The 288,358-nt window shown below is 41.5% G+C and overlaps 3 protein-coding genes across 12 annotated transcripts; 2 read left to right on the top strand and 1 right to left on the bottom strand.

Annotated features, from left to right (window-relative positions):
* Positions 1-130,248: 130,248 nt before the first annotated feature.
* On the top strand, positions 130,249-234,626 carry LAMA4 (laminin subunit alpha 4). Its single transcript, XM_030004104.1, has 38 exons — positions 130,249-130,946; positions 154,132-154,233; positions 166,352-166,476; positions 170,501-170,581; positions 175,707-175,921; positions 180,021-180,116; positions 181,413-181,564; positions 181,704-181,814; positions 185,062-185,173; positions 188,498-188,665; positions 189,429-189,622; positions 191,534-191,650; positions 193,638-193,786; positions 195,837-195,978; positions 197,046-197,142; positions 197,929-198,045; positions 199,073-199,258; positions 204,120-204,259; positions 205,484-205,657; positions 206,724-206,866; positions 207,197-207,359; positions 209,469-209,602; positions 210,793-210,964; positions 213,054-213,185; positions 214,273-214,415; positions 217,830-217,965; positions 219,111-219,248; positions 220,770-220,903; positions 222,232-222,396; positions 223,081-223,234; positions 223,957-224,150; positions 225,721-225,910; positions 226,783-226,938; positions 227,754-227,913; positions 228,945-229,075; positions 231,575-231,668; positions 232,661-232,780; positions 234,252-234,626. Exons 1-38 carry the CDS (start codon positions 130,746-130,748, stop codon positions 234,395-234,397), a joined length of 5,484 nt encoding a protein of 1,827 aa, XP_029859964.1. The 5' UTR covers positions 130,249-130,745; the 3' UTR covers positions 234,398-234,626.
* A 6,782-nt stretch (positions 234,627-241,408) lies between these two features.
* TUBE1 (tubulin epsilon 1) lies at positions 241,409-264,977 on the top strand. Of its 10 annotated transcripts, XR_003921580.2 has the most exons (14): positions 241,409-241,508; positions 241,591-241,664; positions 242,952-243,004; positions 245,752-245,824; positions 246,393-246,508; positions 247,529-247,650; positions 248,981-249,168; positions 249,986-250,161; positions 250,913-251,053; positions 252,636-252,776; positions 253,678-253,852; positions 254,917-255,031; positions 261,003-261,087; positions 263,961-264,977. XR_003921580.2 is itself a non-coding variant. In XM_030002269.2 (13 exons), exons 1-13 carry the CDS (start codon positions 241,484-241,486, stop codon positions 263,975-263,977), a joined length of 1,416 nt encoding a protein of 471 aa, XP_029858129.1. In that variant the 5' UTR covers positions 241,409-241,483; the 3' UTR covers positions 263,978-264,977. The 10 variants fall into 10 exon arrangements, 9 of the variants coding, with proteins under 9 accessions (XP_029858129.1, XP_040975546.1, XP_040975548.1 ...); XM_030002269.2 differs by lacking the exon at positions 261,003-261,087; XM_041119612.1 differs by lacking the exons at positions 261,003-261,087; positions 263,961-264,977 and adding an exon at positions 258,257-258,596.
* Positions 256,741-266,515, bottom strand: CCN6 (cellular communication network factor 6). The gene is made up of 5 exons (XM_030002299.2): positions 265,025-266,515; positions 260,911-261,187; positions 260,243-260,485; positions 257,486-257,679; positions 256,741-257,079 (listed from the first exon to the last, which is right to left on the bottom strand). Exons 1-5 carry the CDS (start codon positions 265,085-265,087, stop codon positions 256,798-256,800), a joined length of 1,059 nt encoding a protein of 352 aa, XP_029858159.1. The 5' UTR covers positions 265,088-266,515; the 3' UTR covers positions 256,741-256,797.
* Between the last annotated feature and the right edge of the window lie 21,843 nt (positions 266,516-288,358).

Here is a 288,358-nt window from a genome sequence, read left to right as displayed (position 1 = left end):
AGTTACACGCGAAAGCTTCATTTTTGCAAGCGTGAAGGCAAAATATTTTGGGGGCTGCATGGTATGCAAAGCAGGTTTAGAAAAATGAGCATTGCTCTCTTGGATTTTTCAGAGCAAGACAATGCGCTAAAATTTCCAAAGCTTGCTAGATTACCTTCTGGGGTATGGTGAGAGAGGATTTTCATGCAGAAAAGATGGCTACTGAAAGCAAGGAGGATCTATACCCATTGCTGCATCTTTACAATTCAAAAGAAGCAGTACGTTATCTGGGACTGACACTTGCAGAGACAGAAGTGGCACATAAGTCTTCCCGTCCTCTCTCAGCCCCCCTCCCTCCCTCTCCCTCGCATCTCCCCCCCAACCAGCTGTTCAAGGGGGCCCCAGAAGCAGAAAGCAGCTTTCTCCTGCGCCAGCCGCGCGGCCATCCTCCCTCCTTCCCTTCGTGTGGAAACCACTATTATTCGCTCGCAGCGGGTCGGGTGCGGCGTGGGCATATAGCCAGCAAGGACCTTGCCTCGGGGACCTCCCCAGCAAACTGGGAAGCAAGAAAGACAAAGGATGCGCTTCAGACACCGGCTGCCAGCACGGGCTCCGTCTGTCTGACGTTGGGTAGAGGCAACGCGCGGCTCTGTAAGGCAGCGGCCTTTGTAAAGGGTGTGTGTGCGCTGGGGAATCGTAACGTCACCAATCTTCCTAGCTCGTTTGGAAAATCACACCACCGGCCACTCTGGCCCTTTCGAAAATCTGAGGCAGCACCGCTATCAGTTTTGGAGCGAAAGTACATTTTAAGGAAGGGATTTTCAATCTCCCTTGTGTGAGGATTGTGCTGTTCACATTAGAGAAAAATGGAAATTTAGTCATATGATGATCATACTTCACCCAGTTTCTTAAACTTCTCCTGCAAGCCAAAAGTGCCTTGTTAGTGACAAATTTTCCTTAATTAGACCTCAGGTTAACTTTTTTCCTGAAATGAACTATGACTCTCTGCACTTCTCCAAGCTAATATTTCTATCCGCCCTTGGAAACTCACTTAGATAACACCAGGGTGGCATCTAATTAGCAAATATCCTTGTTATTGCCAGAGCTGGGGTGGGGGGGACAAACAGGAAAAAAAACCAAAACCAAACAAACCGTAAAAAAAGAGAAAATCAAAGTATGACCCAGCCAAAACAGACAGAGCTTTCCAGAGTGGTTAGTGAGGAACTTACTGCTAGGTTCTCCAGCACTGGTGTGACAAGCTCGAAAAATATGGAGCTGTAGTAATCCTATGAATAATCCAGAAATGTCACAAAGTCAGCAGCCCAGAGAGGTTGAACTCAAGATTCTCTATGTGCTGATTTTCTTCCTGCTCTCAGCTGGTAGTATCCCTATCTTGAGAACTGGCAGGGTTGTAACATGCCCTGAATTTTAACGATGACCCTGACTTTCTCACATAACCTCCAGTTCTTTCCAGAAGCCCTAGCGGGCCTGACTCCATTTGCTATGTGCTACAGGGCTTGGATATCATGCTATCTAAATACACGTTTCACTTGCCATCTGGAACTGGACAGTCACCAATCTAACATTTTTTTCTTGCATCTGCAATGACTTAGACCCCACCTGCTGAATCTTAACCCACTTTCATGAACGCGTATCCTGCTCCCCCTTCACTGTTCAGCAAACCTGCTCTTTTCTGTCATATGAGTGCTTTCATTTGCAGTCCATGAACCTTTATACCAAAACTCCTGTCCTCATTCTGCATGCTAGCTTGCCCTCTTGCTTGAATTTGCTATGTAATAACTCTGCTTTCCTAGTCAGCAAGCTATGTGAGGGAGAAAACTTCCATCTGGCTATAAGTATTTAATGGTACAATTGTACCGATTTATTCTGCTCATGGTGTGTCCCCACCAACATTGCCATTTGTTGGCATTTTTTCACCTCTTCATGATAACCTTAGCAGGAATTCCCAGCTTAGAGGTCAGGTCTTGTCAACATGGAGACAACACTAATGCACTTTTGGACCAATATGGACGATTTTAGTATAAATGATGGCCAAACAGTTAAGACAATGACTACATAGCAATCAAGGAAGTTACAGCTATATGAAGTCCAGATACACAAGGTACTCTTAATTCAACTTCTTGCCCAAGCTTTATATTATGGAGGTTGACTGATTTTATCCCTAGCCTACATAGCTCAAAGCTAGTTCAGAAATCACTACGCTACACTGTAGCAAATTCTGTGACTGTAGACTAAACACACCTGAAATCAGTCCTGAGTAAAGATTTTGAATAAAGCATATCTTTCAACATGAGCATAAATTATAGTGGGCTAACAGCTGCCTGAAGTAGTTATATTTCTTTGTTTGTTTTTATCAGCCTTATAAACTACAACTCCAAACTTCACTCACTGTTGTACAAACCTTCATCAAGCAAGCTGTCTTCTCAGCGTCAATGGGCAAACATTGGTCTTTGTTGGAAGGAGCTATTGAATTAGACTGTAGAAAGACAGAAACACACAAAACCAGCTGTAGCACGAGGTATGTCATGATTTTTATACATGTTTTGAGGAGTCTATTTTTGTTGTTGTTTGCCTAATCTCTCTGAAGAGTGACCAGGAGAATATTTATTAGTTCCATTATTTACAGCACCCCAGTGATTTGGGCTTCTTCAGTGGCTGCAATTTGCTAAACATACACTTTTAGCTTACTCTGCTCCTTTGTAGAAATTCACAAAATTCTCTGGTGCTTTCCCTTTATAATCTTAAGTGCCCATCCCACCCCTTCAGAAAATTTAAGACATAACTGTGTTGTCCCCATACATGTACACCTGACTGCCCTCTGTGCATCAAGCAAAGCTGGCCACCCATACACGCTACCTCGTGGAGACGCTCTTCCTCTCATCAGAGTGGCTGCGATCGATTGTGGGAAAAGCTCAAAGCCAGGTGTTAGGACAGCAGTGACTGCCTGAATTTATGACAAACTGAAATATTTGCGTGTAGCAGGTATAATACATTAAACAGTGTTTCTTGTCAGACTCACAAGATCATCTGAAAACTCATACTCAACTACTGAATAATCCTGTTTATAGCTATATGGTATCCCAGGAAGCAAATATACTGGCCAGGTGGATTTTATAGAATCCGTAGCAAGAGTCTGGGGTTATGGCAGATGGCCAGCTGAATAACTTATACCAGCTGTCTGTAAAGGGCCCGTATTACAGTTGAGATCAAATGGTTTTTTAAACCTGTATCAAAAAAAAGTTCCACTGCGTCTTCATTAGAGATACTTAAAATATCAAGGAGAGTGTGATAGTCAAAATGCAATAGTTGAAAAATATCCAGGTCCAGAAAATTACTTTCCTCCTACACACAATCAATAAGAACGTAAAACCACAAGTGCTTTAGATACACTTAGGTCAAGCTGTACTCTTAATGAAACAAAAGCCTATCAGGCTTGAACCTTGGAACAAAAATACTCAAGTCTCTACAATGGTGTAGCATATTCAGGTATTAGTTGTTGGTCACTGCAGTGATGGTACTGCCAATACTGCATCGTTATGTTGGATATTAATATGCTACAGCACTATAAATCTGGTGTCACAAGGACAGAGTCTCAGAGGTTTTCTTGCCCTTTCTTACTGGTTAGTTTGCTCAAATAGACATGCAAAAGATCTAAGCATGCATTACTCTAGAGTGAAGACCACAAGCCAAAAATGCTGAAGACTCTGGAAATTGCATGAGCTCAATCTATTAATTTCAGCCTGAGCAATTTACTGAAAAATTATCCCTTTGCTCATGCCGAACCTGTTCAAAATACTAATGTAACAAGCATCACATCTTAAGTATATATGTGACCTGAATCCATTGCATAAACTTCCAAACAGCAAGCCACAGTCTTACTGACAGAATTATCATTGAACTTCAGAAATAGCACTAAATTTTTCTTTGAATTATCACTGACTTCAGAGTTACTGCAAACTGTACAAATTTGGGCATAGTATGGGGGTTTTATGGCTTTGCCATGAAAAGGTTGTTTACTCTGGGCCAGATTCTGATACTCTGACTTTGAATAGTAATTCTTTTTTCCAGTAACCAGACTGAATTCAACATACCTGAATACGATAGACCACTTTGCTCCCTGGCATGGAAAACGATGTTCATTCCACTTTTAAGAGTTTTCAGACTTCTTCTGCTCCACCAAAGTCCAAGGAAATCATTCATGAAAATTAGAATCTGCTCCACGGGGCTACTTGCAAAGATTCTCCTCAGCACAAGCAAAAGTCTCGTGATTTTGTTCTTTGTAGAAGTCTGAAAAATCACAGTGGCTATAAAGCAACAACGTTTCTGTAGCGAGAATTCCATGCTGATTTTGTTACATGCAGTTTCCCATGGTGGTTAAGTAAATAAAAGGTTTACTTTGCATATGATCATTAGAAATTGTAAATCTTAGACCATAAAAACAACTCCTAACAAATACGGTTTTGCACTAGCCAAGGAGTGCAGAAAATAGCATCTCATTAGCTGTAAATCTTGGCAGAAAAGGGAAACAGAGCCCAGGAGTCCTAACAACAGCTTCTGTGCACCAGCCATTAGATCATACTGAAAAGCACAACAGGTCTAAAATTTAGTTGTATGAATGCCCATACAAACATTTTGGTATTATACGATCATTTAAGTACTCCAAAATCTATGGTTATAGGCTTATGCCAGCCTTTAAAAGATTGAAGGTTATATTTTAGATTAATGAATTCCACTTATTTTTATTTTCAAAAAGTTTATTAATGTGTTTTAAAAGGTGATATTCCCCTATTCAGACTTTCATTGCTTCCATGTTTGGCATGTTTTTGGTATGATACGTGCTAAGTAGGCACTGCAAGCATTTTGATATGTGACTAAAAACAAGATCCAGGCTAGTCTATGAAATTCCCTGCATACCTCAGCTTAGACACCTGCAAGTGCATAAAGGCAGCCTTGTCCGAGTCGTTAGGTTGCCTCACTCCTGCCAAAGCTTTCTCATGACTGAGTGATGTGGCGTGGAGGGATCTTGTGCTTTTCTCATGACTGAGTGATGTGGCATGAAAGGACCTTGTGCTTTTCCCATAGCCACTTAAAAGAAACATAACCACAGCGGGCAAACGCCTATCCTTCCATGCAACTCAGCACCCTACACCCCATGTGATGGGAATCATGCAATACACAGGTCTGATTCAAACTCATGAGCTCCAGAGAGATGCAGCTACCCTGACACTATCCGTCTGGTGAGCACACACATCAATCTGGAGTATTGTATTGGGTCTGGCTGAGATGGAGTTAATAGTCCCCATAGCAGCCCTCATAGAACTGTGCTCTGCATTAGTAGCTAGAGAGGTGTTGATAACACACCAGTGTTTTGGCTACTGCTGAGCAGCACTGGCACAGCATCAAGGCTGTCTCCCCAACATTTTTGCCCCCTCCCTCAATGGCAGGCTGGGGCAGGGCAAGATCTTGGGAGGGGACATAACCAGGACAGCTGACCTAAACTAACCAAACAGATATTCCATACCATATGACGTCAGCCCAGATATAAAAGCTAAGTAAAGGGAGGCGGAAGGGAAGGCATTTTTTGTCTTCCCGAGCAACCACCACGCGTACTGAAGCCCTGCTTCCCAGGAAGTGGCCAGACATCGCCTGCTGATGGGAAGTAGAGAATAATATCATTTGTTTTCTTTGCTTTTCGCGCGCGACCTTTGCTTTCATTTTATTAAACTGTCCTTATCTTGACCCACGAGCCTTTTGTTATATTTTCTCCCCCCTGTCCAGCTAAGAAGGGGGAGTGATAGAGCGGCTTTGGTGGGCACCTGGCACCCAGCCAGGGTCAACCCACCACAAGTATCCTGAACCATCCGTCAAGGCTGGATGGCTCCTTTTCAGGCATTAAGACATCTGAACGGAGCACCTAAAGGAAGCTGTCTGAACCTAGTCCTAAAAGGCAAACACTGTGGTGAAAAATTTCAGGCTTCCTTCTTGTTTCCATATTTCTTGAAACTGGAAATATGAGAAAATTAAAACCAGAGAGGCCAAAAATACTAGGGACACTTATTTTATTTTAATAAAATGGAGAAAGTTGAAAATAGCAGGCATTAAACCCACAGTATGAGGTAGCAACCGTTTGTTTTGTGCAAAAAATGCTCTGGCACTTATAGCTCCAGAAGGCTCTCACCATGAGCTTTCCTGCTCTTTGCTTATGTGATGCTGAGACCTCCTTCAGCTGCTGAAGATGTGCTAAATAGCAGTCAAGGGGGATGTCTGGATCTTCTTTATGAAGTGGCCTGGGCAAGAAAAGATGGGCTTCTTTGCTGTATAATGAAAAAAGCAAAGAAGTAAGGCTTAGAGAAAACCACCAGAAAAAAAGATGTTAAGTCTTCACCAATCCCTATGTTAGTGGTCTGCATTTGCCATATGTCTTCATCTTAACCTGTGGAATAACTTCAAGTGCTCTCAGCTGGGGTGTTAGCGTACTGCTTTTTCTCCTGCTTGGTTTCTACCAGGTCTGCCTGCTCGGAAAGGCCCACTGGTAGAATCAGCTGGAAAATGAGCAGACAAATAAGAGAGAGCAACATGAGGAACCAATGCCATCTGGGTCATATTTCCCAAAGTAAATCTTAGTAAATTCTGACTAAGTCAATCACATCACACAGATGCACATCAGATTGGGAACTAGCCCAAGTTCTTAAACTTTTATATGGACTCTTCCATATATATCTTTCTCACAAAACAGTTCCGAATAATCTGTTACTTCCTTGTTACTGTTACTGTATATGCAAGCTTTCCTTCTAAAGTGATTAAAGGTCTTCCCTTATCTAAGGGATACCAAAGCAGGGTCATGAACCTTAGCATCCTTTCACTGGGCTCACACACACATACACAGTATGTGTTCAAGATAGTTGTTAATTATTTCTTTCTGCCAAGAAATGAAAATAGTCAAGTACATTTGCTATAAAGAAAAATATAATCTACCCTATAATTAGCTCTTAAGTAGCATCTTTCAACAAACATGCCCTCAGCAAGATGCTTTGCCATCAACATAAAACACTTGGAAAAAAGCATATTGAGAAAGAGAATGCAAGAAAGATAATTAAAACCAATCAGGAATGTGGTAGATGTGATTCTGAAGCAGCAATAACCTAAAGACAGAAACGGATTTAATCCAACAAGGGAAATCAAACATGTCTGATGTCTTTACAACAAATGATAGATAAGAGCAATAGCCAACGTTTGGCCTAGGTCATATATTTTATTAAAAACCCATATGGCATGATGATCCACTATGAAAAATACATACAGTGGTGGTTTATTGCTGAGGTTTGTACACTAGCAAGATTTTCATTTACTTGAACATCTTCCATCATGTTCAGGACAAGAAAGTGTTTCTAAAAATCTCCTATTAGTCATTATTTTGGCAATATAATATTTGATTTGAAAAGCAGCTCAGTTGAGCTGAAGTAATTTAATAAGATGTGCTACTTGTTGTTTTTTTTAGGGTAGGTGATTCTGTCCGCCTGTTGAACATCAGCATACCTCATACTGGACATTTGGAAAATTTGACTGATTGCCCAATATCAAGTCCAAACTCAAAGTAGTATTGGATGTGCTACTGTTCTGGGGCAATGTGGCAGCAAATATGTTGATTAAGTTATAAAAACATAATTTTCTTCTACTTTCACGGGTGCCAGTGGGATCTGCGTAAGAGGGTTGACAAGAAAATCCACGTTCTCACATCATGTGATGAGGAAGGTGCAAGCTGCGTCAGTATTTATGAGCATGTGCCTGTCCTTCATACAGAAAGTTCATGGTGCTCTGGGGATGAAACCAAGCAAAGTTTACAGATCAGCAACTTGTCAGTCCCAACCTCCAGCTGAAATTAAATGCAGATAAAACAAATAGAATGTTTTAAGGAAATGGAAATACCAAGTGCTGGAATTTCCTGGCTATATACAGCTGGATTTATTTCAAGCTCTGTGGACATGGAAAAAAAATATGAGCTCATACTCCCCATATGGGAAATGTGATGTTGGTAAGGGAAGAAAACAGAGTTATAGTCCCTGTTCTATGGCAACTGCATGATTATCCAGGCCAAAGACGAGAAAATAGTCCCAAAAAGAATAGCTGCCCAGTCACAGCTTGGAGGTTAGCATGGGCAAGAGTATGTACCCAGTAAGCAATATGGATGAGGCTTTCTGGGAACGCTGGGAGGGAGGGAGAAAATTAAACCATGTGGAAGCAAGCTGTGCTGTGACCCTTGCCCTGGCTGTGTGTAGTTTTCTAATATAGATTACGTGATTTACTGATTCCAGTATGCAGTGAGGGGTCAGCTTGAATTACAACGGGGATGAAATGTTAAAACGGGAAAATATCAGGCCCACAGGGTCTGTGACTGCAGCAAGGCGTTGTCAGAGAGATTAGAGCAGGGGCTGCTGGAAGTGCTAAGTCTGAAGGGACTAAATTCCTGGTATCTCGCATTCAGCACCCAAAATTAGTGGACGCTTTTTGCTTTAACTTCTGTGTGTGTGGTTCTTCCATCTGTAAAACAGATGGTCTTCTCACAGGATGTGCCTACCGTAGCCTCTTAGGTCTGACCTGCAGTGCGGGTTTTGAAGCAAATCTCCCAGTCACCCCCTCCACACTCGCCGTGCTTCAGTTTGCATTCCCGAGCCCTCCTGGGGCACACAGGTTGGATTTCTTTGGGCGTGATTAAACTGGACGTTGTTCTGCGGGCGTCTCCGCCTAATGCACTCCGACTGCTCCCGGGTGTTCCAAGGGTGCTGCCGGGATGCGGCAAAACCCCCGCGGCGTGAGCGTCAGGCCCTCAGCCTCCCCTCTGCCGTGCAGCCGAGGCCGTCCTGCACGGCCTCACCACCCGCTAACGCAGACACGGATTTCTGCAAAAAATGATGCTACAGAGTGCTCGGAGCAAGAGAAAACTGCCTGGGAGGAAATGAACCGTTTTTCCTTCAGAGCAAGGTTTGTACGGTGCAGAGTAAAAGCATCACATGCCGGACACGAGAAGGAAAATAAGTATTGCATAGCTGTTCCTTAAATGGGCAACTTACACTTTCTGTGCACTGACTGAGGTGGGTGTCTTGGAGAGAAATCATATACATTCGTGTAACTAAAGACTGTCTTGAGACATACATTGACGAGGTCAAATTAAAGTTGCGCAGACCACCTTAATTCTGGCATTTCCTAAGTCTCAAGCGTTTGACTTTACAACCTTAATAATGTTCTTTTAACATAGTTTTTGTATGTGTAATAAATTATATGCCCTTCTCACTTTTAGTGCTCTTCTCACCAGTAATGCTGTTGGACTCTGGTCCTTCGTTATGAAAACAAATATTGGAAATTATTGCTGTTGTTATTGAAACCAGATGTACTGCTCTCTGTGGCATTTATTTGTATAGTGTCAAGCTCTGGCACATTCAGTTTCAGTGTAGTTATTGAATAAAAATGAGCAATGTAACTGATAGTGAAATGTAAGTGCTGGAAAGGCCTTAGAAGCTGTCTCTTTTCAGGAAAGTTTATAATTTTCATTTTGTACGCAAACATTCACACAAATGATTAGGAGAAAAAATGGCAAAATCACATATTTGCATCACTATAGAATAATGAAAAGTAACAGAGGGCCAAGATGAAAGAATGTGGGCCCGAATGTGTGGGACACTGAATCTGCCCTGAAGAAGGAGGGCTCTCATGCTTCATGGGGAAAAAAAGTGATGCTCGTAGTAAACTCAAAACGATAAATGTAAAGCAGAGATCTCACCCATGTTTCACCTTACCTCAGATCTCAGACAAAAGGCACCCTGAAGGACAGCATTTCTCCCCATCTACTGCCAAGGGTGTGCATGCTTCAGCTTTAGAGGTCTAACTTTTGGACATCAAGTATTAGGTGAGAAATATCGCATCTTGTCTTTTCTATGCTCTCACTGCTTATCCTGAGCTCACCCCAGAGGAGCAAGCTGCTTGACTGTAGTAGAAAGTGGGGTGGAGAAAATGTGCAGGGAAGGAGCCCAGTGCGTGACTAGCAGGACCTAGGATCATGCAGAGACAGAAGACTTCCCCAGTTTTTCCTTGGAAGGAGGATACCAAAACATAGGGTACAGATCTCTGCAGAAAGCACAAAACTGGAATAGCATAGCTTTTTAAATGAGAATGGTCAGCAATGCTGGGTGAGGAGGGTTAAATACACTACTTGAAAGAAAACCGACCTTGGAGATAACCATTAACAAAACCTTAAAATAATATTACAGCTCCATATTTAAGTACGCAAAAAATAGGAAACCCCAGAACTAAACAGCATACGCTGACATTAATTCAGTCCTTTTATTAATGCATTTTAGGATGAACTTTAAGTGCCTGGTCACCTTACCATTTTCCTACAGGATTCCTACCTGAGTTAATGCACATGGTGGGTCATGTTCTGAGAATGAATCAGGGCTGTGCTGTTAATTAGGCTTTGTTAAAGGATTAGATCTGCAGAATTACTGAGCACTCACAGCTGTAACTGCAGTCAAAGAATGTCTGTGTCCTGGATGTGCATCATGAAAAGCTAAAGACTCTGTAAATTAGTCCATGGGCTTCTCAGATTGCATGACTAGTCTTGTACAGTTTGAGCTTTAACTTTTAAGTCACTGAGATGACATATCTCACAAGCCTGGATACTAGTATGCTTTCATCTCAGAGAGCTGTCAAGAAAATCAATTTATTAACAGTTGTATCATCTCCCTTATGCACTGCAGTAAGAGCGGTGCAGTAAAACCATTTGAAAGATTAAACACTCATGGAAGACATGTGGAAAGCTAGATGCAGACTAATATAATTGCATGCTCTATGTAAGGAGCAAAAAAACCTGTTTACTGAGAGTTTTTCAACTTTAACACTTCTCTTACATAGGCATTTTGTAGTGTAGCTATCTGTACGATTCTCAGGCTCATGCCAAGCACCCTCAGGTGCTAAAAATCTTTCAGTCTCAATAAAGAGTATGCATAGCGAAGGCTGATCAAGCATTATATATATGGATAAACATCTTTTCAGTTAATGTATGTTAACAATTACTACTAAATTACTCCCAGCTTCATTATTCTTGAATACGTACTCATCATTTTTACAGACTCTGCTGTTTCTGGCCAGGGCACTGCCAAGCAGTCTAATCAGAAAATTCAGTTCATCCACTGACCAGCCTCCCATGTTGTGCCAAGGCAGCAGTGTTCAATGCCTGCCTTGCAGGACTTGCCTTATTTTGGCAGCCTTACATCTCATTCAGGAGAGCAAGGGCAACCTATTGATAGACTGATTTCATTTCCATCCTCCTGGCATTCCCTGGATTTCTTGCAACAAAGATCAGACACCTCCCTCGGAAACCAATTTGGAATTTTAACAAGACTTCAGAGAGAGACTAGCTCAAAACGGCATAGACATTTATCGGCAAGCTAATCCTTGAATACTTCTGACAACTGTAAGTGGAGGCAACATCTGAAACAGGGAAGAGTGACCAGTTATTTATTGAAGAAAAATGCAATCTTCCTGACCGTTTCAGAAGCATTTTACTGTAACCTAAACTGTCGAGCTGTGAGAAAGTTTGAAAGAAGAAGAACAAAAAAAAAAGCTTTTTGAGTACAGCTATAAGGAAAACGTGCCCTGTTAGTTTTTAAAGCTTTTGATTGTATTGTGATTAATCAGATTTATGCTGCATAGATAATATATGGCCTAAAGTCACAGTATAGGGGGAACCCTTGTAATAAAACACAGTGATTTTTGTGGGGTTTGGTTTTTTTTTTTTTAGTATTGCAAAAGGATACTATTTTTACTGCAATATGCAACTGTGCCAATGGAAAATAGTGGGAAGAAAAAAATATATTGTCTGGCACTGGTTGCCATAGCAACAAGCTGAAGTTCAAGGAGAAGTGGAGAATCTGAATTCTGTGGCAAGGTAATGAATTTAGCATCTACAGGAACAGAAATGGATTTTCTGTCACAGCCTGTAAATCAACCGCAGGAAACCAAGATGCAGGAGGTATTTTGGAATGCTTTATATCTGCTTCTAATGTATGAAAAGTGTATCAAAATTAGCTCTCGGGGCTTTGTCTTCCAGGGCCTTCCCTTTCTTTCTGTTCAGAACAACGCACTTAAAGACATACTCAATGAAGCTGATATTTGTTATTGAGACAAAGGCAAAAGCCTTGCAGTTTTCTCGGCAACCCCCTGAAGTCAACAGGCATCGTCCTCCGCCAAGAAAGCTGCTTTAATACGCTCCTCGCAATGCACCGAAGTTTCAAAGGTCAGCCACGAGTCGCGTGCATCCAGTTGTCCAAGTCAGCTTTTGAAACAATTTTCAAGAGGTTTCCTTATGCAAACGCGTGATACAGGTGAGCAAAGGGAGCGAACATGAAAACACCTGAGGCACCCAACGCAGCATCAGGAACAGAGACAGCTTTTCGACATACCTACGTGCACGTGTAATTGGTCTGCTTTGAAAACCCTGGTGAAGGATGGCTGCTTGGTGTGAGGAGCTGCCTCGGGGCACCCATCCTACCAAGGAAAGGGCGGGATGAAGTTTGGACGCCGAGCTGGCGTTCCATGACCGCTGCCTGCGGAAAGGCTGCATGTGGCTCCAGGTTGCCCGCGAGCAGTCAGTAGTCTCGAAAGAACTTTGGGGGAATGATGTCCGTGCATCAGCTAAATCTCTAGTCCATTCTCAGGCTTTCTCGGCCTCTTTCTAATGGCTTGTTGATCTCCAGAGTGACCTTGTCCTCGGCCACAATAATTATGTCTCAGCAATCCAGACAGTATCAGGGAGAAATGTATAGAAAAAAAATGTCTCACAACAGTGGGACCCAGCTAACATTCTTCATGCTCTCTGTGCCTTTAAAAACATGAAAAATAAATAGCTTCCCTTTCTACCTCCTGTCCCGGAGCAGATGGAACACACCCTGGGGAAAGGGAGGAAAAAATTATCATAAATAAAAAAAAATAAAATTATAACAATACACTACAGTTAATTATCTATAATGGGCTTCATTCCCAGTAAATCACACCCATGTAGCTCAGATATAATTCTTCCAAAGTCAGTGAAGATAAAGCAGTGTAAAATCACTGTGAGCAGAGAATACAGGTCAAAATACACTGTAAAAAGTAAAGTAGGAGAAGAAGATATTAGACAAAAAAAGTAATTTCTTATTTGGTTGTCTTTTGCATAAGACAAAGGAATACACTCTGTCCCTGTTACTGTAGAGGGTGCATATGGAAGATCAATTATCTCTATACATTCTCTTTGACTACCAGCCATGTAACTGAATGTTAACTAAACATGGAATAACAGTTCAGGAGTGAAAATGTTTCAGAGAATTTTGTGTAATTTTCTGATCTGGACTAATTCTTGTTTAAATCCTCTTTTGCTTCTAGAGTAAAAGCATAAACATGGGCAGCCTAAATTTCCCTGGATGTGCATTTGTAACTTTCTCTGAACAAAATGTTTTGAAATTTGTAAATTAAAACACCTAATATCAAAGCTGTTTTTTAAGATTATAATTACTTTTTTTCATTTAGATGGCAAATTCCAGAGAGTAAGCCCACCTTCGACCATCTGAAAGAATATAAACAGTATTTCCATTCTAACCACCATATGTTTTGTTCTGTTTCTCCAGATTCCTATTCCATTACAATTGTGAAAATGTTGGGCATTGGTTGAATTTAAGCGTGCCTCTGAAGTCATGTCAAATCAATCAGTGAAATTCTTAAATTCATACTTAACTATTGGGAGTATTGAGATTAAATATAAATGGCTTCAAGCCTTTTGGTGATCTGTGGCCATTTGGTAAAAAAGAGAGGAAATGAAAACACACAAATTTCAAAAGCACTTCAGTGCTGGTTTGGACAGCTGTAGAATTAAAGGTGTGTTAAATCTCATAGCCACAATTATTCTTTCTTACTCTTCTGATAGAAATCTCTCAAAAACTTCAGCCTCCTTGTCCTTTTATAAATATTTGAATAGCTGGTAGCTTTAGCTTCAGCTCTGTCATCTTTCATTTAAAACTGGAGTCCCTCTGGGCTACAGAACAGGACAGCATTGCCCAGCATGGGTTTTGGTACAGCATGCAGGTTTCTGCTCAGGAGTCCTTGGGGAGAAAGTCACTTTGTTGTTGAGATGAACCACTCCAGGAACAGCTTGAAGTTTGCAGGATTTCTTCACAAAAATCAGGCATTTGTTTGCCTTTACTGAAAAGAATCTTCTGATCCAAGAGACTGCTTTTATGCAATAATGGTGTACCATGTTTCTGCAGATTTTGTCTGAAACTGTAAGTAAATATGAAGACAGCAGGAAATCATTATTTCAATTACTACTCCTGCCGCGAATATAAGGCGCTCTCTGCCTGACAAACAGTGCAAGATTTTCATTTATATAAGCTTCTCTTGGAGTGGAAAATAATAAATCAATACAGATAAAGGCACTTTTGATCAGGGTTGATGCTACAAAATATTAATTACCAATAAAATCTGTTCAATCTTGCTGTTTCTTCACCCAGGTGTGCCATGAACCACTGTAATAAACTCCTCTGTATTACGGAAAAAGCAACCAGGTACATTTTTTTGCCAAGTCATATTTCTGCAAGAGCCATCCTTGATTCAGATCACAATGTGACTGTACAAATTGGCATGGATCAACCGCTGGAGCAGTCAAAGAGGTGGGAACATGTGTGGTATTGTCACCAAACCCACTGTCACATCAAATCATAGCCTCAGGCAAAAAAGTAGAAGATCTGATTGGGACCCAGATCTCTCTCATCATGGATGAGATTTCCAAGAAGTATGGAGGAGGCTACATGCCTTCCTCCAGCAGCTTTGTGAATTGACCCCAGGATATTCTTTTCATATCTGTAACAATAAAAAAGAAAGCGGTTTCAGCTGTTTGGGGGTGGGATTTTTTTTTTTTTTTAGTTATGTACATTCTGGTCAGTCTTAACTGAAGATTTGCTCACTTTTCTTTGCTTCACTTAGCAAAGAAAAAGCCTCATTTATAGTACCAAAAAGATATTTGATCCGTTCTCTGAAAAATCTGTCTTTGACTAGCTCTGTGGCGGTTCCCACAGCTCATTAACTCTTCTGTGCAAATTTATTTATGAGCACAAACTATTCCCCCTCCCTATCAGCTCTCTGCAGAAAGTAAGGGAGGAGAGACTGGGACTGGAAGGAGTCATTGCATGAATGATTGGGCTCTATTTACAGTTTGCAGAAACATAACGGGCATGTTTGTGCTGTCCTCATTCACCTGAGAAATCTGCCTTTGTGCTAGTAATTCCATTGAAGTAATTACTGTCTGAGGTGCCAAAGCATGTTATCTAGCCAATTCCCCTCGCAAGCCATAACGCACAGCTGCAAAGCTCCAGGAGAGCACTGAAAGGCATCCTGAAACTTCATGGTAGTGGCAGGAGGGAAAGGGAGGACACCTGGCCCTTCTGGCATTCACCTAGGACTGCCTGGTTATGGGCAGAGAGTGGGGAAGGGGGAGGAGAGACAGGGATACAGTCAGTCTGTTTATCCTTCCATTTAATCTTTAATCACCTCAAAGGGATTTTTGTGATCTCTTGATTTTTGGAGCTGTTGGAGGTGGCAGGGAAGCCAGGAGTTACTAGTTTTCTGGGTTCCTGTAATGGATTCTGGATGCCGAAGCAAAACTGCTTTCCATGCTCCTTCCCAGGGCTCATTCCTGTCCCCTTCCCTCTGAAAGGAGTCTTCTCTGCAAAAGGACCAGCTTATCTCACTTTCCATCAAGACCGTTCCCATTCCCCAAACTAGTACAGGCAGAGGTAGTTCAGCTGCATACATCAAAACACCGTGGTGTGCTGCAGCAATCAATGTTGCTCCTGAAGAACTCAAAGCTATGCACGTATCTTCCCACCATTCCTAGAAGGGCAGAAGCAGACTGGAAAAGCTCAGTGGAACTTTATCCCAGAAATCCCTTCTAAAAGAGTCTGTCCCCACCAGGCACGCCCTGCACTTATGCAGAGCTGGGCTAGCCCGGTAGAGCAAGTCACATCCCTGCAGAGCTCATTATCAGCTCTCCCAGCTTGTGACTAGGTAGGACTGCTTTATAATTGCTCTCTTAGCTGTCAAGGACTGTCTAGGAGCATGGCACGCAAGCAGGGGGTAGGGACCATGGTGCTACTCCTACGGGTTCAGTGCTTCCCAGAGATGCTGAGGAAGATGATCCAAGAGTTCTGGTTCAGGTTGTAGAAGACCAACAATCACAGAGGGCAAGCACAGACCTAGAGACAGCAGAATAAGGGAGGGGAAATGTCTCGGGAGGCACAAAGCTGAACAAGGAGCTTCAGTTCTGGCATTTCCTAACATTTGAGTGCATGGCTTTGAAAGATAATCGTCCTTTTAGCTAGTACATGTACACAAAGAAAATGGTTGCAAATAACAACATTGGTGGGGGTTTTTTAAGCATCTTCTGTTACAGTTTTAAACAGTAACTTTGACAACGTAACTACATCTCACAATGAGCTTCAACTTCCTAACTCCTGAACTATCAATAACCACGTGTAATTCAATGAGAAAACAGATCTCTGACTAGGTTCCCCCTGTAGCAGTCACTTTAAGGGGCAACCACTTGAAGGAAGGCCGTTTGACACACAATAACCAAAAACATCAATAAACGTCAGTCCAGAGACCTCTGCTGAGAAAGCAGCATTGACTGAGTCTCTCATACAAACCCAAAGCAAGCCTTGTAGTGAGCAGATTGTTTACATCAAATGATTAAGCCATTACATTAGGGGAGAAACAAGGCAAGATCCAGGATGTCTCAATCTCTACTTGACAAGAAAGGCAAAAGCTACTAGTTTAAATCTACTGGCATAAATCTGGAGGATGTCTGCTTGCTTACTGCTTTATAGACTAATGGACTACAGCTGTTACCATGTTCTAGGAAGCCCTGGGCAGAGATCAGAGAGTGTGTACAGTCCCACCAGTACAGATGCTGTGTGCAGTCAGTGGAAATTCAGTCAAATACATTGTAATTGCCAAAGTAATTAAAGCTCATTACTGAAAGTAAACATAACCGACGAAGTTAGCACTCCTAGAGGAGTAAGTGACATTCCTCATTTATTCACGCTGGAACCAAAAGAGATCATTGGGGCACAGCTGAACTCTGAGCTGACAAGTAATGAGTACTTCAATGAGAAAATAGTTACAAGAGGGGTTAATATGTTTATGTATGTAAACTGAGAAAACAAAAAAACCCCCAACATTACTCAAAATGGAATGCATTTCCAGAAGTGGAAGTGGAAGTGGAAGTGGAAGAGGAGAGGAGAGGACAGGACAGGACAGGACAGGACTGTGGGCATTTATACAGAACAGGTGATCTGTCCCTGCACAAACTCATTAACTGTAATTTCCTTTCCTCATCCTGGCCTTCTGATCCGTCTTCTTGAGGAGCGCTGAAGTTACTACCTGTTATTCACCCTGTAGAGGACATGCCATCCCCCTCCCACCTCTGGTCACTACAGCTTCTCACCAAAAAGGGAGAGGGAAGCTTTAGATACTCTTGAAAAACTCTTGACCAAGCACCAGGAGACTGTCCGTTGGGCACATGCAACCCTGCCGCAATCAATGGTGGCCCTCATGGAAGATTTTGGTTCAAAATGTCTTTGGGAGAGTCCTACTTTCTTTCACGGCAGCAGAAATGATCTGATATCGTAATGTAACACATACAGTCCCACTGGACTGCCCATTCTCGCTGCACACCAAACATACTAATGTGGAGAGCGAGTTAAAATTCTGATGGATCTACAAGGCACCGAGAGACAGGGAGTTCGGCTGCCGATTTCAAAAATGTGAATTGATACAAGCCGATATTACTGCTTCAGTAGTGGCCTCAGAGTAGTTTAGCTCAAAGTCTTTTTACTGTTAGGCCACAACTTGTAGCTCTTTAGCCACCCCCACTGCTACCTAGTAAGGAAAGAGGGGTATTAGGTGGGATTTTCTCAGTGTACCAAAAGTTTCATTTGGGAAATCATGCTTTCATGAAAGAAAAAAAAAAGGCCATTTAGGTTCAGATTCTGCTCCGAATCAAGACACATAAATTTAACCTGTGCATGTAGACATATACTAGTATATGTACACATGTAAGTACAAGTGGGTACACGGATAAGTACATATAAGTTCACATATATGTACATGATTATATTACATGTCTACAATACATACACAGAAAAGCCTATGTAGATACACATATACCTCCACCTGTATCTCTATCTACAATTATATCTATACATACTTATATACACATCTATATTTTATGTTACACGCATAGATGCCTATGTGTGAATGGACGTATGGAGCTATGTATAATAATGTGAGGTATACATCTAAGTTCCCATTGTGGTCACCAGAATTAGGACCGGTGCCTAACCGTAGCTGTCCACAGTGACCTGAGATGTCCTCTGGTATCCAAGACAGCCACACAGATCTGGCAGATGTGACACAGGATCTCTGGGAGATTCATGGCCTTGTGAATTGATCCTTCTGGAGGTCACGGATGGTTATTTTCATGAGTCTCAAATTGTATTAGATGCGTATGTTTAGGCAACTAAATCCAGCTCCCAGTTAATGGATTCTCCAAAGCTGCTCAGCTGAGCTCAGAGCCAGCACCATTTGTTCATCTGAAGAGCTCTCAAAACCGCATTGACTGTACTGACTAAATTGCCATTGATTGGTAAGGAAGCTTAGGCAGCCAGCACACATATCGACACCTGTATGAAAACACCAACATTTAGGAGTCTTAACCTAGAGCAGAATCCCAGCCGTTAATGCAGATGTATGAATTCTGTCGTAACTCTAACTTGGGAAAAGTTGTAATCGTTTGCCCAGCCGATGACATTGAAAGCACATAGTGGAAGTAGAGACCGCTTTAGCTCTGCAAAAACTGTGCCAGCTACAGCCCTAAGTGGAAAAACAATTTCAGGTATTTTTACATGTTTTCCAGTGATCGACCAGTTGCATACCTTGACTGATTTATGTTTACCTATTACAACATGCAGGCAAAAGGCAATCATCTTGTCACAGCTGAATTTATCCCACTGGAGACCACTTTAGCTCTGCAAAAACTGTGCCTGCTACAGCCCTAAGTAGAAAAACAATTTCAGGTATTTTTACATGTTTTTCAGTGATCGACCAGTTGCATACCTTGACTGATTTATGTTTACCTATTATAACATGCAGGCAAAAGGCAATCATCTTGTCACAGCTGAATTTATCCCACTATTGCCCTATTCTGGATTACTAGTTCTTTCACATCTGAGTACTCTTACTATGCCTCAGAGAAAAGAACCATTTTCATTTCTGAGAGAAAATGAAGTGTTTTCTGAACACTTTGTTGACGGTAGTCTATAAAGTTGTTGACATTTTCATATTGAATATTTTCTTGTATTCAAATTCCTTCTCAACCTCAGAAAGCTCTCTTTAAGAAACAAGGAAAATTCATCTGAAATCAGTCCTTTCAAACCATTTATCAAATTTACCACTTAGCATTTGCTGTGGTTAATGCACTGACAGAGGTCAGAGATGCTCTGTCCCTACACCACTGGGAAACGCAGGGCCCACTTTGGCAGCTGTTCCTGGTGGAAGCAATCCCCAGTGCTCCAGGGGCCGGGCTGACCACAGGGGCTGCGTAGCACACCTCTATAAGGAGGGATGTATTCCTATTGCTGTAATTTCACTCTTGCGTCTCTGCAATAGGTCACACTGTCCGCGCTCAGGGAATAAGAAATTGCCTTTCTGTGCACTGTCATTTTGCTACTTGCGTATAAAAAGAGGTACCATCAGTGCAGGCAGTTCTTTATTCAGAAAAGCAAACTTCAGAAATCACATACTCTCCGTGTGATTAAGCTGCATCTGATTTCATGATTCAGCAATGTACATTTCACACTTGCTAGTTAACTTGCATGGCTGAGTCTGAACATTGTCACAGGCTCAAATTTGCTTGTTCTATGTTTTCTTTCGCTTTGCCCTAAGAACAAAGTGGTTTGCCGGTTCTCACATTGATCCTGACCAATCTGCGTCTGCTGACGCTTTCAAAGTGTACTTTTAAGGACATAGACAAAATTAAGAATTAATACAGTTTTGCGGGGAAAATAAAAAGAGCACTACCATGCTATATTCTGCAAGATAACATGCTGAGGAGAAATGCTGTGTGCCTGTTGACAGCCTGGCAAGGCTAATGTCGGCAGCGGAGTCACAGCTGGAAGCCTGCCCAGATTTTCCACCAGGAGAAGAGTCATGAGCTTGGTGGCACCTGTGGATCAGCAACACGTGCAGTCCTACATGAGCCATTAATTCAGCAAAGGAGGATGTTTTCATTTACTGTGTTTGTCAGCTCTGTAGTTTGGCATCGCAGAGATGAGAGCTAGGGATGAGAGAATCTGTTCGAGGAGAGTATCTACCCACACCAGCTACCAAAAGTGCCTGCTCTAAGGTCGGGGAGATCTTTTTCAGAGTGAATGATAACAGATTAGTAGTTTTTTTTTCCCAGCCACTCTCTTTTCGCCACAGGCAGAATTCCTTTTTGTACTGGTAACTGCAAATTCAAGGAATTTTTCTACCGTAAAAACAGTACTGGAAACAGATAGTTTGGTTGAATCGCTGGATCACCTCAGTGACTGAGCAACAAAGAAAAGATAAAATAAATGCATGAATAATGCATTATCCCTTTCTTGGGCTGCTATTTCAGCTTTTTTATTATTATTGAATAAATTAAACACCAAACCAAACGAGTTGTTACCCATCTTTGCTTAGATGAGAGAAGCAAGTGGTCACCAAAGCACAAGGGAAAAGCAATTGTAAGCCATTTAATCAGACCTTTCAGCATTTTTTCCAAGTACATCGTTCCTCAGCAAACCACAGTTTTGCAATTGAATCACACTGAATTGAGATATTCCCCAAGAAGAACGGCAGATGTGAGGGAGGGTGACATAATCTTGTTTTACCACACAGCCAGGGCCTCGGTGCCAAGTGCTGCAGACGAGGACTGTTTGCATCCCAGGCTAGCAAAGGGCTTTGGGACTGCAAACTATCTAACTGCAAAATATGCTGTACTCACAGATTCTGTAAAAACACATAATGTATGAAAGCAGTGTCTGCTCCCTGCCTGCCAGTCTAGCTATCTGGTCATTTTTTCTTTTTAATTAAAGTATGGCCTTATGATCCAGTGAATTCAGGTCATAAGTCACATCAAAGATTTGAAAGCAGTTAGTTACTATGCTCAAGAAAAGGGCTTGGTTTTAGAAAATATGGAAAAGGGGCAGAGAGGGTCTCACTGTTTATTTGGTCCTTGCCTTTTAGGCTGACAGGGCTGGTATGAACCTCTCTTGTAAGTTGGCAGCTCTTGAAGCAAAGGCATGGACATCTGCACTTGCCGAGCCCTGTGCTGTCCCTTTCCTCTGGTGAGTTGCAGAGCATCAACTCTCTGCTCTTAACCAACTCCATTTGTTTTCTCTGCACCCACTGAGAAGCCTTAAAATGTAAAGATCACACCTAATTATTTTTAAATTATTGTTTTTCTCTCCATCTTTTGAAACAGTTATGAAAGCTTTTTTTTTTTTTTCTGGTTTAGATTCTACTTCAAGTCACATAATAATACTTCAGTGTAAAAATCCTTATGCCCAAACCGTGAAAGGGATGTAAAGGATCATATCTCACTGACTTCAGTGGAAGTTAGGACACCAAATAGCTCCAAAGGTTTGGGGCTTTTTCTGTGCACCCTCTTTATATCTGCACGCCTCTACCCTAAAGCTGTTCTGGAGATAGGAAAAGCAGCACAAAACCTTGGAGCACATTCAGGAGGTGGGAAGCATAAGCATCCAAGAGAAATCCTCAAATCACAGAGCCTTAGCACTGTCCCTGGCCCATCTGCATGTCCCTCCTTATGGGCTTGTTCCCAGGCACCTTCTCTGGGAATCGTACTCCTGCTGGCTGACTTGGTTTGCAGCTGCAGAAACACAGCCCCGCGAAGGGGGTTTGGCAAGTTACCGGCTGCTGGGCTTTCCTGTTGTTAATTCCCAGGGTAGCCAAGAGGCTGTCTACAATGACCTGAGTTGAATAGTCCATGAGCAGCATCTGTTCTCCGTAGCAATGTCCTTCTCCAACCTGGAATACCCAGGGAAGAACAGACAGGATGGAGCTGGAACGGGGACTCTCGGGGAAACCAAGCGGAGCAGACAGGCTCAGTCGTGGGCAATGTTTGTAAAACTCATATGGTTGAGTCCCATCCTACATGCCCTGCAGGTAAGCCTGTACCTCACACACAGCACAGTCACGCAGCTTCTCTCTGCCACAACACAGTGGAGTCCTGATTCCCTGACCCGCTGCCCTTTGAAGCCGGGGCTCACAAAGCAGAGGGGGTCACCGATTTGCAGAGCTGCTGGGGATGAGCCTCCTCGCATGTCTCCCCCACTGACCCCCCATGTATCACACCTCCCTTGCACCCCTTCCACTCTCGTGTGCCCAGGCTTGCTCCCCTCTTCCCAGGCATATCTTGCCAGTGCAGTCCAAGGCATGGGAAAAAAAAAAATGTCTTTGAGTGATCTGCCTGGGAATGCTGATTTCTAATTTCTTCAGAGAAAGACAGTAAAACAAGGATGGTAAATGCAGGGGATTTCTTGTTGCTGGTTGCAACACACTAAAGATATTTTTAGGTGAAACGCAGGCCTCAGCCTCCCTGAAGATGAGCCACATTGTCAGTTGGTTCGTTTGTTTAAGAAGTAGCTATAACAAAATCTCATCTGAGAAACACAATTTGGCATCAAAATCTTGGAAAGCAGAAGGAGGCAGAAGAAAATGCACCAGAACACTTGTTTCGTTTTTCTCCATTGACTTTATTGATTGCAGTAAAAATACCTGATTCTGATGTAGAGCTTTTTATCCACATAGCTAAGCATTTTATGAAAACGGGGCCATACATAAGATGAAATGACTTTTTCTTCTGGTGGCAGATGGCTTAAAACCCGGTTAATTCCCAACCTAAGGCCCTATTCTCCGGGACTCAGTCTAACAGAAGTAAGTCTTGCCCACATCTCCATGAAGCTGAAAAATACTTTACCTTTGCCTACCAAATCCGTGCTCAGTTTTGTACAAGGCCTGATTCACTCTGCCCCGACTCATCAAGCATTGCAGTTGCATATCATTGTCTGGCCAGGCAGGATATGCTCAGCTATGCATTTGGAGCATTGTACAGATCTGAATTTTTCTGCATTGAAAACAGACTTTCTCGTGATCTGAGGGGCGGAGTGACCCTGGAAAAGTTGGATGATCTTCTTTATTTATATAGCAATATAGTAAGCTGCTTACCAGATGGACTTGTTTGCAAGCTTGCCCACTTCTGACATGAATCAATTAATTTACAGGGAGATTTTCTGGAAACCAGTAAGCCCAAAAAAAGAAAACCAATGTGATACCAGTACTGCCACCTCGTGTAGGCTCTGACCATTGCAGGTGTTTCCTGCAGGAGCATTACATTTTAGCAGCATTGAGTAACACAAAAGTTATTAACAGAGCAAATACTTTAGATGGCTGCATACGATACAAAGGATACTATTACCCTGTTACCCTTCCAGAGCCTGTCCTTAAAACTAAACATCTGCAGGAACAGAAGTACTCTTGGATCTGATTTATAAGTGGACTTCCATATCATATAGTCACAACTTCAGTGGTAAATCATAGTGCCTTACTGGAAATTGAGAAATGAAAGGAAACACTGCAGGAAAACGGGGAAGACAAGGAGCTTTAGGGAGTGAATGGTTCCCCTGGAGGAGAATGACCAAGGCAAAAGGAGCAGAAAGCTAAAGCAGCATCGAGATCACCAGACAAATACACAAGAAATATCAGCAAGTTCAAACCAAACAAAATACTGTACAAAAGGGAAACGGGAAAACGTTTGAAAACTGATTCCTGTTACTTTTGTCACCTTGGGGGTCAACCTAGGCATTGTTTCCTGCACCCAAGTAATACCCCTAAATTTTTGTTGCATCCTCTCTAAAAGCAGAGATGATGATCAACAGACCGTTGATCTTCCAAACAAAATGTCTGAAGACCTGTTTGCAGGGCTGAGCACTGCTGTGGGAGCCAAGAGGGCTGTGTCGTTGTGTGACCAGGGACATGCACTTCACGTTAGTGCGAAGGTCGGCAGCCCTCCCACCCTCTCCCTGCCCTCTTCGCCCACCCCACGTACGCACAGGGGTGGGGATAACCATGAGCTCACTCAATCAAGGCTCACCGCCAGCATAGAGCTCTCTGGAGTACTGCTAGAACAGTGTAATCCTTTGTTTTGAACATATCACACCAAAACTGAAGCAGGCATAACCAGTTCAAGAACTAGGGAACATCAGACCATGTTAGTAGGATCAGTGAAAACAGAAACCAAGAAAAGGACAGCAACAAATCGCTCTGTCAAAGGTTGTTCAAAGTTTACAGGGGGTTGGGGCAGACTGGATAAATATGGCAAGACGAATCCCCAGAAATGACCACATATACACAAAACATGCAGGACATGTCCAGCTTAGCAAAAAGCAAGTTACCCCACGTTCTCCATGTCAGCCAGTCCAACACCTTGTCTTCAGCATTGTATAGGTACTAACATCCTAACAGAAACCAGCAAGCAGAATGAAGCTAGTCAGTCCTCCAAATATTACAATAAATTTAAACTTATTTGACTTAACAGAGACACATTTTGGTCATGGGCTAATCTTTTCCATAAAATTCAGCGTAACCATCATCTTAGAAGAACTGGGTTTTTTTCATTATGCTGACAAATATTAGGTTTGAATAGAAACTGTGGATTTTTTTTTTTTTTTTCTTTCAGAAAATGAACCACTATACTGTAATTTCACAAAGCCTGGTTTGGGTCAAGCTTCCCAAAACTTCATACAGATTGTGCCTGGAACCATTGCACCCTCCTTCCCTCCCTCTCTCCCTGCCTCCCTCCTTCCCAGCAACATTACATGCAAACAGCTGCCCTTCTCCCCCTTTTCATCCACCAGTCAAGCTGGAGTGACAGAGTCTGGGCAGAAACCGCCTTTCACTGCAGCTACAAATGTAGTGCAGTGCTCCTGCTGGCTATAAGAACGACAATGTAGAAAGAAAGAGTGAGAACCGTGACACCTGCCGTCATACACAACGCTCAGACACCCAACAGTCACTATTCTGCATGTCCTTGGATAACAGCAAAAAAGCTAGGGGAAGCTCTCTGTTATCACAGGTTTAGCTTTCAAACCTTCTTTTCATCCTGTCATTGTGGAACAAATGTCTTTCTCCTTCACATTGGGTCTTGTCTTTTTTTTCTTACTACATCCAGCGTAATAATGATCCCCATCACTTCAGTTTTGATTGATTCATGTTTTTATATCACAGTGCAAAATCTAATTTAAGCAAAGCTGTCATATTAGGTTTGTCAGTATAATACATGGGGGCAAGGCTAACTGCCTGCCAAACTTTAAAGCAGGCTTTTTCAAAAATTTTGTTTTACCATACTTTTCTGTGGAAAGCAAGGGAAACATTTTATCAGATAATGCATGGAAATTAGAAACTCGGGTAGAGAGAAAAACAGAGAGACCCACTAAATATCAGTAAGTGACTTTGACCACAGTCCTTAAATTACGTTTATCTACATTGTCTATATCTCTGTCACTTCTGTTTAAGAATAAAAGAAAAAACCTATTCTGGAAATATATGAAAAATCACGCTTCCAGTATAAACAAGGGTACTTGATAAAACATGAAAGTGCTGTCCAGGGACACATGTTTGAATGACTCTTCAAAATTATAGAATTATGGAAATTGACATATTTATTGCAAATGCCTATTTGTTGAGTGCTATTTGACATGCAGAATTATAGTTCACATCAATTTGTTCAACATCACTAATGTGTCCTGCATATACATTACCTGCAGAGCTCCTAGATTCCTATAATGTGGCTGCATCGGTGGGCAGTGGATTAAGGAAACGAGATTAGCTTGATGCTAATTTCCAGTGTCTAAATAAATGACTTCAGCTTCAAGACATCAGATGAGATAACATTCTAGCCAAAATACATCACACCAGAGTATCTGGCAGGCTTTTTATTGTAGGATATAAAAGGAAACAGATGAATATAGTAATGCAATCTAAAAATCTCTGAACATCTATTCTTTAAAAATTGAATTAGTATCTCATTTTCCCATTAATCAGTATGCCATATCTCTTTCTGATCCTATAAATCAGGTGTACAGTGAGACACATTTCCAGATGTCTCTAGCGCAAACACCTTATTCTGTGGGAAATGCAGAAATATTTTTCTCTCCATCACAGTCTCTCTTTAGAAATACCCTTTCACCATGTGGAATTACTTTTGTTTAAATTAGACATGCCAATGCAGGGAAATAGAAACACTACAAGCATCCACTGTGTAGCAGCTAAATCTGATTGAATGATCATGATCAAAAAGAGAAAGGCATCCTGTACAGGTCTCCACGACAGAAATCAGAAACATCTTTAGGGGCATATCTTAAAGTGAGAGCTTCACAAAGCCAGTACAGACTGAAGTATAATATAAAGGATCGCTCCCATTCTTTGTTGTTCCATCCAAACAGCTAAGACCACTGCAAGAAGAAGGGAAATCCAATCATTAGAGTACCATATTTGCATTATTCTTTCACCTCTCTATCTCCAGTTCTCAGGCACCTTTTGTGCCTTCTCACGCAATTGAAAACCCTATTAACACAAACAATTGCTGCAGCTTTATCCTAGGAGGATGGTGTGTGGCTGTGAACCCGCTGCTGCACCTGTATTATAATCAGCAAGCCGGCGGGCTGTGACTTAAGCCAGTCCCCTGAGAAAAGGGTTTGAGTGCGGGTCTGTAGCCCACAGCTTCTAGCGGGAGCAACTGGAGCTCTGTGCCTGTGCAACCAGGGCTGGAGAATGCTCTGAGTTCTCCTCCTCTTGCCTAATTTAGGTTGTCCAACAGGGATATATCTAGTCTGAAGTCACTGTCCTAGGTTCCTTTTACAACCGGTGGAGAAGGACAGGCACCGTCGGAGGATGCCTCACCTCATCCTAAAGTGGAGGTCTGCTGCAGGTGGTATCAATCACCCTTTGGAGGTTGCTAATCTGACTACGGAGGAAGCTGAAGTCATTGCCTCAAATCAAACCTCTAACGCTTAAGAGGTAAGAAGATGAGATATACCTTCTTCCCCCTGCTCAGCCGTCCCCCAGAACCTGCTTGTGTGGAATAAAAAAGTTATCTACAAAACAGTAAACTAAAAATAATGATAAACCTGCTAGAACTGCAGAGCCTCATAACTTCCATTAGTAAGGTTGTATTGATTTCCTCTAGCCAAGGCTCGGTGATAAACGCCTGACTGAGAAATGGCATTGCATCACACAACTGTTTAAAAATTATTGCATAAGCATAATCTATCTGTCAATCTACCTTTTGGTTCCCTTTGGAACTGCTTATTTATTTATGCACTGTAAAACACTGCACAATGGATGGAAATAGACTCCCAAGTCCAAGCCTACAAAACAACCCAAGAGATGTTATTGGTTCCTGAAGTATTATAGCTGCATCAATGCAGTTCTGCCCCGAATTAATTTTCTCCATGGAAAACCAGGGCTTGTTAGCCAAGGCATAGTGGTAGGAAACAACTATTTCATATTTTGGATTGAGATAACATCTCTCTGTATTGCACTGGATGGTTGTACACATGGCTCATGTTAGGTCTGGTATGAGTACATTTTGCTTTATTGTAATATTGTGCTTTGAAAGCCAGGGTTTCCTTAGAAAAAAAAACAAACCAGCACATGAGGCCAAGCACTGCCATGTTTAAAGTCCTGCGTCTCTATATACACATTCCTCACTAGGAATACAGATATAAAAATAATGAAATTGTGAAGAAGGGAACAGAAGAATTTTTGTAGCTCATAGCAAACACTTTCTGGGTTCAGTCATCTCACTGTGCTTAAACATGTGTTTTAATTTTTAAAAAATTACGCAAAACTAAATGCAAATTCATGGCAGGGCAACCAGATTAATGTTGCTACAAGAGGGCAGGGAGGCAAAGGAGAGGACAGGGAAGCAATGCATGATGGCAGGCCAAGACACCGTGAAGGCACTGCTGTGTTAGCTAACTGCCAAAAGTTGCAGGGCAAAAGCGAAGGGGAGAGGCTGCTTCTGGCCCATCAAGACACCAAGAAAGAGCACGCCTGTGTAACGTGAGTGCAAAAAAACCTGATGCTATAGGCAAGTTGTCAAAGGGTTATTAACTCTTATGGCAACTATTGGATCCACATAGTCTGAAAAGGAGAATGAAAGCTCTGGTTTGTCTCCTGTGAGGATAATTAGTGACAACTACAGAATTCATTGCTCTCCTTTTTCAGCCCCATGCCAGGCAGCACTGGATACGTTGCTGTGACTGAGCAGATGCCGGGCCAGTGAAGAATAAATATAGTCAATAGGTGAAGTCTTTGAATAATCAACACTTCAGGAGCTGACATTTGGAGTTGGTGCCTGTGTTTATATGTGACAGTCTTGTGACAGTAATGTCTATAGTTTAACTCAAAGGACTCAGCCCAGATCTCCCACAGTATTTAAGCATCTAAATCCTCCTATCATTCAAAATTCCAGATTCGGCCCTCTACCTGTCTGCTGTAGCAAACCCAACAATATCCTGTATGGACCTTTTATTACAGGAAAGCAAAGATTAACGCTCCCTTTGAATAACATTAACGGAACAGTTTATGAGAGCACAGGATTTGAAAAATACCAGAGAAAGGCTTCAAGTGGTCCTTTGGCTCACAGAGCAAATCCTTCTGGCTTCTGGACTCTACGTTTCACAAAATTCTCAGGCTGTCCACTAGATTTGAAAACACAGCCCTTGATTTTGTAACCTGCTCCTGGTACTTGCACAAATATTGGAGTAGCTTTTCAAAATATTAAGCATCATATAGTCAAAAGAACAGTTTCTAAATTACCTTATCTGCCCTCATTAAATCTGCTTTGCTGAAATAAACATGGTTGTTCCTTGGACGATACCTACATAATGATCTACTGAAGCAAGTCTTCCTGTTTGAGACTGAAGTAGAAGGTAGTACATCTGTACACACGTTGCACTTTCATCAGTTGAAGGTTGCTGCAGAAATGGCAGCATTAAAATGTGTATGACTTATTAATATTACTAATTAATATAAGTAATAGTAAGATATAGTAAAGTAATCGTAAGTCATGATATCAGGGCATATTTGAACCTTACAGAGTTACCTGAGCCCTTGGCATACAAATTTTAAATCCATAATTACATCCCACAGAATGTCCTACAGGGTGTTAATGCATGAAGACCTAACAGATGTTAAGTTAAGCTATTAAACAGTTGATATGGTTAGTTACATGGCACAAAACTCATAATTATTGCTCGCTTTGCCAGTGAAGTACAAGGGAGAGAAAATGACAAATTCAAATTAAAAAATCAGCAGACATGTGCATTATGCATGTCTGGGAAGGAGATAGAGCGAATTCCCCTTCAGGCACTGCTAATGCTGCTCAGGTTCTGTTATTCAGATTGCGTTGTCTCTTAACGTTAGCAGCACAATCCTTCTGTGTCAGATTACAATATTTTTAACTTCTTTTGACTCTTTACCCTCCTCTTCACCTTTGTTTCCATCTGTTGTTAAACAGGCATGCCTGAGTTAGAATTGCCCTGGAGATGACAGAGGGAGGAACACAGCAGACTGGAGAGATGCTTCCCTGGTGGGAGCAGAGCTGGGCTAGCCCCGAGACTGTCGCGCACAGTTCTGGCACTGGCTCTGACTGGCAGGCATTACTTAGCCACAGTTACATAGGCATTACATAGACGCAGTTTTGGTGTCCAATCCATAGGCTAAAATATAAAAAAAAACACTGAGCCACCAATATTCCAAGGGCAACGAAGACTTGCTCCTGTGTGTTTTGTGAAACGCTGAGAGAATTAAAATTCCAGTAGACAGGTTAGTATCATAAATGAAGTAAAAAATGACAGTGATGATGTCATTCATCACACCAAGAATATGTATGAAACTGTTACCGCACATTATTTCACAAAGAGAAAGAGGATGAAGCTCAGCTGGTTTTGAATGAACACTTTCAATTTTTTGGTGCATTTCTGTTTTACGTTAGTAGAAAGGTTCAAGGAGTTCTTCATTAAGCTGGCTTCAAACTTATTTTTGTTCACCTGCCCTGGACTTCTTCACCAGTATGCAAGAGCTTTGATTTCCTGATTGTTTCTAAATCCTACAAGGTGCTGAAATGGGGGAACTGAAGTCAAATCACAGCAAAAAGGAAAAGATGTGGGTACCACATTAGTAAATATGGTGGATAGCCCTGCTACCCTTAGCCAGTCCAAGGAAAATCAAAGTTCACAATCTATGAAAACGGGAATAACCAAGGGGGGAGAGGAAGCAGGAATGGTTCCCTTAAATTGCAACACTGGCCTTCCAGTAATCAAAAAAAATACAAATTCAGATCCACAAGTTGTTTCACTATCTGAAGCCTACCAGAACTGGTTTGGGGTCCATGATTAGAGGCCTAAATAACTTTGCAGATTACATTTTTGATCTTGTTCTCTAACTTTCATTGTCAACTTTGTGCATTCTGCTTGAGGATGTCATCTATGTATTTACTATTGTTCTTTCTACAGAGCTTTTCAGTGCAAAAGAGTGTGTGTGTATCCAGATCTCTACTGAATGCTACTACACTACTGCTCCCTGCGACTGTTTTCTTGGTAGTTAGTTTAGCTGTGGATTCTTCATTGTCTTCAAGTTTCCTCAGTCATTAATTTGCAATACTTTCCAAAATACACAAAACCGATTCTTGCGCACAGCTGCAGCAATCTTATGCCTTCTGAAAGATCAACGATAATTTTATACAGTAGGTCTGCAGCTAAATTGCTTCCCTTCCAAGTTCATGCTTATGTCCTTCACACTATTTTGACCATCATTTAAATATGATAGATGTAAATTTCCTTTTGTTCTCACTATATGATCAGAATGAAAAAATGTCCTTGGAAGAGGTATAATTCCAGAAGCATTTAGACTGCACTCCTAAGCAGCTAGAAATACATATAGAGACATCCTATAATTATAAACCAGAAATAATACATGAGTTATTTTTTACCAGAAATGCAACCTAAATTCAAGAAGAAATACATTATCTCTAAGTCTAAATATACACTACATTTATATCCATAAAATCTAGCAAAATGTATGTTCCCTGTCCAGATATCAACGCTGCAGAAGTAATGAAGGGTTCTTACATAGCCTGCAGCATGCTGAATCTGAGTAAAACTTACTTTTTTCCTATAAGGAATATATCTTGACTTGGCTGTGAACAGGTGTCTTCCACACCTGCTCTGAAACAGAGCCTACACACCGCAAAATTAGAGAGTCATTTCTCAGCTAGAATTGCAGTGGTCTTTTTGGAAACTTACAGAAGGTCAGCTTGGGCCTTTCTCCAGAGCTCAGCAGCTCCTAGGTTTTCTACCAAGCCCATCCCAGAACCCACAATACTTTTTACCCCATCTTTTTTACCCCATCTTAGTAGGAGCTGTGGCTTTTAGCTCCTAAACACCTTTCTCTGAACTTCTGGTGAGAGCACACATGACTACACAGTTTGGGGTAGAATTATTCTATTGTTTGCATTGCAGAATAGAGATAGACCTGTTATCACGTGAAGCTATCATGTCTTTTCAAATGTACCTTAGTTCTGTTCTTCAGGGTGTAGAGGGTTCTCAGCCGCCTTAAGGTGGACAAGAGGTGGAACCAGGTATTTCTAGAGTATATTTATGAAGGCATTTTAGGGTAAGCAGCAAGACAAGGGGGAGTTCAGAGGAGTTGCAGGGGATTTCGGTGGGTGCTAGCAATATGCAAGTAGACTTGACTCCAATTTTTATGCGGCAGCTCTTCCTCACTTTGTTATGAATTTCAAACTGTAATACTGTGCAGAAATGGCTTGCACAAGAGGAGGGGGAACTGATGAGTATCTCGGCTGAAAGAAACTCTCTTTAAGCTGCCCTGAACCTGCACAATTGCAAGTTGGATGGCAGTGTTTATGTGTGTTTACTTTGCCTGACATCACATTGTAAATTACAGGGAACTGATGGGCAGCTCAGACAAGAAGAAATGAAACACTGTCAAAAAAAGGACAATAAATTTGCAAGCAATGAGCACAGACCCTTCTGAGTCTGGATGTTAGTGGTATTTCTCAGGTTCATATTATGTTTGGAATAAATTGTCCAAACCTACGTAAATTACCTTTTTATAGTGGTAATGGGAGAAAGATTGAATGAGTTTTGAATTAATGCCTCTGTGTATTAATTGCCAAATGTGTCAGGCTTCTAGTTTTTCCTAGCTATAAAACGTTTTATGGTTGAGAGAGTACAGACTGATTATTTTTCTTTTTGTGGGAACATGCATTTTTTTTTCTTTTATTTTTATAAAATTAAAAAGAAACACTGATGCTTCTTTTGGCATGTTTGTTTCTTTTAATGATTTAAATTCTATTCAGAGATAGTAAAATTCCATGACCTCGAATTGTATTTGAAGTACCTTCCCACCGCTGATTAATAAAGCCCATGATGAAAGAAAAGCCCAGTACTAGTCATATCTGTTGTTATTGAGGAAAAAGAAAGGGAACAATGACAAATGAAATATCAGATATTATCAGTCAGAGACTTTATTTTCCATCGATAGAGGTGAATGCCATCAGTCTACATGATCCTATGAGTGTCTGCCTATGATTGTACCCCCATCATTCTTTATTGCAATTGCTGGAAAAAAGGGACTCACAACCTGATCACAGATCCTGATTCAACAAAGCAAGTAAACACATGTTAGCAAATTGGAGCAAGTCTTTCTTAAAGATGGTCCTTTGCAGGAAAGTATGGGCTTAAGTCATATGGTAAGCAGCAGGGCGGCACGCTCAAAATCAGACATCTGCAACAAAGTACAACCAAACTGATAAACTAGAGCCAAAGATTAGAGCCCTCCTTACCTTTTCGCAGGTGTCTGTGGCACAAGAAATTCAGTGGCCTAAATGACAGGGAAAGAGTAAGTGTTACCTCACAAGTGAACAGTTGCTCCAATTCATTTACAAAAAACACTTAAATGTAGGTGTCATTTTTCAAACACAATTTATATTTATGTTCTCCAACAAATGTAACATTGAAAGAATTTAGCAGAGAGCTGTTACCCAACACATTTCTCTTTCTTCTACTCCCCAAAAATTTGCTATGAAAAAAAGCAGCAGAGAAAGAGAAACTACTCTTCCTCTGAAAACATTCAGTCCCAACAAATTTTTTAGGTGCAGGTACTGGTACTGGTACAAGCTGTTGTCTCTCTTCTTTTTTGTCCTCTGAAGTCCTATTCCTGAACCTGCTTTTCAAACTTAAAGATGTCACAGATTTCTTACAAAGTTTAAGGGTGGTTGGAAGGCATTACCAAATGGAATGGGGCTTATAAAGACTGCACTGATTTTATATTATAAAAGTATTGTCATATGTGTTTCTACCTGCTAGATAAATGACTCCAGGTTGTAGATGTGCTAAATATTCTTGATATACTAAAAGAGTGTGTGTGTGTGAGTTTTATTTTAGGAAATATAAATTGGAAATAGAATACATATGTTAGGCTAAAATGGCAAAGCTTCAAAATATTTGTAAAAGGAAATGTGGTACCAACACTGGAGGAACTGAAAAGCCACTGAATTGAGATTCTTCCCAGTTCATGAATCATTCACAGATTATTTCTAACTGAGGCACATGGAGCCATACACTAGGGAGATACCTATTCACCGAGTAGCTTGGGTGGGTGTTTGTCAGCCAGCAGCACAGCAGGCGTGGTGCTGCTTGTTTGGTCATGGAACATGGTCTCTGCTCCTCAGCTGGAAAACTGACACTGTAATGGGAGTGAGGAATGGCAAAGAAAAAAGAAACACTCACAAATTTTGCCATCATGCTTCAGTGGATCACATGCAGACCCCTTAGAGGGTTCAGTGCTGCTGGGCCCAGTTCATTTGTGACCTTTCCAGTCTCACCTCCATTGAGCATCTGTCATTCAGCCTGTTCTGATCTCGTCAAATTATCCAAGGTAGGAAAATTAGTACAGGGAGAAAAATAATTCCTCATGCTGGATTCCACAAGTAACACATAGCAGGCTAGTGATGAAAAATAGGTATATCTCACTCACATCCTAGGAAAAATTCTTTGTTAGTAAAGTTGGTGGAACATTTTGACTAATGAGGTAGTTACTGCACAGGCACTCAGTAGCTTTAAGGAAAGGTCAGATGCACACAATGAACTGAGTACCACAGGGTCCTCCCTTCCTCAATGCAAGGGGCTGGATCCAAGTAGTGCCTTGATCCTTTCAATCCTGTCATCTGTGATTTATCATTAAAAAGGCTTCCTCCCAGACATCTGACAGAAGTCCAGTTTTGTATGCAGGGGGAGCTGCAGGGACCGAGCTGTTACTGTTCTGTTATTGTCTAAGAAGCCTCTGTGTGCCAGTAGATATTTATAATCTGGTATGTTTTAGAATAATTGTGTTATCTCCCAGAGAACAGCATGTTTGATATAATTCTAGTGGGATATATGAAACACAAGTTTCATGTGAATGGCGGAGCTGCCAGGGGAGGTACGTGACAAGCTGTGTTTGCTACGCTCAGTCTGCTCAAGAACACACTAGAGAAAATAACCAAACTGCCACCTTGATTGGATCTCTCCCTGCTAAGAAATTAAACAAATAAAAAAGAGAACATTAAATAAAGCTTTCTGGATGCCATGAATTGTGAGAGCACTAGTGTGCCTACACATGCACATGAGTGTTTGCAGTAGCAAAATCAAGGCAGTTTAGTCAGGGCAGCGCCAGTTGCCCTATATAAATTTAATTTGGTCAGGATCACATAACACATTGAGCTATCAAGAGGGCATAAAAAGATCCCTTTGAGGTCATTTTCCTACAACACAAGATTTGCTTTGGCTTTGCACATCCAATACCACAATCTCACTAGGTGTAAAATGTCACACAATGCACAGAAGAAAATTATCTGACTGTTTACAACACAATCCAAGGAACTATAAACCTTGTAAAAAGGGCATCTTCCTCTTTTACTTCCTCACTCCTTCCCCCAAATCCCTTGCTTTTTCATACCATAATATATATATATATATGTAAAGCTTTTGTAAAGCCATATTTATATTTCCTCCAATAAACAAATGTGAGATCATGCTGTGTTGCTGGAAACATGATAATTAGCTTTGCTGCAGTATGAGAGCCTGAGGTGATGCAGTGATAGATTAGGGCACAAACACCACCTCCCTGAGCTACCGAAATAAAATACCTCTTCATAGCTCTCTCATTGCAACTAGAGCTCTGTGTGTTTTACTGTACAGTGATGCTAGGTTTCCTTGTTCCTGCTGCTGAAATGAGTAGCTCATTGATGCTGCATTTGGAGATTCCTCTTGAAATGTTTCTGTTTCAGTCGAAGCACATGAGCACTTTCAGATAAAGAGAGATAGACACAGCAGTGAGCAACAGCTGAATGTTCATCGGATATTTGAGCTGGATGTCGAAGCAACAGACCTAAATCAGTTTTCTTTCAGGTCAGCAAAAGAACAAAAGACAGCACTGAATTGAAAAATATAGTTCAAATCAGGTGGAAGCTCAAAAAAAAAAAACCCACAGAAATCAGCAGGATGAGGCATTTCTCCATTTAGCTTTGGTGAAAGGAAGTATCTTCTCTACCACAGTTGATTAGCCTCTGCAGAGCTAGTTTATTAAAAAACACAACAACGAAGAGGTATGGGGCAGTATTTTCTTTTCTTTAAAGGTCTTGTTAGAGCCCTATTAAGAGATAATTTAACATTATATCCATCAGGGATCCACAAAGGCCTTTTCAAAGGGGAGATGGATGTGGGTCAAATTTTGGCTAAAAAAAACCAATGACATCATACTATAGTCCAGAGATTGGGGCAGTAAATTGCAGAGGTCCAGGATCATAATTTCATTATAAAATATCAGTATTTCCTAGTAATCCTAGAAAAACATGCACAAAATTACCTTCAGTAAATACTGAGCCTCATGATACCTTCTCATTTGGTACCCAAGTAACACCAGACAAACAGTGTACAGCTTTGAAGGAGATATACAAAATGTTGGCTAATACAGGAGAGTTAAGGATTTCAGAGCACATTCACAGGATATAGTATTCAGCTTCTAAGAACAAGTCTTGACCCTTCACTGAAGCAAACGGGTTTTGCACTCAAATAAAATATGAACTGACTGAGATAAAACCAGAGGTATAGTCACCATTATTCACTGGCTTCTTAAAATGAAACGTGCCAGACTGCCCTCATGCCTTCTGTGGAAGTATTTCCTCATTCAAGAATGACTAACTGCCTTTTACTGTTTGCTTCATGGAGCTCTCACTGATTGAAATTAGTCAATTTTGAAAACCAGCTAAGATTTGTCATTTTATTGGCTAAAGAGTAGGCATGATTTGACATGAGTCAGTGGTTGTATTGGGTTTGTGTGACAAGGTTTTGGTAGCAGGGTGGGTTACAGGGGTGGCTTCTGTGAGAAGCTGCTGGAAGCTTCCCCCGTGTCCGACAGAGCCAATGCCAGCCGGCTCCAAGACGGACCCGCCGCTGGCCAAGGCCGAGCCCATCAGCGATGGTGGTAGTGCCTCTGGGAGAACAGATTTCAGAAGGGGGGGAAAAAGTTGCAGTGGGCACAGTAAATGGCAGCTGGAGAGAGGAGTGAGAAGATGTGAGAGCACCAGCCCTGCAGACCCCCAGGTCGGTGCAGAAGGAGGGGAGGAGGTGCTCCAGGCGCTGGAGCAGAGATTCTCCTGCAGCCCGTGGGGAAGACCATGGTGAGGCAGGCTGTCCCCCTGCAGCCCAGGGAGGTCCACGGGGGAGCACATCTCCACCTGCAGCCCGGGGAGGACCCCACACCGGAGCAGGGGGATGCCCGAAGGAGGCTGTGACCCCGTGGGAAGCCCACGCTGGAGCAGGCTCCTGGCAGGAGCTGTGGCTCTGTGGAGAGAGGAGCCCACGCTGGAGCAGGTTTTCTGGCAGGACTTGTGACCCCGCGGGGGACCCACGCTGGAGCAGTCTGTGCCTGAAGGACTGCAGCCCGTGGGAAGGACCCACATTGGAGAAGTTCGTGGAGGACTGGCTCCCGTGGGAGACCGTGGAGCAGGGGAAGAGTGTGATGAATCCTGCCCCTGAAGAAGATGAAGCAGCAGAGGCAACATGTCATGAACTGACCCCAACCCTGATTCCCCGTCCCCCTGTGCCACTGGGGGGGGTGGTAGATAGAGAATCCAGGAGTGAAGCTGTGCCCGGGAAGAAAGGAGGGGTGGGGGGAAGGTGTTTTGAGATTTGGTTTTATTTCTCATTACCCTACTCTGGTTGATTGGCAATAAATTAAGTTAATTTTCCCCAAGCTGAGTGTGTTTTGCCCATGACGGTAATTGGTTGAGTGATCTCTCCCTGTCCTTATCTCAACCCACAAGCCCTTTGTTATATTTTCTCTCCCCTGTCCAGCTGAGGAGGGGGAGTGATAGAAAGGCTTTGGTGGGCACCTGGTGCCCAGCCAGGGTCAACCCACCACAGTGGTGGTCTTCAAAGTGCTGTCCTCAGGCCCTTCAGAATGTTAGATGACAGGTCCATGAAAAGCAATTAAAAAAACTAAGCCTGCTGTGTATAGGAAGTATTTGGTCAGTATCTCCAGTGAAAATATTTTAAAAGATTTCTAAATCAAAGGAAAAAAAATTAACATGAAACTCATAAGCCTGCAGTAAAATATATTTTGGAAGTATGCAGCGAAGAGACCTGTTCCTAACTTGTTGACTTGTTGCAAGAAACCACTTCTTTTCACCAGACTCTGGGTATCTCTGATGATGTCTTTCCGGCACTTACATCTTCTCCAGTACGTATCCAGTGTAATCTCAGGATATTTATTGATCCCAGTGAACACATAGATGAGATTCAGCTGTCTTTCTGCATTATATGTTCTCTTACACATACCGCTCCTCTTAATGCTTTCAGTATTTTTGAGAGTTAAGATGAGGGGAAAAAGGTGGAAAGATATACCTTGGTTTTAAATTATCTTGTGAAATCTTGTTTGTTGGAAATTTTATATCCTCTATAATTTTTTCATCACAAACACGGGAGCATGAAAGAAATGCAGACTTACCCAAAAGTGACATTCACGTGCGTATTTTACCCACCACCAAGTCTCTCTCTCCCACTAACTCAGTCTCTCTCTGTGTCGCTCTCTCCTAGAACTGACCACCCTTTGCAAAAAAAGTTAATATGTTGCTGCAGACATTTCAGTTTCCATACAGTGATATTCCTCCGCAAGAATAAAAAAAGATGTTGCAAATTTTTTGAGCATCCCTACATCTCTTGTTCTTCTCTGCTGACAGTATATTGCCATGCCATTATGGATAAGAAGATGATAGTTTCTTTCTTGGAGAAAGCTGCAAAGATGCAGTTTCACTTGTACGTGCAGAAATTTTTCTGGAGGTGCTAGTTTTAATTTATTCTTTTAGCCCAGGAGTTGTATTCACAACATTGTTCATGCATGACGTGGCTGGTGCACACTAAGGTAACCCTGGCATGCTACGCCTCTGCCTGTGTAGGCTGAAGGGTTTTTGCACAACCAAAAGCCCTGGATTTTTTTACAAAACTAGATAATTTCTGAAATTATTTAATATCTTCTGGTATGGGCTTTGCTATATTTTCTGGATTGAATGACAGCACCCTGCAGGCCAATAGGAGTCGCATGATTGGTACTTTATAACCGTTTCCCCTTATTTCTACTCAAATCTGTTTCCCTGAGCCTTTCAAGCTGACAGGGAAGGATATGGTTGCAGCCCATCTGTCAGGCCAGCTACACATCCCTACAACAGAAGTCACTTATTTTGATGCAGCTCTTTGCAAACCTGAGTACTTCCCTCTGGCACTGTTAATACTGTCCTGCAATTGGTTTGATCCCAAAAGTTTGTTCAGACACCTCTATTTGCTAGAGATACCAAATGTGGCCAGAAAAAACTTCTTTATGTGGCAACACTTGCCAAGTTCCATCTTCAGCATAGGATACTACTTTGCCAAGTCAACTACAAGCATTGAGCAAGGAGCTCTATTCAGTGCTTTGCTTAAATTGCTGGGGACCACGCAAATGAATACTTGCTTTCTCATGCTTATCCCTAGTGAGCTCAGAGATATTCTTCCTCTCCTTTGTTGTTTTGCATTTGGTTTTGCACAGTGCTGATTTTGGGGTGTCTGTGCTCTCATTATTACCGACGGTTTATCTCTGAGACTGCTCCCCTTCTGCTCTGCATTTAGATATGAACTTTCAATTTGCCTTATCTGCCAACAACTTCTGACAGAGTTAGCGTGGGATGTCTAAGTACTTCTCATGCAAACACCTGCATTTTGCATTCCATTTACTAACCTATCATGAATCAGTTTCAAAATGTGTTAACTGCATGAGTCAGGTCACCGAAACATGGATCCATTGTTTCTTGAATTCTTCATTAAACTCGCTAAATAGACATCTCTCTGACTTCTAGTTGAAAATACTTTTGGAATACTTGCAGCACTTTACCCCCCTTATATGCTCCACTCTTGGCCAAACACTCCTGAAATAGGGAACATATTGAACTGAAAAAGAGAAGAATCTGGCTGGGATCTTTTTTGTTCTTTTTTTTCCTTTTTTTTTTCCTTTTTTTTCCCTTTTTTTTTCTTTTGTTTTAGTTTACCAAACCCATTAGAGTATCATCATTTATCCAGAGCTACTTAAAGGAAGGCCAACCCACAGGCAGCTTCAGCTCTGCCTCCCTCTATTCCCTTAAGGGGATGTGGGCATCAGGACCTGCCGAACCAACGACCCAACAGGAGCCCCCTCTCTCCAGTGGAGCAGCTCCTGCCACTGCTGTGGCCTGGGGGACGAGAGGGATGCCAGTGAGCTGCCAGGCAGAGCCTTATCCCCTGGGATGGGGAGACACAGGAGGATGGAAGGGTGAGGACAGCTCTGAAGCAACCTGCAACCTCTACCATGTCTGTACATGGTGGCAGAAAGGGCCAAGAAATACACCTCTTCTATTCCCAGCCACCACCGCAAAGAGTGACAGGGACACTGGCATCCAGCTCCTGTTGCTGCCGTCTTCTCCCTACCGTGAGCTAGAGCGCATCCACTCGCTGAACGCATCACCGCCATCTGCTCAGGGACAGGAATGCGACATGTTGTTCAAACAATCTGCTTTGATGATGTAATTTTTGTTTTCCTGCTTGCTTTCTTTTTAAATAGGCTTTTTGGTGGGGAGGGTTGGAGGGGATTGGAAATACTCATCGTTTCTGATTTCACCAACCTGCAGGAGCCACCTGACTTCTGATACCAGTCGGTGTTTGAGAGACAGAACAAGAAGGCACCAAGACAACACAACATCCCAAGGCAACACAACATCCTAAGACAACACCTTTCTAGCCCTTTCTCCATGTGCAATGTTCTTTCCCATCAAACCCTGCCCATCGCTTCCCCAGTCAAAGGCCCCACGGAAAGCTTTCTGTGCCAGTCAGCTGGAAGGTGGGTTCAAAATCATTCTCCTTCCCTGCAGAGAAAGCACCCTGGGCATGGCATCGGAGAGGGGAAGTGGAGCTCTCAAATGAGGCAGGAATAGCTCAACTGCTCTTCCATGGCCCACAAAGAAGAAATCCTTCCCCTCGCCCCACAGAGATGCCTGCCTGGGCTGGGTGGAAGAAGGACAAACAGATCCCCCAGAGGACGCTCAGGGAAAAGGCTGGGCACTGTACATCTCGGTTCTGTAAAGACTATAAACGTTGCTAATGCAGTTACTGCTTTGCTGCCAAGTTCTGCATCATGTGTAGAACATGGCCTAAAGAACAGCCCATATACACAAAAAGTATATTTCCCAACTTCAGTGGTAAAAGGTAAAAAAATTTACCTGCAGTAGGTGTCTGCATATATAAAAAGCAAGATCAGTAAAATTTTGGCTAATGCTTGGGAACCTCAGGCACAGGCAGCCTGCAGGAAGGAAGCAGCTAAAGCACCAGTATAGGAAATGGGTGACCGTGGCTTAGATCCAAGCTTAGTCACTGTCACCTTCCTCGGCTTGCAGCTTCAGTTGAACCTTGTTTGGCCTGGGCCTCTGACGACCTGAGGAAAATAAGGGCAAAGTTTATCAGTTCTTAAACATGAAACATAAGAAGTGGCTAGAGCATATATTTTGAATTTTTTTAATCCATTGGAATGCTGCCTTTTTCCTCTTTAATAGAAGGAATATTATTCAATTCCCATTAAATATGGTATATATACCTTATTTAAAATAAGTTATGCAAATTTGGACAGAAGCAATTCTGTTACAGAAACTAACCTAAAAGAGAAGTTTCATCCTCCTTTTCTGTTTCAGCTTGCTGTCAAAACCATTCCATTGTATTCCTTATTTGCCCCTCCTAAAAGCTAAGCAGTGTTGAAATACCTAGTGCTAGAGCCTGGAAGACACAAGGACAAACACAGCCCACCCCGCAGAGGTTTACCCAGCCTGGCTGCTCCTGCCTTCAGTCCAGTCTCAGCTGTGTGGGGCAGCTAGAACATCAGTTGTGCCTTCGCAGTCACACTGACACATCCCAGGCTGCCGTCCCGAGGGGCCGGCCGCTCGTCCTTACTTGGACTGAAGGCGCACAGCTCCTCTTTCATTTCTTCCTCCTATCATAACTACTCCAGGACGGGACAGGTATACATCACCACCACCAGTGCACTGAGGAGACCTGTTACCAGAAAGAGAAAGATCGAAAAGGACATTTTTCCTTCTCCATGAAGGAGGCCATCTCCTGGCCCAGCTCTCCTCCATCTCTTCCCCCCTCTTTCCCATTCACGCAGTTGGTCCCACTTCCCTCCCGTTCCACTCCCAACTGGAAAAGTGCTGATCACTCTCTTTCCCAAAGGGGATTCCATGACATCCCTCTGTCAACGGCACCAACTGAGTGCGAAGGAAAGTAATATTAGGAAAATGTTAACGGAGTTTAACTTCTTCTAATGTAGTTTAGACCTGGAAACAATGAAGCAAGCCTGAATGAAGCTCCGTGCCAGGCCCCCGTGAACCAGCAGCCAGCGGTCCCGGCAGCCCTGTTCAGGAACCGGTGTCCCAAGGACAGGAGGGAGAAGGAGGGAGACGGCAAAGGCTTTGGAAAAGATTACAGCATGCACAGGAACTGACTTTCCAGCCTGAGAGCAGCCTTAACGGGTGCCAAAGGAAGAAGTAATGAAAGGGATTTGTACCAACACAAAGAGGAAGGAGCCGACCAAATGACATTCTGAGTCTAACCCCGAGGAAAGTGTTTAATGAAAAGAACAAAAATATGTGCTGAGAGGCCAAAAGGCCAGGAAGCCAAACTGGGAATGCTGAATAGGTCTATCATGTCCAAATCCTCAGTACTCCCAGAGCCTTTGGTAATGTTACTTACAGAAACAGGAGAAATGAGTAACTTACATAAGATCTCTATGAACGTAAATGAAGTGCATTTGGCTCTATACATTGACAAGCATACAGCTGGAACTCAGATTCATAAAAAATGTCGGGTCAGAAATACCTTTATAAATACTGCCACAATTAGCAGAAGGAGGTACATATGGAAAGAGAGACAGTACCCAAGATTCAGTACCAGATAACACATAATACTCGACAGTGATAATTAAAAAGCTAAGTGATTCTGGACTTGGTCAGGGAAATGCCCTCAGATGAAGCAAGATACGCCTGGGGACCTGACATTGAAAAGGGTGCTGGTTTTATGTGCCTTTCCTTCAGGGTATCATCAGAAAAGCATGGGGAGAATGTGTTGATCCACAGAAAAAATATTTTGGTAAACCTTTTTTTTCAGTTTCTGTGGCCTTCAGAAGTCATGGGCACATGTTTCCTCAGATGATCTTTAGGAAAAGAGTTCTCTTTAATGGCAGTGTATGCCTTTGGTGAGTGACTAAAAGTACTTGTAAAATCAGGTAATTGCCCCTTACAAGATTTTAATATCAGCCGGCTACTGAGAGGTCATAACTACAAATGCAGCATCACTCATAATTGCTGTAGCCCTGACAAAAGTAATGGATCATATATACCAGACAATCCTTTTCTGTTGCAAGCATGAAGTTATTTCCCATGAAAATATCACTGCTTTCTGTGATAGATTATCTATGTTTCATAGCCAGGGCTTGTGCTTCCAATATTGAGTTGAAACATTAGAAGTAAAACTTTGAAAAAATAGTTGAAATACATTTGCGGTTGGACTCGATGATCTTAAAGGTCTTTTCCAACCTAAATGATTCTATTCTTCTGTGACTAGTTTTGCTTTTTTTTTTTTCCCCCTGGGAGGGAGAAGAGCTGAAGATGTTGATTTCTGCCCCTAAACATGTAACCGAGACACATGACAAGGCTAACCCCTGAGCTCTTACTGAGACAAATGAAGTCAGATTTACTGTGGCAGATTTTGAATGGGAAAAGTTGAGACAAGTCTACAAGTTCATCAATATTTGTATTTTTCTTTTTTCAAAGGTGGACAAGAAGATGAGTTTTCCCCTCTAGACAGGCTTCTTTGATGGTACATTTAAGATCGGTAGATATCAGTCGTTTCCAGTGCAGACAGCCAGACCCTGCACTCTCACTACCCCAAAACCAGACTTACCCTTTTAGGTCTCTCCAGCTTCCTCCCCTCAGCCCTGCTTCCATACCTGCACTTTATCACCAGGCTGTTATTGGAGTTCACGCTGCTGCAGGACACATAACACACAGCGACAAGAAAATCAGCATCCCAAGGTATTTCTTGGTAGAAAATCCTGCTTCCTTTACCTCCCTTGCCACTGCTCAGCGACTGCTGTCCTGAGGCCTGTCCTCTGAAAAGAGAGCAGGGGGACAGTTAGAGAAGAAACCTGTGCTGTTTTGTTGCCAAAGTTTCTGCTCAACATTTATCACTTTTTTGGAGGATGCACTGATAAGTGATATAAATTCCTACAATCTTTTTGGGCAGGGAATTCAGCAAGAGATATACACTGATGCAGCTCAGGAGCCACCCCAAGTGACTACAGATTTTTTCTTTTTTCAATACCTTTTCAAAATCAATTAAAATCACTTTAAACTTCTCTGTCATTATTTCAGGCCTGATGCAACTCAGTTCCATAAACTCCTTGCAGTAGGAACAACAATTCTTTGACATTCATAAATATCATTGCAAACATACACTGAACATTCATTTATCATACTGAAGTAGTACAAATGTATGATTGGAAGCAGGATGAGCTGTAGTAACTTCTGAATATGTTCCATATTTTTACACTCCATGTAGTCCATGTTTGTCAATTTACATTTGCTATGCTGAAACTGGAATTTATTAAGGTAAATCAGGAGCAAGATGGGGATTCATATTTCAGATTTTTGTGCCATTCTCCCACGTGAAATTAGAATATAAGTGTATCATTGAGGCTGATTAATCCCACCACTGCTTTCTGCAGTTTCACCGATTTCCCATCCAGCTGAGAAAATATTTTCCTGTGAAACATCTGGCTAAGGAATGCCGGGAGCTCCAAAATGGCTGGTGCATCCTCTGAAGTAGACAGCTTTGAAGCAAAGTAACATAGTTTTAAACAATTCCAATAGACTAAAAAATATTTAACAAAACTTACCAGAGACTATCCAAGATCCTGTAGCTGTTGTCATAGACTTCTCTGAGTATGTTGCCCTGGCACATGCAGATGTAACTGAGACTGTGAAGATATTATGGGCATAAAAGTACAACTCCAGCAGAAAAGCTGTGAGGAGATGCACGCTGGAGCAAAGAAGGAATTGTAAAAATAGAGGGAAGTGGAAAATCAAAAGCACAGAAAATCTGTTTTGTCCAGCTTGCAGTTTTCCTCTCATGAAAGTTTCTTAGAGGTGAGAGTAGCCAGCTCTACTGCAGTTACCCCAAAAAGAGCAGAAAATTGTCAGAGAAGCGGAAAATAGTGACCTCTTTACTCCCTTTGTGCTTAAGTAAAAAATAAATAATTCAATACAGAAAATAAGTAATTGAAGATAAGAATAAGTCCAGTATTTATTTCATTCATGATAGTCTTGGGCCAAAGGTTAGTGCAAAATTCAACCCAGCACTTGACCACATATATGATTCAGCATCATCAACCAGGGAGGCCTGCTGGACTTCAGGCACCTGAGAAGCCTCTTCCAACCCTGTGCATAGTTAGTTAGGCCTGGCTGAAAGAGAGCATTCATCCTTTCTTGAACTCAAGACTGTTATTTTGATTGTTATTCAGAAAAAAATTGAAGTTTTCTGCTGTTCTTCTAACAGAGCTCCCATTAATAGGAAGGACCAATCATTGTAGCAACTGATCACATAGAAGAACTTGTGGTGCAGTGAAATGATCATAGACAAACTCCAAAGTCAACAAAGAAAGTCATAAAACTGTCATGTGAGGTCTCATGAGAGAATAGGTTAAGAAGGAAAGGGGTTGAAAAGCAGGGGGTTCCTGGAAAAAGGCACCAACATAAATTACATCACCATGAATCATAGAATCATAGAATTGTTTAGGTTGGAAAAGACCTTTAAGATCATCAGGTCTAACCATTAACCTAGCACTGCCAAGTCCAACACTAAACCATGTCCCTAAGTACCACATCTACACGTCTTTTAAATACCTCCAGAGACGGTGACTCAACCACCTCCCTGGGCAGCCTGTTCCAGTGCTTGACAACCCTTTCGGTGAAGAAATTTTTCCTAATATCCAGTCTAAACCTCCCCTGGCGCAAATTCAGGCCATTTCGTCTTGTCCCATTGCTTATTACTTGGGAGAAGGCAGCGACACCCACCTCACTACAACCTCCTTTCAGGTAGTTGTAGAGAGCGATAGATATGAAGCATTCCAAGGAATTAACTTGGCTAAGTGAGGTGTCCTTCATGTATCTTACACATCACAACTAAGTATGCAGGCAGGGGAAATAGGGTCAGATTACTCTGGACAAGCGTAAAAGTACAACATGTTGAGACAAGAGTAGCAGGCAGGGACATGGAAAATGTCAAGTTTATAATTACGTTCACAGATAAGAGGAAGGGCAAAGAAAAGATTGATCCACTAAGCAACTGAGATGAGAGTTTATTGAGACATTGCTCTAAGAAGGTATGAAAGTCAACTGCAATCAGAGAGAAAGTATAATTAGTCCTAATAAACAAGCAAACACATCTGCCTTTGGTAGGGAAAGAACAGGTTAAAAAGTATTTTAAGAAGTCAGATTTTTTCAAATTGACCAGTCTTGACACAATGTCATCATAGAGAATTTTAAAGAGCTGGTTGATTGAATCTCCGAGTCATTAGGAGTTACATTTGAAAAGTAATGGAAGAAGGTGAGATGTTTGACAACAAGTAGAGGGCAGATATGGCATCTACTTAAGAAGAGGAATCAGGGAACTACAGACATATCTACTTAGTTACATTTTCAGGAAAAATACTGTAACAGCTAAATGAATAAATGATTACAAGTCTGTAAATGGAAACAAAGTGTTGAATAATAACCCATATGGATTTTTCAGGAGCAAATTCTGTCAAGCCAATCTCATTTATTTCTCTGACAGGGCAGCAGGTCTGGCAAATAAAGGAGAAACAGTAGATGCGATATATCTTGACATTAGTTAGGAATTTGACTATTTTATACAACATTTTCCTAAGCAGACTAGGGAAATATAGCTGAAAAGTTGCATTCTGACAGTACTCTGCACTGAAGACACAAAATACAGGCAGCCATTGACGTGATCAAACCAATGGGTGAAGGGACCGATGGTTCAATCTCATCTGTAAAGGCGGTCAAAGACAGATCCCTGGGGAAGAATGGAAGAAAAAGGAAAAAATACTGCAATGCTTTACCAGAATAGTCTCTTTGATTCAAACAGTTTGTGGCTCAGGGACTGTCTAAGCAGAGGGTGATCTCTTTATACTTTTTCCTTGTGAATTGTTTGGTTGCTTTTCCGAACCAGCATATTTTTCTGGCAGCCAAAATATCCTGTGGCAAGAAATACTAGGAACTTAACTTTGCGGTGCATGATGAACAATGTCCAGTTGTTTTGAATATGATTTTTGATATTTAATTCAATTTCCCTTATTTCTTATGTTGGAAAAGAAAAAAAAAAAAAATCTGTTTTCCCCTTTTCTATGGTACTTGTGATATGACAGTGTGCTGGTTTTGGCTGGGGTAGAGTTGCTTTTCTTCATAGTAGCTAGTATGGGGCTATGTTTTGGATTTGTGCTGGAAACAGTGTTGATAATACAGGGATGTTTTAGTTATTGCTGAGCAGTGCTTACACAGAGTCGAGGCCTTTTCTGCTCCTCATACCACCCTGCCAGCAAGTAGGCTGGGGGCCACAAAAAGCTGGGAGGAGACACAGCTGGGACAGCTGACCCCCACTGACCAAAGGGACATTCCACACCATATGATGTCATGCTCAGCATATAAAGTAGGGGGAAAATTGGCCGGGGGGCTGCTGCTCTGGGACTGGCTGGGCATCGGTCAGTTGGTGATGAGCAATTGTTTTTCATTTGCATCACTTGGTTTTCTTAGGTTTTATTTCTTTCTCTTTTTTTTTTTTGTTATTTTCCTTTTCATTACAATTTATTATTATTATCATTATTTTTATTGTTGTTATTATTATTATTATATTTCAATTATTAAACTGTTCTTATCTCAACCCACAAGTTTTCTCACTTTTACCCTTCCAATTCTCTTCCCCCACCCTGCTGGGGGGGAGTGAGCGAGCAGCTGTGTGGTGCTGAGTTGCCAGCTGGGGTTAAACGATGACAGACAGACCTCTACAGTATGCCCACTTAGCTATTCTTATCCTATCTGAAGTTTCCTCATAGGATTAGTTGATTTTCATACAGAAACAACTTTTGATCATCTTCTTTCAAACTTCTCCAGTTGTCATGTACCTTCATTTTGACGGGAGATTAAATCTGCTCTCAGTGCACAGAAGTACTATCAGAATGTGTGTTGTTCTGAAGAAAAGGATTTGGGTCATTGCTAAGCAGAAACTGAGCATGAGTCAAAAATGGCCTTCTATTGCAGAAAAAGCAAACCCATACCAATAAGTATAAACAGAGACGTAGCCTGCAAATCATGTGAAGTTGTCTCCCCATTCTGCTCTGCGCTGCTCAGGATGTAGCTGCAGTACTCCATGCAGCACTAGTCAATGATATCAGTGATGGAGAAAAACAAGAGGAAAATATGAACCCATTGGAAAAGATTGAGAAGAATTCAGTAAGAATGATTAGGGTCTACACAAGTAAACAAGCTGGGAGGAAAGACTAGGGCGACTGGACTTGTTTATACTACTACACGTAATCTAGAAGGTAGGCTGGACAAAAGATCTTCAAATATATGACAGAGCAAGGAAGTATTCTTGTGTCCATTTCTGTGGCAGGCAGGACAAGAGGTAACCTCCTTGCCTTAGAGCAAGGAGAAGCCCAGGGACACTCTAGGAAAAGCTGGTGGGTTGTAAGGAGAATGAAGCAATGGTGCTTGGAGGGACTGTGGGCCTCCATGAAGAAAGACCATCAAGATGAGGTTAGGTAGATGTCTGTGGGCATAAGAATACCTGATCCTGCCCTGGGACAAGCGGATGGAGAAGGCAACCTCCCCAAACTCCTCCCATCTCTGGAGTTTCCTGAAGCCCTGAATAAGTAGGGAATTAAGAGAACAGCTAATGCTGGAAAGTCCTTTTCTTTAAAGCATTGCTAAATTACCTTTACAGAAAATATGTCCATCTTATTTAGCTTGTGTGTTGAGAGTTTGTTTATACCTCATCAAAGATCACTGAAAAACTCACTGACCCAACTGGATAGTTCCCATATTCCAGACAGCAAAGCCAAATATAATCTTTTAAGATAAGTAGTATTGCTCCACTTACCGTTTTCTCTCTGGGAAATCATTAATCTGGGTTAGATTATATCCCTTGTTCAACACTACTTATTGGACTTTGTGTGACTTGTGGTTTCTGCATATAACAGTTGGAAATGATCCCACTCTGATATCATGGCTAGTAAAGCCAACAGGCTTTTGGGAGAAGGCTCAAAAGCTCATCCTCAGATTTTCAGCTCATATCTGTCTCTATTAATGCAAAATTATTTTTGTTGTTTAGCCACCAAAGACACAAAAATATTTAGAGATGTTTAGTAAATCTGTTCGTATATTTATTTCTAGCTTCCTCTGCTGAATTTAATTTTCCCTGAGGAAGTCTGGTACAGGATATGCTTATGCTTTCTTTTCAACCTTCAGACTGCTCAGCAAATGAATGTTTTTTTCTTTTCTACAGGATTTCCCACTCAGTGCATAATCCATTAATAAAGTTTTTCAAGAAACAGGGAAAAAATCAACAATTTGTCACACTTAAATCCAGCGGTTTCTACAGAGCAAGGGTTAATAATACAACCTGGCTTACCATTTCCTTTTTAGCACTTGCAAGTCTTTGACTGGAGAATGTTATAGCTTCATCCAGAAAATAAACACCCTTTGTGTTTATATAATATTTTAAATATTCCAGTGTGGAGCGGTATTAAAAGGAAGCACTAGGTGAGAGCATGAAGGGGTTAATGGCCTTTCTTAGGGAAAGTGTTGCTTTGGCCTTTTCCCACAGCATTTGCCAGGAGTGACAAATCTGGAGGAAGGGGCCTTCCCGTGGGATGAAGGAGGGGAGAGGAGAGAGCGAGAATAAAGACCAGGAGGCAGGAGAAGTGTGGAAAGGAGTCAGAGGTTTTCCTGATTTAAGGAGCTACAGGACAAGCAGCGGGAGCATAAGCAAACCTGTTCATATGCACACATAACCTTATCTCTTATCTTATGCCCACATAACCCATATAACCAATAACACACAACAGTGGTGGCTGTGCCCTATCGCACCTGCCAGATTAACCGACAGATAGGAAATCTCTGGTTTTAAATCCCCTTTATCTGGTTCAGCATTTACTTCTAAGAATTTGGAAAACTCGTCACAGTCCCTCCGGGCATATTTTTCTCTTCTGAAAAACCAGTAGTGGGGGAGACATTTAACCTCCTCCTTGGGGTTATCATCCTGACAGGCATGTGTCAGTAAGGCGCTTGACTGCACCAGCCAACGTAGTGTCGGTAGCTGCCGCTGCTCCGGCTGAGATCCTCAAAACGGCTCGCTGTGCTTTCTTCCTCAGGGCCCTGTGCAGCAGGGAACTCGAGGTGAGCACAGATAAACACCATCTACTCTTTTTTATTTGGGAAGGAAAGCGTCTACCCTTTCCTCAGCAGCTGATTTGCCCGTATTGATACATATCCTTACACCCACCCCGACCTGCAGGTAGGGCCAAATGCCTGTGCAGATAGATCCTTAATGAGATTTTCCCATTATGCTTTGTGAGAAAGGCTTAACGTGTTCCACACCTAAGGTAGGGTCTTAAGGAAGTATGTGTGTACAGCTTTCACCCAGGAGTGAGGAAGCTAAAGGAGGAGCTACCTGCCTATTATTCAATGACACTGCATTATTGTGAAACTCATCCAATACTGTCCTGGTTTCAGAACAGGATCCATCCAAAGCATCTTCAATTTTCATTAGATATTCACTGAACTTCATAAATGTTTGAGTAATCAAATAGTCCTTAAAGAGAAGAGGGAAAGCCTGTAACACAGATACTAGGACTTTAAAAACAGCTTGCTATAGAGTATTTTTGCAAGTACTAAAGGAAATGAAAGAGAGTCTTTCTGTACTAGGAGATTCTATTTCTGCTTTTCATGGTTAAATTTGAAATGACTGGCTCCAAGTAAACATCTGAACTTCATCTGGGTTTGTACTGGAAAAAAAAATTGAGATGTGGATTCATTTAGGCAATAAAGAACAAGTAAATTGTGCTCTTGCTAAAGGTTACAGGTTTGGATTAATGTCTGAATTTGAAATGATCAGCTTTCACACTGCAAATAATCTCTTTTGAAAAATTAGGGGTATTTTTCTTTTGATTCTTTCAAGTCAATTTAGTTCTGGTGAAAGCTGCTTGACTGACAGTTCTGGAAACCAGCACTCCAGTGCTCATAAGCAGTCTGGGCAGAGGGATATAACATGCATAGCAGCAGCACAAATTTTCACAAATTGCTTGTACATCTCAAAATGGACTTCAAGCATCTGGCTCCATGGGACATGGCCAAACTGCCCAGACAGATGTTGGCTTTTCAAACCTGAAAACAACGGTGCCAGTCAAGAAACTCCCATTTTGAAGGATTTCTGTGAGAAGTCATGTGGAAATACTGCTGAGAATTTTCTCCTTCCAGGGATCAGAGCAGAAAAAGAAGCAAAACCAACTCTGAACAACTTTTCACAAGCTCTCCAAATTCCACTTTATGCAAACTAGTGACAACTTTCAACTCTGTCCACCCACCAGTGATTCCTGTTTTGCAGAAGAGTGGAGGAAGGGTAAGAGAGACAAGGTTCATTTCCCATTTGCATCACTAGTGAAAAAATATTCCTGCAGCTTTTATTATTATCATCTGTGCATGCTGTACAACTCAAAGGCAGATTCATCTCTTCCGAACAAATTTAATTTACAAAGCTGCACTACATCAACACACAAATAGAAGTAGGAGTGGGTGGTCAACAGCTCCCACTCTAAGGTATTACGTGTAGTTGCTAAACCTTTCTGAAGAAATTTCCCTGTGGCAGTGTCGCAGAGCAGCGTTGTGCTGCCCAAAGCAGTCCAGGAAGAAGATTCTTTACCTGTCCAAATTTCTATTGCTGTCCCAAAGGTGGAGTCATCTGCACCGGGGTTACTGCCAGTGGATTAGTCTATGGGAACCGTGAGCTGGTCCTTATGACAATGCAGAGCCTTGCAAATAATGCCAGACACTATTGTAGGAAAGGGCATGTGAGGGAGGCAAAAGGTCTAAAGTGACCCTCTCTTACCATGAGAGCAGTTGTAACGTGTTCACCCTATCAAACATTCACTGGTCACAATCAGAATGGGTTGTTACAGTGCAGTCCAAACCCTTTAAATGTCTCATACTTGAAACAGTGTTTAGAGGGCACGCAAACCCACCCTGCCCAACCCAGCTTGTAAGGTGAGAGAAAAATCTAGGGCAGAGCCAGGCTCTGTATTCTCTTACCTGCTCCAAACATCCAGGTGTCCTCTCTCCAGAAGTGATGTTATGATGTAAGCAACTCTTGTAATGCCCTGAGCCCTATGCCTCAAGCCTATGAGCATGTGATTGTAATAGTAATAAAACTAAGTATATATATTCCAATATTTTGTGTGTGTGTATGCATATGTACATATATATGTATATACATATATATATACACACATATATATGTTGCTGCATTGCAACCAAATTATCTGTACTACTCAGCTCCACTTGCTACACTTTTGACGAAGCAATCAGATAACTGCATTGTGAATCAGGCTGTTGTTACTGGGTATTAAAATTAGAACAATATCTCCCACTCTCCAGTTTTTTACACCTACTCATATGCTTTTGTACAACACAATATCCTATTGTGTCCCCCTTCCCACCAGTGATGTTCCGAGGTGTATGAAAAGAAAAAATTTTTCTCAGTGCAATGGGCCGTCTAACAAAATGGAAAGAATAATCATTTCAAAGCAGATGAGACGTTTTGTTGCCCATAGAGCTACATATACCATTTTGTTCTTGTATTATTTCACATTGAAAAACAATAAACAGGAGGAAAATTTCAAAACAGGATTATTGTTTCAAAATGTGTTCTTTGAAAGATTTCAAAATCAATCTTTCCAAGCACCTTTTTCTTCCAAATTAATCACCAAGTTCCAAGACAAATATACATTTTGAGAAGTCTTTTGGCTTCCATTGCCGATTTTTCCATTCATATTAACAATTATCTTACACTTTTTCTGTGTTACCCTTGATAGATGAAGCACATTCTTCAAAAAGATCTATACTCTGGCCCCATCAATATCCACTTTAATACTGATGTTTTTCAGAAATTGCCAGTCAGGAATAACAAGATTCTCTGGTAAGCAAAGCAGAGACTGATGAAATTCTGTCCTAATTAAGTCAGTGCCAATGCTTTCATTAACTTCAGCAGACTTAGAATTTCACCCATGACATTTCTCTCATTTCTGATGCATCAGCTTTTATCATTGGCTCCCTTCTCATCTGTTTTGCATTTTAGTCATTCACTGCACTTATTTTTCTGCTTTTTGCTTAGAGATGGGTTGTGTGCCAGTGCTGTCCTTAGAGCTCCATTTGAACCCCAAAGACATCAGGACAGATGCATTTGCAGGATGAGTCTTTGGCTTGAAAGCAATTCAGAATAGGAAACTCTTTTTGTCTGTTCCTGTACAGCACTCAGTGTTAAGGTTGCCAGACCTCATCAGGACATGGTTACCACACAAGAAATCATTCACAATAACTACTCTGAACAGAAGAATAGTGCAACGTATAATGCATAGCACATAGCAACTCACTAAACGACCCAACAGGTAGTAGCGATGGGCAGTGTGTACAAAAAGCAGGGACTTAATCAAAGCGAGTTTATGCCCCACACTTACTGGGAATTCCTCATTCATGGGGAATAATTGCAATCCCCAATCCCCATCACAAATACACGTGATGTGTAATGCACAATGCATTATGTTTCATTTTATCCAAATGCTCTACAAATTAGACTCCTTGCAGTATAGTGTCCAGCTTGTTCCCACAAGTGGCCTGAATGTTTTTCAATGACATGTCTGTTGTCACTAGAATTTTCCTCTGTTAAAACTGTTCTGTGATACAATTAACCACTTTAATTGTCAGATCAAACAAGCAAAAGGAAAGAACAGTTCTAGATCAGCTAATGCTTATACATTTTGCTATTGCTTTACTTGCTTCTCCTTGCAATACTTTGTAACTGTCAGCTCTCGTTTTTCACTAGGAGGTTACCTAATAGATTTGTTTTCCTCTGCAATATTGAGCTTCCGTGTAAAATAGCTTCCCATTCACTTGTGATCTCCACCTGACACCTCAGCTCTGGCTGCCAGCAAGGCTCGGGTGCCGGGCTGAATACCAGAACGTATTCCTGTGGGGACAGGTGGGAGATCGGGGGATCATCAAGTCTGATTTCAAAAATTATCCTCTGTTCCTTTTAAAGCAAACTAAATCAATATGTTCAGCCATCATTTTGGGCTTGCCCATCCGAGACTTGAGCGGTTCTCCAATGAGCAGGGTGTATTTACCATTCAGCAAGAAGACAGTTTCCCGTCTGTCGAACTTTGTTGAGGTTCAGTAGAGAGAAGCTTAATTAGTAGCAGTAGCAGGTCACTTTACTTTGATCAAGAGCAAATCTTACAGAAATACTTCACTGGTTTCAGTGGGATAACTTGCTCCAATGAGGTGAAAAGGATTTGGCCCTGGAATTGTAAAATAGACTTAGATTGACAGCCACTTCTGTATTTGCTTTCTGCCTTAATGAAAGCTAAATGATACTTTAATGAGATCACAACGGGGCAGGTCCAGGGGGACTGGCATGTAGACAGTCAGCACAGTTTATTCATAAGGTTACTTGCCTTCAGATATCTAAGTATCCACCATACATTATGCAAACAGCAATGAATCTTGGCTCCACATGCATTTCCATAAGAGATACTCTCAATTTTCAAAATCCAGGAGGGAAAACACATACCTTCGACCAACAACTATCCATCCTATGCCCCCCTTGTTGTAAAAGGACTAGTGTAATAACCTAATCCGAGATGCTTATTTTATGGGGCCAGAGAATAATGCAATAGGCAAACCTGAGCTATTACATGGGAAGGTCAGGCTTTTTCAGTGAAATATGAAGCAAGCAGAGGCCTGCCTGAGGACAGGGCAGACTGTGAAAACTTGGAGTGGCACATGCAAACTAAAATGCAGCTGGATTTTGTGCTCATCATGCACTGACACAGGTCAATTTGCTAAGGATCTCTTTTGGAGCATCTCATAACAGCTAACATAGCTGAAAATCAGACAGTGTCAGAAACAAGGCATTTGGAAGCCATCTGCCTCAGCACAGTGAGGATGCAGTGTAAAAAGCTGTGCTACTGCAAGTTAACTGCTTCTACTGAGCTTGTCATTGCTATGTGCTGTTCTTCAGGTCCTGCCATAAAAAGGCAGATTTGCTATCTCAGCTTCACATCTTCTCTGACAAGAGGATACCAGCCCAAAATGTGTCAGGAAAGCAAACTCCACCTATATTCCTCCTCTGCCCTGACATGTGCTTCCAGGGTTCGTTTTCTCACTGGTACAAGTGAATTGACAAGATACGATCTGTGAATCAGCAGAAAAAAAGGTCTAAAAGATCAATAACTAACTAGATTTGAAGCCAAGCATTGGCACAACATGCTGGTTTGGAGGTTAACCGATGCCTCTTTCCACTGTAGTCCCTTTTTCCTCTATCAAGCTGTGCAAGTGCAAGTTCTTGCAAGTTCTCTCTATCTGAAATAGCAAACATTTTATACGAACAGAGTCACCCACCTTGCGTTATGGAAACCACTTCTGTCTGACATCTATCCCTAAGTATTAATTTCCTCTGCCTTTGTATTTGGATATTTTCTTTAGATCTTCCATTCCATATCAAGCACAATGCTCTGATCTTCCTGAAAACACCTTCTCTCTTTCCAGTCCCTTAAAAATACCAAGTTCTCCACAACTGGTTACTTTCAATACCTCACAAAGAAAGCTCTTTCTCTGCCTACTCATTTTCCCATCAGCTACCTCTTCCTTTCCACTATGCTACTGGCTTCAAACCTGTAATTTGCCTCCATGCATTTCTTATTGGTAGGTGCTTTCTGACACAACTGTGTGAAATACTTTGCTTGTAGCTACAATAATACTTTTTTCTTTTCCTAATGAATCTTTTTCAACCCTTCCAGTTTAAAACAGAAATTGATTTCTCATTTCAGAAGATTTTTTTCATTAGTCAAAGAAAAATTTTGAAATGAAAAATTCCCATTTAAAAACTGTTGCAGTCAGTAGAAAAATATATCTCATATTTTCCATGTGAGGAAAAAAAAAAAAAAAAAGAGTTAAAAAAGAGAGATAAAATGAAGGGAGAACACCTACCTAGTTTTTTTCCTCTTTTTTTTTTTTTTGTGGTGGAAAAAGATTTTTAAAATTAGTGTATCCTCAGCAAGAGGAAGTAAATTTCTGAAACTACCTTGGATGTTCCAGGAAACAAATGCTTTCATTGTGTGGAGTTTCAGACTTGATAATAGTCCATATCTTTTTTAATAAAAGAAAAAAACAGGGATTGCCCAGACACAGCCATCCCCACCTCTCTGTCTAGATTTGCTGTGGCAGGCAATGGGGTCCCAGTCCCCATATTTGTACCTGCAAGTGCTGTTCAGCTCCTCACAGCTGTCAGTGGGAGATGCCGCATGATTGCACAGACCTTTCTACTCACATGTATATTTTGATTTTCCGTCCTGAAGCACCAAAGCTTGCTATAGCAGATGTTGTGCTTTTTTCCACGTGTTTGAACAATGTTTAACACCACCAGTAAAACACAGTTTGTTACATTTCAGCAGATGATGGGTTAACCTGACATTTTTTGCACTATAAATTTTACTTTCAAGATCCCAACAAACATTTCTGTCTTTGCAAAGATTGCTTTCGTCCAAATCCCTTGCCACTTGAGGAAAGCACGGACAAATGGTAAACCTTGTCTCACATTTCACTCCCTCTCTCTCTTATCACATTGAAATAATAATGCAATTTTCCCTGCTGGGTAGCCTTTCAAATTTGTACCTTTCTTATAAATAGAGGGCAGAAGTTCACAAAACAACCTTCCCAAGCTTTACAGAGATCAGAAATTACACTGACGGGGCTCAGGAAATGCTGCACTATCTGGCAATGAGTAGAGACGTCTGTGGACCACAGCATACACCTGCTTAGGGCTTCAATTTATGTCTCCTTTTCAGTACAGGGCTCACCAACTACATTGCTGAAATTTGAGACTTGCTGACAAGATGGTTTTAGGAAGTTTGGCTGCTCTGTCTGTGAGCCTCACAGTCCCTTTATCCCACTACCCAAAACTTACAGTTGAATTTCCCCATCTTCTATGGGGAAAACAATGACGAACAAAAAAAAAAAAAAAAAAAAAAAGGTTACTAATTGATTCAGAAAATCTGAATCCAGCCTGAGCTCCAGCAATGAGATTTATGGGCTGTTCTGTCTCAGCGTTATGCTGTGTACTAGCCAACACTCAAGCAAGCACATGGAGCTACAGTACCATTGGCTAATTTACAAGGTAAAAAAAAAAAAAAGCCTGCTTCCTATAAATTTATAATCTTCATTGTTTTACTCTCTTCATTTCAGCATGAATTTTTCTTCTTTCAGATCCAGGGTCAGCTTTAAGGAAAGAAAGGAAAAAGAAGCATCACTGGTCACACCGAAAGGTATCTTCCCACAACTGGATTATAGATACTGTTTTCATGAGTTTTAAGCAGGGAACTTGAGTTCTTTGTCACCTCTCTCTCAGCTTGAATTTGCTGCCTCACATGCTTCTGCCCAGCTTCTACATGGCCTTGGGCTAAAATGAACCCAAGACCATGCATTTTTAGATAGGGTCCTGGAACTGACCCTTTGGTAAATCCCATCCCAAAACAGTGACGTTTCCTTTTTCTCTTCCATTATAGCCCACAGAGATAGCCACTTCCCAAGACAAACATCAATGCCAGCCTCCATGTAGTCTGAGCATTTCCCTCTTTGTGGCAATGAATAAGCACTACAACATGTTCCTATCCCTCTTTCTCTTCCAAAACCCTGGAGACACTTTTTTTTTCCCCCAAGATAATACAGCATGATCCTGGGCAGAATATCCCATCAAGAACCATTAATTCCAGCCCTTGCATATTGGAGGTCTGTGGCCAAGAGGTCTGATGGGACACAGGCAACTTGGATGCATTCACCTCCCAGAACTGCCAGAATTACATTAATCTACCCCTAAATCTGTTCACAAGCCTACAAAGCTAAAAGTATACTTGATATAACCTCTCTTTTTTTTACTCCCTAAAACGCCTGGGAGCTCCAGGTTTGTGGCATGACTACAGTACCCTTCTACATACTTTCCATCAGAGGTCTTAGTGTTGCCTACGTAAGCCAATAAAACTGTTGAAGGGAACAGTGACTCCTTCCATTACTTCTAGACGAGACTCATAGGACATGTCTGCTATTAGACTCCAAGCCCTTAAACTAGTTAAAAAAGCAGGTTTTCTCATGACCTCTGCCTCGTTCAGTACCATGTGCTGCTTGTGGCCCAGGTCTCTTCCCGCTAAGTGGCAGAAATCAGCTGCTCAGAAGGTGAAGAGCAGGCTCCTGTGTCATCTTTAGCTCCCACTTGCTTCACATCTTCCAGCACTGGTTCCTGGTGCTCTGTCATTCATTTCAGTACATCCTGCATATTCCCTGCCAGGGCAGAAGAAGCACGGTCCTATATGCATGCATGTGGCACTCCCAGCCAGCTCTGAACAAAATATACACATTCGTTCTTCTCCATATGTCTCCTCGTCATATTTGTTTTCACTGTGAAAGCAAATAATAACGAACTGTAAACCAAAGTGTCGACCAAAACATGGAGGTTCTTGCCATTCCTCTAAAAAGACCATATTGTTCCAACTCTATTTTCAGCTGAAGGAGACACTCTACTCTGTACTATACGCTAGAGGTGGTAGGACACAAAAACAGGAAGAAAAAGTAATAAGATTTCCATGGAGTATTCAAGCATATTCCCTCTGAAACAGGAGAAAAACCCAGTTGCAATGAGTTTCTATCAGTATAGATGGGGCCAGAACTAGACAATATACCTCTAACTGGCTTCAGCTTTCCACTGAAAAACTAATCCAGGAGAAGTCATACCCTTCCAAGCCTATAGCACTATTTTCACTCAAACAAGCTTTTAATAAGCTGTATTAGCATTTGAGATTTATGCATGCTGAATGGCAGGAACATTTTTTGATGATCACAGCTAGATGCAGCTGCAATGTGGTCAGTAAGTGGGCAGTAGTTAGTTAGTCATCCTGTGCCCACTGAGTATCGCCTTGCACAAAACAAACACATCTGGGGTTTGCTTATGCATTCACTGCTAGAGATACTGCAAAATGACCAACCTGCTTATATTTAAGATATTGTGACCATTATTAATAAAATAAACAATCACATGTTCTTTGCGATCCACAGCTACACAAAATATTGATGTGCAGATAACAAAGTTTAAGTCTGGTTCAAAAATACCAAACCTTTTCGCCGCCTTCTTTCTGTCTGTGTACTTTACTTTGATTGCATTTGCTCTGACATATTCCAGCTAATCGTTGTGCTTGCACGTGAATGGAATATAAAGTTACAAATACCATTAGAGGATTTTTACAGTATCACATGACAAATACTGTCTGTTTGGTTTTAGGAACTGTTTCAGAGAATTCTGCATCTATCTAATTCATTACCAGAGATATCACTCCAAAATCAATTCAAAAAAAAAAAAAAAAGCACTCTCAAATTGCATACAAATTGCAGCCACAATTGACAAAGCATGTATTTCAGAGACAGACTGTATCTCTGGTTAAAATATACTCATAACTGTCATGATGTATGCTAGTAAATCAAGCTCACAAATGTGTGTGCTAAGATTTGAAATGCTTCCATGAATAAATCTATATTCTGTCTGTCTCCACAGTCTAGCTGCCTTTAAAAAAAAAATACTTCGGTGAGCTGAATGTATCTCCTTAGGATCAATTTGCTGAGGGGGTAAAGGCCTTGGCCACTGCCTTGCAGCCACTGAAAAAAGCCCGTACATCCCACGCATTCGTGAGCAGTGAATGAATGCAGGGAGGTGCCTACTGAAAACAAAAACCTGGGAAGTTTTCTTTACATGTGATGCCACTGTGCCCCAGTCCAATCTAGACAGAATGGGAGGTCTGGTAAACAAGAGCTGATGCAGATTTCAAGATGCAGGTTTCTGCTTTGTTGCCTTGTAAAGTCATGCGCAGTCAAAGTGTTTGGCTCAGTATACAAACTTTCACTAAGGTCAGAAGTGTCTGCACAGTGGATTTTGAGTTTGACTGACGTACACTTTTTGTTTCTCTCCATTTACTTAATTCTCATGAATAAGTTACAGATATAAGTGCCTTGAAAGTCATACATAGTAAGTGCTTGCCGGAATGTTGAGAGAAATGATGGTTAGTGGACCATTACTGCAACTGCAGTTGGATCACTGCAACTGGATCACAAGTGTAGATTTCCCAGTAAAGGTGTGATTTTGCTAAAATCAAAGCAGGAAGAGTTGCTTTAGTCCTGTAAGCAGAGGAAATCCTCCTCTAAGGGCTGGGCCAAGTTTGGGCACGTAGCAGGCTGCTGGGAGCAGTGAAACAGCGGCTGCTTATTTCTGCCAGTGCCCGAGCCCTGGGGAGCCAGGCTGGCTGGGTTTGTCCCTGCCCCGTGCTGCTCCACGAGGGATGAGGCAGCGTGGAGCAAGTGGGACGGGACAAGAAACGCTGCAGCCCCAGGGGGGTGGCAGTCTGTCTGTCTCCTCCCCACCGCCGCTTGCCTATGTTTTGGAAAAACCTGGAGCCACATTTGGGATGCGACAATGGCTATGGCAACGGCTGGCCTTTCGGATCCATGTAGGCAGGGCCGAGGAAGCCCTAATGCCCCAAGTAATACAGATCTGTAGTCACTCCTCGCGTGACATCCGTGTCAAGTCAGCCCAGCTTTCCGCTGGGAATAAATAATCTGTAGCAGTTTTCAAAGGCAGGCAGCCAGCCTCCATCTCAGGAAAAGTCAGATGTCTTTGAGGTTTCATATCCCATCAGGCACTAAGGTTGGAAACACTTATTAGCATCAGGGTGACAACAATCAGAATAGCTCAGTTAATTAAAGGGATTTAGAGAAAGACTATCCAGCAGCTGACTCTTAACAGAGCTGGGGTGTTTCTTCAAGGGTGAAAGAGGTTATTTTGAGTACCGCTCTGTAAATACAGAGAGTAACGCCCTGTTTGCAGTTAAACAGACTCAGTGTAGTCATAAGCAGCGGCATAAGATTTAGGCATTGGTTTTGTGATGTCTTATGTTAGTGAGACTTCATGACTCAGATACTCTGAGGGCCAGATGTAGTCCTGGCTGCTACTGCCACGGTTTCTGGGACTGTACTTACTCAGGGGTCCTCACTGTATACGTGTCCAATGCGGCCTTAAACACAAAGCTGCGGAACCTCAGTTTTCAGGTGTGAACATACACGAGAGGCACCTGAGTTATCCAAAAAGTCTCTCCCTTTGCACCTCTCAAACCAAAGCACCTGAGTCACTATTCGTCTGGGGAAATGGCATCTCCTGGACCTTCTGACAGATTCTTGAGCAAATGCCCAAGGAGTGAGGGCACATGTAAACAGTTGGCTTAGACAAATGAGCATCAGGGAAAATCTCTTAACGAGGCATCGTCGTTCACTTTAAATTCTGTAATGGTAAAGCATTTAGAAACTCGGCACCACAGCTCAGCGAGGTCCACAGTGAATCATGTCTGATAAATTTTATTTCTCTTTTCACATAACTTCTCCACAGAGATGCCCATTTTCTCCAGTGTATTTGTTATCTTGAATGGTTTATTCTGTGCCTTATACCTGATCTTACAGAGGAGAAATCTCTGCCTCATTGTCTTGCTATGATTGCCTATGCTCTCTAGTTCAAAGAAAAACACATTTATTCTTAGGTTTGGGAAACACTGCATTTAATAAGTAAGCTCATTTTCCCTAAGTCACATAAGTCACATTTTCCCTATGATCACAGGAGCATAAAACTTGCTTTCTATGATCATTCATGCTCATAAAATTCAGTCACAAAATGCTTGAAAGTAACAAATACTAAATGAGTGGAGACAAAGTCCCTACAAACTCTCATTTATTTTCAAACAAATATTGGCAGAAACCCTTTGTGCTACAACTTCCATCGTAGTATGAATACGAATTACTAGAATTGAACACATTTTAATTGAATTTGCTTTTAACCATGACTGTGCCTTGTTTATTATGTTTCCCCGAACATGTAAAACGAGAGTTTGTGTGAGCATATATAGGCCCTGTGAGAACAAAATTCTCCTGCATGTGTTGCAAAAGCTGAAAGAAAACATTAACATATGTGGTAATGGACATAAGTAAAAATTTTCAGGTCTTATTTTTACTGACCTTTTTGACAGCTGAGTCCCCACAGAGATACAAACATCTCCAAGACATTATGCTGTAGTCAACTTGTCATTCATTAACTTGGAAATCTTTGGGCTCCAGAACCTTCATTTGGGGATTGACTGTAAGATACACTGCTAACTCTTAAACATATGTGTCAGAAATTTACTGCTGTTCTGCACTTGTTAATTCAGTTCCTACTGAGAAAACAAGAAATCTGCCTCTCCAGCAAATCACTGCAAGGAAAAATCAGATACTTGGCTTATAAAACAGTATCACTTACTGATTCCTCTCTGACTTGGCTTGATCTTATTTACTGCTCTGTATTCAGGTCTAACCACCTTCACACATTAAATATACTTATAAAAAAGGAAGGGTACAGATTTTTCTTATCATTTGATTGTGTTAACTGCACATTAATAGATGAAGAGCAAAGTATCTCCCACCCTGCCTGCATGTGAGGCAACAACCAATTGTAGCTGCCTCTGGGCTCGGTGACCTAGAAACCAGAATAAGGCTCATAAAAATCAGGTGCTGAAGAACAGCATCAGGGACAGCCTCAGAAAGGAGATGATAAATCATTTGACAAGGCCATAAGATGTAAGTGTTTCTGAAATAAAAAAAGATTACTCTTTAAAAATATTTTCCAGCTCTATTTTTTTCTGTCATTTTTGGCTCTTTGAACACTCTCAGAGACCCCATCCTGTGCACAGCAACACACTGAATGTCACATTTTTCATTACAGAATTAGGCATTTTACACCCTTTCTCCTAACTCATCTTCTTTCATTCACACTACCAGGAATGGCAGTTGTTAATGCACAAAATCCATAAGAAAATAAAGATTGTGGAAGTACACAGAAGAAAGACACTTAGCTGTTTTGATTCAAGACACCATAAGTGGTTCACAAGGCAGTTTTCCATCAGTGACAGTTTCAAGTATGGAAATAGGCATACTCCTATCAAAGATCCCGGAAAACAGAGAAAGAAAGTCACCTGACTACGAGCAACTGAATTTTAGCTTTCATGTAAAATCCTGCTGTTCTTAACCAGTTTCATCCTCTGAGCTGGGTCAATTAGAGACACAGTGTCCATAGGACGTGATCTACAGCAGCCAAACAGTCATGAACCTCAACTAAACTAAAACAGAAAAATGATAACATTTTGGTTGATAATTCAGAAAGAAGCATTTCTGTAAATACACGGGAAACCTGAGGAGATTGATTTGGAGTTGTGGGATGGTTAAAACTCTGACAAAGGCTTATTTCTAGGCCAGTTTGGCATTTTCGCGGGTGGGAGGTGTTTTGCGATTCCAAAATTTTATACCATTTTAGATGACAGGCCAAGAAAGAATGAAGTAAAGGCATTATGTCAATACACTGTGTGGGTACTTACTGCTAATGGATTATCTCTTTACTGTAAATTGCTTAGACCTATTATGTGTGGAACATTGTTAGTACTGTCGAAATCTAAAAAATAATAGACAGAAATGACGTGGTAATGACAACAGCATTAATTCCCAAAGAGAAAAGCTCCGCGGACACACTTCATAATGTTTTAGATGTTTCACACGCAGTGGTAGCGATGATGCTCGTTACCAGAAACCCCAGGCACAACTCTGGACCCCGCTGCGCTGAGTGCTGCACAAGCACAGAATAAAATGAATTAAGTCATTCTCGCACAGGAGGTGAAACATAGCGAAGCCAGTTTTATATCAGATCTTAGCCGTGCACATGTGTCTTTTCACGTCGGTTTATGCAAAAAAATACAGGCAAGAAATATGCAAGGATTTGGTGCTTTCAGTTTTAACAGGTTAACAAGCCAATTAAGTAGGAGCAAACCTCGGGCTTCTGGCACTTTCTCAGTGTGATTTGCATTTCTCACCAGCATGTGCTGCCCTTAGCCTGAAAGAACCGAGTACCTTAGGCCATTTTTAAAATGCCTTCTTTCATGCCTTTTTCCTGCGTGCTTTGTTTCTGTCCTACCCAGAACAACCTTTGCACCACAGGAGGTAAGTAGATAAAGGCTCCAGCAAGGTACTGGATAAAGGCTCCAGCTGTCCCAGGAGATTTGTTTTCCTCCTCTCACACCACCTTCATCTGGGAGGGTCTCAACGATAGAAACACAACCAGCACTTGCCACCATCCCCTGCCATCTTTGTGATTCACACTTTCATCTGCTTAATAGTTAAATTTCCATTTTCTGGATTTTTATAATGTAGACACTACTGTCTGTGAACAGGATGGAGTGGAAAGGCACCCCACAAGCTGAACTTCTGTCACCTTGCCTTGGCCACCTCAGATTTAAAACGAATAAATGCAAACAAGAGGAAATAGGTGACAAATGTAGCTACCTTTCTTGTTTACAGTAATTGTTTTAATTGTAGGTGTCCTGTGACCCAGCCTGTCTGCCATCAGTTCCATGCCAGTGGCTGAAAAGGATAATGAAAAACATTAGGCCCAGCTTTCCCACCCAGCGCAGACAAGAAATAGGTCTCTGGAAGGAAACCCAACATTTCTCAGCTGAGGTATCGGCTTTGTAACTGGTAATGATGTGGGTGAAAGAGGGGAAAGCAGGAAGGAGAACTGGAATGAAGGGCCCCTCCTTCTTCACTTCCTTCTGCATCTCCTGGCTTCTGTAACTTCACATACAGAAGTGTTTGCACTTCATGGGTGGGTTTGCCATGTGTTATTTCTGTCTTGACCAAAATCAGCAAGTGTTCAGAGTTTTCAGAAGCAGATTGTTTCAGATTTTTCAGCTTGTTTTGCAGACAAAAGAATCAAAACCATTTGAAAGGAGGTCAATAGGAGTTAAGTATATAATCCGTTTAGGATTTAGCAAATCCTACACAGACCTTTTTGGATTTCTAGGCACCTAACTACCTCCATAAACTGGACCCTGTAGAAATTTCTGAAGTTTGGCTGCTGAAGAGAATCAAACCACTGAGTTGTCCAGGTTTGTTTCACGGCTCCTGCCACTGCAGAAAATGTCCCGCCAGATGGGTGCGTCTGGTGGGTTGCTGTGGGGAAAAGTCAGGGAGAAGGAAAGGGCGCAGAGACTAGGTTGTTTTTAATGAAGCTGAAGCGCCTGTTTCATTCTGCACATGTAGGGTAGCACTGGCTATAACAGAGTATCGTAATGTAAAAGAAAGGATTTTGTAAAATGTGCTAGAGAAATAGGATGTTGTCATCAGTTTTACTGATCTCACAGTGTCCTCAAATCTTTTTATAAGATATTGGACTTGGACAATGTATTTGAAGAAAATAAACATCTGGTCAAAATAATAGCAGTTTGCTACATAAGAACTACTAAGCACACTGCTGACAGCTGTTAAATACAGATGGCACTATCGTAATAGCTATGACAGCATGACAGTAAGTTATGACATTAGCTTAGCAGTTATGACAGCACAACTAGGCAACCATTTAATCACATTAAAGGATATACAGGATGACAAAAGTAGTGATTCCAGGCCAAAATGAAAACATTTCCACGTGTTTTCTAAAAAATTAAAGACACTTGTACTGAGAAGTTAGTTAATACAGAGAGATTATTCTAGCTGTGAAACGGCAGCACTCCCCAAGAGCGCTGATGAAATCACACCCCCTGAACCAACGCGCAGGCTGCTGCAGAGGGCTGTTGGGATCTGCTCTTTAAGCAATCAGCATCTCTTTCATTTAGGTCAAAAAAGATTAGCATCAAGCCCCTCGCTCTGGGTACCCGTAGCCCAAATTCCAAGGAGTAAGAGGAAGTCGCCTGTTTTTTCATGACCCGGGTGAATAGGCGGGCGTACAGCAAGCCCTTTCTTTTCTCTTAGGGCCGTATCCGTGCAGACACTGAGCAGCCCCAAACTGCTCCAAAACGAGAGATGGGGCCCTTCGAGTAAATGGAGATGGAGCAGAGTAGGAAGAGAGCTGTCGTTATTCCTGTCCTGCCATTCCTCCCGCTAGCTGAGCACCCTGTCTTTATGCTTGACGGATACCTTCAGTCCTCCCACGAAGGCTTGTGTTTTATCCAAGGATAGCGAACACTACCTCTGTAAACGTTTTTTAGGATGGAGGCTGTGCGGAGCCACCGGTCCAAGGCTTGGGTTTGTGAGACACTGCAGCCTGGTGAAGGCGCACCAATTCGAGATCCCAGTTTGACTGCAGTCCTTGTCTCTGAGGGGCTGTAGTTTATAACACGCAAGCCAAATGAGTCATTTGATACCTTCAGCTGCAGGTTACAAAATGATAGCGTGCGATGTTTTTTTCTCGGGTGAGATTAAAATGTGTAAATTCTGCTGGCCCTCCCACACACACACAGTGGAATGTCAGTCAGAAGATGAAAATTATTAAAATGGGTATTTTCACTGTACACTGAAATTACCTTGAAGAGTGATTTATATTTTATTTCATCCTTCCCCCCCCCAAAAAAAATCAAGTTTCTGTTATTTAAAACTGCTTTTAATGATGTTTATTTAATGTAGACATAAAAAGTTCACTCTGCTTGTTGCTTGGACACTGATAAAGGCATATAATTCAACATACACTTGACATTTTTGAATGATGAAAGACAACCCAGACAACTGAAATGGGTCAGAGAGGAATCACAATTATTTTGAGCAGTGCCTCCACAGTATCTGACTGAATCAGCATGGCTACATTTAACAATATATCTTTCTTTGCAGTATTCTACCCAGAAAAACAATCCCAGCTTTTATCTGGTCCCATAATACTCTGTAATTGACCTGAGCAGTACTTGGGTCAAAGAGCAAAAATTAGGGCAAATGCAATATGAATAAAAGCCTGTAATTCGTTTGGTTCATTTTTTTCTTTTTGTATGGTAACACTGAATAAGACTCTGTAGCCTGTCAGACCTTCCCTGTTTTCTATAGATTTGCCATCATCTATCCTTTATTATTGCTCTGAAGTGAAAACAGGAGCCCCAGTGAGAGGATGTATAAATGACCAGTGCATGCCAGGAAAAACATCTCGCATCTCTTGGCAATGCTGGAGGCTCCAGGCTTTGCTATGGACCTGGGAGCTTCACTATTTACCAGTTGGGAAAACAGGATTTTCTCCTTGATAACAATTGTATTGGGTTTGTGTGGCAAGGTTTTGGTAGCAGGGGGGTTACAGGAGTGGCTTCTGTGAGAAGCTGCTGGAAGCTTCCCCCATGTCCGACAGAGCCAATGACAGCCGGCTCCGAGACGGACCCGCCGATGGCCAAGGCCGAGCCCAGCAGTGATGGTGGTAGTGCCTCTGGGAGAACAGATTTAAGAAGGGAAAAAAAAAAAAAATTGCTGCGGCACAGAAACTGCAGCTGGAGAGAGGAGTGAGAACATGTGAGAGCACCAGCCCTGCAGACCCCCAGGTCAGTGCAGAAGGAGGGGAGGAGATGCTCCAGGCGCCGGAGCAGAGATTCTCCTGCAGCCCGTGGTGATGAAGACCATGGTGAGGCAGGCTGTCCCCCTGCAGCCCGGGGAGGTCCACGGGGGAGCAGATCTCCACCTGCAGCCCGGGGAGGACCCCACGCCGGAGCAGGGGGATGCCCGAAGGAGGCTGCGACCCCGTGGGAAGCCCACGCTGGAACAGGCTCCTGGCAGGACCCGTGGCCCCATGGAGAGAGGAGCCCACGCTGGAGCAGTGTGCTCCTGAAGAACTGCAGCCCGTGGAAAGGACCCACGCTGGAGAAGTTCATGGAGGACTGCAGCCCGTGGGAGGAACCCCACGGTGGAGCAGGGGAAGAGTGAGGAGTCCTCCCCCTGAGGAGGAAGGAGCAGCAGAGACAGCGTGTGATGAACTGACCCCAACCCACATTCCCTGTCCCCCTGCGCCGCCGGGGGGAGGAGGGAGAGAGAACCGGGTTTGGAGTTGAGCCCAGGAAGAAGGGAGAGGTGGGGGAAGGTGTTTTAAGATTTGGTTTTATCTCTCATTATCCTACTCTGATTTGATTGGTAATAAACTAAACTAATTTCCCCAAGCTGAGTCTGTTTTGCCTGTGATGGCAATTGGTTGAGTGATCTCTCCCTGTCCTTATCTCGACCCATGAGCCCTTTGTTATATTTTCTCTCCCCCGTCCAGCTGAGGGGGGGAGTGATAGAGCAGCTTGGTGGGCACATGGCATCCAGCCAAGGTCAACCCACAACAACAATCAACTCCTAATTTAGCCCAAACCTTTTTTTGCTTCTAAGTCCTTCTCAGAGGTTTGTGGTGGCTTGATGATAACCAGGGCCCAGGGGCCTAGAGGTCCAAATTTCTACAGCATCAACGTAGCAATTTGACTTCAGGATGCAGCTGATTGTGTTTTGGTTGAATAGTAGCAAAACAGCAGCTGCTTATGCTTTGGATTTCGCAGCCCTTGAAAAAAATATTTTATAAATGGATAAAAGAAATATGCACCCCAATGCCTGTGACATTTCTTCTTTTCCATGTGTATTGTATTTACAGCCTAATCAAAAAGACTACTCTCAGGCCATGCTTTGTCAACACCCATTCCTTCAGAAATAAGATCACCACAATAATAAAGAAAGAGTTACAGCTCGCATGCAACACAGGGAGAGGTCCTAGTAGAGTGAAAGGGTTTTATCTTCAACAAAGGAAATAGAGACATAAACATTTCTTTTGCTACCAGCAACTAATCAGATAAACTTTCTAGTAACAAGTTTTAAAAGGAAAGACAGTCTTTTAAAAATGTGCCAGAAAGCAAGGGCAAGCACAACAGCTAAATTAGCTATCCACCCGCGTCTTTGCACAAAATTTCTACTGAACTTGAACATTATTAATCATTCACGTCATTGTTAGCTTCTGTATGGTGTGTTTGTATTTTTCCTATCACTATAAGCATAAAATTCTCTAATGCACATACAAATGTTTAGTATGGGAAGGGAGGGACTGTTTACACTGTATTTCCAATTCAGCTAAACCAAATTCCAGACATCTTTCAAAAAGAAAAAAAATCACTTTTTAGTCCCCAAAATTTTAGAAATGCTTTGAGTAAGCAAATTGTGTGATCTTGAGCATTACAATCACAGGGCTGCCTAAAAGTTGTTTGACATCTTTGCAAAACATTTTTCCTTCTGACATGGAAATCAACAAATAATTTTGGTCAACATTATAAACATTTGTAAACATCTAACCAATTCTTTTAAGGCTGAAGTGGTATGAACAGGAGAGAACATTTCTGAAGAGTTCTCTTGAAGAATTCTATATATTCTGCTTCTTTAAAAATAATAATAAAAGCGTATTCTGTTTACTTAGATCCCTAATAGTGAAAAACGTTTTGGTTTTTATATAATATTGAAATTTTAAAGCATTTAAGTGGCATAGAAACCCATACTCAGATGTCAAAAGTGAAATGGAAAATTCGTGTCTTTTTACAATCTTTGTTTGAAACTTTAATTTTTAGGTAAGCTTCTTTGACAGATATTACAACTTACTAACTGCTAGTTGTTTTCCTTCTGCATCCTGCCAAGAGAGAGTGCTTCCCCTATAAGCAGCTCTGTGTATCTCACGCTGTGACATGAATTCAAAAGGCAGTGTTGCACTCTCTGTAATGAAAAATTTATTAAAGTTTTAATAAAAGTTAAAAATAATACTTTATAAAATCTCATAAGAAACATTTGTATCATATCTGAAAGAAATAATTGCACTGCTGGTTTAATGGAAAGGAAAATTTCTCATTTTAATTTATTCACTAAGAAGATATTCAACAAGCTTAAACTATAAAAATGTTAATTTTAAACTAAATATTACGTTAGTATCCCCAGCATCTGGAGCACATTTCAAGGCTGCAATGAGGCTGAGTGAACAATGTAATTCTTTCTGATATATTCAATTTGATTATGGATTTAAGAGGCAATAAATATATAGTTCACATTATCTCCATAAAACTGTTCTTTTCGGCTAGAGAAAAAAGTAATAAAGTTCAGAGTTATTCAGTTTAACACTATTGAATAAACATTTATGCCCATATAAGAGGACAGATGATGAAAAAGAAAAAGGAAATATTCCTTTCATTATTGCCTAAAATGGACACGATGATCACGTTAAAACATTTCTGGTTTTACCTGAGATGCACCTATTGCCTGGGAAAGCACGTATATTAGTTGCAAGCATCATTAGCTCTATTCACTGTTTTCCTAAAACCTATTAGCAATAAGTTATTCTGTTGTTCCTCTAGTGCTATCGTGACAGAAAAAGTACTTATTTATGTTTTTCCACGTATTTGTAGAGGAGTCTTTTTAAAACAAAGGCTGTTAAGGCAATGGTATAGAGTACTACGCATTAACACACCGCACACAACATTTTCAGGCAGCATTTGGGGATAGCTTAGTAGAAGCTTTAAACCTGCCTTTGTGTCTTACTCCACTTTGTCATCCAACGGCAAATACTACAGGAGTACCACCAAACCCCAAACCACCGTAAAGGAGACGGCGTGGAGCGGACTGCGTGAGCCTGCGCCCCGGGGTGGCTGCAGCTGGATGCAGAGTCCCCTCCGCGCTCCAGAGCCCCTCCCCGGCTCTGCTCGGGAACCACCTCGGCACTCAGCTGCAGCGTTATGTCAGCTTGATTACTCTTCCATAATTTTGGTGCTCTCAGTAGGTATTACGGCCCAAATGCAGAGTTCGGGCTCTCTCTGTCATCAAAAGCAAGAGATAAGGACATGAGGGGGCAAATCAGAGCTATGATGTCAAGTAACACTCTCGAGGTACCTAAAAAACACCCTGACAACCCGTGTAGAGACTTGTTTTGGCCTGCTGAAGCCACCAGCAGCATTTGATGGAACTACTCCTCACCCTCTCTCAGCTGCCAGGTCCTACTTAATAGGGCCAGTGGAGTTGGCAGGTCATGTACAGGTGAACGGCATTAACCTAATTCTATGTAAAGTAGCACAGCATTTATCTGCTTCTCTTGCTGTCTGGTGGGTATATTTACTGCTCTCCAAATTAGTGCGATTGAAAGGAGATAAGGCAATGTCTTGGTACTTTATAATTTTGAATTGGATCACTACACCACTGGCAAAAATAATAATGTTCTGTCACTTCTAGTCATGTCAGCCCTGTTAGATCACCATGTGTGGCCACCCTGCCGTTCTTTCATCTAACCAAACCTTCTCACTCTGCCAAAACCAGGCTGCTGGGGCAGAGAATCTGCTGTGGAGTCCCTCCTATTCTACTGATGTCTCAGAAGTTGTTAACCACCTCCCATCCTGCCTGCAGACTTCAAAATGTATGTGTAGACAGACCGATATTCAAATATAAACCAATAAATGGGGTTCTATAAGCAAACCGTTCTGCGGTAGGTGTTAACCAGTATATATCCAAGGAAGCTGGCTGCAGCCCAGCCAGTGATCTAGAAAGACGTCCTCTCTGATGCTGTATCAAACCCTGCAGACTGGAGAGCGGATCTAGATGGAGGTGCACACCCTAGCCACACACGGACCATATGCATGGGAATGACCCAGGCAGAGACCAGTCCTCTTCCCTCTTGTGCTATCTCCGCTAAATTGCTTCCATAGCAGGAACTCGGACACCTGGATCAGAAAGGAGCTATGGCATGTCCCAGCCATACCCCCAGGTCCAAGCACGGGGCAGCAGGGTGAGCTGAAGCATGCTGTCGCCACACCGTCTAGACGTAATCTCCTGGGCCACCTCTGGAGCACCAAAAGAAGACTATTAATCTCTCCGATGTGCTGGGTAAAGGAGCCACCATTCCTGTCCCTCAAAATGGAAGTCAGTAAGCAGTAGCTTGCACTCTGGGAACACAAACGGTATAAGCCAAGCAACTGTTTTACCTACCTTGAAGAGAATGTGATAAATTTTCCACCCCTTCAACTCCTTAACTTGGAAACATGTGTCTTCCCGTAGGGGTAGCTCTTGTTCTCGTTTCACAGCCTGTTGCTGGGTAACATTTTGAGTGGGAATCTATGAACCACACACGGCAAAAAGTCAGGTTCTGCCTGGTCCTACGCTTATAAATGAATATACGGCTCCCAGGGCTAATGTTCATCCTGAGGAGAAAGAGACTGCAGATTTTTAAAGATAAAATAACATTTTAAAGGTGTTGATTTTTTTAACTGCTGTTTCCTTTCCTCTCCACCTCCTGAGGTAACCTGGAGAGATACATATGGTTCAAGCAGATGATACATTTCATCAGGAGAGGTGACAGAAGTGAAAAACACACCTAGACACTTCAGAGCTGCAGAAAAAAGAAATCAAGCTCATTCCATAAATTTTCCTTCTAGAAGACACCTCTATTAAAATGTAGAAGCGAAGCCATGAAATATTGAGGAAAAGGCAATGAAATGTGGAAGTTATCATAAATCGAGAGACATAAAAATCTTGCGAATACATAGAAAGAACAAAGTTCAAACCTTACTAATGCTTCTATTATGGTTTCCTGTACATTACAAAGACTGATTTGCAAAATGTACAACTCCAAACCTATTTCTGTGATGTTCTTGAAGACTGTCCCGGCAAATAAGATGCTCAACTATTATGCAAAATTGTTTGCAGAGTAATAAATACAGTTTTACAAGTATTTAGTCAAACCCTGGTATAGAAGTAGAGATAATAAGAGTCATGTGATCATTTCCTTTGGCTGGATATAGGGAAGTAAACAAATATTTGAAAGTAACTACTATTATTTTGATTAATGCAGAATAATTCTTCCTTTTTAATACTTCAGTGAATGATAAATATGTAACTGATGCGAGAAGTCAATGCTTCAGAAAACACAGGTACTGATGGAAACACTTGCTACTTTGTTTAAATTCTAAGACATTACCACAAAGGGCATAAAACAAATACATTGTATTTGTACAGCTTGTGTTCAGGGTATTCCCTCATCACAATTACCTCTCTCCAAGTTGCCACTACAGCTGGTTGCATGGGAACTATCCCTGCAAGACTCGTCCCTGCATGTCAGGGAAACTCCAGGGGCTACAATAGCCAACGGGGCCCCCACCGCTTTTGTTGTCAGGTCTATGTGCTCCCCCGCTAACAATCTCATGTAGCAATTAAACAGATTGATACCAGGCACTATTACCAGTATGGCAGCTAACCTCTCCTTTTATAATTCCCTTCCATTTGCTTTTTGCTTTACATCTTCCCTTACACGATCTTACATGATTTCCCTGATAAAAACATGACAAGTCATTGTTCTGGATTAGCCATTGTGCTTTAAATCACAGATTCTATCATTTATGATATTTTGACTACCTGAGCCCTCCCTAAAAAACATTTAAGACTTCTCATCTCCTGGTGACACATGCTTGTGAAATGTCAGCGTTTCCAGCATTTGATCACGTTGCGAGAGGGGTTGTCTCGATAAGCACTGGAACTCATCAGTCGTCGAGGGTGTCAGCTAACGTCTCTCAGCATCATTATTTCTATTTCATCTGAAATTCCATGGTAACGAGTCTTTAAACACTGGCAGCAGGGAGGTGGAATAATGTAATTTGTAATTTAAAAACTATGTAAAATGGGACAAGTTGTAGAGTATTTGAGGGGATATTCTCAGCTCAGTGCAGTGGGCTAAAGCAGCTCTTTTGTTGGCACAAATGGGGAACGCAGAATGCATGGGGCTGAAAATGCAGCATTTGCATAACACAGCCATCCTCAGCTGAAAGCCAAAGGGCACCAGAAGGACTTGAAAGCCGAAGACAGCAACATCCTCGCTGGTGGCACTTCTCCATGTCATGGTGGTGCCAGCATGTCCTGCCAGCAGGGCAAAGGCACAAGTCTACAGAGACCCCAAAGAGCAAGTGTCGGTGCTAGTGGGCTGGGCTGTCAGGTTGCTCACCTCCGGGCTCATCCCACTGCACTCCGCCTCTGGAGGTGTTAACTGAGGATGGGCTGCAAATCTGAAGCAATTTTAGCTACATCCCACTGGCCGGCTTCAACAACAGTAAAACCTGAGCCCAGCGCAACCTTACTGTTTCTAAATTGTGAAAGTATTTGCTGTCTGTTTTCATGTTCAACAGCTTGCCAGTTGAGATGGTCAAAATACTCATCATTCATTTGACATCAAATTAGTGAGGAGGGAAATGTCATCCAGAAAAGTTGTGGTTTTGATAAAAGTGTCGAAACTGAAAAATGGCAGTTAATTAATATTAGAAATTTCCATGAAAAAACCACAGGTTCCAGCTCTAACTCATAGTGATTGTATGCATGCAGCATAAGTTGTTGAATTATCCTCAATTAAAATAAACAAACAAACAGAAAAAGTTCTAATTAGCCTTAAATGTATTCCACAGATGTCCATTTATGAATAATCGTAGTGATGAGGCTATTAAACAATCTCTCATGAACTCCTTGATTCAAGATATATTAAATACATTGGCAAAGCGTCTTTGTAAACTGAAATGCACTTTTCTGCCGTGCCCTTTTCTCTCTTTATCCTGAATGTTAGAGGAAACAACACATGTGAAATCTTCACCTAAGACCATGAAGCTAAGGAAATCTTTAATTGTGTGATGTTTTAGCTTGGACTTGCCTTATTGTGTCATTGTTTAAAGCACCATACAACTTACTATTCATTAGTATTCATGCATTGTTATCTCTTAAGGCTTATGAATATTTCAGCAATACTCTCTGAATGCCTGTTATGAACGAAGGTGATTGTGGGAGAAACATCTGTTCAGTTTTGGATGCCCTTGCTCAAGAAAGATGTAGTCAAGATTGAAAAACTCCAGAGACACACAACTAAAACAGTGATTTAAGTTGTAATTACTTAGTTTAAAGAAAAAAAAGTCAAATCTGATCTATAAATGGGTGAATAACTGACACCCCTCTCCTCCTCTGAGTGGACCCTCAAAACTCAGAACAAAACTAAGGGCAAAAGCAGGGTAAAATCATAAAATACAAAAGGCGCAGTACTTGAAAATAGGTCAGTGTAAGAGGGGATTGTAAAGAATAGTGAGTCAAATCTGGCAATCCAGGTCCCTTTTGGTGCAGAATTACCCCCACCCTTACTTTTATTAAACCTATTCATGTGCTAGGCAGTAGGACCAGGCAAGAATTTCTTGGAGAGGTAACCTACACAGGCTAGCAGATCTACTCGTCCGGCTTTACAGTAAATCAATAGAGATAGAAGATTCACTTTTTCCTTTTTATTTTGCTTGTCTCCAGAGTGACTATTTGTCATAATAATTAACCAGTGCCCAGAGTCCAGGAGCAAACCATTAGCAGACAAATAGCAACCAATAGCAGCATGTTCCAGGAAAACCAGGGGAATTTCACATGTTCCTTGGCTCAGTTTGGAAGGAAAATCACAGCTTTCTGTGAGGACTGCAGCGGAAAACCAGGACTCTGAAAGAATTTATCTGGCCTGAAGGTCACAAAGCAGATTTAATCGGAAGAGAAGAGAGGCAGGGCAGGAAAGAAAAAGTATCAGCCCAGCTAAGTGGGAGAAAATTTTGGATTTCCTACTGTTGCTCAGCTGCACTGCAAGGTTTCAGGCTTGCAGAAGTTCAGGTTCTCTCAATGTAAGGTATCCGGTTTTGTGGCACTATCAGTCCAGGTCTTTTCTTCTGGTTACCCTATTTCCAAATGAGCTTAAGGAAGCAGACTATCTTACCGGCAAGGGAATCGCACCCCATTTCAAAGCTTGCAGAAGTTGTGTCAGGGGCATTAAACTGTCAAAGTCAGACCTCGTTGGAAGTTAAGAACTTTATGTGGGATACTCTTGTGACTTTGCAGAGATTTCTCACTGATATTGTTTTATTTCTTAAGTATGAGAACTAGTGATTGTCTGTTCTGGAAAATTCACATGGGTTGTGAATATTGGTGATACAAGGACTGCTGAAAGTTAGCTGTGTTGTTTAATAGCTGCTCTTCTTCTGAGACAAGCAGTAGAAAGATTATAGTCAAAATTTGCTCTTAGTTTCTAAAAAAAAGATGAGGGTCTCTGAAGTGCTAATGTTATACATTATAAAATCCTAAGCTAACTCTATAAAGAGAATTTGAAACAGGCATTAGCTGCAGTATTCTTGTTTCCTACATCAACTACGCTGACTGATGAGCTTCTTCACCCATTTGCAGATGTGTAAACGTCTCCACAGTGCTTTTGACATTTCCGACCATTCAAGCCTCTCCTGGAGGAATGGTATCCAGGGAAAAAGAAAAATGTAGTCTTTTTGCTTTATAATCTTTTGCCTTTCTGAGGTCAAAGTCAGAGCCACTTTCTAAGTGGATGGTCATGACATGGACATCTGTCCCCCAGGAATATTATCTCAACACCACCTTGAGGAGCACAGGGTAAGCTTTTGCTGCACACACCGCTTCCTGGAGGGATTCCCAACCTACTTCCCAACCACCGCTCCCTGCAGAGAGCTCTTTGAAAACAGGCTTTTCCTCCTATTTAGTCATTCCTGAAAGAGAGCATAGACTTTAAGAAGCAGATCCTAAATGAATCTTCTTGTCCTTTAATAGAAAGATCCTAAAGCAATCTTCTTGTCTTGTAACAGAGAGAATCAAAATCTTTTTCTAACCCTTCTGGTCCAAAATGATCCAGGCTAGAGAGTAAACAGTCCATGCTGAATAAGACCACTGACAAAAATAATTGCTATTACTATGTGGTTCCACACACGAGTTCCTACATGTTGGTCATGTCCACACATGAGTTCCTACATGTCAGTCATGTCTTTGCTAAAAAAAAAAACACGACAGCACCAGATCAAATCGATAAAACACATCAGGACCTGGTAAGGGAACTTTCATTTAACATCGTCATTATTTCTGTATCAGATATTAGTTTAAATGTCACAAAGCACCAAGAATGAGCACTCTAACACTTACCCAAAAACAGAGCTATGAGGATAAATGGGAAAAAAATGAATTTGGCATGCAAATTGTCTAGATTTTGAAGCGGCAAAGCTATTATGAACATGAAAATCAAGATGTGGAAGACAAAACCAGGGGTGAATACAAAAATACCCTGGGGCCGGCTGCTGCTGAAAGCCACAGTCTGTCGGGAGGAAGGAGGCCTTCAGAGTCTCCTACCGGTGATTAAGCTGCTTAAATCAGGGGCAGTTTCCTTTGCCGATTCAGCAGCCTTGATGCACTGAGCAAAAGTGATGCTTCGGAGTACGCTGCTTCGCAGAAGCCTCCTCCTTTCCTCCACATGGACCCAGAGAGCAGGGGATGCCCTCCCGTGTAATCTCACCGGCTCTTGGCAATTGCCGCCGGGAACAAGAGTGTGCAGCAGAGGTAATTTATGTTATGCACTGCCATCTACTGTGTCTCTACTCAAACTACGACGTGAAACTGAAGCCTAGAAAATAAGGAACTTCAAACAAAATTATCACTGCCTGCCACTCTCGTCGTACTTCAAGAGGGGATTGCATAAGGGTACGGAGAATAAATCCAAACCAATGCACAAATAAATGCAAATGGCATATACAGCCACTGAAGGTCCCAAGTTTTGCACAGTGGAGACTGCCTATATTTTTTCATTTTGAAAATAAGGATTTGATGTGTATTATCACCTTAATGAGTGACAGCATATACAAATAAACTAGAACAATCTCCAGCGTCATAAGATGCTTGCATAAGAATATTTGGATGTCTTGCTGACTTTTATCCTATATGAAAATTTATGGTAACCCCCAAGAGTGAGCCTCAGAAAACCTGTCAAATACATTTGCTTATATTCCAGCTCAGAATCTCCCCAGGGCAGTAGCTATACTCTATTTATAGATAACCAGTTAGCTGATAGAGGGAGCAGCTGGCCTTTTGAAGTGCTAAGAGCAGACCACGAAGTGTTACATGGCAATCGCAGAGTGAGTAAATACATAGACTCAGCACAGTGCAGGACTTTGTGAAGGAAACATGAGATTTTTCCAGGAAACCTTGGGGATATTGGCAGCCCTGCCACACTCCTGCCAACTTCAGTAAGACAAGCCATGGCATCACATTCTTCTCCCTGTAAAACGGGCATAATCCAGTGATACCTTGGTGCATTATGTTGTAGCTTTTTCCAAAGGAAAAAGCTATAAGATCTGTTCATTTAAAACACAGGCCTGTTTCCATCCAGGTGCTGTATTCACTCCATGCATACCATCATGGATCTATTCCATAACATGGTTTGTAGCCCCATCTGGCTTTTTTCCTTCTTCATGGTATTTTTCTCTACCTGAACATTGTAATGATATGCAAAGAGGAAGAATTCTTACTGGAAAAAACAAAATTTCCTTACCCAAACTACCCACTCTGTCTGATTCTACCAGTCCTCAATCTTATTTTTGCTTCAGGGCAGCAAGGATTAAGTGATGAAAGTTGTTTCAGCACATGTCTACGTTAGAGATGAGTAACCACACATTCAGCAATGTATAAAATCAGAATGAATGATAATTTTAAGGCCATTTTATTTTCATGATTCTTTCTAGTATTTCTTCATTATCTCTTGATGCCTCACTGCCTGAAGTCTTCTACAGCCTAAAATTACTTGCCATTCCTACCAGGGTATAACTTAGTAGAGGTGGGGTTTTTTCTTCAGTGCAATTCCTATGACGGTGTGTGGGCAGTAATAGCTCCTATGATGTTGGTACTTTTTTCAGATTGTGGCACATTCTAACACTTAACCTAGAGAAACATGAAGTACATGAAACTGCTATCCAAGGGTGTAAAATGGGCTGGTGAACCATACCAGAGGAGTTATATGCAGCTACTATCAGGATGGAGCTATGTATCTTACACAGTACCATAAGGTATAGCTAGAGTCCACTGCAACACAGTATTGTCATGATTGCTCTGGGTGATGGAACAAGGAGTGGGCTTCCAACATTTGCAGACATGTGAATACATTGGAAGATAGATATAGAATTCAAAATGATCATGATAAATCACAGGCCCGGTCCAACAGAAATAAAGTATTATTCAAAGGACATGTGCACACTTTACCGTAGTTAGGTAAGAACAGTCAGCTGCACAGGTCCTGGATGGCAGATGACTAATCAGCAAATCTGAAAAAAAGGAGCTGGCAGTTACTATGGATCACAAGCTGAACATGAGTCAACAACATCATGCTACTGCAAAAAAAAGAAACATCATACTGAGGTGAATAAATAGAAATGTAGTCTGCAGCACTGGCAGGATCATCTCTCCATCCTACACAGCACTGGTCAAACTTCAGCTGGAATACTGCACCGGGTACGGCTCTTAAAGAAAATTTTAAACTTATTGGTAAGAGTCCCAAGGAGATTGATGATTGAATGAGGTCTGGAAAACAATCCGGGAGAAAGGAAGGAGGGTATTGGAACTGTTCAGCCTGTAGCAGAAAGGCTGACAAGAAACATGACAACAGCCTGCACACATAAAAAACTGCTGTTTAGAAGGGACAAGTTTGTTCTTTGTACCCATGTTGGACGAAGCAGGAGGTAAGGGGATAAAATTTCATAGAAACATAGAATCATTTAGGTTGGAAAAGACCTTTAAGATCGAGTCCAACCATCAACGTAGCACTGCCAAGTCCAACACTAAACCATGTCCCTAAGCATCACATCTACACGTCTTTTAAATACCTCCAGAGATGGTGACTCAACCACTTCCCTGGGCAGCCTGTTCCAATGCTTGACAACCCTTTCGGTGAAGAAATTTTTCCTAATATCCAGTCTAAACCTCCCCTGTTGCAGCTTGAGGCCATTTCCTCTCATCCTATCGCTTGTTACTTGGGAGAAGAGACTGACACCCACCTCGCTACAACCTCCTTTCAGGTAGTTGTAGAGAGCGATAAGGTCTCCCCTCAGCCTCCTTTTCTCCAGGCTGAACAACCCCAGTTCCCTCAGCCACTCTTCATAAGACTTGGGCTCTAGACCCTTCACCAGCTCCGTTGCCCTTCTCTGGACACGCTCCAGCACCTCAATGTCTTTCTTGTAGTGAGGGACCCAAAACTGAACACAGGACTCGAGGTGCGGCCTCACCAGTGCCGAGTACAGGGGGACGATCACTTCCCTGCTCCTGCTGGCCACACTATTTCTGATACAGGCCAGGATGCCGTTGGCCTTCTTGGCCACCTGGGCACACTGCTGGCTCATATTCAGCCGGCTGTCGACCAGCACCCCCAGGTCTTTCTCTGCCGGGCAGCTTTCCAGCCCCTCTTCCCCAAGCCTGTAGCGCTGCGTGGGGTTGTTGTGACCAAGTGCAGGACCCGGCACTCGGCCTTGTTGAACCTCATACAATTGGCCTCGGCCCATCGATCCAGCCTGTCCAGATCCCTCTGTAGAGCCTTCCTACCCTCGAGCAGATCAACCCTCCCTCCCAACTTGGTGTTGCCTGCGAAGTTACTAAGGGTGCACTCGATCCCCTCATCCAGATCACTGATAAAGATATTAAACAGAACTGGCCCCAGTACTCAGCCCTGGGGAACACCACTTGTGACCCGCCGCCAACTGGATTTAATTCCATTCACCACCATTTTGGGGGCTTGGCCATCCAGACAGTTTTTTACACATTGAAGAGTACACCCGTCCAAGCCATGAGCAGCCAGTTTCTCCAGGAGAATGCTGTGGGAAACGGTGTCAAAGGCTTTACTAAAGTCCAGGTAGGGAACATCCACAGCTTTTCCCTCATCCACTAGGCAGGTCACCTTGTCATAGAAGGAGATCAGGTTAGTCAAGCAGGACCTGCCTTTCATAAACCCATGCTGACTGGGCCTGATCACCTGGTGATCACCTATCTTTCAATGAGAAAGATTCATATTGCACACTAGAGAATTATTTCTGACAGTAAAAATTAACAAAGTGCTGGAGAATTTTGGAGTCTCCATCCTTGGGAATCTTCAAAAACACATTAGGCAAATCTTGGTTAGAGTGATGGCAGTGGTATAGTGGATGCTATTTTATTAGGTCAGCAGGATGGATGACATGACATCTTGAAGCTCCTTTGAATCCCTCTCTGCAGTGGTAGCTCAAGAGAAAAGATTGTTTTAAGAAGACGATTGAGTAGTTGAAGGGTAGCACTGTCTTTCTGACTACTCATTAACAGAAAAGAGAAAATCATAAAAAGTAAATAATGGCTCCCATCAGAGCCCCATCCTTTCACACATAATGGAGGAGCAAACACTACTGACCTTAGAAAACTTTGCCTTTAAGGAACAGTGAGCAAAATGGGGTGGGGTTTTTTTGTTAAGCTTGTTTTCTACATTTTGTTGTTGTTGTTCTTTTTTTTATTCAGGAAGAGGCAAGCTGCCTCTGATGGTTAAGGTGATTGGAGTATATGATGTACAAGGAGCGGCTGAAGGAACTGAGTCTACTTAAGCCTGGAGAGAAGGGAGCTGCAGGGTGATTTAACTGCAGCCTTTCCACAGCTTAAACGGGGTTGTAGAGAAGATGGAGCCAGATGATTTAGAGGTGCCAACAAAAGTGATGAGCACAGGCTGCAACAAGGGAAAGGTTTCACAGTGACAGCAGTTAAGCACTGCGACAGGTGCTCAGGGAAACTGTGAAATCTCCATCCTCAAAGATTTTCAACACTTGACCGAATGAGGCTGTGAGTCAGCAGGCGGTCCAAGCAACTTTAAAATCCTGCAGGACGCTGGGAGGAATGGCTCAATTTCTTTGAGTTTTCAGGTTGGAGATGTTTGGGTTTGTTTGGTTTTGCAAGGTAGGGGGTTGTTTGGGTTTTAATTGCTAAAAAAGACCTCTGGTGGCAAGAACAACTCCTTTGTAATACAGCAGTGTTTGCAATAGAGATTTGTACCAAATTACACAGAGTGATATCTATGCAAACACTAGCTGCAGCCACACCCCAGCCAGGGGTTTTATTGAAAGTACTGACTGCGATGCACATGAAATACTCCCTTATTTCATTAGCACCTCTGCCTTGGTCTGTAGGACTTGACACTAGAAAGAATCCACCACATTGGGTTTTTCATTCCCTTCAAGTTTTTTTCCATGGGAAAAGCTCTATTTTGTCTTATTTACTGATGATCACAATCTTTATCTTTACAGAAATCTGTTTTCTGTACCCAGAGTATTTAATTCCATTGTGTGTGCGCTGCATTCCTTGTTAAAAGTTTCTTCTAAGGACCCAACAGCTGGTATTGATTTTTTTTGTTTTTTTTTTTTTAAGAGCATTGCAAAAATATTTCTTTGGGGGCTGGGGAAAGAACATACGTGAAGAATTAAATGAACTTTAGAAAAATATCCAAAAGCTGTGGTCACCCAGTGCTGGCATCATGCCAGCCTTGACACTATCTCTAACTCATTGGCAAGCTGTTTGCAGGGATATTTCTGATATCATTTCCTTGCATCCATTGCAAAATCTCTTTTATAAGGTGTAAGGTTCTATACTACAGATCTGGGAGCTATATTAAAGGATCTTGTTATAGCACAGAAACAACAAGGTAGGTAGAAAGCTGGAGTGGAAGCTAAACATTTACAGGGAATCCAAAGGGATTCCAGAGAGATTGTATTTCAGTGGTTTAATGTATTGCGTATGCTTAAAAAAAACCTGGTAAATAATTCAAACAAGCATACCAAATGCTATACCAGTCGGCTAAATAAAAAAATGTAGGGATAAGTAATGAAAAAGGCAAATTCCTCTGTATAAGCTTCCTTCATAGCTGCTACAAGTCAACATCAGATACCACTCTTGCACGCACTTGTTTGTGCTCAGGTTCATCTCTCTTACCTGAGAGACCTATAGTACATAGTCATCACAGACTTGCTTTATATGAATGGAAGTAGAAAGGCAACCTCACAGGGTGATTGACTTTGAGTGGGATGAAGATCTGTATTTTCCTAGATCAAGTATAGAAATATCTAAGAGAAACACTGAGCTCCTGCTCTAACTGTTGAGTTAGATGCCTACAGGTGGTGAGAATAAATGCAGCCAACAGGCCTGTCTACGACATATGGAATAGCCTTTAAGGAGTGAGGAAGTTCATGTCTCAGTAAGTGCAGCCTCTTGCATGAGCCAAGCTCTCAACCAGGTTTTAACTGAACCTGAAGGAAATAGGTTAAGTCTTTAAGGCAGTGCAAATTAGTGATGGAGAAAATGACACGCACATATTTTGGTTAACAAAAGAAATATAACCCCCTCCCCAAACCCACAAAAAAGCAGTCAGGCATTGCTATACATTCAAAACAAAGTGCAAAGGAAAATAACTGTTTCTCTTTGGACCATCAGCATCCTTCTTCAGCTGTCCAATTGTTTCATATCTGAGGAAGAAAACCTTCCTCCATTTATTTATGTGGTCGTGCTGACACTGGCCCTTTCTACAAAAACTCCACCTGGGTCTGCTTAAGCCCATTAATGAGAAACGATACCCCTCAGGGTGGTTCCCAGCAGTGCTGGTTCTTTCCTCACATAGCAGAGCCAGCTGCTCTCCTGCACCCTTACCGCACCGCGGCATGCTACCGTGTGGGATGTGGTGCTGAACTGTGACAATACGCAAGAACTACAGCTCACAGTTTTGTCACTGGCCTCATTTCAAACATCCTCAGCATGGACACAGTAGCCTGGTTTTTAACCTCTCTGAGGTAGGAAAGTTGCTCACATAATACTCATTTAGTTATTTTAAACTAACAAAACAAACTCTGAATAGCCTACTTTTTAGCACTGTTCATGTCTCTTTACACTGTAATTACTGTGATGTATACCACAGAGCAACTGAAACTATGGAGACACCATCAGAGAAAATGGAAGGAAAATATCAAAGTATGCTTTAAAAAAATCCACTTGACATATTTGCAAATAGACTTTCAAAACTATAACATTGGTGGTATTATGGTTGTTGATTATTATTAGCCAGCATATGTTTGTCATGAGCAATATGATCAGAACAAAATAAGGCAGTTTCTAGAAGGGAAAATAAAATGTGACCGCAAAATATACCAGAACAGACTGATCCTGTTTTCAGAGAATGGTTTCAAAGAGGAAGGGCACTGACTTGCAACTGGTAGGAAACACTTATTTGATGCAGCTTGCAATGGAAGAAAACAAAGCCAAAGATAAAGCACACACTTGGGCAGACATCACTCTTGCTCAAGTCAAGGCATCAAGCCTGTGCATCTGGGTCAACAAGGTACAAGGCCAGGTACAGGCACAGCCATAAAGCAGTTCAGGCAAGGACCAGCTTAAACACAGCTCCTAAGGCAAGGTGGGGGAAGCTGCTAAGAAGATTTTTCTTGGATGAAGCTGGACCACATCTCCTGCAGCTGCCAGGCAGGGTGCATGCTGTGCGAGCCTGCTGTGACTGCTGAAACCTCTGCCGTCAAGGTACACAGGGACAGACCGTAGGGGTGAGCACAGCGTATCGGAGGGTTGATGAAGCACCTTGAGTTACAGCATAAAGTTTTCCCAGTGGCCAAATCTTCTCAGTACAGAGATATTTTGGATATGTCTGAGCTAGCATTACTTCTTTTCCGTAGTTTCTTGTGCTTCAGCAAGAAATAAAAGTATTCTAAGATACTGCAAGGACGACTGCTCTGATGCTCTGACAACTGTGAAATATATCACGCTGTTTTCACAAATGGCTTGTCATGGCCTTTGCTCAGAAGATTTCCCAACTAAATTTTCCAAACTCATGGGTCTTTGATAAGTATCAAATCACGTAAGAGCTTATCTCTAAGGAGCAGACAAGCCCTTTGATATCAGCCAGTTTATTACCTGATGCAGGATTTATTGAGTGCTTTCACAAGGGTTCTCCACCCCTCCCTACTCTCAATGCATTTATATACCTTTTAATATATAAAAGCTGAGACATACTGCATAGGAAGTATTTGGCTGCTCTATCTTAGAGAAAAATTTGCACTCTTCCAGGAATCCTTCTGCCAATTCTTCAGCTCCATCAAAAGCACACTGTCTTTCATGACTGCTGCCCACCAGGAATCAAGTAGTTGCCTCCTTTCACATGTAAAGAACAGTCAACTTTAATCACCATTTAATCTGTCAGTAGCCCTTCAATAAGAAAACTATCCATTTTATACTTCATTAATCATGGTTTCAGGAGAGTAGACCAGGATCTGTTACTTCTTTGAACAGAAAGGAATTTTGTTGGTTTTTCGTTTGTTTGGGGTTTTTTTTTAAGGCCACAAAAAGGGAAAAAGCATGAGTATGTGTATGTACATGTATATGTGAGTGTGTGAATGACTTCCACTGGAGTTAGCCAGCCGGAGGAGAGGCATTAATCTGCATTGCATTACATCATTAAGCAGATATTAGAAAGCACCACCACCATTTTTTCTTAACCTTTCATTGCATCTCTTCAGGCTGCACAGGACTTTACACTTTCAGAAAACCTCAAGACCCAGGAACAGAGCAAGAAAATAGAAAAGCTTTCAAAAATAAGTTTAAAAAAACAGAAAGGTTGCCTGTTCTCATGGTTATTCAGTTCATGCATCTACTTGGCTTTTGGGGGGCTCAACCTAGGAAAAAATCCCTCACAAGCAATCTTAGTTGCTTCAAAAGACAGGATATAATATTAGATAGATAAGTTAAAACGCTTAATTAAAAGACTAACTGCAATTTTTCAGGTGGCCTCTGATCCATCACGATTTTTGTACACCTATACCTAAAAAAAGAGCCTAATCTAATTGAACACACTTACTGTAATCAATACAAAGCTCCCATGATTGTGACAAGCATGTATTATAACAAACTAGAAGGACCAGAAAGTGACACAGAAAATTAATTATGAAAAGCAAAACTGCTGAAAGTTTATAAAAAACAAACAAATGCAATGCATCTCTTCTACCCTTTGATGTTCCACAGCTTCCATGAGGGCAAAATAGAGACTTACATGTAAGTCTTCAGGTGACCTGAATGACGTGCTCCCCATTTTTTTAGCTTGGTTTTGTCAGAGTCACTGCTGATTCTCTACTGAAATGTCACTCTTATTCTGCTCTTGAAGCAAGTGCCACACAACCCAGTGATCCAGTATTTCTCTGTGTTTGTCTACACAGTGCATTAGCAGACTGGGTCAACTGCAACAACCTCCATGTTACTCTTTAAGCTACTGATAGGTACCACTTCGGTGCCTGTGCGTGATAAGCTGTAGACTTGGGATCAACAGAGGAGAAAAATCTTGTAAAAGAGAGTGCTGTATTTCACCAGCATATTTGATACAGCTACAGCAACAAGATGCAGACAGACTCAACATGTCCTTTCCACAGGCTGCTGCTGGCGGCAGTCAGCTCCCCTAGCTCTGAACACACAGAATACCAACATCTACATCCAGTCATTAAGAGTCATAACCTGAAAAACAGCTAGGTACCTCCAGAGAGGAACTAACCTGAACCAGTTTACATGCTGGCCTTAGGATGAGAAGAGTTGCTGCAGTTTGGTAAGACCAACCCCACTCCATACACCTCAAAACTCGCACTCTTTCCCTTGCTGTACCCGGTGAGCTGGTAGAAGATCCCAGCAACCCTTGAACCACCCCAGCCAGGACACCACTCTTTGACACACAAACAGCATTTTGCACTTCATGGACACCTTCCCCTGGTTTTCTCATTGCCAGATTCAAGCTAAGCTTGATGGAGTAATGCTAGGAGTGGGATCATCTCTAGCCATACCACCCCTGGCTATCAGAGGCACCCACCTCCCCTCTCTCTGGCATCAAAACCCTTCAAAACAAAGGCCCACTCACTGCAAACCCAACAGGCAGTCCATTAAGTAGCAGGAATCATCAAAATCTCATATTTCCAGAGCTCGTCTCTCTGTGCTATCTCCCCGCAGGGTCCGGTTCAAAGGCCCGTTCCTGACGGCGTCATCTGCCTGGGCAGCTTTGACAGCCCATCTAAGTTCAGCTTCCCTGCCAGCCCCAGGAGCTGCCAGCCCTCAGGGAGACGAGGGATGGCAGCACTGAAGGCCATAGGCTACATCCAAGGAGCTCACTTCCAGACACGCATGGCCTCATCCCTTGGTGCCCTTGCAGCAGCACATCAATGTCTCATCCCTGCTGTCAGAAATCCCCTGCAATTTTTCTTTAAATGCTCACCCCTTACCCCCAAGAATAAGAAACCACAAGTGCTTGGGAATCATCAGTTAAAGTCACGGACTCTTTCTTAGCTGATGGTTAACGCTATCCCCAGCAAGACCCCTTCCCTTCCCCACACCTCCTGCCCTGCCACCAGCTCAGCAGACACAACCTGCCCCTTCTCCTGCCCCACAGAGGCAGGATCAGACCTCAGGGCCGAGCTCAGCCCCTGGCAGCATCCATCCCTGCTCGGGCAGCACAGCCGCAGCCTCCTCCCTCGCGCAGATGGAGCGATGACACTGCAGAGGTACAGCCCATACACCCCGCTAGTACCGAGGTCTATCCACATACCTTGCTAGTGACCCACAAGACTGTCTAGCCCAACAGTATCTGCTAGTGCTTTCCATTCATTTTCAGGCATCATTTCACATTAATTACTATTCTCTTATTTCATTAACAGCAGTAAAAGCCTTTGATAAAGTCACTTCACACAGTGTCTGTTTTGGCAAAACCCTGAAGAAACAAAAGTCATTAAAGGTTCACAAGCATTAGCAATTCATGTCGCGGAAAGTAATATTTCCTCACCTCCCAGTGACTGCCTTTGCCTTTCTGCTGGTGCTTATTGCTGTTATAGCAGACCACTATGGCATTACACCTCAAGGCAACGCTGTTCAGAGACCAGCTCATCTCCAGCTGCAGTAAAAGCTAATAGCCCAGGCTGCAAACTGCACAAGTTGAGCAGCTGGCATGTAGCAGGATGGCTGCCTATCCTCCTATAGAGGCAGTATCTTCCAGCAGAGAGGCAGGAAAACAGTTGGGGACCACAGCATTTTTAAACAACACAGCCAGATTTAGCACAGCTGCCCTGGAAGACAACAATGTAGAAAACTACAATGTCATTTTAGAAGATACTCAGGAACCACACGTATTATTGTAACTGCGTTCCGAAAAAAAACAACTAATTCAAAACTCCCCTCTAGCAAGCTAATTAAACAAGTGTTTTAATACTGTGCAGGAACTAGGTCACAATTCATGTGAAGCACCATTTAAGTTCACTGGTGGTACTTCTGTGAAGACGAGCAGCTCGTACAACTCGGGGTTTGCAGCAATGGGTTAGCTGAGAGCTATAGACCTACAGACAGTCAGATACTAATTTTGCATTATGGGACAGGGTGAAAAAGCTCTGACATTTGCTACTACTACATCTAAAAAAAAAATGTAAACTGATAGAAAGCCAAAGGAAACACAGATGGCTTCTGTTTAATATGATGCCATATTGCAATTTAAAAAGGTCTTGTGCTGTGCTGTGTGACTTGCTTTGCTTGGAAATGAAAACTTCTGGATTCCTCTAATTTCCTCTCCCCTAAGCTAATGGCAGCAAACATTTGAAAGAAATTGCTCCTACTAGCTTCACTCACTATTAAATTACAGACAATTTGCAATGCAGGTCAGAGCCCTGGAAGGCTGTTTCCATGTGGACGTTAGATCTGGCACCCTGCTGAAGCTAATGAATCAACAAAATTTTGTAAAATTTATTTTTATTAATTTATTTATCCTTATTTTTTCTGGGGAAAAAAGGCTAAGTCCCTGAAGACCCTTTTCAAGGGAGACTAAATCCTTGCTAGAGGCATTCTGAGCTCTGGGAAAAAGAAAAGAACAAACTTTCTAACAGGCTTTTCAGAACTGTTGGAAGTACAAGAGCATTTGCCATGTTTGGAGATCTATGCTCCTGTGCTCTCTGCAAAGTATGCACATTGTTTCTCCTGATCTTAGGCAGGATCCACAAGCCAGATTACAATCCTAATGAAGTTTTAGTTGTCCAAATCCAAGAATTCATAGATACACTTAGCTACTGCCAAACCATTGAGATATTGAAACTGCCCTCTCAGTAGCTTCCCTACACAACACGTTCCCTCAAGTTTTGTTCGTGGAGGATAAATGCTTGACGCTAACTGCTGCTGGTGTGTTTTGTACCTGACCCCCAGAAAGGTTTTCAGTGTTCGTGATCCCTCTTCTCTTTCCCGGGGTCCAATCTGCAAAGCATTTTCAGAGTATGACCAGCCGTTTGGGACATGCCCACAACACACAGCAGGCGCTGTTGACCATTCTTTCCACTGAGCAGTCCTGTTGATAAAATACTGACACAAGTCAAATAAAATTCTAATGCCTCTTTTGCAGTAGGGATTTTAATAAAAAACTCTGTTTCCTTATGTTATTCTTCCCAAACTATCAGATTATTATCTGCTAGTTATCTACTAGCTGTTCATAATGCCTCTCAGTCTTGCTTATTGAATATCCACAGGGCTACAAGCATGGAAATCTAGAGCTCAGTGGGGAATATGTTTATCAGAGTCTTGGCTTACATTTGATTCAGCAATGAACTTTTTGTAAAGATGGAACACCCTCAGCTGAAGACAGTGCAGTAGGTCACCTTGGGATATGCAGCCAAACCCTGCTTAAGAAAGGTCTCATGTGAAGTAATAAATCCTGTTCCTAATCAGGCAGAGAAGGAACTTGAACTCATACAGTGTCATAGATGGGTTCTTTAATCCCACAGGTAAAGGAGGAAGATTTTCTTAAAAGATCAAACCGTTCTGTAGAAGACTATGATTGCACGCCAAGGAGACATGCAAAGCTGTGCTCCAGTATTTTAAAGAGTAAAACCCATGTGACGTATCCTTTGAAACCAGGAGCAAAACTCAAGTAGCAGTAGAATTGGGGACGACTTAAAAAGTTACATTGGAAGTTCTATTGTTGAGGCTTGGGAGGTTTGTACTTGTAACACTAGGCATTATTCTGGAGCATCACATTCAGGGTTGCAGAGCTTCAGGCTGAGCACTGAGACCTAGAGCTGATCTGATATCAGCCACACATTAAATCAGGGGAGACAAGTCAGACCTCTTGCAAAATAAGTCACAGGAAACTGATCTCAGTTTATACGATGTTGCTACTGTTCCCATTCATCCTATTTTGTAAGATTCCAGCCAAGTTAGCTTGGGCTGGGATAGCTCAGAGGTTTATCCCAACTCTCATTGCCAGCTAGTGACTTGCCTGCTAGGTTAACACTGACATTGACTGTCCAGATTTGCTGATAGCTGCAACATTGAGATGTGTACTGAGTTGGCAAAGCTGACTTTATATAAGAGGTCACTTTATAACAAATTTTATTAAGACTCTGAAATCTTTCTGAAGGGCAACAACTACATTTGTGAATTTGTGTAAGATATGCAGGAAAAATGAGATGCTGGTATATTGAGACATCTATAAAAGGTCATTAGGAATTTCAATTAGTGAGGAAGTAATTTGATTGTAGAAGTTTGAGGGCATTTCATCAGAGGCAAATAAAGAAGGAAGATTCAATATCAGATTCAAATCAAATGAGACCATTTTGCACCACATGAGTGACATCTGACTGCACTCCTAAAGCACTGCTGTGGGCAGTTCACCTGAGAGGAATGGCCATAAACCATAATTCACTGAAAAAAACTCTACACTGCAAAAATGAAAGAATGGGTTTTCACCCAGAAATAGGAATCATTTGAGAGGCTCCTCACAATGAGGAAAAGATGGTGTAACACGGAGGGAACACTATTATAAAAACAACACATTTGGAAAACATTTGCTGATTTGAGGCAGAGAAAGGAAGGGTTACAGTGGATTAAATATGATAAATCAGAACAAACTGGATGACCTGGTCCTCTGCTAAATGAAAAAGAAAGCTGGTGGCAGATGGCTTTGGGAAGGGCAATTCATTTAGACCTTTTTTTTGCTTCAGTCTTTCTGCTTCCATCTTCATTAAGAAAGTAAACTGGGCTCAGATGGCTGACACAATTAACATCAGTGATAAAGTGGTAACGGCTCAGGCTAGAACAACGATGAGTTAGGATTACTTACCTATGTTACACAAACACCTGGTCCCACTCCCACCATCTCTAGTGTACTTAGGGACCTGAATGAACTAATCTTTACACCTTTCAAAATTTGTGGAGAAAAAGAGAAGTTCCAGAACGATGCAAAAGGCCCATTTTAGTGCCCATCTTTGAGAATGGGGGAAGGACACCACAAAAAGAAATATTGTAGAATGACTGACGTAAATGCCATGCAAGGATAAATACTGGAAAATATAAACAATCTTTCTGAGGTGATAGGGGGATCACTATCAAGCTGATATAAATTTTTCAAGACCAAACTGTGAAAAGCAACAGAACATGAATTCTCAGTATGAAACTGACAAAAAGGATGGATGTGATTCTTGTGATCCCTTTGTGTAAAGAGCAGTGAATAATGTAGTGATTTTACGTTTACACACAGCATGTACAGAAATGTTGCACATAATGCTGACGTCCATATTTTACAAAGGATGGAGAAGAAGGGAGACAGCTAAAAATGAAAAACTAATAGAATAATCTAAGAACTAAAAATCATTTCTAGTAAGAAACCTAATATGTTGAGTCTATGGAGCTAAAAAAATTGCCCCAGAAGACTGAGCTAGCTTGGCCACAGCAAGCACTTTCATGATGACAAATAGCATATTGAAGGGCCCCATGAACCAACAGAAAGGAAGGAATGGCAAGAAATAATAACTGGATATTAGATGATAAAAATTTCAGTTAGATACAAAATGTTTTTAGGGAAGACTCTCCATCCTTTCATATCTTCAAATCAAGACTGGCTACCCTCTGGAACTGCCACAATTTGAAAAAAATGTAAAAGTATGCTGAGTCTCAGTACCAGGCACAGGGAAAAGTATATTCACTGTGTAATTTTCTCTTCCTTTTGACAGAGTCTCCAAATAAGCTAGAACTATTTAGATAGGAACTTCATTCATATATGCAAACAAAAGGTTAATTAATTTAGCAAGCACTCAAGGTAACATTTACTTGGAGATAGAAAATTCAACAATTAGAAAATTAATACCATGCAGTTGCCAAGGCATAAGACAAAGCATCATTTGCTTGTAAAATAATGCCTTGATACAGCTTTCTCCTGTTCCTCAAATGTTATACCAAATAGTCTTTTATGCCCCAAAAACAGAGTGTCATACAAGCTTCATGAAGGATTATAGACATAAAGTGACATAGTTATCCAGTCGATTCAGGCAATGCTGTACTTGATTTGTAATACACTGGTACCAGCTGAAGGTTTGGTGAAGTATAGTATTGCACAGAGTCAGAGCCACATTGTAATTCCACAACTGCTTATGTGTACATGAATATGCACCAAAAGGTAAAGTCATAATATAAACTAACCAGTGAACTTAAAATGATGCTGATGCAGAGCTGATAAGTCATCGTGGCACGGTAATGTTTGGCTTCCTCTTACAAAAGGCGATAGAGGTGTTGTACCATTCAGCTGTACATGAGCCTCATATAAGCACGCACCAGAAAGAATGACCCTCCCGGTGACAATAACCTACCTGTATGTAAGGGGGGGCTGAATGTGAAATGTGCTCCTGCCGAACCAAAGGGCACTCTTCCGAGCCCACTGGCAAAGGCGATACAGAAGCGTGCACCATGCCAGGGTGCCCGTGCAGGTAGAGAAGAGGGTCTCCTCCTACCTGCAAACCCCCACCATACTAGTGCTACAGACTTTTAAAGCACTAGATGGTAATGTGAAACAGAAAGTATAGCGGGGATCTTGACAGAAATGAGGATATTCATGTTTATGCTTTGTCCACAGGGCGAACACAGAAAGGGCAATGCTCCTCTCACTGCCCTGCCTCCCTGCCTTAGCAGAAAACTGAGGAACCGTCAAAATAGGAGGCAAATATAGTCCAGCCTGCACGGTCACACACATAAATCCATCTACAAGTCATATACAAACCGTTCAGCCATTGTAAGCCTGAGTTGGCTTTAGATTGATAAGCTGAACGTACAAGGCTTCATGGCTCATGACCGGTCTCCTAAGTGTTCCCTAAGAGAGATGTGTGGTCTGAGGGTCATAAAGACACCAAACACTTGGTGTATGGAGCTTGTAGGTTTAGGATGTCCATGTTTTATTCCTAGTTCAGACTTCAGTGTGTGCAGACAAGAAGAAAAACGTGGAGAAAGAGAGTAGCAAATTCTGAATCGTATTAGTGATTTCCACAGTTTTAATTAGCGCTAATAAGTTAATTAAACACATTAGAGTGGAACTATGCCATTTGCTTTAGGAATTATGTAATGTATAGTTCATTTTAATGTCTGAAAAGTTGTATGACTGATGTAAAATACAAAGTCAGATAACCAGCTGAAAGGTTTCCACATGGAAGAGAAATTGTTTTGCACAGTCGTTACTGGTTAGCTCTAGTAGCTGCATGACCACTTACCCTGGTGTGCTAACACTTCAGCATGGTGCAAGGGGTTCTTTTGCTAAATTCAAATTCCAATTAGGAACAGTGAGTGGTTTTATTCCTTTTCCCTCCCTTTTCACAAGAGTCTCATTTCTCGGTCCTTTGTACAGCTGGGACATGCATGTGTAGGTCATGCAGGGGGAGTTCAGCCTCATAAATAACCTTTTCCAGGTCCACTGCCATTCCCAAAGCATGCTGGCACATCTGATAATAAGCATGACAGTGAGGAAAAAGGCAGTGTTTCATTGCATCTTATAAAACAAATGAAAGATGCTGTTAATTTATAATACCTACTAATAGGTATTTTAGTAAGCAACTATGTTTGTAGACCACAGTGTCCTTCCTTCAGAGTTTGTGGAGGGGCAAATAACCTAATCCAGCTCACAGGGCAATGCAGACACAGCCTTTGCTCTCAACTAGAGCGGGACAGGGTTATCGCACTGTGGGAGCACCTCGTGGGAGCACATGCCTGACCTCTGCAGAGATTACCACATGTCCCGATTTCCTTCAGCAAGGTGAGAGGAGATGGCATACCTGAGCCTGGGATTTCTTGACAACTTGCAGCCCCAGGCATACGCAGCTTAGACTGGGCGGTTGGTCATCCAGAAATATCAGGTGGTTTATGGTACGTGTACAGCAGCCACAAAGTACTGAATTTTCTGGATGGTGCTGCACGGTCGCTCCCACGAAGCAGGTTGATGCGCTTATGTTGCATGACCTGTAACTCTCGCACTCTCTCAAAGTTTCACGTTGACTGTACATGTGCCGCACCGCGTAACCTTCTGCCTAGACAGAGGTAACTGTAGTCATGCCCCTCTCCCCCCAGTAAAGCCGTGCTTTGGTGTGAGTTACGCTGCAGATGGTAAATCACGCACATGCTGAAAACTCCCTCTCACTCTGCCCAGAGGGATGTTTCCAAGAAGCCGAGCATCTCTCCAGCTGCCAGATAGCCCTCGGGCTGCAGTGTCTGGCTGGGTCTTTCACAAAGCTACACACTAGCTTATTTTCAGCAGGTCCTGCAGTCTGCACAGATTAACAAATGCTTTATTGGCTCTTTCTAGCATGTCGCTGGACCTATTGCTTTATTACATTCTAAGCCTGTTTAGAGTCATACCCGTTCCTAGCAAAGGGTTTCCACTGAGTCCACCAAGCAAAGTGATTTCTTTCATATTAATACCATAGCTGTCTAGACAAAAGAGAAGGATATGTGACAGACTTTAAATGTGAGCTGGTGTGCAGACCCGTAACCTTGAACCAAGGTGAAAAGATGGTGACGGTGAGGCCCCAGCTGAGCATCGCTCTGTTTTATTTCTCTCTCCCCTCATTCATCCCTTTTGTGAAACCAGTAACATGCTTTAGCCTGTCTTTTCAACGCGTTTTTTCACACAGCTGAGGGGATGCTGTGGAAGCATTGCTAATGGTATGGTTTGCCTGAAAGTGCCTACACAGATCATATATCATTTGGGGTAGCCTCAGATGAGCTAATATGGAAGACACGGATAATCCATTAAATCGCAGTGAAAGAGGAATGTATTAACCCTTTGACAGACTCCAGCAAACCTTCCTCAACAAGACTTTTGTTTAAAAAATAAGGAAGCAGGTGGGAGGGTGAGAGAGCGGGTGGGAGGGCAGGAGTTTGAGACTAAATGTGATACGAGCAAAACCTCTGGAGGGTTTATTCTGACCTGCGTGTCCAGCCCAGTACAAAGGGTGGAAAAGAAATAGTGAAATCCAGTTGTATTAACTATAGTGCCGTTGAGTAGCAAAGGGCATAAATTCAGTGTTATTAAGAAATATTCAGAATAGGCGTGCTACGAAAATCTCATGTGACAGAGCAGGAGAGACAAAACTGCATTTCTAACCTAACCACCATCACTTGCATGTTCGCCCTGTCCAAAGCCGCCCATCTCCTCTTTCAAGGAGAGGGTGTAGTTACAGAGCCAGTAGTACAGGTAGAAAGACCAGCTCAACAGGGAGAAATTGTAATCCATTATTCATTTGGTTGGGCTACTCACCAGATCAGAAAGCAAGAGGGAAGATAAGAAAGGAAAAAATATCCTTAACACAAGTGAAACAAATAAAAAAATCCATAAATATTTAGCAGTTGTCAGTTGAAAGTCTTCATTCACACTTACAGACGCAGTTTAAGGAGCTTAAAGAAGCTACAGTGCAAAGAAATTCTTGACAGGTCCATATCTGGGAGCCCTTAAATGAAAACTCAACCCTCAATAGCATAGAAATTAAAACATGCCAGATGTTACCGGGATTTGACATAGTTCAACAAGGCTAAAGTTACAAGTTTATTAACTACACCAGCTGGTATTGGAGGATTTACGATTTTTTATGTGACATATAATTGGTGCATGCAAGCACACAAGGGGCATGAAAAAATGTTGTGAAAGACCAACAAAACGAGAACTCGTAAAAAGAGAACTTACAGGAATGTAAAGCATAAGGTGGTGTAATAAATTAAACGAACAGCAGAGGTCCTTGTTAAACTCCCTGCTGCCACGCAAAGATGAGGAAATGCAATAAAGGATCATTTATTTAGTTTGCCAGCAAGGAATTTTAAAAGCTTTTCTGAATTACAAAATCTTTTCAAATTATAGCACTTGTAATTAAATCCATCTCCTTTGAACTGAATAGAATATGGGCACTGTAAAGCTGTCCCCAGCCCACACGTCTCTGCAGCAAAGGTCAGGCAGCGAGTCTGAGCTGGAGCTCGGGAAGCGTGTGGGGAAGGACTGCTCTCGTCATCCTCTCGGGCCCATCCTTAAACTTATTCAGAAAACATTTACATGGATACCTAACTTACATTTAAGCAATTTTATTAATTGACAGGGGTGGATGTAAAGAATTTGCAGCTTTAGAATTCACAGCTACACTCCTCTAAAATAACACAAAAACACCTTATGACACCTATAAGTTTCTTTTTTACCTTGGGCACTTGAAAAAAAGGTGGGTAAGTAGAATGGTTTTGCTTCAGAGTAGTCAGAGTTTTCCAGTTAATAGCTTTTAGGGACAGTGGGCCTTGGTGAGGCATACTGCTGTGCAGATGGTGGCATTCAAAAAGTACTTTAAGTTAAATGTAAAGGGAGAAAAAAGAGCATATCTTAGTTGGTACTACATAGACTAGGTTATATTCCATCCGTCTGCATTGCACGTATATGCAGATAGAGCACTTTTTCATGGAAAAACATATATAAGTAAGGACATTCCTGGCATAAAAGTGTGTAAGTGTAGTAAAGTACAGAAAATTCAAGAAAATAACTTAGTAGAAGTGCATAACAAAATTATGTCAGCAGGGTGGAAGCCCAGCATCTTGCCAGCCTGCAGCGCTTCACATTCTGCAGCCTGCATTTTACTTCATGGCTTTGCCAAACCATCACCATTTGAGGTTCAAATTTTACCTGCTGGGTGGTATGGCCTTAGGATTTATCCCTCTCAGTCTTTACTCGGCCAAGGAAAGAAAAGAAACACTTGGTCCTGGTAAATCCTGGCAACTCTTTCTTCAAAATCCTGAACTTCAGAACACACACTTCATAGCTGGAACTGATAGCACAGCTTGTCTGTCCATCATTCTTTTTCCTACCCAGTGAAAATCTGAATAAATTCAGCCAAATTACAGACCCTTCAAAAGTACAGTTTGTGGATGTTCAATAGAAGCCATGTTGACTTTTGCAGCTAAAACATCTGAAGACTCTGCACCATGGGCCCAAAACTGCACTTTTGAGCTGCTCTAGGCTTGGTCCAGGCACCTCATCTGAGAGCCAGATTTCTATATATGTTCATTGGGCCCCTTGCTGGGTATAAGCAGAGCAGAAGAAAATGCTTAACTCCATGATGCAAAGGCATCCTGAGGAAAATGTTTGCTGTGGAAGGATCAGAGAGTAAATCCTACCAGCAAGGACACTGGAAAATTGAACAGAGATATCGGTACCTCTGACTGGCCACTCAAAATCAAAGACATTTCCATCTCAGCCTCTGTAGCTGTTTCCCATTTATAGATAATCTGGTTCATCTAGCCAGCTTGTTTATAAAAATAAAGTCATTAACTCTGAAAAACCCAGCTTCTTGAGTGATGAGTGCTACAGAAAGCCCCGGAGAAATCAAATGCTTAATAAACGTACAGCATGCATTTCAATGTCGTGGTTTTGTGTGCAGTGATTTCTATTGTGGTGGTGCTCTGAAGGGCTAACTAGGAGCAGAGCTGCATTGTGCTGAGTGCTGTGGGTGGGATCCCCGCTCCCAGCTGGGGTTATCCCTGCCTTAGGCACCCACCCAAAGCTAGGCTGGAATCCCTGTAGAGTCAATGGAAAGAAATAGGCACTTCCAGGTGGTGATTCATCTGTTCTACCTCACACAGGAGGAATCACTCCCTGAAGGTGCCTGCCTCACTCTCTTGCCTACAGAAATAGCCTCAGGGAACTACCTTAAATCAGACAACCATCTCTTCGACACCTAATGCAGGTGAGCTGAATCCAGCTCTGGAGAAACACTCTGACAAGTCTTTTGTGTACATTTTGTCACCTCACATAAGCATCAGGTACCCAGAAAAAACCAATCAGCTTTTCCCATTGCAGTCAACAGAGTCACCCAGGGGCTGCTACCTCCCGCCTGAGACACTTGGTTTAAACTTCAGGCTCAACTTTGTGATCATTCATGTTAGATGAAGTAGTGACCTCCCTTCGTGTTTTTCTAGAGAATACGAAAAAAATTTACTATCATAACCATCTTTAAAAGTGGAAAACAGGTAACGTATGTCCTCCTACTACTATTGCAACTGCAGCGCAGTGTAGAAATGCATAAGGCAGATTCATACCACCCAGGCGGGTACAGATCGCAATGAGGTGTATTAACCAGCAGTTAAGCACACGTGGCCGGCCCCTACTAGGAACCTGAATAAACAGTTCATGCACGGCTATGGGCTTTGGGGAGCTAGAAGCACCCACAGCATGCTGAAGAAAGGCAGTGGTTCTCACATGGCCTGGAAAGGCAGCTACCTTGGCTGCTGGTAATGGCACGTTGCAAGAAGGTACAGCTCTCAGCCTTTCCTACTAAATCTGATCTTGGTGCTACAGCTGCATCAACCCCACTACCAAAGCTGCATGCTTCAAAACCCAGTTAATCTTTACAAGTTGCTCATCAGCTACTTTTTATCACTGTAAACCACATATTAAGAGTCAACCAATGGTCAGGCTGGAAATTTGGAGCAGAGCTCCTCTGTGTGCTAATACCTTCTTTTATAAGGCCACATCTCCTTTCATATTCAAATGTGTTTCAGGCAAAGTTCAGCCACACAGATAATTCTAGCTATTTTTAGCAGAGTGTCACATCTTCTTCTGTAGTTCTTGTTCGGGCTAAAATATTGGGCCACATGTGACAGCCTGAAAAAGGCCAGGCTTATGCTCATCATTGCCCCCAGTTCCAACCAGTAGTGAGGCTGAAAATGTATTGCCAGTAGGCATGCTTACACAGAGCACATCTGTGCATGTGTACATGGCTGGACACAGATCCGACACACAGAGCACTCACATGAACACAGACAAAACCAATGGCCGCATTCTGCTCCCCTCTCTGGTTGAGCAGGATGGAGGTCCGCCAGTGAGAATACATACATACACACACATATGTATACTCACACCCAGATGCACACACACACGCACACAGATGGAGAGTCTCTTGCCCAGGACGAGGTCAGAAACGAATTTAGCAAGCAGACAGGACAGGCTGTGCTGATCAGGTGTAGAGCATGGCCAGACAAGCATACCAACCAGCAAACTGTTTACATGTGACCAACCCTTTTTACCCTCTTATCCCTTGTTCCTCCCCAGATCACCTAAATCCCTGCCCCTGAACATCTCACAGTAAGTTCCGTGCAATCCCGAAACGCTCTCCTCCCTCTCCTCCCTGCCCCAGCATGCCGCAGCGTGCCCCTTGCCCCAAGGCAGCAATTCCCCTCAAAGTTCTGGAAGTGCCCCGGCGTTGACTCGTCCCGCTGGGTGTCAGACCTGGACGGGGGGGCTGCGGCTGTCCCGGGACAGGGCGTCCCCTCCTCGGAGCTGCAGCTTGGCCTCCCACCTGCCTTCGCCCCTGGGCTCCTCTGGGCACACAGAGGCAGGCTGGTGCTATGTTATTTGGGCTCCACCCCCCCCCCCCCCCCCCCACCGCCTCTCTGTGCCCCTTTCTGGGTGTGCAGGTGATCTTTTATTTAGCAATTCTCATTTCTGTTTCTAGGCCTCTTTTCCTCGTGTCTTCACTGCTCTCGAAAACACTGCCCTGACAGCTGTAAATTTCATAAGGATGTTATTCACTGCTTTCCAGGCCAGGAAATTTAGAAGTGAGGAGCTGATCCTGACATCACACAGCTAAGATATCTTTTCCCATTTAACACATTGTTCTTTTTACAGACTTTCTATCGCCAGCTAGCCAGATTTTGATCCACATGGTGCTGTTCACACCACAGCTGGTTTGAACCGACTGTGAACTATTATCTAATACTTACCAAAATCCAATTACATTTCATCTCTTTCATTCACTTTATCTATTGATTCGGTCATCCTGTCACTAAACAGTACTAAGTTTACATGATAAAATGTGTATTTATAATTTCTTACTACTTTAAGGCCGTGATCTGTTATCATATTTAGCAAAGTATGCCATACAAAAACATATGCTTATGTTTTCTTTTTTTTCCCCTTGTAATATTAAAAGTCAGAAGACTTCCCTATTGGTATCATGTTTGCACTTCTCATATCTCATATCCTAGTCCTATTTTCATTTCAAGGTATAGTATGTCACTTTATAAACTGATCGTCAGCTGATTCCCTAACAAAATGCTGTCCCAGCCCCTTCAGACACATTTATGCCTACCTTGGCAAAGTGCACAGACCCAGTCCTGAGAAGTAGTTTCACACATGAAATTGCATACCTGTGTTTTCAAGCGCAGGGTCTATGATGAGGTGCTTCTGGATCACAGGTACTGATTATACCAAACTTTGCAGCAGCTTTTGATAGAGACAAACTAGCTGAGAAAACCACCTTTAGCAAGGATGCTTTTATGTACTTGAACGTGAAATAGTTACAAATCGGTTTAACTTTCTTTTTGTTTCATATCACTGGAGAGAGAGAGAAGAAACATGCAAAGAGTTGGAGTGATATTACACAGTTTCTAGAATATGTGTCAGTGACGTCCTCAACACTCACATATATCATGCCTGAGTCCAGAGAGTGGTTTGTATTCATCCGTGCTATATGCTTTCCAGCAGAGAAGTTAAGGTGAACTGTCTTTCTGAAGCATCAGCCTCATTGATTACCCAGTCAAATGTGATTCAGCACATGCAAAGTATAAATTCGTCTCTAGTAAGCAACAACATATAACAAAAGGATGGTGATACTCCATCTTTCCTCTCCGTTTGCATATCCTAAATGCTGCCATTTCTTTCAGTCATTGGTGTTTTCTGTTTCAAAAATTCTGTCACTCTGCTTTTATATTAAAACCTCACTTACTTAGAAGATTTCTCAAGTTTCAGAGTCCTCCCCTGACAATATGCAAATACAGTATTACCACATGAAAACACTGCCAGTGAGTTTACCCACGAACACTTCAAAATCAAACAGGATGCAGCGCAAAATGTGAAAACAATTTCCCATCTATCAATGCTTTATGTAACCAAATGATCAATTGATTTTCAAGCGAGAAACTGAAGACCAGTGAGTGAACTGATGATATTTGTTCCACATGTGCATTTAATACTGATTTACCATCCTTATACCAATACATGTTCTGCTAACTAATCACATACTGATTTATGGTTGTTACACTTAAATGTCAGAAACTTGCCACATATAGTATGTAACCCAGAAAATTACAAACAGCTTCCCATATAGATTTGTCGCTATTCTTCCAAATAGTTTGGGATCCTTGAGTTTGGGGAAAGCGGAAAATTCCCTATTTATCCCCACACACCAAGGTTTTGCAGAAAAATCTCATTTGTAACAAATAGCTTTTCTTTTGGATTTCGGTTTTGTCTTTCAGAGGTAGACCCATTTTTACATGTGATACCTTTTTCTACACCCTCATTTATCCCTGAATGTTGAACATCACTTTAGCACCTTCCTCGTTAATATGAGCAAGGCTGCATGGTGCCACTGTTCCTACTTCCAGGATGACTGCGGAAGTTTTCCCCCAGCTGGTCGAACAGGAGCTGATGCATCCAGCCCTTCCGGGAATTGAATCCCATCCACTGAAACACTCGCTGCTCTTTGCCCCATATGTATGGCATCCTCCAGCCAGGGCTCTCTCCTGTAACTATATATCTCTCTAGTAAATCAAGGCAAGAAGGGTCTTCCTACAAGAGACTGTATTTATTGCCAAGGAGAATCACTCACAAAGGCAGAAAATTTAGCTTGTTTTGGTGTGGTTTTTTTAACCAGGTTGTACTGCCATAAACATCAACAGCAAGAGCTGAATCTGAATTTCTCCTTACTGTGTCATTTTTTCACCCTTAAAAAATAATCATCTAACACGTGATTTCAAGGAGAACAGAATTTGGTTGCACCACACTGCCAGAGAAATGATGGGAGACTAATGTTAACTAGATACTGGATAATTAAGGGAGAAAAATTTATTTTAGCAAATGGCATCTCTTTTTCAAGTAACAACAAATTTCTTGGTATGGTTGCTTTTTCTGAAGTTAATTAAATCAACAAGTCCCCATATAAGCTTGCACAGCTGTATTGCCTTTCTGCAGTTTCAAATATTTTTATAATCTTGGGTGGAGCGTGGGATACCAGGTGCTTCAGTTACTAACTCTGGAAACAGCTGAATTTTTTTAAAAGTACGTTATACTCCCAAAGTGGAAATAAACATCTCTGCATTCCCATGACTAAAGAATCCTCTTTTATTCTTTACCAAGCAGCAATCAGAATACAGACTATTAACAAAGTAAAACAAAACAGAACACACTGCAGGGTAGGGTAGGAAATTTTTTATGTTTCCTGGAAATAAATAAGCTAACATTTCTTCCTTTCTTTTCCCTAAGTGAATAAAAAGAATGCTGAATTTAAAATTTTTTTTCATACATAAGCTTCTGCCTTGATGTTAAAAAGCGACACGGGCATATTAAAGCAAGTAGATATGCTTTCATTTTTTATTAGATAATTCTTCAAAGTGCTCAGTATTTTGGGAAGGGAGAGAAGGAGAAACGAATGAAAGATGGGGAAATGTTAAATGATTTTCAAGCTGTTTAAATCTAAATGTTAATCACATATACCCAGATGGATTTTGATACCAAATAATACACTGGTAAAGCACCTCTAGAACTTGATTTTCATTTCTTATCTTCTCAAGGATCTCACATTTAATATCATTGAGGAACCAAAAACGAATGAAAAAGAAGTGCTAGATACCAAATAGCCTTCTGCACAGCGTGTGCTAGATGGGATTACTGTGATGATGGAAGAGCAGCTGAAACCTTTGGTAACTACAACAAATCAAAGAATTTGAGAAGCTCTGCAAGCGTTGGGAGTTAGCCGCCTCTTTGCTACAGGTTTGATTGCCCTCTCAGCAAGGTCTGTGACCACGCTGCCAGTGAGTCCCACAGTGCACTGTGTACACCTTGTGCCCATGAATGGTCCCTCTTGAGCAATTTTTTAGCAACTCAAAAACGCCCAAAGCTCAGCTGCCAAAGGCCGCTCCTACAGCATCATGCACACAAAGCTGCCGGCAGAGCGACAGGGTCGTCCATAATTTCTTTTAATATTATTCTTACCACCCATCTTTGACATTTTCTGTCTCGATGCCAAGCAAGATCTCTCATTACAAGCACACACACCCCGCCCAAGTTACCATTTTACTCTGAAGCAGGTTGCAGGTGAAGAAGGAGACATTTCCCCGCTGTGCGGTAGCAGGCGTACGAACCGTCCCCTCCAGATGACTCTGCCGGTCGGCAGCCAACGCTGGCTCCATGGCTTTGCTCTCGCACGCTCACTGCAGAAAGCTAGACCATTGCTGCGAATTATGGCTGTGCAGCCCCAGGCCAGCCCAGGAGGGGTTTCATAGCCTCATTTGGAGAAACCGCCAGTCACTGGTGATTCCAAAGTTCTGCAGTTACCATCAGCCCTCAGCCTTCCTCCACCTCCAGATACCCACAGCAAAATTAGTACTAACGCGCTGCCAAAACCAGAGCCTCACGGACTGCTGCAGCCGAAGCTGAGCAGTGGAAACTGCTGAGGGAGGCAACGTTTTACACGCTTTGGTGCCAAAATTCGGGTGCCTAATATCTAGGATTGGTAACGTAGTCTCCATTTTCTGCCACCTTGTGGAATTAGGCATCTCAGAAGGGCAGCCCCAAAAACCTAAGTGCCCCTGCCTGGAGAGGGTGCCTACCCAAGGGCTGTACATGAGGTTTGCATTCAACTGTCTCGGGGTAAACGAGCAAAGAGGCGAGGGGAATCAGAGGCTACAGACCACAAAGTGACCACACAGCAGAGTCCCTTTCCCACCGGGCCCCCAAAGTCATACACTGTCAGTGATTTCTCCTTTTGGCTTCAGGCATCCTCCCTTGCCTTCTGTATAATCATACAGCGTATTTGGATGTGAAGCGCAGACCTGCAACGCCATGCATCAGTAATGCCACAGCGTGGATATATGACCTTACCACTTACCCTGCACCTTGCTTCTGTCTCCTTCAGCATGTGCAGAAGATTATACCTTCTGCAAGAAAGAAGTTATGGAGTAATGGCTATTTGTATTGACAGCTAAAAAAACAAAGCTGTGAGACTTTGCTTCGGCTCACATCAGGTTTTCCTCAACGTGTTCCCTTGTTGCAGAGAGGGTCAGCTTCTGTCACTAAGAAATTAACTATACCACATCTTCAGCTCCAGGTTGTGGCCTAAGAGTAACCACTGTAATTACTTTGGCTGTGATGCAAATTTAATGTCAAAAAGCCACATCTATCCCAATACCTCCTATTCTTTAATTCTGCCATTCTAGACATATGGCTAGCACATCTTTCTATGCCTGTGCTGGGAAGTAGGTCCACAGACTGCTTTATAACCAGAAAAATTGAAGCAACTGAATTTTTCATGCTTTATATTTACTTGTTTGCCTCACTCATTTACTTTTTGTATTTATATTCCCTGTTTTTTTTAATTTGAAACTCAAAAGTATTTATTTCCCGACCTTTTCAGTGTGGTCACAGCACACCATGGCGGAATATTGCCCCAGTTAGTTGCCACAAGATATGTATTATAGAACACAGGACTATTGAATTTTCATCTCTCTATGCATTTAGCTTCCACCTTCACTAATACTGACTTCCACTACTGCTTCTCTTTTGCCAGGTCCCATGGACCACTGACAGCTGTGGAACAGTAATACCTTGCTTTACCTGCAGGAAAGCAAGATTTGGGGAGGAAAAAGGCAATCTTTCAAACATCACCAGGAAGCTTATGTCAGCTTAACCCAGAGGTAAAACAGCTGACAGAACAAGGAGAGTTTACTTTAGAAATCCACTTAGACCTTTTCTGGATCTGTTCACTCCTGGCTCCTTGCTAAGACAGCTGGACAGCTGGCATAGGTATTTGACCCTTTCCTCAATAGTTACAAAAATATTTCTTGATTATAAATGTCATAGGATACTGCTTTCAGAGATGTTATTAAATCCATCCCTTTTGTTTTTACCAGCCTGGGACGTTTTGCAAACACCTTTCCCTATACAGAACACAATTTAGTTGTATAGGGGAACTGCTAGCTATGAACAACTCAGTGTGACTGAAGAGCATCTGGTTTTCATTACCAACATGAGCCTGATAAACACTCCAGTTAACCCTGGCACGTGTGATCTATACAGGTCACAGTAGTTATCAACAGTCTTTTTCATTTACAGAAATAATATTTGCACCGGCCTATCCATAATGCAATGGGTAGGATGTGAAATGAAATTCTCAGAAAAACCAACTCAACTGTTCTCAAAACTGAACCTCTTGTGCAGTTTAGAAGTTCAAAAGAAGTAATGCAATATCCATTTTTAGTAAGCATCTGTGTCACTTTAAATGAAAGGTGTTATCTCTGACATGGGACATGCACATGCACAAGCTACACTGAAAACTTTTTAAGACTGTAAAGTCAAACGTGAGTCACCTGAATTGGGCACATTTCTGCATATCTATTAGGACATTGCTTCTAATTACAGAAGTGGGTAAACAAGCTTGTCTATGCTTATCCAGTATACTAGAGGATGGTGTTCATTTAATGAGCATCCCACTGATAATTTGTTTTCTCCTCATTATTCGCTATCTGGGCCTCAGTTTCATGTACAGCATGCTGTTCAGCTGTTCATTTTCCCACTGGGTTTTTCCATGAACTTGGCACAGCATCTCAGTGATTCACAAGCAGCATCCTTACATGTTGTGGAAACGTGGCTGTATTTTACAAAAAGGAAGCTGAAACAGAGAGAGATCCACAGGAAAAGTACCTGCTAATTTTGCCAATTTTGTGATTGGAAGGTAGTAAATTTTTAATGAAGAAATCCCCTAAGAATCAGGGGGCATCAAATGTCTCTGGCTTGTGAGAGCAGTCCTTTGGCACAGGGCACTGTGGAAGCAAAACACTTAGACAAGTTCAAAATCTGACCAGAAAAACTGAAGGAAGAAGAATCCATTGAGGACCATTTGATACAAGGGTGACAATGCTGACTCAGACTGTTGAACACTCATTTTTGGAGACTGGGCAAATACCACAGAGAGGTATTACTACGTGGCAGTCTTGTTCCTATACGCTTTCCAACATGCCTGCTCCTGGACACTGTCAGAGACAGGATACGGGGGAGATGGATTATTGGTGCCGGTCTGGCACAGCCATTCCTATGTCTGCTCTTAAATAAAACCTGCATTAACAACAGTTCTAAGTTTGGCCTAAGACTCCGTGTGACTCCGTAGAGCAGTATCAACCTTTAGGGGGGTTTTAGCATACTCAGTAGCAATATGTTTGGCAAAAGGTGGATGGTGTGTTTTGAGATGTCACTGGAATTAAAAGAGGCAGACAAATACTTCTGGTTGTTAAGGTTTTGGCCTAAACGATGTAGGTGGCTAACAGACTTTGACTTTCAGAGTTGCTCAGTTTCCTCAGTGACATCTCTGCTTTTGAAAATATTAGCCTTTGGCTTCCTACAAAATCCCATTAAAATGCAGTAGCTTTCAATCACGTAACTGGAAAGTGAAAGCAAAAAAGAGATACATGGAAATGTCAGCAACTCTTCATGCTACCTGACACACCTTTTCAGTACTCCTAAGAAAATAAAATTAATGGATCTAACATATGTAGCTTCTTTTAGATAGGTCATCCCTATCTCAGATTTTTCCTGTCAGAAGTCATTGGATTCTTTCTATTGTTATTATTTTTTATTTCTTCATTTGTATGCAGCAAAGACTTGACATCTAGCTATCAGCATGAATCACACAAGGAACTGAGAATCCATCACCACATACTGGCAGAGTGATCTGTTGCCATTCTCTTTGAATGTCAGTGTGTTACCTTGTGTTTAGGGAGAGATGATTTTGATGCTAAATCTCTTAGTCCACTTTGAAGCATATATATTAGGGAAAAGCATCTGTGCATTTCTTTGTCATACATCCTTAGAGGCTTTGAAAAATAAGGACATCAGGAAAATTTTCCATAAATAGCTCTCTACTCTGTGCAGATTTATAAGTACAACGTAATAAAAGTGATTATCTAATGACTCGATGTTGTTTCTGACGCTGCTGGGAAACAGCACTGTCAAAAGCATGTTGATGAAGGACTTGCTGGCTTTGAAAAAAAAGTTAGTCGGAAAAAGTTTGTAAGATTTAGAATGGGATTTCGGGTCTGAGAAGTCTCCATCCCAGAATAACGGTCTCCTGGGAGTGAGGAAAGGACAGTAAAGAGATGGTAAAGACAATAAGGATTAAGAACAGGAAGGATCCCATATCCCTGGGTAAGACCTTGGATGTGATTACTGCCTAAGGAGACTTCCCTCCTTACAGCAGCTCCGTACTGAAAAAATCGTGAAATAAGTATGGGGCTGAGGAGACAGACATTTAGAGCTTGCTGGTTCCAACCTGGAGAACCCGTAGCAAGTCCCAGTTCCTGATCACAAAGGGCAAAGCTAGAATGAGGGCCTAAACCTGGCATTTAGGTGTCCCAGAGGAGTGTTATGACCAGCAACTTGTTGCTTGCTTGGGTTAATCTGAGTAAGGGAGAGTTTTGGGGGAAAGGGGTTTGGGAAGAGTTGATTTCTTTTAACTTTTGAAAGCCTCTGAACTGTTTCTGTTTCATTGTTCCTCTGAATGGCAAACATCCAGAAACCACAGAAGTCCTGCAAGATGAGAGAAGCATCCTTCCTTCCGCTGGCTTCCCTTCTGCCAGATTTCCCCTTCCCTCCTGGGGTCCAGCACGACATGGCAGCTCCACGCAGGTTTATGCAAACAGAAACCTCTTTTTCTTGCCTGGAGTTCTGATGCATGGGTACACACATTCATTTGGGTCAGGTTTTGAAACAAATTATAACCCAGCCTAGTATCTTTCACATAATTTCCACCTGAAAGAACTGATGGAGACGTGCCTTTCTCCACCAGTAGGAAGAGTCTCACCTTCTCATGTTATAGCCAGCAACTGTTTCATGTAAGCAGGTTTTGAACCAAAGCAAGAAACCAGATCTCCTCAGCTGGGCACACAAATCCCCAGGGACTCATCTGTACCAGTAGAGTGACCAGGGCATGACCCCAGCCTCTGAAGCATGATCATTCATTCCCTTAAGTGATTATAATGGTTTCTGGTCAAATTTTGGCTCACTTGGTACTGTTTGGAGGATAGCACAAGATAGGGACTGTTTTCAATAAGCAGTTTTTATGCAGTCTCCTTATTTAAAGGGAAAAGACAAGTCTGTGAATACAAACTCTTTATTGTACTACTTTGCTTTAGGGAGTGGACTAAGCTGAGGACTGTTCTTTTTTGTCTAGAGATAGTCCATGACCCATGTGATTTGGGGTGAGGGGGAACAGTTGGCCTACAAAGTACTAAAATCTCTGCACCATCTGATAGTTAAGGCATTCTCCTGCAAAGTGGGACCTTCAGATATGAGTCCCATCAGGCATGGGAAAGATTTAACCTTGGATCTGCTGTGAAGATAAATTCCCTGACCAAGCCAGGGAGCCTACGCACATACAGCCCGTGGCTTCATTTCAAATGTCCTGCAGTCACAACATTTGCGTTGCAGCATGCCATGTTGAGCCTGAATTCAAGGGGGTTTCACAAGCGCTCCCTCCCGGAGCGGGCAGCATGGGATTAGTGCACCCAGAGCTGGTGCAAAGGCAAGTCTAAGTCAGGGCAACATAAATGTGTTAATGCCCCACTTCTACTGTCTACAACAGTGAATCTTTATTGGTGCTGGAGCCCAGTGCTGTTACGTTATGACCAGACACTGTCAGGCAATCATTTAATTTTCTGCCCACATTAGAGACCAGAGTGGATTGCTAAAATGGAGTATGTTACAGCTCTGCTTATGAGCCCTATGGTCATTCTTCCTCAGCTTATCCTGACACTTGAACATAGTCTGAATATCCCTACATTCATAAACTCTGAAGAGCCAAACTGTGGGCATAATTCCCTCACCTACTATACTCTCACACACATGTTGGAGAAGAGCTTTCTTTGTGTTGGTACAATAATCCACTTCGCAATTACCAGCAGCACAGCAGGCTTGTCTAATTGAAGAGATAATGTCAGTGGAATATCTTCCTGCTGTAAAATATCATAAACAGAACTGTGTAGAGAAAATAGTCATTCTGACATTTTTTTAGTGACAGTATTTTATGCCAGTAACTCTGCCACTGTATCAGTGTAAAGAAACAAAGAGTAGATGATGCTGACTTGTTTTACAAATTGAGAATTTACTGAAATGGTGACTCTCCAATAAAAAAAAAAAAAGTCAAATTATTTGTGTCAGTGGTATCCCTGTCTCCAATAAATTTCATTTGGAGCAATAAGAAAATTCAGCAGAATAAGACTTTGATCCTGCAGAGCTTAAATATATGTGCTTATCTTATTTCTTTATTATCAATAGTGCTATTGAAATCAATAGTAATCAAGCTGAGCCCAGGCAAAAGCTTTTGTAGGATTGAGAATAAGGTACAATCTAAGGTAGCTAGCAGTATCAGTCCAACTCTGAAAGAGCAGATGTCATCTGTTTTTATTAAGCTTTGGCAAATTGCCTCCCTTTCATTTTTGGAAGTTATTTTGACAAGCTGACAATCTTCTTAATTTCTGAGTTACGTCAAGCTTGTGGAAACACACAGTAATGCCATCACTCTATGAAATTCTGTTTTCCTGAAAGTCTCATGTAATCTCATTTTTACAAGATGTTAACCACCACATTTCAGAAATAAATCAAGCTAGTTCTGCACCATAGAGGTGTAGATGTAAGCATCTGAGAAAGCTTGGTCTTGGTAGTTATGTAAAAACACATTTATTTTATTGTTCACTAATTGTCCTTTTGCCATCTGCTTTCCCACCTATACTTTTCTCTTTCTTTGTCAAGGATCTCAGTTGCAGGTTCTCTGGGGTGAGCAGCTACAGACATTGGCCTCAGAGGAAGAACACCATTTAATGATATATAACCTTAAACTTAAAAGCTGATCTCTATGGCTTTATCCCTTTTCTTAGTAACGTAACCCATCGGTGACAGAGACTTCTGCTTATTGCAAAATATATGCAAGTAATGCAGCAGATATAAAATAAGAACCCATTCATTATCTCTGAGTGGGCGATGTTGTGAATGAAGAGGGCCTTGCTGTTCAGAAGAGAGAAATGGTAGCTGTTGCCCAGCCACCTCTTTTCAAGAGGAACAGTGGAAGGAAATGTTTACTTAAGTGTCTGTAACTCTTTTTTTCTGTTCTGCACCTGTTACGATCACTGCCCTGCTGGGAGTGTACTTACAGTCATATTGCTATGTAAATTTCCTAAAATAAAGGCCAGGTCCTGAATCTGACCATTGTAAGCACCCTCCCTATACCCTTTTTCTGTGTGTGCGTGTGTATTCAGGTGCTTACTTTCACAACAATACTGTAGAATCACATAATCACAGAATAATTAGGTCTTGAAGGGACCCCTGGAGGCCATGTGGTCCAACCTCTGCTCAACGCTGGGTTACCTACAAAGTTAGATCAGACAGCTACGGGCCATGCCCAGTTGAGTATGTAATATCCCCAAGGATGGAGATTCCACAACTTACCCTGGCAACACCTCCCACTGCTCGAACATCCTCGTGTTGAAGAACATTTTGCTTACCTATAATGGAATTTCCCTTGCTGCAGCTGGTGCCCAATCCCTCTCACTCCCGGCACTGTGCACCTTTGGGAAGAGTCAGGATCTGCCATCTTCATAACCTCATTTGGCAGCTGAAAGCAGCAGCTTGCTTTCCCTGGCAAAACAAAACCTGTTCCCTCAATCTCTCTTCTCATGCCACATACTCCTCCTAAACATCTTCCTCAGCTAGACTTGCTCCAGTTTGACAGCATCTTTCTTGTACTGGGAGCCCAAAACTGGACACAGTATTCCACATGCGGTCCCACAAATGTCAAATAGTGGAGAAGGGTGAGTAAGTCATTCCACTCAATCTACAGTCTGGGGTAATGTAGCCCAAAATGCAGACAGCCTTCATCGCCACAAAGGCTGACTCATGTTCAACTTCTTGTCCACCAGGACCCCAAGGTCTTTCGCTGCAAAGCTGCTTTCCAGCCAGTAAGCTGCAGTCCCACCTCCTTGCAGCTCCACGAAAAGCTCAGCATTTCTTGATGTTGCTGGAGGTTTGAGTGACTGACCTGGGGAGTAGGGCCAAGCTGAAAGATGTGTTCCCCTTCCCCTTGCACCATAAGCTATATCACAGGAGAAGCCAGAAAATGTCTCCTTCTGTAGAAGATCATAGTGCTTTACAGAGAAAGTTGGAAGACCACGGGAAGACCTGGTAAAAACATTTCCTAGCACTGAGCTAGGAGGTCCTCAGATCCATGCAGGAGGGACCTGCTTCCCAGAATCCAGAGGTCTTAGGGGTGGGAGCTGACCAAATCCATATGAAGAAGCTGACACTTTTCAGCACTGATGTCTCTGACACTTTTTAGGTGATGAGGATGTCAATAGACTATTTTGTAGCAGATGCGTGCACGTGTGACTGCGTCTTTGTGCGCACGCACACATTTGTAATGCAACACAGGTTTAAGAAAACAATGTCAAACAAAACAAGAACAACATAAGTTATTAGCAATATACTACTAGCAAGATGAGCGTATTTAATTGTGATATATTGGAAAACAGAAGAAAGGGCATTGCCTTGTAGAGGACTTAAGACTTGCTCTGATACTTCCTTTTTGTGCTCAGCCCAAGCTGCCACATGCCCATCTGTGCAAGCTTGGGAATAGCCAGGAAAATCCCTACACTGTAAACTTCCATTTCCAATGTGCAGTGCTGCCGGACTTGCTGTTAGCATGTGCACTAGCCATGCTAAACACAAGAGGGAAATAAGACCGAGAAAGATTTTACTGAGAGTAGTAAGTTCTACCAGGGAAGGAACCTACTGCCCCCAAAGTAAGACCCATATAGGTTTCCCACCCTAAGGCACAATTAGTTTCAATTTGCTTATACCTGCAATAATCAAAGAAATGCTATTGCACTAGAAGGGAGAGAAGACACAGCTGAAATAATGCATCTGAAGCTACACAAGACTAGAAAGGACAAAGAACTGAACCAGTGCAAGCCCATGTGCTAACCACTGCACCATCCTTCCTCCCAAATCCTTTTCCTTCCCTTCCACCAAGTTTCCTCTTCTGTGTTTCGTGACCTGCTTTGTTCCTTGGGAGAAACGGTTGTATATGCTGATAGAAAGGTCAAGGGGACAAGGTTTTTTCTTATCTTTTTTTCTCATTGACATTCTTTGATTTATCCTCCAGAAATAATAAAACTAAAAATCTTCTCTTATCTCTGCCTCCAAACCTGGAGAAGGTGAACAGAAACAGCAGCTTGTAATGCTCATATCTTAATGCAGATCCTACTTCCATTTCTCTTTTCCTGTCTCAAATCAATCTTTTTTTATAGCTTCTGACTTCTGTGCAACTTGAATTATCAGCACTAACCAATCACTGAAAATTCTTGAGTTGAAAGGCACACACGAGATGCTTCACAATATTCATTTCACTGCAGCTTTGGTATTGTCTGGCCCATTGAGCACTCACCTTCCTCAACAGAATGTTAATATAGTAAGTCACCCGAGGCCCCTTTCTAGACTTTCTAACAAACTAAATAAAGAAGGGGGAAAGTATGAAGAACAAACAAGTCAGCTATAATATCTTTTAGAGCTTTTCTCTCTAAGTCTTGAATACTACTTGCTGACCAGTAGACCAGGAATGTTGACCAGTTATGACAATAATGTCACCAATTCAGAGTCAACCCCATCGTTTCAGGACACTGCATATACAGAATAAGAGCTATTCCTGACTTTGAAAAATTCATTTCCTCATTAGGACCACAAGGCAAGAGCAGGAAGAAGAAAGTAGTATCATCCTACTTTCCAGAGGCGTATGGTTCGTACTTTTTGGAGAGTTTCTAAAGTACTGAATAAATTACTAAAAAATAAAGTACTAAACTTAGTTTCGAGTACTACAAACAGAGAGTTTCTGAGACATTCAGGAACTGAATCCGTTCCGTTCCACAGCGGTACATAAACCCCTTGGTGTCAGAGATCAGGGTGTCTAACAGCTGGGGCGGGTTTGTACGCAGCCAGGGCGCAGGCTGCCACGCAGCCAGGACCGAGCCAGCGGTGCTGTGGCTGAAGTCCTCTCAGGCTGTCTGCTGAGGGGATAGGGTCACCTTGTCTGCACCCGTTGAGCAGTAATGCAGGGGGTGAATCTTGGTGATCTTTCACAGAGGTATGTTTGTCACGGGGCACATAGCCTTGCAGATGCAGCAGCTCCACAGCCAGCTGCACAGTGGTGTGAGCTGAGCAGCAGCATCCTTGGTCGAGCAGTCACCATCCTTGGTCGAGCAGTCACCGTGGCTGTTGCACTAGCAAATGGCCTTCGCGGCACGAACGCATCACACGGGCGTAGGCACCTCGGGTACCTCACAGCAGCGACCTGCAAGCACCGTTGTGAGGCCAGTGCAATCCTTTCACATTGTTACATATATCCTGGTAGTCAAAATGTGAGAGAAACCACAAAGTGGCAGCTTTCAGTTCGTCGGGAAGTATTTGCCCTTTGACTAGGAGCACATCGCATCCACAAAAGGAATGTACCCTTCGTCTGTTTGGGTCTGACCTCTGCCCACCCCCTTGATGGCTTTTCCCCAGGCCCCACAGTTGCAGGCAGCCCTTCGTCTGGGAGCAGAAAGGCATCTCAGTGCCAAAGCGTCCTTTTCGTGTGAGTCTGAGGGAGCCTTTGTGCACGTAATCCCTGGGGTCTGAACGTCTACCAGCTGAGTGAGTAAGGATCTCTCTACCAACATAGGAAAGAGAAGCGAAGAGCCAAATCAAAACCTGCTAACCTAGAAAAGAGAGACACAAATTTAGCATGAGAATACCTTTGTCACTACCTTTGGGTGAACAAGGGAAAGTGTGGATGCTCAGAATTCATTCACGTGCATTTCTCCAACTGGGAAAGTGTTACAGAGGTGGTAGTGTGCTGGTTAAGAGGGTCATTCACCCTCCAAACATTTCATAGCCAGGCAGGAAAAAGACTTTAGCCAAAGACGCTGAAGCGAGAGTGCTTTATATAGAGTCCATTTGTGCCAGCAGAGCTTTTTCCAAAGGTGATGCCATACTTCTTTTGTCTCCAAATAAAAGTCTTCACTTCTTTTATACAGCCCTTTTTTGTGTTTTAGGCAGACTCAGTGCACAAAATCAGGGAAACTTGCCTGTTAAAGGTAATCAGTAGCCTTGGGGCTATTCTGGGTAAATTCTAAAATGGATGTGGTTTTTAATTTTAAGAGGAAACACAAGATATCTAAACCGAACTCCTGATGCTGCCAGCACTTTCTACTGTCAGAGTTAGACAAAGCAATGAGATCTGCATTACACCAGGAAACAAAGTAGCGAGTACATGCTATCTTTGTATATGTGGGGACTTCTTTCCTTCCCTGCCTATATAGCTCAGGCATGAAATAATACAGTATTTTAGCAAACATTTAGTCAAAGATGTCTACAGTCAGTATATTTGAGTCCAAAGATTCCAAAGCTGGCTTCTTACATTGCAAAAAAAAGAACTTTTGTATCCTTTAGTAGGATATATAAACCAACGTATTAGAGAACACCCTGTAAATTTATGTTGGTTTTCCTCTTCCTCACAATAATTAAGGAAATACTTGTCAACACATTCCTCATTTCGCTCTTCTTATTATAGACCATTTGAAATGGGGATCTTGTAAAGGATATTAAGAGACCTTTACCAAGCAGAGACAAGAAAGAGCCAAACTACACTCAGCATCTAAAAGCCAGTCTGGAATTGAATCATCTTGGAGCTCAAAAATATTTACACTACCTACAATACAATCACTTCCAGGTTATTTTAGCACACCGGTAGTCTCTGTGAATGGGTCAACATGTTTCCCTTCCACATCTCCACTCAACAGCAGGGAATGAATTCAGAAATATGTAGAAGGATGATGGTTTAGGAGGAGTAATCTCTGTATTTCCCATGATCTAGGGAGTGTGATGGAATCACTTTTGCCTGAGAGATGTGAGAAAGATGTTTCCAGCCAGTTACTGCCACTTGTTACTGGTATAAAGGATTGCAGCTCCACTGGCTGCAGTGAAGCCCATCGTCCCATATCCCAGCAACCCATATGGATTTAATGATGGCTGCTGATGAGGAGACCTTCACTAAAAGGTGGTCAGTTCCAGTTTCTTGCCAGACCTACTTTCTCTGAATTCATCAGGGACCAGAGAGGAGTGGCAGAAAAACTCCTAACAATGAAGTTATCACTGCACTTGAAAATGCATCCAAATTTCAAGCCATGACGTGATCCCTCTTAAAAAATTTTAAAGAATGTTTCAAAGGTCATCATAAGGGGATAATTTTGGCCTTGAAAGAGCTATTGAGCTTCCAGACATGTGCAGTCTTTTTCTAGTCCAAATTAAATCCATAGCATTTTTATGTGTTGACTTCTTCCTCCTCTTCCTTTCCCCTCCTCCCTTTTCTGGGGGAATTAAGTCGCAATACTGTTGAAAGGAAGTGAGCACATTCAGGTGGAGGGGGAGAAAAGATGTAATCCCATGATTCTGTAGATGGAGCCTACTGTACAAGAAAAACAGCTGCCAAACACTAAGCCTTTTAAAACTGCAGTGTTGTGTACTGGCACAGTCTCTGGAGTGGATTAATGCAGGGTGGAAGCCAACAATACCCTCTGCTAAGTACAGCCAGTGTTAAACACCGTCTTTCTCTTTTCTTTCCGTTTGGGTTTTGTTTGGGGTTTTTTTAGTAGAATTACATGTATTCTGAGGCTCAGTTGTGCCCTACTTTTCAGTCTTGACTGCCAAACATCTCGTAGCTCTGAATATTCCTCTTTTATTTCAGGTTATAGCTTTGACCTTTGACAGCTTTTCCCAGATTAAGTGTTGAGAAATATTATTCACATTCAAATTGACATAGTTATGCTGAAAAGGTTGTTTTCCTTCTGCCCAAACAATCAATGCTATGCCCAATAATAGCCTGACCTTGACAATGTCCCATCTGAGGAAGGGATCAGCCACAATATCTGCGCTATCGTCTCGTAATCTTGTTACACATCTTTGAATCTTTCAGTGATTTTTGCAAACAAATAAATGTAAGAATACAAGAATGCAACTTCTGGGCCTTGTCACCTGTATTGTATTGTATTCCAACAAATCACCTAGTAAAGTCTTCCACTAAAACAGACAATTGATTTAGCAGGTAAAGAGTAACATTGGACATTTCAAGGTGTCACAACTGCAGATATCCCACTACAGCATGTGGTATCAAGGCACTACACTGAAAAATTAAGATTTATTAAATTAAATGTATTAAGATTTATTAAGATTAATTAGATGCTTGCTATAGCATTCCTTTCCTCCTAAACATCAATTGTTTTCTTAGACTTTATTGCAATGATAAATGTATATATGGACAATTTAATAGTTTCAGATTTGATTCCAGAGGATTATCCCCTTTTCTGTTCTAAATCTACATTGCATTTCTGCATCTGTGAGCTCTCTTTTATACAAACAAATATACTTATATATTCAAATATGTGGCCACTGTAGATGCAAAGAGAGTAAATTTTGGTTTTCTGCTTTCTGTTATAAGAGAAAAATCTTGGCGGTCAAATCCTTGTTCAAGTAAATCAAAAAACTCCCATGGATTCCAGAGGGGTCAAGACTTCACCTGATCTGCTTGATTGGCAGAACTATGAAATGACACAAATGACCTGGTTAACAGATTGCAATCTTGTTATATTTTGAAATATTCTACCTACATTTTCTTGCTGGCATGTGGACAACTCCTAGATCCATTAAGTCCATTCAGTTATTTGGTTTGTATTTTATTTCATCAAGGTGTGTCCTAATGAGTCACAACAAACTCTGTGTTTGGGAAAGAGAAAAGCAAGCTATCCTAACAAGGAAATTGATGAATCCTGATTTACGTTGAAACTCCATTCAGAAGCCAGGGATCAGGTAAGATTTAGGATACTCAGCTCCTGAAGTATAGCTTTTTTCCTAGAGTATTCATTAAACTTGCACTAGCACTGGTGCTTGCTGGTCTCTTAGCAGTCAAGTTCAGGGAGACAAACTGACTGAAAACAATTTGGTTGGTTTTGTAAGGTTAGTTTTCTTCCTCTTCAGCTCCCTGAACTGGCTTACCACAGGATCAGAAAAATGCCAGTGCCAGCACATGGACTTAGATCAGCATAAATTGTCAGGGAGTTGGAAAATAAGGCTTAAAGGCAGTTAGGTAGAAGAGTGAGAGCAGCACAGTAAGAGTCTGACTAAATTCACATTTGATGACTGCGTTCAATGTTTCCTACTTACCACATTCATTGTTTTGGACAGCACTACTGGAGTAAAACAGCATGAAATTGTCAATAAGCATACGTAACTATGTAGTAGGTTTGTCCAGAAATTACTCATGAAAAGACTTGCCAGAGCAATTTCCCTTTCTTTTTAACAGTTTCAGGGACTTTTACTATCCCATGTAATTCTATAAATGAGGTACAATTCTATACATCATTCTTTAAGAGGTTCTAAAGAAGTCTATGGAAAGGTTCTTTTTTTCTTTCATTACACCATTTTCTATCCCTGATGGTACCATTAAAACTACATGGCAAATTTGCAATGAAACTTTAAAAGCTTGTTGGTTTGAGTTTTCTTCCTTTTTTTCTGCTGCCTAGAACAATAACTTCAGACTCCCACAACCAAACCCAGGATAACCTAAATTAACCATGAACCAACAACAGGTGGGCAACAAGTAAGAGGTTCCAGAGCTGAGCTTCCAGTGCTAACCCACAAGTCCAAAAAATGTGCATCTAGCCTAAAACATCCAGCCTAGAAATCTAGCCTAGAAAATTGGACAGCTCATACCAGATAACGACAGACCTAACTCCATGAGCTTAAAATCTTAAAATATTTAAACTTTCTGGTTTTGCTGCATCAAAGAAAGAGAGCTAAGGGAGCATCATAGCACAGAATAATAACCTCAGATCAAAGCAGTCACATGGTGATATGTGAGGAGGTGAGAGGACAGGTATCACTGGCATCACAAGAAGGCAAAAGAATCAGAAATGAAAGGATACCTTGTATGATGAACAATGTTAAAATCATCTGCTCTGAGAGAGGAGTCAGGCTGGAGTGTGTCAGCCCTGGAATCTGGCAAACAAAAGATTTTCAGCTACCTTGATTTGATCCACAGGAAAAACCTGCTCTGGCCCAGCAGGCACCCAGGACTCACAGTATGAGGCCCACAGCAATTACTTTTGTCTTTCTGCAAATGCAACCAAAAGGGAAATTTCCTTTGTTTAATTTGATGGTCTGTATGAACAATTGAGCCTTTCATGCAAATCCAGTGTTCATCAGGGACTGTTTCCAAAGCAGTCAAGTGTGATATTGGCTGCTATGGATACAGTAAGTGCAGTCACTGCAGCAGCCATGAATTCTCCCATCACACAAATAAAATTTAAGAGACCACTGTGTCGTCTGATTCAAGCATTTGCCAACCCCGATAAGGTCTGGAGCTAGGGAAAGAACATCGTGAAAGATTGTCACAACAGAAAGCAATCTAAACTTCTACCTGTGCTCGTCAACTGAGGAAAACAGAGAATAGAAAATAGGACCTTAAAGACAGCTTTTACAGCTGTAAGTAAGAATAAAACCTAAATGGGACATGAAGAAAACTTTCTGGCAGCTAGCAGTAATTTCTCAGCTATGGAAACTAGTGATAGTCACTAAAGAAAGTGGTTGTTTTTTTCGGGAACCACAATGGGAATGGTGTCAAAGTGTTAGTGGGTTTACTGTTGTCTCTGTACCAGGAACTTCGACAGGGTGTGTTTTTTACCATGAGATTAGTGGTAAGAAAAATATATAAAGTGCTTTGTATCCTGCAGCTTTGCCAGGAGTTATCAGAATGATACTGTCTACACAAGCCTCATTTGGACTTCCCATGCATTACGAGGGTAATGGGTGATGCTATGGAGACACAGTATGTATGCTGGAATGATATAGCAGGCTGTCAGGAGGACTGGGATACATCCACTGGCATTGGTTTTAAAATAAATATATATCCTGAAAAGTCTGAGTATACCTCACTGTGTAGAATTAAATGACTGGTGAAATGACTGGTTTGTTATTTCCTTGCCTCTGTGTGGGTGAGTCAACTGGTCCTGACTGCATGTATGCTGCAGATGACAGCTTGACTGGATTGCTCCATTCACACGGCAACGAGCTCTGTGGGAAAGGAAGGGGAGCACTGAAGCTGGAGTCCACATGGCATCCATCCGCACTCATCATAGGGTATAAGGCTGTTATCCCAGCCAGGTAGCCTGCAGTTACAGACCCACATGCTTGACCCATTTATTAGGGCTGTTAAACACTTTCAGCTCAGAAACCGAGTCTTGTTACATCCTTCACCTTAATTATGAAGAGCAGTTTCTCAAAAAGCTATTCTCAGCTTAGCCAGAAGAATCATCCGAGCTTAGTGCAAAGCTTAGAGAAATCCAAGGAAACATTTCCAAAGGCATCTAAACAGTCCACTCTTTCTCCAAATGTCAGGTATCTAGCAGTGAGATCTTCCCAGGAGGCCTGAACTTCCAACGAACAACTGAGGAGACATCACAGGGACAGTTTTCCCCCAAAGCAATAGCTTGTACGATCAGCAACATGCAGCAGATGTGCCTTTAAAACTCACCACATCATGTTTGTGATCATCCCGGTTGAAGTTAATAACTTTTTACTACTTAGAAGAAGCCACCAAGCAAAGCTTCTGATTCTTGTTAAAGGCAGACGACTTTTCCTGTTTCAGATAAAGTCTGCCTAAGACACCAGAGAAGAAACAGCTGCCTCTGGTCATCCACACAGCGTGTGTACCTAAGGGCAGTTGCCTTGTAGCACTGATCTGTTTGGAGTTTTACACAATGCCTGTCCACATGCATACACATTCAGGTCTCCAATAGCTTAATAAAAGTGGACAAAGCAACATGGATTTCCTCACAGCTATGAAAGCAAGCGTCTAAAATTGAAGGGACTGGCTTAATCTGGAGCTGCCTGACTGCATAGCTAACAGCTTGGCAGTTAGGGAGCTACCAGGATTCGTTTGTACGTGTGGGTAGGCAACTAAATCAGCCAATTTTCAACATGCATGCACACCGCTCTGTCTGTTGGCTCCGTCGTGGCTGGCTGCTGTTGTAGCAAAACACTTTGTGCCAGCTGAAAGATGCCGGTGTCTCCTAAACTCTTTTTCATTCTGCTTTACCGCAAAACGCCGCATGGTTGATGTGTGTTATCGCACTGGGGAAAGTCACCGCGGACAGAGCGTGACCCACACATTTGTAATGAAACTTTCCGTGGTGCAGGGTCTCTCTCTCAAAGCGGCTGACATCCCAAAGCTGCTGCTCTTTTTCCTCAGATCTGGACAGATCTGGGTAGCACTTACGCAATTCATTAGCCATCAAGACTTGCTATGGAGCCGGTCAGCAGCTGAAATGGTGTAGCTGTTGCTGTCAGCGTTTCCTGGCAGTGGGACAGGGGCCAGCTGCTCAGCCAGCCCTGTTGCTAACAGACAAGCTGGGTTAGCTGGTATTGTGCCTCCTGTCAAAGGGAATTGCTTTGTTATTCTACTGAATCCATCAGTTGGCCAGGGTGAAAATCACAAAAAAGTACAAAAAAAGAAACAAAAAAAAAACCTGAAAACCAGTGCTTACTGTATGTGAAAGTGACTTTCAAACACCCTTGCTGTTAAGACAGGACATGAAAATCCTGCAAAACTGTAAGAATTCTTTTTTTTTTTTCACCTTATTACAGGTCTTAGTTTCATACAAATACTTTCAGCTTATTATGCAAATTAAAACTCTTTTTGATTGACGTGAAATCAACAGTACAGTTATGCTCATTTGCGGTGGAGACTTAAACGTCAAGGAAAAATGAGAAGTATAATAAACACAACAATTTAAAAAAAAAATCTAATTAACTGTCTTAGTTCACTGCGTTTCTCATTTAGAGAGCTTCTATTATTCTGATGCCTTTGATTAAGCTCTTTCAGAAAAACCCAGAGAGCTCCAGCTGTCCATCATAATCGATGAGCTCAGCTAATTGCATCATACTAGCCAGTGCCCTTCAGCAGATAGTCAAGACTTTCATGAGCATTCGTTTAGTGCCTGCAGACTTGACATTAACAAATTAAGCTGTCAGGAATACAGGTGGCATAGTGCAATCTAAATTTATTCCTCCTTCTTGTTTACTGAGCCATTCAGGAGAAGTAATATTAGCATCCAAAACCAATAAGCTAAGACAGAGCACATTCATAGTTCCCTCCGCTTAAAAGAACATAAATCAGCATTAGAGAAACCAAGGATTTGAAGAATTCCCCATCAGATCATACGGCAATAGGTGTGGTACAAAAATCTAGACTTATAAATGTTCTGAATCTGCCTTGCTGAACTCTTTATGTTGCAGGGCATATATTCTCTCTCCCATCACATTAGAGAAGTTTGTGACTGCATTTTAGGCTTGCTCTGCAAGCCAGCTAAGGCTGTTTTCAAGCACTGCTGGCACAGAGCAATTTCAAAACCGGTGCAATGCTTAAAAAGGGAATGACTGAGCAGACAGAGCTGGCTGGTGTTGGGATGCCCTACTATGGGACATGCAGGGTTGGAAAAGATTGTCCTTGCAAGTCCAGACTGCTACCTCTCTGCTACATCTAGCACAGGGTACACCTCAGGGTAAGGTTCTCAGATCAGTGGAGGCTATAAAACCCACCTAACTTGCCAGAAAACAAGCTGTGAGTGCTTCACTGCCATGGTTAGTCTGCTAGTGTTCTCAGTATTACTTCAGTTAGCTCTGTTAGATTGCATTTTTGCTGTCAGCTGTAGGTGACATACTCCTTTCTGGCCACCAGCACGCCTTTGGAGTGAGTAGGATAAACTTGAAGGGATATGAGACAATTTCTTCTTTGTGCTGACCACGCAGGATCCATGGGAAGCATTTTGGCAGTGAGCTGGAATATCCACTTCTGTGTGACTTCATATCCAAGTAAAGCACTGTTGGATTCGGGAGAGTTGTTAGCCAGTTTTCCAGGGTCTGGGGTTTTGGGTGGGGTTTTTTTCAGTTTTGGAAAGCTGTTTTATGGGCACTTCTAGAGGGGATGTAAAGTTCAGTGTGGATTTTTATGAAACTCGTTTTCTTTAGCCAAAGTTCCGTTATTATGATCAAACAACGACTGATGAGGAAGGGTGGGGAAGCTTCCCTGGAGGGAGAATGGAGAATTAAAAAAAAATAGAGATATGCAACTTGAATTAGACAAACAAGTTGGGAGAGAAAGGGAAATACCTGAAGACTCCAGAGAAGAAAGCGGTCAGTGTAGGTCAAAGCATAATGCAACGGGAAGTGCTGCACTGTGTAGGAATGCAACAACCAAATATGCCAGTTTATCAGGGTGTGAGTACCAAAACCAGGTTGAGAATGAGTGATTAGAAATAAAGCGATCAGGCTTTTTTTACTTTAATCGTCTTTGTTGTTGTTGTTGTTAGAGTAGACTCCTCCTGACTTGACCAGGAAAGCAGCTAGCCCCTTGTGCCCAGCGTTGCAGTGAAGGACCCAAGCTAAAATCAAGGAGAGGAATCATTAGACCTAGAAGGCAACCTCACTAAGGAACTGTTGTAGCTTTGAGGACTCTCCAATGCAAAAATTTTCAGAGGCAGTAAGGACACGAGTGAAATCATGAAGGATTAACAAATTAAGAAGTATCTTTCTGGAGATTTGGAGAAGATTTGTAAGGAGAAGACCAAAAGGAAAATTATAAGGAAATTTGAGTTTGGGGCCGGCCTCCGCTTTAAGAGAAGGATTTATCTGAACTGGATCACTATTCACCTATCATTAGTCTGATGTGGTTAAAATGTGCAAAATCGTTTCTCTCTCCCTGTGTAATCTTTTTCAAAAGTAGATGAGTACACAATTAACAGCAGAAAAGAATCCATCATTCACGTCCTAGACTTTCTGCATTATGCTGGAGTGCCCAGTGATGATTTCTGTCTTCACTAATACCCAGTGCAACTTCACTAATGATAACAAGACATCAGTTTCCCTATCTGCCTATAAATAAGGTCAAAATATGTATCTAACAATTAATCTCTACCCTATGAGTCTGACTTCAAAGCTCATTCCTATTGATTTCAAAAGAAGCTGTTGACACTTTGTTAGTCAGAGCTATCCACTCTCTTCTGTATGATGTGTTGCTGTTATCAATAAGATCTATCAATAACCCCAAAACCATGTTCTTGCCATGCTACAATGCCACGTCTTTCTCCATCAATGTATCTACTGATATTAAGCATCGTCATCATCTATGAGCAAAATATAGTTGTCCTATTCCATCCTAATCAAATTCCCTCCAGACTCACACAAACCTACGAGTATTTTTGATAAAATCAGGGACTTTCCTATTGTAGAAATAACACCTTATTTTTTTTTAATTTCTCACTTAACATTTTATTTTGTTCTAGCAGAAGGTATCACTTTCCTGGCTATAACAGACTGAATTGATTTGCCTTGGCTTATTTTATCTTAAAAGATAAGCAGACATGCCCAGAATTTATATGAGAGACCATCTGGAAGTATTAGGTGCTGGATGTGCAAGCCAAGGTGTCAGAGCCAAACACCAGGTCACAAGAAACTGAACAATTGGAATATTACATTGGTCTTCTTGCCACAGCCGAGATGGTGTGAGAATTGTCACAGGAAATGAAAAGATTCAACTGTTTATCCACAGAAGACAGGGAGCATGGTCTCCATCGCTGCAAATACCCCTTCACCCTCATCTCTCCAGTCCCACCTCTTCTAGTTCACTCTAGTTCACTTATTAAGATCACCGAGTCTTTGCTATTTATGCAACGCTACGTGTGATGGTGTTTTTTTTTCTCAAGCACCTTTCTTCAGTGGAAGTTGGGCTAACACCTCCTATAGCACTCTGAGTAATTTGTGTAAAGAAGCTGTCTCAGAAGCAGACAGAACCTTAGGATCCATAAGGAATGAAGTAGATATCATTAATGGTAGTATAGCACCTCTATAGTTCAGGCCATTCAGCAGGAATAATGATATATGAAGAGTACCAGGGAGTTCAGCTATGGGTGACAAAAATGACCAGAAGTACTGAAAGACTTTCATATTAAAAAGCTATTAAAATGGTGTTATTGCTTATTGGTTACCACTGGGGAGAGGATACTGGATTGGGAAAACGACTATTCTAAATCTGACTGATTTTTAGCAACCAGCGTAGGCTGGATTTTTCAAGTTATCCAGTATTACATGATGCTGTGGTTCATTTCTAGTCTTACAAGGCCCATACGGTTCCCAAGGACAATGCTTTTAGCCAGAAAGACAGGCAGCTGTTTCCCTGTTGCACTCTGAAGGTGGAAACCTTGAGAAATCTTTCTCAGTAAACAAGCTTGCCTTTAATACTGTAGTACTAAAGAATAATGGTATTTTCATCACACTTGTAAGATTTTGGCATGCTTAATTGAATTTGAAGAGTTTTACAGAGGAAAAAATCAGTCAGTAACAAGTATCAAGGCAGAAAAGAAACACTGAGGTTAGTTGAAATCAGCTTGGAATCAGCCAGATCCCATTGTTGCCAGTAACTAATAACATGAAGGATGAGCGTTGTTGGCTTTAAAGTGTTGTCGTGTGGGAAATTCATTATATGATGCTCTTAACTAGTACGGCAAAGAAGCAAAGAACATGCTTGCGCTTCCTTGCACCAGACCTACAACTTGAAGGCTTTGAAGGTACGCTGTCCTTGAACCCTACAGCATAAATTCTATCTTCTACCTGCAAACTTAGACTTTTCCTAGTATGACATAATACAAAACACATGAAATAAGTTAGCAAAAGTGCTTTTTTTCTTGCATAACTGAGATTTTATTAGCATCTCTCTCTGGCACAAACTGTGACAGATAAATTATTGCTTGTTGCCCCTCAATTGACACAGGTTTCTAGTGCAGATTGTAGATTGGTAATTCATTTGATGATACATAGATATGCTGCCAACATCTTCTAACCTTTTCAAAGGTACTTTGAACACTGGTTCCAAAACATTTTGGACCACAAACATCAGTCATCTGTCAACATTTCCATTGGACAATCATGCAAAATTATCAAATGTTTAACTGGTAACACTTGGCACTAGAGCTTGACAGACTGCTTGCAGATCTCCCACTGAGACCTGACAAACCACCAGTGGCCCACACACAACAGCTTGAGATTGGTTGATTTGGAATATGTTATTTGTAATAAGCCTTCCACTGGATTCTTCCTTTTGTCTTTCACTAATCCTACTGTCTATCACAGTGAATCAAAACCAAGTGTGAAAGATGGGGGAAAGAACTCATAAAAAGAACAGAAGATGATACTGTGAAAACAGAAGGAAAAACTCCTGTTTCTGTACCCTGCCATATTGAAGAAGTCCCGTTCCAAATCTGAGACTGCTCACGTAACACACGCACATCATCTCTGCCAAGGATAAAGAAACTGGAAGTCCGTCACAGCATAAATTTACATTCAGACGCTTGTGTTTTTATAAGCACCCCATGCACCATTTTAATTTTTTTAAATTTCTACACAAATATGCAGTTTTTGAAAAGTAATACAGTATTTTAAAAGATTTAAAATTAAATGCAGGAAACAGCTTTTATAAGCAGTTATTGGTTAGCAAGCCATTCCACTGTATAGCAATATTTAGGGAAATTATATTTATAATGTATTCTGCTCAAAAGATTTTAGTTACAATTTTTGTAGTATGGGACTAATGTATTTGTGTAGATATTTAGATCTTCTGAGCTGTAATGAACTGTGTCTTTCTTGATTTCTTATATTTCATAAGAATAAATTATTTAATAATTCTACCATTTGAAGTTACCTCTATTTCCTTCCCTATATAGATTCATACCATGAGATTTTCCAGAGTTCTAATGCTTTGGGACAGTCTGAGATTTTTTTTTAAAGGATCTGATTTTCCCAAAGATATTAAGCAGACATCTTCCTTTTAAGACTTTGACCTTGAGAATAATTACAATTTTACTTCTCTCAAAGTGCTGTAAATTAGCATTGTGAACTCTTTTACAGGGATATGAATATCTTTGTTCTGATTTTACATAAAGAGATGTGATGGGTAGCAATGTTGTATTCACTTGGCAACTTTTGCCCATTTCAAGAATGGTATTTTCTGTTTTCTATAAATGTGTTTCAGGGTTTTTGCATTATTAATAACCTACTAGGTGGGACACCTTAATCACACACTGAGGTTCATTTTGTTACCTGCTACATATGTGCAATAAAATCAGGCTTTACTTGAAGAACTTGTAATCTAAGCGGCCTTAATGATATTTCTAATGGTATTTCTTGCTCTGGTAAAGCAGATGAATACTTGAAGAAGAAAGTCCCTCAACAGAATGCCCAGGGTGCAGATGGCCAGTTTGCTGCACTGAGCCAGGCTCATGAAGCTCACAGTTGCTCTGGCTGAATATATCTCATTCAGCACCTCATTCACAAGACTTCCGTATTCACTACTGTCACAGGCAAAACAGTCTCGACTCAGGGCATTTCACATAATTTAATTTATTGGAAATAAATAAACAGAAATGTTTAATCACTCGTTAGGTATTGAGAAAAGAGCAAGAAAACAAATTATTAAAAAACACTCAGAGAAATACCTTCCTTCCCTTTCTCCAGGCTCAACTTCTGTCCAACACCTTCCTAGCCCCTTCTTCATCTGCACTTTCAGGGGCATCCCTGACCCCCACGGGTCACACACGGGCTGCACTCCCGCAGGGTGTCCCTGCCCTGGTGTGGGCCACCCTTTAGGTGGGCACCCTACCCAGCAATAAGTATGTCCTCCTTCCAAGGCTGCATCACCAGCCACCTCCCCAGCCACGTCCACTACCACATCTCCTCCATTTCATTTCTCAAAATGCTTCTCTTCGCATTTCTCCTCATGAGTCCCCGTTTTGCATTCTCATATCTTTCTTTTCTGTGCGTCCTCAGTGTGCCCTCATGCCGCTCCTCCAGTATCTCCTGCCCCAGCAGCTGCTGCCCTTTTTAGCACCTGTTTGAGCAAAGGAACCATGTTTTGGGGCACTGTGGGCTGTTTCCATCTGTTGCCGAGCCAGCTGGACCAGCCCAGGGCACCCTGCAGCTGCTACCCCCCAAACACTGCTATTGGTTCCCAATGCAGCTACTTAGTCAAGCGCAGTTGTGCAAAACATTTAAGCCCTGAACTCTTCAAAGTCATTATGTGACTTATATACACAATTGCAGGACCTTGACCTAAATTAAGTATGCATGAATACACTGTTCAACTTCCTTTCACCATCCCTGCAATAAAAAGACTCAAAAAAAAAACCCCACAATTAAATTGTCTGCATTTAATAATTCAATTAATTTTAATTCCCTGAATTAATTAAATTGTCAAAACTACAAATCACTCAACATAATGACTAGTACCTACTGCTGGTATCAAATACCTCTCACATAATGATACTTCTTGTGAAATACTCCCAGTCCTAAACTGTACCCAAACTATGTCACTAGGCAGATGAAAAGACACAAAAAAACCTTATCCACTCTGCAAATTACCTTTTTGAAAGGAGCTCTTTTAAAAGTCTTCTATTCTGAAATTTTATTTGCTGAAATTCTCCTAAAATGTTCTAGAAAGAATCTTTTCCTTCATTGTTGCAATGCAATCCAGCAAAAAAAAAAAAAAAAATGAAGGCACAATCAATTGTAGAAAAACAGCACCACACCTTATTTTTGACCCACTATAATTAAGAAGTCTTGTTCTCCAGAGCCAAAACCATAACAGCTAATGACTTCCTAGGAAAACTAAAGCTCACAGAGCTAGGAAAACCTTCAAGAAGCCATTTAACACAGTCCTTCACCTTAAACAATTTCCCTTCTCAGATTTACCCTTTCATAACTTTCTCTCTTTGATGGATATTGAACCAAGGATCTCCCATATCTTTCTCTCACACCTATTGTCTTTAAAATTACATTTCATCTTCTGCTTTTACCTTTCAGCTTTCATCTTGGTATGTTCTTCCTGTGCTCAGATGCAGTCTCAGTGTTCACTTCCCACATGTTTCTTTCTTGAGTTTCAGGTTCAGAAAGAGCTCACAGCTTGGCCAAATCTTCTTGTCTTTCCTGTCTTTCTGCTTCATGTCATTTCTTTATAGTCTGCTTACTTTCTTCAATTTCTTTTTCTACTAGGCAAGAGAACTTCCCTCGCAAGTGTCTGAATTTGTTGAAGGCTGACTGCCAGGAATACGTAGATTTAATTTTCCTGTTCTTCCGATCCAAAGATTTACAAATCTTAAGTAACTGTTCCCCAACTTATCTTTCTGTGTTGTTTTGTCAACAGTTCCTCCCTAATGCCTGGGAACAGATGTAGAAGATTCTCTTGTGGTTGCTTTTTCCAAAAAAAAAAGTATCTAAAAAATTGTCTCACACATATTCCAGTAATTTGCTGCACAGTTCACCAGGTAGTTAAAAATCTCCATTGCCGCCACAGGAGTGGTGATTCTGTCGCTTACTGCCAAGATGTTTTATTCTCTTTCTTGCCCCTGCTTTAACGTCATCTTTACACCTCAAACTTGTCCCCATAGCAAGGAGGCCTAACGGGAACCCCATGGGGTCCCTGCCTGGGGCCTCCCTGGTCTTCTGCTCCCTGAGCCTTCAGACCTGCTCCAGGCCATTCCCAGGACTGCCATCCGCAGAAGGGGACAGAAAAGTCCTGGCAGGCTCCTGGAAGGCAGCGTGCTTGCCACCATATCGGGTCCAGGTAACGGAGAGATGTTTCCATGACTCTCAAGACAGAATTACCTGCAACCACCATCGCCATCTTTTATTTCCTCCTGCAAATCTCGGTCCTGAAGCTCATAGCCTCGAGTCACACAGCTTTTTCTTCTCTGCCAGTGTGATACTTAGTCTCACAAGCTTGAGTGGCTTTGCCAGTTCTGTGGCACCGGTTCTGAATCAGGCAGAAGTTCTTGGTGGTTAACTTCTATATGACATCTGTACAGAATTTATGGGCCCGAAGCTCTGCCTACAGGTGTGTAGAAGTTAACAGATCACCAAAACACTTTATTTTACCCTTAATTCTCTCCTGACTGCTTCGTTGGTTCATAATATCTTCAATCAGACAGGAAAGGGGGGAGGGAGGGAGAAAGAAGGAATCCACTCTCAGAATGAAGCCCAATAAGACAATTTCTATTAAGATTTAAGAATGAAAGCCGACAGTCCGATGGTTCTACAAACCCCTGCACGCGGGACAGCTGAGGGACAGGGTGCTCATCCCTGGGCTGGAACAGTGCGCATCAGTATAATTATACCCTGACTTCATCCCAGAACCTAGCAAGGGTTACTGCGTTGTCTTTTTGAGATTGTAGTCATAAAATTGTCAGCTGTGGGCACTATATTCAGCTCGTTTTCATACACACACTGCAAGCCTTGTTACCAGGGCCTCACAAAGCATCTCTTGAAAAAGGAATACAAGATGCTCTTTGTAAATAAAAGTTCATGAGTCTGAGGAATGAAGTCATTTTCCAAAATCGCAGTGAACGATATTCTTTTTCACAAGCCGACGAGAAGCTGAGAGGTGGGCTTGAGGGAAAGGATCTGAATGAAGCATGTTAGAGAAATCACTTAGCCCTATTAGCCCATGGCACAGCCAGGCTGTTTCCCTCCTCCTCCTCCTCCTCCTCTTCCTCCTCCTCCTCCTCCTCCTCCTCCTCCTCCTCCCGCCCACAGCCTCCCCTCCCCCATGCAAAAGAAAAGGTTGGTGTAGCAGTTTTTTTTCATAAATTTGGCACCTTTCTGCCTTCCACTTAATAAACTGGACATGTTAAAAAATAAACAGTCGCGAGAGTCAATGCTTGATGTGGAGTGGTTGGATGGAGTTGGGGGGGGGGGGGGGGGGGGGGAGAAAAGTGTGACCTCACTTTCTGAACGGCAAAGTTTGAGTGGGAGGGTCTCGACACGAAAGGTAAAAAAGGGAATGATGTGAACATGTGAAGGAAGCCAGAGCACCGAGCAAAGCGTCAGTCTGTATCCTGACAGGGGGAGATAAGGTGGCTGGGGAGCCAGCGGTGCTTTCCTGGAATACAATCTCTGTTTGACACTCTCTGCTTAAGCACTGCCCATCTGTATGTTATTGAGCTGGAGCCTCTGGGGAAAAAGAGGAGCCACAGGCACAGAGAGTGAACAAGGGAGGCAGCAAAAGCGCTTTTCTTCCCTTCTTTTCCTTTTTTTTTCTTTTTTTTTCTTTTTTCCTCTTTAAATCGGGATCTGGTTAGACTGCCTTGAAGTGCCACATCTGGAAACTGAATGCTGAAAGAAAGTTAAAATAACTGAGGCACCACTAAGCCAAGGGGGGCTGATTGCAGAAGAGGGTAAACAATTACTGAGACGCTAGAAGACCACTGCTGGATGTAAGGGGAGGAAATGGCTTTGATCTCCGCCTGGCCCCTCATTTCTCCTATATTATTCTTTTTGAGATGCTTCTCCTCCAGCACAGCCTCGAGTGAGGGAGGCATTTTTCAGTTTGACATTGAAGGTAGCTCAGCGGTCAGCGCGCAAGAAGCCACTGTTATCAGAGGGCAGCAGCAGGCAGTAGCTACTGGAAGTTGGGTGCCTTTTGCTGAGGTACAGTAACTCCCTTCTCTCTCTAGTGTCTGTGCTTTTCTGCTTTCATCTGTCTGTGTTGAAGCTCCCATCTGGTTAACGTTAGCTTAATCATTCGATCCTTAAAGCGATACCGGAGGATTTTTTGCGGGGGGGAGGTCTGAGACGTTGCATTTCGGGACTGGAGAGATACAGTTCAGACTTCAAAATGTACACATGCCCTGCCTGCTGTGAGCAGACAGCTGCTGTACTTTGCAGTGAGGCTGGCTTAGCACGTCTCTGACTTTCCTGCCAACGTAACTAAACAGGCCTGTCCAAACAGAGCTATTTTACAAGGGTTAATTGTCACTACACTTTTCTGCTTGTCTTGTTGTAGTTCCTGCGATTGTGATTCACTTAAACTTCCAGAAAAGGTCTGTCTTTTGGTGGCAAACACTGTACTGTAGAAGTTTGTGCTTTTGTCTTTGAATGCCACAATCTGAAGTTCTTTTTCACGATGAGAGCGGGGATAATACATCAAACTCGTGTAGGAAACTGCCTGCAGAGAAAACACCTGCAGACATTTTAAGACTTCCAAAAAGTATGAGGTTGGGATTAGTGACAAATGAAATTAGAAAGACCTGAGAAGCAATTTACAGTGGAAAATTTTCCTGCAACCCCTGTGTTTTGGGATTGGTTGATACTTCTCATTCTAGGAAAGCTGCGTCAGGAATGGACTACTCAAAAATACAGCTTGAGAAAACAATAAATTACTCCAGCATACACTGGGAGGGGGGAGACAATAATGTGTCATGTGTGGGAGATGCAAAGTAGGAGGTAAATTGAGTTACATGAGGTCATGGGAAGGGAAAGAGTAGTTCTTCTAGCATAACATCCAAAAATGAGGTGAGATTAACACAGCCGTGTCACTAGGACAATATCAAGATCACAATCTCTGATATCACAAGGCTAATCCCCCCCCCCACGCTCCAATTGCCAGAACTAACAGCCATGGAAATAAGTGCACAAGCCCTTCAGACAGCCGCGGTTACATGGGGCTGGGCAGAGCTCGTCCCCCCCCGCAGCGGCTCCAAGCAGCTGGGCAGCCTCAGGAACTGCCTGCCCACCCTGCCAGGGGCTCGGCGCGAAACATGACCTGTGTGAGAAAATTGGAGGCTAAACCCTGCTCTGCTCAGCATAGGGGCTCTCGGGAGCCGTCCCGGGCTTGGATGGGCTCCGTGCCATGGGATGTACAGCTCTTCTCCTCTGGCCTGGGATCAGCCCCGGGAAGCCACGTTGCCACCTGTTCCTTACAACATGGAAAGTCCCTCAATGAAATGCCTGATTTAAGAGCTGGATGGGTTTTGTAGCTGCTTTTCAGAGGGTAATGTGCATAAGTGATTATTAGCCTTTCTTGATATGATTGTGTAGTATGGTTTTGCTAAAGACGCAGTTCACATTGCTTCACTTTAATATCTTATACTACACCTTGGGAAAGTGCTGTGAGATGTATTGAACGCCTCAGGGGAATGACACTTTAGTGTCCTTCACCCATTTCAATCCTACCTAAAGTTTCACTTGTATGGTCCAATCCAATAGACTCACTAACTGGCATTTAGTCTGGCAGTTTACTTCAGTCCCTGCAACGGCAGCATTTAGACTCTGGATCCCATGTTACAAATGAACAATGCTGCCTGCTATCTTCACACCAGGGCCGTTGGCTGTAGGATGTTATGATTCCAGGTGGAAGGAGCCAGGATTTCAGGTCCCTTTGCTAGCTGCGGGTTCACCTTGCTATTGCATTTCAGGGCCCAGCTCTATGGCAATTTGCAAGGAGGCCCAAGTAGGATGTCCTTTTGGGATAGGGCTGATGGCTCTGCAACAGTGAGAACCTGCTTACCCATTGATCCATGTACGTAGTTGGTATCAGGAGCTGGGGATCCAGCTCTAAGCCCAGAGGTTGATGTAGGGGCCAGAGAGTGATGGTCTGGTAGTCTCTCACCCAAGGAAGGAACATCACGTTTTGTCCTCAGAGAGTTTCCCCCTCCCACAGCCCACCTCCCCTCCCTCGGCCCCGGGAACAGGGTTTATCCCAGCAGGTTTGCATTAGCCTCTTTCGAAGCCTGAGTTCTTAACCCGCAGCTCACAGTGAACCGCAGAATAAACTCCCATACACAGCGCGGTTTGATTCAGCTCCTTCGTCTAAATATTGACTCAGGCCTACAGCTCTCCGGAGCAGACAGAGGTTGTTAGTCACATTGAATAGTGCCAAATTATACAAAGGGGGCAGATTTGCAAGGCAGAGTTATGGAGCTGTGGATGGGGCTTCATTGTGGACTGTGGTGCCAGTCAACCGTGACGTGAAACACGCCGCTGTAAAGCTGGAGGACAGATCAGGGCAGACAGAGACCGTGGTGTTTCAATGTGCTGGACAGAATTTGCCCTACACATGATTCTGCTCTACACAACATCTTCAGAAAACTCTAAGGTCTGAGACAGTGCTGGTGGGAGTTTCCAAGCTGTAACTGGTGGGATGCTCCAAAATCCTTCTAAGAGTTTGATATTATGAACCTAGAGAAGAACACGAGATCCCAATTAATGTAAATACATATTAGTGAATATTTCTCAGTTGTCCACTCCTCTTCTTTTCCCATGTTTGGCAGCCCTAAACTCAAAGGAGCTTGGAGAAGTGGTTTAAAAATTCAGAGTTAATGTTAATGTGGAGCTTCTCTGTGCCTTGGATTTGAATGAAAGACTCTTAACAGCAGAGAGAAGAGGACTAACTACATTTTCAATGCTATGCTAATATGCTGTACCCACTTACAGAGTGGACCATGGGTTTGAGTCGGACTTCAGGCAACATGTAGTAGCTTGGTGCCCTGGTTGTTAATCAATATGCAATACAGTACACCTAAATCAGGCACATAAACTGTTCCCAGAATTTTTCAATCAGAATCAGGCACTGTCTTCAAGTATACAGCACTGGAGACACTACAGTACTTCCCCATACAGTACTGGAGACACTAGGTGTTTAAAGCCTCTAACTCCTAGTGGTCTTCCCTGGAGGCCCTCAAAGGAGCCTCTTCCTCTGTAAGAACTGTGTTGGGTACTCGCTTCAGGACAGCTTTATTAACCAGCTAAAGTCTGGGGCACAAAAGGTAGATGTTTAAGTTAAATGGACTGGATTCCACCCAATGAAATGTCATGTTACCTACAGAAGGAGCACTGGTAGTGACCATCATGGAATAAGGTAGCTACCTCTCTGCCTGTTTCAAGAAAAATGCTTGTAAATTGATGGAAATTATTCAGAAAAGTATCATGAGAAGGGTTACAGTGTTAGGAATTGGAAGATAGCTGAGAGATTCTATAATACAATCTGCTTAGCTAAGAGGGAGGTTAAGAAAAAACTTTGGACTTATTGTGTAAGCGCATACACAGGCAAAAAAAAAATTAATAATAGGCTTGCTAGCCTAACAAACGAAGGTATCATCACATGCAACAACTGGAAACTGAAGGTGACCCAGTTCAGGCTACAAGTTACTTACAAATTTTAATTTCAAAGGTAATTAAGCACTGGAGACTTTATCCAGTTGTGTTGGATTGTCTATCAAGAGGCAGATCAATATGAAAAGCACTCTCAAGTACTCAGTTGTCTGTGTGCTATTTAGGATGATTAAGTTCCTTGGCTCACAAAGACAATAAGAGGACGTGGGGGAGATGTTACAGTGCCGAATCCTGATGTGTATGAGGAGACAGTGAGAAAGAGAGTGAGCACAAAGCACTAGATCCAGCTCATCGGTATAACCCAACCGCAGTTGGCGGCATTAAGTCAGAGATTGATTTTTCCAAATAAGGATAGACGAAAATATTCTACAAGGAAGATTCATCAGAGATGGAAGCAAAGGATTTAAAACTGACAGGCAGATATCAAATGAAAGCAAACAAGTGAGTGGCAAACATCAGAAATCTTTGGTTTAGGGTTCCACTCATTTGCTTGGACACAGCAGAAGGAAAGTGGGTGGTGAGACACTCCAGTTTTGGTGAGGCACAGAGTTAAAACTGAAAACCAGAAGTACCTTCTGAGAATAGTTATATCCCACTGTCATGTCAAACACATGCCTTTAAAATAAGAGGCAGGTCATACATTACCTCTTGGGTCTGAAGCCTGCCACTGTCAACATTTGTGTTTGTAAATTCCACTGACATGATGGTTTTAATTATATAGGTGTAGATTTTATTCCCCAGTAGGAATAAAGTTCCTTACAGAGTCTAAGGTAAGAACAAACAATAGTACAAGACTTCAAATACTAGAAAGTATGGCAAATGTTTCTTTGTGATTCACGTTGTGCAGTCACTCACTTTAATGTAAAATGAGTATAAGGTGACACTGAGAAAAAGACTTATTTCATTCTGATGTAAATGACTACTTGAGCTCAAGAAAATAGCCAAGAGAGCTATAGGAGATGAGTGTGGGAAGGATTAGTGGAAGAAAGGGAAGACAAACATTCTGTGGAGACACTTGCCAAGCAAGAAAAGATAATTTCAAATGTCCTCTATGGAAAGAAAAGAAGCAAATAGTGGGAAAGGAAGCAAACTAAAGCAAGAAGAAGACAAAAGAGAGGAAAAAAATTAGAGCAAGAATGAGATAATCAAGAGCCTTAAGAGTAAAGAAAAAAATGAAGTAGCTGGGACAGGGCAGGAAGCCAATTCCCAGAGTGAAGGAAGGCATGATATTGTTGGACGGATGGAAGAGGAAAACTGTTTCCAGCATCAGCGGTTTTGGCTCAGGGGAAAGGCAGAGAGGCAAAAGAAGTCCTTTAAAGGAAACTATTATCATAGTCAAGTCAAAATTAGCCATTTACTATAGGAGAAAGTAAGAGGCAGAAGTTATCTGTTGGAGCTTGCATGTTAAAATTATATGTTTGACAATCATTTTTTTCCCACCTGACTTCAAGAGCAGCTGCTGATCTAAATTTTCAAAAGCAAGAAAGAGTATTTGAGGTGCTTTGTTTCTGGTTCTTTAAAGCGATAAGCAATACTTAGCACAGGACCTGTGACAAACTCACCCTCTAAAATGGCTCACATTAGGTATATAAAAAGAGAGCAATCATAAGTCCCAACCACTTGTTAACAAAGACTCAAACTATCACCAAATTGCCTTCACCCTTTCCTCCATAAAGGTTGGAACAGAAAGTCTTGCAGACTGTTTACAGAAACCACAATTTGATTCTTACTTGTGACATTAATCTGTTCAAAACAAACTAGCAGTCAAAGAAGCAGCAGAAGACCTAACCCTGAGGTGTGAGCCAAAAAGGGTTTTAGCTTGACAGAAAACTTTATATTCTTTTAAACTGATGGGAACTGCATCTACCTTTAAAAAAGCCGATCTTTAAATGAATTCATTTCAGACCCTTGAGGTTATGTTAGGTTAACTCCCAAAATGGGCAATTTGGAGTTCTAGCTGCTGTTTTTTTCTGGTACAACAAGGTTATGTTCTGAGAAACATCTATTAGTGGGGAGGAAGTTTTACTGCAGATGTTTGTGATTCCAGCTTAAGTTTCTCATCAAAGCTTTAATGAAAGTCAGCTGCTTGGAGTACAGCCACCAGACCCCAAACCTTTTAAATCATAGGAAGCTGAAGGAAATGGAAGCACAGGACAGAGCAGATGGATAGTGGGAAATGTTCTTCATTTCAAGAAGGTGCATAAAGCACTCACCAGAACAATGCAATTTAAACTCCGCTGCAGTGAGTTCCCACAAAGTTTTGGGCAAGTACCAGCAAAGTGCCCCAAAGCTTATTCAGGGCTGTGAAAACCAGTAACAGGCATTTCATGCCCACTCTTATTCATGACATGGGAAGCAAGGAAGGAGTTAGAAGTCCAGTTTTTCCAGGGGGCATGAGAAGAAATAAAAGAATTGGTTTCTGAAGGAGTACTTGTCCTGATTTAAACTGATAACAATTAGAGTTCCTAGTGTTCAAGAGCTGTGTAAAATAGGTCTAGTTTCTGAGTAATATATAACCAGCCATTGATAACTTAAAATTTGCTTCTGGACTTACATTTCAAACACCAAAATACAGACACCCTTGGTTTTTATATTTTAATTGGTCCTCTTGAATGCTTGGATCTGATCCCAGTTCATTTTCAGACACCACCATGAGCTGGGGATGTTTGGGTTATGCATCCTAATGCAAGATTCAACAATTGCTGAATAGTATTGTATACAAAGCTGTTAGATCTCCACAGTTTATGAAATCTAATTTTTTGTCATTAAATGATCTCAAAGAGATTTTCCTAACTATCAGTCAGGATACATACAGTGTGTATTTGGCAATGCACACAGAGATTGACTAAAATGCAGTAAATACTGTCTGGCTTTGTCGTTCCTGTTTAGCTGTATTGTGCAATTTTTTAGATGGTTATTTTCTTAAAATAAATATTTCAGGAAACTAGAACTCCCTTTTTTTCTTTTAAGACAAACCAGCAAGAAACAGTGCTAAAACCCCAGCATTCAAGAGTTACTAAGTTACCTAATAGGAGCCAAAGAATAATAGAGGGTTGTGAAAAGTATTTTAGAAATTACCCTTGCAAGTTTACAAGACTGTAAGAAGAACTAAAATGTTATTTTTTAAGTCATGACACATGGAAGCCAGGGAGCATGGGAAGAACTGGCACACTTGAATGTTAATGTGAAACTTAATTTAATAATTACTGAATAAAAAGACTCTACTTGCATGAACAACTTCCAATATGACCTGTAAAAATAGTCATTTTAGCTAAAACTGTAAGGCTTTGAATCATTGTTTGACTCTGTCTTCCCGACAAAAATGAATGAAAATGAACTCCTTCAGCCTTTCACCATTGGTGTAAAGTGGAAGAAAAAGTTACATGGAACCAGCACCTAAACCAGACCGTTTCTGGGCTGTGTGGTACCTTGTTACCACCCTACGATGCATCCTGTTACTGTTGTATGAAAAGGCTTTCTGAGCGGCAAGAGATGAGCAGACTTCTTTTCTGCCAAGGTGACTGTAAGGCCAATATGTCCTAGGGTTTCCCACTGTGGTTTTCCACCTCTGATCCTGGATGATAGCCCATGGACAGCCACAGACAGCCTACCGTTCACGACTCCCTTATGCTGTGCTCCCCACTCCTGGCTCCAGGGACCTTTCCTTGAAAGCACTCTGTGGAAGCAAGCACTTATCCAGAGAAAATCTGCTCCAGTATCCAAAAAAAAAAAAAAAAAAAAAAAAAAAAAAAAAGCTGACAGGGCAAAACACGGCACAGCCCTCCCTACCCCAGCTATTAAAATCCTACATGCCCCAGAAAAGCTAACACAGCCCAGCCCATTGAGGGTCGGCAAGGTCTCCGGAGCACCAGTGCTCGGCACAGATCCATTCGGGGGGGAGGTGGGCAGGTTCAGGGGGAAGGTCTAGACATGGAGTAAGGTCAGAGGGAATTTGTGTGACCTACTCAGCTTTTTGCAGGTTTGTGGTTTTCTGTGGCTCCCTACTTCCCATCAATGGCAAGGATTGTCTTCGGAGACTCAGCAGAGTCTCTAAGGCACCAGCTAATTCCCTTTAAGGTCAGCTGGAAACAGGGGTTTGGGAGATGGATTTTTGTGAGGGATGAGGAAAGAAATTGCGGGTTTTTTCTCTTGATGCGTCTATTCTTCCCCCTCTTTGAGACAAGAAGAAACTAATTTCTTCATTATCAGACTATGTCTATGATGAAACAAGCCAGGGGCCGAGAGGCAGTGAGAGATCAGGGCAGGTTATCCCTTCTCCCAAGCCCTGGCTTTTCCTCTCTCCTTTCAGAGCACAGCCTCTGCCCACCTCCGCGCTGGATGTAAGGCATGTAGTTAACCATGCCGAGCTGCCTCACTTCCTTCCCACACATTTAAAAAGTGCTGGGACGGTGAAGGGGGAAGCCCTATTTCTGAGAACAGCCCAGAAACACAGCACCCGCCCGCCAGCCATCCCCAGCAGCTGCCTGTTTTGTCCACAGCTGGGCCACCCTTGGGGGGGAGAGATGGATGGAAGCTCTTTCTCTTGATCTTTCAAGATTTTCACATTGGTTTGTGTTTCATGCTAACAGGCTTTTAAATTGAAGCCATGGCCATTGGTCAAGTAGATCATTGTATGTCTCTACTGTGATTCCAACATTTCAAAGAGCTGCAGAATTATAGCAGGAAATACTAGAAATCTGGGGTGGGGAAAATTGCTGCAAAAGGGGAAATCAAAGGAAGCTTCAGATTTACTCCCTCAGTTTTAACAGTGTCCCACGAGCACAGTTGTACCTGCTTTAAAGGCCACTTTTCTTCTTTATCCGTTGCAAATTTTTGTCTCTATCTGGAAATCTCTCAGGGAGTGCTGTAGTTTGTCAACTGATTATGGCCCACTTATCCGGGGGACTGAAGAGGATAAAGTATGACTCAGAATGCACATTTCATGTGAATGTTTTGTAGGGACTGGGTGGAGGGTGGTTAATGAGGAAACAACACAGAATTATTCATCCCTTTTCCTGTAAATTGTTCTCCTTGAATAAACTTGGCATTTTGTTTGAAAGAGGAAAATCAAATAGCTACCTTTCCAACTGCAGATTTTCTATTTCCAACAGTGAGCATCTGTAAGAGTAAGTTTTTTACTTAGTGGCTGTAGTACTAAGTACATTAGAGCAGAGGCTGGTATTAATCTCTAATCCTTAACCAGCTTGCAGACAGCTAAAACATTTTAGCCCTCCCCCTTTTTGGAAAAGCATGCCTTTTAAGCAGAGGCTTTGTCTTTCCCACTGTATATGGAAAAAATGACTGTGCACTTCTATGGAGAATGCCTAGCTGAGAAATGTTTATATTGGATCCAACCCCATCTCTGTCGCTGAATGGCATTTTGTTTTCCACTTGGACTGGGGAAGGAGTAACAGTCTGGAAACATTTTCAACACAGGAAAATTTTTTTAAATTAAATACAATTACTTAGTCAAGGTAATAGATAATGTTGCTCTGCAAAAAGCCATCTGGCTTTCAGCTATTGCTTGTTTTTGTGAGAGTCGATGTTAGTCTGTCCCTACTACAACAGAGGTACGCACAAGCCCACTCAAGGAACAAGAACATAGAGTGACAGTGGACTGGGGACAGGGTTCCTTGTCATTTTTCCATGTTGCCCATGCTCTGCTTTGCCTATTGGTTTGGGGATTACCCATGTGCAATTAGACATATTCACTCTTTCTCTGAGTGCTAGCCCTACTATGCAACAGGGAGAAATAGAGGTAACTTTTGTTCTGTATCTCCCCTGCCAGCAGGATTTTACCTAGAACTGGAGCAACTAGTTTCAGTCTTGCTAGTTTTAGTTTTAGCAATCTCTGAGCTCCTTGTCTAAAACTTTGGGAAGATGGTTTCCATCAACATCATAATCTGTTCTTAATTTTCATCAAAAATAAACTTCTGTTTTGGAAGCTGATGAGTTGATAACTCCTCAGGTGATACATAAATATTCCCAATTGTCAGGGATAAGTCAGCAAGTGAAGCTTTCAAATGAGGCTGTTACTGTTAGGGCCTTGTCCTGTCTCCCTTAAGGCAATCACAATTTTTTCAGTAAATTCTGAGGAGAGCTCAAACCCTCTGTAATGATGAAGATCTTACAGTGTTAAGCTGTTGCTTAATGCAGCAACAGTTGGAAAATCAGGCTCATTTCAGTCATCAGATATATTCTTTAGCAGCTGCAGACTGGCCAGACGCAGCCCCGTGCTCTCAGCTGGGAGCATCACTGGGGATGCAGACAAAAAGGGATAATATTGAAATCCACACACAGGGGATGACAGAAAGGATGCTAGTAACAGAAAATAAGGCTTCATTTGTTTCATCATTCATTGAACAGTTCATTTACTGAAAAAGACTACAGATTCAAAACCAGAGTCACTGCTTTATTTATTTTTTTATGTTTGAAGATTCAAATTACTCAGCTTCAGAAAAACACACCACTGCAGCTTTAATGAGCATTTCATATCACTTACCTAGAAAACCCCTTTATTAAATTAATTTGCCCAGATCTATGGCAAATGCACCCAGTGAGGCTTTAATTTTCACTGAACCTATCACATCTTAGAATTTAATTTAAAAAATAAGAATATGCAACAATATTGGGAGTTTTCACTGAATGACTATTTTAGCAAGAAAGAATTTGCTTTTACATTTGCAAGCTAAATAACAAAACAGAAAGCTTGTTATTGTGTAATTCACATAATTGCTTTAGTTTGTAATCTTATTAAATGCAATTAGAACTGAGATACCTGTCAAGATAAGTGGATAAAAAAAGATTACCAGCATTGTGCCCAAAATTCTTCACCAACTTCTGGTTAATTCCTAATTTACAACATCAGTGGAACACTGGAAGTAATAAATAGTTCACAGTTAACAATGTCAGAAATTTAAGAGAACAATACAGGAATTTAATGTACTACACCAGGGTGCTTATTATAAAACTATCATGAATATTGATTTGGAGACTAAGCTAAAGAATGTGTTCCTCTCAGTAATGTTTACAATTTTAAAAATAAATTTGAAATTGCAAATGGCTAATTTGCATTAGGTTTCTGCCCTTGAAATGGTAAATACTATAGAGTGGCTTTTTGCATGCAGACAGTTCTCTAGCAGCTGTAGTGTCGTATTAAATGGAGTAATTAACTGTCTAGCTATGACATCACACACTGAATTAATTTCTCCAGTAATAATAGTTAGAATGTGACCTTTCTAGTTCAGAAGAATTTGATACTGTAGACCAGAGGTGATGAAGGCTTATAGAAATTATAAATAGAGCTTGGAGGCCTAAGGGGAAGGTGGTGAGCAAGCTTGTTTATTTTTAATTCTCTAGGTTTGTGGGGCTTCAAAGCTCAGGTAAATTTAGCAAAAAACAACGGAGAAGAAATAAAATTGCAGAGATCTCTGCTTTTGTCTGCATGTTGTGGAGTATCTCACGGTGTAAAGCAGGACTTCTGTTTATCTCTCTTTATGATGACTTTAATGGTAGATCATGTCTGGCCAACAGGTCAGTTATTAACTTCTGAGAGTCTCATTCTCCAAAGACAGACAAAGATCCCTCTGAAATGTCACTTCATAGGGATTTATAGGTTCAACTACAAAGACAGTCTTGAATTTGCTATTACTCAAGGTCTGGGAATTTGAAATTCGTTTATTTCTTGAAATGATAACTTAAGCTAGAGTGAAGTATGACCGCTCTTAGAAAGGGCATCACCAGGGCATTTTATTTTTTAAATTAATTATAGTTTAACTGAGTGGTTGGAAGAACTTACAGCAACCTCCTCCATAGCCAAGACCTGGTCTAGGAAGATGCATGTAGCAAACTAAGAGAAATGAACAGGACAGGTTAAGGGGAAACTACCAGCAGAACTAATGTTATTTGTACCTTCAGTAGGAGCTCCAGTTCTTCATTTGTTTTTTTGGGGAAAAGGAAAATGTTTTAATCATTGTATCTAACAAAAACAAATGCCCTGAAAGACAGTTTAACAAAAACAACTTCTCTATCAAATAGATTTTTCCATATTCATATTTCCTTCCTCTTATGAAGAAAACAGATTTTCCTTAAATATCTTAAAAGCTCTCCTACAAAGTTAGTTTCAACTTTTCATGTGAAATTTTAACACTGAAATGTAATTCTTTCTCTTTCTCCCTACCCTTTTTGACAAATCCTTTTCATATATCTGGTATGCCTTGGCAGTAAATCCTTGCAGGTCACTCATAAAAGTTGCCCTCAAATACCGGAGTGTGGTCTATCCCTTAGAAAGTATGGAGAAAAAAAAAGAAAAGACAGCACAATGCCAAGCAGTGCTGGGTAAATATGCAATTGGCTTTAAAACATGGCTGTTTGTTTAGCTGGAAGCCGAAAAAATTCTGTCAGCACTGGATTAAAAAGACTGGAACTCTTGGGTCCAGCAACGGCTTTATATTCACCGCAGGCATCTGAAACAAGCAGATCATGACTACCAAAAATGTCTGCCCATGTGGGGATATTCATTATTCCTGGCAGTTCTGACTACTTCTCTTAAAAGACATGAAGTTGTTGACTGATGTCACTGCTGTGGGTTACACTGGGTCTGTGTGGGACACTGTAATCTGGGATTACATTGAGTACACTGCTGTGGATTACATTGGGTATATCTGGACACAGTCCCAGGCAACCAGCTCTAGGTGGCCCTGCTTGAGCGGGGGGGGGTTGGACCAGATGAACTCCAGAGGTCCCTGGCAACCTCAACCATTCTGTGATTACTGAGATTCTGAGTGACTGTGGTCATTATTCCATTTTACAGATAAAGAAACACTGAAAGTAATGTTCATGGTCACACAACTGATGAGCAGAAGAATGTGTTTTCTTGAGTCCCAATACCCTTATGAACATAGTTAGGGACAGAGGAACTCATGCACAGAAACAAGGTGATGAGTTTCTCATCTGTTCAGTGAGAAAGAATATTTTTCCTTATGTTAATTTCAAACAACGTAATGAAACTGTTGCTGTGAGGATGTTAGTAGATTAGAGGTGAAGGGTATGTCATGAAGTGGGTGAGTGACTAGAACCAGGTGCAGGGAAAGGCAAAGTGGAGAAGAGGAGTAGGAGGACAAATGGAAACCAGGACAGGCAGGACACGAGCATGAGTAGAGGGAGGACAAGGCAACAGCAGAAGGGCTGTGGGAGCCAATGGGGGCAGGTGGAGATCCACAACCCATCAGCATAATGGTCAGATGCTCCATTAATAGAAACAGCCCAAGAGAAGTACAGAGGCCTCCCCCAAGAAGGGCCAATGAACGACCATCTCATCCGGTTGGCATTTACTGTAAGACCATTTAAATGACATTCAAGCCTCATTGCCAACAAGAGAGACATATAATATAGACAAGACTAAAAGGTAACCTATAAATAAAAACTAGAGTGAATGTGTGCTATAAATATAAACTGGGGAGCCATGAATTTAATCAATGCCTCACTGTATATAAACTGACCTATTGGAACAGGCTGTCTGCAGCAAACCCCTCATTGCTACAAGTACTCGCTATGCTTTTGAGGAAACTGTAACTGCATAAATCTCTATCCATATGATTATTCTTTCTCCTTTGGCAAATTAAAATCCATCCAAATTTGGGGAACACAAGAGCTAGAAGAAATTGATAAACAAATTATTTGCAACTATATAGTTAGGATTGTAAAGAAGTGGCAGGGATATGAATAACAGATAGGACAATACCAGAGCTGTCATCAAACACTTGTATATAAAGAGCCCAAGGACACCTCCTAGAAATATTTTCTCTCTCCTGCCTCAAAAAATCAGAACAAAACGAAGCAGAGAGAATTTAATAAGACAAATTTTACCCCAAGTCATACACCTCACATAGGATCCATCAGATCATGAGATCCTTTGTCTACATGGCCTACCGTAGTTAGATCAAACATAGTTGTAGAGGTGGATCCTTTTGGCAGGTTGGAGGAGTAACAAAATCCAAGTCTGTAAATACAGCCATCTGTTAACTCAACCATTTCAGCTGTTGAGAGACAGAGACCACCCTCTTAAGCTTCTCCCATAGTAGCTATTACAGGGAAAAATGCAGAGCTTTGCTCTGCATTTCTTGATTACACATTACTGGCAATCTTGTGAACAGTCTAGTGTTCATGTGTGGAACAGATGAGAATAAAAGCTGTGAAGAAGAGGAGCAATGCCAAATAATATTCAAAGCAGCAAATAATATTACAAGCTCTGTTTGCATGCCATTATCACTGACAGTCCTACCCTTTTGGAAAACAGGAATCAGGAATCTGATCATACAGAGGTGTCTCACAGCACCTGATGTTGGGTTCAGTGATTTGTTATCTCCGAGTTACGAAGTGTGGCAAGACAGTCTTTCATGGTTAGCTAGGCCAAATAGCAAAGGCAGATCACCTGCTGAGGCACAGTGCTCAGATATCTTACATGTACCTGTAAAATATGTACTGTCTCCTGGGGACAGACAAAACCAGCATAGCTCTAACCTTTACCAGTTAAATTCATCCCAAAACTTACTTTAACAATGTTTCTCAGCGGTAGTCAATATTTGCTGCAAAAGCGTTTCCAGCAAGAGCTGGTGAGCTAGCACCCATGAGTTCCTCATGCACAAAAGTGGAAAAGTCTAGGCGTGAAGTGCACCGGAGCATCATACGCTGCCTGGATGGGCAGAACATTGGCTGGACAAGACGTGAGATGGGGATAAAAGCTTTTGGCAGTTCATCCCCTGCCAGAAATAGAGCTCCATCTCCGTAACTTAAAGACATGTCCATGTAGACCGTTCAAATCAGAGCATTAATTAATAAACACACTTCAGTCTGGTAAACGCAGTGTCTGATGGACCCAGTGCAGCTGCCTATGCATTCAGAAAAGGGGGAAATGCATGCAGGTTCTCCTGTCTGCTGACCATATACAGCAAGTGCAGTTCATAGGTTTTCTAGTGAACGTGGGAGTCCATCCAGTCCTCTGAGACCAAGGCAGCAATGAGCATTGCTGAGTCAGCAGCAGGGTCCTGCAGAGCAAATATAGCTATATGCTTTCCCCCCACTTAACCCTTGTCCATCCCCATGTACACACACACTTTTGAGACCCCCTGCAGTCACAAGACACTCCTAAATACTACATATGCTGAACGCTCAAGCCAAAATTTAACCTCCAGCAGTTAAGCACCTTTTCCATGGTCAGTGAAGTGCGTGGTGGCTGTGTAAGAGGGCAAAGAGCGCGGGGCTCCTGAGTGTGCTGCGCACCAGTAGCATGGGCCAGCTCCGAGCTGGAGTTGCACACAGTGCATACTGTACATCTGCTGGATTTTATGTTTTGGCAACAAATGGAGAGAGGTTTCTCCCACAGGTCGCCAAAGGCGACAGTGGGGTGTCCAAAGGGACAGTGGGGTGCAGTGTTATCACAGCTCTTTTTGTTTGCATAGTTTCCCCAGCAGACTGACAAAGAACTAAATCTTTGTGTCTATGCTTATGAAATACATGTCTTTGACCTGAGGAATTTGAACCGTCTGTTACTTTGGACCCAGGGAGCAAGAAATGGTCAAACGTCCATCAGTCTACAACTGGCAGTCTGGATTTTAGAAGTCCATGTTTAAATGCACTGAAAGTCAATTTTGTCCTGAGCTGAAAAGCAGATGTAGAAGTCTTGTTGGTGCCCTCAGTACTTTCTTGCTGAATGAAACACCAGAAGTAGACTTGTATATCTGTCCAAGTTAAAGAAGATTGTTTTGTAGTTAATGATTTCCAAGCACGATAAGCCATACAATTTGTCCCTGCCCAGAGTGGTTTTAAGCTAGGATGTCCGTGGAGTCAAACACTTTGTTTATTTACATCCCAATTTGGCAAAGCAGTATTTTTTGTGCAGCAAAAAGTGTGCCTTTTGGAGGGAACCAGAAGGTGTCCTCAGAATGGGGCTGTGCTCCTTTCTGTGCTAGAGCTTTGCTGTGTAGTTATTTGGGACTAGTACTCACTAGTTCTGGAGATTGTCAAAGCCACTCACAGCATGAGAGCTCTTCTTCCCAGCTGTATCTACAGTGCTTAACCCCACCTTGAGCCAGGAATGAACACAGCAGCACTAACATGATGGCAGGGATAAGTTTTGCTGTCTGTAAAATGGGATAATCTTGAATCTCACAGGCACTTATTAGAACTAAAGTCATTGCAGTGAGCACCAAGTATTTTGGATGACGATACAAAGTCTTAATAATTTCTTACAGATTTCTTTCCTAAACATGTTCTATGCTGTCCAAAGCCATCAAGTTGAAGCAGAACTGAGCTACTAACAGCAATAAAATCAATTTCCAGATAGTAAATGTCCAGTGGTGTTTTAAAACTCTTCCTAAGAATTATAGCTTTACTAGAGGTGCTAGCATATATGTATGCTTTCAGCCTTCCAAAGAAAAACAAACATATCTCAGAGATGGGCTGAAAAGATTCTGTTTGCAGATTTTTGAATGCACAAGTATTCAGTGGTGAAGGTGGCACCAGTGCAGAGTGATATAATACGGCTTCCTTGGAGACCTACCTGTAAATATCAGAGGAGACGCTGTCTGGACAAAGGGAAACACCCCATGATCATGCTCTGAACTTGCCAGAATCAGCCTAACTCAAATGTAGAAAGAGAATCGCTCAGACCTGTCAGACCCCAAGGTTTCCTTTAGATGCATCCACTTTCTCTACCTGAAGATACTGACTGGTGGAACAGACTGTCAGGAGCCTTTGCACTTCTCCAAAGGTACAGGGTGTCCAGCAGTTTGGCCAGATCTATGGCACAGCAGTCGTAACCTGGACACTTCTACACAGCACAGCACATCTGACATGTGCAATATGTTTTATCTCCCCGGACTTTGTACGCAGTACAGGCACCTACACGTGAGCTAGCCCTCCAAGTCCCCCTTCACAGTCAGCAGAGAGCAACCAGCACAGCTGACCTACTTTAGATGCATTTTAGCATAGAAGAAACTAAACCGTACAAAGCGTGTCTAGCTGGCTTCTTCCCATGTGGATGTCTCCACGTTGAAGACTCCCAGCCTGCTGTGGTTTGGGCTTTACACAGGCAGACCCGCCGCCCAGCTGCAGAGGCTGCTGGCCAGGACACCCCCGCACTTGCACGGCCACAGCTGTGTTAGCACGGCACAGCACCTGGGGCACGGAGCTCCTCTGGGCGTCAGCCTGGGACTGTCTTCGGGGCTGACATAGGCACGCCGGGGGGGATCTGCTGAATGCTGAAAATTTGGCTCGCTTTCTGTGAGCGCTTGGCTGGGGGTTGGGTATTTCTGAACGTGAAGACCCTATTGTAGGTGAGAAAGACCAGGAATCTCTTCGGAAGAGAGTCCTACCCATTCTGAGGAGACCAGAGAAATTGGAATAGCATCAAACATACAGTAGAGGACTTCTTTCTCAGACTTGTTTCTCTAATGTTCTTATTTCTAATAAATAATCATGTAAATGAAAGTACTGGGAGATATTCAAGCAGGAAAACTTCTTTAATTTTAGGAAGGGCAGTAGGCTGTTTATCTCAAGTTGACCTAAGCAAACAATCTTCAAAAAGGCCTCAGAACTGTGGCTGCCAATTCCAAATACTGCTCATAAAAAAATAAACAAAAGCAAGCATGTTTGGGTTGGGTTTGGAAATGTCCCCAAGGAGCAGAGGGCTGTTGTTTCCATGGCAATGCCATGCACTTCCAGCAGACTGGTCTCTCTTTTAGACACATGGATTTTAAAATGGGTGGAGGATGTTTAGAGTATTCATTCACCCCTGTATAGCAAAAGATGGAGAGTTTCAGGGTTAGAGTATTATGTCAAGTCCTAAACTTCTGTTTGGCTAAACTGTTCCTTCCAGACAAACATTAAACCTTGATGGGAAACTGTCAAGAAGGGAAGAATCCACTGCTCCGCTCAATTTGTCTGACTGTTTTCACCAATGCATTAAAAACCTGGGCTTTATTTACTCATGTGTCCTAGTTTGACAGGTATCTATGGCTGATATTGTGCCTGTTATACCAGACAAAGGAGCAACATTTTTCTCTTTTCATTTCCCTGGGCTTTGTGGCGAAACTTGATAATGTTTAAGTAGAGTTTGTTTTCTTTTCTTCTTCTTTCACTCCGTAACAGACAGTGAGGACTTTTGAGGGTCCCACAGTTCTGAAACTGTTGATCAATCATTCAAGTGATAAATATTATTATGCAAATAATTCCAGTATGTCACAATTCTCCATAGATGTTTCGATTGAGAGACAGCCTATCACACCAGACTTCACAGTTCTCAGACTAAGACTCCCTTAAGAATATCTCTTCTGACAATATTTTTACCACCTTTACAGAACAGGTCAGACTGCAGAAAAATGGAAACTTGAATGCACAAAAATCTTTTCAAAATGAAACTATATGTCCAATGAACTTGCTACACCATCAAGTTAAAGCAGGCAAACAAGCTGTGGTATGCCAGCTTAGCCAGAGGTAACTATCGATGTATGTGCTTGACCATCACCAGATGACAGGTAATGAGAATTAATTTGATTCTCTTCCACTGAAGAATAAAAGAGCATGATCAGGAACAGTTACTATGACTTGGGTAGCATACCATAAATTACGCTACAGTCATTTGCCTATCCTCTTGGCCTATGAAGAAGTAATTTGAGGGGGCTGCCAGAAACTAAAAAAAATGTGCACTTCTGCCTCTTGGCATCAAATATCACCCTTCTACACAAAATACAGGTGTTTATGGCACAGGGTAGAACTTCTTTGTATTTTTGCAGGTAGATTTGGATATTAGGTTAATTTTCATTTCATCACAAGCCCATGAGTTTATAGGATTCAACTGTGCCCAGCCTGCACTCACTTTTACTATCCTGAACAGACCTTTGAAGTGAGAATCTACTAAGTAATAATGTTTGATCTTTGCCTTCATGTCTGAACATCCATGCAGCCCACCGAGGATCCTTCTCAGACCTGGAAAGAAGCACACCTTTTGACTCTATCTCTAGCAGCAAAGAGCATAAGACTGCTGGCCAGCTACAACCAAGTCCCAGCTGACACTAAACTTAGCAGTGACTTGGCAGCTCATGTGCCATGACTGCTACTTTGAGTGCTGTTCTTCAGCTTCAGTTCCCCAAGCGCACCAGCTGTCTCCTCTTTTACAATGGTCCTGGAGACAAGCACCATCTTTTTCTTCTGGGTTTGCTTTGAATCAAATGTAATGAGATTCCTGGCCCAAGACTGGTAGACTTGAGTATAATGAATATTACAAAGGCTGAAATGTCTTAACGTAGACCGTTTAACCCTGAATCACATCCTTTCATGTACCCCAGCACTCAAGAGAAAACTCGAAATAACAAACACTGGTGTGGATCCAAGGGAGCCTTTTATTGTGGAAGGAAGAGACCCTTTGTGCTTTTATATCTTCACGGGAAAGTCACAAGTTCCAATAGTAGCTGAAGGAACATGCCATGTTTTCTTACCATTAGATGAGTCAATGGCTTCATCTGTATTACCAAATAAAGCAGTGTGAGGACCTCCTAGTCAAGTAGCACAACACAGCTCGTGTTCACATGCCAAAGCTCTCTCTGTGTTTGCCCAGAAAAAAACAGTCCCATACAGACTCCCCTGTGGGAACACATCCTAACAGAGATGCCATGCTCTGAGCTGTTCCTGGACATTGTCAGGAACATCACAACCTGTCAAACAGCAAAATCAAGGCAGAAAATTAACCATCAGTCAGTATGGATGATCATAAGCCAGTGCCTGAAACCCTGCCTTGCCCTTCTTCAGTTGGCTGGTGCAGATGTAACCACAGAGAACACTCCGTGCACGCTACCAGCACAACACTCTTCTTTTGGGAAAAGCAAGCCAGAAGAGGCAGGGTCACAGCAAACATAGCTACCCTGGCACGGCTGCACCGCTACCACTAGCTGGCAGCAGGGAAGAAACGGGGACCAGATTCTGCCCTCAGTTATGGAGGCACAGATCAGGAGCAGCTGCAATGAAATCGGTGGAACTGGTTGAATATAATATGGGAGTAAACTCATACCCTGTATATGTGGATTGTCTTCCATCTTCAGTCCCATCTTGCACCCATACCAGCAGAATGGGCTGAAGAAACAGAATATGACTACAGGCTCCACAGCGCTTTCAGCACTGCAGCTGGTTCTTGTTTTTAAGGAATGTAATAATTAAATCCAGATGCAAATAAAATAACTGGGGAAATAAAGGCACTATGAGTGGAAAAGATTTTCAAGAGCTCAGCAAGATCCACATTAGATTGGACTTTTCAGCTTCAACTGGAACAAACGTTGTCCCTCGGGCAAAAAAAATCTAATAACTGTGAAGACATAATTGCTAATGCAGACCTAGCATTTTGGCCTACTAATTGTCTTCACCATTCAGAAACAGACAGTGGACGGAAATGTTCCTCACTCAATTGCCTACATAACGATTTTTCAGGCAGGATATTTCCATTTTGTTCCAGACCTGTTTGTGCTTTGTGTGCAATTATTTTGTGCTCCCAGAACATTCAGCCATTTGAATCCCTCAATTAGCTCAACACTCTGACACTTCTTTTTATAAATACGATGTTGGCTTACACCCTGGAACAACTAACCAATCACTCCATTATCACTAGTAGGGCAAGGAGCAACAAAAACATATCAGAATAATTGAGAATGCCTCAGAAAACTTCTGAACCCAAAGGAAACAATCTGGATCCCATTTTCCCCTCATTCCCACCTCCCTCATAGCACTGATTGTCAATACCTCATTACTGGTTTAAATTGATACAACCCACAGTTTAAAATACTGTATTAAAATAGTGAGCATCAGGACCTTCCAAGTTTTTGTGATGAATTGAATAATGTGGGGAAAAAATGTTGCCAAAAAATACCCAGGTGACTTAGGACCCTGTGTCTCATTTTCAAGATGGGCTCTGACAGCGAGAATAGCAAAGGCACCCAAAACTGAGGCAGAAGTCTTGAGGAACTGAGAAATGTGTCTGCTCATAATAGGAGGTAAACTGGTTCCCAGTGGACTTCAGCAAAGACTGTACAACCCTGCCCATACAGCTGGAACCATGACGTTGCACTGAACTGCACCTACCTTGTTACTGCTGGGTGAGTGGACTAGATGAAAGCTCACTCACGGCTGCAATGCAGGCATACCCTTAGTTGAAGTACAGAGGAGATGATCTTTATGGCTGACTGAAGGATTTGCATAGTCACCTTTACACGCACTCCTACATTTCCATTGCTCATATTCACCATTGTAAGTAAAAAATTATTCTGCTTAGACCTGCAAAACCAAGAAAGCTTTTGGGCAGACACTAATGGACCAGCTAGGGCCACCCACCAGTTGAGGGGCATCAGAGAATATAACATGGCTCAGATCTGTATGGGTGGAGAGAAGTATTGCCAAGACAGACACTGGGATAAGAATCTGTTTTCAATTGAGAAACTAACTGTCTCCCTTCCACAGTGTGTGGCGTAATCGTTCAGCTGAAATCCTTAGTCTGGTGGAAGCCAGTCCTACAGCTCTGTGTTTAAGACTAAACAACTGAAAGAAACAAGCAGTACAAATAGATAGTATTCCTGCTGTCCCAAAGTGGCTATGGTATGAAGGTTTTTCCTCCTAGGAGCTTTTATCTAAGAAAGTGTTTCCAAAGCAAACCAGATAAAATATTGTGTGTAAGAATCTTAAAGGCAACTGAGTTTTCCATTTATGTTCATCTCAGCTTCTCACGGCTCCCTGGGATAAGATTGGATTCATGATTCATTTGTAAACCTCATTTTCAAAGCTTGTTGTTAGTCATCTCGTAAGATACATTATTTTCTAAACAAGCAGCTTATCTGGCTGGATAAAAGTATCTAGCCACCCTTGAGAATGGAAGCTGACATGCAGATGAATCTCGGGATTGCTCACTCTTGCTCACACAGCTCTAACGACAGCGACGTGCAGATGTACAAGTTCAGGTCCCAGAAGCAATTTGGCCATAGCACTGTGCCAGGGTTAATTAGCCACAGCCACCAACAAGGCTATTCGGCAAGACTACTCGCAGGCTAGTTTTTGCAGCTGGTGGAGGTATCGCTGAGCAGTGCTGCATTTGATATTGTAGACCTGCTGTTCGTGTCAAAGCTTACAGCGGGCGTGAGAAGCGATGGTTAGCTCAGTGCAGAAAAGAAATCATCCTTTATTTCAGGGCAACCCAGGAAAAAGAGGGAGACGCAAAGGAAATCTAATCCTAATTAGATCAGTACAATATAATAAGAAGCCTCATAGCTCATACAAGTGCCAGAAGGATCATACCCTTCTGATTCGCTTGAACTTCCCACTTTTCCCACTTTTTTGCAAGGGTAAGTGACCTCAGGAGCCACAGAATACACAAAGTGCTGTAGAGGCAGTCACAAAAAAATATTCCAGGAGAGCCTGGCATATCTCAGGCTCTGACAGCCACCTCAGGGACGGTGTTTGTAAATGCTAGCAGAAACAGGGTGTGGTAAATTTCTGGAGATCTAAATTACATGCTAGGGCCTTCACATCAGCTCTGCAACATCATTGCAAGAGTTAGGCAAGGGTAAGAGATTTAGGATCCAAAAATTCATGATTTTGCATGGATCTGACATAATACACGTGACACAAGGAGACTGCATAGGGTGAGCAGGTGCTGCCTGAGTAGCAGAGGTTGCTCCTGAGGTCAACCTGTGCTCCTGTGTGTCTCACCAGCTTTGCATAATGAGGTAGAAGTTCCTCAGCGGAGAACAAGAATTTACACATAACATATCAAATGAAAGCTATCCTCTTTCATTTTCTTTTTATTTTCCAGTCTTAAAGGGGCATCCTAATAGCTTCGTTTGTGTTTCTGATTCCTTATGTTATTGCTTTAATTAGTATTTAAAAGAAGTTGATTTAGATATTTACAATCTTCTGTTTAATTTTGGTAAGCTTTAGTAAGTTATCAACAGTACTAAATTATATACACCAGGCATAGCCACACATTTAAGAAATAACAAGAAAAATGTACCTTTCATACAATCTCCCCCCCCATTTATTTCTTATGCCATATGAAGAATGATGGGAGAACTGCGGTATCTCCCTGGGACAGATTACTTCCTGCAATGACAACAGGTTATTGCTGGCACATCTCACCAGTCCCACAGACAGACCGGCTTTGGTAGCCTCCCACAGCAGCCAGCCAGCTGTCATTCAGAAGGGCGTTATCTTTGTAGATATGTTTCTGTCTCCTCTAGGCTCTTCATCCAAAGCTCATCAAAGCTTTGATGTAAAGCAAACTTTCTAAAGCTTTTCTTTTTTAAGGAAAAGGTATTCCTTTCCTATAAATACACCTTCTTTAACTGAAGAAGGATCACCATTTCTAGTTAACTCATCCTCTAGTACAAAACGCAGTAAGAATCTGCCAGCATCTCACCCACGGGCAGGGAACCGCCGCTGGCCAGGGGCAGGAGACAGGCAGGAATGCTGACAGCTTAAATACTGTAAGGCAAAAAAGCCAGCACCGGGGCAGGGAGTGAAAGAACAGACTTGATTTCAGCAGCGTGTGTGTGGTCTGCTATGATGGGGTTGTGCAGTGTGCTCCGGGGAGACCTGACGGTTGTAATTCTTGCTTTCCCCTGCCTCTCAGCCGAACCTAACTCTCCGAACACATATGCATAGGAAACACTTTATTTTTATTTTTTCGTTGCAGGGGTGCCAAGAAGGATTTTACCGTACCAGCTCAGGAAAATGCTCTCCTTGCAACTGTAATGGTAATGCAAACAGATGCCTTGATGGATCTGGAATCTGTGTGGTAAGGAATTCCTGTCTTCAGTGCTGGTCCCTCACTGAATAACAGTACCTTTTCTTTTTTAAAAAAAGATAACATGAACCATTTCACCTTCTTTAACTCTTGCATGAGGCTTCACATGAAGGAAATATTTCCCAGGCAAACCCAAGAAACCATGGTCTGACTCTTCTATTAACACCAATGCTCAATTTCAATACACAGCAAAAGCAGTGTCTACCACAGGAGCTTTTTGCTGAAGAGCCATCGTAAGTAGGGCCAAAAGCAATATATTAATAAGATTATCCTAGCCAAATTTCATTCTCACTTACTTAAATTATATCTGCAGATTCAAAACAGTTCCTGCTTGCAGTATTTGTGAGAGTCAGTACGCTGGGGAAAATTTTTAGTCCATCAGAAATATGGAAAGAATTTTGAATACCTCTGGAGAAAAAATGTATAAATTCAAAGACATTTCATTCTCCCCTTTATGAATACAGTGCTGTAGATTGTATAAACAATTTACAATGGTGAGTGACCCCTGTGAGTGTATATACATGTGTTATCCATAGTAATTCTGCTGCATGGCAGCCTCCTGCTGTGAAGGAACAACATGAGGAGGTTGAAATAATACACCAAGGGAAGAGTGTGTTGAACTCTAGGGTAGTATTACAATTTCCCGTATGTTCGATCTCACTCAGTATCAGTTTATACAGAAAGCTGTGAGTTAGGATTAGTAGTTGATCACTTGTAGTTCCAGAGCAAAAATCAGTCCAGTAAAACTACCCCAAATTACTAGTGGGCAATCAGAGCAGTAATACACTAAAAAAGGGATGGAAGTTAATAATGTAATGTATCTAAACCACATAGCAAGAGCTAGGCACTAGTGTACTTTTTACAGGCTTGTAAAGCAGGAGTAGAGCCCAGAGCTCCTTGCTCTGCCATGTGTTGCTTTTGACAAGTCATAAACCTTTGCCCTCAGTTTGTCTCTTCATAAAACAGCCTGATAATATTCACATACTTTGCGTCGTTGCAGCCTCTATCATGTTTTCAGTTATACAAATACATAAAGCCATGCTCCATGGCATATTTCCTACCATTTTTATTTCTGTGGGAGAAAGACAGTGCAGCTGTTCAGCCCAGGAACAATTATCATGGCTTGGCCACTGTAGCGTGCTTAGGATTGGCTGGTTTCTGCAGAACACATTTTGGCTTAGTGTTTTAATATTAAATTTTTAAAAGTGGTTTTACACTGCCAGGCATTCCCAGCTATTCTCTTTCGCATGCACAAGGCTTTTGCTCTCTGGATGATTGTCCCCTTCGTGTCAAGTGACAATGATGCCAAGAGGAAATTTCTGATGGAAGATTTGGGAACAAGAGAGAGAGCTTGACAAATGTCTGCTGCTGATGACTCTGGTGACCAGAGAGTTTCTGGAGTGGAATATATGAGGTAGGGAAGTGATTATCTCCTCAGTTTACAAACACGCAGAAGACTTGTCTCCTAACTTCTACAAAAATAAGGCCAATGTCAAGGGTTCAGGGGAAAAAAAAAAAAAACCAAACACAAACCCAAAGTTACTGTATCAGCAGGAAATAATCTGAAAGTATATGTGCATTCCTGACTGGCGTTTCTCTGGGATACTAAATTCTTGGAACCAGCCAGGTAGTAAAGAACAAAACTAAGAGCTAAACCCCAGTTTACTACTTGAGTTCAAATAAGCCATTTGATGGCTTATCTGAATGATTTAAGAAGCCATTAATCTCAGGCCATTTACTTCTGAATAAAGAGGAACAGAAAAAAGGCTTACGTGAAATAAGAGTGAAAGAGAGAGGGAAAGAGTGTGGTGCAAGGAAAGAGCAGAATGAAAAGAGTTTTTGAAAGTTTGATAGCATAAAACAGAACCAGAGATGCCCATGGGGACTGCACTAACAGGACTTTCCTGAGGATGTGGAAATTTCCAGGGAAGACTGAAGAAATCAGTAAACTACAAAATGTGACACAGAAAGCCTGGGAGAAGAACAGCTTAGAGAAAGAAAGATGCAACTTGAAGTACAGCAGAAAGAAGCATGTTAGAAGAATGAATGCAAGTAATTTGGGAAAAGGAGACTTGATGGTTGATAATGTGATTTGTATTAGAATCAGTGGACAAAGCAGCCTTCCCTAAGGACCGTTCTGGAGAAGCACAGGAACGGATCTGGCCAAAGCCTGCTGGGGCTGAGACTGGGGCAGAAAGGAGTAGGTACCTATATGGCTGGGAGTTTCTGTGAAGAAATGGGACCACAAGGTATGGAGAGCTCACTATTTTCTCTGTCCTCAAATTTTTAGGCAAATTACTCCAATAATTCTTGCGGTGGTAACCACCACACCTGATAGTAAGCCATAAGAATGTCTGCAAATAGAGATATTCTGTATTTATCCCATATTATTATTGTTGTCGTCCTCTGTTTCTACCAGTATAAACCTGCTATCTCCCTGCTTCTGATATGCAACAGTGTTCTAAAGTTCTATCACTTATGGACTCTCTACTGGCACCACATGTTACCCTAACCATGAGTCAGAGGTGTTACGGAATGTCTTTAGCAGAAGATCTTTAGAAGAACTGATGTTTCCCAGAGTTAAAAGTTTCTATGTCTGCATGTTTATTCACACAATGGAATGATTTAAACATGAAAAAAAAACATTTTTTAAAGTTAACTCTGCTAACAATGACAGAAGACAACATGAAAGTAATAATAACACTGTGTTCAGTTGGTAGATAATTATTTTTTGTAGTTTAAGTAATAACTATGCTACAAGAGCTGAATAAATGAATAAGGCAGTATGAAAATGAAGAAGTACTCTACTTCAAAAGGGATGAAATACAAGGGTCAGACTCTATACAGTGCTCTAAGACCATCATATTATGCAAATCCCCCAAATCAATTTGGCGAACGTAGTTCCCACAGCATACAAATTAATGAAATTTTCATTGGCCTCTGCCCTGAATTTGAAATCAAGTAAAATTAAACCGCTGTTAACAATGCCTTAGGGTAAAGTACTCACATCTTTAATTTCTGCTGACATAAGTATCTATCTTAGGTTTCTCTTTCAAAACTTCTCTCAGCTTATTCATAGAGTGTAAATCAAATCCACAAGTCTTTAAAAGCTTATTGAGTGACACAATCAATGAATCAACAAACTCATTAGGTAACCAGACAGAAGAAATTATTGCAGACAGAGCCTTTCTTGCATAGAAGTCTACATAAAACTGCAGAAATCAATCACATTGTCTCGTGATTAAAACCGAAGAGCCACTCAGTTCACTTCATTAGTATAGAAAATCACCCAAGTGTTAGAAGAAAAGCAGCCAGCAGAGTGTAAGCTCCATTTATGATATAATATAATAGAGATGTCAAATAATGCCTCATTTCAAAGCCATTATCTGGTGATACATGAAAGGCTAGTAGAGGAAGAAACACCAATATTTTGTACTGATTTTAGGCTTTGGACTTTTAATGTAACTTTCTCAATCCTAGCTAAGACAAGGAAAGGAAGTCACTTGTAGGACCCTCTAGCTTTTGATTTTGGAAACACGCATATATGTGATGTTAACTGGGTGAAACTGTAACACCTGCAAGTGGCAGTCTGCAGACAGTGATGTGCATTTCTCCTCCATAAAGCCCATTGGGTTTTGCTGCTAACAAGATATGAAGAAATGAAGCGAATGTTTTGCCTCCTTCACCATCCCCCAGAGTCTACCCCACCAGCAACCTACAGCTGAGCTATTCCTTTACAGCACCTCCACTGAGGGTTCAGCATTTGAAAATTCAGACATGGGAGTGGGCTTCAAATGACTTGACAGCTGAGTAGAACGTCAGTGATGGTCAACTCTGAAATGAGTGGCATATGGAGGTGAAACAGCTTGTCTAAAGCAATGAGCTCTCATATCATATGCAACTAATATAATGGGCAGGGCTTCACCATACTAAAAAATGTGATTGCATACACTAGGGAAGGAAGTTGCTTGAGGTGACTGCAATGTGCTATGGCAATGACTCCAGACAAACACAGTAAAATGGATTGAAAGGTTGAAAGGATATAAAAATTACAAAGCTGGATATCCAGACAAAATTTTTGTTGCACTGAGTTATCAGTGTCCTTTCTGAGGTTTCTGCTGTTAATGGAGGTTAGATCTTCACAAATGCATGAAAACACATGAAGCAGAAGAAGTAAGTCTGGAGACAGCATTATAGCAGAAGGTGAAGGGTAAATTTGTTGGTGTCTACCCAAAAAATCTCTAAGTGCGTGCTTTGTTATCACCTCAGTGCCATATATTTGATCAGTACAAATATAAGGCATACAAAGATTACTCAGATAAATAAATAAATAAATAAATAAATATGACCTTTGGGGAAGAAGAAAGACCAAAGGATCATAACAGTGGAGAGGATAAATTCACTGGTATCCTTTCCAGCCTTTTATGGAATTTTTTACAATAGAGCGTATTGTCGTGTAAGTGATTTGTGTTTAAGCGTTTGGGTTTACAGCTGAGTGGAAAGGTTGGAATGGATTTGGCAGTTCTGCCCGAGAGGATAATATGTTCCACATGATTGCCAAGGCAGGTCTGGAGAATCGCCAGTGGATCTACAACCATCCATCAAGCATGAGCAAAAAGCAGCAGGGAGCTAGTAAAATTCTCCAGCTTATTAGGTATTTCTGGCTTCATGAAGAACCTTGCAGCTTACAGCTCACTGTTTCTTTCTATGAAGATGGACTACATCTATCTATAGTGACCTTGGTGATACATGTTTGGAAAGCTAACCAGAACTACAACAGTCTGGTGCTGAAGTGCAGCCCTTCTCTTCTCCAGAGTGTTTTAGTATGCAGTAGTTGTCAAAAGCATTTCTGTTAATAGAGTCATTTTCTCAGGTATAGATATTTCCCTCTCTCTTAGCTGTGTTTAAACTTAGTATTTGTTGTCCTAACTGGTTTGCTATTGAAAACTTGCAACAGTGACCCCCAACATGCGACCACTTCATTTCCATTCCCCGTGCAGCCTGTATAAGAGGCACGTAGGAATTCAGGCCAAGACTGCGAGGAAGGGCTGCTGTTGCTCTCATGCCTGCTCAGCTGCATTTCCCACAGGTAGCTAAGACAAGTGATGGATTAAGAAAGTAGAGGGCCAGGTTTTGGCAAAACATCAGCTCCCACTTTGTTCATTACTACGGGACAAGTTCTACAAACCAAAACTTTGACATGGAGGGGGTATGTTGACCCAAACTGGACCAGGAACTGAGTTTTGTTGCTATTCTCATTATTTTATGTAGACACTTGTCTTTACTTCAGTAAAAGTTGTGCAATACTTAGTGTTTCCTTTTAGTGCCTCATCTCCTTCTTCCATAGGAAATTCTGAAATTTAACACTGCATCTCATCCACACTGGCTGGAGAGAGAAAGCTTGAAATCATAAACCTCAAAGAGTAAAAGGATAAAACATGTACATCTCCTGACTTTCAAGTTATTATGCTGAAGTACTCTTATTTTTTATACTATTATTATATATAGTACTATTATTATTTGGGGACAGCAATGAGTCCTGGCGTGCTGGCATGGGCAATGCTATGCAGTTCTGTAACTTCAGATATGAGTGCATCTCCCAAATTTGGGGAAGTCTAAATCTACATCCAGGTATTATACCTCAGGCCAACCTCCACTGGCCCAACAATAGATACAGACTAATTGCACAGCAATGTAAACCATTTGCATCTCTTTACCTGTATAATTTATTTATCCTTGTGCAATCTTTCTGCATTAACAGTTGTTATAAGACTATCTTTTAGAAGAACAAGAAATAAGGGAGAAAAAAAAAAACAAACAAAACCCAACAGTTCCTACTATATTGTAACAATGACTGTTTTCAGCTGCAAAGTAATATTCAGAATTTCCAACCAGGGTTTGATGTCACTTCTGGATTTCACAAATAATATGTGAACACACACACACACACACACACACACTAGGATTTGGGGTTTTTTTTTTGGTCATACTAACTTCACTAGAGGTAGGGATGAGTATTAACTTTTGGTTGCCCCTGGAGAGTCCCCATACCATCCAGCATTAGGTGCCTAACACAGGTGCTCTGCACCACTCTGTGGCAGGTCCTATCTTTCTTTAAGTTTAGAGCGTACACAGAAAAACAGTCTGCTATATGTTTCCTATTGAGGAGGTCCAGCCTGCCTAAATTGCACTAGGTGTTAGCCATCTGATGAAATAATTTCCATAAAACTGCCTAATTGGCACATTTAATGAAGCTGGTGCCTTTGAAGATCATTAGAAAGAGCTATTCTCTCCTAAGTTCAGGCTCCCAAATTAAGGTGGGGCAGATTCCCACCTCTCAGCTTTCCAGTTGTATTCATTTACGGAAAAGCATGTTTCTCTTGTGCTGGGAAACTTGTCCTAGTACCATTGCCTGAAGAGAATCAACAGACTTTTCATTATTATTTGTGCACAAGGGTATTTTCTGAGCAGAACTGCATCACATGAAGTGTTCTATGGTCTCAGAACAGTGGTTCTAGCTTTACTTTCCAAGGAAATGAGTTCAGGAGCTCAGTGCTGACAAGCATTCCTAAGTAACACCCCCCAGCACCTTTTCATGCGCTTTTCATGTGTGTAAACTATAGATAGTTACAGTAAGGGCCAAGTAGAAATGCTCTGATTTGTGGTACTTAGTAAGAGCAGAGTAGTAGGACCAGCGAAGGCATTTTCTGACATAGGAATATACACTCCAGCCACTCTCTTACCTGACAGACTGCTGATGATGTACTGATGGATGAATGGTTATGTGCTCTAGCCTCGTATAGAAGCTTTTAGAAGCCAGGCTGCTATTATATTGGATTACTTCCTCTGAAGCTGAAGTGTCCACGAGGAAGGGGCATCTCTGTCTTGACCTTTGCTTTATGAAAATAAAGGTTGTATTAACACAGGCATATGGAAAGAATTGAGCTTAGTTTTAACTTATTGTAATTTGAAACAGTTTACAAAAAGCAGAGTATTATAGAGCCTAGTTGCAATACTTCTAACTGCATGGTTGTACCTGTTTTCATGACCTTTACCATGTCTCACTCTGTTCTGTACAAAGGCAGCAAACTTCTGCTAAGCTTCAGTGTTTGATGTCCTAAGATAGATTATCACTGCATATTTTCTGGAGATTTTTACTTCAGTCTTCCTTGTTTTTCAAAAGAAATCAAAACAAAACCTATATACTGAGTTTCTTTATTTGAAAAAGTAGACACCAATATCAGTAAACATATTTCTACAATTTTGTGAGTACATTTGAAAGAACCGCTGAGACAGGCCATGAGCAATCCCGTACATAGTCTGATTTATAACATCAACCATAAATGATGGCTTTGGTTCTAAAGCATGTATGAATACCGGGACCAAGAGTAGCCCTTGTAACTCTTATAGCAAAGCACTTCTTTTTAAAATCCAATTTCACAAAAATCACCATAAATGGAATTCCATTTTTTTCCTCATCATTATTTCTCTGTCAAAAGTGATCCATTTAGAAGCAAAACACTTTTCTCCAACTACCAAGCCAGTGTCACCCGGCACTGAGAATTACCCATGAGCTGCAGGGACGGTGTCCTCCCTGCCTTCAGAGATGTCTCACAGGCTTATTGCAGTCAGCAATTTTGTTGGAGATGCAAGCTAATGGAACATAAAATATAAGGATGCTTTTTTTATCACTGTAAAGATATGATTCTAAATACCCACAGGAGTTCTGACTTGTTAAGCAAGATAAAGCCTCTTTTACATAATCACTAACCAGAGAAAAACTACAAAAGTGCCTCAAGCACTCAGCTAACAGAGTCTTTGGGGTAAAAGGGCCTTTTAGCACTTCCCTTCAGTTTAGAAGATGAAAAACACTGCACACTTAAGGAGCAACATTTGCTGCCCTGCTCTGTTCATCACAATAGTATCTGAGCTTTGGAAACCAATAACAGATTTATTCCGATAATACCCACGTGTCGTTTGGAGAGCTGAGGACAAGAGAGGTGAAGGGAATTGCTCGGAGCACAAACGAAGAGCGTGATGAAGGCTACAACTGAATGGAGCCTACCTGAGCCCTCCGCCAGTGCTTCAGATACAGGAGCGCTCCTTCCCTTCCAGCGCTCAGTGCCCACGCTCTCATCTCTCCCTTGTGGTACGTTAACATTACTTTTTCATTGAATAATGACAAATGCAAACTATTTTTGAAACAGTATTAGCCTTCCAGTGCCTTCTGGCTCACACCGTGTCCCTTGCGGTTAGTGCTTTCTCGCCAGAGAGGAGCGCGAGATCTGGATATCTCCCCAGCAGCTGCCTGCCGCTCTGCCCTCATTTGCTCTCAGTTTCTCTGCTCTCACCAAGTTTCTTTGCTCCTCCTCCTCTTCCTCCTAGTCAAGCTTTCCGTATTCTCTCATTTTAGAGCCTTTTAGTTAAAAATAACCTTCTGCTTTTCTGTATACTAAATACTCTTTTCTTTACAGCAAATACTACTATGAAAAAACACCTTTAGCTCTACAATTACTGGTGTCTAATCTATTTAAAGATCCATGGAAAAAGAAATTTACTTTTTTCCTTTCCTTATCTTATTCTACTTGCTGTAGAGTTCTCTGGCCAAATCACAGCCTTGTAGAAATAAATAATTGCTGTGCAATGGATTCTGTATGACTACAAAACATGCAGCAAGACAAGCAAAGTCTTCTAGAATCAATAAGGGTCTGAGCTAAACTAGCGAGTCCTAACTGGGAAGCTGTAATTGGTTTCAAATAAGGAACACTGGCTAAAAAACCATGAGATGTATTTTCACAAGGGTGAGTGTCCTTGACTAAAATTATACTTTTCAATGCAGATTGATGATAAATGGACACAGGCTTAGGGGAAAAAAAAAAAACCACACCACCACACATCAATGTTGCCAGGACAAAATTCTGCCACTGAATCAAAGTTACAATACTTGGATACAAAACTCATTTAGCAATGCCTGTGAAAGTGAAACTTGACCATTTGTTTTCATTAAATGTCTTCCCTAACCACATTCCTCTCTCCTCACACTCTTTTCTTGAAAGAACACACCATGTGTGGAGTAGAAAGTGAGTTTCAAATCTGTAGGGACTGGCTCAGAGGAAAAATCAGTAAGGTGAGCTCACCCACCCGCAGCCCGGCGCTGCTGAAGAAGCTCCGACCGCAGAGAGGCCAAGGTGCCCCTTGCCCCGTGCTGGGGAGCTCCCTCTCGCTGTGGGCGCTCCTAAAATCCCGCACCCAGCTTCCCTGTTATTCCGGGGACTGCCAGCTGCTGACAGCACAGCGAGTTCTGTAATGGGATTAAATGACTGCTAGAAAATAAACCGGGGCACCGCGGTCATTTCCTAGCACCTGCACGATCTCTGAATGTAGCACAAGAGGTCTCCTCCGGGGCTCGACCAAAGGTCTCTGCAGCCCATATTGGATCTCCAGCGGTGGCAGTAGGAGATGCTCTGTGGGGCAGGGACCTAGCCTGGCCTGTTCCTGAAGTCTCTGCTTCGTACTCCCCCAGCATCCACAACTGCTGTATTAGGGTAAGTTAGAGGGAACATACCTCCTTGAGTCCTTTTAACATCCATTTATGAATCTGTTGCCCATGAATTTCTCTAGGAAACCCCTTTTTGTCCCTGCAAATACCGTCACCTCCCAGCAGCAAGTTGCAGAAGCTTCTTACCTTCTGCGTACAGAAATGCCTTTTCAAGTCAGTGCCCCTCAGCTCTTGTATTGCAGGATTTGGGTGAACTATGGTCCTGCATTCAGCTTATTTACCAACTTCGTAATTTCACATAACCCAAACTCTTGTCAGCCTTTGTCTTTGTTCTGGGTTCAGCTAGGATAGAGTTAATTTTCACAAGCAACTGGGAAGGGACACAGCCAGGATAGCTGACCCGAACTAGCCAAGGGGATATTCGATACCATATGATGTCATGCTCCGTATATAAACGGGGGGAGCTGGATGGGGGTGGGAATCTAGGCTCGGGAACAGGCTGAGCGTCAGGTTCCAGGTGGTGAGCAATTGCACTGTGCATCACTCGCTTTATATATTCTTTTATCAGTATTGGTTTTGTTGTTATTATTATCATCATCCTTGTATTGTCCTATTAAACTGTCCTTGTCTCAACCCACAAGTTTTTACCTTTTTCTTCTGATTCTCCTCCCCATCCCACCGGGGGTGGGGGAGGAGGGAGCGAGCGGTCTCGTGGTGCTTTGTTGCTGACTGAGCCTAAACCACAACACTCTCCCAGCTGAGCAGCCCTAGCATTTTTGGTCTCTGTTTGTAAGATACTGGTGAACGCTGAACAAAACTGATCTTGGCCCCAAGACCTAGGTGATCCGAACAGTGACTCTTCTCCATACTGAAAAGTGACTGTTACATCCTACCCTTCGCTTCCTAGCCTTTATCAGCTTTCCGTTCGTAAAAGGAACTTTTTTGAAGTCCCCTGACAACATAGTTGGCTTTTTTGGAAGTCCAGATATGTTATGTCCTCTGGTTCCCCTTCATACACTTGCTTATTTGCACCATTATACAGCAGGTTAGTGAAGCAGGAGCTCCTGAATCATTCTTAGTCATGTATTCAGAGATCTTCTTCTTTATTATAGACACTGTCATCTTACCAAGGATGGAAATCATATCCATCAGTCTGCAGTTCCCATGATCCACTGTTTGTAGGTCAGAAGAGGAAAGAATCAAGCACGCTAACCCAAAACCACAGCAAATATGCACTGACAGAGTAGTTCTCCACATACTTCTGACGTGAAGCTGACTCCTTGCTGCCTCGACCCTTGCACAGCTGTTTGCATCTGGACTGCATCAGTACAAAGTGGTGTAACTGGAGAGTTCTGAATCAGGGACATTGCAAAACTCATTGCACAGTTGCAAGAAAGAAAAGTAATTCTGCACCCTTCCTACTCTTCTAAAGTAATTTGGGTGAGACAGCTAGAATTTGGAGGGTTGTGGGGTTTTGTTGACAACTTGTGGGTATTTTGCCGAAGTGGAAACGGGGACAGGAGTCTGCAGGAGCACTGTTCATGCACTCTGCACCAGTCACCCGCTGCCTTGCCGTGTGCCTAGAGGAAAGACCACATAACCTGTGGCAACTAAGTGTGTCCATTTGCAAACCAAAAGATATAACTATGCTTACTTAAGCTTGCAGGACTTACAAATTCTATTTGGAATTGTTTATAGCAAACCTTATTTTTTTTCGTGATTGAAAATGTTATCTGAGAGGCACAATTTTGTACCTAGCAACATGAAATATTCTGCAACAAATATTTTGTATATGAATTACCACAGCTTGATTTACTTCCACGGAGCCCCAACAGTATCAGCTGATGGCCAATTTGTCTCTGCACGAGGAAGCCTATTTCCTCACAAACAATAGACTGTGGAGATGAAACTTGCTTATAAAGTGACTGCCATTTTGCACAGTTGATCTGTATTTTACAGAAAGGCCACTTATAGAAGACTCCTGCCTCTTCCCTCCATTAAGTGGACCTCCTTTAAGGCTGAGAACAAGGTGTAGTGATAACACATCCCTTCATGCTGTAACGCTTTTCATCTCAGGAGAAAAACATCAGAGCCACTGGTATATTAGCCACCATTTGCAGGCAGATTCCCCTGATGCTCTTTTCCAGTTATCAAGTCCAAGAAGCAGCCTCGCCGAAACTTGTATCTAGGCTGAAATCTGTTGATAGTATTTACCAGCAGATATTTTTCATTTTGTTTTGCTGTCAGTAAAAGGGATTTTTTCCTGCTGGCACATGCAATTCAAAAGAGGGCTGCCAGCTACACCTGAGTACCACTGACATCTCTGCTGACAGGCAGTGCTGCTTCTGCTCCAGCACCTGGCAGGCACATATGTCTGTTTTGTCCTGTACCACACCTTGCCAACACTTGCTGGCTGGCCAGTGTAATCATTTATAGCGTTTTTATTTGCAGCAGTGCTAGCCGGTTTGGCTGCATCTGTCAATGCCTTGAAGGGTTGGGGTCTGGCATCAGCCCCTATTCTGTCTGGCCAGGTCTTCAGCTAAATGATTTCTTTCTGAATTAGGCAGCACCTCCGTTTAACTTTCACCGCTCTCTCTCTTTCCACTGAAGGACTGCCAGAGAAACACAACGGGACAGCACTGCGAGCAATGTCCAGACGGCTTCATCGGTGACGTTGTCAGAGGAGTGCCCACGTTCTGCCAGCCCTGCCCCTGCCCCCTGCCAGCACTTGCCAAGTACGTAACGAGTCTTTGCTCCTCTTTGATTTGGGCTGGCTCTGGCCCTTTCCAAGGTGGGGTCAGCATCCCTTCCTGGATGCAGGATACAAAGGCTGCTGCCCTTGCCAACCGGGGGAAAATAAGAGGACTACCAGCTGCTCACATTTATAACCACAGAAAACAGCATTTCATTTAGAAGGTGTAAAATATCCTTAAGTGCTCATATCAGTTCTTACCAGGAGGGAGGTGAAAATATTTTAGCAAATTCAAGCTCATCCTTTTTTATGTAGGAGAGGTTATTCAGTTGTCTGGTTACTTTTAAGAATCCCATAAAGACTAACTCCCGAGGAAGGTGGCGTCAGGGATGTATGTGGCTGAGACAGACAGACAGACAGAAAGATCGGTCTATGACCTCTGGAGGATAAAACGAACCACAAAAAAAGCACAGCCTGGCAGTCTCCTGAGTCAGCAGCAGCTGGATCTGGTTAGTACAGTAACAGTTGAAAGGGCTGGACAACCCTATGCCAGGTACAATACCCCTTCAGCTGATGCCCAGCTACCTTCGGGTAAGAAACTCTGAAGCCTGGCAGAAAACGAAGACCAAGCTAAAGAGCTCCAGCTATTATCCGCTTTGTGCCTTCAGAAGAAACAAATAACTACAAACCACGACCAGCTATTAGAAACTGTTAGTGGCATGTCAGTAATGCAGCTGAAAGAAATTATCAACTTCGTCTTGCTTGAGGTCCGTGCTCTGGGAGAGAGGCATCCATGCAAATCCCACTCCAGTGCACAGAGGAGGTGCTAGTAAATATTTGCCAATGGGTTGAAGCTATTTTTTAACGAGCTACATACTCCCCTTGCGTTGTTTCCCATTCTGCTTTCAGCAGGGCTTCTCAGCAAAGGGGAATTTCCTCACCGTATTTGTTTGCCGTTGCTATAGGGTTACTCCTACAGCCTTAAGGTGGGATGAGCTTGAGCTGCGTTCTGCTCAGCTGCTCAGTGGCACAGGCTCAAAATGGCAACGGAGAAAAATCACTCTGGCCAAACTTCCGCAGATCACCTCTTGGCTTTCGCAGTGAGCTGCAGACATGTGAGGAGGGCCGTGGGGTGGAGAACGGCTATTGTTGAAAAACTGCAGCTTTGCCTGGATTAGAGAGAAATTCCTCTAGAGACAGGGGAAGAACATGGCTTTGCTCACATGTAGAAAGGCTTAGGAGTGAGCGAGCTCACAGACAAAGCAGCAGACCGCTTCCTCCAGTTTCAGTAGCGGCTGTAATGCCAGAAATAGAAATACAAAGTCGGAAGCAGTGTTTTTTCCTCAGCAAAGGAAAGTGATATTTTTTTTTAACCTGTTGGGCCCAGAGCAGCCACTTTGGTGTAAGGAGCTGTTCTCTCAACCACAACCTGGGCTGCACGTCCCTGAGGCACCACCGCACAAGACCCAGTCTCTACGAAGCACGGTCAACCGAGCAAGGTCTAGTCTGTCCTCCCTACAGCGCGATTTGATGGAGCATGGTCTGCATTCACCCAGTCCTGCGGCCCACCGGGCTCTGCAGCACTGGTCCCCGAGAGCAGGGAGCCGGACAGCCCACCAGCCCAGCAGGGCTTGGTGTGGTGGGACCAGCGGGGACCTGAGCTATCTCTGCCAGTGCTGTGGGAGATGGGGGCAGAGGACAAGCAGCTTTCCCTGCTTCAACGTGCTCCTTTAGCCCTTCTGCTAGGGGACATAACACCGCTCCTGTTCCAGACCGCTAGAGATAAGGAAGCCCCAAACCCAAAAGGACAGCAGCACGGGATTGGGAAGGGAGAAAAAAGGTTGCAGGGAACCTGAACGCAGAGGCTTTGACATTAGCAGCAATATAGAAGTTGGATTTGATGATCCTCGTGGTCCCTTCTATCTCAGGATAGTCTACGTTCTGTGATATGTCACCCCTTTACCTCAGTAAAAATGCATTTTGATTTTTCAGGGTTTTTCACTCAGAAAAGTCCTGAAGGCAATAGTTAAAGGACTTCTAATCCCAATTTGCCTCTTACCCCTATTTAAATAACATGCAGATACTGCCTGTTCAGCTTTTGCATGAGAGAGACCTGACCACAGCAATAGCCTTCAGCTGGGGCTGGAACAGGCAAATAATAATGATTGAGCAACATTCAGCCTTGCATAACTAAATTCAAAGAACAACCATTCTTTCTTTTTTTTTTTTTTCATTTTTCTTCCATTAACCCTACTCCATTTATATTAAGGCAAAACAGTAACTCTACCAGAAAGCAGAGAAGCAGTAAAAGCCTTAAATAAAGAACATCCAAAGGATGTTGCTTTGTACTCTGTTTTACTTTGGAAATAGCCAGTGAATTCATAACAGTTAAACAAAGTGACAAAATATGTAAACTGACATATTTTTTTTCTTGGGATTCATCTGTGTGTATCTAGATTTTCTGACCAGGCTGTCTTCATATCTGCTGTCCTGGAAACTTTTGGAATAACTTTTGGACATTACACATGAAGTGTAATGTCATCTCTTTGGAATAAAAAAGGAGGATGGAGATTGCTTCACAGTCCAGCAGATGTTACTTCTTTTCAAACCTGAGGGATTTATATGAACTTCTTTTCCCTAAAAGATCACAAAAACCATAAAACTTCAGGAAGGCTTCAGTCTTATTTCATAACTTAAATCCACAATGTGGTTTTTTCAACTACATGAAGGAATTAGCCTCTGTAAAAGAAGAGGAAGACTGCCAAACTGTTAGGATTTTCTCAGTATGTTCTCATAAAAGCTTTACAGAAGTTAATTTGTGAATTCTGTGAGCAGAATCTCATTTTATGTTCTCTCTGGTTATATGAAATATTTTGAGGTAGCAGAGATCCAGGCACAGATTTATTTGACACTGGTTCTCCAACCAGCTGAGAAATGCTGGTGGGAACAGAAATATGCGGGAATTCTTGTCACCTTTCAATGCTGCTCATTCCTGGAAAAAGCAGTGCGTGGATCATGCTCTTTCCCATCTCTCCGAGTCTTTTGTTCTTCTGTGTGAAAGGGATACAACCTGGCCGCAGCTGCCCAGCACTGTACAACTCGGGACCCGCGTTTTAGCAACCGTGGGCCTGCAGCTGGCAACTGCTGCCACTCGCTGCTCTGGTTGCATTCCAGTGCTGGCAGGAATTTACTCACACAGATTGCAAACTAACTGGAAACATCTTTAGGACTGTGTGTCTTTTTCCTGCAAATGTGTTTAAGCCACGTCTATCACTGTGTTTGGAGTGTATACAATTTGCACTTTCCACATCTGGCTGCTGCTGTTCTTTGGGTCTCATATTTAGTTAAACATCTGTTAAATCCTGAAAATGTAAGAAAGCAAAGGAATCCACGATTTAGAATCCCGGCAGAGAAAACTGCAGCCCAAGCCATTACTGCAATCAGTATCACTGCTTGGCACGTTGGTCTCAGAAGAGGCCCCAGACTCTTTCCAGCTAACTCAGAGAGACAATAGAGAAGCCTCGGTTACTGTAAATGAGGATGGCATCACTGAGGTCAGTTTTCACTACTCAGTACTTCCAGACTGGATTTGAGGAAAACTGTAGGATTTGCATAGGAAACTACTGCACCCATTCCAGAATCCCGGTTCCTGAAGTGCTTCCTGCAGTGTCTTTCATAAGCAATATTTTACCCTTTAGAGTAAGAGACATGAAGCAATTATGTTCACATGACATACACATTTATCCTAAGTAAGTCCCTTATCTAAAATGTGTGTATCAAAACCTGCAGCTGTGTCTGATCTACAGTGCAAGACAAGAACTTACATATGTCTGTATTTATATAGCTCCGTAGTGCTATATACTAACTAGTGCTTTCTACACTAATTAAAAAGACTAAACAAGGGGTATAATGTGAATAACATACAGAGCTTAAGAATACCTATTTAGCAATGAGTAACCAAGAGCCAGAGCTCACACGACAGCAAATGTCCATAATGTAATAAAGAAATACTCCCAAGTGTTTGCCATCGCGTGCTATTCTAACTATGCATTCTAATGACATTCCAGCTTTGCAGTCTCCTGTTACAGAAAAAGTGGAAGCGTGCGCTGTGTCTGTAAGGAAAACTATGCAGGACCCAACTGTGAAAGGTAAGAAACTAATAGGATTAATTACTAGTCAACAATACTGAAGTGCAGGAGTCTTTGAGGGAATCTTCCCATATGGGGGAGAAATCTTGTGCATGTGTTTTCATCAGGTTGAATCACGTCCGTTAAAGGATCTCATTCAGTTCCTAGTAAAAACCGTAACAACTTGCTGTGGAGACATGTCAGGGTAAGACAGACATTTACCTCTGATGTATTTTGATTGAGTTCTTGCATTTCGTGTACCTTCATGTGGTGATCTTCCTGAAAGGGGTACAATATACAAATCAAAATACAAAATGCAAATCTGAAACAGCAGCTGAAGTGAAAAATAACCACCGCATAGATGCCTCTTGCAATTCAGCACTCTAAAACATATAGCAGGCTTCTACAAAATAAATTTTTCAAAAGCAAAGGAGAAAATCCATTATCTGGTCAAATTCTTAATGAGCAGATGCAGCTTTTTTAGTTAAATTTTAAATGTACTTCGCAGACATAATTCAATAAAGGCAAGCAAACAACCACAGACCAGTGCTGCTTTTCAACTTTCCCTTATGCCCATAAACAATTTCCAGTAAATATCCTCTAAATAACAAAGTACACAAATAAATGGAGCTATAGAGCAGAAATATAGCTAACTTTCCTATCTTGTAAAGGGCCACCTTGCTTGCTATGAACACACATAGATGATGTTTCAATGAATGTCAGAGGCCCCATTATAATGCGGAAATTCTCCTTGAGCAGCCAATAAATTAAAACAGCTCTAACACAAAGACTGTGGGGTATAGGATGTCTCAGACACTGGCTTCCTGAACATGTCATTTTGTTTTTCCTTAAAGCCCCTGAAGTATTTAAGATTACAGTCCACTGTCATTAATGGGCAAGCCTTGAATTCAAACGATACTTAATGTAACTATCAGAGAAGGGAGAAAGGGGATGATTAAGATGCAAAGAGAAATCAATATGAAAAAGGTAAGATAAAAAAAAGAGTGAAGGCTTTTGCCCTTACAGCTGATGCAAAAACATCAGCATATTATCTCCGCATCACTAACACGGTGACAGCAGTAGTGGAAGCCCTTTAGACAGATGACACAAAAATAAAAAAAAAAACCCACCCTTGTTTCCAGGCCTATGGCTGTATTCTTTTGTTCTTCCAAAATGTCAGATTTATACACAAAGGATAATGCAGACAATTAAAAGGTCAGTGAGGTTTCTTAATGGTTATTAAAATGTCAGCCTAGACTACAAGCAATTTAAATCCTATGAAATGAGTAGCAGATGCATAGAAACAGCAGAAAATAGCATCAGCTTTGTTTTCTAATAGCCACTACCCAGCCTGACACAGTGCATCTGTCTCAAGGAAGGCAAAGCTGGGTAGATGGCTTAGAAAAAGCTACAGAAAGAAATCAGCCTGTCCTGGTCACCGTGTTAAGTCCTCGACTAACGACTTGGGTAAGTGGTGAGCAGTGACAAACGGGACTTTCCTTCTGGTAGGCTCCCGGTCCCACTCCCATTTGTGTCAGAAACGGCGAAAAGCATTTCAAAGGCTGAGAAATGCATCGCTCGTCCCTGTCCACTTGCCAAAGAGCAAGTCCCTGCCTCGCGTGCGCTGCGGCTGGGCACCGCCACCAGTCCCTGCTCCCGCTGGCAGCTAGAGTTCTGGGGGATCCCGAGCCAGAAGGGGCATTGCCCCGTCCCTCCCCGCAGCCCGAGGAGCAGCTGGTGTCCGCAGGGAGAGGAAGGCTACGTCCTGCTCACCGCTCTCCCTCCCAGCTCTCCGCAGCGGTCGGCGACGGGGCAGCGAGCCGCCGGACGCCCCGTCCGCGGGCAGCGCGTGGGATCTGCAGAGCAGCGCGCCGGGAGGCAATCTGCTCCGTTTCCTCCGGCATTCCTGTCGGAGGCTTTCTTGTGCTGCTCCAGGGGCTTGGCACAAACCTATCCAGTGTATGTTTGCCAGCAACCGGCGTTGGGGAGTCACGGAGGCCTTTGCTAGGAACTGAGAAAAACAGCTTCCCAGTTTGAAGTGTAGGGATGAATCATTTTGCTCCTGCGCTTCAGCAATAAGGCATTAAGGTGGTAGCGGATGAAATCCACGTTTTGTTAATGCCCCAATGTTAAAAAAGATAACTGAACAGATGATTCTTTAGTGTCCAAAGTGAAGAGACGAAAAAGGTTCTTTTGGCATTGCCAGGGAAGAGGAAGTTAATTTCTTACTCACCAATAATTACAGGAAGCAAACATGGCTGCAAAACTAAACAAAGATAACTTAGCAGCTTTATTATGGGAGAGGAAATATTCTTTGTTAGCAACAAAGAGCCATTTATTGAAACAACGGAGGAAAAGACATTAACCGCGGGCCTCTACTTTTTCAGGCCATAAAGTGCAGAGATGGAGCAGTATGTTTCCATCAGCGGCCTCTGCTCTTCTCACGTGCTACCAACTATTCAAAAGAGGCCAAATACAGTTCAGCCCTTTGAGATGCACTGAGTGGTGAAGGGGAAAGTGAAGGTGACACATGTATTTTCAGCTCTAAAAGTTTCTATTTGTTTTAGACAGCTAGTCCAGATGAGGAGATATGGCTAATAAAAGTGAGTCAGACGGTCATAAAAAGCAGCACTTACTTACAAAATATATCTGTGAGGATGTGAAGAACTGTCCACTACGTTTCTGGCAAGTGAACTGAATGGTATATTTCAGAAAAGAAGAAAAAAAAATCACCTTGTCCTGATGAGAGGGCAGAGGTTGTGGGCCTGATGGGAATAGCATGCAGTCTTCAGCAGATGCTGGCTGAAAGCCAGAGCTCAATAGTGATAAGCAAAATGCTGGTCTGGCCCCAGCACTGCTCAGTGGCTTCTGTGACCTGGTGGCCACATTAGGCAGATGATCTTTTGGAAAATACCTAACTACAGAAAATTAAAAAGCAACTCTCCAAGATTTTGAGAGTTCACAATAAATCAAACAGTTCTACAGATTTATTTTTTTTAAAACACAGAGGGTGTTTTTTCTTGTTCAAACTTCATAAACATACTGAAATTCTGAAATTCAGGAAAATACTACAATCTCACATTGACTGAAATATTACAAAATTATAGCAAGACTTTTGGCATGACTGAATAGCAGCATTAGCCATCACTGCCTGCTGTAACTCCCATAAGAATGGGGAGTGTCTCCACCAAAGTCAGTTAAATCACACTCTCTGCTCAGTGTCGCATTCACAGTTCTTCAAGGGGTGCGGAGAACTCCAGGTCACAATTTTATTCTTTACATCTGAGTCACCCAAATGATAAGATCTGCACCAAAGATTCTGGCTATGCTGCAAAGAGACAAACAGAGTCTTTGTCATTGGCAAAAGCAGTATCTGAGGCAGCCAAGTGGTTTATATTAAGACGCTTAAAATTTTATGTGTTTTTACTGTGGGGGTTCAGGACTGGAACATGAACAAAGCAGCGTTGAGGAAATTACTTTCTTTATTAAAAAAAAAATCAGCAAATGTAGGAACAGATCAAAACTGGAAGCTCTTATCAGATCTCCCACATTTTTATCATTCAGACATAGCAGAACCTGGATTTGACTATGTTCAGTTTTTAGGAGACAACGAACCTCGGCTCAGGTCCCCAGCCAGAACCTGGGAAAATTAAACTGAAGTGCCTGAGCTCGACCTCCCTGCCCACAAACAGCAGAATAAACAGCATCTTAAAACAGGACTTCGTGGATGGGCGAAAAGACAAGGACAACAGGGTGATAAAACAGGATGAAATACAGTAACTACTCCTTCCCTAAATCACTGCAACAACTATTCAGTCCTCCAATGTCTTCAGTCAGCAATTGCTACACCAGCTAGTTATCTCCCTCCCTGCAGCAATTCTTCATTCCCAGTTTGGGGGTATGAGTCCCTGATCTCTGCATCCCAGGCTGCTGGGTCATGGACCCTCCTGCCACTCTGCAGCGACACCGTGAACGGCGTGGGTTGCTCCTGTCCTGCCAGCTGACCCCTCCAGTCCGTCAGCCACTGCTCCACGCTGCTCTAGCCGCCAGCTTCTCCAGCAAAGCCCTTGCTCCAGGATTTGCTCCCGCAAGCTGCTCCATGCCTACTCCGGTGCTGGCTCTGTTCGCCTCAGTGGTTGTTTTGCAAAAGTTCCTCTAGCTTGTAGGATTAGGCACGCTCCCTGCTACCAGCAGAAACTCCTTTAACTGAGACCCTCTCCTTTCTTTCCAAAGGATGGCACCAAATCTATTACCTGTTGTCTTAGCTTAGGGCCACTGATCACCCAGGAATGTTATGTATCACTGGTTTCTCTACACTTTCAAAAACCACTAGTTTCAACATCTCTTCCATTTTAAGATGTAGCAAGTTTTCAACTGAAATGCTTCCCAAATGTGACAAGACATGCAAAGCAATTTGGACCCATTTCAGGCCTTCCTTGTGGTGCTCGTTACCCACCTCCCGCTCTCCCTCTGCAAACCAACAGAGGAACGCTCCCCTCCTGGGCTGGTGGCTGCTCTCAGCCTTTCGCCCTCAGCCAGCAGGCTAAGATTGAACAAATCTGAAAAATGGAGGCTGGTTCAGTGCCTGTTCTGTTTCGCAAAAAACAGAAACCATCCCAATGCCTCACCATAGAAGTATTTATTGACACCTTTTCTGGTCAGTACTTTTTTATATGCATTATAATGGAAATAAGGTCTGAAATTCCTCTTGAGTTTCAGCATCACGAAATGCAGTCTCTTTACCCCAGTTTCCTATATAACACAATATAGTTGGTGAGATCCAAAGCTGAAAGAGACCAAAATAAACACTAGAGCTGCCTCTCTGCCAAGGTCATTCTGTCATAGATTTTAAAACAATGGAGAACAAGTAATTTTACTGCTAAAAACACACACACACACACAAAAATGCAGACTGGTGTGATTGAGATATCAGGAGTGTTCAAGAAGGGAAAAATACATAACTGTACAGATTGAGATTAGAGCACAAAACAGCCTCTGCAGGAATACAGCTCCTAATTTGCCTTCTGTTCATTAGTAGCTGCAGGCCGACATCAATTCCTGGTGACATAAATAGGGTCAGAGAAAAAACAGTACCGCAGATGGGAATGTCATTGCTCGTCATTGCTGTGCTTGCTCTTCCTTTCAGGTGTGCCCCCGGTTACTATGGGAACCCCTTGCTAATTGGAAGTACTTGTAAAAAATGCGACTGCAGTGGCAACTCGGACCCAAACCTGATTTTTGAAGACTGTGATGAAGTGACCGGCCAGTGCCGCAACTGCCTGAGCCACACCACCGGGTTCAAGTGCGAACGATGCGCTCCGGGTTACTACGGGGATGCCAGATTTGCTAAAAACTGTACAGGTATTATCTATAGTTTAGCATAGCAGAGCCGAGCAAAACGCAGCACAGCGTGGTCTGTGGATGCCCTCCCAGAAATCGGAGATGCCTGAATCAGTCATCAGACACCTGCGGCCAAGGGAGGCAGGGGTGCTCCCAGCCACCTACCTGGTGGGATAAGTGGGATGCCTGCCCAGTTGAATCATCCCGGGCACTAGCACTCTTTCCATTGCCCACAAGGAAGTCTCAGACCCCAGACTCCAACATCTCAAATGCCTGGGCAGGATGAATGTAGGCACTGTTGTGTCCTGCACCTTGTTTTAAATAAGGGTGTCTAAGATTTCTTCGGGCAGAGACTTCACCTTTGTGTTTGTTCACACCACATGCTGCCCAACAAGACCACTCAGACTGATGGCGCTTAAAGACTTGAAAGCATTTTTTATGGGAACAGGATTGTCCTTCCTGTCCTGACCCAATCCCTGCTCAGTTTCTGCTAGTTTTCACACCGGTAAATGTATTCTGCATTTCCCATGTGTCTGTGTAATCTTGCTGGTTACTGTATTTCCACACCAGAGACGACTGTACTTCCAGGGTCTAGTAAAGTGCTACCCAGAGGATCTTACCAAGACATACCTACACAGAGGGGTCACAGAGGTTTACATCCTCTAATGTAATTATTCTCCTAATTTACATGGAGTTCAATACAAATAGGACTTTGGATTCGTGCCCTTTGTCCTTGCTTTGGCTCTGAGACACAAGATTACATCCTCTTTCAAAGCACTGAGGAATAGCCACTGCTAAAGGCAAAATGCAGGTGCTCGGAGCAAGGACCTTGGGGCTCCCTCCCAACCTCTTTGCCAGGGTCCTTCCCTCAAGGACCAGAACAAAAATGGGGGAGATAGATCACTCCTAGCTCTCAGCCTGACTCGAAGGTAAGACACAGCCAAAGCACGCACCCAACCCAGACCTCTGAAGTGCTCTGGGGTCTCAAGGTACAGAGCTACAAGCCTCGAGGGCTTAGCAATGTCTTGATCAAACCTCCATCCTTCTTGCAACTCACTGTACACTTGGACTTTGCTTTTTGCTTACTATACAGTGCTAAGGTGTGTTTTGGGACCTGCGGGATGAAGGTTGTGAGGATGCTCTGTACACAAGCGGCCTTTGTGCTGCTGTCTTCATTTGTAGGGGACCGCGTATGATGCCACTAGTGGTCCCTTCTGGTTTTGTGTTCCGGTGACAGCTAGAAGTTGAGTGTCCATCTCCAGGACATAATTCACATTGCTAAGTCAATAATGTGCTTAAATTCCATTGACGCTGAACAGAGAGAGATGATGCTCACACACAGCAACTTCAAAACCCTTCCCAGGTATCCAAACCAGCCAAAAAGACAGCGGCTGTAGGGAAGAGCGTGCCCAAAAACTCACCTCCTGCCTGGATTTAGGCACCCAAGACCTGCCTGAAATTCAACATTTCTGTGATCTTGAGGTTGCAAAAGCAAACCTTGTTTATGCACTTCATTGCCTAATTCAGTTCACCGGAGATGATTTAATTGTAGTTCTCCCGTAAGGAATGACAGGATCGAGTTTGCGGCTCCTGAATGCCATGAGGCAGGAGAAACGCACCCAGCACTTCAACTCAGCAAACTGCAGCAGTCGTGCCCCGGCCATGTGCAAAAGCAGAGCTTCAAACAACTAAGAGTAGCTGTGCCAGAATTTGAGGATTACAGGGCATTCCAAGTGTCTGAGCAGATTCTGCAACACATAATTTTGGAAGGGATCTCTGAACATAGAGTTTCTAAACTGAAGTTAAGTAAGTCAAACTTCTCTCACCTCAGTATAGTTTTGGTTTGCACCCTTAAGGAGTTGCAGGAATCAGAGGCAGAATGCCTCAGTGTCATTTACATTTCTGAGGTACAGTTTAAGTGGGATTTCATGGTGCACAGGACTTCTCTATAGAGGTTTTTCATGCAGACCATAAATCAGCTTGGTAATTCTCTTCGTTAGCAGATTTCCTTGTAGTGTTTGATCTTTGCTAAAAATAAAAAGTGCCTGGGCACTTGAATGTGTTGTGAGAAGTACAGCTTTTCTCTGTTTAGGAGTGAATTTAATCTTGTAGTTGACTCTAGCAAATCCTGATTTTGAAGTATCATGTTTCAGAGAATTACACACTTCTCATTTCATCTTCATTTCTGCTGAACAACACAATGTGCTGTACCTGACAGTACTGCGTAGATTGCATGCACCACTCAAGACATCCACAGTATCCAAACTATTTGGGTAGTTTACAAGGCAAGCTTATACTTTGGCATTTTTGAGCAATTAGGATGTCTTATTTAGAAAAATATTGACTCTGAAATAAGACAAATACCTTCTTTAAAATACAAAAATACAGAAAAGAAGCTAGTGTAAGAAACAAGAGAGTCTGTGTACATGGTTTCCACAGAGCACCTCAAAGGTTATACAGAACAAAAAAAATGCACGAGAACTCAATGAGCAAAAAGCTCTATCCAGCAAAGATCACCTCTTTTTTTTTTTTTTTTTTGAGCAAAAGACAAAATCTGTGTAGCTGTGGACAGTAGTTTTCAGCTTTTTTTCCATAAATTTTTTAACCACATGTCCTTTATCCACACTTCAAAGCTTTCCACAAATGTCCCTCAGAAATAAAGAGAAATTTAGAAGTTTTCTCCACCAGCAAGGCACAGGAGCACTGAAAGTCTTAATTCCCTACTGAAAATGTGGTACCTCCTAAACAAGTAGATGACAAATTGTCAGGACCACTTTTGAAATTAATTTACTATAAGCATTTGTGTAGCAAATTAAGAGTTATCCATTTAAATAAGACACAATTTGATTTTCTTGAGCACCAATCTCATCCAAATTCTAATCTTGTAACTGTAATCTTGCCACCTGGGGATAGCCTACATCCTGTGATACAGGTAAAGAGAAATCTCTGCTTTCAACTGAGACTTTTCTTTCACTTCTTAACAAAAGAAATAACAAATTTTAAAAAAATGTAGTTCCAAAATCTGGGAGGCACCCAGTTCATACAGATTGTGATGAGGTCAAAATATTGATTGCCCCACAAAATTAATAATCAAATTCTATTCTTACATTAGTACAAAAACTGAGTAGTTCTACTAACATTGGTTCACTTACACAAAATTATTCCAACGTTAGTGCATCGTGTTGACTTTGAAGCTGTATTACACATTTTCCCTGATAACTCCTCGACAGTGTAATGTTGAATGTAAATACAAGGGTAATTCATAGAGAACTATGAATGGGCTGCAATAAAATGGCAGTAAACAATTTTGCTACATGAGATTCTGCTGAAACCATGAAAGACAAAAACAAAATGAATTCCACAGAAGTTGATGCTGTTCTTATGTTCTGCTTGAGTTTTTGTTATTCTATCAAAGTGTTTCAAGAATATTTTAATCTTTAAAATAATATATTTTAAAAGGCCAATTAAACCTTGAAAGAGACACTTTAGATTTAAAATTATACTTTTTAAAAAGCCACTTGTGCTGGTAATTAAAATGCAGCTTACTCAAGTTTAAAAAAATGTAAAACCTCATTTATTCTTCATTGTAAGTGGTAGGAGATATTTACTTTTTAATATGCTCATGCTGATGATGGAATTGGAGTCCACTATCAATCCCTGATAGCTAGAAATCTTATTTAGTGGCAGCCTGACATAGCGTTGATAAATTCCACAGAGCTGTGGAGAGATTTGTAACTAATAATTGACTTTAGTTGTACCACTTTTCTTAGCCCACCTCCTAAGCATCACCCTCTCTAGACAGTGATGCACAATGGCCCAGCTGGGCAACTCTGGCCTCTCTGTCTCTGCTTGTGACCAGCTGGGAAGCTTTGAACAAATAATTTCAGCAGAGGCTTTCTGGTTCTGTTTCCTATCTTTTCTTTTATCTGGTCCCTCCAGTGCAAAAAACAGCTTTTTTCTACATACTGAAGGAAAATTCAGTCCAAGAGGTTCTTGATTTTGGTTTGACTATCCATGCACAATCCTGCGTATAATTATTTCAGTAGTCTTGGGAGGGGAAAGATGAGTTAGTTGTACATTTTGAAGCTCTTCTTTCAAAAATCCTTTCTTTTTCCCGCAGAATGTAACTGTGGAGGGAGAATGTGTGACAGCCAGACTGGAGAATGCCTCGCAGACAGCCCTGAAGTTTCTACTGGCACAGACTGCCCAACCATCAGTAAGATAATTATCATGAGAACACCAAAAATTAATATTGTTCTTCTATTCAGATGCTTACAAATACTAACTTAAGAGCTCAGTTCTCCAGTGGGCTCAGCACTTTGACAGGGCACTTACTTAAACATGTGAATATGCACAATGCCCCACTGACTGAATATTTAAACATGTTCTCACTTGCTTGACTGAGTACATGCATATGTCCAACTCTGTGACAGACTGAATGTTTAGGTACAAACTGCGGAGCAGTAGGGAAGTATCACCAAAGCCACTTCTATAGACTTTGAGACACAGTGCATGCAAAATAATATTCTGGCCCTAAAAACTGCCATCACAACTTTATCTGTGCCACCTTGCATGTATTTTCCAGTTTTCTAGTTGTACATCTAATACAAATTGCTGCTGTTGACAATTTGACATATATCCATCAGTCAGTTGCTTTTCCACTGTCATCTCCCCTCTTCTAATGATAGGAAGCCTGGGGAGTTTCCAGAAGCACTACATTGTAACTATTGGCAGCCACTGAATTTTTTTAAATGTTAGTATAACTATGCCTGTGGTATAAGGCAGACCGTGTAGCACACATGTGTCCCTAAACCAACTCCCAAGAAGAGGGGTCGTGTGCCTGGAAGTGCAACCAGAAGGAAAACATTTGGGAGCTGCTGCCATCAAGACTACAGACTATACAATATCAATCAAGCGAAAGTTTCTGTAGGAATCTGTGTTTCACAGTCACCGAAGTTTCTTGCATTTAGTCGTGGCACCAATGTCACTAAAAACAAGGTGGTATTGCAAGCATTCTGCGCAAGCGTATTCCAAACGTGTTATAACTGTGTAATTAGAAGTTGCGTTCCTAATCAAATAGGCAGCCAAGAGCCCATCTGCTGGACGTCCTCACTCCTCATACCACTACATTTTAAATACAGAGGTTTGGGTTCTGACAAAATGAAGTTTTATTTTTGACCCTTGTCTGTTGTTCTTTGGGACACAAATATGCAGAACCTCTAGGGAATAGCCAGGAAATACCTCTTCTGTCTCCTTCCCTACTGATTATGGAACTGCTGTGGCAGCCACTTAGAGCAATCCCATCTGGTGCTGCTCAGCTGGAAGCATCATGACTGTATTATTGGACCTTGGAAGAGGGTGGATGAAAGTGAAAGAAAAATGAGTATCCATCAGGATCCATCAATGACAGAGAACACTATGGGGCAAGAGCACTATAATGTGAATTTAAGATACTTGCTGCTAACTGACACAAACACTAAAGAAAAATTATACTCTTTTATTTTCTTATCAGGCTGCGATAAATGTATTTGGGATTTGACAGATGACATCCGATTAGCAGTTCTGGCTATCGATGAAAGCAAATCAACTTTACTGAGCATTTCTACAGGTGTTGCAGCTCAAAAGCGCTTGAATGACCTGAACCTCACTACTACCCATCTCCAGGTACAAACGATGATATTTTATTTTTCAATGTAATTTTAATCTATGAACTTCCACTCCATTCCTGTAAATTTCAATCCCTACCCTCACTAGAGAAATAATTTGTTTTCAGATGCACTAACTTTTTTTCCGCAACACACAGGCGGCAACGGCCAAAAAAAAGAACCATGCTGTGCTTTGGACCATCCAGGTTGATGATGCTGCAGATGAAATGAATGATCTCCTGAGAGAGGCAGCAACACTTGATGAACAGGTTTGTTTATAGCCCCCTGCCACAGCTCTGAGGGTTTGCGGTTTGTCATATTCGCATGCTGGCGTAAGAGGTTAGTGTAGAATAGTTCCAGTTGGAAGGGACCTACAACGATCACCTAGTCCAACTGCCTGACCACTGCAGGGCTGACCAGAAGTTAAAGCATGTTATTAAGGGCATTGTCCAAACGCCTCTTAAACACTGACAGACATGGGGCATCGACCACCTGTCTAGGAAGCCTGTTCCAGTGTTTGACCACTGTCTTGATAAAGAAATTTTTCCTAACATCTAGCCTGAACCTCTAGGTTCACCAAACAAGAGTGGGAGTGCCCTGAAAGATAGTTGGGAGAACTTTTTATTTTCTTTTTCTAAACTTTCTATTTTACTTTAGCTCTGAATTAAAAGCATAAAAGACCTATCAAGTCTTCTTCCCAGAACAGGAAGGATATAGGGCCGAAGTCTGTTGAATGTGGTTGAAGGTTTGTCACCAATCACAAAAAGCCTTCCAGCAGGATCTACACGTTTGATCTGAGATAGACACACTGCCTTTCTCTTTCACATTTTGATTTCTAATTAAGCCAAGTAACCAACACTAAACTAATTCAGATTGACTTTGGGAGTACTTGTACTATATCTATTTTACATGGATGTCCTCATAAAATTAAATTAGCCCCGATTAGACACTTCAAAATACATTACAAAACTGCCAGTTTAAAAGGTTTTTCATGTACCCACTGAGATGGGAGCCTGATCAGCACTCAAGGTATATTTTAACACAATTGTAATCATAAATGTTGCATCCACATGCAATTGCCAGGCTATAAAATTAAGGTTATCTGCTCTCAGCTCACATAACACTTTCATTGCACCCTGGAAGAATACTGATATGATATATGTTAAGAGGAGAAATAGGGCTCAAAATTGCTTCTCCTCCATTTTAAAGAGATATTATTAAACATCTTTCTGTTGCTAAGATATATATATATTAGTGAGATACATCACTCTATGTTATTCTCAGAAATAACCACAGCTGTACTAGGACTAGAGTATATTTCATGCTTATTGCAAAATGCCAGACCTTATATTCACTTACCAATTCCTTCACAAGACAAACTGAAATTATACCTCAGACTAAAACTCAAATACAGCAGCAGGCAAGAGAAAAAAAACCACCAAGGAAGAGGAGAAAGGACTGTACAAAGAGAAAATTTGGGTTTGGGTGTATTTAAGCAGCACTTACTTAGCAGAAAGGGCACTGCAGAATTACATGGACTATGCCTGTGTTCAAGAGAGGTTTGATTAAATCAGCTCCCCCACACACACCTCTGCAACTGTGAAAATCCAGCAGAGCTCACACGCCTCGGTGTCCCTCTATGTAGCTGTTAGGCAGGATGATTAAGGCTGTAGGATTTTCAGGAATATTTAGTGAATTTTAGATAATAACGTTTTTGTCATCTTCAGTACTACTTGGGGATTTCTTAGCTCATTCCTCAGTTTGACTCTCCCTGAACCAATAAATTCAGCGTTTCCTCTGGTCTTTTCTCCCTGGTTATTTCTAATGCTTGTTCCACATGAATACTTGTGATTGCTTGTAAAGGCAGGGAAATAATGGCCCCAAACTCCCACAGTGGAAGGAAGACCACAGTAATAACTCTGAATATATTGAACTTTTTGCTCTTCCAAGGCACTTTTATGGAAAACGGGTACTAGGGCCTTGTGTGGGTTTTGCAGAGATATGCTGCATCTTCCATCCAGAGCATTTCACGTGCACGTCCCCGTGTCTGAGGGGTTGCTGCAGATTCTGACCAAAACCCCAAAGGCAGGATGAATGCACCAACTGTAGGCAAATCCTCCTGCTAAATGAGAAGAATAAATGTGACCTGTAACTCCGAGTCTGCTTGGGGTGATCTTAGAGTAAAACAGCACGTAGCTCAGTCCCGAACGTTTGGCAGAGACTCGGGGAAGCAGAGCACCTTTTCCTTCCTGGGCTTGCTCTTAGCAAATTCCAGGATGAACCTCTGTACATCAGTGGGAATCTGAGGGTCCCCAAGAGCACCCCTCACTCACGCAGCTGTGTTTCCCTGTTGCAGCAATTCCCCATGTGTTCAGTAATTAAAGAACAATCTGGCAAGGAAAGAGTATTATGTCAAGGCAAGCGTGTGTAAAAACAGTAACAAGTTGCTTAAAATAAGCATGAAGTGGCGATGCTGAGCAACAGAAAGAAACCCTGATTCCGTAAAGGAATAAGACTAAAAAGCATAGTGCTTGCCCTTCACAGACTAAAAACCCAAGTAAAGAGAAATAAGACTAAGACCTTTCTAGAAAGCCTGCTGTTCGGTCCCTGGCCTTGCCTTCAAGCGCCACCTGGTGCCTCCCCAAACCCCCAGCAAGAAGCCAGCCAGCCTCGGGGGGTCGCAGCTGCAGCGCCCCAAACCCAGAAATTAATTTTATAGTGGGAATTTTTACTGATGCAGCCCCAACGGGGACCATGAATCAAACACTTTGCCACCGGCGAGCGTGCGGTGCGGACTTACTCGTGCATGTGCACGCGCACACACACACACAGAGGGTCCACGAAACGTTGATGGCACAGCAGTCATATTTTTTTCTCTTTCCTGGGAAATACTACTGAAAATTAAATCTAAGGACGCCCAAAGTCAGTGACCTTCTCGGAAAGATGGTAACTACGATGACACAGTAACTCTTCGTTTCCCTTACATGTAAGGGAACATAATGCAGAGTACAGCCTCCAACGTAATATAGTATAAGAGGGTGGCTATGCTCTTCAGAGTATTTTGAATCCTCGTGCTTCTTAATTTTAACAAGTTGCAGAGCTGGGGACTTCACTTGAGGGAGACACCAATCTAAAAATGGTTGTGAGCGCGACACCTTGTTCTTCAGTCTATAGGTTTACTCAGAAACGCCATACCCAGCAAAATGAGCCAGCCCCGCTGAATGTCTAGGAGACTCAGCAGATGGGAGTTTTACAACTGTACATAATTTATGGCAATTTGATTGCAGCAAATGATGGATAAATATGGGACAGATTTTAATCTCTCACTCTGCAATTCTGAAAATACCAAGACAGCCCTTCACTTCAAACATCTCTGTAAATACCACTTCATATGATAAATGGACTTTCGCATGCTCATCAGGAGAAAGCAAAATGTGTGTTTACACTGCTCATCCTCACACATGCATATGGATCTGAAAAGAAATCTAATGTCTAGCTCACATGGTTTATTCATAGGGAAATGAAGCATCCCGCAAAGGCCTACTAGTACAGAAGGAAACCATGGAGACCAACAACCGTGCTACTCAGCTTGTGCAGCAGCTCAGTAATATGAGGGATAACATTCAAGGTAAATAGATTTCTTTCTGGTTCAGCTCAGTGTCAAGCATGTATTAATGAAACCTTCAGCAAAACAATGTCGTAGTACCTGGGCACTCTCACAAAGCAACCCGCACATAAGGCTTTTGCAGCCTGCAATGCTATGACAAAAACTTGTCTCTCTTAAGACAACTGACACCACGGGTTGTCTTGGTCTGACACCCAGAACAAGAGCTTCTGTTTCTTCTTTCTCTTGTTGGCGGAGCCAAATAATAGCAAATAGGGTTACATGAAATACTTGAAGCTAATTCAGCTTGTAGCCTTTGTTTGTTTGAATAGCTGCTCAACGTATTTATATACACTTGTGGTAAAAAAAAGGAGTCAGCATCAGATTGGGGCTGGATGGAGCCACAGACACAAGCACAGGATGGGCAATGAGAGTGCTGTGTCTTACTTGTCAGCAGATTCACACAAGTGCACTTTTCCCCTCTGGCTGATAAGTAATGGAGGCCATATTAATAGCTAGACAGATTTTTTTTAAAATTGTGCTTTCCCTTTTGAACCCATGGCAGTCAGTTAGGTCTGACTAACTCTGGTGATCACACCAGTAAGTGTTACTTTAAATCCAGTTTTTGCCTTTTAGCAAACTGTTGCTGAGGATTGTGCTGGTTTATAAAACTTCATGCAGATGCTTCTAAAAAGAAAAGGATGCTCAATAGTAAATAATTTAGTGAGCTTACTGCTTCTCCAAGCTCAGTGTAGGAGGCGGTGGTGATTTTCTTTTAGAAATAAGATACTAAAAGCTGCTTATTGCTTCATCTGACCAGAATTTCCAACTAAGTTTGGGTCCAGACACATCTACAGAGCACTACAGACTAGCTGTTGTCCTCTTGTTCTTTTTTTTTTTCTGAAATACAGAAATAGAATTGGAAAACTGCATTCTCATTGCCTTCTTTTTCCACAAAGAAAGCGCTGCCTCTAGTAAAAGTGAATGGCAGAATTGTAAACCGTGTGGCTAGAGCAGACCATCAGAAGTGGTTATAGTGATGTTGTTTCACAGTAGGAGAGGTAAACATGATGATGAAGATCTCCCAAAATTAGGAAAAGAGTGAAACCAAGCGCTTTTTCACGTTAAAATGTTGGGACAAACTGTCACCTATTGTCTCAGTGTCCTGTTCATCTGTCCATATGATGTGAGGGGATGAAGATAAAACTTATAAAGTTCATCCTTGGGCAACATGCTAGAGCAATAAAAGCATCTCTAGAACTAGCGTAAATTTCAAAATATAACTTCTCTTCTGACTGTAAATGTATATATTTTACAGCTTCTCAGATTAAGATTTTTTTTTTTATTTAGAGCCTGTGAAACCTCTTGCATCTTCAAGAATTTTTACTGTCCTATATATCAAAGGATAAATGACAACAGTTAACACCTTCCCAAGCACAACTGCACTTAAAAAAGGTTTCCTAGTCAGAGAAGATTATCTTCATCTGGAATACCTACGGCATATCATTATCATGCTGACATATAAAACTGAGATTAAACCAATTGCAGCCTCTTATTTGGTACTTACAGAAAGCAATAAAACCCCAAGGGAATGTACTCAGAAACATCCCTGTCACCTGTACACCTGCATCATGAAAGCCTCCATCCTGCCGTAGAGCACACTGATTTCCCCCAATCTCTGGCAAAGCCAACAGTATACAAAAGCTGTATATGCCATCAGAATGGAAAGGCTGACTGGCAGCTGAGGTTAAACAGCCCTTTTTCAATAGAAATACTTGATGAACAGACCTGAGTAGTTCTGTCTTAGAGCAATTATCGCAAGCTCTGTGGCAACTTGTGTAAGGAAGAGTGGTTACATATCAACTGTTATCCTTGTTTATCCTTATCTCCATGGGTGCTTCAACCATTACTTTATTTCCACAAACACAGTTAAGTTAACATATCCCTTCACACAAAAGAGGCAGGGTGAGACCAGGTTCATAGGGTGTTACGTTTGTAGTACCTTCTTACACCTGTAATTCTAAACCACCTTTCACTGTCTGGCCATCCGTCACATTTTATTTCTACAATTATTAAGCAGAATTGTCAGCATAAGCCTCATTGTATGTCACTAACAATCACTGGTTGATTTCTGTGGATCATCCTTTTGTATTATTAATTGGTTTGGGGCAGAACAGGAACCACAGAAGGCAGACATGTATCTAGTTTGGCACACAAATAGCACAAGCAGGTTGAGCTATCATAGAAGAAGCAACACCCATGGCTGTGAATAAAAAGAGAGAGCTTGTTCACCCACAAAGCAGCTGGAGACAAGTAGATGAAAATTATTTCCACCATGCTGAAAACTGTTGTTCTACAGGGGCATCACCCCTGTAGAAGGCAAGCCGCTCTTTACTGAAGGGAAGGTGTATGTGTGCACACATGCACATGTGTGTGCCAGCGTGAGAAGGAAAAAGAAGTCCATGGAGCTGCTGGTTGTGATCTGTTACTGCTCAGTATGAGCCTTTAAAGCTTCATTAATGAGCTCAGGAGCCAGCAAGAAACTGCATACAAAGACACTCTGCCAAAGAATCAGTTGTGCCACAACTACACATCTATTTTTTATAAAGACCTTACAGATGCATAGTGCTGGCTTTGCCAGCTCTGGTTATTCACAAAAGTGGTGATGAACGCAAGCCAAAGCTACTCACATCATAGGGCGTAAAAGAGGAGGTGACTGGTATTTGAGGCCAGGGAGTGAGAAGTGGGTAAACTTTGTAATGCCTACACTGGGGATGGGTAAACTCAATTTCAGCTGCAGGGATCCAACAGTGTTTTTTGAACTGAGACCAAAGCCTTGAAATAGTATCTATCTCCAAACCAGCTAGGCAGTGCCAGGCCAGAAGCCATATGTTACCTCTTCAGGGTGCCACAAACTTCTTCAGATGGAAAAAGAGGTTACTTCAGTCTCCTTGCCGTTGCTGTTATTTAATAAACATACCATTTTTGCAGCAGTACTGAAAAACCATGATCCTGGATGAAAGCCCCAGCCTGCTGCATGCCACAGAACTCAGAATAAAATGACGATCCCAGCCTATAAGAAATGCCAAGCCAAATAATGCACACAACCCATGCCTGCTTGATCTCATCCTCTTCTGATGAGACCCCCACACATGCCAGAAAGTGTGATTTATTTACAGATTTAATTTTAAGACTGGATTAAACATAATTACCTACTATAAAGTTGGAAGATAATTAAAACTTTCTTTTGCCATCAGCATGATCTGGATTCACAAAAGTAAAAGTACTCCACAGTATTTACTTTTCTGTAGCCATGCTGGATTGACCATCTGTTCCTTTTTCCCACAGAGATCAGCAGCAAGATGAAATACTATGCAATTCAACAAGAGCTCAGCCCTGAAGAAATTTCCCAGAAGCTGAGTATGGCTGAGGAGATGCTGAAGGAGATCAAACGCCGTAAGCCTTTCACTAATCAGAGGCAACTTGCAGATGAAGAGGAAAACGCAGCAGAGAAGTGTGAGTTTTAAAACTGTTTTCCGTTCACCCACATGTTGATGTGCAGCTGGCACAGGCCAAGCAGTTCTGGATGTACTGCTGAGCCCCTGGGAAGGACCAGCAGGCACTTGGCAAGCACCGACCGGCGTACTGAAGATGCTGCTACTTCCAAATGCCGGCCCCAGGTCTCTGCTGGCGCTTGCTGCCCCCATGGCAGAATGGGCAGAAAAATACGTGTGTGTCTGTGTGTGCCTGTGCACTGCAGCACCTCAGCGATAGCTGCTTAGGAAGGTTCGTGCCAGGGCTAGAACTGCTCGTGTGAACGTCTTCCTTCCCTCCTGCCAGCTCTGCCATGGGGACAGTGAACTCCAACAGAGAGAGAAAAACTGCTGGTATGGGAAAGAGTGGCAGCCGAATTCTCACTGCTTGGTGAACATGAGTCAGAGCCCCAGCACAATAAGGACTGCCTTCTCCAGAATAGCCTGGTTAGATGTGACAATGAAAAACAAATGAAGAGCAAGGAAAGCCAAACCTAGTTTCTTTTAGGAAAAGCTACTTGAGAGGGGGAATCAATGGGATTAAAATGAGATACTAAAATGAGAGGTATCTTTCCTTTTCAAAAGAGATGGGGAAATTAAAATCTAGGTATATGACCTCTCAAGTGAGCTCTTAACAACTGTGTTTTACTGTCCCCTGAGTAACAGCAACAGAAATTGTTGCATAGGTAAGTTTTGTCAGAAATCCAAGGTTTGAATTAATCAGTGGCCTCTGATTTTTCTCCCAGTGCTACAGCAAGTTGAAGAGTTTCACGAGAGGTACAACGACACTAGATCTCTAGTGTCTGATGTGCTGGAGCAGCTCAGCGAACAGGATGTGAAACTGTCAGACCTGGAGGAGGCATTAGACCAGGCACTTGACTATGTTATACAAACAGAAGATATAAATAAGGAAAACACAGCCAATCTTCAAAGGCGTGAGGTACTACGCAGTACATTTATCATAACTGTTGTCTCTGAACACTCCATCTCTGCCGGTGCTTAAAATAGTAGATTGCAAACAATTTAGATTCAGGAATCACCACACCAAAAAATAATTTCTTGGACCACTCAGCAGGATGAGTTTGACTCTCCAATTCTAAGAAACAAGTTGTGGAAGTGCAAGGTACTATTATTTATTCATGGAGTGACAATAAATGACAAGTTTTGGCATGGCATGTCTCTGCAAGCCAAGGAAGAGATGGATACTGATGCCTAAACTAGGAAGACATTACAATAAAACCCAAGAAGCTTAAAATTCCACATAGCATGGCTGTTATAAATATTGTGGTGGGATTGTTTCACCTATTACATACTGATTTATAATGTGGAAGGACTTCATGCTCACAAAAGTAATTAAATTCTATTAAAATAATTATTTATAAAGACTCTGCACTGCATTTTTTGCCCTGGGCTGAGTGCATTCATGCTGTCTTGTCCAAACTTTCTCCCTGGTCCTCTTTAAACAAAATGCATCCCCATTTTTTCAGGAAGAGCAGACAATTGTCCTTGCATCTTCAAGCACAAATCCATTCTCTAACTGCTCCACAACAGATACCTTGAAACTGAGTTTCCTACTTGCTGAGTGAACAGCCTAGCTGTAAGGCTACAGCAGTTTTCCCTTATGCTCTGTTCAAATGAATAGTTTCAGTATTTTGAACAAAGTAATCACTCCAGAGGAGAGCTCAGAGGAGACCTGTCCCCTGCAGCACGGAAAGGGGGCATGTTTGCCTGTAAGTGGTGGTATTAGGTTCAAATCCCATCTGGCTGATGAGGAAATTGAATTTTCAGGTCTCTTATCCCAGAAAAGTACCCAATCCATCAGCCATACAAAAAGACTATTTTTTCTCCTCCCAGCAGTTTTGTGACTCTTTCTCCATTTTCTTTAGTTTCCTTTAAGGGATGCAAAACCAGAATGTCCCACCTAAAACTTTTCTCTTCATTCATTTTTTCAGCAAGGAAGAAAACGACAGAGAACAATTTGGGACCATTTGAAGCGAACTGTTTTCATTTCAATGTCTGAAATTGTTTGGATTCTGGAGGAGAGGGGTTTGGGGAGCAATTTTGTGATTTGAAGAACGATCTTGCAAATTCAGGCCAACCTCTGGGTTTTGTAGCATCAGTGGCTAAGTTTTGAGTTCTTGAAATTTGCAGCGCTAGAAGTTCATGTTGATGCGGAAGGTCTAATAATTCAATAGAGAAATCAGGCGTGCTGCTCTTGTGAATTCTTCTACAAGCAGCTTGGGATCCTTATGTACAAAGCCTCTTCTGTTGTTCCATTGTTTCATAATTACAGTGCCAAGCTGCAGCTCATCTCACATTTATGAAGCAAAGCCTGAAGTGTGTAGTCGCATTTGTTCACTGTTTTTAACCAGTTGGATCTTCATTATTACTCACAATGAAGGCAGATGCTGTACAAAAGAGATTGTTCACATTAGCTTTGCTATTGACAAGGAAAAGAGATCTCTGTACTGTAGATTTAAAAAACCTCCAGAAAAAAACTAGTCTCCAGACCACTATGAAAAATCCGTGTTTAATTTGTCTCTGCTGGCAGTGCACTGAATAATGCTTCATTCCAATAAGTGCTCATGCTGTAATAAAAAATGAAATTAATAAATTTAAAAAAACCCAACATTTCTTTCACAAAGACAAGAAAATGCACAATCACATTATAATATGCAGCTGTTACAGATGTCTGGGAAAAACTTAGACTTCAAATTTGTCTAAAACCTATTTAGTTCATCACTTCATCTTTTTAATTAACTTTAATAAATTCAACAAAAATGGTAACACTGTATTTTAGCAATGCACAGATGGGTTTGGATGTGATTTTATTTTATTTTATTTTTTGTAGAAACAACATGAGAAAATAAAAGAGCAAATAGATGAAGTGAACGACATTCTGCTAAGTGCCACAACTATTTTGGCAGGACCACAAAAGATCAACTCTGAGTTAAGCGAGGTAATAAAGGTAGGTGTCTCAGTGACTTGTTTAAATGATATGTCCTGATTTTTTGAACTTTTAAGTCATGTGTTTAGACTACTAAATAAAAAACTCTCCTTTTTTATACTGCTTCAATGAAATGTTGATGAATATTCCCCCAAAAAAGTATAAATCTTCCTGGATGAAAAGCTCTGTAATTACATTTTACTGCATCAGAAATATAATCATATTCTAAGGACACCTAACTGTAGGCAGAGCTGAATGAAGGATTTTGCTGCAGAGTTCTCAATCATTTAATTACAAGCAGCTGCCAAAAGATGCTCTGGTAAAAGACTGCACTATATGCTAAATTCCTTTTCTTGTACCTGCAAGTGAGCATAGAAGAAGGCTACAGGTCCCAGATATCAGTGTTAAAACCAGCCACTGTCAGGCTGTAAAACATACATAAACAGATTGTCTTACAGAACTCCTCTTCTGGAACTGTAGACTAGTATACAGTGTTTTGAATGAGACAAGTTATTGCAGGAAACTTCTAGAAATTTTAGGATTTTGGACTTACCAAAGCTTTTTATTTTTTTCATGTTTTATTTTAACATTTTGAGGCAATTTAAGACAAATGAAAATTCTCCACAGACACTGACTTTGGTCATAGTTGCCCACTTCTTTTTTTAACACAAAAATAAATATCAGAAGTCATTAATTTTTCTTTGAAAAAGTTATTGGAGAAAACAGAAGGAAGACAGCTTGCTTTATAACCCTCCCTAGGTGATCAAGCAGTATGATTTTTTTTTCCCCTGTGTTTTGTGCAAAACAAATTGCTGCAGTTTATCATTTCAGGTCCCCCACTCTTGTGGATAAGTTTACACAGAGGGGACATTCACACTGCAGGGAAAGAAGTAGTATGCAAACATCATACATCTTCCATCCTCATCAGCAATAATTATTTTCACGCTTCGCTCATTCGTCCTTTTTCTCTCCCTCTGTTTCATCCTTTTTTTGTGTATTTTGAGGCCGCATTTATAATCCTCAAACATATCAGCAAGGTTGTGTATTGGAGAGAAGGTGACTGCAGGCCCATTTGGTCTTCCCCACAAGTATTTCATATAAGGAAGAAGTATGGCTAAGGCAAAGGGATACTACTTCTCCTTGCTTACAAATACGTATAGGTAGTATTTAGGTGACTAATTTACAAATTAGACTAACCCAAGATTTCTTAGCATGAGGGATGTCTCTGTGCAAGGAGGTAGAAAGGGGCCAGGGCCCGTTTTCCACGACGTGGCACAGCTCACAGCAGTACAGTTAAACTCTCTGCCCCCCTCCAGCAATTGCCAAATTGTCCCCAGGCCCCAGGCACTGCCCCATGCTATTCCCCAAGGAGGCAGGTTTGGGAGAGTGGCAGCTGGCCAGGGCCAAAACAGTGCCAGGGCCCATGCAGTAACGGGATGATGTGTTAGCCCAACCACTACAGCACTATTTAGTTTACTTGTATAGGTATCATTTAAAAGTTCTAAAAAATAATTTCTGGCCTGCAGACTTCACAGAGAAGGGGTAAAAAAAAAAAAAAAATTATTGGTTCCACTTCCCAATTTAAGAAGAACCACAATAAGGGGATTTTTGCAAAGATCTGGTTTAATTACTTCACCTATTAGTGCTTCACTCTGCAAGACTTGTCATTGTCACCATTCTGGAGCAAACATAAAAGATAGTGAGACATTTCTCAACTGTCTTTCTTTTGTATTTTACACATATATCTCTAATAACTTTTTAAGGGATTCCTAGAATTTTTGGTTGATTTTTATCTTCCTGCATTTGTCTTGCCATACTGACATTCATGGGACAGACTCTTTTAGATCTTTCCTCTTTTTGATCTGTTAAAAATATAACATAAAATAAATATAACAGAAAACAACAACATTATAATAATATAAACAGTAAAATAAAACATAATAATAAAAATACAGACCTGATTTTTTACAATTTTCATCTTCTTTCCTTCCTTCCATATTTTTTTCAGAATGTGTCAGGGTTCTACGCAGAAATAGATGGAGCAAAAAAGGAATTGCAAGAAAAACTAGCCAATCTGTCTCTGTTTGATGATGATTTGGTAGAAAAGGCTATGCATCATGCACACAACCTAAGAAGACTTGCTGATGAGCTGGACCGGTAAAATTTAACTTCAGCAGACTCTGTTCATACAAGTGCTACTGATTGAACACCTGAATGAACTAAAAGACAAGCAGAAACACGGTGACATTAAATATGCTGTCTGTAAATAGGCACTAAACAAATCACTGTTATGTCATGTATGGAAGGACTTGTCATGGTCCAGAGGGAACAGCTGAAGTTGAGCTAAGCAAAATCTCTCAATCTTTTCAAAGAATAAACATATATCTTGCATGACATTCTGCCTTTTCTAATTTGGCATGTTTTTCTCTTCCCATAGCAAGAGAATAGGAAAGGTAGATCACTGAAAAGTAAAATAATACAGTCAGATTAAATGGGGTTTGCAGAAACAGCTCATGCCAGTAAGTTCATTCACATTAAAAATGTTCAGCATTATGGGCCACGAAATGGGCTTTGGGATCATTTTTGTTCAAGAACTGGTTTACAGATGGAGTAGTTCTGATACTCAATAGGTTGTGTCCCAGTGAAACTAGCCCACTGTAACACCAAAAACTTACTGTAAGTCTTCCTATTTTGCTGGAAGATACTAAATTCATCAACATTCCCCAATTTACTAACAAGTCACTTCTAGACAGATTTGAAATTTGACTTTATTTGCAATTGGGACTACCCATGGAAAAATCACTGCTGCAAATGAATTCTTAAATAAAATATTTCACCAAATTCTACCTTAAGTAACATCATGGACATATGCTTTTGGAAGATAAAATTAGAACTACTCTTCAAGTATATTATCTAAATACCAATTGTTTCTTAATATTAGTATGCCCTAGATAGGAGATTAAAATAGAGAAAAAAATAACAGATGGTTGTCTTTTATACAATTGTATAAAGCTGACATCTGAAACTCTGTTCTGTAACACCACACAAACTACAGACAGCCTAAAAACCAAACAATATGTTCAGTCTGAGATCAGCTAACTGGGGGCAGCAGAATCACTTGAAAGAAAATACCCCATATGGCTAGCCTTCATCCCTTACCAAAATAATTTAAAAATTACTACCAAGTCCAACACATTAGGAAGTTAACAGAAAGCAAACAGAAATAATTATGAAAGATCCAGATGGAAATGTGCTGACTCTTTTATTTGTTGAGATTATCCTGCAGTGAAACTTTAATCCTTCAAAACATTTAGCCTTTTTTCAAATAATTTTGTTTTTATGGGTTTGCTTTATAAGCCTGTCAGGCTTTTATTTGGTAGAGTTTCTTCTTTTGTCTTAGGGGAATATAGCAGAAAATTCTTGCAACAACACCGAATCTGGAAACTTAATAATCTCTCAGTGTGCAAACACTTTGAAGTGAATACACACACATGTAAATATATATATATTTAGTCTATATTTAACATATACTCTGAAATCTGTTTATCACAAAAATCTTTAAAAAATAATATTTATTCAAAGTTGCTAACAGCTGAACGTTGAGCCCTGAACCAACTGCTGTTTGGAATCTCCCCTGAAGACCAGTTATCGCCTCATATGCAAATCAAGATCTACTATGCCAGAAAAGCTATCTTGTGTTTTTTAAATCTAACTTTTTGCAAAGTATCATCACCATGGGCAGTCCTTCATCTGATCCTCCCACTTTTCCCACCTACTTTTGGAAAATATAAACAGCCCAGTGATACAGCTGTCCTGATCACTGGCACACGCAAGTCTTTCCATTCGTGGCCAGAAGTTAACCCTAAAGAAGGACAACTGATGGATCTGTTATTCTGTTAATTCATGGAATATCTAATCTAGACTAAAAAGAAAAAAAGCTCAGTAGTCATTTGCTGCTGCTTACATAGATGTTGAAGGCAAAATTCCCAAAGTTACACCACTGGGAATTACCTTCTATCCACATAGTTTTCACCTGCTTCAGATTGACATAAATGGTCATACACAATGAAGAGAATACTACTTAGGCCAACTATATTTATCTGTGTAATTATGTAGTCAGAATTCACAGAATGTTAGGAAAATTAATCAATCTGAAACTACTTTGATTCAGTTTGGCTTCTTCCTCCTTTTACTCTCTTTTTAACAGGAATTTGTATGGTGTTGATACAAATGGTTTGGTACAAAGGGCAATAAATGCTTCAAATGTTTATGAAAACATTGCTGGTTATATTGAAGAAGCTAATAAAGCTGCATTGCTGGCACTGAACACAACAAACCGGGTCAACGATGTAAGTAATTTTCATAATATCAGCTTTTATCTTGCAATGCTTCAGGGACTTCAGACACCTAAGTATAAAGAAAAAAACAAGATTTAGGTTAACTGTCAGCACTGAACTTCTCACTGCACATTTTGCTTCATCTACTATTTCCTGAATTAAATCCTAGGTAGTTAATTATTCTGCCAGCCTAAAGTCCCCTGGTATATGAAAAGATGCAACAGGCTCTTCCATCCCTAAGTATAGGGTGATGCTGCTCTGTGTTGTCACTCAAATTGAGGCTGCTCTGTGGAATTCCAGGCAACTCCCTGGCCCTGTAGGAACCTGAGCTGGGATTAGTGCTCAAGCCCTCCTACTCCACACAGCACCATATGGCAAGAAAGGTGGTCAAGACATCTAACAGGAACATCACTGTTTCTCATAGAAAGTCAAGTTAAAATGGGGCAAAGAGCCCACTCACACACTCAGTGCAGGGATGAGGATGCTAATTTTGTCTCTGGCCTCACTGTTCTGAAATATTTTATATGTATTTTTTTACATATGTAGTTTCCAATTGATATACATGCTACTTACCAGCAATTTATTAGTGGGATAGCAAGAGGACTTGGTTAGATTACAGGGCCCTGAACCCCAGGGAGCTGTGTGATTTCGAGTCCAGCCCTCTGCTTCCAGCACACTACTGGGGACTGCAAGGCAGCTCCCCACGCAGTGCAAGTGTTTATCACCCATGAGAGATGACAGTAGAAATGAACAGTCACAGTGCCTAACTAACATGAGTATCACGTTGACCATACTAGAGTTGATAAATTAAGAGGACTTCTGTGCTTTCTCCATCTTTGTTATTCAGTGTTGTTGCCTGGAAAAGCATACATTTCTCTAAACTTTAATCGCAATCTACAGAAAATTTTGTTTTTCAGACTTTTTTTTCCAATCCAACTGCCAATCTTCAAATGAAATGAAACAGCAGTGACTTTGCAGTTGCATTTATATGAAGTAATATGTTGTCCACAATTAAACACAATAAAGAGGAATATTTGACAAGCATTATTCTGACTTTCTTTTTTGGAACATACTTGTAGGCTGCAGTTGGAATTGATACTCAGATCATTTACCATAAAGGTAAAAGTGAAGAACTCCTCAACCAAGCCATGGAGCTACAACGGACAGCAGATGACAGTAAATATACATCCTTTCTACCTTCCCAGTCAGTTTATAAGCATGCATGTTAAAATAAATTTCAAAGGCACATCACTAAGGCAGAACTACTGCTGTAACAGAATAGTGTATTGATTGAAGTTACCACACAAAGTACTTGAAATGGCCACAGGCACAGTATGAGTAGTTCATGTGTTGTCATCCTGCCAGATGCTGAAAGTTTATTTCATTCACAAAAGGACCATTTCAGATACAACCACTGTTTAAATGTGATCCTGCAAAGAGTTGTTCACAGGTAAATATACTCAATCAAGTAGTACAACTGAAATTAATTCACAACAGTTTAAGTGTTCAGAAAGCTGGATTTCACCAGTGAAGGATAATAATAATTGTTAAGGTATTTTGGCCTTTTTTCACTGAAAATGAAAGAAAAGTCAAATTACAGAAATGACCTCTTCAATTTTGCAGGACCTTTTTGAGTTCCTTAAAACTTTTCCTGTATACTTGTTGCAGCTATTCTCAGCAGTTCTGGTAAAGCAGAGAGAGATAGTACTGGCTGAGATACAGGTCTCCGGATTTTTCTAAGACAGCCTGTGGCAAGCAAATAATGGCTGGGACCTGCAAGGTTGCTTTTTCCTTTAGATTATGTGAAGTCAAGAGTGTTAATATGACCTATACTAAAAGAGGCCATAGTATACTGCCTATGGTGTATTAAATGCTTAATAACATACTTCCACAGGATAAAATATACCTTTTTAAATGCCACTTTGATGCCACTCAACTATACCTCCTATTTTCTCCCTGCAGGTAATGATTTAACCATTGCAGACACTGGCCGGCATGTTAATGGCACTCTTGCTAGAATGAATGTTCTGCGAAGCCAACTGATGAGAGCCATCACAAAAATGCAATCAGCAGAGCCAGGTTGTAAGAGGAACTTCATTTTATGATGCTTTATCTTCATATATTTAAGAGCATATTTTATCTTTGCATATCACCTATGAAGTTGGTATTAAAATTTCAGTCCCAGGGCGGCCTAAACGAATTTACAAGACCTAGATAGCAAACATCCAGCTTTAACACATTCATAATGAAATTACATGTTTTGCCACATGAAATTACAAACATTCTTCTTGATCCTCCTTACTACAATTGTCCTCTCCCATGTTACTCTTGATCTTTTCAGGGCGTGGAGAATCTACAAGTCTATGGTTTTACTGTATTGATAGTCCAAATCTAATTCACGTATACATCACACCTGCCAAGTAGAGTATTTGGGAGGTAATTACTGGCAGTCTTGATTGACAAAACCTCACCTTAGTTTTTCAGAAAAGAGACATCATAGACCATCCAGCAAATATACCTGAAGGTGTTCAAAACTGACATGGTCAAGATTTCTTCATTAACTTCAACTAAAAATGGCTGGGTTTTACTGCCAAGACATTATCATATGCAAAATGTCACAGGTTTTATAAATACAGTAGCTGGTAACTCCAAAAAAATAAAACCCCCAAAATGCCAGGTATGAAAAAACAAAACCACTTCGGTGTCTTGGGTTTCTCTCCTTCAAAATAACTTTCATGAAAAATATTCAATAAATATGTGCATTTTCTTTTAAAATCTTGATGAAAAACAATGTATTTTTTCATCTGTGTTCCAACTTCCTTGGCTATGTAACAGCCATCAAAATCCAAGGACATTGAAAATTTCTAACAATCTAGAATGGTAATGAGAATTTCTTAAATTTTAAGAATTAATATGATTGTAGAACAACCACAGGAATTTTTTAATATTCCCTGTAGAAGTAAAGAGAAAACCAGCCAAGCAAGGCTGGGTCCCTGTTCTGTGGAAGGTAAAATCCCCTTAGCCTCACCACTTTCTAAATACTGGTTATAGCTTGCTTGAATCTTTGAAAGAGTTCATTTCTTCTCATCCCCTATTTATTTTGTAGTGGAGGCCAGAGAGCGTTTGGAGCAAGCTAAAATGAAGACTGCAGACGCTGTAAGTGCTACCATGACAGTAACGCAGGCTACAACCCCCATGGATGAGAACGTGAGGTTGTGGTCTCAAAACCTGCAAGACTTCCAGCACAATTCAGCAGCATACGACAGTGCTGTGCATTCAGCTGGGGATGCAGGTAGGGTGACCTGAATTTTGCCATTCCTTAGCATTACAAGGTCAGTGAATCATCGCAACATCATGTTATATGAATTGTTTACATTGCATGTTCATTGCATATAATCCTCTAGCATCTTACCTCCATGAAAACATTTCAAAAATCAGCAGTTTTCTGGAGACTTGACTATACTTTAAAACTTTTGGATACTTGAGCATTTCCAAAAGTGACTTAAACACTTAAGGGCTGAAGTCTTATTGGCTTCTAAGTCATTTCTATCAGTGTACCAAGGTCACAATGAATGGTAGACAGCTTGTTTAAATACTTCTTGCTATTATGATTAGTGGTTTACTTTTTTTTTTTTTAACATTGGGAGGCATTTGAAAACAGGGCCCTTTTGCCCTCAGTAGTACAAACGTGGAGGAGAAGAGGTCCCTGACTTGATGAGCTTGTAGTCTAAACAAAGGAGGCAAAGAGGATTAGGGAGGAAATATAGTATTTAAGCAGGGTGATTGCTGGAAAAGCTTGTAAACATCACATTAATTCCACTTTTATTGTCAGGGGGAGGAGGAAGAGTAGAGTAAAAACCGGAAGACTTGTTATGAAAAATTTAAGGTAAATAAAAAGACAAAAGAAAAATGGAGGCAGGCTACAAAATTAAAATGAAGGTGATAGGGAAGAGTGGAAAAAGAGGCAGAGAGAGTGAAGCTGAAATGAAGTGACTGGTGAAAGAAGGAAAAGAAAAATTAGGAAAGAAAAGAATCAGCCTAGAAGTGAGAATATTCAGAATAAAAAATTGCTGACAAGCACCCCTACTTATTGCTCAATGTATTCCTGGCTCTGTTCAGGAGGCTTACAAAGGTCCCAAGGTATTCACGGCTAGGGAAGCTGGAAATCCAGAACAAGAAATTTCCTGCGTATGTTTGATGATATGTACCATTACCTGCAGCACTGTCCAGTGATGTCTTCCCTCCTGAAAGTGCCTCAGAGAAGGTCCATAACTCCGTTGAGTCTGAATCTCAGATCTACTGCCCCAAATCCCTTCTCCTTCTGTCAGGAGCTTTGCAACTTGAGTGTCATTTTACTGCAAAAGGTCTTATGAGTACCAAACCCAGCATTGCTTTTAGTGCCCCAAAGCCACACTCTTCCCTCTAGACTGGGGAAACCCAAGGGTCATGCTATTTCCAGAATTCAGTAATGGATAAAAGACACTCGCACTGATATTTTTGGTTAAGTGAGTGCTCCCAATAACTGGTATAAAACTGGTTCCCTCCGCAAGAGGAAATTCAGTACTATTCAATAGCCCAACCTTTGGCTCCAGAACTGGAAGCAACTCACATTTCTCTAGCTTTTCATCAAGGAAACATTGAGCCACTCCCTCCGGGAATGGGTAAGCTCACTGTTGGTCACTGCACAGAGTTCCATAAGGGTGTAATTGATATAACAGTAGTTGTATTGCATTGCTGTAAAATGTTTTTGATCACCACAGAGCACAGTTTAGACTGTGGGCTATGGGCTCCAACTCCCATTTAAGACAATGTAAATGTGGATATGATTGGCATCCAGGGAGGGAATGGTATGAGGAAAAACATCTAAGAGAAACAGTCTGCTATAGCTTACACATGAAGGTTTTTGTTTTTATTCACCTTTACACTGGATTTACATTTAACATTTACCAGTGCCAGCTTAGTATATAGAGCAGCAACACAAGCTGCCTTTGGTTCTTCATGCTCAAAATGTCAGCAGATATTCAGGATTCAAAAAATCTGCTCATGCTAGCTGTTATACTGTAAGAAATATTTCCAGTAACATTTGAGAGGCTCTGTAAGAATGGATAGACCTAAGATGGCCCAGCTCTCCTAGTTGGTTATGTTCCCAAAAAGGCATGCATGGTACACGCACCACAGGTTGTAAAGAACAGGTCAGCTCCTATGTGATGTGCCTGGCAAAAACGTCTTCTCTGTGATAGTGGGTTTGCAGGTAGGGAGTCACCTTGAAAGTATTCTGATCATATCAGAGCACCTGGAGGGCCTGCTGACCACAAACTAACTGAGAGATGCTAATATGCAAACTACAGCAATGTGTGCCCTACTACATTTGTGGAAACAGCTTTTCCATGGCATTGTTCATCTAAAGGCATTTATTTTTTTGTTTTAAGCCATGATGATTTTTTTGCCAGAAAGATCAGGTGGAAATAGCTGAGAAGACAGATCAGTGCTAGAAAGGAGGCTGGCATGGGTAATGCTCCAGTCAGATGTGACTGTGATTCACAGCCTGGGAAGACAGATGTAGACATGCCAGGGCATGGTGGAGTGTTCTCAGATCAGCTGTGTATGTTGCCAGGAGAGGTTGATGTGGCAGGAGGAATGCCCATCAAAGTCCAAAAGACAGTCACAAAAAATGTTCAGACAGGTGCCTGAAACACCAAAACACCTGATCATCATGCCAATAACACTACCATGGCAGCTGAAGCCTCTAAGCTGGCGTGTCTGGATTGCCTTTGAATAAAGCTTGCACTTGATTTTTGGAAAGGTGAGAGCATGTCTTGGCTGTGCAGTTTGTCTGAGAATACTCCCTATGCCACCATGGTGCAGGGAACAGGTAGGCTTCAGCAGAGAGGATGAAGGACAGTCTGGGAAGGAAAACACAAAAGGAGAAAGTGTCTGGAAGGTTATAGTTAAGGTATTTCGTCCTTGACAGTTTCCCTTGTATTCTTTTTTGTATTTTATCACTGGGTTAGACTAGTTTTCCTTTTTCACTCTCACCATCACCTCAAAAACTAAAATCAAAAATCAATATTCTTCTGTGTTATAGAATGCCATTATAAAGGACAAGGGGAAGGGATTTATGGTGAGATTTTACAATAGTACCGGTAGTAGCAGATGTTAGTTTTGTGTTTTCATGTTACGGTTGTGTTTAAAGTTTAATACCTCAAATTTCAAACAGATGAAAAGCCATTTTTTTAAGATATTAGATCAGACACAATTCCAATTCTGTTGCTGACTATTAAAAAAAAAAAGTGGTTGAAATTTGCTAAATCATTTTCTCAGCTTGCAATTTTTTTACTTTGAGAATAATGTGGGTTTTTTTCCAATGCAATGGAACATTGATTTCAAAAGGCAGAGAAAACTTTCTGTAAGTTGATTATTATACTAGTTAGTTTTTTTAAGTAGAAATTTTGATGCATTATGGAATTAATTTGTTGTCCAAAATTCATTGTAGTTCTTTGAGGATTTGCTAAACTAATGGCATTTTAATGTACAGTAAGCCTTATATAGAATATCTGATTACTGACCCCTGGCACATAAGGTCTTTCAGGACTTAATGGGAATAACTGGAGAGTCTAAAGCTCTATATGGCCGACTCCTACACTGGACTGGAAAGTAAAACACAAGTGAAAAGAGCCAAGCAGAGAAAGGGCAGGACTGTGGCAAATAAAACGTTTCAATCTATCCAAAGAGAAGCAGGACTGGTAGGACTCCATGGGATCTTCTCATACTCTGGATTGCTCTGAATGAGGCTGAGAGCAGCTTCAATCTTTAGACAACACAGAACTGGAAGCACAGAAAAGTGATTGGAGCCTACTCTTCCTTCTTTCCCTTCTATACAGTGGCAGTACATCTGAGGATTAGCTCCTCTGTCTCTCCGCTGTCTTCTCAGATGAGTAAAAATATGAGAGGAAGAATACAAGAGCAGGTGGACACAAATTGACAACCCCTAAAATATAACTGCAAACCCTACAAATCTGGTCTTAACCTTTATAGTGAATCCATGTCATTAAAAATTAACTATGACTACTGGTTCTTTCTTATATGCATGTAGCTTGTGGCTAAAATCGCATTTCATTATACTCAGCTACTTGTACCTACATCTAATTAAAGATGAAAACTGATGTGATGTGTAAATATACTTCAAAGGGCAGCATGTCATTGGAATCTGATGTGATGAAATTGGATTATAATTAGGGGTAGTTATTTTTCTTTCTTGGTAATTTTTCTGTCTGCTTATCTTTCTGGGAAAGGACTTCTCTCCCTTTAAACACAACAAAGCACCTGCATTTCCCTTTGATAACAATCCTACTTGCACATGTACCAGAAGACACAGCAGTGAAAGACCAAAGGTCCAGGACTCTGATTCATGACCCCTGGCAGATGTAGGCAGGAAAGCTGAAGAGATTACCACTCTCAGTTTAGGTGCACATGCATCATCAGCTAAGGCTTTGTACCGTTGTACAGTACAGGCCTGTTACCACAGTCCGAAAGCAGCAGTGTTTCTGTTAGCAGAGTGGACTGTGAACCACACGCAGACACATCACCTGTGCAGCTGTTGCTGCTATCTGGGTGATAACCTTTGAGAGACATGCACAGCTGAGACCTGAGGGAAACAACCTATTCATCTCCCCTAAAATGAATTTGAAGAGCTCATGAACCATAGCTCTTAGATGCAGTTCCCAGGTCAGCCACAGATATCCAGTGAGATGCTGAACAAATAATCCTTCTGCTCCAGTTGCCATATCTGTAAAATTGGGTTTAACATTTATTTGCCTTGAAGGAAGATGAAAAGGTTAGAATGATTAACGTTTGCAAAGCTCGTTGAGGAAAGTATTACAGAGGTACAACACCATGGTAGTACCTAGGAGTCCCATGAAAAAAGTAGTCTCCTTTGTGCAAACTTCTTTCTAAAAACTTTTGCAATACTAGATTCTGATAAATCTCTACCCTTTCTGAAATCACTGCCTCTCACACACCAAAGTTAGGACTTGTTCTTAAAGCAGAAGGAGATAGGTGAGTTAACCTAAGAGGGTAAAGAGGAATTTTCCTGGTGCAAAACCAGTATTACAATGAGGAAAAAAACCAAGCTGTCACATCTTTTCTAACTGCAGTGAAGAAACTTACGGAAGTCTTCCCTCAACTCCTGGACAAACTGCGCAGAGTAGAACAGAAGGCACCAGCAAACAATATTTCTTCCAGCATTCAGCGGATCAGAGAGTTAATTGCTCAAACCAGGAGTGTAGCAAGCAAGGTAAAACTTTCGGATGGGACTTTTGGTTACTAGTGCTAATAATCAAATGCATCTTATTAGGAGCTCCATTTTCCGGGGCTATGTTAGAAGCCCAAACATTGACATTATCACTGCCTGACAACTGGATAAACAAAGTACTGTGGAAGTCATTAAAATCTTTACAGTGGCTATTTGCAAGCAATTAACATTACCATGGTATTCATGGTAGACTACTGCTACTGCGGTAGCAACTTTAATTACCTAATTGGCCTAAGTGTTAGAGATGGCCACAATAGCAAAACCATTTAAAGCTAAAACTAATAGGTCATTACTCAGCTGGCAACATTAGTTACAAGCAGTAGTAATTATGTCAATTTAACACAAACTTTTCTGAGATGACAGTATTTCTTTTTTTTCTTTTGAATTAATTTTCTGCAGGGTAAGAGAAAATTTGGCTCACACATTTAACAGAGAAAACATTTTCATTATCATACATTAATTATGAGGTATTTTTCTGTAACAAGAACACCAAGGTCAAAAATTAAAACAGTATATTTGAATTCATTCAGATAAATAAAAAATTCAGTGCATTATTGTACATTCACATTGCTGGAATATGCTGTCCACGTACATTACTTAAAAAAGAAAAGGAAAAATCAGTTAGTATGTGTGCAGTGCTTGGCTGTTCTTTAAATCTATTTTGTCATTCAGGCATATAGTGCTTAAACTTGAAAACATTATTTCAGTTAATGTTGAAGGCATTTTGAACTAAAATGAACATGTTTTAAAATTTTATTAGCATCTCATCACTTTAACTTCAGTAATATAAGAGGATTACTTGTGAACAGAAAACTGGTCATACTACTCCCAAAGCAAAGAAATAAATTATGTGTAGAAGTTTTATAGCTATGGAAGAATTTCATTATGTGACATACATAATGATGTAGCCCTGATTCAACTAAGCACACATCTATGTCCCACTGAAATTTAATTTACTTTATGAATATGCTTAAGTGCAGTTAATTAGAAGCTTTAATTAATTTTAAAATTAATTCCCTCCATCTTCTTTACAGTGTCTTCCAGAATTGACTGATATAAACATACAATTTTGCATAGCCAATATATAGGTGCCAACTTCGCTCTTGCAATAAGCAAGGCTGCTGGCTAAGTATTCTTGCACATTTACCTTAAGTAATGTCTCCAGACAGCAATAATGTGTCTCACTTAGCATACTTGCAACTGCAGGTCCAAGTTTCTATGATGTTTGGAGGCCAATCAGCTGTTGAAGTCAATCCAAAGATCAACGTGGAGGAACTGAAATCTTTTACTTCCATGAGCTTGTTCATAAAGCTTCAGAAAGACAATCCACAACTGGCAGCATCTCCAGACAGATTTATTTTGTACCTTGGAAACAAAAATGTAAGAGTATAAGCCAGTTAATTTTTCTATATATAAAAAAAAAAAAGAAAATTGAAATAGGTTTGAAGTTTATTTGCCCTTGGTTTTTCCTCTCACTATTTCTTTGTTTCAAAATAAGAGGTGTCTGCTATATGACTGTCACTGATTTTGTGACAAGCAAAGAGCACGGGTTCCCGAGATGCCTGTCCTTGAAACTTCTCACTCCAAACAGTAAAGGATTCTCGCTAAGAAGCAAATTAGACTGCCTATGCAGCATGCTGTTGTGATTGTCACTGCTGTGAGCCACACTTGCTATCTCCAGTGCTGGTACTGAGGTGCTCTGAAGTAGTTAATATCACCTGCCTGTTTTTTGTGGGCCACATTTTAATCAGGTTTATGTTGCTGACAGTGTCAATTCCAAATCTCTGAGGTTACAGGCCCACAAGATAAGCAGGTTTCTTTGCCTGTGGCTTGTGCTGCTGTTGTACACTCTGTGCATCACTATTTTGGAACACCTATAAAGGGCATATACTCTCACGATCTGTAAGTGTTGTGAAATAATTGTTCTTTAAATTGTGGTTCCTAAAAGAAAAAAATCACACCTCACAAGCCAGGTATAATCCTGGCAAGCTGTTACTTGGGAAGGGTAAAGAGGCAGGCTTTTCTTTTTAAGCTTTTCTAAAAACAGTGTCTACTGAATATAAATCAAGTGAAGCCCCTCTTGGCAGAATATTTAATTGCAGCATAAATCCTAGGCTTTAGACAAATGTTTCTTCCTATTTCCTGCATATGACACTGCACGCTAAATACTGATGAACAGCTTCCCACTGAACATGACTGATTTATGGTCAGATGACATCTCATGACCTTGTATTTACCTCAGTCAAAATGGATATAAAGTAAAATATCAGAGACCTTTTCTGTACAGTTTTATATGGTGAAAGCAAGCAGTTAGAGAATGAATCTTTTGTTTATTAGTTAGATTTAAAGGTGTCATTTAGTCTATAAAGCCCACCCTTTACTAATGTTCTGCATTAAATCTCTTTCAATGTTGTAGCCCTGACGCCCTTCTCCATTGGTGTTTTAGGCAAAAAATTACATTGGTCTTGCAATTAAAAATGACAACCTTGTGTACATTTATAATCTGGGGGGCCAAGACGTGGAGATACCTCTGGATGCCAAGCCAGTCAGCACCTGGCCTTCTTACTTCAGCATCATCAAAATTGAGAGGTAAAGTGATAATGTGCATTTCCCCAAAATCAGTTAATAGAAAAAAAAATCAAACAGATAAGGCTGGGTCAGAACTGCTCATCAGGAGTCTTCAGTGCCTGGTTCTACTCCTTCTGAAATAAATGGAAATTTTCTTTGCTTTTAGAGAGCCAGGACCCAAGGGGCCACAGGGGGGAAGAGAAAGTGTCTGTAGTTTCTCTCCTTCTTTTCCCCCAGAGTACCAGTCTTCTAGTGAGGAAATAAAAACCCCTCCAGGAGTTGGAGGCTTGCTTCTTCTTTTTTAAGTTTAGCCAACACGAAACTCTCTTCTCTTACAATTCCCTTCTACAGGATTGGAAGACATGGCAAAATGTTTTTAACTGTGCCCAGTCTTAGCAGCACAGCTGAAGAAAAATTCATCAAAAAGGGAGAGGTTCTTGGTCCTGGCTCTCTCCTGAATTTGGAACCTGAAAACACTGTTTTCTACGTTGGTGGAGTGCCTCCAGACTTTCAGGTTGGTCAGATAAATACTCTGTATTCAAAACTAAATAACGCAAACCTATCTTGTTGGGCTTCCCTTTAAACACAGAATTGGTTAATAAATAAAATGTCCTTATTTAGTCATTTGTCGTCTTAGGACTCCATCTTCTAGCCATGGTGAAAACTACTGTTTTCTCAAGCATATCATGTCATACAGTAAGATGATTAGATTCCTGTTAGCTGTCATTCAAGTTGTCTGAAATGTAATAAGAAAAAAGCTTGCTGGCTGTTAAGTAGTATGCATAAATTCAGGCCTATTAGCCCAGCTTACACAAAGTTTGTAGGCTACCAGGTTTTTCAATGCTAATGATATCTTGATGCTTACAGTTTCTTTTTTACAACTGTCACAAAAATGACAAGTAATGTATTGTTAATATTAGGACAATGTGGGAAACTAGTAATACAGTGATTTGTTTGAATTTAAATTATCATTGGTTTAAATCCAGCCTTAGAACAGCACGAAGACTTGCCTGTGCAAGACATGTCTGAAGATCTGTGTGAGACAGTTGCTTCAGTCTAGTCCCTAGTAGTCAGCATGAATTAGCACCTCACTTAACCTGCTTCTGTGAACATACCAGGTCCTCTTTTTGGATTTAGAAATTGTTATGAATGATCTTGGCTATGAAAATTCCATGACTGAATGAAAACATACTTAGAAAGACTTTAGAGAATGCTAAGTTCTTTAAGCTAACTGTAGTAGGTGCTAAAAACATCCAACCACTGTTCTACAAGCAGCCCTCCTAACAATATAAAAACAAAGATTAACTCAAAGCACTTACATATTCCTGAGCTTTTGCATTGCTGTGACTGCCAGCTATATGCCATGATTTGAATTTTTGATTACTGAACCCTGGGTGCAAATTGCCTGCAAATAGGACTGAGGACTGAATAATAGTTGCACACACACACAAAAAAAAAATCCAGCAAATGAACCCTCCAGGTCTGTTCCAGAGCAGGGCAGAGGAAAAGGAAAAGAGAAAAGTGAAGAAAAATTGGAAGGAGAATGGGAAGAAAAGGATTCATGGAATTATTTGATAAGCATATGGGTCTCTTATCCCTTAGGAATGGACACCTCACATTTTCATTTATTAACATACAGTCTTATTTGCTAAAAGCTTTTGCCTTTTCTTCCCTGTTACATTGTAAATATGAAATGTACCACTTAACCATTAGAAGTCTCATACTTAACATAATTTAAAAGAATAGAAGAAACAAAGGAAAAAAAGGAAACATGATCATTTACCAAATGTATCTGTGCTGCAGATAAGAATCTCATTTTCTCTTACAGCTACACATATTCTGCATTGCTGTATTACCATTATTATTACACCATAAGCAAAATGGAAATAATGAGAAGCCAAAGAAAAGTTACTGGCAGTGATCAGACTCTGAAGTACAAGGGGTGTTATTAATATCACACCTGTTCCACAGGGCAGAGTATTTTAATATTAAAAGAATGATTCACTAGCTCTATCAGCTTTATTCTTTTGTATTTTTCCCCTCACCAATGCGGCTATTTAAATTCCATTTGCAGTGACCGTTGTTAAAAGAAGGAGTTTTTATATCATGCTAACTGTTCAAAATAATACCTAGTGAGGATTAGCCACTGGTACAGACTTTGAAACCAAGTCTCGTGGGCTTAAAGACCTCTCTCATTTCTCTCTCTTTCATCACAGTATGAAGTTATTCTTCTGGCAGTGAAGGATGTCAATACATTAGATATGAAATATCTACTGAGAGATTCAAATACGCTGAGCAAGATTTGTGATTAGTCAAATCTTAACCCTTTTCCCCTTTTCCAAGTGTGCTCCCTTCAAAACTACAAAAGAAGTTTTTGTTTGCAGTTGCCTTACCTGGCCTATTGTTCTCACTGTGAGACCATTCATGTGCTCCATTTTAACTTACAGCACAATGGCCATATCATGATAAGGACTGCAAAGACTATTCCAAGGTAGCATCATCCCATTTGTTTCAAAACACGAAGAGCACAGAGACAAAACTAACCCCAGGCACAAAAGCTGTCGTGATACCAAAACAAAGAGTGTGACCTTTCTCCTTTTACTTTTCCTTGCCCTCTGCACAGCTCCCTCCTAGCTTAAACCTACCTGGCTTCATCGGCTGCCTGGAACTGGCTACCCTGAACGATGATGTGATCAGCCTGTACAACTTCAAGCACGTCTATAACATCGACACCACCACATCGCCACCTTGTGCCAGGTAGGGGACAGTCCCACCGTCACTCTGCTGCTCTGGTTTGTTGCAAGTGCCAGTCCTGGTGGTTCTATTCCTGTTTTACATTATAAACGTGAAGGTGATACTGAATTGTCCAGAAGGAACTTGGTCACTTTTAACTCCTAGTTGTGTCAACAAGTTAAACTTACATATACATGGGAGTTGGACTCGATGATCCTTATGGGTCCCTCCCAACTCAAGACATTCTATGATTTGCTGCTGTCTCCATTAACCCTCTCACAACCTTGCTCGTGCCTTCGAAAGGGAAACTGATGTGTTATCTGGGCCATGGTCCAGGCTGCCTCCTTAACCCCACTGCTTGCCTAGGACAGGACTGCTCCTGACTTGAACCCTGTCACTGCAAGCAATACTGCTCCAGTGGGCCTGGTAAGCTTGAGTGCAGTCCCACCCCCAGCTAGCAAAGCCCATACCAAAGTTATCTTTCTGCCACACACTCTTAAACCCACAACAGAAATTCCTCAGAAAAGCCATTCACAAACTGGGAAATGCAGCCCCTAAAGTAGAAGTCAACATCAACTGCAGCGTTCATTTAGCACAGACATTAGCAGGCATTTTGTTCATACAACAGGCAGCAACAGTAGAATCTCTCCATACAAAGAACCGGAGAGAAACGTGCTGCTCTCACTGGGAAGAAATGCAGGATGTGTTGGGACAGAGCAAATGATTGCTTCCCATACCATTCCCACAAGCAGGGAACGCAAGCAGCTGCTCTCCAGGACAGAGCATGCGGCCGCTCCTGGGCTCCCCAGCAGAGGCCATGCTCGGCTAAATCCCTCAGAGAATTCCAATGGGTTTCTGCACAAACTGGGCAAGCTCTTAATAGGAATGTATGTGTATCCTTATAATGAGGAGGTGTTGTGGGCCTGCCACATTACAAGGATGAGCAAAGAGTTTTTCTGTCCTCTACATACTACACAGAATAAAAGCACAATGTAATGATGAAGGAGGATACACCTTCAAAGCTACACACTGTTTTTCAGAAAAAATTCCCAGAAAGAATTTGAAAGAAAGTCATCTGTCTCACTGCTGCCAGGAAGAAGCAGCAGTACAGAACAATTATTTCAAGAAAGTATGTTAATTGTAAAGGCCTTTAAATTTCCCCAAATTAAAATGGGGATATGCCAAATACTACTTCCCTGCTTGTTTTTTCATAGAAATAAGTTGGCTTTCACTCAGAGCCGGGCTGTGAGCTATTTCTTTGATGGCTCTGGCTATGCCCTGGCAAGAAACATTGAGAGAAGGGGAAGATTCAGCCAGGTGACTCGGTTTGACATAGAAGTTCGAACACCTACAGACAATGGATTGATCCTGCTGATGATTAATGGGGTGAGTACCAAATCCTGCTGTTACCCTTTATCTATGAGTGCCACAAGTTCCCCCGTACTTACAATATCATGAAAAATCCAAAATGCTTATGTTCATACATTTAACTTCCAGAAGGAGGAAATACTTTGTGTTCGTCTGGTGCATGTATACATTAGGAGGGAACTGGAACTTGCTCTGCAAAGGCCCCAGGAAGCCGAGGCCCTGAGATGGACTCTGGTCTCATCCAGATAGTCAGGACTTCAGACCGGTCATACCTTTGCAACAACACTTTGAGAGAGATTCCAGTTAAGACCAGTAGTTGCACCTTTATTTAAATGTGAACACACAATCAAAGCAATAGGAAATTTCTGTGAAGTAACTCCCATAAAGCAGCCACTTTGTGGTAGCTGCCACTTTATAACTGTGTCTCAGGGTGTACTAAATATTTATTTAAGTTACTGAAAACAGAAAGTAGTCCAAATAAAAAGGCTTGATGCAAATATCACCAGCTTTTCAGAAGTTTGAGGGTGACACAAACTCTGTAAGGGTTTGAAGAAAGTAGACTCCACATGCAAATATCTTCTGAAGACAAACAACTCGGATTTTTTTGGTTTGAGGATCTCCACATCAAGCTCCCAAGTCCTGTGTGGATTACAACTTGGTAAAGCTACAGAAAACATTCTACTGTGTAGATGCAGTCCACAGACATACACTTGTCTAGACACCTACATGTACCACTGCATTGAGCATTCAGAAGAGAAAAAAATCCATTCTCATTAGAAGAGCTACTCTCTAGTGTTTACCTTTAGGGTTACTTCCAGAGGAGAGTTGTGGGGAGTGATTTGCTCTGCAGCATAGCATGCCACCACTAACCTTCGCTCTTAGGAGGTTTTGGACTAAGCAACTGCTGTTAAAAGTTTAACAGCCTCTATGGCAGATCAGACATTTTTCTTCCAAAGTGCCCAGAGGTTTGTTGGACATGTATGCACTTTGTGTGTTAGGGTGGAAACTGCAATCAAGTTGGATCTTAGCTGTGGAAGACCATGCCTACTCACAGGCACTTTTAGAAAGACTGAGTAAGCTGGTCCATTATTCAGCTCTGCAAAGACAGCTCATAAATATTCTGAATGTAATCCCTGTTTCATTTTCAAGTTTAAGCTGTTCAAAACAAACCCAAGCTGCAGTTTCATTTAAAAGTGCTAGATTAAGACCTACTTTTACTACTTTAAGTAATGATTTCTGAAGGTGGACTCATTTGTGTTAGAGACAGCAGTTCTTGCCCTGCAGTAGTTTTTTGAGAATTATTGTTCCCATGTTTCCATTAGGCATGGGAACAACAGCACAAACACTAGGAGAGAAGACAAACATCAGCATTAAAAGCATTAACCCAGATGTACAGTTGCTGTAAACTGTCCTTTCTGCTTCTTTATATTCAGTTTTGGAACAAGACTAATTCTATGGTACAGATCTTCATTTCAAGCACTCCCTAAAGATTTCTAAAGTAGAGATCCTGTTTATAAACTTTAGGTCACCCTGCCACAGAACAGAAGCCAAACCATGAAGCAGGAATAGTCAGGAAATCCAGAAATCAAATACACAGTAAATACTCTCTACCTATTGCTCAGCCTTCAGGAAATACATCAGTGCTGATCAGGGCTGTGGAAAGATATAATCCTGAGCTATTACAGGCATCGTGGCAGAAGCTGCTAATGCAGATACAGTCATTCTAGCACAACATTGCTTTTAGCAGTATAACATCTTTCATTTGGGGCATGTGGTATTACTTTGACAGTAAATAGATGTGTTTGCATTAGGAATAATTTGCTGGTAAAGAATATTGACATCACTGTGCTACCAAATACTCTTCCTACAGGGAAACAGTTCATCAAGTCTTAAAACAAGTGCTGTTTATCAATTATGTGTCTATGTATATATATACATATATTTTATATACATATAAATAATCCAGAAACTTAGTTTTGCAAATAAAAAGACCTTTTCCCAGCATGCTTTTCACAATATCAGACACTCTCATAACATTGTTTATTACTTTTTTTTAATTGCTCCCACAATCATTGTGCTTTTCTGACTGCTGTTTTGTTTTACACAGAGTATGTTCTTCAGTCTAGAGATGCACAATGGTTTCTTGTACCTTCGCTATGACTTTGGCTTCAGCACCGGCCCTGTGCTGCTAGAGGACTCCATGAAGAAGGCTCAGATTAACGATGCTAAATTTCATGAGGTAGAGATGCAGTTACAATCAATTAATCACAGCCATTTGACCAACTATCCCAGCAGCTCCAAAGCAGCAATAATTTACTCCAACACCAATGAGAGGAGCAAAGGGATGAGGTGTCAGGTGGTGATGCAGTAGAGTGGGCAGAAGAGTAGAGAGCATGCCTGCCTTGGATGTGAAAGAGGACATGCAAGTCCCACCACTACTGAGCAGTGGAAAGGGAAGGCTCTCCCTGCCTCTTGGTAAATCAGTGCTTGTGGACAGATTCTGCATATTACTAGCCAAGGACAGGACAGTTCACGTGGGAGAAAAATTGTTATTAATTCAAAATGAAATTATATCCACGACAACTATGTCCTTCAAATATACAACTTTCCTCAACTAAAAACGTGTCATTATGTTAACTGGACCACCTCTAGTTGTTATGCATTGTATTACAAGAAATATTGCATTTCCCATTTCATTTGAAGAGAGAATTAATTTGGTAGCAGTCTTTTATATATGCATAATATTTTAGGGACTTTGGCAGATCTAAAATATCTATTTGTATTTGGTTTAAGAGAATTTGCTTTAAGCTGTGACAGTGACACTAGCAAATCATGCTTAGTGGCTTGCTTCTCCTGCCATTTACTTGATGTAAATTCAAAGTCTGATTCCTGATCCACAACTACAGCTAAAGTTCTGTTCAAACTGTTTAAGCAGAACACAATTAAGCCTTTTATGCTTTGAAAATGAAATAAGTTTTTTAAGAAGTATGGCCTAGCTTCTTGGATAAATGAAGAAAGCACTCTGAAGTTAATGGAACTTATCTGTTTGCCACAGTGTAGAATTTGACATGGGGTAGTTTCATGTGGATTTATTTATAAGCGAAGTATCCTGAGTTTTCAGTCATCAGATAAATTGTGACATCAAAATAAGCTCCCTACTAGTAATTTTTGTCAGCCTCTCCTGATTTACAAACAATTTTTTTGATAAATGGGAGGAACTTCTCAAACAAAAAGATATAAAGATGCAATCAATTTTGCAAAATCACCATGACAACTTACAAAAGATGACATTTTGGACACTTCTAAGCACATGTTTCTCTTTTCAGATTTCTATTATATATCACAATTCTAAGAAGATGATCTTGGTAGTAGACAGACGACATATAAAAAGTGTGGACAATGAAAGAACAGCAATGCCATTCACAGACATCTACATTGGAGGAGCGCCTGCTGAGATCTTGCACTCCAGGTTGGTTTACTACTGGGATTCAATCATTATCTTCAAGTAATCACCATATTTAAGTTACGTTGTATGATCTGCGCTGAAGGGCTTACAATAAAACATTTTTCCGAGCCTCAACACTTTATGTAAAACAACCCCTGAGACACTCTTCTAAGTGTCTCTCAGAGCTCTGAAGTACCAAGGATTAGGCTTGATCCAGCACAGGTAAATTCTGCTGAAACTGGTCGAGTTTTAGTAAGGGTAACAGAAATTGATGTCTTCTTAAAACTAAACAGCATTTTTGAAGAACACATGAATGTACAGAATCGCTGTTCCTCCTTGCTCTGCAAAAAGTGATCTTTGTAAAATAGCAATGCACTAGCTGAAGAATCAAAACCTTCTACCAACTGCATTTCAAATCTAAAGACGATATTTTTCCTTCTATGCACTTCAGTTCTGATCCATCTCAGGTTCTCTCTAGACCCAAGTCAGCTGGCTCTGTGTAGGCGTGGGAAGAAAAGAAAAAGTCTCATTTTCCCATCTTACCATTTGACAGAAGCCAGGTTTAATCTCAGTAGACTGTGTTACTCTCATTTCCTGCAGTGGGAATCTGCCGGACCAGGGTCATGCTCTGGGAGAGCCAACTGGCTGCTTGAAGGAGGGTATGCTCTTCTGACAGGCAGTATTCATTCCCGGGGTCAAACAGTGAGGCCAGCATTTTCAGAAGGGCTCCAGCTGCTGTTTTAAGTGTCACAACTGCTAACAGAAATACCATCTCTCCTTAAAATACCCTCTGTGTAAAAAAAAAAGGGAAGATGATAGAAAATGTTGCACAATAGTTTCTAGGAATTAGTGGTAAATCTCCTGAAACCTTATTTTGTTGTCAGGAGAGCCTGTTGAATCGATAAATAATGTCTGAGGTATAAAATACTTACAGATTAAGCTTTTAAAATAGGGACAATCTTCACGTAAAGGAAAACAATGCCTTTCAATCCCATGTAATTATTTGAACATGCAAACAAAATGGTGGGCAAGGAAGAAACAGAGTATATAATTTATCTGGCCTTTCAAATAGTTCTTTACAAAGGTCTGTCATAAAGGGCTATTAAGAAAACTAGTAGTGTGGAGAGGGGAAAGGCTGCAGTGGATTAGAGAGCAGCTGGGAAAGAGAAAATAGGACATAGTAGTAACCCTTCAATTCTCACAGTATAAAAAGTCTACACCACCTGCCCAAAGGATCTCTCTTAGGGCTGGTATTAAATACATTAACAATCTAGAAACAAAGGACAAAAGGATGGTGAAAATTACTTTGGTTAATCAAGCCTAGAGAACCCTGAAAAAGCCCAGAAGGACCTAGAAATCTAGGCAATTGTGCAGCTCAATGGCAGATGAGACTTGTTCACAAATGTAGGATACAAGATGAATCACATGAATTATGCCTGCAGTTTTCTGAGTGAATTGTGGTTATTCTGCAAAACACCCGGAAGGTACTGTCAAAGCAGGAAAAATAGTATCTCAATAAACAAGTTGTGTCAGAAAAAATCCATAGGCATTGCAAAAATATGATCAATATTGAAAAATGTATACAGAAATTATTTAAGCAGAGCTACACCTTTGCTATTGTACTCAGCTTTGGTTCTCATGACAAAGGTAGACAGCAAAAAGTACGGTCCAAATGTGGTGACAGCATTCCATTTTCATCAGAGCATAAGTCAGTATTAGAATTATATCATCTACTGATGACCTACTACTATCTCTCTACTACTACTACTAGCTACTATTTATAATTATGCTTCCTTTTTCTAGACAGACTTACATATAACTGACAGTGGAGGGCAGCAGCAGGGGCAGGAAATTAGCTCTAGTCTTAGAGAGGGAGTTTAATATTCTTTCAAAGCAGTGTATTTTCATTCACTTCAACAGCTCTTTCCTCTGTCAATTGCCTTTTTTCCCAAATAAATGAATCTGGAAGTACCACTATATGTTATTTTTCTCCAACCTCAGTCACTGCATAAAGCAGAAAGCTAAGGGGAGGTATGAGCACTGGGTGCTGGGAACCATTAAGAAACAAACTCCGAAGCCTTTCTTGAGGTTAAAGCCTATCTTCTCTAGTTCCTGTTCCTCCTAGAAAATGTTAAGTTAATGGCATTTAACAGAAAGGCATATTTGTGGCATCCAGCCAGTCACATGGTCAATCAGAGTAGAGATTAAACTGGTTGACTGATACCCCACACTTTGATCCAAATCCCAGTGAGGATGGCAGGAGCCTTCCTGTTGACTTTGCCTTCGTGCCGATTTCACTGAGGAGCAGATTAAGCCCCTACAGTGCTCCTCCCCTCACCTTATTTCAGATATGTACATGTACATCTGCGCTACTTCACCTGATAGTCCATTTTTGCCAATGTAGAAAAATAAGCATTTCCAGAGCCTTATTCATCTATCATGTTTCCAATGTCTACCTTACAATGAGATAACTCATAGACAACTAGCGCAGAAGCAGATATCAACACTGTCAATATCATCTCATGTGAGGTGAGAAGAATCCCACTGCTAAGGTACACCCTGTTGAAAGAACAAAGACCATTTACAGGTAGCCAGGTCAAAGCTCCAGATTTCACATTCGCTCCTTCAGTATATTTGTTCCCTAGTTGTCTCCGGGACTGGAACCCAGTAGATCCCATGCAATTTCCTTGCCCTGTCACAGACTTTCTGCAATTTTAAGCAAATTACTTCCTCTTCATGCACCTCGAGTATTGTGAGGATAAATTCAATTATATTTGCCCTGTGCTGTAATGCTGTGATATCTTAGTGAAGGGTGGAGTTGAAAAACTTAGAGCATTGAGTAGGAGCAGTTGGGATACACTGCTGTGCTATCTACCTCAAATCTGACCTAAAAAGGATCCTGGAAGCCCACCTACTGCTCTCATTTATGATCACATAAACCCACTCATCAGCAAGCAGAATTTGCTCTTACTTCCCTGACCTCTGTTATTATTGTTTGTTAAGAAACAGAGGTCCATTTGCTTCCAAAGGCAAGAACGGAGCTTGCTACTAAAGGCAATACAGGAAAACTAAACCAGAACTTTTCCAAAATGATTAAAAAATGGAGATAGAAACCCACTGTAAGTAGGTAGAAATACATTTTAAAATCTTTTCATTTCAGCAGCAATTTTTATTTTTTTAAAGTTACTCTATATGGATCTCCTCTCTGAACTCTCATATATTTCCCCCCATAACATTTATTACATCTGGTGCATCTTGACTTTTCAAAACACATAATGTGGTTAATTAGATGTTTTATATAAAGATGCAGGAATTGGGCACTAGTGAGGCAAATGATTGAGGCTCTTCCAAGTTTTTTAGAACACCTTGGTGATAAAAGTCTGTTCAGAAAGGCAAGGGCTATCTAACTGCAGCTTGTTTGGCATTGTTTTCCAACAGCATTAGCTCACATCTGGCAGGAAGTATCGGGTTTAAAGGCTGCATGAAGGGTTTCCAGTTCCAAAAGAAGGATTTCAACTTGTTAGAGGAACCAGGAACCCTGGGAATCAGCTACGGGTGCCCAGAGGATTCACTGGTAAGTGTAACATCATTTTTGTGAGATAACAACAAAATTTTGGCAATGAATACAGCTGTGAGCTTGAGTTTTACTCCAAACAACAGAAAGAAAGTCTTCAACCAAGGAAATGACAATGCACAGACTGACTGGTGGGGGTGGTGCGTGTGTGTGTTAAGTCTGCTGACATACACCCAATTTTCACCCTGAATTACAGCACAAGCTGTTTCACTTGATGTTCTTATCATATGTGAGATTGCAATGTGAAAGCTGGATCTGAAATAAATTGTGTGCTGTATTCTGAAAGGAAATATTCCAACGCAATTTGTTTTTTCTTAAAGAAACAAGGAGAATTATCCTCACATGCATCCTAATACAGATGTATGAAATTAAAAAGCGAGCACGATATTCACCCTTCAAATAAGTTCTCCCCTTAAGTCAGGCCAGCTATTCCTCTGTGATACACAAACCAACTGCACCAGCATTACCACCAAGAAAATTGCCATTTTGTTTCCAATCCCTTCCATCATTCATCATTTGTCCATTACAATGCAAGGCTGGTAAATCTAAACGGTGTTTGTGGTCTTTATGCTGTGGCCATGTCTATCCAAAGCCATGCTGCAAATCTGTGAAGATGGAGCCCAACACTTGTAGAACTCATCACACAATCTCACCCTCAGTGAACAATGAAGCTAGCTGCAATTTGTCCTACCTCAGACCCAGTTTTACTCCTGAGACTCTGAGGGTTATAGACTACCATGTCCAACATCCCCCCCATCCCATCCCAGCACTCAGTGCAGCACACAAACTAATATATAATATGTTGGGATGGTGAATCAGTGCCACACAGCATAGACAGGGGCTTGAGCCCCCTCTGCTTCTGGTCTTCAGGCCCACTAATATCAGCAGACTTAGGATGAGGCCAAGAATCCCAGGAAACTGAGAACAATTTGGCTTACACTGTCTAAAATGGCTACACTTTCTTAATATTTTCACAGCGTGCAAGGGAAAGCCTATATAAATTACATTGACATGCATGAAAAAATGAAGGTTTTATAGAACTGAGCTGGCTGAATCTTTAAAAAAAAAAGAAATAGCCTCATTCTTTTTATGATTTGAATGTTTTCTTGAGGTTTACTTGTAATTTTGTTTCATTTAATACACAGATGTCCCGCAAAGCATATTTCAATGGAGAGAGCTTCATTGCATCAAGCCAAAAAGAATCCCTCTTTAGTGAATTTGAAGGAGGCTTTAATTTCCGGACATTGCAGCCCAACGGGCTGCTGTTTTACTATTCTGAAGGAGTAAGTATATATTTCTTTACAGTTGGTTTTATTTTATCCTCACATTGTTTCCCAGGAGAATACTAGGGGAATAATACAATTTCTCACTTCATGGTTTCATAATAGAGAAAGCGGTCTCCAGTATAGAAGCATTCATTGACGACCTCATTTTCACAGTTCACATTTGATCTACAGATGAAAAACAGCAATGCTTAGGCATTATTTTGATGTTGAGAAGAGGATTTGATCATATGCCTAGAATTAATATGCATCCATTTGTGCTCAATAAAGTCCTTAGAGCAGAAATGCACAGTGGGTCTTGCTGTGCTCAGCAGTACTGCAATCCCTATTTGGGCCTGTAGGTGCTACCAAAGTACAAATAGTATTAAGGGCCTGACATTTTCCATCCAGACACAATCCCCTAGAAGAAAAGATAAAGTTTGTTTGAATTAGTGGGATGGTATTTTGAGCATTGCTGAGTTGACAGAAATCAGTAAGAAAGCTGCCTGTATTCCCAGATGGTACTTAGACCTCCATGTGTGACTGGGAAAAGCTGCACTGGAGAATGGCTCCTTGTTCTAAATGCCCCCTCAGAGGTGTGACATGGGCAGAAACATGGACTTGCACTCCCAAAATGTTGTGTGAGCCAAAGCGATTCCAAGATCCTGCAGGCTCAGACTGATATGTGCAGCAAGCATGAGCTTAGATGACAGAACATTTGCAACCACCCCCGAGTGTCTGTTCTGATGTACTTGCAGAAGATCATCAGCAGTGCAGCAGGGAAGGCTGTATGACACTGATAACCACTCCTGAACTTTTACATTTTACAGCCTGGAGTATTACCTTAAATTGAAATCAGTAACCATGTCAGTTATCCACATCATTTGCATAAATGAAGCCTTACACACACCACTTCTGGTGTTAAATCAAAAGCTCTGATCCTATGAGGTGCCAAGTGCCCTACTTAACAAATGGAGGTTCAGCTACTTAGTACTTGACAGTAGGAGACAGGATGATTCCTACCAGTGCACAGTGGCAGTGCTTGCTCTAATGGAACAGACAATATTCCTGCTATGTGGCATAGTGATCCCCTATGCCTGACCCAGATAGCAGATCTTATCTCTGAGATAATTTTGAGTGATTGAACTGGTCTGATCAGAGCGAATTAGGAAAAAAAAAAAAATGTATTGGTCTTACGACAGCAGGAATCTTGCAGTAACAGCTGCTCTATACAGTACCAGGAGTACCAGAAACACAAATGAAATGTAAACATCATGCACCCATGTTAGATGGAAGGAGCTCATGTGACATACTTGAGACATAATCAGCACCAGAATTCCCAGAATTCAGGCTTAAAAACCAGCAAGAATATCAATTCTAATGAGATCATCCCCTGTTTTGCTTCTCAGTATACCTTTCTGCAAATAAAGCACAAATGGGGAAAACAGCAGGAAGGAAAATAAATACAACATGAAAATGCACAGAACTGTTAATTTTTCTGTGCTACACTTGCTTATGAAGATGTTTTTGTCTATATTTCAGTCAGATGTATTATCCATCTCTATGGACAGAGGTGCTGTGGTTTTAAATGCAAGTGGAACCAAAATTCAATCACCAGACCGAAATTACAATGATGGAAAAACCCACTTCATCATCACTTCTGTCACACCAGAAAGGTAAAGCTGTCCAGCATCTTTTATTCCCTACCTTTAGCATATAAATATTTCTTGTAAAGCATGTTATCATTTAATATTCACTTCCAAAGTGATTTTTAAGTGGGATTTTTTAAGTGATATTTTTAACTGATCTATTCAGTTAAGAAAATACAAAGCCAAAAATCTATGTGATTGAAAACTGGCCAGCTTGGCCTGAGCACGAGATGCTGGTAATTTTTAGTAAAACTAAAATAATAGTTTTTCTAAAAGCTTAGTCCTTTTTTGTCCTCAGGTATGAAAGCAGTTTAATATAATTAAAGACTAGCATGAGATTCATTTTTCATCAGGATTGATTATTCTGATTTGTTAAAGCAATCCGAAATTGACCCTGAAGTAATTGAGGCATCTTCACAAAAAACATTCTTTCAGGATATATGCAGTGGAACGTGTTCAAAATATTTTTTAGCACTGACAGACACAAATGTGAGACTAAATACAGCAGTAGGGAATAAGTCTCCCTATGTTCATCTTAAAATCTTGAAAGCGTTGTTTTATTGGTATGTTTTAGTGTCATTTTCTATGTTTAAAATTTTCTTAGAAGGTCGAATAATCAAAGCATTTTTCTTCAAGAATCTTGCCTATGCAGATACAACCAGGTCATTCTCAGTTTTCTAATGGAAATGGAGGTTTGTACCTTTGACTTCTGACTCCAAGAAACATAGTTTGAAAATTTGAAGGTGCGAAAAGGTGCCTTGGAATAGCCTTGGGGACTGTCATGTTTCCCTGAGTGTGCTGAATTCTGAACTTGCCAAACAAAATCACTGTCTGATGCTTTAGTTATACTCAGTTCCTTATTAAAGCAATAGAATCCTTCCTGACTTCTGCAGCAAGTAATGTGTTGCAAAATTAGATTAGGTAAAAAACATTGTATAAGTTCAAACATCAATGTATTGTGATGAAAGAGGAGGAAAAAGGGATAGGGGCATAAAGAAGAAGGATTAGCACGCGTTTAGATCTTATTCTACCCAAATGGTGGCTCCGTCCATTTATTAGCAATCCCTTAGTTTATCTATCTTCACTGAGTGGTCTGTATTTTTTTGGACTTCACAATTAACCCCAGAATATTATTAAAACCATAGGCCTCTGGGCTCAACTTCACCAGTGGGTTATTGCACTGCTACCTGTTGCATAGCTGGAAATGAGAAGGTCTTCTCATGACTTTGAGCAGTACCACCATTCAGTAATGTATACACTGAACGGAGCATTTTGGGTGCATGTAATATGCTGTCTAACCACTGGCATTGATGCTTCTGAAACTAGCCTACAAAATGGATGCTTTGCCTTTGCAGATATGAGCTGACTGTTGACGACAAGAAACAAAGCAAGAAGAACCCAGCAAAGGACAGAGCAGGGAAAAGCCCGGACAGCGTCAAGAAGTTTTATTTTGGCGGCTCTCCCCTCAGAACGCAGCAAGCCAACTTCACTGGCTGCATAAGCAACGCTTACTTCACTAGGTGCGTAGCATCTTCCCAAACACATTACCAGGCAGTCTCGAATAGTAGCTCAAGAGAACTGATTTATTGTCACAAAAAAAGTCCCTGTCTCATTTTGTGAGGCTAGACAGTATGTGTGAATAAGTTTCTTACCTTACTTGCCATGGAATCTGTGGGCACAGACCTGCTAGGTTAATATATTGTTAAAGTGGGAATAACTTGATGTAAATCAGCTTTCAGTACTGCACCTGCTAATGCTGCTGCTGCAACATATAATTTGCATAGCTGTAATTTACATTTATATTATGTAGCTTTCAGCTCTGCCTTTGAAACAAAATTATATTAAGGCATCTCACAGAAGCTGGGAAAGTTAGGAGTTTGGTCATGTGAAAATGGTCAGAACTTGTTGATTTTAATCACTTTATGAAATGTTCTTATATAGAAGATTTTAAAGTTAATTTGATGCTGCAGATTGATACTCTCTGTTTATGTAAGCATGGATACAACAGGCAGAGGTAGTATAGGTTGCCTGCATTACCCAAACATTGACTGATAAATCTGTACTTTTATCCATGATCCAAGAATGAAAAAAAAAGCCCATCCAAACATCACTTAAACCATAAATGTAAAATTCTGTGATTTTTATGAAGACAATTCCAACGCTTGGAAAAAAGCTGTTCTTGTAATCCCCTTTTTGAAAAACAGGTTGGATCGAGAGGTTGAAGTGGAAGATTTCCAGCAGTACTCTGAGAAAGTTCAGACTTCTTTGTATGGATGCCCTGTTGAATCTCCTCCAGTTGCTCTTCTCCATAAGAAAGGAAAAAACTCATCAAAAGCCAAAGGAAACCGTAATAAAAAGGTTTGCTACAAATTGCCCCAGTAGCACCCTAGAGTTTTCCAAAGTTGATACATACTGTGCCACGATTGGGAATTCTCCAAATCATGGATCCAAAATGTACCACATGAAGACTATTTCACATATATGAAGGAAAGGATCCTGTTCTTTACATATTCCATCACTGCATCGCTGACCCGATCTATCTGGCCTACACTTGCATCATTCTCTCTTGCTAGAACTGTAAAACAAAATTTATGACATCTTCAAAAAAGTACTGCAGAAACAAGCCTTCCTGATTTCTTCTATATCCTAAAGGCAATAAGGTTGCTTCTATTCTCAGCTACGTCTGTGTGGCACTCATACTGGGTACAATTAGCATGCATTAATATAAATGTGAAAGAACCCCCTTCTTTCAGCATGTAGAACTTTTAATCCAAGCATGTCCTCTTATGCCTATAGTATATCTGATATCATCAAAAGCAGAGAGGAAAAGATTAAATTAGGAAAACTGCAAAAGAATTGAATTGTAATTATGTTAGCTACACAAGTATTCTGTTTATCCCTTTTTCTGTCCTAAATCAGCATCTATAGTAGATCTGTTCAAGGAAAATTTGACTTGGAACCATTTCTGCTATTTTTATAAGGAAAAAAATGTATTACTAGCTTAGGTATAAATGATACTCTTATTTTATTATGTCCAATCTTAGTTAAAATTTCTGGTTAATGGTTCTCTTTCTATGAAGGTGGGAAGAGATAAAGACAAGATGTCACAGCCTTCAACTGGCCTCAAAAACCTGTATCAAGAAGTGAATATGCAAAGAGACCCTCAGTGCCACTTGCCCATGAATCCCAAGGCAACCGAACATGCATATCAGTTTGGAGGAACAGCAAACAGCCGGCAAGAATTTGATCACATACCAAAGGATTTCAGTCAAAGGTAAAGGGACCTTAGAAATAAAAATTACATATAGTGGGGAGGAGAAAGATGTATTTCAAATTTAAAAAAGGGACACATTTCTGCTGTTACCCTGGCTTTTTCCTTTGTATCTTAGGCCAATTTTTGCATAGAGCATGTTGTTAGGATATATTAAAAGGTGTTTCAGTTGAGTAAGAGCAATAAATAGAATGTGTTTCCAGTTACAACCCTCTTGTGCAGTCTCCGTCTGCAACATATATTAACAAAATGTGTCTCCTTGCCTATTTGTATGAAGACTTTGAGGATGTTAGTTCTGTACAAGCAATGCACCTTTAGTCTCTTTACACAAGAAGCAATGGCATTAGAGCAGAGCTGGAAAAGAGCATGACAGTTTACCAAGAAATGAAGCAGTTACGTGTTGAGTGGACCTTGTCAGCTATTTAATGGTTAGGAATCTACACAGTGCAGTAGGACATAAAGCTATGAAAACCATGTCCAATTCAAGCCATAATGGAAATTCAAGTAATTAATAATGAGTCCAGATATTGTGGACATTTAATTTCAGGCTCCCACAGAATATGCCATATGGTATGTTATGACCAACAAAGGATTTTGGTTTAATACTTTCCATGAAAGACTATAAATTCAACAACACAGCACTTCCTGGAAGCATACCAGACCACTAACTCAGAAAAGAAGAGTGCTATTTCCTGACTTAAATAAAAAAAGCATTACGTTTGTTTTAATTCAATAGTGTTTCACATAGGGCACTCCTGATGGTGCCCATATGAAGAAGGAAAACCCAAACTTTAATATGTCTCTTCATCCCTACAAGACATATTTGTTTTACAACTGTTATTACAGCTTCATCATTTAATGTGCATTTCAAAAAAACAATGACTTGTGATGTTTTAAAACAACAGATATTGGCAAGGGCCTAAAGTGTGTGTGGAATGTACACACATGCAATGGGGAACATACAGATCCTTCAGGCAATACTAAGAATGGAAGCTAGGCTAGTCACCTGACATGAGAAGCAGGAGTTACCAGTTCTGGCACTGTCCTACACCAGTACAGGTTTGCCATTTTTTGGACCCAAAGCAATAATACCAATCACTCAAGAAATCTTCACTGTTGACAGCGTCAAACCAAGTCGATATAACTTGCCACATTGTCTTGGACTTCACAAGGAACTACAATGAAGGAGAAGCTTAGCAGTGAGTCTGGAATAACAATATAGAATTGTGAACTGTCAGGCATCCATGCTATCACAGTTAAAAAGTCCCCCAACACTGCTGTTCAACAGGAATGGAAATGTAGTGTGTATAGTGTCAGTTATTGGTGGTCTGTATTGATTTTATTCACTCCAGAGATTTTAATTTTTGAAAACAAGTTCTTTGCAAGGCAGCTTCTTCTCCAACTTTGACTTCTACTCCAAAATCCAGTACAGAATGTTTCTCAGAAACAGAACTTCCATAAAGGAGATGTATATTCCTTTGGATGAGAGGAAAATCTCAGTCTTCCTCTGCTGCAGTTTGATTTAAGTCAGTTATATCTGCTCTAATTTTAATACTGTGTTTTTATGTGCCAGAGCTCAGTTCTCTATCAGTCTGAAAACTCACTCATCTCATGGAATGATTTTCTACGTCTCGGATCAAAAAGAGACCAACTTCATGGCCCTTTTCGTTGCTCATGGCCGACTCATTTTTATGTTTAATGCTGGTCATCAGAAGATAAGGATTAAGAGCCAGGAGAAATACAATGATGGCCTTTGGCACAATGTAAGTAAAAGAAAGCAATCATTATGATGGCACATGCTATCAAGGCTGTAGTAAAGTCACTGCTGATGTGACAGCTCAGGAAGTTTTCATTCATGTGTTCATAACCACACTTATATGTTGAGAAACTTCTGCCAATGTTTTTAAATCTTCCATGTGGCATTTTATCAAGTCATTAACTAGGGACAGGAAAGTATGTCAGTTATAAAAATCCAGCAATTCCCAACACTAACAGCTGAAGAGAAGCAATGGCAACAAGCAGAACAGTGAGGCAATTAAGAGTTAAGTTAGCTAGGAAAGGAAGGACTAGGATAATTTTGTTCAGCAAATTTCTTTGAAGTCCCTAAGCAAGGAGCACAGCTGTCTTAGTCTCCCTCTGTAGTCTATGAAAATAAAAAGCCAATTTTAGGGGTCAAGGTGAATTTCCCTCTGTAGGTACCTCTCCCTCCTCACTGACTACAGAGGAAGTCTACAGTTACTAAGCTCCTAACTTGGGCATTTAAGTGTTTAAAGCAGGCTGGATGAATCCAGACCATAAAACTGGTGAAGAACATGAAAATGCTAAGTGATAGCACTGTAGCAATGGATCATATATGTGAATATAAGATGGTCAGATACCAGTAGACCTTGTGACACCTTGATTACCTCTGCCTTGTACACCAAAATGTAAGAAAGAACAGTTTTACTATCTAGCCTTTACATGAACATGAAAAGAGAGGGTTGTCCAGCAAAGAATATTGGCAGTTAATGAAACAGGTTTGTAGAGTATCACTCACAAGCTTTTCTTCTCTAAATTTCTTATCTTCTTCCACTGCACAGGAGTGTTCACTCAACAGATTAAAGTAATCTTCCAAATTGTTTTCCTCCCTTTCTAGGTGATATTTATTAGAGGCAAAAATATTGGTCGCTTGATAATTGATGGTCTCCGAGTACTGGAAGAACCTTTCAGCAGTAATGCTAATACCTGGCAAGTCACTGAACCACTCTATATTGGGGGTGTAGCTCCCGGAAAAGCTGTAAAAAATATCCAGGTAAAGCAGACACCCATTACATCATCCCATACCTCTATGTACAGCTAGTGCAAAAGCTGACTGTATGATCTGAATCCTCAGCATGCTGAGGAGCACGGAGCTCAGTTCAAGTGAATAGCAAAGCTCCTGCAGGGCTGGGCTGGCAGTAGCTGGGCTAGACTTCCATAGACTTGCAGCAGCAACTGGAAAGCCAATGGTCCCTGAGGAACAGAAATCCTAGTGACATCCAAGCTTAGATGAGACAGGTGAAGTTAGGTGATATCAGTTTCACCCTAAGGTTTGAGATACAGATGAGTTTTGGAGAGATTTTAGTGTTGTCTTAGTATCTCTGTTTTAAGAGAGTTACCTAGAAGTCAGGATTCTGCTCTACATCTTGATACTGAATTACGTGGAAAGGAGTGTTAAAGCAAAAATGAACATAGTCAAGTCTCCTTCAAGATAATCTTTAGTGTTATGTGCCTAACAAGATAGATACACTACTCAGAAAAAGTAGACCCCTGCCCTGCCTTGAGGGTATGAGGTACGTATAACACTGCCTTGCTCTAGTTGCACTTCATTTCTCACAGTTCAGTAAGGACTGTCTGAGAAACAACACAAGCTGGAGTTACCTTGAAGTCATCAGAGAGATATGAGAGGCTAGGAAAAGTATCTGTCCTGCTTCTTTTCTCTGGAAACTATTTTTTAATTCAAAATTGATGCAGCACCAGACAACCACAGCCTTACAGCTTGTAAAACAAGTACAAATAAGGACAGAAGAGTTTATTTCCTTCCACAAGGAGTTTCTCTACTAATCATGCTTTTTTTCCCCCCCTCAGATTAACTCTGTCTACAGTTTCAGTGGTTGTCTCAGCAATTTACAGCTCAATGGAAGATCAATTAATTCAGCTTCGCAGACATTCAGTGTAACGCCTTGCTTTGAAGGCCCATCAGAAGCAGGAACATACTTTTCATCAGAAGGAGGATATGTCGTCCTTGGTAATACACTACTAAACAAATGTATCCCATAATAAGACTGTAGTATTCACTGTGCTTCAGAATGGCATATTTTACTAAAGGGTGTGGTAATTTCTGAGGCTGGGAGCTGTAAGGATTACTAGATGCAGATCATTATTGTGGTAAGCAGCTGATGTTGACAGGTTACAATGTCACCATGAAACTTAACAAGTTGTTACATAAATACATCTGTATGTATGTATGTATTTCAAATAATTAGAATAATTTCACAGGGGAACAGATTATAATATGGGAAAAACTATTACAGACATACAGAAGTCAATGTGGCCAAGACCAAGCACACCAGCAAATAGTCATCCCTTAGTTTTTTAATTAATAAAACAACATGTAATGCAAAAATCCTAAGGAAAGGCTTTCTGCATGTCTTCATAATGAACAGCATGACAGAATACATCTTTTCTGTCATTTATGCCTGTTATGTTCCAGGACGTGTTTTATGAGGGTTTTTTGGTCACATAGGCTTTGATCTGAACAGGAAAGGAAACTGCACAACCCTATGCATTGGCAACACCAAGAAGAATTAGACAGTGTTTCTAATTTGCTCCCTGGCCTGCCACCAGATTGAAAAAGGGAGTTTCTTCTACTGAATCATCAAAGCTCAAGTGAACTCCCACTCACTGTATAAAGACTGCTGAATGTCTACCAAATTGCACAATAAGAAACTGCTAAAAAATACAGATTATTTACTTTCTGCTGTGCATTTCATTGCTAAGAAATATTTTTAAACAAAATACATTTTTTTAAATAATGGGAAAATAAAGCAACCTTTATTAGTACTCCAAGCAAACAATCAAAACAAAAGTTGAAATGGGTCATTGACGGCACACCATGCCATCTCTTCAAGTATGTGTACTGGCACATGTTTCAATAATTTCAACGACAGGATAAGTAAGTTCCACCCTGGGCTTTGAATTTCTGTTTTGACTTTGAATAAATGTCCAATTTCATCACTAACTCAGTACAAAAAGAATGTTATTCTTTTTACCTCACAGATGAATCCTTCAGTTTAGGCCTGAAATTTGAAGTTGTTTTTGAAATACGTCCCCGAAGCAGCTCAGGAATTCTACTGCATGGTCACAGCGTGAATGGAGAGTACTTGAATATGCACATGAGAAATGGACAGGTATAATGAAAGTCCTATTTCCTCCACTGCTTTGACTGGTTCCTCTCCTACCTACTTGGGTTCTGCTATATGCAGCTTTTGTCTTACAAATTTGCCCTTAATTGATTCTTATTTCTCTCCTAAATATATTAACTGCTTAGATTAGGCAACCCAGATATTTATTTCAAAATACAAAAAATAACACCTAGGACAAAATCAGATCACTTTACTGATACCAATTATAAATATTTAATGAGCAGTTGAAAAGAAGCAAGAGCACTGACTCTTTGGTGCTGCTCTTTAATCCACACATTAAAAGTGTGTAACAGTTACAAGTAAGGTAACTGTTGATGAATTTTTATTTCTCGTTTGTTAAAAGAGAAGTCTGAGTTGCGCTCACTCTTCTTCCTTTAACATATGTGTGTGATGGGGAGAGAGAGAAAGGGAAAATTCTGATTGTTGATCTGGTTTCTAGAGCCTCTGGATTTTTGTAAGGCTTTCTTTTTTGAAAGGGGGATGTCTGAAATGAACTTACCAGATAGTTATTGCTGTTGCTATTTTTTTTGTTATGTTCATCGCTAAAATCTGGATCCCTTCATGCTATGCATTGCACACATACAGTAATAAGTTGCAGTCTAAGTGGACAAAACAAGCAGAGGTTTAGAGCAGGGGAAATTTTTCTTTTTTTTTTCCTTTTTGCAGAAAAGAAACTCAGGGCATAGTCAAGAGACTAAGCAGTGTGGATATTCTTTGACCACTGCAATGCGCTACCCAGTATCTGTCAACCAAAGTGGAAAGGTATTTAAGTGAGGCTGGCTGTACCTCAGTTAGAAATGCAACACCTCAGGAAACATGCTGTCACCTCTCTTAAAAGAACAAGAACCTACAGTAGAGCGACTGAGTGGATGGAGAGTTTAACACGGTGATTCATCCTATCCTAAGGCAGGTGTCTAATATAGGTGACTAAGTCAGCTGTCATTCAGAGAATCTATTTTTCTATATTGACCATAGATAGAACATGTGCTTCAGTTAGGCACCTAACTTTTGACAGCTGATTAGGTAAGATAAAGCCCATTCTTATAGCTGTAGCTAGTCCTTGGTGAATTAACAAAGAACTTCCTAAAGCACATTGTATTGCTGTGTCTCATGTCACATTTAAAGGTTGAATCTGTATACAACTAGTCCAGCCTAGTATTTCTTATGTAAAGATCTGATGGAAGGTTTGCAATGTCCAGAATCTTGCCTGGTTTTCCAACTGTATCAGTTGGTCTAACAAAAGATACTGCCTCGCTTACTGCTTCAAACGTCACTTCCTGCATAACGCATATGCAATTCATAAACAAAATTCACCCTTGAAAAGCAGCTCTTCCCTGCTTGTCAATGCAACAGGTACGCCAGTTACCTTCTTAGTAAGCATCTGTGTTTTTTACCATTAACCATCTGCTCTCTTTGAATGCATTACCAAAGACTGTTTTGTGAAAACATTTTTGCTGGACAAATAAGAACAATCAGCATTTTTAATTCATTTTTTAAATGTACGCATCTCTCTCTATCAGTACAGCTTGTCTGGGGGATTTATTAAGGAGCCACTTTCTCTCACAATTCTGTATTTGCTTTAATCACTGCTATATATTCTGTGCAAGGGTGGATAAAAGAGAACATGAGGATCATTTCATTTTTGTTTGCTGGTGCCCTTGTGGAAAAAAGTTTAAAAATTTCTTAGTTACAACTATGTTGAAACAGAGATCCTCTAAAATTAAATAGAAGTTGTTTCCTTGCAACATTTTCAGTCAACAAGTTGTCAGTATTAGCAGGGACAACTTAGACACTTGAAAAGCCTAATTGGCTATACTCAGTGTTTGGAGTTCTCTGGCAATCACCACTGGCAATCTTGTGCCCCGCAACAGGGACACAGCACTGCTCTGCCACTGCTGTAACATTTCCATGCAGAAAGATGTTAATCCACGTAATCCACATAAAGCAGAGGTGCAAAATCCAGAATTAGGTTCACTTTCTAGCTCTGCCAGAGATTTGCTGGTAAGCTTGAACAAGTAACTTAAAAGTGATTCTTAAGTTCCCTATCTATTTCTTTCTCACATCTTGTCTGTTTGTTTATACTTAGGTCTTTCATGACTGTTTTTCTTATTAAGTGGCTAGCAAGATGCCAAAACATCATCTGATGCCTCTAAACACCAATTTACCACACAGGAAATTATAGAGTAGCAGTACTAGAAAATTTGAGTGAAATTAGCTGTTATTTTTTAATCTTTTTTTGAACTCTTCCTTGAGTTCAAATCAGAAATGTTGCAGAACTATTGAATCTAAAAAAAAAAAAAAACCCCAAACCACTAAATCTGTGAATTAGAAAGGTGCTTTATTTTAAAGAATTTCATGAAATCATGTTTTTCTTTCACTTACATACTAGGCATGTTTTGAGTGAGGAATACAGCATTATTACAACAGAAGGAAAAAAGAGAACAGGAAGGGGTTTACAGTGGCAACTACATTATTTTCCCCCAGGTTACTGTGAAACTAAATAATGGAATCAGGGATTTTTCAACTTCAGTGACACTGAAACAGAGTCTCTGCGATGGGAGGTGGCACCGAATTGCAGGTCAGTAAGACATGATCATCCCCTAAGTAAGGTGACAGAACCCAGTTCTCCCCTCCAGACAACCATCTCCATGGGCTAGTGCACAGGGAATGGGGTCATATTCTCAGTTCTTCCTTTTCACCTGTCAAGACATAAGTTTGTGTGAAAGACATAGTCATATTCATCCCTCAGATACAGGAACTGTAGAGCTTCCTGGGAGGACAAGCACAAGTTCCTACAAAGAACAAGCAAAGATGGAAGCTCCTTGTTCAAAGAACACAGGACAGCCTAGCTGAAATGCTGGCAACCTTTCCTAAGTCCTATACCAGGCGATATTCTTCTTTTCCCAATTAGAGGTTAAATAAGTTGGTAGAATGTAGTAGGCACAAGTATATGCTGCCCTTAAAGGTCAAATAACAGGACAGAGCTGGGGAGCCTCTGCCTCACACAGAGAGATGTCTACAGACAGGATTTTGCCTCTGTGCCATACAGCCATCCTTCTTTCCTGCGTCTGAAAGTCAGAAAGTACTTCTAAACGTAAGGTACTTTGAACTCCCTTACCTTCCCGTCTAGGTGCTGACGTGGGCTATCTCCCAGCATCACATCCATAAGAGATATGAGTATGCACCCTTTCCCCATGCATTCTGGTTTCCTTCTGATGGAAACCCAGGCACACAGGCAAGGAGGAAACTTCACTGCATTCTAGTACATCTCCCATTGGGAATGATTTGGCAAACGTTTTTTCTAAGCCACACACCATTGTATGCTCATACCCTGCAGCCTAGACACAGCTGCTGGCAATCAAGAGCCCCACTCAAAAGCACCCTTGCTCCCACACTGTATCTTCCATTCGCCCTGCTCTATGCCAGAATTTGCCCACATACTGTCACTGATGGCTCACACCCAACCTAGCAAACACTAAATCAAACTACTCAGATCAGATAACTCTTGTCTGTCATAGAAAACTCATGTGCTACTTCTTACAATCTTCTTGATCCCTGTTCTCCTTTCAGTTATTAGAGATGCTAATGTGGTGCAGCTGGATGTAGACTCTGAAGTCAACCATGTTGTAGGGCCACTAAATCCAAAGGCAACTGACCACAGGGAGCCAGTGTTTATTGGAGGTGTACCAGGTAAGTTTTTGGCAGCTTGGTGGTAAGTTGTTCTCAAATTTCAACACAGTTTCCAGAGAAAGCGTAGAGACTTCATTTTCATTTCAAAAAAGAACAAAACATATCTCATGTGAACAACCTGGTAAAATTCAAAGGCTCAAGAGCTGATCAGAAATGTTCTGCCTCAAGTTCTCAAAGAAAAAAAAGTGCTGCTTCATTGAAATTAAAACATTCACAGTTGCTGGACAGTCAGGTATGGACTCAGTAGAGAAGTCAGCCAGCTAGAAAAAAAAAAATCACTTTTTTTCCATTTTACTTTCCAGTGTGGGCTTACTGTTTTTTAAGAAGTGATTTATTTACTTATGGGGTTGGAAACTCACTGTCACTGTAACTGAAGTCTCAAGGTTTTGTGGCTGGTAGGCTTCTTCCCTCTTCTTCAAGCAATGGTGTCTTTGGACACGAGACAAAACATGAAAATTCTTTTTCTGACTAGTGATTTCTATTGCACAGATGTCTGCTAATGTGAATTTGTGACTCACAGACCATCTGTGTAGTGTGGGCCAAGATTACTACATTTACTTCCCTTATTCAACAGACAGAGCTACTCTGTTGGGGTTCATATACAAACTGTAATCAACACTACGTGATTCAATTTTTAAGTCATCTCCTGTACATTTCTCATTGAAAACATGCAGCATTATTTCTCTGTGCCTTGCATGTCAATCATGAACAGCTCTAACTACAAAATTTATTATATTGCTTATCTTGGATTAGTGGCTTGAGTGCGTGATGTTCTCATCCATCCCATACTACCAGGAGGAAAAAATGAGCCTAAAGGGAATAATAAAATCTATGTGCAGATGCCTGTTCACTCTTTAAATCCAAACTGGAATTTTATTAGGACAGAACTTATCCCAGAGAGGTAATATAAAGTGGTAATTGCAAATGCTGTTCTGCTTCATAATAGAGCCTTCTATTTCTACATTAATTATAGAATACAAAAGCAATGCCATATATCGGCTCTATAATGCTATTATCACCCTGGCACAGAAAAATGTTACAAAGAACTTCATGACAACAAACAAGATACAATACTAACTAATACCATGTAAATATAGTAAACTAAATGCAAACTAACAAATCAGACACAAATGACAATACATGTAATGTTGAAAGAAATTAGAAACATGCACCCTGGGATTCATCTACTCTGTTACTTAAAAGAAAATGTAGTTGTCAAAAAATGCAAGATTGGGCCCCTATTGACTATGTAGTATCAAGAGTTTTACATAGGTGTAGATAACTCCTCATACTTACTCTAATGGTCTCTAGGACACTGGCAGTAGGCCAGACATTTTAAAAGATCCACAGAAAATTCAGCAGTTACTACTGCTGCAGTTAGCAGCAAATTGAAAAAATTCTGCCACCAAGCTGATTATTTTGGTCATCATGAGCTCTAATTTTATTTTTTTTTTAAATCTGCTTCTTCCAGAGTCTCTGCTAACATCCAGCCTGTCTACACGCAACTCCTTCATTGGATGCATTCGTAACTTCATGATTGATGAAAAACCAGTGAGTTTTAGTAAAGCAGCTTTGGTTAGTGGTGCTGTAAGCATCAATACCTGTCCAGCAGCCTGATAGTGCACTGCATCAATCCCATAAAGTTCCTTAGACCACAGAAAGAAAAACAGAACAAAAGAAACCATGTTCATCGAGAGAAGGATGTAAATATCAAGGATCCATCTACAGAAAGCAGTATGTTAAAGGGTCACTTCTAATGTTTATGTGCAAACAAAAGTCACTGAAGAATAAAGGGCTGTTGCTTCTGCACTTCTCTTACTACACCACAAGAGTGAGCTTTACCATTTCTTATGTGTGGCCAGTCTGTTACATGAAAATGTGGGATTATAAAAGAAATGAAAATTATATTAAATATGGTACTTTCAAGATAGATCCTCTACATCATTTCATTCCATACCTTAGGTCACCCTTTGTTTCACAGGAAAAGATCTGCTAATGCACATTAAAGAATAAAGCTAGATAATAGACTTACATTGCAAATAACCGGGATCAAAGATTTTTTTTTTTTTAATTTTCCATTCAACTCATTTATCTATCCCTCAATTAAAATGAGGGGCAGAGAACATACCAATTATGTAACCTTACAAACAACGAAAAACTAAAAATTTTATTCCACTTCTAGACTTCATGGATGTGTTCTAGCACAACATGAAGATAGGATGTATATCTTTTAAGACAGATGCTTCATATAACTGATCATTTACCTAAACTAGGTTAATTTTAGAGAAATACTTGCCTTACGTAGGAAGGGAGAGGAGAGACAAAATTCAAAATTTCAAGTTTTTTCTCTAGATTTTTAAATGCACTTACACATAAACACTAAATCCACAATCTCATTGTGATCTCATTTGCACTAATATAACACAAGTAAACACGAAGCATAGAAAGCAGAATCATAGTCACAGTTTCAGGCAAATCCCTTATCACTTAAAATCATCACTTCCTTGTGAGACTGCTGCAGGACTTCAGTTTACAGAAGTAATCCTCAAACTAGGAACATGTAACTGTGGAATGTATCCCAGAAGACATGCTGCTGCAGAGGAACTGGGGGTGAAACAGGAAGATGTAAACAGAAGGCAAACGGCTGCAAATCTGAGCTATGCTAAAACCACAGAAGGTAGATAGAAGTTAATACTAGGCTTTAGCTCACAGTAGGCTTGACCATCAAACAGACGAGTCACTTGCAAAACTTAGTCTCTTTAGTGATAACCTACAAGGCACCAAAGCCATTTAGGTTTCTTTTCTTTAAAGAATAAACTACTGTTGACAGAAAGTTTTATGATTGCTGGGCAAATTATTGTTGGAACCAACTCAAAACTTGACCAGCTGCAAAGTAGGAAAGTACGAGAGGCGAAAATAAAGGACAACACCCTACAGACTAAAAATTAATAGGAGCTCATTTGGAAAACACACAAGTGACAACTGGAATCCAAAGATCTTGAATCTATGGACAGCTGGAGAAACCATCAGAATAAGATACATGGGTAAGCACTAATCAGTAGCTTCCCTACTACTTTCTCAGTAAGAAAAGGGTTTTGACAGATTGAAGGAGTCTTGGCTTACTCTGGATAAAGAACTGCAAGCTCTGGACAGATTGGCACATGAACTCTACAGCAGCTGTGACCCCATCACTACCTCTCCACTTGTCTCTGGAGTCCAGTGTTGGGTGGTAAGCAGACGAGAGAAGATAGCGTGGCTCCAGCAGCCACTGCCTCTTTCCACCAGCCTTGTCAGCTCTGCTCATGCCTTCAGCCCCATGCCTGTTCTAACTGCCTTCTCCTGGAATAGAGATCTTCGTCTCCCATTCTGTTCCCTGCAACTATCAGGCAATATGCTCCCAGGACTGATTCCCTTCCCAACCCCATAGGGAGACTCCCTACTTCTGGGAGTGGTATATAGCCCCCTCTTTTCACCAGTCCATAGCCCACTGTTCATACTTCAGAAGCATGCAGTAGGAGTACCCCTCTACAGTGTCTCTGAATCAAGCACATCATGGACCCCCAAATCCAGTTGCCTTCAAATGCCATCTTTGTCTCGGATACCAAAACCAGTATGCCTGCTCAACTCTTTCCTGCTCCCAGCTACTACCCAGATTCTGAAAAGAAAACATTTAGGGCTTTTGGTTTGGGAATTTTTTTATTATTGGGGTTGAGGAGGAATGTCCTCAGGTCAATCAGTTGTGTTCCCAATGGGTACCAGAGGCCATGCATGGTATCCAGGCTGTGCAGCTGGGAGCAGGGGTAAAAAAGGAAGTCTCTCTCCTTCCAGTGGCAGTGAGTTGTTAGATTGGCTCAATCAATCTCATGACACCACAACCTGAGCTAAGCTTCCTCAGGCCCTGGTCTCCAGGACCCTATTGCTGGAAAGAAAAGAACAGCAGATTTCCTGCTTAGACAGGTTTGTTACAAGGATTACTGAAATTCCTTTCAAGGTTGTCTGCAGCTGCTAAGCATAGATAGCCAGGAATAGCACATGCTTGTGCCCCCTAAGAGCATCACAGTTTAGTGAATGCTGGTATTAAGTGGAGCATTGTATGTTAACCTGTACACACATACTCAGAACGTTTTTCTATCTTACACCTACTCCAAACTAAAGCATATTTTCTCATTTCCACATCCAAGCTCTGTGAATAAACAATATTTTCCTTAGCCATATTTGCTGTAATAAGATTTGGTTTTGTTCAGTGGATTTACATTTAAGAATGACTTTTCTGAGTAATCAGTCCTTTGCATATTTTATATATATAAAACTAAAAATACAGTAAAATAGTATATGAATAAAAACCACATTAAAATTCATAAACTGCTACCATTCAATTTACTTCTCTTTACTATATCACCAGCTAATCAAACACAGCAGTATTTGCCGAGTATATCTTCCTCAGTTTTCCTTTCTAGGCCTCAGAGATGCAGGTTTTCCCTCTGCAGAACAGGGTTCCCAAAGAAAAATACTATAAACAGGAGGATACTTGCAGACTCAGGATAGAGCAGTGAATAATGCAAATTTCCCTGCCCCCAACATCCACATAGACCTTGAAATTACCATTCCATATGCACCAAAGAAAGTCTGTATGTGATGCATTACATTACACACACCTCCACATCCATTTCAAAGCCCCTGGTGCTTAAGAGAAGGCAACTGCCTAAGCAGAAATCTTCCCAGAATTCAATTTGTCTTCTGTATCCATCTTAAAAATTCTTACAAAACCCTTCATCTACAAAGATTTGGGAAAAACCTCCAAGTTCTGAGGTACATTGTCACATTGTCCATTTGCATTTTCAATATAACTATCTCAATTCTGCAGAAAGCCTACAAAAAAAATGAGCACTGACCCTAAGGAGATTATAACTTTTCTCTGCCACCTTCAAGGTTTTAATAAGTGTTGTTATAGCCATTATCCAAATCAGGGCTACAACTACACTGTTATTATATCATGGAATATTCTGAAATTTGACATTTGCATGGCTATATAAGAAAGAATTGTATTTCAAGTTGAAATACTCAAAAAACTGCTTCAAAATAGAGTATTTAATTAGGATCTCTGGCCCCTCTATCTCTTATTTCTGAAGATCTGTAGAGATCTCCCATAGCTAAAGGTTCTTATCAATCTTTCTGTCTCTTCAAGGATCAAGAGTATGGAAAACAGCCTGAAAAGAAAAATGAAAGATGAAGGGTTACAGGTCTGACAGTAATTCCCCAAAAGTCAACCATTCTAAGTAAAAAAAAAACCAAAAAACAACAAAGCCAAAACCACAAAACACAACAGACCTTCACATGTGAACTAAGCCCTGACAGAAATCAAGGAATAACATTAGTTCAAATTCCAGTGTATTCTCCCTACAGCAGCATGTGGCCTAAATAGTCAAATGACTGTCATTAAAAAGATGTTGAAAGCATAGCACATGTATTTAACTTGTGATGTACATTTGGCTCTTGTTATGGTTGGGATTTAAGGGTTATTCACAGTGGTCTATGTCAACTCAGTTCCTCTCAATAACATAGTATGTTATTCCTACAATTCAATTATTCAATTCATGTTCCAAAGCTGTGGAACACAATTACTGTATAGCATCAACAACAGAAAGTTACTGAGAAAATAAGGGTAAGAAACACACATTAGCATAAGACTGTTGATTAAATGATTAACATAGACAAAAGTCTCTGAGGGGACCTGGCTAGATTCATGCATTTATACTATGGTAGATGAAGTAGAGCTTCATCTATAACAAAAGAGAAAGTCAGTGTGTGATTATTTCTTTCACATAGTTGAGCTGCCTGTTTCATTAAACCTCTGAGCACATGCATCAAGCCAAACTGGTTATTACGCATCCACTTTCTGCCCTTGGACCTCCTTTGGAAGCTAGAAAATATTCCCACATGAATATGAATCTCAGTTGCATCTCTGATTCACAGTGTTTCCAAGCTCAGTGAGAATAATTACTTTACAATTGCCATCACAGACCTCTTAATAGCATATTGGAAGCCAAAGCACAGAGTTTCTTGCTGCAATCTCATGTTCAATGGAGCGAATCCCATTAAGTAAGATGAATCTTGATGGGACATAGAACACAAAAACAGCTAACTGAAAGAACAACTAGAAAGTGTAGCTAACTATGCAGGAAGAAAGCAAGCCAGATATAGTAACACTAAGAGATTTCTGTAGACTTTAAATTAAGCTTTAGAATGTTTACAAGCAATGTTGTACTGCTTTTAGCCAAAGTAAGGCCAAAAAGACATGTGAAGGGAAGACTTTAAGCACATTACAGTAGGCAAAAAGTATAGAAAGTTTCACATCTAGTAGCTAGAACAGACCACAGCCTGGAGGTTCAGACCAGTTCAGGTAACCACAGGGAACAAAATTAAGCTATAGGTTACATCTAGTCTGTCCAGAGAGAGATGAGAAATTACTACCTACTTTCCTGATTAATATTCATGTGTTTTACACTGGTGATTAGTTTATAAAAGAAGTATTTGAGGCACTATTACTCTAGTCAAACTGCCTATACCACTGAAGCCATTGGTCCTTTCAACTTCAAACACGAATTTTGCGTAAGCTTGGGCCACTCAATACTTTTTCTTAAGAACAATATGAATTTCCAGTAGATGGATTCTTCTCTTTCAATTAAGTTGTCGTGGTTTAACCCCAGCCAGTAACTAAGCACCACGTAGCCACTCACTCACTTCCTCCCCACCCAGTGGGATGGGGGAGAAAATCAGGAAAAGAAGTAAAACTCGTGGGTTGAGATAAGAACAGTTTAATAGAACAGAAAAGAAGAAACTACTAATGATAATGATAACACTAATAAAATGACAATAATAAAAGGATTGGAATATACAAATGATGCACAGTGCAATTGCTCACCACCCGCCGACTGATGCCCAGTTAGTTCCCCAAGCAGCGATCCCCCTGCTGCCACTTCCCCCAGTTTATATACTGGGCATGACATCACATGGTCTGGAATACCCCTTTGGCCACTTTGGGTCAGCTGCCCTGGCTGTGTCCTGTGCCAACTTCTTGTGTCCCGCCAGCTTTTTTGCTGGCTGGGCATAAGAAGCTGAAAAATCCTTGACTTTAGACTAAACATTACTTAGCAACAACTGAAAACATCTGAATAACTGAATGTTATCAACATTCTCATACTGAACTCAAAACATAGCACCTTACCAGCTACTAGGAACACAATTAACTCTATCCCAGCTGAAACCAGGACATAAGTTTTAAAAAATTAGTCTTGATATGTATTTCTTATATGTAATGCAATATTATATTATATTGTCCAATACTGTATTTGCTGCAATACATACTTCATCCTTCCAGGAAAGTTTTTTAAAATAGTCATTTGGTATAATTTTATTTTCCTGGGGAATTACTATTGATCTCTACAGGATCCTAGGTCTTGTCCAGGAGTCAGCACCATGGTTTCTCCAGAGCAAATAAAGGATTAAGGTACACTGAACTTCAGATTTCTACTAAGAATTTCATTTAGCAAATTTTGTTTGCACACCAGCACTAGAAATAATATGTTTGGAAAAAGTGTATTTTGTTGGATAGTTTTAGCCATAAAACCTAATGAACTGGGTTGCATGGAAGTACTTTTCTTCTCCCACAGGAAGCAGAAATGCCATCTGTGTCACAAGAGAGCTTTCTACAAGTGACTGCTTTGCACATCACACATTTTTTACATCATTTTGCAGCATAGCTATGCCGTGGACCAGTCTTACCATGCTGAGACAATAGCATCTCTATATTTCTCGTTTCTCATTTTTAGTCCCAAAGTTGCTATGTTCAACACATAGGCAAAAGCACCTCCTAATTGCACTGCGGACAATTATTTGCATGAGAAATATGAAACTGAGCTTAAAGAAAAACATAATTTGCAAACTTGATGGAAGGGTACATCATTACAGGATTTCCACATGACCATTTTTTCATTTAAGTTTTAATTTGTATTTTCATATCATTTGGCACATTTCACACCATCGCTCTGAATAATGTATTTGGGGAAAATAAAACATATGTTATCACACATTTTTAGCCATAAAAGGTAATGAACTGCATGGCATGGAAGTATTTCTGTTCTCCCACAGAAAGACTTCATTTTAGATCTCTGCCACGTCTCCTGTGTTTGGGCTTTGGCAGAGACCCCGTGGCCCCTGACGGGTTCACCCTCAAGACTACACGGAGTTTCTGAGTACCTCACTATGTCCGCTGTTCCCGTACTGCCAAACAGGCGACAGACACCTTACTACTCCCTCAGCTTCTCTCCGTGCACACTTATTCTTACACCAAACCTTGAACGTTATAGAAACAGTCGCAGCCACCAGGACCAACACCCAAACGCCGCTCCCTCAGACTAGCGGCCGTTGAGACCCGCCGGCCTGAGGCGAGCCCACGCGCCCGCCACGCTGCACGCGAGGTACAGCCTCACCCCCCCCCCCCCCCCTTGCTCCCTAATGGAATGTTCCACTCGCGACGCGTAGGCGGCGAGCGCCCGCAGATAAGCCAAGGGATGGGACGTTCCACCGCAGGAGGAAGGCGGGGGGGGGGGGGGGAGGAGGCCGCGCCGTTACAAAAGCCCGCCCGCCGCGGCCGTTAAGGGGGTGCGGCTTCCGGGCGCCGAGTTCGAAAGAGGAGGGCCCGCCATGGCCCAGTCGGTGGTGGTGCAGGGTAAGGGGCCGTGGCGGCCAGAGCTCCTCCCCGCTGCCCTCTCCCCGTGCCTGACCCGTGTCTCTCTCCCTCCCCTTTGCAGTGGGCCAGTGCGGGAACCAGGTGGGCTGCCGCTTCTGGGACCTGGCGCTGCGGGAGCACGCCGCCGTCAACAAGGTAACGGCGCCGCTTCCCCCCTCGTTGCTGGCCTGAGGCGGGGGGGGGGGGGGGGGGGGGGGGGGGGGCGGCGGTTGGGGCCAGCCGCCCGCTGCACTCCCCGCGGCGGCCCTCGCGTCGTGGCCCTCGTGTTCTTTACTGTGACGGCAAAGCACTGTATTTATTTGATTAAGCCCAGGCCGCTTCGTTGCGAGCAAAGCTCTCCCCAGGTTTTTATGCCGTTTAGCTAATCGTCTCTAGTTCAGATCAGCTTTCTCTAGCCTTTTTACCTTGAAAAGCCCGGGACGTCTCCCTACAGGCAGGCGTTACCGGGTTTGAGGCAGTTAGTGAAAAGAGAGGGTTGTTCAATGCAGGTTCTTTGCCACTGGCAGTAAAGCGAAAAAGCAGCCCGCCAAAGCCCGCCTTTGTTTTCCGTGTTAGCACATGCCGTGCGGTGACTTGCTGTGCGGTTCTGCTGACCAAAATAGCAGCGTAAAGAGGGCCTAGGATTGTGCTGAGTACCCTGAACAAAAATGCACTCTTCTTGCCATGACTATAAAGATACTACATCCTGGTAAACACCGTATGTTAACAGACAATGATGAGCAGTCCTTCTCAATGCCTTCTGTTGAAGCAGCTGTAAAAAGGCAGTGGATGAAGTCATATGTGTATGGAGAGTCTCTTGGTTTTAGTGCTGTAGGGAACAGGTGCTTCCAAATTCTGCTTCATCAGGTCTTTAAGAATGTGGTAAGCAGTCTGTAAAATAATTATGTTAAAGTATTCAAACTTGCCAGGTCTCTCTAGCTTTATGGTGGGGTAAGTAATTTCCACGCCACCCCTCAGCAGGGAGTTTAAGAATCGCTGATGCAGTGTGATGTGCTTTCTTTTCCACAGAACTTCATGGACGTCGGTATCGTGGGCATGGAGCCCATGATGAACTGAGTGTTTTATCTGATGAACAGAGTCAGCTAAACAGCAGCTGCTCAATTTAATATTTGCATTGGGATCTTTAGTAAAATCCTAAATCTTTAGAAATGAAGGAAGAGTGGTTGTTCAATCTTGTGCTGAAAAATTAATTTTAGTTACATCCTCCTGTCAGTTTTTAATATCAAGCTGATGCTTCAATGAAATGTTCTTTTTAGTGCTGACTAGAGCTAGTTGGATTCAACGTAGATATTTGCTCTGTTTTGAGTGGGGAGGTTTGACAGATGACCTTCAGAGGTCCCTTCCAACTTAAATTACTCTATGAAAAAGCACCAAGAATTTATGACGTTACACATCATCTTATGTCGTGTTGTTTCCTTTTAGAAAGGAATTTATGATGAAGCATTAAGCAGTTTCTTTAGGAACGTAGATACAAGGTAAGTCTCCTTATCAAGCAGCTCATGAGCTTAACACAGTAGATCAACAGTTCTAGTATCTTCTCTTAACCTAAGTTACAGTTTTCTTTGTTTCAGGTCATATTTAGTTTGTGCTAGAAAAAGATTTTGCTTTTTTGTGTTCTCAAAACACTCTCTTTACCTTTCCATTTTAACTATACTTACATCAGTAGTTAAAGCTGTTGAAAGTGTTTGGGTTTGTTTTCCCTTCCTTCTGTCCCAAAAATGGACAGTCAGATCTAATAGCTTTTGCCATTGCGAATCATGATCAGACTGCAAGCCCTCTGAATACCAACTTACGAGAATTTTCTAGAAGAGTTGTAAGAGGAATTGTATATAAGGTAATCAGAAAAGGTCATGTCAGTTTTTAAATCCCTTTTATCTGACTAGTTTGTTGCACAAAGAGTGGTGGCTATCATTTTTTTTTTTTTAAAGTTAACAAATTCATACCTAAAGAGCATTCAGTCATCTCTTACCTGCCCAGTTACAAAAATCCTGGCAGTATGCAAGAATAAAATAGTTGCGCACTTGGATATTGCTGTTGCATTTTAATTAAAAAGCATTTGACTAGCCTTTGTTTCCTTCCATCACATGGCAAGGCTGCACTACAGCATGCAATTTTAACTAAAATGGCATTGAAATAATAATTGTTTTGTCTCAAATTCTACCTCTTCAAAAGAATGTGCAAGTACATTGGAGTTTATCATTGCCATTTCTATGTGGGCATTTCCTAGAATATCTTCTTTGGTTTTTTTAACCAAGAAAACTTGGTTATAAACAATGTCTATGGTTCTGTATGTACAAGATGAAACCACCAAATTTATAATTGACAGGTTGGCTGCAATAGAAACATCTGTTTTCTCCCTAAAGAAGAAGGACTTACCTTACTGAATACTGCAGAAGTTTCGAGGAAGAATCCCCTACCTATGAAACAGAAGAATGATTATTCAAATCCCATCTTTTCCAGGCGCTGTTCATTTTCCTGTTGAAATAATTCCCACTTTTAACTGGAGACTTGAAACACAGTTTAGTTATGAAGAGTCATTTCAAACTCTTGCTCAGGCTGTGAGGTTTTGTCTTTTTGTTATTGTTGTGGGGTTTTGTTGGTTTTTTTTGTTTGTTTGGTTGGTTGGTTTTTTGGGGGTTTTTTTGTGGTTTTTTTTGGGGGGGGGGGGGGTGGTTTTTTTTTTTTAGTTTTATCATAAAGAACTAGTTGACCTTCCAGGTCATTGCAGGCATAAAATCCTATGTCATAAAAGTGACAAACTTCAGTCTTCTATGCTATGCCATACCCCTGTTCAAAGTAATTAATCCAGATGGGTTATCCTGTCAGAAACAGCTATGAACAACACTCTGGGAGAACCAGACACGCTTTTTTTTTCTGTTATGGCAATTATTAAACTGTGTAATATGGGAAATGTGCTTATGCATATGTATGGTTTTATATGCAGGAATGCATCTCTTAAGCCTAGGGGATTCTAGGGAATGTGGGGATTTTTTTCAGCAATTGAATCAAAATGATTGAAAGTACGGGCTGGTATGAAAGACCACAAAGACAATAGTAAGAGAAAGAAGTGTTGATTTGTGGGGTTTGTTTTGTTTGGGTTTTGTTTTTTTTTTTCCTCTTTGAGTTTTGTTAGTCCCTGAAGAGAAATAGAACTTCTCTAGCTGGATTTACTGGTGCTGTAGTGGACTCATATAGGGAGTTGTGTAGGCTAGAGGAATCATGTGAGTACTGGAGGCTGCTGTGAGCTGCTCAACTAATGAGAAGTGTCCTGGAGAGCTTTGAGTGAGAGGGTGGAAGATCATTGAGGAATCCACTGCAGCCACATACTCTCTTCCCCTCATTCCTGATGAGACTGAGCATGGTCAGAACATTTGGTGCTGTAGCAAATTTCAGCTGTTGTTTTTGAAGTATTATTGTGGTTGAATGTAGAATAGTCTAAGAGATATTTTAAATTTAGGCTTGACCAGCCCCCAAATTAGGTAAATAATTGAGGGGAAAATTTAGATCCATCTTCTAGTATCCCCGCCTTTTCCCCTGTGTTGAATATAGTTTGGCCAGACTGGAGTATCTCATCCTTTGAGTGCAGAAGCACCAGCATTCATTGCAGAAAAATGTGATTGTACACTATGCATAGTCCCCGAGGTTGGCTCAGTACAACCAATCCTGGAAAAAAAGGAAAATTAAGCTATGTCAGCCCAGCATGATTTCTGAATTGGTAAATCTTAATGGCAAAACAAGTCAAGCACAGTGCCGTGCTAGTGCAGTTACACAGCTTTCACACCTTGAGCAGTAGTACAGTGCTGTGCTACCCCCATTGAAAAGCTAGTGGTGCTATTTGGTGCTCTGTGTTCCAGTATATGATGCAGATATACCACATGCTGCATAAAAGATAATCCTTTCAAGTTTTGGCAATGCTTGTAGAATTACCACGGAGCAGAGGCTGTATCTAAGAAAAAAAGAGAAAGAGAGTAAACTTTCAATACTTATCTTTTCAGCTTCCTGAAGTACTGCTTAGGATATTTCTGATTGAGAGCGTGTCCTGTAATTCCCTAAAGTAATGCAATTATGAGGTCTTTCTTAGGAGCATGTTCAGGGTATTTCTCTTTGTTTACATTGTAACAGTCCTCTGAATGTGAAAGATTAAGGAGGGAATCGTATTCTAATATATATTGCCTTATTTTATATTGTGATTCTGAGCTTGGATTTTTTTTTTCTTTTTCAGAAGTGGTGGTGGTCCTGATATTTACAAAGGAAAAATCTGCTCTTTAAAAGCACGAGTAAGGCAATCTATAAAGGTCATTCTTTTTACATTGCATATTTAGGTCCAACTGTGTAGGAATTTTCATAAGGTCCTTATAATTGCATATGTTTTTAAATACTACTTTGAATAGTAAAATTTCCAATAGTAACTTTTTTCTCAGTGCAGTAATGCAGTTTGCTGCTAGTCTTGTTGAGTAATTTAAATTATAATTTTAATAAAATGTTTGCAGATATTACAAACCAAGTTTTTATCTGAATTTTCTAGGGAGTGGGTATCCTTGAGCCACTTTAAGTGATTAAGAAGCAAGAAAACTTGAAACATAAAAATGCTTTAATTTCTTTATTCCTAAGTATTGGGGCAGAATATTGTAAGATTTTAACAAAATTGCATTATCAGAAGTGCTATCCCTATTGAACAAATTCTAGCAAATCAGCCAAGGTAAATCTAGTTGGTCCCCTAATTAACAACTAAAAAAAGTTTTTCTGGAGCACAGTAGAAACAACTTACCTTTTATATTGTAAATAATTTTATATTTCTTTGTGTGATTACTTCAAAGGGTGGTTTGCTTATTAACTGAATCTTAATTCTTTCCTTTCTCAAAGGCACTGTTGATTGACATGGAGGAGGGTGTGGTAAATGAAATTCTGCAGGGACCATTGAGGGATGTGTTTGATAGCAAGCAGCTTATCACAGATGTTTCTGGTTCAGGAAACAACTGGTGAGAACCTCTTCAGAAAGCACTTCTTAGCAACTAATTAGATGGCATTTTAAAAGGGAAATTATAACAGTAGCTTTCTGGTTCCTTCTGCACCTGGGGAGCTGCAGCATATTAGCAGTAAACTTTGGTGTCACTGTTGCCTGGAGGAGGGCTTTGAAAAGCCTTTTACAGAAGGATAATTCTGCTGATACATCATTTAATCTATTTTTTCTTCCTCTTTTTTGATTTTCTTTTTCAAAAGAACATGCTTTTTATTTTTGTTTCTTTGGTATTCAGCTGCTTCCATTGCTCAGTTGAAGCCATAATCTAGTTTGAGACTGTGCAACTAGTGTGGAAATGAGATATATGAAAAAACGCACTCCTGATTTCTAAGCACCACAGTGCTACATGCTTATAAACTACATTACCAAAAAAAGAAATTCAGAAAAAGATTGATTAACATAATGAATTCCAAATTTTCACCAAGACCTTAACGCGCCTATAATAATATTCAGCGTACTACAGACTGGAAAGTAAATCATCAGTAAATGTACCAAAAGAGAGTGCAATACAGGGAATAAAGCATCTTGTAACTCCACCATCTAGCGGGAAAGTTTATTGAAAACGAGCTGTTTGGGGTTTTTTTTTATTACTGGTAGCAACTGACTCGCATAGTACTCAAATGAGGATTAGGATACATATTACATAGGGATATCCTTATTGTTAAGGAGAGTATAACTTTCATTTCATAATTACAATTTGATCATCCAATGTATGAGTTTATTTCCTTATTGGCACAAAATAATAGTGCACGCTCCAAAGCTGTGAGCTTTGTGCTGCTTGCATCCTCAAAACTGAAACCATATCCTGACTCCCATATTCACATGATGTAGTCACAGCTGAGCAACTCTCACAAATTAGGTGTTGCACCCAGCTCTGGACTCTGAACTCTAAAATGTCAAATAGGAGGGGTTAAAATAAAAAACTGAAAGATTGATTGATGGATTTTTTTTTTTTTTAAAGTACTTTTCATATCCTCAGGGCTGTAGGTCATAAGCTATATGGCTATCAGTACCGGGAAAACATTGTGGAAAAGCTGAGGAAAGCTGCAGAACATTGTGACTGTCTACAGTGTTTTTTTATAATTCATTCTATGGGAGGTGGTAAGTAATTTTTTTTTAATGGTTAGTATGATTGCACCAGCCACAGATGAAAGAGGAAAAACCTGGATCTTGAAAAGAAGATCAGTGTAATAATCTAGATCATTCAGAATGCAGAATAAAAAGATTTAATACAGTCAAATTGAGTGGACCTGTAATTATTTATTATTTGTTTCATTAGAGCACTGAGGAGCCTTAATCATGAATTAAGGTAAGTGCTACCCAGAACAAAAATAGAGCTGAAATTTTAAATATGAGGCAGTGGGTGGATCAAGACAGGTACCAAATAGAAGGAAACACTGAGGTATTACTGATCAGAAGAAGGGACAGTGGCTTCAGAACACTGACATCATTGTTCTGATCAAGTTGTTTTTAATTGTGGGGAAAGAGTTTTCCAAAGGGCTTTGAAGGAGACTTCTAATGTTGCTTAACTTTAGAAAAACTTTGTTTTTCTGTTTTCCTTCCACATAATTCTCTTGAATCCAGTCTAGCTACTTTTTTAATAAATCAGAAGGGAGAATCCCTTGCAGTGACAATTTTGTCATTACTGAATTGCCACTAAGCCTTCCTCCCCAAAAAACGTGGGGGGAGCATGTATTATAATTGGTTATGAAGTAGAAAAAGTCACAGAAAATAGCTCTAAATATGAAGCAAGAGTTTTGTCAAGGGCCTTTTTTGTGGCCATTTGCTTAATTTGAGAGACCCTGCAGATATTGTTTCTGTATTGCAGAAAATTGTTGTCTTATTCATAGATGAAATTGTCTGCTGCTGAGACTGTTGGCTGTCCAAGACAGAAAAAACACAGTTCAGTTTCCTGATTTGAACTCCATGCTATGTGCTTAGTGCTAAGAGGAAAAAAGTGTGTGCTGGGGGAAAGGGGTTGCTCTCTCTTGACTGGAGAATGGGAAAACTTTGTAAAGAAACCCCAAAAGGAAAGTAAATAATTGTTTGGGGCAGTTCAATGTTTTTAAACAAATATGTTATTTCAAAATTCAAGTTAAAGACTTTAAAATAAGAAATAAAAATACTAGGTCAGAAAAATGTTGTTTACTTAATAGGACTTCTTGGTTTGCAGAAATTTTGGGGATTGTATACTTCATCCTGTTTGGTATACCATGGGAAATACTTTTATCACTTAATTATTGTCCTGTCTGGGAAAAACCTTCCTGCCTTAACTTATATCTGAGTAGACTCTACTGTCAGCCAAATGCTTCAGAAAATATTTATTAATATATATGATTGAAAAGCTGTGTTTCCAACATATGAGACTTAAGGCTTAAGATAACATGGGGAACCTTTTATCTTCTCTCATTCTGTCTTCATTCATAATTAGGGACAGGATCTGGTCTCGGAACTTTTGTGCTAAATTTGCTTGAGGATGAATTCCCAGAAGTATATAGATGCGTTACTTCAGTTTATCCCTCTGGTGAAGATGATGTTATTACTTCTCCATATAACACTGTTCTGGCTATGAAGGAGCTTAATGAACATGCAGACTGTGTGCTACCAATAGAGAATGAAGTAAGAAATAGTATTCTATTACTGTCAATTTCTTTTTTATTAGACTGCACATAGGAAGTGTTTCTTCCTTCTGTGTATTGATTTGAGTACCAAGTCTTAAAAAGCATAATTTCATTTTTTGAAGTAATAATTGAACTCCCAAGTCACTTGCAGGCTTTTGAAATTAATATGGGTATCACTAAAAAGTTGCTCTGCACCTTCATAGTAGTCTAGAGTGAATTTTTTCATCTCTATTTCAAGGTAAACAGTGAAAAGCTTCCATTTACTGAGGCTGAGTCTTATCTTTTAGTAATCAATTTGTGCTTAGTATTAGTAGAGTCCTGCAAGGCAAATGACTAACCATTCCAAATTCCAACAGACTTGACTTTACTGATTAGTGATACAGTCATCATAAGCATACCTGACCACGCAAACCACTGGATCATTTGAATATAACTTTGATGACTCTTGCTGTTTGTTTATGAAAAAAGCAAGAGAAAGTGAAATATATTTAGAGAATATATTTTTGCTTTCACAGGAATTATGAAAATTTAAAATGTAATTTTAGAAGATAAGGACTTTGAATAGTTGAATAAAATTCAAAATTCTCATCAAGCTGTGTACAGGTTTGTGACATGTAGGGAACAGACTTAGAAACACTTCAGTCAATTGGAATTGGTCAAAAGTTGGACTTACATGTATCAAAGGTATAATCTTTGAACTGACAGTACCATGTTTAGCTTTTTCTTTAAGATTAATTGAAATGAAAATTGGAGTACTGATTTTGAAAGCTCTGCTCAAGACTATTTGTATGCTTTTTTTTTTTTCCTCTCTCAAGTCTCTGTTTGATATAGTTAATAAAATTCATCAGATGATCAATTCTGGGAAGCTAGGGTCAACTGTGAAGCAAAACAGCTTGGTAACATCAAGTGCAGGCAGTGCAAAAACTGTACAAGAGAAGCCGTTTGACGCAATGAATAATATCGTAGCTAACTTGCTGTTGAACCTGACAAGGTAAAGTTACAGGTTATTCTGTAAAAGTAGTATTGCTGGAGGTGGTGTGTGCTGCAAATATGCAGTCCTGTATCAACTCAAAGAAAATGGGTTTCCATTTTATATGAGTCTCCTCTTTTTATGAATGAGCTACTAAATCTTAAAGTATTTGGAAGTATTCAGATTGCAGTGGTATTGCTCTAGCCATGATAGTCTTAGAACTGAAGTAAGAAAAGGTTTATAGGCAGAAGGATATTATGTTCCATTAATGCTTAATGGAGCCCAGGGAGGTTTGCCTTTCTAGGCCAGTTGTATTGTTTTATAAATACGTCAGATCATTGTTGCTCCTAAACTGTCTATTGCTTCAAGAAACATTGGTGAAATATACTTCTGGAGTATCGGCCTGCTTTTCTTTTAAACAGCTTGTCAGGACTGCTAAGTCATGCATGTTTTATTATAGCCTATTAAAACTGGTATTCAGCAGCTATGTCCACGTACTGAAAAATAGTGCTAAAGATTACAATTGGGAAACAAGGTCTTATTCTTCATGATTTATTGTTCTATAATGAGAAGTGTAAATAAGTAAGATATAGCACTGTTACTGCCAAATGTGAAAGTTTAGTAATTATACATGAACAGTTTCTTGAATGCTCTGTTGTTTTACTATTTTATCGTACAGAACAGTTGAGAAATAGATTTAATGAATGTTTACATTATAAAAGTAATTTAGTCTAGTTTATAACAGTTTTGTAACAGTTTGTTAATTTTTCAGCTCTGCTAGGTTTGAAGGTTCGCTTAACATGGATCTTAATGAAATCAGCATGAATTTGGTTCCATTTCCTCGACTTCATTACTTGGTTTCAAGCTTGACTCCTCTGTATACGTTAGCTGATGTTAATGTACCTTCTAGAAGGTAAGAAAAAAATATTATGGAAGTTTTACATTTGAAGCTTAATTTCTGATTCTTCCATAGTTTTCATTAAAAAAAAATCTGTTCTATAGCAAAACTAAGGGTAGAAGTTCTAAACGTTTTAAGTCTGCCACATTTTGAAATTCATCCTGCTGATTTTAGGAACATCCTTTGTCCCTTTTCTCTGTAACGGTTGAGCCAGTAAACTTGAAATGTATTTTTGTTATCTCTGCTGGGAAATGTTTCTGTTGGAAAAATGTATTACTTGGATAGAACTCACCACAAGCTCTTTGGAGTAACAGTTGACACTTGACTCACTGTAAAGACAAACAAGGAATTTAGAAACTAGACTCCTTGGGAAGTAATCTTCAGTCTGACTTCAGTCTGGAGATGCGGTGAGCCTGTTTAACAGCTTATTGTAACAGTAAGATGACACTTGACAAATTTTGTGAGATTATTTATCCCACTGACATGGCAGAAAAATAATCAGTTAAAATAGATTTTACTGGTTTTAGTGAATTAAGTCCAGTCAGCAAAAGGTGCAAAAAGTGATAGAGGCAGCTAAGGGTAAGTGATGGAAGTATGGAAAGTGGAGAAGAGGGCAGGAACTATCCCTTTTCTGTGATAGCAAGTTCTGACAATCAGTTGGATCTCTTGAAACCATGCCCTGAGGAGACGGTACAGTGCTGGAGGGAAGGTAGCAGACTATGGGGAGATGCTCAGTCAATCATGTTTCAGAATGGTGTGGGAACAGTAATGTTTTTGTCTCCTTTATTTAGTTATTTTTTTTTAATAGGCAGATTGTGGCAGAGGTGATTTAAAAAAAAAAAAAAAAAAGAGATGATAGATGCAGAGAGTTTGGAACAAATGGAAAGAATAGCTTAGATGTTATGGGTCTATAGAAACCTCCTCAAGACGCCATCTTTGCTATCCCACAGTACAGTGGAACTTGCTTAAGGAGGTGAAGAGGGAAAGAATATGATCTTCAGTGTCATCTTTTAAAGCAGTCATACATCATAAAATTAGAATAAGTAGACAAATATATATAGTCTGTCTTTTCCTAAATCATTAATCAAAATTAATACAAATCTATGATTCATTGATCCTTTTAAATAGTGAAGTGTAACAGGCCAATAATCAGTTCTGTAAGTGTCAGCTGCACTTTGGTATTCCCTGTCAGATGCTTCACAAGCAGTGAGGTTCTCCACTCAAATTGTCATATAACCAGAACCTCAAGTAGTTAAATCCTTTTACATATTTTTAATACTTTGTAACCATTGACCTAAAATTGCCATAATAAAGGTCTCTTAGTCTGTCCACTTCTCTGACTTTAGACTCACCAGTGCCTTGTAACATGAGGGAAAAGAGAAGGAAAAATGGATCTGGTGTGTTTTTAAAAAACTTCTAATGCCAACACATGTACATATAAAGGTTTGAATCTTTTTCCTGTCATTCATGGTCCCAGGTTAAATGTACCTTTATCTCCAGAATTTTATGAACTTTTAAACCCTGAAGGTCGGCATTCTGAAGAACTTTTGTAGCCTGGTTTAGTAAGAGTAGATAACTCTGTTTTCTTTTCACCTAGGTTGGATCAGATGTTTTCAGATGCTTTTAGTAGAGAACATCAACTAATTCAAGCAGATCCAAAGCATAGCCTCTACCTTGCCTGTGCACTTCTCGTTCGAGGAAATGTGCAGGTTTCAGACCTTCGCAGAAATATTGAAAGGTTGGTAATACTACACAAAGTTGTCATGGGATTTGCTATTGAAACTGTTGTCAGTTGTCCAGAGCACTCTCACTTTTCATTTGAAGAATTTCAATACTGAATCAGTTTACTCAAATATTTTTCTTCATTTCAGAAGGGAAGAAAATGTAATTAATTTACATTGTGAGTTAGATTAAGTTGCAGCATTCTTGGATTTCCAAATAAAGGGAGCTGACTAGATATCCCTGTACTGCTCCTTTCATTCTCAAAAATGCAAAAGAAAGCAAAGCCTGACCTTCCAGAGGTCTTCTGCCATTAAAAGATGTTGGAGGAGTATGTTCTGTAGTAGAAGTTTGTTTTTACTGAACAGAAGGCCACTCTCTCATGGTTACTTTCATGTAGATAGGGAATCATCCTTATTTTAACAACTCTGTATTGTTAGCACTCTGTTTCTACCTTTTATGCTATCGATGTACATAATTATAACAGAAAAGGCAGGCAAGCTTCGCATACAGAATGGAGTTTACAGGCACACAGGTGTGTGGGGAAAATTTCTGAGAATCTAGAGCACTTTACTTTTTTCTAAACTACAGGTAGACTGTGATTGTCCCCACACAATAATAATCTGCCTGTCTCCTAAATCTCAGAGTGCTTGCAGTCCCTGTTATAGAAATGTGTGTGTAAGTTTACTTTTCAAACCCTGATACATTAAATTAACAAAATTGGCATTTGCCATTTAAATTTAAAATACACACAGTGTTTTAGTCTGAAGTCTAAAATGTCTTATTCAAAATGATAGTTATAACTGGCTTGCTTAGTTCTGAAAGCTTAAATGTTAACCTTTTCGGACTGTTTTTTAGGAAAGGAAACTTCAGCTTTGTGTTGTTTACATTCCTTAGGTAACTACATTTTCATATCACAGGTTGAAGCCTTCCCTGCACTTTGTCTCCTGGAACCAAGAGGGCTGGAAAACTGGTTTGTGTTCAGTACCTCCTGTGGGCCATTCCCATTCCCTTCTGTCTTTAGCAAACAACACCTGTGTAAAACCAACTTTCATTGAACTCAAAGACAGATTTATGAAGCTCTATAAGAAAAAGGTAAAACTCTTATTATAACATCTGTAGCCACTAATCATTATCTTGTGTTATTGGGAAGCAAATCTTAGTATTCCAATGGGACTGCTTAAAAGTAACAGCCCAAGATTTTTATTTGTGTTACCAATCAAGGAATCATTCCAACAGCTGCTGCTTAAAAAGCATAAACCCCTTATTAATCTGTACCTACCAGGCAATATACTTACTTTCTTCAGCCATGAGGCAGTGTCTGCCAGATCTGCCTACCAGTTTGTGCTGGGTTGACCTTGGCTGGCCACCAGGTGCCCACCAAGATGTTCTCTCACTTCCTTTCCTTAGAAGGGCTCATAGGTCAAGATAAGGACAGGGATGTCACTCGCCAATTACTGTCATGGGCAAAACAGACTTGACTTGGGGAATAGTAATTTAATTTATTGCCAGTCAATAACAGAGTAGGATAGCAAGAAAGAAAACCAAAACTGAAAACACCTTCACCTCACCCCACACCCTTCTTCCCAGGCTTAATTTCATTCCTGCTTCTCCTTCACTGATCTTGGTGTCTGCAGGGCTGTTTCTCACACTTTTCTAACTCTGCATGCGTTCTCTCTCTCTCAGCTGTTGTGAAGCATTTTTTACCCCTCATTAAATAGGTTATCACAGAGGCACTACCAGCATCGCTGATGGGCTCAGCTTTGGCCAGCAGCAGGTCCATATTGGAACTGGCTCTGTCTGACATGGGGGCAGTTCCTGGTATCTTCTCACAGAAGCCACTGCTGCAGCCCTGTGTTCCCCGCTGCTACCAAAACCTTGCCATATAAACTCAATACAGTTTGGTCAGCTGTACCCAAGAAGACAGCATATGAAAAGATGGATGTGTAAGGAATCAGTAATATCGATTGTGATTCCATAGGGGATTGTTACTAAAGTTGCCAATTATTTGCACAAGGGATATCATGATATAAATCTTTAAATCTACTTTCTACATTGCTTGCACTCCCCTCTTCAGTGCAGGCTAAATGGTGCTTATTGAGCCAAAAGAATTAGGTGCCAAGAAAAAGGATAACACTGAATTTTTTTTATTCTCATAGGCTCACCTTCACCATTATCTGCATATAGATGGAATGGAGCAAAGCTGTTTTTCTGAAGCCATATCGTCTTTGTCTGACCTAATAGAAGAGTACAATGAACTGGATGCTACAAAAGGTGGGCCTAGAACAGACCCATCAAGACTGAAGATAGCTGTTTAAAGAAGGAAGAACTGGTTTGGTTTTTGTTTTTTTTTTTTAAAAAAAAAAAAAATCCCCCAAGCATCCAACCACTTCAGTTAACCAGAATGAATTGCAGCATGCCTAGCTATTGTAATTCCAAAGTGAGACTGGGACAATGGCTTCGTCAGCTCTGAGAGGTGTCATATTAAGTGACAAGGCCCAGCCTGTAAAAGATTTGAAGCCACCTAATTATAGTGGATATCAGTAAGAGCAGTCTTCCTTACTGTAGAGTAAATTGACATACCATATGCTGTAAAGAAAAGAAAGAGAGGTTATAGCAGCCAAAAATGTAGTTCTTTTCTCAGACTTTCAGCTTACAGTAAACTAAAGGCAGGCCTTGCTTCAAAGAAGGATCACTGTTGCTAGATTTGTTTTTTAACAAGCAACTATGAAGAGAAGAAAAGCCCCCATAGTCTTTTAAAAGGTGAAAGTAAGTCTCTAATGAAACTGGGTTCTTAAACTTTGCAGGATAGTAGTCATTTCAGAATGCTCGAAGCTATGTTCATAGCTTTAATTTTTCTTCTTCCATGTTGTACTTAGCAGTATTAGAGCATTGTGAGTTGATATCAAAATTGGCAATATCAGAAAATTCAACAAAATAAATTTTGTTTCAAGTATTATACTTGGAGTATTAACTAACATTATTTTAATGATTCATATTCATGAATGCTGAGTTGCACTTGATAATGGGGTAATACAATATACCTCTGAGCGAAACATGTACTTATAATGAAGTTATAATGACTGTTCAGAGAAGAAAGTTTATATGCTTAAAAGAATGCAAGTAAAATAGATGTTTTAATATTTATAATAATAAGGGTAAGTAGATTTTTATATTACAGTAAGAACTTTTACAAAACAGAACGTACAACTATTTCCAATTGCTTGCCAGCTTTGGCTGTCTTGGAACAGCAAGACTAGCGAACTGTTACAAATCAGAATGGATCAATACAATGAGTTCTTAAAGCTTGAAGTCCTTCTAGCAGAGTTGGAGTGGGTGTGTAAGTAAATAAGCACAGTTTTCAATGTGTAAGTCCAGAAGTATTCAAGAAAACATTGTGATATCATTTGAGTGCATTTTTCTAAGAAAACATTCTAAAAATAGTCATTTCCTTGAAGTTTTGCATCTATTATCTGCAGGTGCCCGCTTATTTGTTCCTTTACAAGTGCATTGTTTATATTCATAACACTAGAGAAAGATTATCTGCTGCAAAAAGCAATCTGAGCTTAAAATTGACGATTTCTGTTTGAAGCAGCATTGATGTGTTTTACTATTGCAGATACATAGTAGAAAAATGTTAATTTGAGAATCAAGAATGATAGATGAAGTATTACAGGGTAATTTTTTTTTTCTAATAGGTTAGAGCATCTGTGAATTTACATGTAGTTGTCTTTGTGAGCAACAACTTGTTAGAGTGGGGTATGAAGCTGTCTTGCTGTACCTTTTTCAATTACTAAAAGTTCTTGTTTTGATAATACTAGTGTTATATGCATCCTTCTCAAGAATGTATTTCCACATATAAAAACAATTATGTTTAAAAATATGCACTCTTACTTGTGTTTTCCAGGTGCTATTTAAAAAATGAATATTCACATATGTAGTTTCACTATAACATTGCTGTGGCACGGGGTTATGCTAACTCTTCAGGGTGTGAGTGGGCTGTTGCACTCTCAGTACGTTACAGTCAGTGGTGTAACTTGTCATACAACTTTGAGTTCAGAAAATATATCTCCTGGAGCAGTGCAAATCCTCTGACATACGCATGATGTTATCCACATCATCTTCCACTTAAAGAAGCCTTCATTGGGACACTCAAACTGTACAGTGATCATTTTGGATTTATTAGGTATGCAGCACCTCTTGTCCAAGCACACCCCACAGAAAGTTAGTCTGTAGCTTTGAGTAGTTGAGCATCCAGAAAAAACTAGTTTCTCTGCTGTAGGAAGCTGGAATGTCGGTTGACATGTTTTTCCTTTTGGAATCTTTAATATAAAAACAAAGAAAAGCCTGAGTTTTTACACATTAAAAACTCAACATGTAAAAAAAATTGCAACATTTACATAGAAGTATTTTGAAAATTACTTCTTCTGAAAGCTGTCTTACTTTTGTATATCAGTCAATAAATAGAAAATATTTTCTGAGTGACTGAGCACCAGGACAGCACTAGCAGCACTTATATTTCAGGACATTATATTGTTTTGTTTTAAATTATACATCTGTAGTTCACTATTGAAAGCTGAAGACTGAAGGTAGAAAACAGAGAAGAGTTATTTTAGAACCCTTGGAAAAAGAAGTCATTTTATATTAGTAGTTGCCAATATATCTATTTTTCCATTACTTCCAATATTTTGATTTTCTATTAGGAAGTCATTTTATATTAGAAAATACCTTTATTGTCTTCAGTATATTGGTCAGACAAGGCTGGATGAAGCATAATCTCTTTTCTTTTTTCATTTCACATTTTCTGTTTTCGTTGGTCACTCTGCTGGATATGCCTATGCCACATGTCCTGGAACAGGGTGTCCAGGGAGTTGCCTGTACTAGGCACTTTTTCTTCAAAACTAGCGGTAAGCTTCTGTAAGCTAAGACAGCAATATATTATTTATGCAGCAGAACAGCCCCAAAAGGATTAGTTGAAAATAAAAGGATAAACATTTGATTTCTGTTTATGAAGGTGCTTTTGTAGGTAAATCTCAAAATGAGGCATAAACAAAGTTATACAAAAGCTGGCTGAGCTGCTGTTAAACTTTAGTGACACTGGATACTCAGACCCTAGCAAGGGCTATGAAGTTGCATGTGTTGTATGGCCCTCCAGTTTAATATGATGGAAATTTTATGTGGAGAGAGTTATTTGTGGAATTTTTATGGAATGTCCAGAATTGAAGAGACATTGAAAATTATTTAAGGCCAAGCATAGCTTGAAAACGGGTGCTGAAAACATTAATGTTGGTTTCTTTGTAGGTGTTGTGAAGGCTTTAGGGTTTGTGTTGAGGAGTAAAATTCTCCAGTCACTTCTAGATATCACTAGAAAGCCTATTTTCTGATGGATTAGGGCTGGATTAGGTGGAGTACACTTTAAAAAAGAAACAAAATAGCGGTGCAAAAGTTCATGGTGAAACTGCAAAAAAAACCCTGATGCTATGGAATCTGTGCATTTAGGCAAGAGCACAGGCAGAATTACAAGGATACCTGGAAAGTAGACAGCAATTTAAAGATCTCATTGCAGCAAGCAGATTAAAAGCCTGCAGATCCACAGATCTGCAACAAATAAAGGCAAGTTAAATGGCTGTTTATACTTGGTACATTTTTTTAAAGTGTGACCTAGGTACATCCCTATGTATCTGAATTAGGTAAATCAATTTGATGAGGAAAGCCAGAAAACAAAGCAAGAGCAGTGAAGTGAAACTTAGCACTTGTTATCCACAGTAACAGAAAAAAGGCTTTTCAAAATAGATATAATATTATATATATATAATACTGGTCCATTGAGTGCATGAATTTCATGAATGGCAAGTTGACTTGACACTTCTGCTGCACTGGGAAAGGGAAGGGGGAAGACCTCACTTTGAAAAAAAAATTTCAAGGTGCTTTTCTTCAGAGGGTTTGTATCACCTGAAGGATGGCATCCTTCAGCACATACAGCCACCACAGGGACAGGCTGTCAGGTCCCTGAACCAAGTTAAATAGGAAGTGTGCTTTTCAACCTGGGTATGTTTTCTCAAGGTTATGTTGTGCAGTTGATTCAAATTCCTGAATAAACACTGTGAGGTGCAGCGTTGCACTCAGTGAAGGAGTTACTGAAGGTTGGACTTCAGCTTTTGGAGCTGCTGAAGTGCTACAAAGTAAATGGCTTAATGCTGTGCTCCAGGTGTTGGAAATACAGCTCCCCACAAACCCAATTAATATATTTCATGGGGTCAAATGGTTTGGTTGCCATTGTTTTCAACATGTTATGTTCTCTCTTTGATCAAATTAGTGATGTTCTCTAGAAATTAACTCTTCATTTGAAGTCAGTTGCTATACTGAGTGTGTGTTTATACACAGCATTAAGTATGTTTCTGTAAAAAGCCTTTGATACTAGTTGTAGGTTTTATACTTTTGAAGTAAAGATGAGCTGCTTTTTTTTTTATTTTTGCTAACTTGCATAACCACTGCTAATGTGTTAGAAGTTGTCCAAACTGAACTTCAGGTTTTGTAAGCAGGTCTATTTATCTGCAGATCGACTTATGTGCATCTACTTATATACTCAGTAGCCTTTTATGAAGGTTTTCTTATAAGCTTTGTGATCCTTTTAGTTTTATTTTATAGATCCATGATGATGATTCGGGCCATAATTTTCCCACAATTGAAGCTGCCACCAAATAAATGTCTCAGGTTTCTGGTACCCACATTAGTTGTAACGAAGAGGAGTTTCACCATGGAAACTTGCATGTGCACCTGGAAGGAGACAGCACAAGCACAGGCAGCTGTGGCCAGGGAAGGGCAAGGATAGCTGCTTCTTGCAATGGTGCTTCCTTAAAGTAAAAAAGAGAACTACAGTGTTAACAGCAGAGCAAGAATGAGGTTAAAGGGAATGTCAACTGACCCTGGCATAACTGCATGGGTAAGCTCATGTATGCTTTTGATTAGACTGAATAGAGAAGAAATAGGGAGAAGCATTGTCCTTGCAGTGACCTGAAATTTTATGAATTGACGAAAGCCACTAAGGCAATTTTTTTCATTTTCTGCTTTCTATTGAAAGAAGAGGCCAAGACTCCCTGCTACCACAAAGCAGGAGGAAGTGAGACGGCTCCCAGGCTGCGAAATGGCTGTCCACCAGCAGCCCTAATTGGTCTGATCTGATGAGTAGTAAACCTTGGCAGAAAGATGGGTTGAAGGTAGCTTTGGCCAATTCCCTGGTGACAGAAGCCAAAAGGCTTTTTGCTTTTCATATTCATCAAGTTTAGAGAAAAGAATCTGTGACCTAAGAGTAAGAGGGGTAATTGGGACAGACCGGTCACCTTGGCAGTGGCCTTCAGGAAGAACTGAGAAATTGCCAGTACGCTGCCTGCCTGGCTGCTGGAGCCAGGGATGCTAAATGCAGCAAGGCTTATGTATGGAAAAGTTTACCAGGAACCAGTTTACCAGAAAAGTAGCCAGGCACACCTGACATCAGTCTGTAGTTTGTTGATTGAAGCTGCTTGTGCTGTCCTGGGCCACAGATGGATTGTCCAGGCTTCTTTCTGCCTGGGACCCTGGTGCAGGGACTTGCTGCTAATCTTGGTGTGAATACAGGTGTACATCCAATTGCACCACTGACACACAGGCACTTATAAAGTGGGTTAGGTTGGAAGGTCTGCCCATTAAGATAATAAACTCCATTGAGCTCACATCCTACAGCTACCAGATCTGCAAATGGTAAACAACAGTTACTAACACAGGAGAAGCACATGGTTCCTGCTTACAGAGTGCTAAAATGCGATCAGCCTTTACTGTGCCCACAGCTTCAAGCTCTTCCCACCCAAGCACATATTTTTTATTTATGCCCAGTGATAACTATAGCCACCAAACTTTAAATCAGTCATCAACATCTCTGCAAATAACAGGCTTGTGCACAATGAACTTGTTTCACTGATTGATACACAGGTAAGTTTAAAGACAGTCCCAGCCCTACTCTCAGATTCTCCGACTGAGCAGACAGAGGACTATATTAGGATAAATGGCCTAGCACAGAGCCATGCAGCACCAGCAAGCAGAGTTTTCCTCCAAAACGATTCACCTGCGTGGTCCCACCCTCCCGGATTTCAAGAAGGGAATGTGAAAGAACAACTTACATGCACACACGCCTGTTTCATACCTAGGCTCATCTTCCGAGTAGTCGCAGTAGAGGCCTTTGTGGGGATCACAGATGTCTGCTTCATTGCAGGTCTCTCCTGACTGCTTGGCACAGACCTTACAGCAGCCACAACCGTCCTTCACCAAGCTTACCCCGGGGGTGCAGGTTGGCACAGGTGGGCATCTGCATGGCCAGTGACAAACCTCCTTGCGCTGGTGGACTTCACCAGTTTCTGAAGGTTTTTCTCCAGGCTTTGCTGGTGGGCTGTGGAAAAACTTGCACACAGTGGGATATTTTGAGAGCTGAATGCATTATTGTAGCTGGGATAGTATAAAATGAAGTTGGGATGGAAAAAAACTGTGAAGTTGCATGAAGACGCAACATTTCTCATCTCACAGGATCCAAAAAAGGAGAGGCTGTGAGGTTTAGGTAGGAGACAGAGGACTCATTTCATCAGTCACTGTCACGCACTGAGGTGTGTTGTGGTTTAACCCTAGCCAGCAACTAAGCACCACGTAGCCGCTCACTCCCTCCCCAGCCAGTGGGGTGGGGGAGAAAATCAGGAAAAAAAGTAAAACTCGTGGGTTGAGATAAGAACAGTTTAATAGAACAGAAAAGAAGAAACTACTAATGATAATGATAACACTAATAAAGTGGCAACAGTAATAATAAAAGGATTGGAATATACAAATGATGCACAGTGCAATTGCTCACCACCCGCCGATTGATGCCCAGTTAGTTCCCCGAGTGGTGATCCCCCTGCCCCTACTTCCCCCAGTTTATATACTGGGCATGACGTCCCATGGTATGGAATGCCACTTTGGGTCAGGTGCCCTGGCTGTGTCCCCTCCCAACTTCTTGTGCCCCTCCAGTCTTCTTGCTGGCTGGGCATGAGAAGCTGAAAAATCCTTGACTTTAGACCAAACACTACTTAGCAACAACTGAAAACATCAGTGTGTTATCAACATTCTTCTCATACTGAACTCAAAACATAGCACCGTACCAGCTACTAGGAAGACAGTTAACTCCATCCCAGCTGAAACCAGGACAGGTGTCATTCCACCAGTGAGCCTGGCCTACCGCTTGTATGAAACAAAATTCATCAGTCTTTCCTTTGCCTTCAATAGAACAAAACCTGTAGTAGAGCTAAAGTAGGAAAAAAAGTGTTTTAAAGTAGACAGTGGATTTATTTCAAATATTCCTTCCCACAAACCTCCTATCTAATTAATTAGCTTTTGATTGCTCCCACTCTTTGACAGCCAGCTGCTGCCCTGTGTGCCACTTCTGATGGCAAAAGCCTTTTAAAATAGTAAACCTCTTTTGAGTGTTACTTTTGCTCCAAAATTTGAGTAGCTGTTTGGGAAGAAGCATTATAGTGTTTACAAATTCTCTTGTGCTAGATGCAAAAATTGCACCCTAATAAAGGAGGCTAGTAGTTGCATTGAACTTAATAGGTCATTTTCTAAGAGTGTATCTATTTGCATGAGTAAGTGTTCATTGAATCCAGGGCTTACAGGGCAAAGACGTATCTCTAAGAGAGATTTGTATCAGCAGTAGGAAGTCAAGATCTAGCCAGAATTTACTGTTTTCCACATTCTGTCGCAGAATTCATGTCTCTTTTTTTTTTTCTTCTTTTTTTTTTTAAGAAAAGGAAGTCCTAAGTAATTCTTGATGGGTTTAATTTTCTGTGGCATGAGGGAAGATTAAGTCAGCACAGAGTGTGAAAGGATCTGTTTGAGATAGCTATATTCAATCTGCTTTTTTGAAGAACGACATCTAAAACGTAACAAGTTTAGATCTTAGCATTAAATCTTTCCATGCTGCTGATTTCAGCAGAAATGCAGATTGTGATATAGTTATTCATCGCGGATGACTGGATCCATAGTTATGTGGGGGCACACACAGTGCTTGGCCACTAGTACAATGTAAGGCTTGGGAGCTGCTTTCATCAAGCAGCTCTGACTGCCCAAAGAGCAAGAGGGAAAGACAAGATCCAGCTCCCCATCAGGTGCCAGTATCACCATCTAGCTTGCAGGAAAAAAAAAAATATACAGCCTATATTTTTTCTGGGCGTGTGAAGCCCCCCTGACCAGTTTCTCTCTGTTCCTCCAAACTGCAGGGCTCTAGCAATGTAGACACCACCTCCAGCAGAGACGCTAAGGAAAAGCTGGGGAAGGGGTCGTTCGGCTGGGTTTCCTTTCAGTTCAGCTTTCAAACTGGAAGTATCTGCAGAATTCAGCATTTCATATGTCAAATCCCGTGAAAGCTCTCACAGCATAATTGAGCTCGCCTAATTGCATGCAGCAGTAAATGACCTTTTAAAAGGATTTTTTCTACCACTAATTTCCATTTTTCATGGTCATTTACAACTATACTTAACGCTATCTTAATCCACAGCTACTAATGAAGCTCCAAAGTAGCAGCTTTCAAGTTCCTTTGGCAGAATGATTTTTAAGATAGATATTAATTCACAAAGGCAATTCATATAATAAATGAATTTTAAACAATGTCATGTGGTTTCCCACGCAGCATGCAGAAGACAGTTTCATAAACGTGTTATTTTGTTATTCATTTGCTGATAAAGGATTTCTTCTAATCCTTTTTTACCTAAATGCAGCAATAATATAGAAACAACTAACTTAAGCATACTTTTTTTTAGGCAGCTAAGCCTTTCCTATAAACCATAATGTTAATTTGATGAACATGTGCATTGGAGTGTAAAGCTTCTTAAAGGCTTGTTCTGGAAACAAGACACTCAGGTGTTCCTATACATTTAGCAGTGTTCAAGATTGTATGGTTGCTTTAGGAAACACTTTCTTGCTGCTTTTTCCTTTTAAGCAGAGTATTGTTATTATTAGGAATGTGGCCATGTGCCAGCTATATGAGGTTATGTGGCTTAAATCAGATATCGCGTTTCAAAATGGGTATGTGTAGCAGGAAATAATCCATGTGCTTCAACCAATATGTTTAATTTGTATTACAAATTAAAACTTGCTTTAAAACTACAGAATTCTACCTAAGCAAGTGATTTTTCTCTCCTTTTTTTAGGGAAAGATGTCAACTGAATGGTGACAAAGTTTCCCAGTAAGAAAAACACCATCAGGCAAATATCTGACAGTTTTAACTGTGGAATTACTGAGAAACTCAGTCTACCTGAAAAATCTTCAAAAGTCTATTAAGTTACAATGAAAATTTAAAGTTTGCTTGCAAAGTTTACAGGTCAGATATTTTTCTAATTCTTGCTTCCCAAAGTTTCTATACCAAAGCTATCTACATCACACAAGCCCACTGCATACTTTTCCTGATCCTATGGGCAGATCAGAAAATGAGACCATTGTGTAGGAACCCTTCATGTGTTGTTGTTTGTTTTCTTACATTTTAAAGATTGAACGAGGTCTGTATGGCATAAATAAGCAAATAGCAAAAAGTAGGCAATGTATTATTGCTAATGTTTGGTTATCTTAGTCTGGATTTAAATATGCAGAAAGTTAGCAGAGGAAGACAGTCATTTGAAAATTCTCCATCTAACATTCATCTTGATTGTAAAGGAAAAATGCACTGTGTATACGTAAAGTGTATTTTAAAAATTAAGTAAATAAGTAATGAAATTGGCCTTTGACACAAATACCTTCACCAAAAGCTATCACTTAAAATTTTCTCATAAGAGACAAAGCATAACACAGTCCAGGTGCCTTTCTCATTTGTAAAACTAGCCTGAAGTCAGACCACTGTGTATATATTCATATACATATATATATATATGGAATATGAGCATGGACAAGATATTTACTTTCTTACTGCATCAGATAATTTGTGCTTATATTTGAAAAAAAAAAAAAGCGCAAGGTCACTGACAATTTAAGCTTTCCTAACACTTTTTTTTCCACTGAATCATATTAATGTACAGATTAGAGAGAAAAAAAATACCAAAATCAGGACTGATGCAGTAAATAAGCTGCAAATGAAATTTACTCAGGAGTAGGGAATGGCTCCTTATTCTTTATGAGGAATTTGCTTCTCTGCAATTTATTTTGTCATTAAGCAAATAAAAACTTTAAACCGGGACAGGGTGAAGAAGGGAGAAATCTTTTTCTTCTTTTGAATGAACTTACCTGTTGCGTACAAGGGATGATGAAGATGGTGGGAAAAAGGAGCCACCGCATGTTCCTGCACATTCAGAAGTGAAACTGGGAGATAGGGAACAGGCTGAGCTGTGTCAGAGGAAGCACTGAACACAAAGCTCTCCTCTGTCTCCCTTGCCAACCCTACTTTCCCCAGCACATGCACGAACACATACACGCATTCACACTTGAAATTCTCCACTTCATACAGAACCAGCTTCACACTGAAATTTCCAACTGATCTTCTCTTCTCTGCCCAGCGTTAGAATACAGATTTTCACACCCTGCTTGATCCCATCCAGCTGCTTCAGCAGATTCTGCCTGACTTAATTGAGGTCGGGTGGGGTGACATCTGATTCTTAAAATCTTGCTGCTGGAAATGTAGTGTTATTTTCAACTTGTCTTTAAGTCCATATTACAGGAACTTCTGAAATCTGAAGGGCAGAGCCCCAAACACATGTATTTTTTGAGACAGAGAAAGCAGAGTTTCTCAAAATTTCTAATGTATTGTGCCTAGCAGAATCATAGCGTAAAAATTAACACTGTCAGTACATGCTCTCTAAATAGGGGAAGAGATGCTATAGTGTGTTATAACACTAGTACGTATCCTGCACTGCTTCTTTCCATGGACTGGGGAAACCCAAACTGTACTTTTCCGTGAAGTATGCACCTTGTCTTACCGCCGTGCCATGCCGCTTAAACACAAGACCATTCAAATCTCCAGATTTCCTCCTCCCTAATACTACCGAGGTGCTGTGCCCGATTTCAGGCTAACGAGCGAGGGTCTGCAGGATAAGATAAAAGCTCCATCCACCCCTGCAACGGTGGTGGTGCCCTGGTGAATGCTCCTCCTTGGTGTTGTCCTCGCTCAGTCACCTCCTGCAAAGTCCAGGAGTTACTAGGGGAGGCTGCCAAAGCCCACGCTCCCGCAGCAGCTGTGTGTGGATGAAGGCGGTGGGAATATGGAATCAAAGCCAGTCCAAGCAATTCTGGTTTGCTCCCCGACTCGGAGCACCCCATGCCCTCTGCAGTTACACGTGAAACCTGAACTGCCCTTCCAACTCTTGAGCAGTCAGCTGTAAATCACTGAAAAACTGCTCTTCTTCAGCACATCTGCTTTGTCACATGCTTCAATGTGAAGTCCAAACAATACCTAAGTACCAAATGGATGCTGCAGATCAGTTAATTTCAGTGACATTACCCCGAACATGCATCCGTGCAGACCAGGTCTGACTCAAGCCTTGTGTTTCCCATTAAAAGCTTATGAGCATAGCACCTAGGTTTCTCAAAAATCTCTTCTGCATACTTTCAAAACACAGCTTGTTTCATAGGATCAGAGGACAGCTGAGGTTGGAAGAGACCCAGGAGGTCTCTAGTCCAACCAGTGCTCAAGCAGGGTCACCTCTGAGATCAGACCAGGTTACTCAGGGCTCTGTCTATTTGGGTCTGGAAAAGCTCCAAGGGTGGAGACAGACAAACCTCTCCTGGCAGCTTTTCGGAGTGGTAATAATGAGCAATGCAGGCTGACTGAGGAGATCCCAGGTACAGTTTTCTCCTGCAGACCCAAAGACACCCCTTTCACTCGCCAGCCTGGGAGAAGTGAGGAAGGTCAGAGGACTAGGACATCCATTCTCCTCCGAGGGCTGCGGGGGAGCACACAGCGTTCATTTGAAATGTGTCGCTCCTCTTTGCGTCGCAGAAATAAAGCATGTGGCCAGTGCAGGGCTGGGAGTGCTCTGTGCGAGCTGGCAAAGACTGGTCTGCTGTGGATGACAGTCCCCAGTTTTTGGAAACAGGAGAGAGATGTTCCTGTAGGATTAGCCGTTTGTTTTATACAGTGTATTTTGTTGGAGTTCACCTGGAGAGCATGGTATCTTCAAGATCAGAGAGTGAGACTTTGAAACTGGGGTTTGAGTATAATTAAGCTGATTGATTGATAGAAAATGTTGGATTTGGGATGGGTAGGAGGAAGGTTCCTCCATGAGAAAGACATTCTGACAGTATAACACATTAAAATGTGATTTTTACATGGCTGGACGGTTGCTCACATGTGTGCAAAGTAACCAGCATGCTTCTTCAGCCCGGTAAAAGCCTGTTGCTAGGAGCAGCACTCCTACTAGCAGGACTCAGCTCTCCAAAGCAATAATGTGCCTTCATTGCCTCTCCCTAACAAACACATTGACTGAGGCTGTCTGGAGCTTGCAGTACTGAACCCTGAGTGTATTTAATAAGGAGCCATAAGACCACAAAGACAGCAACACTAACTCCTTTGCATAAATAATGCACCAATACTTTGACTTAGTATTAGGGTCTGTGCCTCTGCTAGTATTGGCTCTGATTTAAATAAATGGAGGCTGTGTGCCCTTTTCCTCTCCTAGAGATCTTTAGTGATCCCCACAACTTAAAAATTAATGTTCTTAATGCCATGTCCAGACTCAGCAATAATTTGTCTGTACGCATCCTTCTTGCCAAATCTCCCTTGCAGATTTGATTACATAAAGCATCATTCATTTCCTGAACTAAACCTGCTCTGTTATCTGGTGCCATTCTAATACTACCCTGAAAGGAAAGTAATTTGGTTGTGTAGTCAGTGATCTCTACGTACTGCACACATTCCTTTGGTGCCAAAAAAATCCTCTTCCTGTCGGTGAAACATGCCATGTAAATCCATTGTCTTAAGAGATGGAAAAGTATGGGATATAAACCCATAAATTAATATAACCATGCATTCTAACAGGATACCCTGCCTTAGACAAAATGCCAGAAGTATTCATTATTGATATTTGTTATGGGCCAGGATTTTCAATACTCCCTACTGGGTTGGTGGCATTATTGTGACAAAATCCAGCAAAGCCAGGGTTGGGTTCAGTCATTCCCAATAACAGTGTCAGTCCCAGAAACCCAGCAGAGCTGGGAGCTCAACTTTTGGCAGGACGGTTTTAACATGTTGCCCTGTTTTGTCGCTCTTTGTGCACGGATGCTACAAAGAGACTCCTCTATTTCAGTCAGTCAAGCCTACTGTCTGTGTCTCTGCTCCGAAAAATAAACAGATGAGTAAAAAGAAATAGGCACATTATATGACAACGTATTGCCCTTGGCTCACCCCGTCTCACATGCTGTTTGCTCACCCGGGCTTTGCAAAGAAGCTGCCTTCTTCAAAACAACCGTGCTCCAAAAACACCGAGGGACTTCACCAAGAGGTATGCTTGCTACTGACAGCAGCTTGGCCACACCGAGACACACACGGGTCCCTGCTGGGAGCGGCAGAGTTTGCTCCCGGGCAGCACAACGTGCTCCAGGTGCTGGGCTTAGCCGTGCTCAAACGTGCCGTGAAGTTCCCAGCTGGGTCACCGAGGCCGGGTGCTGTGACGGTCTTTGCGGAGGAGCGAGCCGCCCACCCACCACCGACAAGCCCTTGTGAGGTGCCTCCCTTCTCGGCTGGCCAGCTGCTCAACTTTTGTAAATTTGAGCCACTTCTGCTTCTCTTCAAATTGTGCGTCAGCCATGAGTTGCACTCAAAAGGGTTCCGTACCTCTCCTCCCAGAACACCACCAGCAACAGCACATTCCTCAGTGAGCCGAGTAACCAACTTCTCCCGAGATGACAGGGGTATTGCCAACGGGACAGAAATTCATCTTGTCCTTCATACCCACTTCCACAAGGCCATGTGCGACACTGAGATCGCTGTCGGAGGGGTAGAAAGCTTTGTGGAAGGGCAGCTATACTATGTTCCCCACTGCGTGCCGCTGTTTCTATTTCAGCTGTTGTCTACTTCCAAACTAATTTATAAAGCCTCTCAGAGCCATAACACGCTACCTGATTTATGAAGATATTTACACATGCTGATTTAAGATGTCTAGGTCCCATTTTCAAAACTGACTTATGCAGGTAGTTGTCTATATCCTATTTTCTTCTAACAGGCCTTAAACACAGAAAAGATGCCATAAAGTACCTGTATTCCTACGGACGTATCTCTGAAATGTTTTGTTATTCCATGGTCATCAACCATGTGAAACAAGTAACTCCCAGAATTGTTTAAGTTGAGTATTTGTCAGCAAAAAGAGGCTAAGCTTTCATTTTCTTGTTAGAAGATCATTTAAAAATACCTGTACATGTGGAACAGGATCAGCCTGCGCTCTGCCCAGCTCTGTAGGGCAGACTGTGCAATCAATCCAGAGAGGCATAGGCTATAAAATACAGGCCAGGAAGAGCGAAGGCAGAGACAGGAATAAAAATGAAGACAAATTGGGGACCCACCAAGCAAAGCAAAGAAGTGTAACTGCACTGAGCTAACCTATTATACGCTGGAATTGGCCAATGCATCGGCTCTGCTTTCTCTTTTTAATTTGATGCTGAATTCACTGTGACAGAATAAACTCAGATCAGCCCACACCATATTTGCAAAGCAGCTTTTCTCCTCATAGCCCAGCTCTGTGGGCACCCCGACGCCGGCAGCTCCAGCCTCCCCTACCTTTCTGCCCCCGCGGCTGGCCAGCGCTTTGCAGAGCAGGCAGCCAGCTGCTTCTCGGGGAGAAGCGCCGTCAGGATAAATATTTGAGCACGGCGGCTAATCCCACGTGTCAGGAGACATGTGAACTTCCACCGAGGCTCGTACGGTTCTCAAAGGGTTTCCATTGTTAGTTACAGGAGGAAATAGTAAAGCAGCTTCCCAAACTCCTGGGCTATTTACACATGTAGTTCGTGTGCCAGCTAAAAAACATTCCTGGTGGAAATGAAAATAAGGTCCCGGCCAATGTCCTACCCAAACCTTCCTTGAGGGGACGGCATGGGAGAGACACAGAAAAAGAGTTGTATTTTTTCCCAAACCACTGGTAGGGGATTTTTTTTATTTTATTTTATTCCCAGTACATACTTTATTAACCTTTTAAAAAAAAAAATCCCACCTAAATATTGGTGTATTCCCACTGCTATCTCCAGATTTATTTTGGCACAAAGTCATCCGAAAGACAAACTCAGCTCTTCAGTCTACAGAGAAAGTATATGATGCTCTCTACAGACCCAGAGACACCCATAAATTGTAGGGCATTGGCTGGACCTGGTGCCCATTTTGCATGGCAAATGTCCCAGGGGGTGAGAAACCCTCAGCAAGGGGAAGGGAGGCTGCGCCCGACCGTCTCCTTCCCGCTTCCACCTCTTTCCCCTCATGTACGGAGGTCACCTGCACCTCTCTCCTCCCGTGTACAAGGAAGCTGCTCCAAGTTTCAGAGCTGAAAGGATTTGCCCCTTCATTGGATAGGTCCATACAAAATAGCAGAAGCTGTTGAACTGGTGGTGGAGAGTCCAAAGAGCAAACACCAGGTGGGCACATCAGATCTGGGCAAGGTCCAGGGTTCACAAAGATGGTGACAGCCTGTCTTCAGGCTCTTGTAAGGGAAGATTTTGGAAAGGGCATAAAAGAGGTCTTGCCGCTGGCCTCAGGCTGTGTCTTTCAGACTCTAAAAAGTAATGAAGTATCAAAGAGAAAAAATCCACACCTCTTTATTGCAAGTGTATGGAGAATAGTGTGAAATGACTTTATTTTTCTACTTAAGAATCTCACCTTAGCATATGAGTATGAAAGAGTGCAAAACCTATGGGAAACTCAGTTTAAACAGTCATGTTTGGTTTCTTTTCAGTTTCCTCTATAGAAAAAGCATCAAAATCTACAAAACATCCAAGCAAAACCCCACATCAATTGAAACTCTCCAGAGGGCTTGCAAGCTTGCCTGGCTTGCAAGAAAATGTTGCCGAGTTGTGTTGGGTTGACCACCCCAGCAATTCCGTTGCATAGTTACCCTTCCTTTTTCATGCCTACAGCAGAATTCCCTGTAAACCATCAGGGGAAAAGAAAACAACCACCGCCACTGCACAACTGTGTCCGTTTACTTCATCCCAATGCTTCGTTCCAAGTAACGTGTCCACCACCACCAGGCTGAAGTAAGGAGATGGCAGGCAGGGGTCGGCTGGTGCGTTGCCCAAACCTCATTTGCTGTGTGGGTGGAAGGGGGGAAAGAAAAAAAGCAGGAAGGGGTTAAGGCAGAAGACTCCTAGTGAATGATTGCGCCTGGCTCAGTCATCTCCGATCTGGAAAAGCCCACGGGAGAGCTCAAACATAAACAAGTGAATAATGTGTCTGAGATCCAAGGCTCTCAGTACCGTTTTGCAGAAAGGATTATTTCATTTGCATTTTCTATAAATGAGTCATGACCTATTGACAGCTACAGAAGTCTTTGTGTTGCTTCTGCAAAAATTGGGCCTCAGAGATGTCGCCTTCCTTTTCTTTTTGCCACCTTAAAATTCTGGCTCCCCACGTGGTGGGAGCCGTGGTGCTGACGGCTGGTGGGATGATGCAGCGGCAGAAAGCCAAACCAGGGAACTTTAAATGGGAAAGGGGAGAGAAACAGAAGGTTTAGGGCTGCTGGAGCCAAACGATTCACGGGGCCAGCTTTAGAGCTGGTGTCCTTTCATCAGTGCTCTGGTCTCCTGCTCCAGCTGGGGCTGAGGGGCGCAGGCACTGCACCTAACACCTTGCCTTGTCTCTCCTGCTGACCAGTCGCCAGAGGAAGGATACCCCAGAGGTACCTGGGCAGATACCCAAGAGGCCTCTGGATAAACCAGGGGTGGCCCCACACTGCAAAGCTAAGAAGAAATAAGGAAAAGAGAAGACATTTTTTTCAATGTAATTAAAAGCAAGGAAGATATTAGGGGCTTTTTAAATATATCCTCAATAATGCATGGATCCCTCAATCCTTGTCTTTTAAAATCTCTTGCAGACCACCTTAAATTCACCGGAGAAGTGCTCGGTCTTGCATTAGGTACAGCCCTGCCATCTGTTGGATTTTTTTTTTTAAATTAAACACTTGTTTAATATAAGAAAAAAAAAAACCCGACAGCAGTTGCTTGGTTTTTTATTTCAGTTAAATATGTGTTTGCTTTCCTAAAGGAGTTCAGAAACCAGCAGCAATCCTGACATTTCCTGGGGAGTCCAGTTCTTCTGGAGCCCCATCCAGGCAGCCTGCACCCAAGGCTGCGCTCCTGCCTCGGAGCCCGTCTCGCCAAAGGTATAAACCGGCTTCAGCAATGGCAACATCCTGCTTCTGTGGACACCTTCCCACATGAAAAGGAAAAGGTTCCTTTTAAGGGAAAAAGGTAGGTTTTTTCACCTAAGACTAACAGATCATCTGTCTTGTATGTTTGTCTGGGCTCCAGAGAGACTTTCTGGGGGAAGAAGACCGGGGTACTAAAAGACCCTTTAACCTAACAAAGGTAGGGATAAGAAGACCCGGCGATGGACATCTCAGGCCAGACAAATTCTTATTAGACACAAATATTTAACAGAGGATAAACTACAACACAATATATGGAGGGAAGCAGCAGGCGTCTGCCTTTTGGGGATGAGATTCCCCTAGATGTCCTCCAACGCGGATGGCTGCATGTCAGCTAGGAACCCTTTCTGTCTCTGGAGAGGAACAGGCACTTCCATGGTCCGGTTCATTTCTTCAAATGGACAATTCATCCTCAGGAGGAGATGAATCGCATCCTTGAAGTACCTCTGCATCTTTTTCTCTCTGGTGACCATGCAGGGAGCTCGGGATGACATCTGGTCAGAGAAGTGTGCCTTTTGTGTCTAGGCATCTCTCTGGCAGAACCACTTGAACGGAACACAAATAATGATGCCCAAATCTCGGGTGACCAGATGCAGCGTAAAACTTGATGCTTACGTGTCCTCAGTCCCTTCTGGCCTTGCCCTCTGTGTTTCTGGGGCTGGCACCACAGCAGAGCCATAGGCACGGTGCAGCCTCCCATGGGGTTGGCGTAGGCAGTCGGGGCCAGCCCATGATCTCGATGATCTTGAAAAGTGCTTTTGGTTCCTTGCTCCATGTCAGGGGCAATGGGAGGAGATGCCCCTCTGGCAGCGCTCAGCGTCAAGACACATGAAAAATCAGCTGCAGCTACCCAGCAAGCACTCGCTCCGCAGCTCTGCCCAGCACAACACCCACCACCAGCTCCTTGCTTTCAACATGAAGAGGCCTTCAATAAAAAAATGAAAAGAGACTTACCAGTGAGCCTCTGAGCGTGGAGGACATGTTCATTGCCATCATTCTGATACAAGCCTCTGATGATTTTGATTATGTTTGCAATACTCATTCACTCTGAACAGAAGAAACAAGCACTCTGGCTTCTGTTTTCACATACTTAAGCTACACTCAAAAGAGAAGAAGTCCCAAGTGGTGTTTGTTGAGAGACCCAGGTAAGGTTAGTTAAACTGGCAACTGGATCTTTTTTCTTATGAAAATATGAAAGGCAGCATTTAGAAACTGCTTATTCAAGATGCTGTTGCAACTGCAGACAATGGCAGAAGATGCTCCCTGAAGTACGCTGTTGGAAGTAGGATTTTTAGAACAGTTGGTGTATTCACAGCGGGGAGCTCACATTGTTCTTCCAATACTCTTGTCCAGTTTCACATTGTAACTCTTATTGCTGTGTCGAAACACAGGCAAATTTCCCCTCTGAAAGCCAGCAGGCAGCTAACCGAAACCACTGCAGATAATGCCATGGATTTTCTATACTACAACAGAAACAACAGGAAAAAAGCTCATATCTAGTCTCCACTTGAGACGTTTTCCCACCCCCCAGAGGTTCTTCCCCACAACAGACTCATTCAAAACCTCTTGGGGAACTCAGTCCTGCCCCAACAGCAGCTGAAACCTGACAAAAATAACGGAGAACCCAGGGAAAAATGCTTCACCTGAGTCACGTATCTGATTCAAGGCAAGGTTGCAGTGTGCTGGGAGAGACAGCCTGGGGTGAACGCGCGTGGATGAGCGACGTTGCCTGACACCCAGCCTGAGTTATGACAGTAGCAAGAAGGTGACATTACATGAACTGCAGAACACGCACTCCAGACCTCTGCCATGGGCAAATGCACTCTCGCAGACATAGCCCAGAGGATATAACTACACTGCTATGGAGGGGTAAAGCTCATCTGTCAATTAAAATCTCAGCAACATCTCACTTAGCATCCACGATGCTCATACACATGTATGGACAGCCTGAACTTTGCCCAGCCGTGGAGGAGGCAGGAGGCAAGGACAAAAAGACATGCCAGTTCAATCAGGGTGGCCACACCATCTAAATTCAGCAGGTCACGTATGGATGTTAACACATCAGCTCCACACACAACCCACAGGGTCTCCAGGCATCTTCAAAGCATCGGACAAACCTGGACCTTTCCTCAGTGATGCTGGACCTCCAGCCGCTCGCGCTCTCCCAGACACAGTTCAGGGTCAGCGCGGGTCTGACACCCTTCACAGCAGTTAGGGTGGAGACACAGATCCAGTTTGGGGGGTAAGTGAATTTAGTAGTACAGGTCTGAGCTGTGCTGCACCTGCTGGCATCAGAACTAGATAATGGTCTCTGGTCTGTTTTATTATAGTGGAGAAACAGCCTCTGGGTCTAAAACGTACCTGATCATTTTTCCATGTACCTTTTGATAACAGGATCTAGAGTAGAGTCTCCTACTATGCCTTAAATCAGGAAATTACTATCATTAAAAATCACTTTATTCAATCAGTTTTATACTCGTCTGGCAGTTACCAACTTTTGTCTTTAAGTGCACACTGAAAGTGTGTCTACGTGACTGTCAGCCCTTTGTAGGTCTCATGGAAATACCAAGTACACCTTTAAAATATCTAGCTGGGGTCCTGCAAACAGAGTTGCCATGGCAGCGTGGAAATCTGGCCCGGCAGGACATCTTTGCTTGCCTTTCCAAAGGTGACAAGCCATTTGGAGCATCTAATGGATACTTCTTTAAAACAAACCGGGCTTAAAGAAAACCTGGCTTGCCCCGCTCTCTTAAAGCATCAACCTGAGACCTAAAATCACTAGTCACGTAAGAAAAGGGGTAAGCCAGTGGCATAAGAGGCCCGTTGGGATCAGAGACCCGTGTAAGCCTGATGTGAAATCAGAACGAGCCCCCAGCAATGAGGACACAGCCGTGTCACTGCCAGTGGCTGGAGCAGCTCTTGGCACAGCAGTGCTGCAGTTCGCCCCTTGCCTTCTGCAGATGGCTGTGGTGCTAGTAATTACTGCTATTGAAACTACCTGGCTTTATTCTCCTTCATTACTTTCCTTCTGACAGGAGAAATTACTGCACTTGGAAAGTACACAGCTTTTGTTGCAGTTCTGAATATCTGTGCTGCTATAAAACATTTAGAAAAAATACACACAATGCAGGAAAATAAACAATACTGAACACCAGTAGTTAGTATTTTCGTCATGCTATAGGAGTGCCTAATGTTTGACTGGAATTACAAAGACAGTTGAGAGCGTCTGCCCTCCAGCACCTCTGGCCTCAGTTCTTCAAAGACCTCAGGACGTGATTTAATCTGCCCAGAGCAGTTGTGCAGAGGGGCTGTTTGATGTGCATAAAGGTTTGTGCCTAAGTATTTGCAGGGCTGGAGCCTGACCTGACGAGCACAGAAAATTGGACAAAACTAGTAAGAGTAGCAGAGGAGTTCAATCTTGATTGGACAAAATCGAAGCTGAGGCACTCAGCAGCATCAAAAGCCATTTATGACCAGTAACTTCTGTCCCTGTGAAACAGGAATGCAGGAGCTCTTCTTAAATGCTCAGAATAATTGAGTCCTGTCAAGACCTGACGATCCAGAGGGATGCAAACATCCCCAGCTCCGTCAGGTTGCTCACACTATACGTGTCCAGCTGTGCAATGATGAACACAGGGAAGGAACAAGGGAATCCCTCCTGATTTATGCCCTGAAGCTTGACCCATAATTTAAAATTTCTGAGACTCCTACAGCCTCATATTCAACCTCACCCAGAGCTTTATTTTGAGCCAGATATCTCCAGAGCTGAGCACAGAAGCCTCCTGTTGACCTACAGCATTTCTGTTTGCAGAGTATCCAATCTGGATTTGAGGAGTCCTCTTCCCCTGCGTAAACAAGTCCAATGCATATCCCCAGCCTGCCTGAATCTGAAGTTCAACCACTTGACTATCTTGCTCCTTCTCAATACTGACATATTGACTCCTCTTTGAATGTATCCCAGGCATTTATTTATAGGCCATAAGGAATTCTCCCATTCATCTTCTATTGCACAGGCTACAAGACTTGTTGCATCTTCTTCTATATTTGCCTTCTCATTTTCTCATGGTGAGTGGTACTCCATCAGCCTTTTAATCTTCTTTTTGTGCTGCAGCTCATACCTGATCTCTGATGGAGTGAGCTCCCACCAATGCACGTACCAGGGAACAGCCCTGCACTGGGTGAGGGGCTCCCTCTGGCCCAGGCTCCCCCAGCCACCGTGTTCCCAGCAGGGACCATGCACATCAGCTGCACAATAAAACAGGAGGCCACCTAAGCTGCAGCTTTTTTTCCAAGTGCTGTGGTTTTTCCTCTAAGAAATGCTCTCTTTCCTTAAAAGGGAGGGGGAGGCGGGCAGGGAGAGGAGGAATAGAAACATGTCCGGGTCATATTTTCTTTGTTCTTGTTTTTTTTTTACCCCTCCTTTTACTTAGGACACATCAGTAATTTTGAAGCCCTCAGTGAAATAGTCTTGTTAACAGCCCCTGCGCTTGCATCAGGGAAACGCACTGTCAATGATTTGGACAGCCACCACTTAAGCAGTCAAAGTAACACAGCATTTATTGGACAAACAATAACATGACAAAAAGCTCCTACAGGTTTTCTACAGACTCAACCGCTGCCCCCAGCAGCCCAAAGCAGAAGTGTCCTGTGGGGTGGCCCGACTGCCTCGGCCCCCATCGTCACCCCATCATCACCCCAGCACGGGCTGGCCACAGCCAGAGGCAGCACTTGCAAAGGAGCCGGTCACTGCTTCCCAGATTGGGATTTTCTCAGAATTACTGGTTTTTAGGTAAACCAGTCCTCCTTGAAATTGGGGGAGGAAAGAAAAAGTCAGGGTTTTTTCTCTTGCCTCTGATTGTTGGTTTGTTTTTTTTTAATGGGCTGGGACATGAGTGAAATGCAGAGCCAGTAAAAGAAAAGGAGAGGAGAGACCAACACGGGTGCTTGCACGCCCAGCAGCAGCAAGGGAGGCTGTGCAGTGGTGGCTCTCCACTGGCTGTGGCCACCTGGAGATCAGGGCTTTGACTCGACTGTCATTACCTCGTTTTGTCCAGGCTCTCGTAGGCAACTGCCTTGGTGACACTGTCAGAAGACTTTAAAAGCCCATGTTCCTGAGGCTGCCTATTTTGTCTGGTTAAAGTGTGGGTGGCAGCACTGTGAACCACTGCTCTCCTTCACAGGGAAGCAGGAGGGGAGTTTGGGTTGAATCTAGTATAGGGGGAAGAGGGCAAGTTTCACGGTCCCCTTTGTGTCCTGCCAAGTTCTTACACATTGCAGAAACTGATATTTCTGCAGAGGGTGGGATATCTGGTGGGGGACAGGAGAGAGTCATTGCCCGACATCCAGCAGCAAGTCCAGCTGCTCCAACATTTCTCACCACTTGGGTCATTAATGCCATTTTGGAAATTCCAAACAGCAGTGTGGAGGAGACTAAATTCTGATAATCAGGAAAAAAAAACCACAGCAAACATGAAAGTGGCTTTGTTGTGATATTCTTGGGTGGCTACAGCTCTGAGAGGCCACCACTGAAGATTTCTTTTTATAGCAACAACAGCTCCAGTGTCACCTAACAGGAACTGAGAATTTGGGTCGTGATAAGGGGAAGCTCTTGCAAAGAGACTTTTCCAGACGTGACTCTGCTCTGCGCGGCGCTGCACATTGAGCATCGGCAGGTAGGAAAGGAAAAGGCAGCACTGGTGCACCCAGATAAACATCGCCTTTCCCACGCCGAAGCGTTGTGACTCGGTAGTCAAAACTCCCAGAGGGACATTTTTCCCATTGCACCGTGAGGCCTGATCGTGCATCACACGGGCAGTATTAACATGGCTCGGCTGGGAAAGTTTGCAGTAGGATTTGCAGGCAGACCGCTGCTTGCCTTGCCTAATGAAGAAGAACAGGACGGCTGACATGGACGGTGCACTCCTGAGCTCCCTGCGGCAGAGGAAACCTTTTTTTTGAACACTTTGTTCCTAAGGAAAAGCTATTTAGCTACTGCCTGAGCAACTGTCGGTTCACACTGTGAAGCACGGAGGGCGAAAATGTGCTTTTTACAAGGGTAATGGGTGGGAGCGTGCCAGCTCAGAGACTGTTACCGCCGGGTGAAGGGTTGCCCTTTCTCCGCCTGTCTCCAGCCAGCCTATAGCCGTGCTATACGTGCCTCATGTTAGGAAAAGGCAGAGAGCCGCGGCACCAGAGGAGAGCCGAGGCAGGTCTGGGACGGGCAGGAGGAGGCGGTGGGGTGGCGATAGGGAGGGTGCCCGCGACACGAGCCAGGGCTTCGGGAGCTGCCGGTGGGAAGCAGGCAACCGGGGCAATTTGTAGGAGTACATATTGCCCTTGATTTAGCAGCTTGCTTGGTACTGTCAGAGGGAAGCAGGGAATTATGATATTTGCCCCAGAGACATTTTCAGAAGCTGAGTAAGTAAAGAAGAAGGTGTAAGCTCCAAATTCGTTGGGAGACAAGAAATATTAATAATGAATGGATGCTTTTCAGAGTGGAAATAGGTTAGTAAAGCAGGCTGTTCATATGATCAGTGGCAATCTGGGAAAAGATGTAGACAATGATGTGTTAATTTGGCTAAGAATAGAAATACATATAATTTAAATGCAGCTGTAACTTGCCACTGAAGCTACAGAGGTGTCTCTGCTGTGACCACGGCTGTGGCTTCAAAAGAAAAAAAGTTTTGATTCTTAGGAGATATTTTGTGGTGTACGTATAACACCTATCCATGTTTTCTGCCTTTTCTCCCTCAGCCCTTACTCTTATATCAGATCCTATAAATACTGAAGAGCCCCATGAATACAACTTCTTTAGTCTACTATATGTTCAATTTTGGTGGTGCAGATAACGACTATGCTCTGGCTTTATCAGATCGGTACAGCCAGCAGTGATACCCCCTCCTGCGCCAGGCAGAGCAAATGGGGCTCTCCCCCACACAAGCCCCCCAGGGAAGTGCCTGGCACAGTCCCAGGAAAACCCAGACCCCCAGATTTCTCTCGGACCTGAGGTGGCTCCAGCATTCGCTCCTGGTTATCCCTGCAGGTGTCTTGGGGAGGGTCCTCTTCATCCCTATCCCTAAGGGCCGGACGGGAAAAGTGTCTGCACATTGGCAACCGCACCGAACAGCTAAACGTTGCAGGAAAATACACAGTAAAAAAGCCAAATTTCTTTCATTTGAAAAACTGGTCAAAATTCACTCCGTGACCGCGCAGGGCCAAGTGACCTATGTTCGAAATGAAAGGGCAGCAGCTGGGTTAGATGCCCCAACCCACCTTTTTCTCCGGGGTAGCTGGACACCAGCTCTCTGCTATGAAAGGACAACAAAACTCAACAATTCACCTGGAAAAGCTACAGGTTTGGGCCACAGGGCCGTGTCTCCTTGGAGCATCACCTGAGTGCCCATAATTTGTCCTTAGCAGAAGGAGCAGTCCCTCATTGACATCCTCCCAAACGTGGATCGATAATGCCAAATTAACATGCTCAACAATCATGCCACAAATCTAAAAATTCATAAAGTTGTTTTGAAAAGTAAATGATTTTAAAAAATTGAACATTTTTTATTATTTTTCTGTTTACTCAGTTTCTAGACTTCTGGTCCCTGAGGCAGGCTCTGCAGCCAAAGGGCTACAAACTTTTTCCAAAAATGAAAGCCAAGCTTGTCAAGGAATTGTTTAGTCACACAAACTGAGACTTTAAGAAAAAAACACCAAAGATCACAAGACTCCTGATAATGTTCTAGGCTTGGCATCACACACAATTTTTCCTATAAGCCTGCAGAGAAAGAGGGTTTCAAAATTCTCAGAAATGCTCTCTGGTTTTGTGGAAACTCCTGAAGAACTGAGTACTGGATTTCCTTTTTAACTTTTTTTTTTTTTTTTTTTTTTTTTAATTAGTGTGGTACCTCAAGTACTTAGAGTATTTACATACTCAGCATTTCAGAATTTTACTGAGTCAGGGAGCATTCAGAAAGAGACAGTTTTCTGTCTATCCAGCTGGATTCAGCTGGGAAACTTTGACTCTTGTCTTCAGTATATTCCCTAGATCAGATTTTCGAATAGCATGAGAGTGGAGTAAATACTAAATTGGCTTCCTTTATTGTGCAACTGGACAGACAGAAAATGGAAATAAACACACAGTACAGGAAAAAATTAGTTTGTAAAACAGGTAAAAAGAGTTTTGTCAAATTCTCTCATTTGCAATCCCACACACAGTTCTGTTAACCTGGTTAAAGAAATAATAAAATTACATAGCTTGCCACCAGTGGATTAACAGTTACCTTAATAAGTGTCGTGGTTTAACCCCAGCTGGCGACTCAGCCCCACACAGCCACTCACTCACTCCCCCACAGTGGGATGGGGGAAGGGAATCAGAAGGGTGAAAGTGAGAAAACTCGTGGGCTGAGATAAAGACAGTTTAATAGGTAAAGCAAAAGCTGTGCATGCAAGCAAAGCAAAAGAAGGAATTCGTTCACCGCTTCCCATGGGCAGGCAGGTGTTCAGCCATCTCCAGGAGAGCAGGGCTGCATCACACGTAACGGTGACTTGGGAAGACAAACGCCATCACTCTGAACATCCTCCCCTTCCCTCTTCTTCCCCAGCTGTATATGCTGAGCATGACGTCCCATGGTCTGGGACACCCCTTGGGTCAGTCGGGGTCAGCTGTCCCGGCTGTGTCCCCTCCCAACCCCTTGTGCCCCCCCAGCCTGCTCGCTGCTGGGGTGGGGGGAGAAGCAGAACAGCCCTTGGCTCTGGGTAAGCACTGCTCAGCAGGAACAAAAACGTCCCTGGGTTATCAACACTGTTTCCAGCACAAATCCAAACCATAGCCCATACTAGCTACTGTGAAGAAAATTAACTCTACCCCAGCCAAAACCAGCACAATAAGAAATGGGAAGCAGCAAAAAAATTGTATTACTTCACATTTTGTCTGTTTGCACTGTCAGTAAGATAGCAGAGAGGAGTAGCTGGAAATCAGAATTAAATACGCCCTTCTCCAAAGTCTGAGCATGTACGAATATACGATAATGGGCATTAAAAGTGACCCAACATAGGCATTTTTAAAGCTGTGGAGTTTGTATGTCTGCCATTCATGCTGGTGAGTGCTGGGAAGGAGGCAAAAGGCACAACCACCCCAATGCCTTTATGTGCCCTGACATCTCTATCTGCAACTGGTGCCATTGCCCTGGAACTTCAATATAGTCATGACCACACCGGGTCTATCCCCTCCTGCTTCCCCCAGTTTAATGAATAAACTGCCTGCAGCATTTGCTAAGCTACAGACAAGTAAGCTTTTCGGAAACATGACCGTGAAAGCTGCGGTTCCTCTTCAACTCACCAGTACACATGTAAGGACACTCGATTAATGTGCCTAGCCTTAGCAATAAAATGAAATTCTGATTTTATCATAATACTCCAGCTTGCCATTCTCTTTCACTAAAAGAAATGAAAAGCTCCACAATACCTGTCCTTGCAACAGCACATGCCGCTTCCTCAAGGTTAAATAGCTCGCATTGCACTGCTGTCCCCGCTACTTGCATGTAATTATATTTTCTGTGTAAGTCTGTGTGTTCCTCATCTCACAGCAATTCATAGGGACATACTCTGGTGGCATACTCTTGTCCCAGCCTTTTCAAATTGTCTGTTTTCTGTGAGATTAAGTTCTTCCCTCCTAATTAAAAGAATTGCTCAAATTTGGCAAAATTAATTGAATATACTATTAGCTAATTTATTTTTAGTTAGACCTAAGGGAAAATCCAATTTTAGACGATGAAGTTCTACAGCGCGTCTCCATCTTCTCCCTTCCCCTCAAGAAACTATTTCTGATGAGCCGAATCCTCCCAACATTTCCTACCTCCAGCACACCACTACCACTGCAGGCTGACTGGAAAGCTGCATACGACCAGTCTACAAACCGAGCTGACCCTGGTGACCTGAATTCTGCGTGATGGTGACTCTGGGCGACCGCAGCTCCCTCCGCTAGCTTGCATTTTGTAGAAATCCAGGCAGTACCCCCTTACCGTAGCTGCAGTGTCTGCCCCCACTGGTGCCCACATGTGAATTTAAAAGAATTCCCTGATGGTTTAATTGAATATTTGTTTAGGAAAAATGTCTTTCAGGGTAAACATTTCCTTGGAGACTGGAGGATATTGCATTTCTCCAGCCTGATGCTTGGTAACTATCCACCTTAATGGCTTTTAGACGCCCTGGCATTTCTCAGTTGAAGCCGTCCTGATGGTACGCTGACAGCTTCCCCAGTCAGAGCTTTTGTCTTTGTAGAAAATGAGCAGTATTGCAGTGCTATCTGCAAGGCTCTGCTGGGAGAGTCGTAAGGAGCACTGTGCAAGGACTGCATGCACATGTACCAAAATTGCCCCCCAAAATGAACCCTGCTAGAAGGTTAAAGGCCAAAACAGCTCCATTTTACCCTCTGGCAGCTGACAAACAGGGACATGATTCTCCCCTGGTAAAGAAGATGAAGGTGAAATAAATGAAGAGGGCTGTAACAGCACTCACCTGAGAGGCAGCTGGCGCTCAGGGCCACGGCAGTATGTGCGCACTGGCTTTAATATGACCCTGGCAGGAGCACGCTCCTTCCCAAACACAGGACGTTTTATACAGCAGCAGCCAAAAGGGCAATGCTTCCCTCCTGAACGTGAGTGATATCAGACATTCAGGCGTTAAGGAAACCTGAGTGAGGGGGAGATATGGAATACAGTTCAACTTGAGAGGCTCCTTCCCACCTGAATTTACCTTGGCTTATCAGCAATGCGGCTGCTTCTGCTGTTCATCCTCTCGTTGGATTCAGTGCGTGCAGAGGGAAGGAAGGAGGTTTCGGTGTCACGGTTTTCATGCACAGCTAAAACTACCTGTTACCAGTAAAAGATGCATTTCAAAAGGAGGCTAACCATACCAGAAATAGAAGATTGCTATGTGTATACATATACACAGCACTACTACGGATGTGTCGCACAGTATATCTAACCTGTTAGTAGCTATTATTCAGGTGAACAAAGAGGAGAAAGAAAAAAAAAAGAAAAAAACAGAAAAAAGGAAAAGAAGAAACGAGGGTGCTATCACAAATGTACACAATAATTACACCGGCTGGTTGCTGGGTCCCCCTCTATAGCCTCAAGGCCAATTTCACTGCCTGTCCAGAGGCAGAAAGTGCCAATGGCTATCAGGAGGGTTGCCCTTTTGCTACGTGAAGTTTCTCTGCCCAGCCTAAAAATCTTGTATTCGGTAGCCTGTGTGAAAACTGGATGCTCCTGCTCTTATCTGGCCATCCTCAGCACCCCGCTTGCAGACCACGTTTGCATTTCCCTCGCTGCAAGGCAAACCAGACCCACTGCCGTCACCCTCAGCATAAAAGCAAGTGACCTCGGGGCTGTCCGAACCCCGACGGGGCCGGTGAGAGCAACCCGGGTCCCCCGAGAGCGGCACCGGCAGCCACCTCCACCTGCAGCCGGTCCTTCTGTGCGCCGAGGCTGGGCAGAGGGAAGCCAGAGCCTGGCCCCAGGGATGTCACCATCTGCCCTTGACATCCCTGTGAGGAGATTGCTCTTGAAAACGTTCCTTCAAGAGGCTAGGCTCCTCTCAGAGAGGCAGCAGCGGTGCCGGGGACCCAACACCTGGGCGCAGGTACCTGCGGTGCCAGCAGCCGAGTCACTCGTGCCGGGCAGAAAGAGGGCTCGAGGGCTGCGATTCAGCGGGAACGGCCCCCCGAAGCGTCGCAGGGTGAGGTTTGCTGCATTTCAGAGGGTCACCTGCCGACCGGGAGCAGCGTGGGCCATGGCAGGCACAGCCCTTGCCGACCAGCTCCCCACAGCCGGCTCGCCGGCACGCAGCTGAGCGTGGCTGGCCGCTGCCCTGAGGCCTGAGAACAAATTTCCTCAAAGGCTCAGTGATGCTCTCAGCAATGCTGCACAGCTGGTAAGTGCCTGGTAATCAAAGAGAGATGGTTTGCACCTAAATCCTCCGCTGGTGTCTGCGGGACAGCGGTGAAACACAGAAGCTGCTGCTGAACCATTTCCTCCGTCTCTGTTGTGGGGTTTTATCTGCGTGTACCGCAGTGACCACCAGCTCCTGCCTGCTGGGGCTTGGCTTCTCCGCTGGAAAGGCTCAGGGCTGTAATTTGTCAGACCAGATGCAGCTGTCTGTAGGTCTTGTCTTTTTTTTTTTTTTTTTTTTGCAGGTCTTCACTTGCGAACGAGGCAGATGTCCACTTCAAATGCACATCTAGGATATCCACCCTCCCTTTGTCCTCAGTGGAAAATAAGTACTTTTGGGGTGCAATTCAACTCCTCAGAAAGCAGGGGTTCTAATCAGGTCAGTTGACTCACACGCAAGAAGCGTCTACCTCTGTCCTTCAGCTGGAAGGGGAGCGTGGGGTGCCCCGGGAAAGCAGCAGGCACCAGCGGTGTGCGGTCCCATACAAGCAGCACAGGCACTCCCCAGTACCCCCCCCGGCTCCCAGGGACCCCTACCCTGGAACTGCACAGAGATCTGCTTTTAGCACGGTGCAGCTTTCCCCCCTGTGTGCACCCTCATGAAGGCCAGGTCAGAATAGCCATTTGAAATGTTATGGGTTTGAGTGTGCAAATCCTATGCTGTCCTCTGGCTTCTTCCCAAAATGCTGGGGTATTTGGGCTGTGGTCCTAGTGGGGCACTAGAAGTTAAACACACCAAAGCAGTAACGTCTCATCCAAAGACAAAGCCTAACAATAGGAAAATTTATTTCCTCGGTTTTCTATCTCTTTAGTCATAAATTTGCTTTTTGCTGCCGTTTCTCATCCTGTTGCAGTATCTTAGTCTAACAGTGACCACCAAGATCTTAGATTGCAATGGGCCAAAATACATTAATAAGTAAATTAGTCAGCTGGCCACTTATGACTTCATGAAACTTGCTGATAACCCTTTGTTACAGAGAATTACAGATTTTCCTAGAGGACTGAGATCATATTCTGGGAGGGTGACATCCAAGGCTTCACCTGTTTTATAGCATAAGAAAAAGGCAGAAGAAAGTTTAATTGCTGCATTACAGACCAGCAAATCTTGTCTATCAGCTTCTCATTGATTTCTGGTGAGTGAAAAATGTCCATCAAACTGTCCACCAAATACAGCTACCCCTGCTTTTATTTTGAGACAACCACCTAACTCTTACTGATAGATGCCTGATTAGATAGATTAGCAAAAAGATTTTTTTTCCAACCCATACACAAAATCATTTCAGTTAACTCTATAGGCTTCTTAACTTACACTCTCCAAGAAAGACTATAGAATGGAAATCAGAGGCTCTGCACAGATACTGCTACTTATGCAACTTAAATGTCATTAAATAGAAGGTAGTAAAATGCACTTGTTTAGATTATTTATCCAAAGGTCAGTTGTAGGTGTAGGGAAATACATAGCTAAACGTGATCAAGACTTGGTGTAAAAATAAGCCTGACAGACTGAAGTCCTTCCTCTTTAGCTGATTGTAAGACATGCTGTCTCCACATCAGCGGGGCTGAACAAGTGAGGTATTTCCAGAGAAAGTTTAGCTTGCTAGTGGTGAAGCAGAGGGCCAGTAGGCATAAAGGTATGATTGCTCCCTGTGTTTATGTTTTCTGGCTGCCACGATACAACTTTCACTCAACTCCTGCCCAACTCCTCTCCCAGGCTCATAATGCTGAACAGTAAGCAGGCTTTCTATTTTATTCTATTTTTCAGAGTGAACAACTTGATCTAAAAAACAAGCACAGAGAATCCTGATTGTAGAAACAAAAATGTATATTTCTGTGATAAACTCAGTGGATATAGTAATTACATGCATCACCTCTTTATGCATGTCTCTCTCCTGGCAGTTCTTCATCCACTATCATGTCTGCCTGGGTGAGATGCTGTCTCTTCTCTATTGCAAAGGGATGCATCTCTCACCATCTGAGTTCTCGTTTTCCCTGCATGCCCAGAAGATCTCGCATGGCATGGAGAATAGCCAGACATCTGTGCTATGTGCAGGATAGCAAGTGTCCTCTCTTTTCTCCTATAAGAATGATAAGGCTTTCTCTGGATGTACTGAGAAAGAACAAACCTCTTGCTCTGCTATCAGATGTTCTCCCTTATGGAAAATGCAAGCCCCAGGAAATAGTTATGGCTCTAAATCACTTCAGACAGGGCCTGGCCACAGCCAGATTTTCAAAGCCCTGTTAAAAATAGGTTTTCACTCCCCAATTTCATTTTCTATCCAATTTTCTTTCAGTACTGCACCACACCCACACTATTTCTCCTTAAACTGAAATGCTTCCCACCACTGCTTCAACATCCCTCGCAAGGCTTGTCATTTACTGTACATCTGCATTTTGCAAGCCACAGCCAGCAACCAAAAGGACTGAGCCCCTTATGTTTTGCTCAGCACTGAAGGGGGAAAAAGCAAAAAAAAAAAAGCATGTTAAGAGGAGGTCCCCAGAAGCTGACAAGCCACCCCAAAATGGGTGCGAGGCTGAAGGAGGGGTGTGGGAATACTCCAGTGGCCCTGTAGTACTTCGGCACAGAAGACACTGGGGCAGTCTGACCCATGAAGGCTATTTAGGGCTAAGAGCCTTCCGTGAGGTAAATGTTCCTCTGCAATCGCCAGAGAGGACAACTTTCGTAATCAAGTCAGTATTGCAATGAGTGAAGATGATGAGATGGGCCTCGATGGATATTATAAAAGCCTCAAGTTCATCTCTACTCGATACTTTCATATGGTATGAAAGTACCATGTGAAAATGAGTACAGTAGAGTTTGTGGATGATAGAAAATTGAGGAGTGATTTGGAGGAGAGACTTAAAATACAGCGTGAGCTAGATAAATTGCAGAAATAAAGTGCAACAAAACTGAGATTTAAAAAGACAAATGCGAAATGCTTCCTATCTAAGGGAAACATCAGATGCATAAACACAGAAAGTAGAGATGTTGCTTTTGCACAGCACAGCCCAGCCTAGAAGGAGAGCAGATCCTGGGCCATAGAGGAGGCACTGGCACAAAGGCAAGTGCATCCCAAGCAGGAACATTGCTCAAGCATAAAACAAGTGGAGCCTTTTCCTGAGCTAGACTGCCACAAGTAGGTCTTGGTGTGAACACAGTATTCATCTGGGGGCATCCTTCTGTCAGAACTGACAAGAAAAATGATGGAGGAAATTGAAAGAGAGAAATGAAACAAAAGACAAAAAGTTTTAAAAAATCTGACAACTGAAGAAGGTGAAACTGAGCGTGTTCAAGAGGAGTAGGAAGATGTCCAAAGAGGTCAGTGAGGTGTAGAAGAGTATTTCTACAATTGCACAGACCACTGCCTTATGCATTTATTGAGGACAAAATAACAAGCAGAGGACAAGAAGAGAAAACAAGGATAAAATTATACATACTTTTAAGAAAATGTGCAGAATTGCCATAATTGGTGGAAATAGATGGGACATGCTGTGTAGTCCGGGTGGGTCTGTGTTCCCAGCTGAAGCTAGCATGGGCAGACCCCAGCCACACCAGTTATGTACAGCAGTGCTGCCGGCTCCTGCAGCCGCAGGGTGCCGGTGCCCTGGCTGGTGCCAGCTGGGCACTCCAAGCCCCCTTCCCCTTCTACCCACCGGAGCCTTACCCCATCACCCTTCTGATAATGCTTCCTACATATCATTCAGTGTAATTATTTTAACAAGGATTTTCAGCTCAGCTATCCTCAGTGGGATTTGCTTACTTATAACTATAAGCACTTTAAAATGTTACTCGTCTTGCTTACAGAGGCTTTAATTTTTCCTTCGTTTATATCACAGGTATTATGCAGAAAATAATGTGAATTTCTTTTGAGTGGAGATCCAAAGCAGCACATCAGCCAGCACAGATTGGTGCAGAGGGACCTTCCCACAGCGTTGTATCTTCAGTGGGCCTCTCTGCCCCGTGTCGGAGATGAATGCTGTCTTTTGCAGAAATGGTGGGTTGCTGGTTCAAAATGTTGAGGCGAAATTTGTAACCCCTTTCCTAACTTCAGATGTTGTAATGTGGATTTTCTGAAAGTTTTTTTTTTTAATTATTCCCGGGGAAGGTTATGCTATGCAGTAGCCTTCTCCCACGGCTCCCTCCTGCAGAGGCTGGGGAGTAGGAAGCCCCTTGGATCCCCGCCCCCCCCCCCCCCCCCCCCCCCCCCCGATGCTCTGCAGCTCCCTGAAGCCAGCGGGCTTGCATGACAAAAGCAGACGGGTTCATTCATTGGAAA

Source organism: Aquila chrysaetos, chromosome 2, assembly GCF_900496995.4.
Source record: "Aquila chrysaetos chrysaetos chromosome 2, bAquChr1.4, whole genome shotgun sequence".
NCBI classification, from domain to species: Eukaryota; Metazoa; Chordata; class Aves; order Accipitriformes; family Accipitridae; genus Aquila; species Aquila chrysaetos.
This window is presented reverse-complemented; position numbering and strand designations above follow the sequence as displayed.

Excerpts from the sequence above, each read along its gene's own strand:
- TUBE1 (XM_030002255.2), top strand. The coding sequence starts at position 241,484 with ATGGCCCAGTCGGTGGTGGTGCAGG. Across the intron at positions 245,825-246,392 it reads GAGTAAGGCAATCTATAAAG|GCACTGTTGATTGACATGGA; the intron begins GTCATTCTTTTT and ends CCTTTCTCAAAG. Across the intron at positions 246,509-247,528 it reads TCTGGTTCAGGAAACAACTG|GGCTGTAGGTCATAAGCTAT; the intron begins GTGAGAACCTCT and ends TCATATCCTCAG.
- CCN6 (XM_030002299.2), bottom strand. The coding sequence starts at position 265,087 with ATGTGCAGGAACATGCGGTGGCTCCTTTTTCCCACCATCTTCATCATC. Across the intron at positions 260,486-260,910 it reads TGAAACAGGCGTGTGTGCAT|ATCTGGTAGCTGTAGGATGT; the intron begins GTAAGTTGTTCT and ends TACCATTTGCAG. Across the intron at positions 257,680-260,242 it reads AAACTACAGACTGATGTCAG|CTTACAGAAGCTTACCGCTA; the intron begins GTGTGCCTGGCT and ends TTGCTGTCTTAG.
- LAMA4 (XM_030004104.1), top strand. The coding sequence starts at position 130,746 with ATGGCTTTGATCTCCGCCTGGCCCCTCATTTCTCCTATATTATTCTTT. Across the intron at positions 204,260-205,483 it reads CCAGGAGTGTAGCAAGCAAG|GTCCAAGTTTCTATGATGTT; the intron begins GTAAAACTTTCG and ends TTGCAACTGCAG. Across the intron at positions 222,397-223,080 it reads AGCAACGCTTACTTCACTAG|GTTGGATCGAGAGGTTGAAG; the intron begins GTGCGTAGCATC and ends TTTGAAAAACAG.